Raw genomic sequence first — 227,906 nt, 5'->3', positions numbered from 1 at the left:
TCTGCTAAAGTGCTCAGATCAGCATCCCCACTTTGCAGGCTGCATTTGACCTTCCCCCCAGGAGTGCTGGATCTTCTCTAAAATGCTGCTGTATTGCTCAGTATGTGCACTGAAAAGGCAAATCTATTATTATTTGTAAAGTACTGAGAAACTATGTGTATGCTGTGTAAAAGAGACCCTATGAACGTCGATCATTGTTTTTGGAGTAGGGGCTGCATGTTCTGAATGAGCTGTGAGTCAATGCTTTGAAGAACTCTGGCAGCCCTGCTGGACGTGTCAAGCCACAGGTACCTTCCTCCTCAGGTACCTTTGCTCTTGAATTGCAGGTGGCAATGTGTTTGTTCTCGCTTCCCAGCTCTTACTTTCACTGGCCTTGGAGAAGTAGAACCTCAGCACAGTGTCAAAGTTTTGTCTGCTCCTTCCCTGATTGCTCACACTTCCCTAGCACATGCAAGTGTCTCTGTGGCAAACTGATCTTGGTCTTCAAAGGTGTTTGTCCTTCTCCAGAGAGTGGGTGAAATAGGATTCTGTTGATCAGGCAGAGCTGCCAAACATGACCTGGCAGTTCTCTGAGGCCTGCTAGGTCACTGGAGCTCAGCTTTCCCGTGAGTTTTACTAGGTGCTATGAATATCATATACTGTGACTCTGGAAGTCCACCCATCCAGCCATGACACTGTGAATAAACAGCACAACTCTAGCCCTTCTTTTCTTTTCCTACCTGAGGAATGACATGATGGGCAGTGGAGAGGCTGGCTGGGTGCCCAGGGAGGTGTAGCCCCCTTGGATACACCAGCCTACAAGATTCTGCTCAAAACACGTTGCTATGGGTTCCCCTACAGCGCTGCAATGAGGGCACTGGGGACGGCCCAAGGATCAAAGACCTTTGCATGTGAATAGGACAGCAGCCAAACATAGTCCATCTTCTGCTTGCCTGCCTTCAGCAGCAGCACTCCCTGCAGCATCTAGGGGTGCCCTGACCACATCTGAATCCTGTGAAAGGTAGACATGAGTTGTTCCAGGTGCAGAGCTGAGCTGAGGGGCTTGGGCTCCCTTCCATGCTCTTGCACACAAAGATCCCTTCCAAGCAAACCAGGCAGACAGGACAAGGTCAGGCCTCCTGGGGTCTCATCTGGGAATGTGGCTTTGAATGTGTGAGCTGTGTCTCACCGCTGGGTCTGGGGGGTTAGACAGCTTTCAAGGTGCTGTTGTCTGTAGTGTATCTTGGTTGGTGCCCAATACAGTGCTAACCTGAGGAGCTGTTCCTCTTTGGAGAGGTGCACAGAGGAAAAAAGTGCTGCAGCTACCCACCACTCTGATCACTGGGAGGAAAGGAGATGGCCCAGCAGAATTTGTGAGCATGGATTCTGCTTGTCCCTCAAATTCATTCCCTCCTCAACCCAACCCCGGCTGGTCTCTCTCTAGATGGGAGCCTGCTACTTGTGTCATATATAACAACTTCCTTTTTCAGACACTGGGGCAGAAGTTACCTGTGGCACTGCTGGAGCAATGACATCCCTGATGGAGTCAGGGTCCCTGCAGTACTGGCTGCTACATGCATAGCCAAAATCAGCAGCCCCTGGCCCAGGCTCCTTAATAAACATTACTCCATGAGAAAAGGTGTAACTAGGCAATGCTTGGAGAGAGGTGGGTGTTAATAGATCACATGGCTAGCCAGCACTAAAAGCTTGATTACAATTCAATTAAGGGAATGTTTCTAATTAAAGAGTTCTTATTTTAAGCTGTCAATGATTAAAATAAAGGTAGCTGAAGTGTCCGTACACACTCCAACTTCATCCCCAAGGACTGCATCTACGTAGGGGATTTCCTCAAATTCCCTCCCACTGCCTCAGCAATGGGGGAGAGTTGGTATGGCCGCTGTCCTCCCAGACCTTGCACCTGCTGGCCAAGCAGTGTCATCCCAAACTCTGCGCCCACGAGGCATGCTGAGAGCTGCCTCTCCTGGATGCTGATTCAGATCCATCCTTGCCTGCTCTGTGTCAGAGCCCACCTCTCTCAGTGCCTGTATCAGCCTGCCACTTGCAGCAAAGTCACGAGCGGTGCTGGGCTTTGGCAAATCCCTTCTCCGCTGATGTGCACCCACCCAGGGAGGGAGAGCAACCCTCGGCTGGATCCAGCAGTGGCTGCATACTATTACCTGCTTTCCCATCTGCTCACTGTTACATAAGCTGTGAAAAAACAGAGGCTCAATGGAGCATGTGTAAGGAAATGTCATTACTACGAAAAACTCAATTAAATTTTAAATTCTCCAAGTGCAGGCAAAGTTGTGCAATAAAGCAGGCCCAGCATTGTGAGAGGGAAGCAGTACCGGTTCCCAAAGGCTTGCATAAAAGGCGAACAATTCCCAGGTCTCAGTGGACTGTCAAGTCAGCACAGGCACCGGCTGGCAGTGGCACTCAGAAGGCTGCAGCCCCCCATCTCGGTACAACTTGGAGCAATGACTGCTCTCTGCAGCACACAGTGCCAGCACGGCGGCAGCCTGGGCCTCTTGGTGCTGACAGCCTAGGCTTACGTCGTGTATTTGGAAGGTGACATCAGGGGCCTGGCTTAGAAGCACTCAAGGGCTCTTCTGGTGTGGAGGCTCCTGAGCTCTTCCCCATCACACTTATCTCCAGCTGCAGGACCTGGGGTTCTTGACTTTGGCATGGCTGTGCCAGAGCAGCTACTGGTCAAGCATCCTGGTGCCTCCAAAGCTGGGCAGCACCTGGCTCTTGCTCCACAGGACCCTCTGTCCCTTCCAGCTCCCACTACACTGGCCTCCAGCCTTTCCTGCAGTCCTGCTCCAGAGCTCTCCACAGCACCTCCACTGGCTCCTTCGCACATCCAGCCCCCATCTCCCAGAAGCCCCCAAACAGTTCCCCAGCCAGGGCTCTGCTCCTATAGCCCCATATAGGTCTGATACATCCTGGCTGCTCCCCCTGACTCAGCTGGCTTTTGGAGGTGCTCTGGAACTTGTTGTGCCCACCTGGCCTGCAAACACCCCAGGGTCTGGGGGGTAGTCCCACCTTTGCACCTATCTGTTGGTGGGTGCCTCGTGGACCTCTGTCTGTCCACATTAGCTTTGATGCGCGTGCTTCGTTATTTGTGTGGATTTGCAGCTGCTTTACCCAAGGGGCATCCCCACTCCTGAGGGGCGCGGGCTGAGGAGCCCTGAACAGCGTGGGGCCTTCCCGATGGACCCCCGCTGGGCATCCGCGGCCAGCGCGATGGGACCCAGGACCCTCGTTCGATCATCCCCATGCGGGGCCGCCCTGCTGCGGGGGGCTGCCATGGGCGGGCTGTGCTCCACTCTGAGCAGAAACCTTTTGGGGGGGTCGCGGCCCCCAAAACCGAGGCCGTGTGTGCCTGCCCCGCTCGCCGCAGCTGAGGGACGGCGGCGGGGAAGGCGCCGGGAGCGGCGGCGGTTGCGCCTTTAACGGCGGGCGGAGGAGGAGGCGGAGGAGGAGGAGGGCCAGGGCTGCGTTGGGTGACATCAGTGGGTTTGGCTCCGGGGCTCAATGGAAACTGGGTGAGCGCCGGGCTGTGCCGAGCACACGCCGGCTGGAGGGGACGGCGAGCGGGCGGGAGGCGGCAGGCAGCGCCGCGCCGCGCCGAGCCGAGCGAAGGAGGGACGCGCCGGGCACGGCCGCCACCAGCCCTCCCCAATCCTCCGTCATCCTCCCCGCCGCGGCCGCCTGGCCCCCTGACAGCCGGCGGAGCAGCATCCCCACACGGCCCCCTTCCCGTCAGGGTGGGTATGGGGGGCTCTCGCCCGCATCTTGGGGCGCAAACCCCGGGGGAAAGGCGGCCCCTCCGGCTCTTTGTGTGCGCGGAGGGAGGGGGAGGGGGCGGGGGAGGGGAGGGCAGGGCGCGATGCGCCGGGCCGGGGGGGCGCGGGGGACAAAAGCCCCTTTGTGGGGGCGCGGCGAGGGGGTCGCCCCCTCCGCCACCGGCAGATTTTTTGGGGGGGGGGTTCCCCCTTCTCCCCTTTCTCCGCCTGCCGGGGCCCTGCCTGGCTGCCGGCGGGGCCGGGCGGGGAGGGGGGAGCCGTGTGCTCTCGGCGGGGGTCTGCGGGGCTCCGGCGGGGGGCCGCCCCCAGGGGGATCGAGCCCCCCACTCCTTCCGTTCGCTGATGCTCCTGGCCTCCCTCCCCGGCCCCCCTCATCGCCTCCTTCGGGGAAGAAGGGGTGTCTGCGATTGGGGGGACTGTGGAGTCGACGTTTCCTCTTGGGGGGCGGTAGGGGCGGGGGTCAATGGCCGAGGCCGGGTGCGAGTGGGGGGACGAGGAGAAGTTCAGCGCCGTTCCCGGGGGTGGCAGCTTTTTGTTACCTACCCGGAAAAATAACAGCCCGGGTACGGCTGTCTTCGCGTAGTGTTTGCCTGTAGGGGGTGGGGGTGTAAGGGACACATTTATTATTATATTTTATGGTGTGTGTCCCCCCTTTCCTGTTTTCCTGTTGTGGCTATTTCTTCCTCAAATGTAGTTCAAATGCTCTGTGCTTGGGGTCTCTTTTATCCCCCCATCTTATCTGCTGGTCTCCTTTCTGTAAGTGTCTAAGGGTCTGGAGGGGATTGGTGTTTTGCATTTCAATCAAAATGTATTTTTTTCTCTTTTTTCCTTCACATTTTTAAGCCAGTTCAAATTACTGTTTTCCTAGCCTATGCTTTTTCCCCTTCAAACAACACACCCCCAAAAAAAAAAAAAAAAAAGCCGTGTAAACCTTAATGGTCTATGGGTAAAGCAGCCCCCACTCCCTACACTTCCACTGAAAGCCGGAGCAGTGCTGGGATCGGCAGCCTCCATTATGGAGCCGAGCGTTTGGTTTTGTATGGCTTTTGCTAGACAGGGCATCTTCTCATTCGCGACCCCCTCGGGTGGGACAGAGGTGTCCCTCCTGTCCCCCAGCCCCTCTCGATGGTTCCTCCCCACCTCCCCCCACCGATGCATCGTTGGTCGCCATCGTTGCTGGCACAGCAATGTGATATCAACTCTTATCGTGTGTTTATATAATGGCCTTTGTGCCTGTACGTGGGTATTTTATATTATATAAAAGGGGCTGGTGCAAAATGGTGTGTGTGGGGAAGCAGCACTGGCGGCTGGATAGTATTATTATTTTTTTGAGGCTGTGTAGTATTGGATATTCACGTATGCAAACGCTCATGCAGAGCACACTCTCGCTCTGAGGTTGTATGTGTGTTAATCCCTTATGGAAAACTAAATGGTTTAACTAAATGATTGCCCTGCAGCCCCTGGGAATGCTGCCTTGGCTGTAGAGTGCAGGAAGGGTGGCAGGGCTGGGGGGGTTAAGGCTGTAGAGGGGAGGTGGGAAGGAGGGATGGCTTTTTAAATATTACATGTATAAATAATACATAGAGGGGTGATACACATTTCACATATAAGAATATATATTTTGTGGGTAGTTTTTTTCCTTGTAACAGTAGACCTGAGGATGAGAAGATAAAGGGCGGAAGCTGTAGATGGTGGTGGGGGTACATGTGTGGAATAGAAGCAAATGGGATAGATGTTTGAACTCCTGGAGCAGTTGTTGAGGGGGTGGGACATGTGTGTCCTGCCCTCTTACCAGGAATCCAGGCTCTTGCTCTCTGGCTATCCTCAGCCCAGGTTTTCTACTCACACTTGTGTATGTATGTGTGTTGGGGGGGACGTAAGGCAAAATGACAGCTGTGCGAGACCATGATTTTTTTTACTCCATTATCCTGCTTCCCGCTTCCACCCCCCGCCCCGGAGCATTTTTTAGATTCCCCTTTGGAGCCTGTTGCTTAATCAGCTACAAGGGCTGCTGCCTTGTTGTATGAGAATCCCTTCTTAACCTGGCTCCTGCCTGTCCCAGAAGGGTGGGTCCGAATTTAGGTTTGGGACTGTGGTGTTGCAGAGCAGTACCTGCTGCCTCCCAGAGCGGCGCAGACCCCCCCGGGACCTCTTGCCCAGTCTCTGCCTTCTGCTTGGCTGTGCTCGCCCCAGCTGGGAACTGGGCTCAAGTGGAGGTGTTTGGGGTTCCCAGCCTGGGTAAACACTCCATGAAGGAAGGAGGATCGAGAGCTGTCTTCTTGACAGTGGTGTGGCGGGTTCCCGGGGACACAGACCTTTGATCGTTTATTGGAGCAGGAGTGTCAGCAAGTCAGATGTATGTTAATGTGGTTATACAGAACAGCAGGCAGCGGATAAAAATCATGTCTGTTTGCTGCGCCCTCACCCAGGTACGCCTGCCTCCTGGTTCAGTTCCCAAGGCTCTGCCTACATTCCTGGTAGTAAGAAAGTCAGAAATAGCCACGGGGTTTTGTAGACTTCAGATGCCCAGAAACCCACATGCATAAGCAAATGCTAGGTGAGGGGACTCCACCTCTGAGTGTTTTGTGTGTGGTTTCTGGTGACAGGAGCTCTGCTTTCAGGGTTCACAATGTCCCCTGAATGCCTTGATAGGATTATTTCCCTGTACATCTCCGCAGCCCGTCCATTCTTCTTTTTGTAATCCCATCTCCTGGGGCAGGAGAAGCAGCTCTGGGTTTATAGTATGCTCAGAATCCTGTGGCTGGGATTATTTTTTTATACTTCTGCCTCACAAGGCTATTTCTCCTTTATTTCCTTCAATGGTGCTTCCTTCCCACCAAGCTCCAGCGAGGGAAAGTTCCTCGCTCCCACTTGTGAAAACATGAATCATTCCTCACCTTTCCTGTCCCCAACAGGCTCTGTGTCTGCATTTTGTACGCTAATAATGTGGCATTGCATAAATTAGGACTGTGGCAAATCCCTCTAAAAGGAGACACGTTGTCTGTCTCAGGAAGAGATGTGGTTCCTAGAATAACTTGGTGGCCATAGAAGAGGCAAGGGAAAGGAGGCTGTTAAGATGGGAACTGCTGGAGCTGTGTTTGGCCAAGGTGTTTGCAGCAGAAGTTGAGGTTGGCAAAGAGAATAAAACTGTGGCTGTGGTCCTTCCACCTAGTTGGTTTTCTGTGGAAGGTGAGTAGGCTGAGTCTGGGCATGTTGATGGGGTATGTCAGGTCAAAGGGTTAGCTAATCATCTCAAGTAAAGGGATGAGGAAAGGCCTGAGCTGCTAAAAACAAACAGCTGGCACACCTAGGTAGGCAGGAGAGTTGGAGAGGCTCAGGTAGACCAAAGGAGGTGGTGATCACATCAGCAGAAGCGTGTGGAGATGAGCAAGGGGCATTCCTAGCCGGTGTGTGCCTGGCAGGGTTCAGTTCAGCGAGATGTCTCCTCCCAGTTCCCTGTGCTGGCCCCTGCCTAGGAGAGGAGTCGCTTTCTCCTGGCACTCTGTGTGTCCCTCACAGCCCTTGGGTCCTGTGCTTTACCCACCATCCTCATCGAGGTGTTGGAGTAGGGCTGGGTCAAAGGGAAGCTCCTCACAGGGTTTATTATGCCTGACACTTCTGGTGTCTCACAAGGTACTTCTGTCCCAGTGCCAGGTACTATAAGGTACAAGAAGCAGTACCTCTTTACAGTAGTGTGGCATGATTATGCACTGAAACCTTCTTAGAAGGGCTTTCCTGAACCCCTTCCTAGTCTCTGAGCAAAAAGGTGGGGAAGAGGTTCAGTCATGCTTCATTCTAGTAATGGGAACGTGGGAAAAACATGCTTGAGAGTGTTCTGTTCCTGCAGTGTTTCTTGCTCGTGTTGTCCCTGAAAGTTCACGAGATCAGGGGAGGTGATAGAAGCCATGTAAAAAGTGAAGTATTTAAAGATTTAAAACTACTCAGCCTCTGAGTGAAGTGGGGAGGTCTCTTCTGCAGTCTTACATGATTCACTTCCTGTTTCTGCTCTGACACTGCTCTTTCTGTGCCTCTTTTTTAGCACGACTGAACCATGGAGCTTCGAGTGGGAAACAAATATCGGCTGGGCAGAAAGATTGGCAGTGGTTCGTTTGGAGACATTTACCTAGGTGAGTGTGAGAGTCTGTCTCAAGGTTGGTTTTCTCAATTGCATCATTGTTTTGGGGTTGTTTTTCTTGCCTGTTGGTATTTGTGGGCACCATGTAAGGTTGGAAGGGGTGGAGAAGAGAAAAAACTGACGGAATACTGCTAGTGGCCGCTGGCCTTCTCATGGCAAAGAAAAGGGGATGAGCTCAGCTTTGCCTTACCACATACTGAAGACACAGTGGGGTTGATCAGACTGATTTAGACTTGGACTGTTTGGGGCATATTTGTCATACACCCTATTCCAGCGTTCTCACTTCCCTTTCTTGAGCTTGGGTGTGTGTGGGTTTAAACTCTGTACACAGAGCATGTGGTGGAAAGGGAGGACATGGCTATTCCTTCAAGGATAGAAGGAATACAGTTTTGGGAAGACTGGTAGTGGGAAGAGGTGGTCCAGGACCTGTAAGAGAAAGGTCTGAGACAGGAGGTGTAAAACAGGTCAGAGAGCCTGGTCTGGTTGAAGTTCCAGGGCTCAGATCTGTTAGATCTGTAATGGGATTTAGAATTAATGTCTGGAATGACCTGAGCTGGGAAGCTCAGTGGACAGAGCCCATGAGGTGCTGGGTTTCCTGTTACCACAGCAGATCACTTGGGTACAAGTTCTTCCAAGCCGGTGTGCTGATGTGTAGATATATTCCCTGATGCTTGCCTGCTCATGTTTTTATTGGCTCAAACCATGTGGGGCCAGAGTGGCGAGCCTACCCAGCAGCCTGCCCAATCCCTCCATGAGGGCTGGTGTTACCTGTCTCTGGTTCTCACCACTGCCTGTTCTGCTGTGCTCCTGCAGGCCAGTGGAAGGGCTGCCCTCTGCTTTGGTGTCTGCACCCTTTGGGTGTTGACGGTTGTCACAAGGGTTTTTGGGGTGAAGGAAGAGACGAGATGGGCTCTATGATCAGAAGGCTTGATTTATTGCGTTATGATATATACATCTATTATAACTATACTAAAAAGAAAAAGAAAGGGAAAGTTTCCAGAGGCTGCTAGCTACTTAACAATAGAAAGTAAAGAATGAATAACAAACTAGCTCTCTCAGACTGTGTCTGAGAGATCTCAGTTCTGGATTGGTCACCAACTCTAAACATCTAAACTGGGCCAATCCAGGCAGACTTGTTACATTCCACAGCAGCAGATAGCCTATTGTTTATGTCTGGTTGCTGAACTTCTCAGCTTCAGCAGGAAAATCTTAAGAGAGGATTTTTCATAAAAGAAATGTCTGTGACACTTTGGGTACTTGCAGGTGGTCATCATGTGCTCCTTGACTGTTAATTTGTTCAGTTGAATTGTATTTTGCTTCCTAGTACATCCACCACTCCTCACTTTTGCTGGTCCTTCAATTTTTCCTAGTTTCTTCATCTGCTGGACAGCTTGGAGCCAACACTGCTTTTGAGGTGTGGCATTTCCAGTGCCTGGCAGTGGAGGACTACCCTCGAGTGATCTGTAATGTGATGCCTCTACATAGGCTGCTTTGGGTCTCCTTGGCTTTCCCCATCACCAGCACTATCAGGTTTCAGAATTGGCCTTAATGCACTGTCAGCTGTATCGTAGGAGAGCTCTTCTAGGATCTCCAACATCTTCCCATCCCTCCCCAAATCCCTTTCGTTGAATACCTCTAGTTCAGATTACATTTTCCTGTGATTGTAAATCACCGTCTATTTTCAACCTCTGGTTTTTATCTCCAGTTCCCTCTTGCTTTATTATTCTCTCTTGATTGGTGTTGGCAGCCCCTCTTGATTAAGTGTCCTGTGGGAATCATCAGTAACAGGCTTTGTTGCCACCTTTATCCAGAACATGAACAAAGATGATAAATAATGGATCTGGGATCCCAGTTGCACCGTGTGCTGCCTTTACTGCAGCCTGTTCCTGTATGCCGCTCCTCTGTGGCCCTCCAACCAGTTAGTGTCTTGGGTGATGGTGCTTTTAACTCCCAGGTGCTAGGATTCAGGGGTGATAGCTCAGACACAGCATTTTCCACCTATGCTAGGGCTTGTAGCATTCCAGACCCTCTCTAGGACAGTGTAAATTGTCAGGATCTTGCTAAACATTTGGGGTACATGTGGGGAGAGAAAGGAGGTACTGAACAGAAAGGCCTGATCCTGTCTTGCTCTGTACCATGTAACAGGTCATCCACCTGTGCAAAGCAGGTATGGAAAATAGCCCCTGGTGAGGGGCTTGTGCCTGCCCTTGCCTGTCACCAAACACAGGAAGCCCAGTGCCCCAGTGTGGTGAGCAGGGCAGGATTCAACCAAGTTACTTGAATGCAATATCAAAGCCCTTGTGATGTTCCTTGAGGTGCAAGCCAGCATGTTTTGAAGCAGTGATAGTGAGACTTCATGGAGCCTGGGTGACTCCCCAGCCTGGAGGGATTGGGCATGTAGTCTGTGGTGGTGCGTCTGGAGGACGCTGATGCTCGTGCTGTGCTCTCACGGCCTGCTCTGCAGACAGAAGGACTCATTCACCAGGACTTCTCTCCTGCACCAGGTCCACCTCACAGCTCTCTCCTTTGATAATGGTGCGGACACACAGCAGGGCTTGTCTGTCTCTGAGGATTAGCAGGGGCTGTATGGTTTATCCTCAGCTTCTCTCTTTCAGGGTGTTACTACCTTCGCCTGCTCTGTAACCAGTGGGTGCTGAGTGCTGTCCTCTTTGGGGTTTGTTTTAGGTTTTTTGTCTGTCAGAAGGAAACTTGGATTTTTACATGGGTAGACACAAAGGATGGACTGTGTTAATCCTTAGCTGGGTCTTGAAGCACATTCCTTCCATGCCCTACTTTGAGGGGTAGGTGTGCTAGGTGGAATATTCTCCCCGCATTGCTTTGAGAGGGTGGGAAATGAGATCAGGCTGCCCATGGGCCTTGGCTAGCCCATTTATCTCTAGAAATGCTCGTTCAGAAGGGCAAAACCCAGTTTGCAGAGGAATTACCGAGACCTTTGGGCCGCTGGAGGGGGAGGTGCTTTGTCAGAGGTGCTGGCCAAGAGGCAGGGCAGGGTTGCTGGACGAGTAGGAATCGTTTGGCCGGGATGCACACTGGTGGTGGAGAGGAGCTGGGCAGACAAAGCATGCTGGGACCTGAGCTGGCTGGGGACAGTTCCTGGTGGCAGGCTCCTCCCTTGCTGGGAGGGGAGTGCCTTCCCTTTGTTTCCTGGCTTGTTAACTCTCTCTCGCCCTATCTGCCTTCATCCATCTGTTCCCAGCCCTCCATTCTTCCCTCGGCAGGCTGCGGAGAGAGGCACAGGCGGTGGGGAGTGTGGGGCCTCTGCCTGTTGCCCCCGATGCTCCGGGAGGGCGGTGTTTATTGTATCAGACATGCAGTCAGGATTCCACTCTGAAAAGATCCTGTTCAGCCGGTGACATCCCCTGTCCCCGGGGCCCCGTTTCAAAGAGCTTGTGATGAATGAGTTGAATTTGTGCAGCCCCCACAGCGGAGCGAGACTGGGGGAGGATGTTAGGAATTATCCCCCATCCTACAGTCAGTCTCTGTGTGGCTGAAGCTAGCAGACTCTGCTGCATTTGTCTGAAACACGGTGCTTTCCAGTCTGTAAAGAGAGCACAGAACTGTTGCTTTTGTAATTGTAGCTTTAAAAAAGATGGTGGTCGAAGCATGGAACAAAGGATCAGAAAGACTCCTGCCCTTAAATTCCCTTCTTGCTAGTGGTGGTCTCGATCTCGCTGGATCTCTAGCCAAGAAATGGTACAGGGAGCAACTTGTAGATATGATGAGGTTTGGAGAGGGAACAAGCCTAAAGAGTTCAGACAGTGACCCCCTGAGCAAAGAATAGGTCAGATTGGTCCAGAGAAGGACCACAATAATGATTAGAGGGATGAAGCACCTCTATTGTGAGGAAAGTCTGAGAGAATTGAGATTGTTCAGCCTTGGAGAAGAGAAGGCTTTGGGGTGACCTAGTTCCAGCCTTCCCTCCCTGAAGGAAGCCTACAAGAAAGACTGGGAGAGACTTTTTGCAAGGGCACATAATGGTAGGACAAGGGGAATGAATTTAAACTGAAAAAGGTTTAGATAAGATATTAAGAAGAAATTCTTTGCTATGAGGGTGATGAGAGACTGGAAAAGGCACCCCAGAGAAGTTCTGGATGCCCCATCCCTAGAAGTGTTCAAGGCCAGGTTGGATGGGGCTCTGAGCAGTCTGGTCTAGTGAAAGGTGTCCCTCATGGCAGGGGCGTTGGAACTAGGTGATCTTTAAGGTCCCTTCCAACCCAAACCATCCTCTACTTGTGCTCTTCTAGGCCACAGGGTTGCTTCTCTCTCTAAGTAACAGCTGTGTTTGGGCTATGAGGAAGGTGGGGCTGAAGGCCATCTGAGCATCTGAATTGCATCATCACATTTTGAGGAATCTGAGTCTCTTGATGCCTACCCCTGCTTCCCCTTTTCCAGCTCTATGTACCCACAGATAACACTCCCTACCTGCAGACAGCCCAGTCATGGATGCATCTCCATGTTTCTGAACACCCAGGGTAATGTGGAGATGAAAACTCATTCATGTTTCCATCGTTAATGTTTTGGGAATCAGGTTCATTCAAAATGCTAATGCTGCAAAAAGTCAGAGAGACTCATCATTGCTTGTGTGTCAGAAAATGTCTTGGGAGAGGGAAAAATTCTCCCTGGGGAGCAGACAAGGGAGCTGCTTCAGAGGATTTGGAGGAAAGTCTTTACAAAGGCAGGGGAAGGAGACAAGGCAAGGAAGTGCTCTTATGTTTTTTGCATGTCCTGGGTGTTTCCATGCTGGATGAGGGCCGGTGGTTGAACACTAATTTGAAAGGTGGAAGGATACTAGTCCCTTTTCTTACTCTTTTCCTACTTGCACCTGCCTGGTGCTTTTAAGAAGGGCCGTCTGGTGGAGTGAAGGGAATGTATGGACTTGTTTTTCTGGCTGCCACTTTTTAAGTGGAAAATGCCAGCATCTTTTCAAAAGTAAGCATTGGACAAATGTTTCTACCTCTCAGGATGGCTTTTCCCCTTTCCCTTCTCCTGGATCCTGCTTTAAAATCTGTATTAAATTAATCCCATTGCTCCTCCTTCCCCTCCCTCAGAGCACCCTAAATAATTCCTCTCCCTCCTTAGTGTTTACAGCCTTCAAATATTTGTAGACTGTTGTCATGTCCCATTCTTCCTCCCCACCCTTCTTAGTTGTATCTCTGTCTATGTTACATATTTAGCTCTTTTAATCTTCCTTAGTAAATCAATCCCTCTAGGCCCCAATCGTTTTTGTTGCTCTCTTATAAATTCCTAGCAGCTTGTCTGTCTCAACCCAGCACTGCAGCATCTAGATCATGTGTTTTTGCTAGCAGGCAGCTCTTGGCTAACTTTGTGTACAAGCCAGAACTCTTCAATTGGAGATGGATCTCTTTTGGATCCGTGGGGAGAAGCAATCCAGTTGTGTGAACATTTCCTTCTTTTCTTTGGTCCCTGACTGTGTAGGCGGCATGTGAAAGAGGATAAATGAAGAGATTTATCTGCAGCTTGTCCTTGTGGACTCTCAAAGTCTTATCACAGAGTTCAGGAGGCACAAATTAGCCAGACCTACCAAAACTAGCTATGTGATATCTGGAAAACATCACCTTTGACTCCAGCTCATGTTTGGCATGCATGTTCTGGAGAAGTTTATTTTATGGCAGTGTTCATAAGCTGCTAGTGATGAGGGGTGCTCTCTGATTTGTGTTTAAGTGCAATTTCTGATAGCTCAGATATGAGGAAGGGCTTGTCAGAGTGTGTGAAGCGGGCATGGCGGGGGAGGAGAAAAGCAAGTCTTGAGTGTCATTCCCGTGACCCATGTACAGATATTCCCTCTTTCCATTTTAGGATGATGTGAAACATCTGGAATCTTTTCAGCTAGTACAAGAAAAGGAGCAGCCTGTTCCTTCTTTGACAGTGCACTTTGGGACCACAGTGCTGGCTTTTGCAGCTGGCAGCTCAGTTGTTTTCAGAGAGAAGTGTGTGGGGTGGTGGTTTAGTGTCGTTGCAAAGTATCTAGCAATGCCTTCAACAAAGGTGTCCAGCCACCTTAATTCAGGACCGGATTCGCTTATTTTTTCATGCTTCTAATTTGTGATATAGCAAATGTTTCTGTGTCGGCAAAAGATAAAGGTATTACTAAAACCCTCAGGAGAGGGAGAAGCGGGGGATTTAGAAATTGTCTGTATTGAGCAGGTCAGTGCTGTGGAGAAAACAGAGAGAGCTGGCATGTTAGTAATGTCTCCTCCTGAACTAATTGGCTGTGTTGAAATGATGTAACTGGGGTAACCAGTAATTTTTCTGGGGAAGAGATACTCCATATCACTGCCTGAGGGCTGCTTGGGTCCAGGGGCTAGGTTTATGATCAGAGGGAGCTACAATTTCCACTCGGTTTAGGTACTGTTGATATGTGCAGATTGACCTCCCAAAGTCAGTCACTTTTTGAGATAACAAGGCAGTTCACGTGTAGGATTGTTGTTCTAGACTGACTTCAGGATCAGACCAGGTTTCCTATTCATGTGCCTCTCTCTGGGTTGCATTTACAAATGGCAGTGCTGGAAACCGTATGAAGTTGAAGTGACTGAATCTCATTTCTGTCATAGAGAATAAATTTCAGGGCAAATCTTAAGGCCTTGGCATCTTTACGGGCCTTGTTAAAAGTGTTTAACTTCAGTAGACGCTTGTGCAATCTTCATTTCACTCTCATTCCTATGCAGGAGCCAATATTGCAACTGGTGAAGAGGTGGCCATCAAACTGGAATGTGTCAAAACCAAGCATCCCCAGCTCCACATTGAAAGCAAGTTCTACAAGATGATGCAGGGAGGAGGTGAGATGGGAAGGAAAGGATGGGGCTGGGGGAGTGGTTGGAGAAGGAAATTATTCTGGAGGGCTTTAGAAAAGAAATGATTTGGTGTTACACATGATCTTCTCAGCAGGGGGTTCAACATCTATTCTCTCTGTTCCCTGGGCTAAATCTTTTTCTTTCCCCAGTGGGTATCCCCTTCCATTAAGTGGTGTGGAGCAGAGGGGGACTACAATGTGATGGTGATGGAACTCTTGGGGCCCAGCCTGGAAGATCTCTTCAACTTCTGTTCCCGCAAATTTAGTCTCAAGACAGTTCTGCTGCTGGCAGACCAGATGGTAAGTTTCCTCTGAAGCATTTGTGCCTACTCTCCTTTTCCATGCCTTTTCCCCCCACACACTCCCTTCCCATCCCCTCTGCTTGAGAACTGCTGTATCTGAGGCTTTCTTCATTTAGCACAAGTGGCTGCCAGCTTTCTATTTCTTGATGAAGTTGGGGGCCTGGAACTTAGGCACTGGTGGCATTTCCTTATCTCCATCCCTCCTTCCTTTGCTTGCTGCTCGCCTCGTGTTAGTGTTGCACACATAGATACCTTTGCCTGCCTGATGAATTATTGGCACCCATGTTAATTCCACTGCTCATGCCCTGGGTTCAAGACCCTTAACTCTTCTGGACAGACCCGTTCTGTTCCTGGCCCAGCTAAGTTCAAAAGTTAGAGCTGTCAATGCTGAAGCTCAACATTTTAGTCCCTGTAGACTTGCTTCCCATCTTTCCTTGTGATGTTAATGATGACCTTCCCAGAGTGAGGACTGAGCTGGTGTGCAGGGTTAAATTCTATCTCCAGATCCTGCAGCATCCAGAGGGTGTCATTTCCTTGGCTGTCATCACTGATACTCAATGCAAAGTGTCCTTTTCTTGCTCTGACGGGCCAGTGTCTTGGACAGGGTACTATTTTTAACAGACGCAGTTAAAATAGGTTTGTTTCTTACTTGTCTCACTGTTTATTTATTTATCTATGCCTCCTCCAGATCAGCCGTATTGAGTACATTCATTCCAAGAACTTCATCCATCGGGATGTGAAGCCAGACAACTTCCTTATGGGCCTTGGCAAAAAGGGCAACCTAGTATACATCATTGATTTTGGTTTGGCCAAGAAGTACCGGGACGCCCGGACCCACCAGCACATCCCTTATCGGGAAAACAAGAACCTGACTGGCACAGCCCGTTATGCCTCTATCAACACCCACCTGGGAATTGGTGAGCCTGCTTGCTGCTGCCTCTCGCTGGGGCTTTCCAGGGGAGGTTGCATATCCCCAGAAGGAGGGGTTGGGTTCTTTGCCTGACTCCGCTGCTGACCTGCCTTGAGATGGTGGGCAAATAACTTAAAAGGTTCACCTGTGTTACTTTTGCTGCTGTGGTGGCACTCTGAGTTCCTGAAGACAGAAATCATCTCCTGATCTGTGTTTGTGCACTGCTCAGTGCAGAGGGCCCTGTTGAGCATCAAGGCTGTGACCTCCCTGACTCTGCTCCTACTAAATCTGCCTTTGCACAATTTTTGCAGGCTGATTAGATGTGTAAAGGAGACATTCACAAGCACTGAGCCTTTAGGAATATGTGCAGTTGAAACCTGTCTTTTTGACTCCTGAGTGCCTTCATTAGTGATTGTTCTGTAGCTGTCAGAGCTGGAAGATAGAGGCTCACTGCAATATGGTGTTACCCACCACTGAGGATGGGGATGTGCTGGAAATACACAAGAAGCTGAAATGAGGGGAGGCTTCCAGCTGCCTGAACACCTCTGTTCTGTGATTGAGGCTTGGCTGTCACAGGCCTTCAGAATATATGCGTGTCTGTGAACTGCACTAACCCAGTGAGGCAACTTCAGGGAAGTAGGGTTCTGCCCTTAATGTGTGTGGTTAGTACTGAAGGGATGAAACTAGGCTGGAAAAGAGTGCTGAGTGTTCAGCCAGGTCTTACACTGGTGATGACCATCATCCCAGGTTTTGTAAAGGCCTTGTGCAGGTTAGTACCCACCAACTTAAACCTCCTGAAGTTACCCAAACTCTTGTCCTGGGAGTCAGCCCCTGGTGGCTCTGAGGACCATATTTGAAAACCTCTTGCAGTTTTCTCTTCTATTCTCTGCCCAAAACCTTCATTCCAGCATTTGACCTCCTTTCTCTGCTAAATTTAAGCTAAACTTTGTTCACAGTGTGAGGCTTCCTTAGTTACTGTAGGGTCCATTTGGAACAGGCTGACTTGGTTCTGCTATTGGCTGGCAACTCTTAAGGAACAGAAACACCAAAGTTGTCTTGCCTCTTGGACGCAGGGAAGTATCTGCTGTGCTTGCAGATTGTTTATATCTCTGGGAGGCCCTTCTTCTCAAGTGTATAAGCTAACCTGGGAATTTGAAAATCAGAGCAAGGCACTCAAACCTTTTAAACTAACAGCTTTCACAGAATTTCATGTCCTCATTCTTCCTGAATTCTCCCCTCTTGCAGATATTTCTCAGATATCTGAAGTCAATACTTGGCCTGCAGAAAATAAAGCAGTTTTTCCCACCGTCTTCCTTGCTTAATACTATATAATTTTAGATGGAGAATGCTTTATTTATATCAAAATGGGGAGTGTTGTGTATTGAGAGTGGGCTGTAATCTCCTGACCTCTTCCATGTTATAAAAATAGTTCTCGTAGAGCTTTCTGAGTTGGCCTTCTGTATTTTGGCTTGACCTGCATATATATAACTGACTCTCTGTTGAATTCTCAGTCAAGATTTCCACAGCCATGGTAACTTCCACAAGGAGACATGCACAAAATAATTCTCACTACTATGTCTGTCGATTCTTTTGTGTGTGCCTGCTCTGCCTGAACTGATCACGAGAAGCTAAATGTCTGCTTGTGGCTTTTGAACGACTTCATTATTCATTCCACCCCAGCTTAGCCCTTTACTACTGGTGCTTGGCTTGTGTGTCAGGATGAGCAAACAATGTCTAAACAGTAATCCAAGGGCAAATTGCATATGCCACGGGTCTGAGTGCAGCCGCCGCTCTCTCCGTGCCCTTTGATTGGGGGGGAGTCTGGGTGTGAGTTACTCTGCGCAACAGGTCTCGGGTGTATTATCTCCACGTTGCCGATAGTTGCCCTGAACGGCATAAAGGTTACATGACTTGCCTGGAGGAAAGGGGGTGGGGGTGTTTGGGTTTCAGCTGGAGTTCCTGTTTCTCAAGACCTTGCCACAGGGTATATGACAGAGATACTTATGAGTTAGCAGCATTGCCATGAGAACCATCACTCAGAATTTTTTGACTTTTCAGAGAGTAAATTCTCTGTCTTAATGTTAACGTTAATGTGGTCTAGGGAGAGAGAAGGAACCAGGTGCCGGGGTATTTGTGTGACAGGAATAGCAAATGAATAAATGCCTTTATTTGAATTTGCAAGCTAAGGGTTGGGCATTCCGATGTCTGGAGGAAACACATTCTTTTCCTGGTGACTGGGGAAAAAAGTAGGAGGCAAAACTGGGGAGGGTTCCACAGCTGGAGACTTGCCATTGGGGGAGTCATTGGACTGTGCAGGCTTCAGTTCACGCATTCCAGTCAATTTTCACATGCTCTAGGGATGAGAGTCCCTTGCACCCACTGTAGCCTGTAATGTCTGAAATAGATGCCCGGGGTGCCCATGAGACAGTCTTGGGAGAAGTCTGATGGTCTCTGTCTGGGTGACAGAGGGGTGGGGGGCAGTGTCTTCCCAGATGAATGTCCTAGATGGTATTGGTGTAGGCTGTGCAGATCATAAGGCCTCCTGCTCATCCTGCCCTCTGTCACCCATTCCAGACTCTTGAGTGTTTTTAAAGGCTGTTGCCATGCAGTGGGGAGAGAAAGGGGAACTCTAGTCCAGCGTGTGCAAGATCAGATCTGAGTATGTAATCAGGAAAACATTGCTTGGTTAAGCCTGCCTGCTGCTGGGCTGGCTCCAGGGAAGACAGCTGATTTCTAGGGAGTTCTGCATGGGAGCAGCATCACTTCAGTAGGATCAGAGTGGAGGAAAACACTCCTTGGACAGGGGGACCAGGAGACAGTTTAGGCTGCAAAGAAATGTTTTGTCATGAGCTTTGTGTCCGAGGCAACCAGTCCTCAGTCTTCAGTCTTTGCCCAAGCATGTCTTGTCCTGTCCCGCCACTCACCCCGGACTTGGCTTCTGAGGACCCTGCTTTGGGAAGGGAGTGAAGGTGTGGGCTGGCTGGGAGCCTCGCTGGGGGTGGGAGGGAACTGTGGGTTGGGTTTGGGAGGTCATGCTGGGTTGTGTGGGAAGGCGACCCTGTGTTTTCTATTGGAAGGGCTTTTGGGAAGGAGGGAGGAAAGGATGAGTGTCTTAAGGAAAAGACATTTTTCATAAACTTGGTTTAAAAAAAAAACAAACCCCATTGTAGGAGAGCTGAGATAAAATGGAAAGAGGAAGTATGGTGTGGTATCACAGGTCATGACTATAATCCTGCTTCTGGACTGACTTGCTCAGCAGATGCATTCACGTCACTTGTATTTTTCTTTGTCTTTTCAAGCTCAAAAGTGAGATCTTACTTTTTTCCTGCTGACCAGAGATGCTGCGAGAATTAGTCGCTGATTGTCAGGTTTCTAAAAGTGGAAGTAGTAACACTAAATAATGTTTCCTTGGTGTGTAAAGTTTTATTTCTAACTCTTTGCTGTTTAATGTTATCTAGTATCCTGACCCTGCAAAAAAAGTGATTAAACTTTGGGAGGTGTGTAATACTAACTGAAGATGAAACAAAGAAACGGGAAGTAGGAACTGTTGTCCTTTACCCTCCTCCTAGGTTTAATTCAGGATCTGGCACATAGAGTTACAGGAAACAGACTGCTACAATGTTTTGAGATAGCTGCCCAGCTGTGACCCCTCCTGTTGGCACTTGAGGCTCATCAGGGGTGTGAGTCTCACTGAAATTGTTTGAGTGGGCTGCAGTGACCTCACGTACGTGAGGTGCTAAACATCGGGAGTGCAGGGCAGTCAAACGCTTATCATTCGGCATTTTAATAATTAGGTGTTGTGCTTGCAGTTGTTTTTCCTTGATCATATTGCTGTGTTAAGACGCAGTTAAGGTGTGTTTGCCTACACCTAATGGATACTAGTTAGCTTCCCAATTTGGTTTTTAACCCCTCTCAGTGCCTTCAGTGAGGGCTCATGCACTGACCCTATTCTCAAGTCTCTAATTCTGGCCTTCCCTAAAGTGCTAGGACTGTAACCAGGCATATGTTTCCAGAATGTATCCCGTTCTGGATGGCCTTGGTGGCTGTGCTCAAAAGTGCTGTGCTTCACACAAGTGGAGGTGTGTTATTCAGCCTGCCCTAAGCAGTTTGGAGCTCAAGCAAGATTTTGGAGGCGACATCCTGATTTATTCCTGAAAGGCTGATTTGCTTGTTCAGTAGGTTTCTCTGGTTCCTGCCCTGCCTTTCCCTACTCCTCTAAGGGGAACCACCACGCTCTAGTCAAGAAGCCACAGCTAGAGGTAATAAAGCTACAGCGCGGATAAGTCAAGGGCTGGCAAGACTGCAGGACTGAGGTTATCCGTGTCTCCGGTGCTTTCAAGCCCTGGGTGTGTGTTCTGACTCCATTTCCACAGGCCTCCTGTCTAAGGATGTAGGTCATTAGCCAATATTGTTTAGTTTTGTTTATTTGATATGCATGGTGAGTAATCGCAGCCCTCTGAGAGTACACGTATCCCAACCTTAGGCTAAATGCAAAACTGGGTTTCTTTTCTCTGTTCCTGTCATAGCATCTAAGTATCTCCCAGACAGTCATGTAATTATCTTTGGCAGTAGCCTGATAAGATTAAGAAGTATTAGCCCCTTTAAAGTGGGCAACTTGAGACAGTAAGTTAGTGAGGTCAAAAAATGCTGTAATTTCTGCATGCTTAAAGTAAGACACTTTGGGAATCTGCAGGGCTGATTTCTCCTCTACCATCTTGGAATGTGGCATTTTTGTGGTGTTTCATGTGCTTTGACCCAAATGATCTCTCCTATCATTTATGGAGTGATGAGACCTCCTGTCCTTCTGCAACCACAGTACTTATTTTCCCCCTGAACAGTTTTAACTTGCCAAGCCCTGAGTTCTCAAAACAACTTGGAGGTTGTGAGAGAGATTCACAAGGAAGAAGGAGCCTTGTGACCCACAGCTTGTGTTGTTACATGAGGATATGTGTATCTGTGACCTGCTACAGCTGCTCTTTTGTCATGATTCAGCTCAGCTAACAGAAAAAAGGGATAGCTGTAGTGATCCACTGGCCTTTGAATGGGGCAGGTGGTAGCATGTATCTGATACCGACAGCTCACAGACTAGTATATAATCTGCAATATCTTCCAGGATGTGGCACTGAATCCAGCAAAATGTGCTGTAGTAAATTAATCTAATAGATGGAGCTCTTTAGTCTTTCCTCTATCCCTGTGCTCTCCCTTAAGCCATATTTTGCCTGCTTGTTATCTGTGTCAGTTGTTTTTCTGGAGATGTAAAGTACTTTCTCCAAAGTGTTTATTTTATTTGGGAGGGAAACAAGAACAAGACAATCTTGGCAAGATTTATAGATGAATTTGCAAGCAATGTTGGAGGAGTTGGGAGAAGTTAACCGGGCAATATTTGCAGTTGTTCAGATTCTGCGTCAAATCCTTCTTGAACTAGCTTTAAACTTTAAAATGGCTTGGCTATTCCAGAGAACAAGGTCAGTGTGAAATGTTGGGGTTTTTTGGTGAGTTTCTTTTGTTTTTTAAGTAAGCATCTAAAGATGCATCCTTCCAATGGCATCTTAAGGGCAACCCTTGGTCTAAGTAGAGTTGGTAGTGATGCCAGTTACACAGTCATTCCTCATTTGGAGGGGAATTTTTTCTTCAAAGTGTGCCCCTTTCCTCTACAGCTTGAAAAATGTCACCAAGCTGGAAAGACATCTTTGCACATTACATGTTAGGCTTCTACTATCAACAAAGTTGTTTACTACAAGAAGGGGTCCCTAGTTCCTTGTTTCTGCCCTGCTTGAAGACTATCAGCAGTTTAATAAGAAGATGTGTTTGAAAGGGGTGTGTTGGACTTACCTCTGTTAGCTTTGTCTATCTGTGACTACCTCTGTCATGACTAATCCCTGGACTGAAGAATCATTCTGGGTGGGGAAGTGTAGGTGCCCTTCCTCTGGGACTGGGAAGAGCAGAGTAGGCAGGGTTGCTGCAGCAGTTCTTGAGATGTAAAATTCTTGTGTGAATTAGGGCTTGTCCAAGTGAGGAGCTAGTCAGAGTCATTAGTTATGAAGTGGGTTGGGCTGTATGGGGAGAGGAGCACTTAACTCTTGTAGTATGACCATCATCGCAGGAATTTGCTATGGAATGTCTTCTACAAGTTTGACTATCTATAGAAATCTACCAGAAAAGTGAGAGAGTTGGTTGTTCCATTAATTCAGTGTTCACCTCCAGAGCTATGTGATTGCCAAAGCAGTTTGGTTTGCTGCTCACTCCTTGCCCCTTTGTAACTTCTCACAGAACAAAGTCGCCGTGATGACCTGGAGAGCCTGGGTTATGTTCTCATGTATTTCAACCTGGGCTCGCTGCCCTGGCAGGGCCTCAAGGCTGCCACCAAGCGCCAAAAGTACGAGAGGATCAGCGAGAAAAAGATGTCAACGCCCATCGAGGTGCTCTGCAAAGGGTACCCTTGTAAGTACTCTCATCTTGATGGCTGTCTTGTCTGCTGCTTAGCTTGTTCACCTGCTGAAACGCCCTGGAATCCTGAATCCGAAAGGGCAGTGCCAATACCCCAGACCAGGATGTGCTGCTGACACGGGCGATGAGAAGGATAAGAGAGTGGTTGTGGTACAGTTCGGGTTCAGAAGTGGGGAAGTGTGTTTTTGTGGACAGTCAAACCTTACATTAGTAAGGGCATGGGAGTGCTGAGAGGGGGGATCTTCAGGACCCGGTGAGCATTTTAAAGGAGGAGGGTGGGCATTAAGCTGAGCACATATGCTGCTGATGATGAATTTTTACTGTTTAATGGGGAGTCCCAGGAATAACTAGGCTGTAAAGTGGCAAATGCAGTTATTTGTAGGTAAACATGGAGTAATGTATGTGAGAACAGAGAGAATTCTTGGTCCTTGGGTCACATGCACAATAGTAGGCTCTGGCTGACCAGTGCCACTCACCAATGAGCTGTTCTGTGAAAACATCAGTTTTGTGCTCGGTGGCTGCTGAGGAAAGGGAGCATTAGGAATTACTAGGAAAGGATCCCAAACAGTGTGCATAAACCCATGGTGCACTTGCTCCTTGCATGCACTGCATAGGTCTGGTCCATCCCACTGTTTCACAAAGGATATGGTATAACTGAGGAAAGGGCCAAAAGCGTGCCCAGAGGTGAGTTGATTTCTGCCCAAGTAATGAGTCTCCTGGAAAAAGAGGTGAATAGAGAGATGATAGAAGTCTACTCTCTGGCTATGCCTGCAGAAGTTTGGATGGGAGCTGATTATTTGGTAGCCCCAGTTTTTGTACTGGAAGAGAAACAGTGCTGGTTTCTGCCAGCTTTAAAACAAAAGGATGTGGTTCTTCACACAGCCAGTGTGGAGACCTGTGGAAATCCTTCCCAGAAGATGTTGTGGATACTTAAATCTTACAGGAGTTGGAGGAGAGACGGGACAAGTATGAGGAGGAGAGATCGTGTGAGAATTACTAAAGAGTTAGGAACTACATCCAGATCAGGAAGTTCCTGGAGCTGAAAGTAGGTGATGGGCTAATGTCAGTGGAAGTGTCAGATGTGTCTGCCCCACTCTTTCTCCTCTCATCTACTTCTGACCACTGTTTACAACAGGCTACTGAGCTAGGAGGACTTCTGTTCAGAGTTGAACTTCCCAAAACTCATCTCCAGCTCTTCTTTAAGCCTGCATTCCTGCTGTCCTTCAGCAGGCACTGTGACTTGCTAGGTCTTGCTTGGAGAAGCCGACAGACAGAGATGCATAACATTTTCTCTGGTAAAAAGAGAGATGGGGTCCTTTTGGTGGCCAAGACAGTGCCACCAGCAGGCTCAGTCTGTGTTACACAGCTCAGCTCTGTGTTTGTGCTGTCCTGGTCCAGCAAGCCGCTGCCAAAGGGGTGCAGTGGCTCCATGGTGGGAGCAGGGAGGTTGGATGGCAAACCCCAGCCATCAGCTGTTCTCTGCTCTCTCCAGCTGAGTTCTCGACATACCTCAACTTCTGCCGTTCGCTGAGGTTTGATGATAAACCTGACTACTCATACCTGCGGCAGCTCTTCCGCAACCTCTTCCACCGCCAAGGCTTCTCCTATGACTACGTCTTTGACTGGAACATGCTTAAATTTGTGAGTGTGTTTGGCAAAAGGGCTGGACCAGGATTAATTTGTATCATGGAGATGGGGGAGGAGGGTTGGAAGCTGCCTGCTGTCTGTGCTTAGCCCTGGTGAACAGCCTGAGCAAAGGGACGAGGCAGAGTTGTTTGGTGTATAACTAACTGGGGGCATAGTTACTGTTGTATTAGTGAGTGTGTCTGATGGAGCACTTGTGTCAGTAAATCTATAGCTGGAGGTAGGTAGGGATAATTTTTCGGGAGAGAGGTGTATTTGTAGCTGGGATACAGATGTGGATTGCAATAACAGCTGTAGTTCATATGCTTTCTTATCTGTTTTGTTTTGGAATAGAATGAGGTCCTCTCTTGGTACAATGAAGGTGGTGGGGGGAGTTTTGGGCATGGAGCTCCACTTCCTTGGCATGATGGAGCACCATGTGTTTTCTGTCCGGGGCTGCTGCTGTCTCTCCTGCCTGACAGCCATGTGTGGCGTGGGGGTTTCTCTTCTCAGGGAGCAGCCCGGAACCCTGAGGATATGGATCGGGAGCGGCGAGAGCACGAGCGGGAGGAGAGGATGGGGCAGCTCCGAGGGTCAGCCACACGAGCGCTGCCCCCTGGCCCACCTGCCGGAGCCACTGCCAACCGTCTCCGCAATGTCACCGAGCCCATGGCCTCCACCCCCACCTCCCGAATCCAGCAGTCCGGTGAGGGGGGTGGGAGAGCTGGGGGAGGGTGCCACCCCTGTTGTTGGCTGGGAACCAAAGCTATTGACTGATATTCTTGTCTCGACATTTCTCTGCCCCAACAGGCAACACGTCCCCCAGAGCAATCTCAAGAGTGGACAGGGAGCGGAAGGTCAGCATGAGGTTACACCGAGGAGCTCCTGCCAACGTCTCCTCATCTGACCTCACAGGGCGGCAAGAAGTGTCACGGATTTCAGCATCACAGGTGAGTTCCTGCTGCAGTGTTCCTGGCCTTGGCCTGGATGTCCCAGAAGGTCTACAGGCCCCAGAGCAGTTTTTGCCTGATTTGCTGGAGCTGACATGAGCTGGAAGCTTCTGGTGTGGTGAGGGGAGTGGTACCAAGTTATACCCTTGCTCTTCTGTTATGTATTTTCTGGAGGCCGTGCTGAGTACTGCCATTTTAGCTCTCTGCTTTGCTTGGAGTAGACCTTCATCTTGCTGTCTTCCAGACCACAGTGGTTTGGAGAAGCAAAGCAGTAAACTCTTGAGAGGGAGGGTGTTCTGAGAGAAACATGCAGCCTCTCTGTTTTGGTGCCTTTTTTGCTTTATTTTTCCTCTCCAGCCCTTAGCAACTCTTCCTTTTCTTTTGTAGACAAGTGTGCCATTTGATCACCTTGGGAAGTGAGGAGCAATTGCCACTGGACCAGTGTTTGCTTAGGTGAGCCTGTACTCATGCTTGGGAACCCCTGAGGAGGGAATTGCTGGGAAAAAAAAGCCTTAATACTTTATATTGTTGTGGGGGATTGGTATATTTCCTTTCCTTTTGCCTTACTTTGAGATGTCTTTTTGCTTCAGAGGGAAGAATAAGGTTGGCTGCCAAAACTTTGAGGGAACAGATTGTCTTAAGTGTAAAGGTAGCTTCCAGTTCTCTAAGAGGATAGGAAGGGTGGAAAAGGTGCTGGGCTGGGGAGCCATTTCGTTAGTTCTTCATGAATGCTTTTCTGGCAGTGTGACAGTGTTGGGGTGGAGGGTGCTGAGCAGGTAATCAAGTGTGCAAGACTTTGTACAGCAACTGAGTGCCTCTTGTAGAGGAAACGACAGTAGCTGGGCAAGGTAACTCTGAGGGGAGGCAGAGTGTAGAAGAAAGGGCTGATTTGATTTGTTACACCCCAGCTGGCAATGGAAGTGCTGGGAAGAGCTTTTACTCCTAACATCTCTTGCCTTTTTCTCTCTTTTGAATTCTCTTTTTAGTGTCTTCACTGTATTTTTCTTTTAAAAACAAAAACCAAAAAACAAACAAAAACCTTAAAAAAAAACAAAAAAAAAACCAAACGAAAAAACCCAACAGAATTTCTTTTTGCCAACGATGAGGAGTGGAGCTGTGCCCCCGCGCTGGTGTGAGCCGTTTCCAGAGGGCCGCCTGTCCCTGGCGTGAGCGCCTCCGAGGAGCTGCGACGACGTGGGAGCCGCGTGGGAACACCTGCGCTGCTCCCAGCCCCATCCCGCTGCCCCCACTGGCTACCCTCAGTTCCCTCTCCTGACTCTCTGCTCCTGGTTTTGATTTCTCTCTCTTTTTTTTTTTTTCCGTCTTCTTGGCTATCCTCTCCTGCTTTGATTTTTCTTTTTAATATTGTTTTCAAATCATATGGTTTCTAGCCATATAAATTTAAACTTTGCTCTCCTTTTTTTCTGAGGGCAGGGGTTGGTGGTGGGTGGGTGAGGTATTTTTTTGGTCTTTTTTGTTTTGTTCTTTTCAGGAGTCTTGTGGGCCAGGAGGGAATCAGATTCCAGCCACACTTGATGGTAGAAGTCTGATTTTTATTATTATAACAGAATTTATTTTCTCAAGCATTAAACACATTTTAAGCTGTGAGGGGGAATTGTGGCAACAGCCTAATCATTGACTCGGGCTTCCTTCCCTTGGGTGGCTTCTCTGCGGTTTCTTTTTTGGCTGTTGGGAGAAGTGCCAGCCTTCCCTGATCCAAGTGGTCCTGACACACCAAGGGATCTCTTTGGAGAGGCACCTGGTCCCATGGAGGATGGGATTGTTGGAGCTGACATACAGGGAGAAATATACTTCTCATCCCTGCAGTGGGGTCTTTTGTTTTTTTTCGTCTGGCTGTGCGTGTTTTTCTATTTTTATTTTTTAATTAAAACTTGTTTTAATTCCTGCGGAGAGAGTGTGGGACTTGAGGAGAAGAGAGGGGCGCACAGAAACTAGAGTTTGGAGTTCTTTCAGAGCGATGGTTCTTGCTCTCTCCTCATGCAACCCCAAGTAAGATCCACCAATACATGCACAATCCCCTCCTGCCCTCTCCCACCCGTCTCCCCCCCCTTTCCCCCCCCCACTTTAGTTGTTTTTTAATATAATTTAGGAATACTCAAGCTGCTTTGTGGCGCTTGGGGCTTTGAAACACAATGATCACCACTGCGACCTATGGCCTGTAGCAGACACACTGTCACTGTAGTGTGGAGCCGATGGGTTGTTGGCAGGGCGGGGAGGGTGGGGTTAGTCTTTGTTTTGTTTGTTTTTACCCTTTCTATTTAACACTTTATTTTTCCTCCCTGTTTTTTTCCTAATTTATTTACCCCTCTTACTGTCTCTCTCTTTTTTTTAATTAAAGAGCAAAACTTTTTATTACTTTGTAATTTAAAAAAACAAAAAAAAACCTGAAGAACTTTGGGGGGGATTTTGTACTTTTTTCCTGTGTAAATATTGGACTTTTTTGAGCTTTATCGTGGTTGTTAATTTGAAGTAATAAAGTAGAAAATGATAAAGTGACGCCAGCATCTGTCATTCCTTCCTTTAATGGCCCTGGCATCTTTGCTGGGAGTTGCATCTTATACACAGGAGGCATGGTCTTGCAGCTGAACCTGTTTCTGAATTCCAGGAACAAGTTTGATCAGAATTACTGGAAAAAAAGGCACAGGACTGGAGCGCCTAAAAATAAACCTGAGCTGATCTCTGCAGTTGCAGCCTTGGAACAGGCGAGAATTATGTGAAATCTGATTCAGGATCTCTTGGTTCCTGGATCCGAGCCTCTGGCATCCCATGTGTCTGGCCTTGAAGAGGAGAAAGGGATGGGCCTTTCCATGCCGTTGGCTTTGGGTGTGCGCTGGCTTCCAGCAGAGGTCGACCCTGGATTTTGTGGTTTTTGCTTTCTTCAAACTTAAGTCCTGAAGGAGAGTGGTGTGGAGCGCTTGATAGCAGCACAGTGCCTGATGCAAACAGACTGAGCTCTCTGTGGAGTGGCACCTGCTGCTTTGGTGTCTGTGGTGGTGTGGTTTGTTTGGGTTTCTCCTCCTTTGCTTGTCTGACCAGTCTGGCAGTAAAATACTAAATTTTAATGCTGATTTATTTCTAAATTGCTGCTCCTGTAGTTACACATCCCTGCATTATCCTGATGAGAGACCTGTTTCTTCCAGGCTCTGTCAAACCCTTGAAAATTATTTTCAGAAACACCTGCTGGGAATAAACGATGGATCTTGGTGACTTTGCAAATTCTTTCCAAGCCTGTTCTTTGCCAGCTGGCCAGGAAGAGCTGTCCCTTTGTTTCCCTGCTGCATGGGTCTTCCAGCTCCAGGGATGAGTGTAGGAGGGACGGGAAGAGGAAGGTAATTCCAGGGGTAGGGGCTATTCTGCTATTACCTCTATCCTGCATTTGCCGTGCCTCCATTTTGAGTGTGTTTTTGCTGGCTCAGAATGAAACTGGACTTTTTCCGTTGTAAATCCTGTTTTCTGTGAGAAAGGAGGACGTTTCCTGTGTATAGGACAGCACTGCCCTCCCTGCAGCGTGGTGGAGGCAGCAGATCTGGCAGGGTTCAGGGGCTGTGGGGTGTTTGGGGCAGGAGTTCTGTGCTGGGACAGAACGGGAATGCGCTGCCATTTCGGGGCATGTGTGGTAGGAGCTCCATATCTGTTTCAAGATGGGCAAGGGGACTTGTAATGCAGCAGGAGAAAAGGAGAAAATCATCAACCATTATCGCGGGTAGGATGTCGCCTCCTTTTGCTAACACGGTCGTATTAAACGTTCTAGGGTGTGGTGCGTTTGCTTTCTTTCGTCGTTCGACTTTTGTGGTTGTGGTATGTTTTTTTTTATTTTTTTTTAGCCTCGGAGTGCCTTGTTCACACTTGAGTAGAGGCAGGGCTTTGCTTTCCAACGCCTCTCCGTGTGTTTGTTTCACTTGGGGTTCGGGGGAAATCGGCGCTGCTGAGGTCGGGTGGAAATCTGCCTGGAGGAGGCTCACCGTGAGGCCAGTTCCGCCTTTAGCCGGCCGGGCAGAGCTGCTGGCCCGCCCGTGTGCCCGGCCCCGGGACGCGCCGGCTCCGCCCGCCGCTGCGCAAAGGCGCCGCGCCGCCCGCGCCCGGCGGCGCTGCCCCTTTAAGAGAGGAGCGGTGATGTCACCCCGTTCCCCCTCCCTCGCGGGCAGTGGGCGGCGCGCACGGTGCCGTGCGCAGGCGCGGACGGAGGGCCGGGCCGGGCCCGGCGTCGCCATGGGCTCCTGAGGCCTCCGCGCCCCCGCGCCGGTGCCGGCGCCGCCCGCGGGGCAGCGGGCAGGGCCCGACCCGACCCCTTCCTCGCCCCACCGGGCTGGGCCGCGCCCGCCCGCCCGCTGCACGGTAAGACGTGGCGGGGGTGGCTGTGGGCGCGCGGGCCGGGCGGGCCGCGCTGGCGCGGGGGTGGCTCGTTGAGGCGCCCAGGAACTCACCTTGCGCCCCGCGTCGGCCCGGTGTGGTCGCTGTTCCCGCTCCCCCGCATTGCTCGTCCCGCTCCCCGGCGTGACCCGCGCTACTCCCCCCGTCCCCACTCAACCCTCCGCCCCGTTCCCGCTCACGGTGTGCGCCCCCTTCTCCTCAGGGCTGCCCCCGCCATTCCCCTCCGCGCACATTCCTCCCGCATGGCCTCCGTACCAGCGCACACACCGCTCACCCCCGCGTCTACCCACAGCTCCCCGGGCAGTCCACCCCATTCCTTCCTCTCCCTCCTTTCCCACAACTTGTCCTTGCTGCAGTTGTTCCGCTCTCCCTGTGCACGCGCACGCCCCAGCACAGCCCCCTCGTTCCCCAGCGCTGTCACGCTCCTTGGTGCCTTTGGGTGGGTGTCACTGTCTGCACGAGTTTGTCTGTCCTGGGTGGGCTGGGAGCTCAGTAGGCTGCGGTAACGTGGTGGGCACCAGGTTTGTGTTTGCTGGGTTTCCTTTAGTCTGCGCTGGATGGACTGACAGACGCCTTGTGCATGTGCTGGTGTGGTAGGTGTGTGCCTGCGTTCTCTTGCACTGTAGGTGAGTTGTGGTGGGTCTTGTTCAGATGCTCGTGGTGTCTCGAAATCTCAATTGCTGTGTAAGGGCTAAAGTCAGCCTTGGCAGCTGCAGCGTGTAGTGGAAGGAGGGCTTTGGAAGAACGTGTGCGTGGCTGAGTTCTGATGAATTGTGGAAAGGGACTAGAGTGATTTCAGGGACAGCTCTGTGAAAGCTGCCTGGAACACTCTGAAGCTGTCAAGAATGGGTGGAGGAGGAGGAGTGGGAAATCTAGAGGAAATAGTGAAGATGGCTCCTGCTTACGGAAAGTTTGAAATTGTTCTTGACATGTAAGGAGCTTGAACAGGAGTAATTATTGAAGACATCAAGACAGGTTTCCCCAGAGAGAAAACTGTTTACCCTGTTAAAGATAAAAATAGAAGACATTGATCAATAATAGAGCAAAGGCTAATAAGGTGAATAGAAATGGCTTTCCTGTCCTGCAAAAAAAAGAAAACAATCAATGAAAACGTAATAGAGCATACATCCCACTAACAAAAACTTGGCTCTTCTAATACAGCAGTTAACTGTGCCTTTGAACGTGTGTTGCTGGAAGTTACCCTTTGGTCTAGGAGCTTAGCAGCCCCCTAAAAGGGAACAGAGATTTCTCTAGAAATGTTTGTGTTATTCAGGTTTCTCATACTAAAGGTTTGTATTTGTGTGATACTGTTGGCAAAAAAATAAACTCTCATGCATTTTAGGATGTTGGCTAAGTACTAAACAATAGAGGTTTTGGGAGAGCTTTTCTTATGGTGGAGGTATCCCAGAAAGACCTACTTCAGGCTTTCTTTTCAACATTGTTCCCAAGGAAATTGGTTTCAAAGCTGCTGTGGTCTAGGGGAGCAGGTTTTTAGGTCCTTAATACTGTCATTATTACAGTTGTACTGTAAACCTTAGGTGGCATGGAAGGAGCAGGTGGGTGCCTCTGCATCTGGAGCAGGAGTGATTTGGTCTTGCTGCAAAATGGCTGGGAAGCTTTACCAGTGAAGTCAGCGTTTCTGACCAGCTCGGTGGTGCGGGCAGGTGTTTTGCTTTGTGATCCACTCAGGTCTCTGCAGTCAGCTCAGAGTGCTGGAAGGGTGGAGCACGGGGATGAGCCAGCCACTCCCAGCCACTGGGCACCTTTTGGACTTCAGTTTGTCTGTCTCCTTAGGACACGTGGCAGTCAAAAGGGGAAAGTTCTTAGATAAACTGATCAGAAAGTGAAGTTCATTCAGTGTGACTGGCTGGTCTGGCATAACAAAAGCATTCTGAGCTGTCTGGTCTCTAACCATTTGACAGAATCCAGCTAGAAATCTGCCTTGTTCTCTGTCAGGTTCTTTGCCTGTTTGCTGGTAGCAGGCTGGGAGGTGAGCTTTTGCAATTGGGGATTAGAATTCTTTTTCTTCTCATGGATAAAAGAAGGATAGGTGTGTTTTTTTCCTAGCACAAAATAGCTTTTAAAACACCTCCTTCCCCCTCAGAAAAGGTATTCCCTTTTTCTACCCAGTTCTACTGCTGCATTAACTAAAGCGTCTAATAAGCATGTTTTGGTGTAAGATGACAACCTTTTAATTTCCACATGGGGAATTTACCCTTCATTCCTTCTCTCTTCCTGTTTTGGTTTCGTTTTTAATTGGCTTATGTTTACATTGAGGGAGATAAATTGTTACCTGCTCCTTCTAGCAGAAGTGCCTGTTTCATTTTCCGGCAGCTCTAAGGATATCTTTGAGCTCTTGCAGCAATGTCTGGTGGAAGCAGTGACTTCCTCAGGAGATGTTTGTTGTTTGGTCCTAGCTGCTTCAAGAGCCCAGTGTTGTATTGAATAAAGTTTGAAGTAAAACATGAAGTTTCAAATCAGACTTGCTGATTCTGAAGTGCTATGTCATTGCTGTGACTCATTTTCTCAGTGTTTCCAGCCTAAAACTGAGGAAACCAAGGAAAGCAGCAGTGAATGTACAGGTTGATCTGCCTGCAATATGAAGAGGACAGCACAACCTCAGAGAGAAATTGCATTTACCCTTTGTACAGTTGAGTTTTCCACTACACGCCTGCTGCTGGCTGCCCGTGTAACAAAGCAGCTGGGTGTTATTGAGCGGCCCTGGCTGGGGGCAGAAGCTCTTCTCTGCTTTAGAGTTTGTGATTGATTGTGCTTGTCAAGGCCCTGGAAATTTGAGGTGCTGTAGAGAATAGCACTGGGTTGTAGTTTTGTGTGCTGGCTTGCCCAGCTGTTTGCTTGGAGCGCTGTGTCTGTTGTGTGCTGTTCTCACTTCTTCCCAGACTCATTGGTGTTTGCTTTCTTGTGGTGGAAGAGCAGTTTCCTGTCAAGGCATCACACCCTGGCAGTGTGCTTGGGACTCTGAGAGCAGTTTGACACTTTGATAACATGGACTGAAACACTTAGCTAAAACAACTGTAAAATATTACAGTGCTTGAACTGAAAACACCCTTATAGTAAGGGATTTGCGGTATTTTTTTTTCTTCTTTCCTTCCCCCTCCAATTTTTTTCTGGGGTTTGGTGGGTTTTTTTGTGGTTTGTTTTTTATTTTTCCCCTGCATGGGGAGAGCAACTGGACTTGTTTTCAGAGCAGCAATTCCCCAGGAAAGTTTTGGAAGTGAAATTCTGCCAGACAAAGCCGTGAGTTGTAACCATCCTCCAGGAGTCTCACCTCAGAGTCTCTCTCTTCTAACAAGAGGTGGGGGCAGGAGTACCTGCTCATAACCAGGTTCTCTCTTTAAAAATCAGGTCAGCCTCCATGGGGTTTTTGTTTCTGATGGTGTAAGTAACATGTCTGGGAAGGCAACAGAGCAAGCTGTGTCCAGGGAAAATACAGTGTATAAGCAAGCTGCTCAGGAACTGTGCTGTATCTGGCTTTGACCAGGTCTTTATAGCCCCCGAGGGGAATAATTCACAAGAACCTGAAAAGGGAAATAATTGACATTCTACCTGCAGTATTAACCCATACACTACCTGGATATTTGTCTCCCCACCCTCAAGTCTGTCTCTGTATTGAAAGGATGGGAATGTTGCTATTATTATCTTACAGTCACAGTGTCTGGGAGTCTGATGATACTGAAAGGATCAGCTATTTGAGGATATTGTGTAATGAAGAGTGACCAAGAGCATAGAGAGTTGGTGTCACAGCCTCACATTTTTTGTGTCTAGCCCCAAAGCGTCCGTCTCTGTCTGGGTATTTTGTACATGTGGCCCCCGATCAACTCGCTAGTAAAAAAAATATCCCTCTGATTCAGCAAAGAAAATGACTGCAACATGTTACACAGTGCAGCAGTGAGGCTTCAAGAAGGAGATAAGATGAAATAATACCTTAAAAGCTGACCTTGCAGACCCAGTGTTCCCTCCTCAGGCTGCAGAACATGACATGGATGCTGTTGGAGGCTGCTGAGCTGATTGCTTGGGAGCCTGCAGCTGCCTGGTCATCTCCAACACAGTTACAGCCTCAGCAGCAGTAATGTAGCTGTGTCTATGTCCAGGTTACTCAAAATGAACGTGGACAAGTCAGTCACTTCAAGAGGCAGGAATTTCTCTTTCTGGCTCACCATATCTTGTCTCTTCCTTGCACTTTTTGCTATGAAAGACTGGTTAGTGGTGGGTGAAGCTATTTGTCCTGTCAGCTGGGAGTGACTTCTCCTCCAAACTCTCCTGACTTACAGACTTCCTTTCCCCCCTCTCAATGACTTTGTGATGGCACTGATTTTACAAGAGTCTTAAGCCAAAAGTCATTCATACAAATTCCCTTTCAAGTAACTTCATGCAACTGCATAATTTAATGTCAGAGTGTCTGGAAACATTGAGTTGAAGTTTTGTCCTTTTTTTAAGCATGCACCCTCTTGGGTTGATGCTTGGCATGATTTTTTTCTGCATAGAGAAGATGCATTGCTGCTGATGGCTTTTGGTATAAAGAGACTCCCAAGAGTCCAGGAATACAAAGGTCCTAATTCAGCTTTCAGACCTTTGTCTCTGTAGTATTTTTATTTTTCTTGATGAAGTAGCAGGGCAGGAGAGAAGTGTGGAGGGGCTAGTGTTAGATAGGAGCAATGAAATTAGAAGTTCATGATTTTGGGGAATTAGGAAGGATGTTTGTGTCCTATGTCCAAAGATTTAGAGCAAAAAAAATTAAAAAAATAAAAGAGCAACAAACTACAAACAAAAAGAAGCCAGTCAGTTGTTACTGCAGTAACAAAATGGCTTTATAGTGAGTGTGGCCTTGTATGCTTTGTTGAGAATCACTGCTTTTACTCCTGCAGTGTTCATCACTGCTACATGTCTGCACCAGAGAATGATTGCTTGGGAAGTCGGATGTGCCATTGCCCTCATATGCACCACTGCACAGTCGCCTGGACCTCTGATAAGATGTCTGGGTTCTTTCAGCTCATTTACTTGCTAGATTGAAGTGTGGATCTGATCTGATAGATTCTATATGTCATCTTCTGGGAGGAAAAGTATACTCTAATGTATTAGAAAAACAAGTTCAATACTTTTCCATGCTGCTGTAGAGTTTGAGTTCTGATTCTTCTTAAAAGAACTGTATACCCTGTGGTAACTTTAAAACTGTTGTCTACCCTTTCTTGGCACTCAGAGGCGGGAAACAATGAATCCAAGTGTTGGTGGAAGAAGTTCTGATTTGACTTTGTTCTTGAGAGTTTGGAAAATGAAATGCAAACATCCTCTGTCATGTGGGACACAATTGTTTACAACACATCCTTTTTTCTTCTTGCCTCTTTCCCCTCTGCCAGTTGCAGAATATCTTTACGCTCTTTCTGTGTTTCTCCCCTGGGAGCAGAGGGCTTGCCTGGTTTGTGTGGAGTTGGGCTGTTGGGAGTATGGGAAAGGGATGCAGTGCATAGCCCAAGTGTATTTGATCCTGTTCTCAAAGCAGAGAAGGTTGGGGAACATCCCTTCTCCTCCTTTCCCTCCCCCTTTCTCTCTTTTTCCTGTCTCCTTCCAAAAAAAGGGACTAGATGTTAGATATTGACCTATCACAATGTGGGTCAGTCCAAAAAAAAAAAAAAAAATAGGAGGAGGAGGATGGGGGGAGGAGGGCTGTGCAAATACAGTAAGACAACAGAAATTAATAGAGCAGAAAAAAACTCTGGAAAGAAGAGTGCATGGCTCAGGGTAAAAGGGTTTTGTTGTTGATTCTGAGTTTTTTAATGGGTGCATGGGGAGGGGAAGCTTCTCTTAGGATGACTATAGGCTAGCAAAATGGGTGGGGGCTGTGTGAGCTGCACGTGCAGAAGATTTTTGTGGTATTCTCAGATTTTAGTTTCCCTAAAATGAGGAACATAGGGGTGTGACCTTGTTGAAGGTTAAATTGTTTGTGTGTACAGTGCAGTGTTATGTGTATGTAGGCATGGGATCATCTCTTGAGTATGGCTTAGTGGGTGTGTACCTTGCCATGTGGTTTGGTCTGCCTTAGGTGCCTGACTCCTCTACCTTCTGCTTCTGAGCTAATGGCTCCCTGCCCCTCTCTTGCTGACCCTGCTGGTCCTCTGTCCCAGTGACACTTTCCCCTTGTTTCACTGACTGTACTGACGGCTGTGAAACTGTGACTGGGGCATCTCTTCAAACTGCTCACTCCTCTGAAGGAATAGCACTGAGGAGAACTGCATTTGGATCTGCACTTGTTGTGCAGACAGACAAGCACGTTAAGCTGCCATGGGGTGCAGCAGCTGCAGATGCAGGCACTGTGTGTGTTTGTGAGCCTGGTGAGTGCCTGTCCTGTGACTGAGCACAGCATTACCCATGTGTGCCTGTGTGTCAGGTGTGCATTGTGGGCTGACTTTGACTGACTTGAAGTTAAGAAAGCTTTGCCCAGCATGAGCAGTAAAATGTAGATGAGTTGTACTAGTTAAAATTGCATGCCAGGTCACATACTTAACTCTGATTGTTTTGGGAGTGCTACTGGAGAGCTTAAAAATGCTCTGTTGGGACCTTTTCATGTCTCATGGCTAAGTAAACTAGATGCCACCCCAGAGAGCAAAAGCAATTTAAGGAGTAATAAATGTGAAAGCATTTGATTTTTCTTGGTTTGCTCTCACTGATTTCAGCTGTGCCAGTGACTCTCTTACTGTGTAGTGTAGTGCTATTTTGTCCTATCTACCTGTTCCTTTTCCTCTCTTTTGCCATTTCAGCTGGTGATTTCAGCCATCCCTTTGGGTATTGAAAACACCTTAGATTAATTATTTATCATATATATCTAGCACAATAGAAAGAGCTGGTCCCACTTGGCAATTCTAGGCATTGTTATAATTAAAATGGTCTAAAATAAACATTGAACCATTTTGTCCTGTTTTTGTATTCCTTGTAAGTTTAGGGCACATTGTCAAAAACATTAAGCTGCTGCTTTCACTAATATAGAACTCTTGCTTGTGTCCTAATAAATGCAGAAAGTTCAGGCTCTGATTTATCTACTACATGGCATTTCTGTATTGGCCTTTTTGGATCCAGAATAAAGATAATTTAATGGAGAAACTCTTGAAGAAATAATAATTTGAGGGGAATGGAAAATGTTTTTGTGGTATTTTAACCAAGTTCAGTATGGTGGATATTTAAATCAATGTGGCTGTGGAGTAGCTTTTAAGGAAGAGCATTGTCTTGTCTCGTAGCTCTCCAGGAGAACCTTGCAGCCAGGTTGTGTGTGTGTTGTTTTGGTTTGTGTCTTGTACAGCAGAAGGAGGCTTAGCTGTTAAGGCTCTTTCATGGGATAGCTTTGTGTATCATTCTTTGCTCACTCAGCAGTTTAGAAATTAAATACTTTCAGCCTCGGATGAGATGATCTATTTTAAGACCACAGATTGTTTTTGCAGATGGGAGAGGACAGCTTCCGAGTCCTGCTGTTTGGGGTTCTTTTCCTTTTGGCACTGGGGTAGGTCTTGATCAGAGCAGGCAAACACCTCCTCCTTTACTAGATTGTGTTGGAATATTCAGATGTACCCCATGGAACTAAAGGACCATGCCTGAACCTTTCTTCCCTCCTCTTATACCTCTTTTGTTGCATCAGAAGTGAGGTTTTCATATTTATTTTTGTTTATGGAGAAATAGCTCCTCCTCAGTGGTAACATTTTCCATGCCTTTATGCAAGCCAAAAATGAAGTTTTTTGTTTTTACTTTTGCCACATCCTGTCTGTTTTCTGGTTTGAGTTTATTTTCAGCAGAAGAAGCTGCCATGTTAATGTTGGAGACAGGAGATCTCTGTTTCCAAAAGATACAGGACTTGCAATCTGCTCCTGATGGAGAATTAGTGTGCTGTTTTTCCTGTGCATGCAGGCCATGTGGACACATCCCTGCTACTTTACATCGATGTGGTGTCATTAAGAGAATTGGTCCCCATGCCATTTGGAGCTTCTTCTCTATCAAGAATATTTGTAACAGTGTTCTGCATCTCTGGGTTTTTGTCAAGATAGTTATCTTGATAGAAATAGCAGAGGCTTTGTTTTGTTTTCTTTTCCCTTCCTTGCATTGAGAGTCCCCCCAATACTCCTAAGGTGTTTTCAGAAGATGTGTTAGATAAGTGTGTGAGGTACTAGTTTGGTGTTCAAGCTGATGCCCTGGCAGCACAAGGCCTTGTCTTGCTCTAATGTACATACCTTGTGATGACATCTGGGCAGGAACAGGTGACAGCTGGTAGGGGATGGGAGTGTGATCCCTGCCTTCCATGTTGGGAGGTGGTTGTGTATAGACCTCAGCACTGCCAGAAACTCCTGTAACCCATGTAGAAGAATCATACTAGCTCTGATCCAAATTTCTTGTGGCCATCCTGGAATACACTTAACCTGTGTCCAAAAGTGCTGTGTGTTTACGTAGATGTACTTTTATGTGTGCTTGTTTCCAGTTTCCTACGTTTGGTGCTTTTCCCGGTCTCTGTTGTGGTCCTGTTATGTTGCAGGTTACCTCCAGGGGAAGCAGGGTAGTCAGTTAGAGATGGGGAAAGCTCCAAGAGTGAAATCTAGAAATGCTGAAATATTTTCCTTTGATATGTTTGGGAGAGCTCTCCAGAAAGGGAGAATAAGTGTGCAAGGAACTTTACTCTTCCTTGAACTGAAAGCAATGATGAAACAGGTGGAAAGAGAAAACAGGATATGGCAGAAGAGTAAGAAATGCTTCAAAATTTATTATGCATTAGATTGGTTTGTATTGCATTAGTAATTTGGGTTTCCAAATGCCCCTGATTTGACATATGGTAATGTCAAGCGCTCTCCTCGTGGTTTGGTACCTTGCAGTGCTGGGAACTGTATGGACAGAGAACAAAAAGATGGTTGTCCTAGGGAGCTTAAAATGCACAAGAAACAACAGAGAAATACAGCCAGCTGGGAGGAGCACCAGGAAATAGATCACAGCCAGGAGGGGATGGAGGTGAATAGGGAATAGCTTTATGACTGTTGGGAAGTACCTTTTTACCCAGGCATGAGAGTAAGCAGGAAAGTGTGTTTTGGTGCTGGCTTGGGCTGTGATGGAGGTAGATGTCTAAGAAATAAATGTCAAAACGCATTCACAGTGTAAGAGGGAAGCTGCTGATACCAAGGTACTGGATCTGTACCTTATAAAGGCAGTATTTGTGTTGTGACATGTTCCCAGGCACTACCTTTTCTGGACTTTTCTGGGCCTGTGTGTTGTTGCACAGTGGGAAGAGACATCTCAGAAGCAAGGCCTGTTGAGATGAGTTGCCACAGCCCACCCTCACAATGTTCTTTTTAAAAAGGCAGAATAGGAGCTAGCAGACTGAGCTGGTGGCAGTGAATGAGCTGAAATCCACTTTCCTGATTAAGACACCAGTCATCTGTGCTATTACCTGTTTCTTAAGTATAGACTGGAATTGCTCTTACAGCTTCAGCTTCTTGCATACTGTAGAATTTCATAACAGCAGCTTTGTGCACTACTTATACCTGTCACTGTAGCTGTGGTGTGTGGGACTTGAGGAGATTAGAAGGGATAATTTGGAAGGCTTATGTTAATTTTGTGGCATTTTGGAGTACAGCGTTCCTTCATGTTTCACTAGCAAGGAGAATGAGCTGCAAACTGATGCATAGAACCAATAAAAGGTGTCAAGGAAATAAAATGCTGTCCTCAGGGGCAGCCCTGAGTGCTCATGGGTGAGGTGGTTTGGGTAGGAGATGTAAGCCCTGTTTTGTAAGAGAGTTTGTATATTTTCTTTCAGAACACAGTGGTGGAAAAAGTTAATTGAAGGGGATTAGGTGAAGAATTATGCACAATCCTGTAATTAATGGCTGTTGATGTATAATCACAAGGGGGCAGTGTTAAGATTACATACACAACTTCAATTTATGACTGACCTTGCTTATGAATACATAACCCTTGTCATGACAAAATGCTTGTTGATCACTTTTTGCTGTTTTTACTTATTTTTAAATGAGTGCAGAGACACAGAAGAATTCCTTTTCAGATCCTCAGTTCTCTTGATGTTACTGCTGCTGCATTTGGGTCGTTGCTGCTGATGTGGTTTGATTAGCTAGAGTGTGGAGGTCCAGGTCCTGTTTCTCCTGGCACCTGTGGTCTGCTGTACAGATCCTCTCCCCCATGAACTTTTGGAAGGGCTTAGCAGCTTCCTGTCTTGCATAGCTCCCAAAGTGCACTGAGATGTGCGGGACTGCAGCTGGCTGGACTTTATTTAGAGTTGGGTTAACCACAGGTGCATCTGCTCTGATTTCATTTTATATGTGCCCTTCTTGAGCTTTGTGGAAGCACTCTCAGCACTCTGCATATTTGGTTGCTTCAGAAGTTACTTGGGTAGAAATCCCTTTCTTTTAAAAGCAATAAAAGCCTTGCTAACTTGTGACATCTCCACCCAGCCTCCATCTCTCGAAATATTTAGATATAGTACAGATGATGAAATGTGTGTGTGTGTATGCTTAGAAGCTCAAAACTTAAGTTACATTTTCTGTACTGATCAGGACTGGAGAGGAATTATCCTACTGTACATGCAGTTATGGAAAGCTGTAACTCAGAGCAGGGATCTATTGGAAAGAACAAAGAAAAGCCAAGTTTGATGATTAGTTTGTAAATTAAAGCACAGCACTTGTGCAGCTCCACCTATAGTAAGACATGCTTAAACAAATCTGAGTGTTTCCCAGGACTTTTCTTTTTCCCCCATGGAAGGAAGCAGAAAGGAGGTGGAGTGTGACATAAGGTAAGAGCAGACTGCTGCACACTGGTGATACGAGTGTGTGTTTTGGAAAAGCGTATGCTAAAGGGGCCATTTTTGTGCCTTAGTGTGCATGTGGAAAGGACTTGCTACTGGCACTCTGCTTTTACTGGGTACCTGTTCCCTAGTTTGTGCTGTGGCTTCAGGTGGAGCAGGGCTGGGGCAGTTCCACTGTGAATATATATTCTCTTTTATGTTCTGTAACAACCTGTCAGTAGATGACAGATGTGTCCTTCCTTGGTGCAGCTGTAAACTCTGGCAATGGATCATTGGCCTTTCTGAAGCCCTTTCTATCCACTGATCATAAAGGCCTGTAAAAGCAATGACTTGAGCTTTTATAGAAGTGCTCTTCTGAAAAATATTAGGAGGTTATCAGAAGGAGGAAATATTATGCTGTTCCCTTTGATAGGGGGATCAGAAGCAGCTCTTCTAATGGATAGAACCAATGGCTGCCTGCTTGTGATCTTGGTTTAAGTGGATTATCCTCCTACAATCCAGAGGTCACACTAGAGCCTGCTTATGTCCAAATTGAAAATAATAGCTACTTTAGATCTTAGACCTTCAAGAATTTGTTCCATTGAAAGAAGATAGCTTTTTAACCAGGAAATGGCCAAGGGTCATGCTGTTTTGAAATCTTGCATATTCTTGTGTTCCGTATGTGTTTTTATGTGTCAGCCAGCTTTTAAAAGCCAATCAGGTTAAATTCACATCATGTAGAAAACAATGCAAAGTTAGTAACATTAATAACAGGCTGGCTAAATGTACCATGCCATACAAATTTTGGTAAAAGCATGACTTTCATGCTGTTCACACTGTCAAAGTGAGAAGAGCTTTCAGTGCATATCCTTCAATGAGAGTGCTTTGGGCTGAGTGTGGTTTTCAGCATGGCTGTAGGAGAGGTGGGCATTGCTTGCTGGATGAATTAGGATATTCTTCCCCCTGCCCCCTTCTTGCACAGGGACACTGTGGCAAATGTTCTTTTGCTTGTTGCTGCTTGGCAGGCTGACCATGACACCAGGACACAGCAGAATAGCCTGTACTCTTATGGAAAATAGAGATGTTAAATTAAGAGTGCCTGTCATCTTCCAGTAGGGATGGTTTAGATACTTCCGTCTGATCTTTTTACAAGGGTGTGTAGTGATAGGACTAAGGGGAATGGCTTTAAACTGAGAGTAGGTTAACTTAGATATTAGGAAAAAATTCTTTGCTGTGAGAGAGGTGAGACAGTGGCACAGGTTTCCCAGAGGACTTAGGGATGCTCCATCCTTTGAAGTGTTCAGGGACAGGTTTGTTGGAGCTCTGAGCAACCTGGTCTAGTGGGAGGAGTCCCTGGCCCATAGCTCAGGGCTTTCAACTAGATGGTCTTTAAGTTCATTTCCAACCCAAACCATTCTATGATTCTGTGATCTCTGGTGAATGCTATATTCATCTTATATATTTTTATTGCAGAAGGGGGGTGATGATGGGAGTGGCCAGATTTCATGATCTCCGGGGGGCTGTCAGCGGTTCCTGAGTACCACATGATCTGTTATATCACAAGGGGTGGCAGTGACAGACTCACCCAGGTCCTGTTCACAAAGCGTGTGAGCAGCCTGGTGGAAGGCATGTGAGAGATGCAAATTTCTGTTACATTCCTGACTCCTTTCAGCTGGGTTCAATTGCTTTGTGGTTCTCTTCCCTGACAGGTCTTGGCCTGTGGGCAGCTCTTTAGCAATCCCAACTGGAACCTCACACCAAAAGGCACCATGATTATGATGACTGATGTCACTGCAGCCCCCAGACTGGGGTCAACTGCCACCACTCCAGCTGTGGCTCCTAACTTCTCCAGGATGCCAGAGGATGGCAGCCCCACGGCTGTGGAGCAGCCAATATTTCTCATGACCACTGCTGCTCAGGCTATCTCAGGTTTCTTTGTATGGACAGCTTTGCTCATCACCTGCCATCAGGTAAAACCCTGTCACTTGTACTTCTCATCCTTTCCTTTTCCCCATATGAAGAACAGACCATTTCCATAGTGTGAATGGAGAGGAAGCATACTCTTTAAAACTAGCAGGTATAAAACATTTGACCATCTCTTGAAGGTTTGCAGAAAGATATGTTATCTTAGGTCATCCTTTCACAGGTCTTTAGCTGAATAATGCCATTTTTTATTGTATCAGCTGCTAGCTAAAAGATCCTAGTCACCTGTTGTTTGACATTCCTCCTTTGATCTCCTGTGCCAGTGGATTCCACAGGCTGAACTCTGCTGCGGAAAGGAGTAGCAGGAAATGTTTAATTTTAATTTTTTCCTCCTCCCCTCTCTCTGGGGCAGGTGTCCTGGGAGCCTGAGTAAGTCAAACCCTGCATCCTGTTCTCTACCTCTCTTTCATGCAGTTGTCATGTGAACTGAAAAATACAGTGGGGAAACACAAGCCCTGTTATTTATCAACCCATGTTTTATACCTGTTGGATTGTAGATTCCAGAGTGATGACTAGAATGTAGAGAAGTACAGCCTGTTGATGGAGTACAGGGGCTAGTGAAGGTAAAAAATGGATTAGTCACAGATGAATAAGAGTAACACCTGCAGTTTCACCAGCTTGGGTAACAATTACAAGTGCCATGGATCCTCCTGTCAAATTGATCACCTGCTGAGGGTAGGAAGAAATTTTCCTGTGCAGTATAGCAATGCACAGTTAGGCATTAATGGCCTTCTCTGAAGAAACCCACAGAGGTCAGTGCCAGAGAGACACTGCTGATTGAAACGCGCTGTTGTCCTCTTACGCGGCAGCAGTTCCTGTGCTCTCCCAGGCACACGGATCACTGGGCTCTTCTGACATCCCAAGGGCAAAGCTTGGAGTCATCTGAACTCTGGTGTCAGCTGTCTCTGTGCTGGATGAGATGTATCACTGGGATTGTCGCAAGGCAAAAATATCTCTAAGGTTTGTTAGCTTACTTTCAACCTGTTCTTCTTAGGAAATGAGCTTTGCATGAGCTCCTCATGGGTTAAGAAGAGGAATCAGAAGTGGTTTTGAGCATTTCATAGGGAAAGGAAACAGATGTATTTTTGAGCCCTTCAGTCAGTTTTGACCAGGGAGGAACAAGAAACAGACAGCTGGGGAGGCACAAGCCCCTCTCCCTTACAGTGGAAAGATGAGAGTATATGTTTTTTTAGTCTCTGGAGAATCCTCACAGCACCCCAAAATGCAGGGCAGAGCTTCAAACAAATGCTTGTACTTCTTCAGGCAGCAGAACAGTCAGTGGTGAGCCACATATGTAATCAGCTGGCTGTTACTAATTCCAGCAGCTGGGACAGCAGCTCAGTGGGAATTGCTCTACAGAGGCCTTGCCTCTCCTGACTCTGTGGTCAAGAGAGTGCACCCACAAATCGTGCTGAAGCTCTGCCTGTGTTATTAGGGCATTGCAGGGGTTGTGCTCATCTTCAGGGTGTGCTTGTGGTCAGTACCTTTTCAGGAGGTGGGTATCTGTAAAAAAGCATCTTAAGTGTGGGATTTGATGATGGCTAAGAAACTGTGAGTGGTGGGAGAGGGAAGGGTGGGGATGCTGTGCTCCCCCCAGCCAATGACTTAGAGGGATCGGCATGTGTGCAGTCAGAACAAACTGTGGTTCCTTTGAGCACACTGCATGAGCTCAGAGCTCCCTTGATGGCTGACCCTTTGTGGCTGTGCTGTCACCCATGTGCAGAGTAACACCTTTTGAGCAGATGGCCTGTGGCTTATCAGCTTTGGGATGTGCTGTAAAGGGCTCTCTTAGGCTGTTTCAGGTGAAAGTCTCGAAAGCATCCAAAAGAGCCAAAAGAGAGAGTCTTCACAACAAGTGTGTTTTTCAGAGCAAAGCAGCCTGCAGTGTAATGAATCTTAGGTATTTAAAAGAGGATAGCAGGACTGTAGAACTGATGTCTGGGAAAAAAGGTATGAACAAAAAGAATGTGGGCAAGGTTATGTAAAAATAAATCAATTCCCTATAAGAAACTAGATTAGAAATGCCTCCATTTTCTCTTCCCTCTCCTTCCCCCTGTCTGCAAACTAAGGGTTGCTATATCAATGCCATACAATAACAGTGATTTATCTTTTCTTTTATGTTCATCACCTTGAGGCTGCTGGAGGCAGTCGAGAGGTGATTTTGTGAGTTTGTTTTTCCTGGCCCAATTGACTCTCCATTTCTGCTTTCTCCTCTGTGCTCCATGTACCGCTGATCCCTGTCTCCCGTGTCCGTCTCTCAGATCTACATGCATCTCCGCTGCTACAGCTGCCCAAACGAACAGCGCTACATCGTGCGGATCCTCTTCATCGTGCCCATTTATGCCTTTGACTCATGGCTCAGCCTCCTGTTCTTCACCAATGACCAGTACTATGTTTACTTTGGCACAGTGCGGGACTGCTATGAAGGTAAGGAGGGGTCAGGCTGAAAATGGGGGGTGGGAAGTCTCTGCCCTGAGAGAACTTTATTTCTGGTTGAAAACAGCATTTCTGGAGACAGCATCACTATCACCTACTGAATAGTGTGCCTAACTGGATGACCATGGCTTGCTTAGTGACTGAAAATCATAGAATGGTAGGATGGTTTGTCTCATGATGGACCTTTGAAGATCATCTAGTGCAGCACCCCTGACGTGGTCTGGGACACCTTTCATTTGATCAGGTTGCTCAAAGCCCAGTCCAACTTGATCCTCTCCCTCACTGGCCTCTGAGCACAAGCCTTCCCTCCGGGGTTCTGTAGAGACTAAGTTTATGATTTTCTGGGGTTCTTTGCTTCAAGAATGTAAAAGCTTTTGGTGAAGCCAAAAAATCTGATGGTATCTGGGTGTTAGAAAGTGACATTTTGCTTAGCTGCTGCCTCTTTTAACAGCACTTAGCAGCCAGACACTGCTTTGTCCTGTGTTCCTGGTGCAGCTTGTTAGCAGTGTATTCTTCTGGTCCCATCCTGGGGCCATTTGTGTGCTTGCACAGGGTAGCACAGTGGCCATGTGCTGGGGCTGGTGAAGTGTAAAGTGCTTTGGAGTCCTGTGGAAGAGAGGGTGCCATGTTCAGGATGAGCACCTGCTTGGTTTTGGTTGTCTGCTGCAGTGATGTAATACCACTAGCAGTGTATGTGAGGGAAATGGTTACTTTCCTGTAAATGCTATTGTAACTTCCCTCCTGGTCTCATCCTGTAAGAAGCCTCTACCCACTCAGCAGGAGATACTGCATTCTAGCAGTGTCTTTTTGAGGACAATTTATCACCATAACCTCTTAAATCCTAAATCATTGGTCCAGTTGTTTTGGTGAGATCTGCAATGCAGAGAGTTGCCCCTGGCCATGTGAACAAGTAAATCAGCTGAAGAGACCAGCAGGCCTTCCTTCACGTCCACAGCAATGCTCTGGATGCAGCAGCAGATGGCAAATGCGCACACATGATGCAAGAAAGCATCTTTGTTTGGGGCCTGGGTTTTTTCTTTCCCCGCCCTGTGCATGTGTTTGGGTCTAGCAGGAAGCCTGCTCCTCTCCTAGTAACAGCCACTGTCCCTCTGCCTCTCTTGCCCTGGGAGTTTGCAAGCATTTGAGCATCTGCTCAGGAAGCTGCCGGTGCTCCAGGGTTCACCTCGGCAGGTTGGCCTGTGTGAGAAAACTACAAGTGGAGGTGAAGACACCTTTGGAAAGCAGGTTCTCTCCCTCACTTTTTCTGGGGATTGCTCAAAATAGCCTTTTTGTCTCTTGCCATCCACCTTCTTTATATTTTAGAAAGGTTTTACATTGCAAAGTGGGCTATTACGGAATGGAGGAAGAAGACTCTACTAGTACATTTTGAAAGCTATCTTAAGCCATTTACGGACTGTATTTTGTAGTGTGTGTTAGGAGGAGCCTGTTCTGGTTTTACTCTTTCATGTCACTGCTTCTATACCAACCAGGGTGTCAGAAACACTGACACAAGTAGGGTTTGTTTGGGGTTTTTTTGGTTGATATCATGAATACCATCTGATGGATGTGGATGGGAATGGGAGAAGAGTTCCTTGCTGGTTTGATGAGCTTTGCTAGTTAGTGCTTCTTTTGAGGGTGAATGGGCAGATATCTCTCCCTCTTGTTTTGTTTTGTTTTCTTCCTCTGATGTCATCTTTTCCCTAGTGCTTGAGGAATGGGCAGCTGGTATTGTAATGACCACATCAGAGGGCAGGGGTCACTGAAGGACAATAGGAAAAGCTTAGCTTTTCTTCCTCTGGGTGCTGTCAGCTAAGTTGCAGGAAAATTGAAGGCAAAAGGGGTTACCACAGTTATTTAAATAATTTTTCTGTGGTTGGTGCTTTCTGTCCTAATTAAAGCTTTGGCAAAATTATTACTGTGTGAATTTTGTTCAATAACAAGGATTACAGATAGAGTAACAATATCCCAATTACATACGTAGAAGCATGTATACCCCTGGCTTTATGTGCCATAGCAGTCTTGCCAGCTAGACACATCTATAAGCCATAAGTAAGTGTTTTGAGATTGTAAGTGTTTTGGGGGCAGTGGAGTATCTCTTTGCCAGGGCATAGTTTAGATGCTTATAGAAGAATTTGTCTGACTTTGGAAGATCATTCATGTGGAAAAATTGACCTCAGGTCTAATAACTGGCTGCTTGGGAGATCAGCTTCTCAGTCTAGTACATTATTAAGTTTCTGTTCTTATTTTAAAGTTCCTTGAGACTGCTGTTTCTATCCCAGTTATTTGGGGCAAAACCCAGGATTTGGAGTGTTGTCATTCCAGAGAGTGTCCAGACACAGGTGACCATAGAATATAATGTTGCAAGAAAGGTCATCTGGTCTGTCATTTTGCCCTGGGCTGTCTGTGTCAAATGCAGAAGTACAGTCCTTGCCCTAAAAAATCTGACAACTTCGAGGGTCCAACAGCAATTGCAACAAGTCAAGAGAGTGGCAGACTGGGTGTATACAGGCTCACTTCATGCACATTTAAGTGAGTTTGGATCCCATGAAAAGGAGATACATCTGTAGTTATGGGGAACTGAAATGGGGCAGAGTGTTAGTGGTCAGTCTGTTTGTCATCTGTAACAGGTTTCTGGGGAAGACATAAAAGAGGTGGCCTAAGGAGAATTTTATTCAGCACACAAGAAATTTTATCTTTTTGAGAAAATGAAGAACAGAGCCTATTTTGCAAAAGTCTTCACAAGACATAGAAACAGAGTTTCACTGATTGTTATAAACTCTTTGTTTCTCCAACTCTTATGTCTATAGCCTGGTTACCTGGCAGAGACAAACTGTGTTCATCAGCTAAAAGGTTAAATACAGGAGATAATATGTGGCTGATGGATCAGAGATACCTTTTCCAGATTATTTAGTACCAGTGTAATGTCCTGGAATAATGCACAGGAACCCTGTAAAGAATGGCATCTTACAAATGCCAAATAAAACAGAGACCGACCACAGTTTTAAATGGTTCTGTGACCCTTTTGGCATGAGTCATGGAACTGGCCTGGGACCTTGGCCAAACTCCCATTCAGATAGTCTTGTGAGTGCTGAGGTAGGATGATAAATGCAGTGAAAATCTGGGGTGCTTTGAAGAGCAAGGTGCTGCATAAGCAGTCCCTGCTAATGTTTGGTCTGTTGCCTGTGCTTTTGGTCCTTGCACCTGTTTTGAAGTTGGTTGTCATTTTACTGTGATTGATGTCTTTGCAGCCTTTGTAATATACAACTTTCTCAGCCTCTGCTATGAGTACTTGGGAGGGGAGAGCTCCATCATGTCTGAGATCAGAGGGAAACCAATTGAGTGAGTATTTACTCTGCTTACAGCATGACGCTGTCCTCCTTCGGTGCCCATCTACTGTTTCTCTATCCCTGTCGTGAAAAACTGTGTCAGGTGGCAAATGTCTGCTGGAACTGGGCAACATGGATGATGATGATTTACCTTGCTCTGAGACAGATCAGGCTGATCACATCCTCTTAGGCAAGCTGGACTGATTCACAGTTTTTCTGGACACCTGCCCGTTCCTTTGTTTATTTTCCTACACCCTTCTCTTCCTTTAAATCTTTTCTGTCTTCAGTTGATTGTGTGTGTCTCCTCTAGGATCTATATTTCTCCCCATGCTATTCAGTGACAGGAAAAAAAAAATTGCAGTGTATAGTCAGGATGTTGTTTTAGACACATCTCTAGAAGAGGGTATGGCCGTAACTACAGTCATTGTTGGAGAAAGCACCAGTCCTGCAACTTGGCTACAGAGAGGTGGATAAAGAGGCTAGGAATCTTGCACTCTTGCCCAAATCTTGCTTGTGAACTCTGTCATCTTGTGTTGGTTCTTTCAGGTCCAGCTGTGTGTATGGGACTTGCTGCCTGTGGGGAAAGACATATTCAATTGGATTCCTGAGATTCTGCAAACAGGTATGGGCTGGGACATTCGGCAAAAATAAAGTGTGTGGGGGTGGCAGTGGTGCCTTTTGCTGCTGAATTTCTGAGATCTTTGATCTGAGCTCTAATAGCATTTTGAGAGGCCTGTGGACTGCTGAGAAGAGGAGGTGTTTCAGGGTTGGTTTGGTGTTAAGAATTATTTAAATATGTTAAGAATGATTTTAACATTTTCTACTCAACCCCACATCAGGAAGGCCTTAGTTTAAGACACAAGTTATCTCCTGGAACTGATGTTAATCCTAGGAAAAGAAGCTCTTAATTTCTGGATTACAGAGGTCCCAACTCCAAGAAATTGATGTCTGTGTTGTGTCGCAGGCACCCCACAGTTGTGTAACAGCCCCCTGAATTCCCAGTGCTGCTGTTGTGGTTTGGAGCTGAGGAGGGGTGGAGGTTAAGCATGACACATTGGTTTGTAGGAGGAACCAAGTATTGCTCACCATGTGTGTCTGTCTGTGCTGAACTGGGTATGTCAAGGGTGGGTGAATGGGGGAGGCCTAAACCTCTGTACAGCCCTTGTCTGCTCATTGCAGGTCAGTCACCTCTGGCTGTCATGAAACAGCAGGTGAATTTCAAGGCTTTGCTCACCTGCTGAAATGAACACAGGAGGTTTCTGTGGACGCAGTGTGAAGCAGGTCTGGTTCTTTGAAAGGGCTCAGGTCATTGTAATTTCAGTCAGCAGGTCTAGATATCTGCCCTGGCTTCTCCTGAACATCATGGCCCATCTTCTGTATTTAGCAATATGCAGGAACATCAAAAGTACAGTGCAGCCTCATGGTAATATCCAGTGTTAAGCTGTGCTGCACAAGAGGCCATTTTCAAAGGACTGCTTCTTTTGCTTATGTGCTCTATTTGTCCCTGCCCCATGTTTTGTCCTTACAGCTTTTCTGTTTTCATGCCTCATAATTTCTTTCCTAGTCTGAACCCAGCATGTTGCTTCAGCTGTTTCTCATGCGGTTCATCTGGACACCCTTTGGTTGATTCACTGCATTACCTATTCTTATTGCTCCTAATGCTAATTTTTACCTTTTAAATATATTGTAAGCAGAGGTAACACCCATGAAAGTGAATGAATGCTGGTGAAATAATTTCTCTTAGACTTCTTGCTACTCATGTCCCACAGCTTCTTGCAGTCACTACCTGGGTTGCACATGTCTGTGTTTGGAAAGTTTATTCACAACAGTGAAGACTAGAAGCACACCTTGGAGTATGGGGAAGGTGTGTTTTTTCTGATGGCCTCCACAAATCGCAGCTCTTTTGGTAACTCTGTCTTTGGTAGATATTTTGCTTTCCTTTTGCTGGTATCTAGCAGCAATTTTTCTACTCATGCCTGCCCGTTGCTAACTGCTAAGTCTGCTGTGGAGGCTGTGAGGGAGGTGTATTGCAAAGAGATGCTGAAATACTTCCATCTTTCTTGGCTTGAACTTAAATATTGTCTTGGTGAGAAATTGTTGATGCCAAGGTTCACTTTCTGGTACTTCTAGACTTTCAGAATTTTGGGGAAGACCTTTCAAAGTAGATTCCTGGGAAGGCTGATGTGAAAGGGCAACAGAACAAATGTCAGTGCTGACCTGTGCAGTATCCACCATGGTGATGATCAGGAAGAGGAATGTGCTGAAAGGAACACCTTGCCCTTTTTATCCCTGTTCTCAGTAACTCCAGCACTTCTTTTGCCTCCCATCACCACCTGCCCATTTTCTGCTCTTTCTGGTCCCTTTCATCCTGAAGGAATCTGTGTGTTACAAATTTTTTTTCTTACCACCTTCACACCATCTCCCCCCAATTTTTCTCAGGCAGGTGCTTGTTGTGGGTCAGTCAGTCTGCCTGTGTTGCCTGTGGACCTCCAGCAGTGAGGTTGTGTGCTGATGTCTGTGGTGTGAAATACAAACAGCTTGTTTCCTTAAAGATGTCTTGATCAAGATTCTTTGCTGAGCCTCTGCCTGGTGACCCTCACACATGGGTCACACACCATCCATGTGCTTCCCATATGCTGTAACATCTTCTAGGGAAGCAGCTAAAAATAGTACGTGGTGGTTTGGATTGCAGGGAAATGGTTAAAATGTCCCCAAATCAGAAGGAGGGGAAGCTCAGAGGATGGAGTTGTTTACCAATTAGCTTGACCTTTTCCAGTTCACATATTTAAAGTGACTCACTAACTGGCATGTGCTGGGGTTTTTAATCTCCTTGAAGTCTTATGACCACTAACAAATTGCATCGTATCCAAAGCAATTATTACTGTTTGGTTTTCTTTCCATACATAGCCCTCCCCACATGCACACAGGTCAGCACCTACCCAGGCTCTTCTAGCCTCCTTCAGGGGGACGTAGGTCTGTCACAGACATTTCTTTTATGAAAAATCCTCTCTTAGGATTTTCCTGCTGAAGCTGAGAAGTTCAGCAACCAGACATAAACAATAGGTTATCTGCTTCTGTGGAATGCAACAGGTCAGTTCTGGATTGGCCCAGATTGAGTGTTTGGAAATAATGGCCAATCCAGAACTGAGCTCTCTCGGACACAGTCCGAGAGAGCAAGGTTTGTTGATCATTCTTTACTTTCTATTCTTAGGTAGCTAGCAGCTTCTGGAAACTCTCCTTTTCTTTTTCTTTTTAGTATAGTTAAAATAGATGTTTATATCATAACTTAATAAATCAAGCCTTCTGATCATGGAGCCCATCTCGTCTCTTCCTTCACCCCGAAAACCTTGTGGCCAACCGGCGACATAGGTCACATCTCTTCAGGGAGACATTTTTAGGGCCATAAGTCTTTCCCTTGTTTTAGGACTTTGAAGTTCAACATCTGCAGAAAGTTGAGGAATGCAGTGGCTTTGAGAGAACACTCAGTCCCAATAGGAGTAGTAGTTTATACGGGCAGAACGGATAGAGCTGGTCCCAAGTGCCATGGAATCTCTGGGGAGACTCAGTAAAGGTCATGTGGATGACCACAGAATAGCTCTTAACTTGTGTGTGGCAACACACATTGCTATGTTTACAAAACGCCTGAATATTGTGGCAGTTGTCAAAAGTTCCTCCTCAAACAGTGGGGTTCCCCTCTGATCCAGGGGACTTTCTTGCCTAACTTTGTGACAGCTGTGGACTGGAGTTTGCTTTCCTTCTCCAGTATGTCTCTGTTAAACTTGCTGTGTCTGTGCCATAGCACAGTGTGAGATTTTTTACTTTTCGTACTGTTACAGTGCATAAATGTGCTGCAGCACAGCCTGTGAAAAGCAGCTCTGGAAGAGTGGGGCTCACAGCTTCTAGGAACAACCCTACAGAGAGGTTTTTCTTCCTGTTCTGGACAAGTAGGTAGCACATGTACATCTTCTGAAACTCCTTCATCTCCTCTTGGGTGCTGCAGTCCTCAAGCACAATCAATTAGCAAGTGGCAGGGTCAGACATCTTGTTGGGGCTGGGTTGCACTGCCTTGCTGAGTGGTCCCAGTGGACACTCCATTGTGATGCTGTTGGCAGCTTGTCCTCTTGCACCACCTGCCTTCTCATTGCTCCCCTCTCATTCCTGTAGGCTACCTTGCAGTTCTGTGTGGTGAAGCCCCTCATGGCGATCAGCACAGTCATCCTTCAGGCCTTTGGCAAGTACCAGGATGGTGACTTTGAGTAAGTTTATTTATTTAGCATGCAAGATTTGGCTGCCCTTTCTCTGCCTGGCTTTGCTGATTGTCTCTGTGCGTGCTGGGAAAAAATGGGAGTACATGGGTTGATGTGCATGAGAAAAGAAGGCAGAAGTAGCCCTCTTTTAGCTTCATGTTTCTTCTACCTTGGTTTGGAGGTGGAAATGGGACAGGGAGGCAGGAAGGAAATGGACTCTTGGAACTTTCCATTGACAGTGGCAAGGGGAAAACATGCTGAAGTTTCAGGCATTCATATATATCTTCTCTTTTCAGTGTAACCAGTGGCTACCTCTATGTGACGATCATCTACAACATCTCTGTCAGCCTGGCACTGTATGCCCTCTTCCTTTTCTACTTTGCCACACGTGAGCTGCTCAGTCCCTATAGCCCAGTCCTCAAGTTCTTCATGGTGAAATCTGTCATCTTCCTGTCCTTCTGGCAAGGTGAGTTGCTTTTCCCTCCCCTTGGTAGGCATAAAGAGCTCTCTGCAGGGGCTCAGACACAAGAGTTGATAGAGCAGATGTTGATTAATAGACAAGATGTCTTCCTGTATTCCATTTGGTTTATAGTCATTCATTGCTTTTCTCTGGGAAAGCTGTTTTGCACGGTTTAATTTTTGTTTATATGCTCCTGAATCCTTATTATCCCTGTGTGTGCACAAGAACTTGTATTTGGCAAAATCAGCTGATAGAGTGAAGAGTTTTCTGCATTCCTGAAACAATCATAAAGCACAAGCTGCCAACATTTTATCTGCATGCTGCCATTTTATTGATTAAAGTGACACATCTAAAAAGTTTTAGTACTTTTTTTAGTGCTCTAAAATTAAAATTTTAATGGTATGTCTGTGGTGTATGTGAAGGAGCAAGCTGGCTGGATGCCGTGTGTACTGCCACAGAACCGCTGCTGGGAGAAGGACACTCAGAATTCATACACATGAAGCAGAGGCACAGTCCAAAAGTTGAAATTCCACCTAAGCTTAGTGCTTCTGACTAATTGGCTCTAAGCATTTCCCTGTTCAATGCCCTACTTAGGTTTACTGAGTTGCACTTCAAAGACTAATTGAGTAGGAACTTAGGTGGAATTCAGGCTATTGGAGTATAGCCCATCCTCCCTGTTTACAGACAAACTAATAAGCTGGGTGGTTTATCATCTTGGGGCATCTGGTCACACACTTTGTCTTCTCTGAAATTCTTCAGCCACTAAGCTGTGGACAGGGAGAAACCTCTTTCTTACAGTGATGTGTCAAAAACACTAATATGCTTAAATGAAAAGTTCTATTACTTTAGTTTTTGTTCTAGCTAGTGCAAGTGCTGATGCTGAAAAATGTGGAATATGTCAAAATTTTCTTAAGAAAGGATGTTCTTTGGTGTTTGATCTTTGTATGCTTTCAAGTCTAATCAACAAGAAAAGAGGTTTAATCTGTGAAACAGGAGCTAACAAACAAGCTCCAAGTGATGTCCAGGTGTTAGAAAGACAAATTACTTGACAGTAGAACTGCCTTGTTAAGGTTTAGGGATCAACATTTTTCAGTGACCTCAGGGGAGGTTAACAAAGCTTGGGGATGTACCACAGATAGTGGACACGAAGAATGCAGAATTTATAAACCACAAAGACATTTGGCAGAACCCTCAAGGTAAGGAAGAAACTAATAAAGACAGCTCAGCAACTGTGCTGAATCAGCTCCAACAGAGTAAAAGGTAATTCTGGCAGGGGGAGATCATGGCCAGTGACCCAGGAAACCACCAGCTCGAAAGGAGAGAGACACTGAGCATGCAGACTAATTAGCATGAGCAGGGAGAGATCCATTAACCAATAGAAGACAGAATGCTAATTAAAAAGAGAATTAGCTAATTTTTAGCCAAGGAACATGAGTGGCTTTGTTTGGCAAAGTGTATAAATAGCAAAAAGCTTTGGTAGTCATCATGCTGGCTTTGTGGATTTGCCAGCCAGCACCCCTTTCTGTGCAAAACTGTAAATTAGCCAAATACCTTGACCTTTTGTGTGGATTGGCCTCTTGCACACTGCGTGAAAGAACTTATTTTGGGACAACACTGAGATCACAGGATTGCTTACAGAAATATCTGACTTCTCTTACCCTTTTGGACTTAATCAAGTCCTACAGCAGTTAGTTCCACAGTTTATGTGTCAGTTGAGGACAGAAGAGGATCAGTGTTTGAACATTCTTTGCCTAAATGTATTTGTCTCATTTTATTCTTCCTTTCTCTGTTGTACAAGTGACCATAGGTGCGTGTTTGTAGCTCCTATGGTGAGTGGGCTTGTGTCTAGGACATACAGCACAAACAGCTATTTCCATTCTGTACAGTTACCGTGAGACCATGTGTTCTGCACATTTACATGAACTTATTACTTTGTTTAGGGATGCTGTTGGCCATCTTGGAAAAGTGTGGTGCCATCCCCAAAATCCACTCCGCTAATGTGTCTGTGGGTGAAGGCACAGTAGCTGCTGGCTATCAAGACTTCATCATTTGTGTGGAGATGTTCTTTGCAGCCATTGCCCTGCGCCATGCCTTCACATACAAAGTGTATGTGGACAAGAGGATTGATGCCCAAGGTAGGAAGCATGCCAGTGCATATGGCTTGTCTCTTTGGTAGTGAGACTGGGTAGAGGCTGGTCCCTCAGGCAGCCAGCGCACTGATATGACTCCCAACCCGATAGCTTGGAAAACACCACATCCCCTCCTGTGTGGTGTCTGAACAGATGTATTGTGCAACAGCTCTCCAGGGCAGAAACCTTGACTGAATTGCACTGTTCCCTTTTCAGTTCCCCAGTATGCCACCCACGACAACTTGTTGCAGACCTGAGGGCTGTAAGATGTTGCATTGTTTCGGTAGAATGGGTTTGTCCTTCTTCCTGTCTCCCCAAAGGGGAACTCCATTGCTCCAGATTGTGTAACAGACTGAAGGCAGGAGGGACAGGGCCTAAAACAGGCTCTGTTTTGAATCTGGCTTGGGAAGATGAGGCTGTGCTTTGGCAATATGTTTGTCACAGAGGAGGATCTTCCTGTAATGACTTTGTGAGGGCTGGGCTGCTATAAGGAAGATTCTTATTTTGGGGAAGATGAATGTTATCTCTGGGAAAAAGGGGTTTCGTGCCTAGTCTGTGCAGTGCTTTCCAAATAAAGGGCTTCCTTCTGGAGGAGATCTGTACTGAGGTACTGGAACACAGCAGCCCTTGGGCAGTGTCAGTGTAGGTGACCCCTCCATTCCAGCCAGCCCCAGAGGTTTTGGAAGAACGGTGTTTGCAGTGGGGGGAGATGAAATCTTTGGGTGATGAAAGGGTAAACTACAGGTCAGTACAGTGGGGAATGTTTCTGCAGTGGGCCTTGTTCAGTTCTTGTTATTTCCTCTGTCTCTGTCTTTCTCTCCTCTTCCTTTTATCTCTCCCTTGCTTTGGCCACTGGTCCCTGATGCAGCTGTTCCATCATATGGGCCATACGGTAGGTACAGCATGCTTTGTGTCTTTGTCTGAGTTGGTTTTTAGCTGGGATGCTGTTCTCTCCTGATTCCCAGCCTGCCCACAACCTGCCCTGCCCCTTGTTCCCCTTTCCTTGCAAGTCTGTGACTCCAGTGCCTCACACAGCTGCTTTAGGCTTGTCTGGATTACAAGTAGTAAAACAGCAGCGTGGGCATTAATGCAGAGCTTTAGGGCATTTGTGTCAGAGCTCTGGGAATGTCTCTGAAGAGTTGTGCAGGCTCTCAAAGGAGCTGCTCTCACCCCAGCCTCCCTTCACTTTATAATTGCCACAGATGATCAACATATTTGGGTTCCCTAGGGAGCTCATCCCCAGAACTGAGCAGAGCCAGAAGCCCACACTGGAAATGGAACCTAGAAGCCATGAGACATGGCAGCTCCTAGGAGACACCGCTTCCCTCTGTGCTTAGCACTTGGGTGGTACATTCTCCATCTGCTGCGTTCTTTATGGTGTCATCATTACACTTGGGGTAGTTCTGCCTCTAGTACTGCCTGTTTCCCTCTTTTCCCTACTTTGTGCTGCTTTTTACTCGTATAATCTCTTTCCCATGGGCACTTTGATACCACCTAGCAGTCTTAATTTGCGGTGAGTGGAATGGCAAATGCCATTTCTCCTATATTTTTAGAATTTACTTAGTTTTTGTCTTCTGAAAGTGTTTAGAGGAGCACCTCCCTACCTAACTGTATTCATTGCACACCCAGGCCAGCACCAGTAGTGTGTAGTGGAGGTTGTCACTGTGGGTATGTCCCGTTCTCGTGTTATGTCCCCCATTTGGTGCTGTGGTGGATTCACTTGACTCACGGTGTCTGGGTTTAGGAGCACCACTGGTAAAACTCAGCACTACTTGTGTGGCATTTCCTCAGCAGCTGCTTACAGAAGTCTGTAACACACCTTTTGCGGGATCTAGGACTGCATGTTCCCTGTTCTCCTTACCGTCACATTAAGGGTGTGGGGAAGGCAGCAGTGTTCTTTACTTGTCCCTTCCTGTCTTATCCAAACAGGTCGCTGTGCTCCCATGAAGAGCATCTCCAGCAGCCTCAAGGAGACCATGAATCCCCATGACATTGTCCAAGATGCGATCCACAACTTCTCTCCAGCCTACCAGCAGTACACGCAGCAGTCGACACTGGAGCACGGTCCCCCCTGGCGCAATGGCAGCCACGTGATCTCGCGCTCCCACAGCTGCTCCGGCGCCCGAGACAACGAGAAGACCCTCTTGCTGAGCTCCGATGATGAATTCTAGGGGGGGAAATTGCCAGCATGGGCTGTCATTTTCCTTTTTTTGTTTTTTTTTTTAATAATTTATTAATGGAGAAACACACAAGTCATATCACTTCCTAGAGAGTAAAGATTGCAGAAGTGGGCACTTCCCATTAGCTTTTGTGGGTACGGACACAATGAGCAATGCGGAGGTGGCAGAATGACCAGGACTCCATGCTTGAGCCCATTGCTTATGGCAGCAATCGAATTGATTCAAGCAAAGCTCCAGGGTTTGGGGCTCTGGCTTCCCACACCTGCCCAGCTTGGTGTGGAGTGTGACTGACCAGAGCCTAGCGTTGTAGCCAAAAATGTTTTTGGTTTTTTTCTAACAGGACAACCTGACTGCTTTCTATTTCTTTTCCAGAATGGTTGATGTAGGCACAGTTTTCTCCCCAGCTCGCTGGTACTAACATCTCTCTGATCCTTGGGAAATAGGATGAGGATGCAGCCATAAGCGTTCTGAGGACCACACCAGAGACTGGTCTTTCTAAATAGCCATTGCCCTGAGTGCTAAGTAAGGAACATCTGTCCCCACCCTTCTGAGCACCTGGTTATGAGTCCTGGAGTCACTTGAGGGAGTGAAGGGGAAAAGGACAGGGCTTTCCGCATGTTCTTTGGCTCCCTGCATCTCAAGTTGCTATAAAAGCTTGTTAAAGCTCAGTGGGGACGGAATTATATTTTCACAAGGGTGGAGTTTTTTAATCACCAGGTGTCCAAGCTTCCCATCTCCCTGGCATTCCTGTGGCAGGAAGCCTCCCTGGAGCATCTTTCTCCTGCTAGTAAGACTGAGGACTGGCTATGGTAGATGGTGGAAGTTTGTAGAGCTCTGGCCCCTTCACCCCTCTTTGGGAAGGGAAGATATGTAAACACAAAACTAGTTTTTCTTCTTGTTTCCTGTCCCCCAGCATCACATCTGCCCCTGTTAGAGGTAGGTGCCAGAGCAGGTCCTGGTCTCTCACAGGTAGCTCTCCCCATGTTTATCATCACTGACTTCCCCTGAGCTACACAGGTTTCACCCTTAGGCTGGAATATTCAGGAAGGAATATTGCACACTCCTTTAGTTTTTATCTCTAGCTGTTCTGGGGCAGACTGGAGCAGACTTGAAACCTGACATGACCTGGCTGGTCAAATTTGTCTCTTTTATTTTCTCAGGCAGCAATTGCTGCTGCTGCTGCTGCACATTTCACAGGCTCTGCTGCACCTGCAGTGCTATCAAGGGTGGAGCCAGCATCCATGGAAGTGGGAGAAGCTTCCACTTGCTTCTGCTGGGTTTTGGATGAACCCATGAGTACTTAACAGAGCCAAAACAAAAGTGATCCCTCTGCAGATCTATCCAGGGACCAGGAAATGCCTCTTGCTTGCTTAAAATTATCTAGGAGAAAAGTAGGCAGCACACTCAAGTGCTACAGCTCAGATGCTCCTACCTGCAAGCAGGAAGCAGAATTGAGATTGGAGCAAACTGCTGTGTTCAGCTGTAGTTTCTCTGTTCCTCTCCTGCTTTACACCTCCCCTGCCGAGAGCAGACCTGTGTGATTCTGGATTGCTCCTTGCTGTCCTGCTAGGAGAACTGGAGTCTGGTTTGCTGCCTGGAGTTTACCTTTCCATTTGTTTCCTAATCCATCTGCTTGTTCATTGAGTGTCTCAGAAGCAACAGTGAGTGAAGAGCATCTCATTTATTCAGCACCTCTGCCCAAGCTGGGCAAAAGGGCTTGAAGAGAGGCAGGTCTGCTCCCTGCTGTGAGGATGAGATAGGAAAAAGCTTAAGGATAGTGCCTCTTCCTGTACTGATGTTTCTGGGGGATGGTGAAGCAGGTGAGATCAACAGAACTGTTGAGGGAGCTGGAGGCAGGGTCAGTGGATCCAGCAGCTTCTCTGCTGCTGCATTTCCCCATTCACACACATCCTGCAATGCCATGCTGTTGGTTACTAGTTTTCCTAAATTTGTGACTGCTTAATTAGACATGCAAACACACTCTGCCAGGCTTTGTGTGGGCTTGGTGTAAAATATCCTCATGCATAAGGAAAGCAGGGCTGAAGGTTGAACAGACTTTGCTTCTGTTTTCTATGGCTTTGATTAATATTCCTTTAATGTGAGATACTGATGTTTCTCTCTCTTAGGAAAGTGGAGCATGGGACATGTTCCCATCCTCCCCTTTCTTTGCATTTGCAGGCCTTGATGATGTCCTAGTATCACTTGGTGACTGCCCCCAGTCTTTGTTGCATTTGGCTGGCTGAAATCTGTGTGAGTGCCCCATTGAGCATGAAGGTGGTCCAGGCTGAGAGAAGCATGTCTTAGAACTTAATTTGAAATGTCTCCTGCATACATATATATATATATGTGTGTGTGTATATATATGCACTGTGCAGAGGATCTGGATATTCTCAAAGCATCCTGTGTGTAATGGTTTCAAGTATAACTTTTGCACCAGCTGCCTTTGGAGGAGCCTGGTGAGCTAGTATCCAACAAGCCAGCTGCCCTACTTTATAATTTTTTATATATATATATATATATATATATATATGTTTTTTAACACCACACAAAATCATCCAGCACTGAGCTTCCTGCTCTTCCTCATGACCAGCAAGTGCCAGAGCAAGCACTGGCTCTGAAGCCACTTCGTGTCAGAGGAACAAATACGAGATCCAGAGCTTGAGACCAAGAAGGCTGAGGCATCTATGGTCTCATTGGTCTGCTCATGGTAGCCCAGGACCCAGGAAATGTGCCAGTTCCAGGAGTAGAGCCTTGGAGCTGCTCTCCCTACTTCCCCCTCCCCTTCCTCCCTCCCTCCCTCCCCCCCCCCCCCCCCCTCCCTCCCTCCCTCCCTCCCTCCCTCCCCCCCTCCCTCCCTCCCTTCCTTCCTTCCTCCCTCCCTCCCTCCCCCCCTCCCTCCCTCCCTCCCTCCCTCCCTCCCTCCCTCCCTCCCTCCCCCCCCCCTTCCTCCCTCCCTTCCTTCCTTCCCTCCCCCCTCCCCCCCCCCCTCCTTCCTTCCTTCCTTCCCTCCCTCCCTCCCTCCCTCCCTCCTTCCTTCCTTCCTTCCCTTCCTTCCTCCCTCTCCTCCTCCCCTCCCTCCCTCCCTCCCTCCCTCCCCCTTCCCTCCCTCCCCCCTTCCCTTCCTTCCTCCCTCCCTCCCTTCCCTCCCTCCCCCCCCCCCCCCCCCCCCTTCTTCCTTCCCCCTCCCTCCCTCCCTCCCTCCCTCCCTTCCTCCCTCCCTCCCTCCTTCCTTCCTTCCTTCCTTCCTTCCTTCCTTCCTTCCTTCCTTCCTTCCTTCCTTCCTTCCTTCCTTCCTCCCTCCCTCCCTCCTTCCTTCCTTCCTTCCTTCCTTCCTTCCTTCCTTCCTTCCTTCCTTCCTTCCTTCCTTCCTTCCTTCCTTCCTTCCTTCCTTCCTTCCTTCCTTCCCTTCCTCCTTCCTTCCTTCCTTTTTCCTTCCTTCCTTTTCTTCCTTCCTTCCTTCCTTCCTTCCTTCCTTCCTTCCTTCCTTCCTTCCTTCCTTCCTTCCTTCCTTCCTTCCTTCCTTCCTTCCTTCCTTCCTTCCTTTTTTGTTTACTATGTAACATACCCATGGGATTTGTTTATTATTTTTCCATATAGAGTAGTTCTTTGTATATAAATGACTGAAAAAAAAGTATGATAAATAAGACAGAGTCACCTAGTTTTGTACCTATTGTGTTTAACTGATGTGAGCTCAGCGACAAGCCGCTCTCTATTTTGGTCTTTGTGACGTTATACTCCGCAGAAATGAGCAAATATGATGACAAATAAAAAATATAGAGATAATATAGATTGTACTTAAGCTGCCTCTGTGTGGTGCTGTCTGTGTGATTTCTCTGAGTTTTTCCTCCTTGCAGGGACTGGGGCTTGGTGGGTCAGGATCTCTTGTCCTCTTCTCAGAAAGAAAGCTCTAGGTGTCTGTGTAGGAGCTGATGGAGAAGTATCACTGCAGCACCCTGGGCTGGGACACCACTGCTGGCCCAAGGCAGGAGAGAAGCCCATGAGTCAAAAGCCTGGAGTAGAGATGAATCCTTCCTTAGGTGCTCACTGTGAAACATTGATGGGAGGGAGGGGGCCCCAGCAAACAATGGCTCTGGGATTTTCTTCCATGAGCAGTGTTTGGGGCTTGGACCATTTGCAGTGGCAGAGGGAATGGGAATGTCAGACCCCCCAAACCATCCCGAGTGCTGCAGCCTGCTGGGGACCTGGCCCACCTGGGAACTTGGAACATGCTCACCACTTCCAGCTCAGCTCTGAGGAAGGGTGGCTTTTCCACACAGGGGGGAGGTCTGGCTTCATCTCCCAATAAGGTGCCTTCCACACTTCTACCCCTTCTCCTGCCATCTGTGGGCAGCTCACTGTTTTTTTCCTTGCTGTTCACAGGTAAGGTGATAAGGTCACGCAACAGGGAAGTTTTTGGGCACAGATGCCCTGCACCTGCCTCTCCTGCACCTGGTCCAAGGACAGCCTGGTGGGAATTTTTGTAGTGAAAAGCATTATCTTTCCCAGGAAAAGCTGAATCAGCACAGCTGCACAGCTCCTGAAAGCCAGTGCTTTGGGGGGTGGTATTCAGCATTAGGCGTGCTTTTTTAGCCCTTTTCTCTCAGAGACTATAAATCTGGTTTTGTCCTAAAAAGCCATGAGCTATCCCCCATCCCATCTTTTTTGGGCACATTCTTGAGCATGTCCTGCAGCAAAGCCAGAGGGAGACAGAAAACCTGGTCTCAGACATAGCTCTGCCCCAAGTTCAAGAAGGACCAAACACACTCCCGTTGTGGAAAAAAAAAACAAACAACTTGCTTTATTTGTAAAGTCTACAAAATACAGAGGAGTCAGGTAGGACACATACTGTAAGTCAGAAAATAAATAAGTTTTTTTTGCTCTATATAAGATAAAATGTGATTTGCATATATAAAATATAAAGTACGGCTCTGTACCAACATCCTGGCTGTGCCGAGAGGCGGAATGGCAAAGAGGACGTGAAAATAACTTATGTTCGTGCAATAAATAAACCCAAGAGGAGTCGGGGTGGGGGATGCCAACCACAGTGCCCCATCCAGGAGTGGCAGGCACCTCTCTACAGGGAAGAACGGAAGCTGCAGCCGAGGGCGGCTGGCGTGGCAATACCAGGCAGGGGCAGAACGGAGGGGCAGGGGAATCATCTACAGCAGCAGATCCCGAGATGGACCTGCCTCCTGCTCCCTCCCCTGTGCTGCCTGCATTTAGAGAACCCAGCTCTTCTCCAGCCTTTCAGCCTGCTCAAGAGCCGGTTGTCCCACACCGGTGTCCAAGCTGGAGGAAAACCAAAGGGAGGAGCCTACCTGCCTGCCAGGCAGCTCCAAGGAGCAGGGATGCTCTCCGCCCCTACTTCCCACCTCCTGCACCTCCACCCCTCTCTCTGCCTCCACATCTGACTCTGAGGACTGGGAGCACCTTTCCATGGACCTTGTAGGCAGTGGGGCACTGGGGAGGCTTGGTGGAGCCATACAAGCTGGCCTGTGCTGAGCCAAACAGTGTTTATCTCTGCTCCAGCTGCCTCTGCTTCCTTCCTGCCGGTGCTGCTGCATTTCAGACACCCGGCCAGGCTGAGTGTCCCGTCAGCAGGAAGAGGCGTGAAGGATGTGCATGATAAAGATAAAACAGCACCACTGCTTCTCCCCTTTGTGGACAACAGCCTGGGCTGACCCCCTCACGTCTCCCAGCTCCCCCCCCGCCCAATCACTGTCATCTCTGGCGTCCCCCAGCACCACAAGCTGCCACAGTGCTTTACCATTCCATTCACCCTTCCCAGGCATTAACACGCAGCCACTTTATCTCGCCCTCTGACCTGCTAACCTTCCCTTGCCATCTGCATCCCCAGAGATTTCAGACATGCTGCCACCTCCCCCCCCACTCCAGCTGTGGTACAGGTTGTTTGCCCAATGCTGATACCCTTCTATCATGCCTTCTTCCCCTACACTGCAAAACCTCTCTCTCCTCTTTTCCCTCTCTGGCACATGCTCCTGGGACTGCCTGGCCCACGTTTAGCTCTCCCATGCCCTCTCATAAAAAAGAGGCACCTGGCATTTTCCTACCAGCTTGGAGCTGTGGGAGACTTCCCCACTGTGTGGGTTTGCTCTCTCCTGTCTGCACACCCAAGAGGGGACGGGGCTATGGGGGCCACCAGTGAGGTCCTGTCCTCCATCCGAGCACCCACATAGCAGCAGCCCTCCCTACCAGGGGGAGCTGGAGGTCAAGGGATGGGAGAAAGAGGATTTTGGGCACAGGTCCTGACAGGGAGGAGGTTGGGGAAGGGCTGGGAGGCAATTCATGGGTTAGGCACCCCGGGGAGGACTGTGTCCAGCCGGGGGACGGAGGCCAGCACTAGGAGTAGGCAGCCTGGTTGGTGCCAGACTTGACGATGGTGATGACGCTGGCCGTAGCCACCTTGGCGGGGGGCCCGTGAGTGGCCACGGTGCGGGCGAAGCCCTGCAGGGCCTCGTACTTGCCACGCAGGGTGTCGAGCTCCAGGCGCATGGCAGCGTTCTCCCGGGCCAGCTTGTCCACCTCCCACTCCAGCTCCATCTTCTGCTTCTGCAGCTCTTCCTTCTGGCAGACGCGCTTCACTCGGCAGCTGGCAGCATAACCCCGGTTCTTCAGCGTCCGACGACGCTGCTTCAGCCTCGCCACCTCCTCCTTGGAGAGGCCCCGCAGGTGGTGGTTGAGTTCCCGCACTGACAGCCCCATCAGCTCCTCATCTGACAGCAGTGGAGTGTTCTCCCCCAGCTCCCGCTTCACCTGCCGGAGAGAGGGGTGGTTGGGTTGTCTGAAACCCCCAAAACCAGCCCCATGACTCCCAAGCCCCTGTTCCCACTGGTGCTCACCTTCAAAGCCTTGCTGGACAGCCCGTCTGCAGCCATCCTTTCCTCACTCCGGCCCTGCTGAGCAGCCAGGAGAAAAGCCGGTTACTGCCAGCCCTGTGTTCCTCACCTCAGAAGAGAGGACACTGGCCCTGCTGGTCCCCTGCCCGCTGCCCACATCCCCCCCACCCCAGGCCGCATGACTCATCCCACTCCTTTTAAAAAGTACACAGTAATAATATTTATAGCAATGATGACTGCAAGCAATAATAATAATAATGGGGCAAGGATGGTCCTCCCACTCTCCTTCATCCCATCACGAGAGGGTTGGGATGCTGCTCTGCCCAGGGGACCCAAAATGCCCCAGCCGCCTGCTGGGAAGCCAAGCCTTCCCCGCGGGGAGGGAACACAGGCGAGATCCGCCCGAGGCTGAAGGGAAAGTAAAAGCAGCAGCCCCACCGAGTGACACCGTGGCGAAGTCACCCAGCCGGGACCCGCGGGGAGGTGCCGCCCCACTGCCCGGCGAGAGCCCCGCGGGTCCCGGCGCAAGGAAGGGTCGGGTGTCCCAGCTCCGGGGGCGGGCGAAGGGTCGCGGTCACGAAGCGCCGGCGGGTGAAGTGACCGCCCCGTGATTCAGCAGCCCAGGCGTGAAAGTCACGGAAGCGGTGCCTGCCCCTCACGGGTGGCCGGGCCCTCCCCGTCCCCGGGTTCGGAGAGTGAGGAGGGGTCCGGAACCCCGGACCCCAGCCCAGCAGCCTCTCCCTACCTCGGGGAACCCCGGTCTCGGTAGGAGAGCCTTCGGAGGGACGACGGGGGCGGGACGGGGCCGAGAGCGCCCCGAGAGGAATGAGGGGCTGGAGGGGGGCGGCGGGAAAGGTGGAGCCGGGCCGGCTGGAAGCTGATGCAATCCGGGCCGGGGATCCGCCGCCGGAGCCGAAGGAGCGGTGGCGGATCCCTCCAGGGCGGTGGCCGGGAATTGGAAAAGAAGAACCCACGGCCCCGAGCGCGGCTGGCCGGCCGGCCCCCCGTCCCGTTCCCCCCAGCCCTAGTCCCGGTCCCGATCCCCGCCTCCGGCGGCGGCAGAGAGGCCTCCAGCCGGTGACGGACCCCGCCGCCCCCTTCTCCCGGCCACCCGCGAGGGGCGAAGGCAAGGCGGGAGCGGAGGGGCCGCTCCGGCCGGCGCTCACCTGGCGGCTGCGCTGCTCCCGCGGGGCCGCTGCCGGGTCGGGGCGTCGGGCGGCGCCGCCAGCCTCGCTCTCCGCGATTACTCACCCGCGGATTCTTTTCATTCATAAAAACACAGTCATGCGGTGACGTCACCCTCGCCACGCCCCCTCGCCGCCGCTGCCGCGCGGGGCGGCCGCTGCCCTTAAAGCGCCCGCTGCCCTTAAAGCGCCCCGCGGTGCCAGCGCGCACTACAGGCCGCTAACACGCACCGCACGTCGCGCTGTGAACGCGGCCGCGCTCCAACAGCGCTGGCTTGAACTCGAGGTCAGGGATGGCGCACGACCGACGACCGGCCCTGCCGGGAGCAGAACGCCCCATGGAAATGGGCCGCTACCGCTTTAAGAAGGACGGCCCCACCTCTGTCGCCCCGCCCCTCACAAAGATGGCGCCTTTCTCCCTCCTCCCCTGGCAGTCGGCGGGCGCGGCTTTAATCCCGCCCCCATGGCCCCGCCCCGGAAGCGACGCCGCTGATTGGCCCGTCCTGGGGGGCGGTGCCGGCGATTGGCGGGCGGCGGGCGGTGCGCGAGGGGCGGCGCGCGGGGGGCGCTGGGGGCCCGTCGTGCTTTGCCCGGCGCCATCCCCGGATCCAGCCCGATCCCATTCCTGGCCCCGCTGTCACCCGGCCGCGCTCCGGGCCACGCCGTGCGTGCAAGGGCACGGCCGGCGGAGCCAGTGGCCGCCTTTCCCTCGGGAGAAGCCGCCTGAGGCTCTGGGAAGATGCAGTTTTTTGGGCGGCTGCTGGATACCTTCAGCAGCGTCTCGCAGATCTTCTCCAACCCGTACCGCGTGAGGGACGTGCCGGCCGCCGAGTACGCCGGTCACACCTGCCTGCGGGAGGAGGGCAGGGTGGCCCTCTACAAGAACAGCCTCTCTCGCTCCTGGGACTGCGTGCTGGTGAATCCGCAGAGCCCGCAGGTCGCGTTCCGGTGAGTGACAGACCTTTAGCCGTCCCTGCTGACGTGGGAAAACAAAGACCCCAAATTGCTGATGTCGGGGCTGCTTCGAGGCCGCGGGGTGTTGTGTTGAAGCAGCAGGTGGGCTGGGAGGGGTGGAAGGCCCGTGCGTGTGCTGGTGGAGGATTTGCTGCAAAACAGCTCGTGGAATCAGGACGAGGTCCAAACATTGCGACTACAGGTGGCTATGCTATGGTTCAGGGCATCCATGTGTCCCCAATGCATTTCTGCACGTTCCTCTTGATGTCCAGCAACCACAGGATACTTCTGAGCAGAACCTAACATTGTTCAGGAACAGGGATGCTCTCTTCCAGGGAAGTAGTCTCCCTGCTTCCCTTGGAGCAAGGGTGACAGTTGAAGAAGAAGAGGAAAGTTCCCAGCACTGCCATTTGGAAAAGAGCTGTTTCCCTCAGATACATGGGATTGGGGTTATTCCTTTGAGCAGGATGAACCCTGTGCTTGCCTTTTCTCCAGGCTCTTCCAGCTGGACAACGAAGCAGACGCCCTGCTGTGCTTTGAGCAATATGCCCGGCAGCTGCGCCCTTTCTACGAGAGCTCGTGCCAGCCCTTGTCCCTGGAGGAGCTGCAGCAGCTCAGCGACTGCGTCCGCAGCTACCCCGGCTGGTCCCCGGCACACCTCGCCGTGGAGTTCGGCCGCCGCGAGACCTTCCGGCACAACCACATCCTGAGGCAAGGAGCACGCTGTCTGCAGGGGGTCCCTGCTCACAAGGAGCTTGAGAGGGCAGGCTGGGCTGTGTTAGAGTGTCCCTTCTTTGCTGTGGAAGCTGGCTGGAGGGCTTCAGCCTGCTGCTGCAGAGCCTGCAGCTCTAGTGTTTGAAGTAAAGGATTGAGGTGTCCTGTTAGAGACATGGGTTAAGTTATTGCAGCCCTTGTGGAGCAGATTTTTGGAGGAGGTTTTGCTCACTTTGTAAAGCGCTGAGAGTGGAGGCATGGTAGGACTGTATGGAAGGAGGTTTTGGACACAAGGACTTGTTGTTTTTTCATGGGGAAGTTCTGCTGTGATTTAACCCCAGTCAGCAGCCAAGCCCCATGCAGCCACTCCTCATTCTCCCACAAGAGGAAGTGGGGAGAGAATGGAAAGGGCAAAAGGTAGAAAACTGGGGTTGAGATAAAGAAAGGGAAAGCAAAAGCTGTGTACACAAGCAAAGTAAAACAAGGAATTGAATCACCGCTTCCCATGGGCAAGCAGGTGTTCAGCCACCTCCAGGGCTCCATCACATATTGTGGTGACTTGGGAAGACAAACACCATCACTCAAAAATGTCCTTCCCCTTCCTCCTTCTCCCCATGCTTTATATACTAAGCATGGTATCATATGGGCTGGAAAATCCCTTTGGTCACCTGTCCCAGCTGTGTTTCCTCCAGCCTCCCCTGCACCTCCAGTTTCCTTACCAGTGGATCAGTATGAAAAGCAGAAAATGCCTTGGCTCTGTGTAAACCCTGCTTAGCCATAACAAAAACATCTCTGTATTGTCAACTTTGTGTTCAGCACATATCCAAAACAAAGTCCCACACCAGCCTCTGTGAAGAATGTTAACTCTACCTGAGCCAAAACCAGCACAAGTTTACTGAGGATGGGGCAGACTGGTGAGGAGTTAGGGGACTGGAGGGCAAATAGCAGCACCATCGCCAGGTTGCTGACTGTAACCTGTCTCTTGCCTTCCTTTGAGCAGAGGGAGCTGATCCCATATGGAGGGCAGGAAAAGAAGCAGCATTCAAGGAGAGAGTCCAGGGCAGGGCTGCTTGATGTCCCTTCCCTGTGCTTCTTCCCTGGCAAGAGGCTGGGCTTTCCTGAACCTCATGGTTCACACCAGGTGGGACAGATGGAGGGCACCTCTGTGTCAGCTCCTGGAGCAGCTGCCTGCCCTCCTCTTCCCCGTGGCCATTCCCGGGCCTGACGCCGAGCCCTCTCTTGCAGCTGTGTGAACAGCACGGACAGCGAGGACGGCTGCACCCCGCTGCACCTGGCGTGCCGCAAGGGGGACATGGAGTGCCTGCTGGAGCTGCTGGAGTGCCACGCGCGCGTGGACATCACCGACAAGAACGGGGAGACTGTTTTCCACTACGCTGTGCGAGGAAACAACCCCCAGATCATTGAGGTGGGAGCAACTTCTAGTTTGGGAGAATGTGGGACTAGAACAGGTCTTCTCTGTGCTGTGATAGAGATGGGAAAACAGCTACGCACAGGGGAAGAGAAAATCAGTTCCCTCTGTTGAGTTATTGCTTGAGCCTGATTTCAGCCTCTTACATCCCCTCTTGACTGGTGCCGTTTCCCATATTCAGAGTGCAGATTCCACCCAGCACTCAAACAAGGACGTTAAGCAAGTTTCCACAGAGAGTAATCCTTCGCTGCTGTTTGCATCAGGCCTTCATCCTGCTTTTTCTCTGGCCTGTGGCTGTCTGTTCCCTCTCTCCTGTGAGCAGGGTGTTTGGTTTTGGGCAGAGTGCTCCTGTAGGGAAGTGTGTGCTGAGGCTGCCATGGGGGATTGTGTGCTGCCCACAGAGTGAAGGACAGTTTGGAGCTGCCCTGGGCTCTCCTGAGCTGCAGGACCTGCTGTTTGAACTGAGTGGCCTTGCATGGGGGACAGTGATCAGAGCCTCGAGGCAGAGACAGTCTGAAGTTGTAGATGTTCTTGATTGCTGAGAAATGCTGGGCAGTGACGGGGTTTGTAGGTGTGGGTGGCCTTGCACACGGTTCCTGAGGTCTGTCAGCTCCCCAAGACTTGGTGTGAGCCTGAGACTGACTCTTCCCCAAGGCTGCAACCCCCACATTTGCCCAATACCTGTTGTGACAGCTCTCTGTCTGCCCACCCGTCCGTGTTGGAGTTTCCTAATGCACGATGAGGTAGAATGAGGATCAGGGCTTGCCATGCTGTGGAGTGGGCAGTTAGGAACCTTGTATTAAAAAGATAACATCTTCTTTATTTCTCTGGTGGCATTAACTTGGCTTGTTGTCTGATATGTCTCATGATTAGCTTGTTTTCTGTATTGATTCCTTGCTAAATCAAAGAAACTGAATTCCCCCTTCTCATGTGTGCTCCGGGCTTGCAGGGTTTCCCCAGTGTGGCAGTGAGATACTTTTCTGCAACAAAGCAGTCAGCACATAACAGATCTGCAATTTACAGGGAGCAGGGATGGAGAGGACAGGCTGGAGCATTGTGAGGGGTCCCGTGCTCCAGAGTCTGTCCTCAGAGCTCAGGAAGAGACGGTGCTCTTCCATGTTCTCTGTCTATTTATTTATTTACTGTCTCCTCCTTCCAGCTCCTGGGCAGACCCCTGACTACTGGCTTGGACCACCTGAACCACGAAGGGCTGACAGCTCTGCACCTTGCGTGCCAGCTGGGCAAGGAGGACATGGTTCGGTCCCTGCTGAAGTGCCGTGCCAGCTGCAGCGTCGTGGGCACGCTGGGCTACCCCATCCACACAGCTCTGAAGTTCTCCCACAAGGGGTATGTAGGGTCCCCTCCAGCCTGGCACTTGTGTGCTTGCTCAGCATTGGCTAGGGCTGTGCTCAGTAGGACAGGTCTTGCGTGTAGTCACTGGCAAAAAACCAGGGAAGTGCTGGTGTGGGAAAGAAAGAAATGCTTCCAGAATAAAACCTTTTTGTCGTGGAATTAATACCTCATTCAGTATCAGACATCAGGAGAAAGATTTAAAAATATATTTGTGAAATGCTTTTTTTTCAGAATGAGCTGTTGGAAGATGTTTGGCTAATGCTTAGATAGTATTAATTGCTGTACCTTTGAGTACTCTGATCCTAATAAGCTTTCATTACAAAGCTTAGTGTTTCCTATCTCCTGTAGACCAGAGGTACTCTTGACTCTTAATAGCACACTCTGGAAGGGAATCAAAAGAAGCACAATATTTACTCACTCTTTTCTTAGGAGAAATTCAATTCCATTTGCATATGCTTTATAACACTTAATGTTCAAAGAGTGTCCAAGCTCTACAAGCAGGGCTTTCAAGACAACACTAGCTGCTGGTAGCTGATTTTTAAGCATTTTGAAAAGTATTTCCCAACATTAGACACACATTCACAAGCCCAGAATGGGCATAGGTCACTGAGGTTGCACTGGGGCTCCATCTCTCGTACAAGGTTTTTTTGGTGGTAGTGGAGAAGATAACCAAATTTCATGAGTACACCTACTCTGTTTTCTAGGCACCAGATATTGGTCTCTTCACAACAGGTGTGGTTTTTCACTCATAGGGAAGTACACAGATTCTTAATTTCAGCAAGTATTTAACTATTTTAGTTCTATCTCCATGTTTCCATGGAAAGAGAGGAGAATTTTGCTTCTCAGGTTTGGAGAGGTTCCAGAAATGCCATGTTCCTGAATTAGAGAAGAACCCAGATATTGCTCCACAACTTGTAATTGGAGAGATTCTCCTGCTCCCAACACCACTTGGCTTGTATGCTTCCTGTTGTGCCCACACTTTCTGTGAAGAGCAAAACAAAAGTGCAGCTGAGGAACTTGCAGGTGTTGCAGAGATGCTGCTGCTGCTGCTGCGGGGTTTCCTGGTTTTCCTCTGGGCAGAAGGCAAGTGGTGATGTGAGTGGAGGTCTTGGGTCAAGACAGCAGCCACCCATCCTGTCATCTCACTGTGTTTCCCAGGTGTGCCCAGGCCATTCTCGAGGCAGATGCCAGCCAGGTTTGCTCCAAGGATCCGCGCTATGATGCCACTCCACTGCACTGGGCAAAGAAGGCAGAGGTAAATAGAGCCAATCCATGGGGAGGGCCTGTGCTGCTACCCAGCACCCAGTTAATTCCTCCTGTGGCTAACTTGTCTGAGTGCATGTGCAGAGCCCTGGGAGTATCAGAGCCCAGGCAGCAGCCCAGTGTTTGATTCTCTTTGCGCTGTGCCAGTTGGTGCTGTTTGCTCCAGGGAATAGAAGAGCAGAGCCTTGCAGTGAAATAAACTGGTGGACTCATTCCTAGTATTTCATCCATGGCTGTGAAGCTGCCAGCTTGTCCCTTTTCCCTTTTGTTGAAGAAGTTGCAGGACTATCTCTGAAGCATAGTTGCCCCTGGAGGGAGCTCTCTTCTCATTACCTGCCAGTTTCCTGGGAGCAAACAGATTGCTGCCTCAGAAACTGCAGGGGAAGTGTGAGGTAGGCACAGAGTGGTGCTGTGTGGAGGAAAGTCCATCTCCTGCCAGAGCTGGGCAGGATGGTGATAAGCCATGCTGGAGCACCTGAATGATGATTGCTGCAGGCAGAGGGCATTGCTATAGGAGGGCTCTTTTCCCTCCTGCAATAACCCATCCCTCTCAGAAATGTCCTGTGGAGTTTCTGAGCAGACTTGAATTTGCTTGGCTTATAAAGAGAAGCTCAGAAGGCAAAAATTTTCCTTTTAGTCTGCAAGGATCCTGGCCTGAGTAGGAACTGTTTTTTTTTTCCATTGATCTCAGCCATTCATTATAGTTGTGTATCAGTCCCAAAGGATCCAGAAGCTCCAGCCAGATTTTGCAGCCACCAGCTAGTTCTGTGGTAAAATACAGAGAACCCCAGTGCTTGGAACAATTCAGCTGGCATCTGCCAGCCAACTGTGTCCCGGCTAAGGCTCCCTGCTGTTCCCCTGCTTGGTTTGCCATGAGGCCTGGATGGTGGGAGTGCCCAGCCGGTTGTGCTCACGGCTGCTTTATCTGTTCCTGCTGTGGCCCGTGCGCGGGGGCAGCTGACGCGGCTGCTGCTGGAGTACGGCGCGGAGGTGAACGCCAGCAGCGGCACGGCCGACATGGCGCTGCACATCGCCGTGCAGAGGGGCCGCCTGGACTGCGCCATGGTGCTGCTGACCCACGGCGCCCACACCAACGCCCGCGGCCGCGACGGCAACACGCCGCTGCACCTGGCCATGAAGGTGAGCTCCTGCAGGGGCTGCTGGGGAGGAGAGACGGTTCTCTGGAAGGGTTGAGACAGCGACAGAGTCCTTTGAGATTCTGCCTGTTTCGTGTGGTGTTCTCTTGCGGGTGCTTTGGCTAATGAGAAGGGGAGGGAAGGAAGGAGAAATCATCCAGTGGCTCTGGACTGAGCTTTCTCTTGTCCCCTAGCATGACCACCTGGATATGATCAAAGCAATCATTGTCTTTGGAGGCGATGTTGAGATCCCCAATGATTTTGGAGAGACACCAGGACTGTTGGCAGCCAGGAGCAGCAAAGGTGAGGGAGCACGTCAGCAGCCTTACAGGGTGAGCCCAGCATCCTGTCTCCCCTTGATGGCCAAAACAGTGTCTTGGGGAGAGGTGAAAATGTGCCATGCATGGGTGATGCTTCTCCAACATGCTTTCCCAGCTTCTAGTTGCTCACATAGTAGGCACCTACTTTGCTAGGCTTTGTATTAATAGCCCTTGATGAATTTCTCTTCTGTGGCACAGAGATGCAAGAGGAAAAGCTGGCATGCACTCCCCCCTTTCGGGCCACCATGTCAGGCACTGCAGGCTCACAACAGGATGACGTAGCACTGCTGAACTGCCCAGGCACAGGCAGACACGGGCAGGTCTTCACGGCCAAAGAAGTGTGTGGCACACACCCTTGAAGCTGCACAGCAGTGGATACTCCTGCTGTACACAAGTTCTGCTGCCTGGCCTTTAGGGAGAGATACCTGGGATGTGTTTTGCCCTTCCCCAGGTCATCCCAGAGGCTTTGTGAGGGTCAGGCCTGCTGTGAATTCAGCAGAGCACATTCCCCTGTGGTGTGCACGTGCACTGATTCTGTTTCTGATCTGTAACTCCCCCTTGGTCACCTAAGGTGCGAACCGGAAAGTGCTCTTAGACCTGCTGCAAACTGTAGGGACCGAACGCTGCCACCCACCACCCAACCCTGACTCCCCAGGCCTGGCACCATCTGCTGCCTCCTTCCTGGAAAGCCAACCTTCCCCGCGGAGCAACCTCAACAGCTTAGGTAAAGCCTTCCCTGGCCCTCCCTCACTCTTCTCCCTTCTTGCTTCACAGTGCTGTCTCAGACCTCTTCTTCAGATGGGCCGTGCTCTGGGAGCTGTCAAAGCTCTCACTGCCTGCTGACTCTGTGGTGACTGTCCTCATTCACCTGTTGCAGGATCCCGTCTCTTTTCTCTGCTTTTCTTTTCTGTGTATTCTGAACTCTTGTACTCAAAACATTTGTTTTATAGACCTGACACAATGTAGCTCTGTAAAAAGAAAGACTGATTCCCTCACATGTGTGGAAGAGGGGGCACTTAGCCTGCAAGTACTTTGTCCACTGGGTCATATGTAGAAGGGAAGGTGCTTGCTGGTCTGCCTTGAGGACCTCCCAGTGTTGTGCTGGGCACAAGGAGATTTAGAAGTGTCACTTACTCAGGTCCTGAAGGCTAGCAGCTGGGAGAGGGAAAGGGTGAAACCTGAGGATAAGCAACCTTATCATGGGGTTTGTTATGGATAGGAAAAGCCTAGTGTGGGACATTTGATTGTATTGAACCTTGTGGTCTATGCTGCCCAAAATAAGCATGTAGGTCTATTCTAAGTGGTGGGCTTTCTGCCTTCAGGGAGCTCCAGAGCTCAGGAGGAGGCAACAAGAGGGGTTGTGGACTAGGCAGCAGGGGAGTTGACATGGAGGGTCATGAGAAGAGCATGAAAGTGGCTAACATCTGCTTGTGGACCACTTCTCATCTCAGGTTGGAGGTTTTCTTTGTGAAGGCTCTCCTGTGGGGCCAGAGGACAATCCTGGAATGTGTCTGTGTCACTACAAATCTCAAAGTGACTGTTGACACGAGGATGGACTTCTCACCACAGCCCAATGAAGGCAACCCATACCCAGTTCCAGCTCTGATGCAGTGACAGAGCAAAACCCTTTTTTATCCTGGACTCTGCCCTTGAAGAAACTCCTCACCACAATTCATTGTTGTCGTCCACAGCCTCCTCCTGGCCTTGGTGCTGGCAGGAGTATGTAACTTCTCTCCCCCTTCTTTCTTCTTTTGGTCTCACAGGCTGGCTTCTCACCTAGCTTGGATTGGTGCCCCACACCCAGGGTGGCCTGGGTGAACGTCAGCTGAGGGGTAATGACAAGTCACCCTGTCCCCACAGCTCTTCTGCCTAGGTTACTTTGAGGAGTAGATTTAGGTTTTATCTAAACAGCTTGCAGTAAACTGCGTAGTGGGCACGCTGCTGGGCTCTGCCTTCTCTCATCCACTGCACATCATCTGCTTCTCCAAATCCTGTCTTTTCCAGTGCATCTACAGCTGCCTGCTCCAAAGGGTGCTGTTGCTGTCCTTTGGTGTGGAGTTAAATTTGGGGGGTACCTGTTGGCTGTGGGTAAGATGGCTTGTGTCTCCTGCAGGGACCTTTATTCAGTGGGGAAGGGAGTTGGATATTCTGTCTTTGTTTATGGTGGAAATCAGTTACCACATTGGTGATCTCTAATTTATTTTTTACCCATTTCCATGCTCATGGCCCTCTAGGGTACAAGGACCTTCTGTATATTTCCACAACGCTTGGACAGTTGTTGAAGGCACCGGATGTTGTGGACATGCCCAGTGAGGCTAGAAGAAAGTAAGTGAGAAACAGCTTCTGTCCTGGCTCCTGTGCAACTTGAATGTGAAATCTGTGTGTGAATTTTCCCCTCCCACACCCATGGGGATGGCATCCTCAGAGCTGACATTATTTCATGTCCATCAACATTGCAGTTTTTCCAGCATTATTTGAGAAATCTCTTGTTTCCATAAATAACCCCTGCCTGTCCTGCCTGGAGCTGCAGTGGAGCCTGAGCTCAGGAGGTGAAACCCTGCTTTGTCCCTCCCCTGTGCTACTGGGCACCCAACACTGTTTTGACTTAGTGTTTTCCCCATTTCTACACACTGCCCTGATGTTCACCCAGCTCCTCTGCACTGTCTTGGCAGTGCCTGCACCTCACCTTGTGTGGAGCGGAGAAGGAGTTGGCACTGAAGTGCTGCTGGCAGGATTTAGGTCTGTCTGCTTTTTTTATTTATGACTCAGTACCCATTACTGTGTAGTAAGGGACTTGGGTGTGGTTTTGGCTGGTCACTCTCTTTCTGGTGTAAAGGTTAGAGGTGGCTATGCAAGAGCAAAGGATGTTGCACCAGCTCTGACAAGGCTTATTGGATGTGTCTTATTTGCACCTGAGAAGGCACTGCTGGATTAATTTACCAATTACACTGTCTGCAGCAATCTACTTGCTAGCATAGCTTCCTGTCTCCAGGGCCATGTTCCCACAGAGTGCTCTGTGATTCATAATGTGTCCCACAGCTCCCAGTCATCTGTGTCTGTCTCTCTGCAGTCAGGACCGGCTCCTGTGCTTGGATGGAGGGGGTATCCGTGGCCTTGTGCTCATCCAGCTTCTCCTGGCCATTGAAAAGGCTGCAGGCCGTCCCATTCGTGAGATCTTTGACTGGATTGCAGGGACCAGCACTGGAGGGATCTTGGCCTTGGCTATTGTACATGGTGAGGGCATAATGGATCCCTTCTCACTCTGGTCTGAGTGTTCCTTCTGGGGGAGCAAATGTGTGGGAAGGGATGTTCCTTAATGAAGGGGAGTCTAGACCTGGCTTTGTGCTTGCTTCTCATGTCAGCTGGCTTTGAGCAGCTTTCTGGATTTTGGGGAGTGCATGGTGGCAGAGTTCAATGTTCTGTATTTCCTGTACTCTTCACAGAGGCCTTAGAGCAAGGTGGTTGATACATTCTGGTAACAGGAAGCTGCTCCAAGCTTGCTCTTCCTCTGTAATCCTTCCCAGTCATGCTGCTGAGAACCAAGGAGATGACAGGCAGCTTGGGAAGGAGATTGGATTGGGAGTGATGCCTCCTAACTCCCACTTGTCCTGGGAAATCTTTGCTCTGATGTGCTGTTTGTTCTGCCTGCTTTTCCTCCCACTGCCTGCTCCTGCCAACACTGTTGCCCATCTCAGGGAAGTCCATGGACTACATGCGCTGCCTGTACTTCCGCATGAAGGACATGGTGTTCCGGGGCTCTCGGCCCTACGAGTCCGAGCCCCTGGATGAGTTCTTGAAGAAGGAATTTGGGGAAAACACCAAAATGACAGATGTTCGAAAACCCAAGTAAGTCCTGCCTCGGGCTGTGCTGGTTGATGCTGTCTCACACGTGCTCTAGACCTGTGTCAGCAGAGATGCTGAGCCTTAGAGCAGATCTGGAGGAATGTGATGTGCAGACTATTGAAACCATAAGTATTTTTTTTTTCCATTTTACTCTCATTCTCTCATGTCTGCTTCTCCAGGGTTATGGTGACAGGGACATTGTGTGACCGACAGCCAGCTGAGCTCCACCTTTTCCGGAATTACCCTGTACCAGAGACAAAGCGCTCCACTGAATACAAGACAAGTGCATCTTTCCAGCCGCTCACTCAGCCAGAAGGTAAATGATAGCACCCACAAGTCCAGCTGGTTGGCTGGGGAGGTTTCATCCCTCAGAGACAGATTTCATGCTCTTCCTCCTTGAAAATCAGCAATGGCTCATCCCTGGTCTTGGCTTGTAATTAGGTCCTAGTGATGGTTCCCATTTCTTCTTTCTCCTCCTCCCTTGGCTTCTCTTGAACTTCACTAGCCAGGCCCTTTCCCAGTACATGAGGAAAGGGGTCTGCTAGAGGAAACCTGCATGCAATCAGCATCTTTCCCTGGGCTCCCACAGCAAAACATGGAAAAACCATGTAACTGAAGCGTGCAACCTCCTCCAGCTTCCTGCCTGGTCTGGCACACATAACTGGTTCACTATCTAAATAGCAGCAAGAAAATGGATAGAGAGTGAATTTTACCCAGGATATGTAGGAAGTGGTGAGAACATCTTTTAAAGCCCCTCAGAGTCATCCTGTGCATCCAAGCACCCTGCTGTTGGTATAAAGAGGCACAACCATGTAGGGCAGGATTTCCTGGGATTGCAAGCCATCCTGATTTGTGTTGGTGGAGCTTTTTGTGCACTGCAGAGTTGCTGCAGGAGGCCTTTTGCTCTCTGTCCCTTGCAGAGCAGCTCGTGTGGCGCGCTGCCCGCTGCAGCGGTGCAGCTCCCACTTATTTCCGGCCCATTGGCCGTTTCCTGGACGGAGGGCTGCTGGCCAACAACCCCACCCTTGATGCCATGGCAGAGATCCACGAGTACAACAAGACACTGACCAAAAAGGTGAGGGAGATCCTAGCCTTGACTGGTAACTGGAGGGTTTTGGCCCCGCTGAGCCTCTCTTGAAGAAGAAGGGGGTGTGAGAGTGGATTCATCTTAGTGGATAAACAAGTTAGCAGTGCAGCACCCTAAAAGGGGAGTGTATGGAGGGGGATATGTGTTGGGAATAGTGGCTGGGAGGTGAGATACCTCTCCTAACAAGGGTGTGAGATGGGGAGATAGTCTCATCAGCCTCTCCTTGCTTCTTTGAACCAGAATGATTGAGTTGATGGTTGTATGTGGCCTTTGACATGGCTCTGCAGGGCCTTTTTCTGCCCAAAAATAAATGGAGAAGACAAAGGTATGGTACTCTCCAAGGCTGAAGAGTGAATGCCTTCTGTGGTGTGGCAAGTTCTTCAAAAAGTTGAATAACCAGTGGCAGCTATTGCTCCCTGTAGCTGAAAGGGGAGATGTGTTGCCAAAGTCACTGAAGAGTTGGACTGCTTCATGGTCGTCTGGTCCCAGGACTCATCTCCAGGGTGCTCCCATGGGTTTGGGTGTGGTCAGGGGAGAAGGGACAGAGCAGTACAACTGCTGAAGTCCTGTGGGTTACCGCTGTCTCACCAGGCCATACTTGGGGGGAGGATGGGGAAGAAAAGGCAGCTGAGCCTTTTGCCTTGGCTTTCAGAGCTTCCCCTGGAAGCTGCTGTGAAAGAGATGCTTCACCTTCATTGTTGGTCATTGCAAAGAGCTCTTTTGTTTGTCCTCAGGGTCGGAAGCAGGAAGTGAGGAAATTGGGGTTGGTGGTCTCCCTGGGAACAGGGAAGCCTCCGCAGGTCCCAGTGAGCTCTGTGGACGTTTTCCGCCCCTCAAACCCTTGGGAACTGGCGAAGACCGTCTTTGGGGCCAGGGAGCTCGGCAAGATGGTGGTGGATTGTGTGAGTACTGGGAGGAGGGGATAGCTACAGACCCCTGGGGTTGCTTGCAGGGAGGGAGAAAAGGTTTCCAGTTTCCCCCTTTTAGAGGTAAATTCTGCTCTGACCGTGGATGTATTGGGTAACTTAAGGATTGCAGGAGCACTGCAGGCCTCAAGAGCTGTCTGATTCTTTGGGGTTTTGAGTGCCCCAAAGGGACACTCACCCCCAAAGGATATTCTTGCAGCTGAAAGGAGCTAAGGACAGGATGGTGGTCAGTGACTCTTAAGAACATTTGCAGGTGTGAGTTTGCGAAACTCAGTATCTTTCCAGGAAGAATTGTTTATCATCTGAGAAGCCTGGGGAAAAAAAATTACCCATGCCTCAGAAAACAGCAATTCATTTTTCTTTAGAAAAGCTTTGTTTTTCCCTCTGAGGAAATTAGTAAATAGTAGAGAAGTGAGAGAGTTGTTAATTAAAAACAATAGTTGAGAGCTGTGGTTAGGAGTGTGCAGTTGGCATGTGCACTTGTGTGCTTCAGGAAGATAATCATTACATGTCGTTCATGAAAACACTCTAAATGGATGATAGCCAGAAAGATCAGAACTGAAGTTCTGACTATGATTTTAATGCTGCTGCTTTATCTCCTTTTTAGCTTCCTGAAGTGAGAAAATGCCCAGAGTCCTTTTGCTTCTCCTGTCATTTATCTCAGGGCTCCCAGGGAAGCTGTCCCAGGATAGCCGAGTAGGCCTGAAGTAATCACAGGCTCTGCTGTACAGGGCTTGGACAGATTGGATACAGATGAAATCCCAAGGAGGCTGTCATTCAGATCATCCTGGGAGTTTCCATGAGCCAATCCACTCTGTGCTGTGGTGTGTGAAGGGTCTGTAGGGTGCAATTTTTGTGTCCCAAGGATCAGGAGCACTGCCCTTATGATAAAAGTAAAGAAAAAAGAAAAGCCACCCGGCTCTTGGTGGCGAGCAGTGCCACCCAGGATGCCCTTGCTCTTGGTTTGTATTTTCCCTCTGGGGCTTGGTGCCGGGGAAGCCTGTGGTGGGCAGGGGAAGGCCAGGCAGGCAGTAAGTGCGGGCCTGTTTCTCCTGCAGTGCACTGACGCAGACGGCCCAGCTGTGGATCGTGCCAGGGCCTGGTGTGAGATGACGGATGTCCCCTATTTCCGGTAGGAGCTTCCTTTCCTCTCTCTTGCACAGCCCTATTTTTATCCTCTCCCTTCAGACCTGGCTGTGCCGTGCGTCATCCCAAATGGCATCCCCTCCAGAGGCATTCCTGCCCAGACCTGCCCCTGCACACGCCTCAGTGACAGGATGGAGCCTGCCTGGCCCTCCACAGGAGCTCAGGCACCCAGCACGCCTGGTCTGGCCTGGTTGAGGGAGCTTTGGGAGGTGTTGTCTTGCACAGCCCCCTGGGACGTGCATCCTGCCCCGTTCCACCCTGCACAGCCTTTTTTACACCTGTCCCTGGTGTGCTGCAGCTGCTTCACTGTGGCTCAGCCTTGAGTGTGCCTGGCCTTGAAGGAGGGGGAAGGTCTCTGCTCTGCAAGCCTGACAGACCAAGGGCCAGCGGGCACTGTAGCAGTGGGAGCTGCCTGGTGGGAGTGTCCTGCTTGGCAGGCTGGTGCCTGCTCACCTCCTGTGTCTGTGCCCAGCTGCTGATGCTGTCTGCTGCCCGCAGGCTCAGCCCTCAGCTGCACACGGAGGTGATGCTGGACGAGGTGAACGACGCCGTGCTGGTGAATGCCCTGTGGGACACCCAGCTCTACATCTACCAGCAGCGGGAGCAGTTTGAGCAGCTGGTGCAGCATCTCTGCCTATGACTGACCTGGAGCTCCCACTCTGGTTCTGAAGGCGAGGAGCAGCAAGGAGACACTGACATCGCTCAGATTTGCCCCTGAGCCAAGGTGTCGAGGTGGGGACAGACTTGTGATAATCGAGAGGAATTAATATTGAATAGACACCGGTGCACATACACATGTATTCCCAGACACAGAATGTATGACATGTATGATAGCTGTGAAATGCTGACAGTTATCTTTGTGCTGTAACCCCATCTCTGCTGCTGTGCTTGGTTCTGCTGCCCTGCTCTCTGACCCAGAATCCAGAGCCCTCACCTACTTGTCTTGAGCTGTAGCAGCTGGAATGTCTCCTGTCTGTGCAGTATCTCCACTGACAAAGCACCGTGCACCTTCCTACGTCGCAGAATGGGCCTAGGCCTGATAAAGCTTCAGGGATTGCTTGGCCCACTGGGCCCAAGGTATTTCAGAGTGTATAGTGTGGGGAAAAGGGATTGTTTTTCTCTCAACACACCCAGTTTGAAGGGGAGCAGAAATGCTGCAACTTTTTGCAGTAGATACAGTGCAGAAAGTTGCAACTAGCCTTGGAGAAGTCTTTACTGAGACAGTTGTCTTCTGCAACAGCTTCTCCTTTTCCCTCTGAGATGGGCTGGCAACACTGTGCCTGGAGAGGGAGCAGCCTCCCCCACCCAGGACTATATTGTGACACTGATTTGCTGTGTTACACTTGGCTCAGGGGCTGAGATGTGAAAGCCTGTCTTTACAGCAGGCTCAGTGGAAGGGACAAGAGCCTTGGCTTTGTGGAGAGATAATTTCTCTTTATTCTTAACATGAAACTGAAATGCTCTGAGATCGGTTCCCACCAAAGAAGCCAACCCTGGGACAATTTGGATTTACTTTTTTATTTTGACTGGAAATTCTACTGTGATTGCTACACCAGTCATTGTTTCTGCAGTAATTTTTGCATATTTATAAATAATTTATGTATCTATTTGGAAGTGTTTTGAGGAGTAACCTGAAAAACTGAATTTTTAATGATTTTGTTTTGAGTGAATGGACTGCTGCTGCCTGTTTCTGTGAGACACTAACATGTCCTAAAATAAAGAGGGATTTGCAATTGGTTCCAATGTCATGGTGGTCTTGTCTTTCTCTCCATCCTAGAAGTTCCCAGAGGGGTTCTAGGCTTGCAGACTCTGTATTTCTTACAGGTAGAAAATCAGAAAGGGCGCCTTGAGACACAGGATTTATACCCTTTGTATGGGCTGAAGAGGGGAATGAGCTGTCCCTGCAGCATGTGGGTGGTATGAGTGGCTGATTACCCCACAGCGGTTGCAACCAGAGAGGAGAGGCTTTGGACCAGCTGCAATGTGAGGATCCTCTTGGAGCTGTCCAGGCTTAAAACAATAGAACAGTAGGGTTTGCTTGATCCATCTCTTCTCAGGCACGTGCCCAGAAGAAATCACAATGGCAGCGCTGGTCCCAGCTCACCAGAGGTGAAACCTGGGCAAGGGTTCAGACAGAAGCCTGTTCCTGCTGTTAGGAGTTTCCCTGGGAGTGGGAGTGGGAGAGAGGCTAAGAGCCAGCGGGTGAAGCCTGGGGTGGGGGAATATGGGCAGGGGAGAGCTGAAATTTGTGTAGAGCTTTCCTTGGGTCCCCCCCTGCCTGCTGCTCTTTGCTGCCTGTGATCACCAGCTGACAGGGATCTCCTGACCTGCGAGGAGCCTGCGTGAGAGGGACCTGAGCAGCCTCACTCAGTTTCTCAGCACAGCGAGCCCCATCGGAGCCGTGGCAGGGCTGGGACAGCGAGCCATAAGGCAGTGACTCGGGCAGGTGGCTGGCACTGCAGGTGTCAGGACAGGCAGGGCTGGGCACCAGGCTGGCAATCAATAATGCAGAGAGGTGGTCACATGTCCTTGCTGGCTGTCGCAGGATTCCTCTCCCCCTCAGAGTCTGGTTACTTCCAGAGATCAAGTTCCAGCCTCTCGGCTGGTGAATTATTAAACTCCATCAGTGCTCCCTTTGTACCACATCTCTGTCTTCCTGCTGTCCTTCCTTACTGGTGACAGGCTCTTTCCATCCAGCTGGCTGTGCAGAAGCAGAGCCCTTCAGGCCAGAATAGCACCTTGTAGTCTCCTTTGCTCCTTGCTTCTCTGTGGGAGAGTGAATAGGCTCCAGAGATGGATCTGTCCTACAGATCCACCATCTCCATCTATAAGGTGAGTGTTGGCATCAAAGGCAGCTCCTGACTGTGTATGGGGGATGAGTGGGTGGGAGATGAGTGTTTTCTGCCAAAGGCTCCCTTGGGTGGACAGCTGAGGGCTGAATCCATTCACAGGCTGAACTGCAGCAGCTCCTGTGGGCTCTGGGCTGAGTTTGGGACGAGTTTGCCCCAACCAGTCCCTGTTGAGGCATCCCTGTTTGGGAGCCGGAGGAGAGGGTGGTGTGGTTCCTAAGGACAGATTCAGGAAGGAACTGGGCAGGCAGGGTGGTTTGGACATGGAGCATGGAGGGTGGCACACCTTGGTTGCTGGCAGGAAGAGTGTTGGGCCGTTTTGCCCCTCCCTTGAAAGAGTCTCTGATCTCACAAATTCTTCCCTACACACACCAGTGCTGAACCAGGAGAGGAGGGCTGACAGAACTGGGGAATTGCTTATTCCAGTCTCTGATCTTCTCTGTAGTCAATGGACACCTTAGATAAATGCAAATAAAAGCAGAGAAGCTGGTTGTCCATCCCTTCTCTTACTAAGCTGCTGAGTCTGGCAGTGCAGCACATCCTGGCCAGGAAAGGGTTGTGATCATGCCTGGATGATAAGCAGTGGCCTCTGGCTGGCTGTGGGGTGAGGGAAAAGGCTGCTCAGATCCCCTTGCAGTTACTCCCCTGCCTGCAGTGGGTGTGGGCCCTTGGGAGAAAGCCATCTTCATTTAGGAACCACTTGGCTGTGCAGTGGGCTGCCTTGCAGCCCCTCTCCTGGCTGGCTTGGGAAGGCTCAGGGCAGCTGAAGTTGCTGGCCAGCCCCAGTGCAGGGAACTGGCTGTGCTGGGCTGTGCCTGGTCTGGTTCCAGTGCTCCAGAGGGGGCTCTCAGCCAGCCAAACCACAGCCCAGGAGCCTTGTCCTGCTGAGCTCTCTGGGCATGAGGAAGAATGGCTTTAACATGCTTCTGCCTGGCCACAGAGTATCCTGGAGCAGTTCAACCCTGCGCTGGAGAACCTGGTGTACCTGGGCAACAACTACCTGCGTGCCTTCCATGGTGAGTGGGCTCCACACGGCCAGGGCTCCAGACCACAGTGCTGCATCCAGCCTGGGCACCCCCACCCCCTCACCCTGGACAAGGTAGCTGCTCTGCCACCTCTGACATGTCCTGAGCTGCTCTTAGCACTCTTCAGCTCCAGGACCCACTCCTGATGGGGAGAGATGGGGGCATACAGCTAAAGTATCAGGAGGTGGCAGTTCTGTGTGCTGCTTGCTGGAGCTGGTGGTGGTGGGAAGCCAGGCTGGACCCTTACCACCCCTCTCCTCTCCCCACAGCACTATCCAAAGCAGCTGAAGTGTATTTTAAGGCAATTGAGAAGATTGGGGAGCAAGCACTGCAGAGTTCCACCTCACACATGCTGGGTAAGGCTCTCCTGCACATCATCTTCTCTTCTGTGGTGAGCCACAGTCACCTTTTTTTGACCTTCTCCCTTAGTCGGCCCACTTCCAGGTACTGGGGCAAGAAAGACAGCTCCTCTAAATGGTGTCTCTCTGTACCAGGCCCTGTCCAGGTGGTGACAGTCAAATTTATTGCCTGTCCCTGAATATTTCTCACGGTCCCAGAGGTCTTCCCTGTATCTCTGAGATCAGTGAGTGAGCTCAGCTCCTGTGATGGACCTCCAGGGATGGACCTATCACAGAAACCAATCTCTGTTGAGGCATCCTGCCCACAGAGATGAAATTTTCATCACAGAGGAAGCATTTTTCTCCTCCTTGAGGGTGTGAGGGAATAGCCAGGGAGCATGCACTGACAACAGCTGATGGGGTTTTGTCCTCCTGAGCTTGCAGCTGGCTGGAATGGCAGCTTGGGGCTGAGGGACTCACATTCAGCAGTGCAAATAACTCTGCAGCCTGAAAACGTGGTCAGGGAACTGCTCCACTGCTAAATGTTTTAGCAAAAAGCTTCCAGCAGGTGTGCCCCTTCTGCAGACTCTTCTTGTCATCTGCACCTCCCAACTGGCTCCTCTGCTCCCTGTCATCAGTCTCTGCCTTTCCTGGTTTCATAAGGCCAGCACCAGTGAAGTGGGACCATGCTCAGCATTGGAGCAGGTGCTGGAGCTGCCTTCCACAGGACACCAGAAACGTGCAGTGCAGCTGGGGAGCCTTTGGGGTTGGAAATGGGGCCTGTAGGGGCTGTGGCAGAGCAGAAACCCAGCACCCAGAGCCCATGGCAGAGGCGAGGCTGCCTCTGGCACCTGGGGCTGCAGCAGAGCACTGGCCCAGGCATCACGTGGGCTGGGGTAACCCTGCATTGGCAGTGCCTGGGAGGGAAGGCTACCAGGGGGCAGAGAGCAGTGCTTGGTGATATCTCTTGGACTTTTACAGCCATGTGAAAGCTCATCAACCTGAGCTGCACGCTGCTGGTCTGCCTCCTTAGGCACATGAGAAAATGGCCACAGGACTTTTTCACCTTCTCCTGTCTTTTTCCCCCAAGGTGAAATTCTGATGCAGATGTCTGACACGCAGAGACTACTGAGCTCTGATTTGGAAGTTGTGGTGAGTGGTTTTCCCAAGGGCTGGTGGAGGTGGAGAATAAAGTGCTTTCCTTCAATACAGCTTATCAGCATGTACCACATTGACCCCATCAGCTGCCCTCACACATGCCTGCAGGCAGGTGCCTGCCTCCCTCCCTGCTGCACGTGGCAGAGGAGGGTCACAGGGCTGGCATGCCCAGAGCCTGCCCGCAAGTCACTTGCTCTGCAAGTTTTATGAGCCACCCCTTGAATATTTCAGTGCACCTTATCACAGTGCATGCAACATCCCATATGTGAAGGGATAAGCGTGATGGCTCCTTCCCCTCTTTCAGGCTCAGACCTTCCACGTGGACCTGCTGCAGCACATGGAGAAGAACAGCAAAATGGATGTGCAGTTTATCAGTGTAAGTGTGAACTCCCTTTCCTCCTCAGCTCTCCTTGTTTATCTCTCCCCTTCACCCAAGGGTTTTGTTTGAACACTTGAGGTGTTTCCGTGATTCTTCTCAGCAGGAGATAGGGGGTCTTACCTTCTCCCACCATGGAACAAACTCTCCTTGTTCAGCTGATGATGGAGAGGCAAAAGAGGGCAGGTGGCTGTTCTTTGTGCAGTGGGACTTGCCAAATGCTTCAGGGGGGCTGAGAGACTCAGCATTCCAGAAGCAGAGTTCCCAGCTTGCCCAAATCCCAGGCTCTGCTTGTCTGTGGCTCCTGTGCTGCCATGGCCCAGCTGGCTGTGCTGGTGGGTGCTGTCACAGAGGGAGACAGAGGCCTTGGGACTCAGGCCTGGGCAGCTGGGTGCCAGTCCTTGCTCCTGAGATCTGGAGGTTCATCAGCACTCTTGGGCCATTTAAAACTAAAAGGAAGGCATTTTGTAAGAGGTCCAGGTGAAGCCTGATTGCAGGTGGACTCAGAAGCCCAACCACCCATCAGAGCAGGACCCTTGCTGCCTCTCAGTGTGGCTGGGTCTCTGGCTCCTCACTGAGCCTGTTTTCTCCCTGGCAGGAGAGCCAGAAACAGTATGAGCTGGAGTACCAGCGAAGAGCCACCAACCTGGATAAGTGCATGGCAGAGCTGTGGAGAATGGAGAGGGCTCGTGACAAAAATGCCCGGGAGATGAAGGTGAGCAGTGATTGCAGAGGGGGAGTTGGTAATAAGAACTGGAGGATTTCTCGGGAACCAGGGCTGATTTCTTAGCAGCCTTAGCCAAGGGGTTGCCCCGATGTTCAAAAGGCAGCAGGCTTATCTGGAAAGCAGGAAACTCCTGTTCTACAGGGTGCCACTGTCCTGTGGTACTCAGTCCTGCCAAGCCCTTTCCTCGTTTAGGAAGCCTCAGGAAGCAAGGACTTAATCCCTGGCACCCTGCTCTAGCTCCTCTCTGCTGCTCTAGCACTGCAAGAGGGCTGGAAAGCTGATAGACATGATGACCCCTTCCAACCCTTCCCCTGAGTCCACTCTGCTGGATTTTCACTGATCCCTTCCTCCCTTCTTTCCCTGTGACACAGGAGAACGTGATGCGGCTGCGCTCGGAGATGCAGGCGTTCGTCTCCGAGAGCCAGAGGGAGGCGGAGCTGGAGGAGAAACGCCGCTACCGCTTCCTGGCTGAAAAGCACCAGCTGCTCTACAACACTCTCCTCCAGTTCTACAGCAGGGTACAGCCCTGCCAGGCTGGGAGCAGAGCTGGGGGAGCACACAGCAGGGCTGGAGGGGGAGCATGCAGGCAGGAGGGAGCCAGGGCTGAGCCATCCCTCAGGTGAAGGATGCACCTGTGCATGGACTGGGCAGGAAACGGTTTTGTTTCTTGCTGTGAGGTTCAGGCTGGCTGTACTAGGCTGGGAGAACATGTCTGGGGCTGAGGGTGGTGCTGGCATGGGGTTAGTTGGGTGTGTGAGTGATGGAGGAGGGAAGGGTGCTGTAGGTGTTATTAGCAGGGTCTTTGGGACCAGGAGATCTCTGCTGGAGGGTGCCATCCTGGAAATTCCTGCCTACAGGGAGCTGTTTGGCCGTTCCCACAAGCCTAATTTTGGGAGGACCTGGTCTCTAATGCATGTATAAACCCTAGGCTTCTTCTGTAGCTGGTCTGCCCTGCCCATCACTCCCTCTTATCTGTTTCTGCCCAGGCTCGGGGCATGATCCAGAGCAAGGCCCCACGGTGGAAGGAGCAGCTGGAAGCCAGCCGTAACCCCTCAAACAGCCACTCCCAGGGGCTGCTCTCAGCCTCCCACGGCCAGGGCTACCCACCAGGACGGCTCACACCCACCCACCTCGAGATGGTGAGGAGCCACAGACAGCTTAACCTTGTTTGGGGAGATATTGGAACAGGTTGCCCAGAGAGGTGGTGGATGCCCCATCTCTGGAAGCATTCAAGGTCAGGCTGAACTGAGCTGTGAGCAATCTGATCTGATTGAAGACATCCTTGCTCATTGCAGGTGGTTGGACTAGATGGCCTTTAAAGGTCCCTTCTAACCCAAAATATTAAATGGTTCTTTGGTGGTGAGGCTGCAGGGCAAGGTCCATCCTTGGCCAGCCATGGTGCCTTGTCCAGCTCCAGTGGCCTTTCCTGGCCAAGAGGAAGAGGAGCCTGTGTGTGGGCTGCAGTGGAGGAATGTGCTGAGTTTGGCTTTCCAAGAGGGACCGCATATCTCTCAGAGCATCTCCTGCCTAACGCAGCCTTCGTGGACGTGTGTTCAACCCCTTTTTTTCCAACAGCCCCAGAGACCCCTTGGGGACTTTGCTTCTTCTGTGACTGGGAGTAGATCCAGCATCTTCTCTCCAGACTCTCCAGAAATGAGAATGTCTCCTCAGCCAGAGTCTCCCAGGCGGCCCCTGCGGAGGACACCGTCAGCAGCCAGTATGACCCACTGCTGGGAGCAGTGCTGTGGGGACACACAGGGGTTGGACCTCTCTGGGGAGAGGGTTGGGTTTGGGAAGGGACCACCACTCTACCAGAGCACCAGACCTCAGCCATGTTCCTGGGCATGGTGAGAGGACAGCGCCTATGGGAGCTGTAGAGGGCAATGCTGAAGTAGAAAGTGAGCTCAGCCTTCAGGGCAGAGTCCATCCAGGGCAAGGCCAGACTGTGTGAGGTGGGGAACCTATGAATGTACAATTTTCAAGGCTCCTTGAACTGCAAGAACTGGTTCTTGCTAGAACTCCCATTTTAGTAAAGCACCTTCTCTCATACTACCAGATTAAATATTAGCTTGCCCTATGAAACCCAGCCACTTAACCCATGACACACCTGCTTTTCCTTCCTGAGAAATTTCAGCTTAAAGTTTTTAAAAGAAGTAAAAAAAGGACAGGGAGAGAGAGAAATTACCCAAGCAATCAGTAGCTCTAGCAGGTCAGGAAGAGGACTGTCAGGCAGGGAGGACATCAGCCAGAGCATGCAGTGCTTATGCTCTAGGCATTTGGCCAGAGAAGACACAGTGCAAAACAAATGGGTTTGGCTTGAGTGGATTGTCTCCTGCAGGATGCTTACCCTGCTTTTCCCATGCTGTGAAAGGCCATCTGCTCCTCCCCTAGAGTAATTACTTGACTGGGAAAGCAGTGGTCCCTTTGAGGAGCAGGGTCTTGCAGGAGGATGCCAGCCTCCAGCCAGACCCCTGGGTGCCTCCCCGCAGGTTTGCTGCCAGCGGGCCGCACGTCCCGTTCGGGCTCCTTTGGCGAGGCCAGCGGTGACAGCGAGGGCAGGAAGAGGAGTGGTGGCACCACGAGGGTCCAGGCCATCGTGCCCCACACGACAGGGGCCAACCGGACCCTGCTGCGGTTCGAGCCCGGGGATGTCATCACGGTGCTGAGGCCAGAGGCACAGAATGGCTGGCTCTACGGCAAGCTGGAGGGCTCATCCACGTACGTGACGCTGCTGCTGTGAAGTGGACAGATGCAGGCTTGTTGAGTCTGGAGCTGGAAGGGTTAACCCCAAAATTACCACCCCCTCGCCTCCTGGTGTGGCCTGGGCACCACGTCCCACCCACCATTGCAGTGGGACAGCGCTGTGTCTTCAGGGATGGGGGCTCTCCGTGCCAAGGAGATGCATTGTGGCAGGGCTGGCGTGGATGGGCTGCCCGGGGAACCTCCAGGGGCTTTGGGTGGAAGAGCCAAGGATGCAGTGACCCCCTCCTGGCTTGCATGGCTGAGTGACTCCTGTCATGGGATCCAGCTCAGGGCCATGAACTGCTGGAGTCACTTGAGAGGCCTGGCGTTTCTTAGCTCACACTGCAACTGCTGCCACAGCCTCCAGCACAGGCAGGGCATGGAAACTGCTGTATAATAAAGCTTCTATTCTGGCCTTATTATCGAGCAGTGCAAGATGGCCTGGGAGCCCAGTCCTTCAGGGAGACAGAGTGCCCGAAATCTCAGCTAGCTCGTGGCCCTCGCTGCAGGGTACCCCCTTAGCAAGCTTAGTGATTGCCAGCTCTACAGTAGTATCAGCTCTCTTAAGATATCAGCTCTTAGCTTGCTAAGCTGCTGCACCCTGCACTTACTGAATTACTCCCTGTGGCTCTGCCAGCCAACATCTGTGTGTAAAGCCTGCCCCGTTCCACAGAGGATGTGGTCTGCAGGAATGCTCACAGATGTGAGACGAACAAAAGAAGTGCCTTTCATTGGGCAGCTGTTTCTGGAGTGGAGCTGCTGTAAAATCCCTGGATGAGTTTTCCACAGCTTCCTTGTGATTGTGGTTGGTTGGAGTGTCTCTTGCTGGATTTCACCAGCACTACTCCCAGGAGCACAGGTTTTGCACAGCTCCTGAGATAAGCAAGTCCTGCTCCAAGCTCAAGGTCTGTCCCACGATAAGCCCTGTGCCCCATCTGTGGGTGACAGAAGTTCAGGAGTCCTGTCACACATGGTAGTGGCAATGTGGCTTGATTGATGTGTGAGATGGGTGCAGATCAAAAGTGTTTGGCAAATGGATCTGAAGAACCACGAACCATAATTGCCTGGACCTCATTTGGCTCTGTTCCTGTGCTGTAGGTGTGGCTGGTTCCCTGAAGCTTATGTCAAGCCTTTGGAGAATACCAGGGAGATGGAGGAGCCAGACACCAGGTAACAGGATGGCAACTGGCCAGGCAGAGCTCCTGGTACACCACAAATCCAGTGGGGTAATTGTTCAGAGCATGCCCCATGGACAGCTGCAGGGCTCCCATGCTGGAGGACCTGCCAAAGCCTCATTGTGCCCTGGGACCTCGCAGGCTTCCCTCGGCAGCTCCCATAACCTGTGCAGTGTCATCTCCAAGGTTCTTGCAACTGGGCCAGTCCAAGACACGTGCATTTCCTCCAGAGACATCCCATGTTGTGCTAGCACCTGTGTTGCTCCCTGATCCTTGCTCTTGGGCTCCCACCTCACTGTCCTCTGCTCTTGCCCAGGTCCTTCCCGCTGCGAAGCAGTCACAGCATGGATGACATCCTGGACCGTCCCAGCACTCCGTCCTCCAGCAGTTACTGGCCTGCTGCTGCCCAGCCCAGCGTGCCCACCCCACCTCCCCTCTCAGTGGGTGCCAGCAGCCACCAGAGCGGGGTGGCCACCCCAGTCACTTCTGGCTCCAAGGTGAGTGCAGCAGCAGCGACACTGTAGCGTGTGTGTGTGAAGGGAGCCCCATCTGACTTTCATCCTCCAAGGGACACTTGCTCTGCTTTGGCCAGTAGAGCCTGAAAATCACCTTTCTGATGTTGGTGAAGGGACCTGCTGCTTTCCTGAATCTTCTCACCCAGTCTGTTCGCATGCCACCCTGCCTGATGACCCCTGCCACTCTTCCTGTTGTGTGCAGGTCCTCAGTACCTGGCTTTGCTCCCCCAAGGGACTGCTTTTCTGCCCCTGCCCTTCTCATCTCTCTCTCTTTTTGCTCACCAGGGACCCTTCAGTTCAGTCCTTTTCTCCATGACCTCCCAGCCTGATTTCTGGTGGCTCCAGGGCAGCACTTCTTTCTGCTAATAGTAGGACCATGGAGTGACCAGGCTGGTCTGGGAGTGGGTGACCAGCTAACAGAGATGCCATCCTTCTTCTCCCTTCAGAGAATGGAGAGGAGTTTCATAGGGTTCCTCTTTTAAATTCAGATGAGGTTTGGCTTAAACTCACAGCTGGGGTAGGGAAAAGATGTGAGCAAAGGCTGAGGGCACAGCACAGCTGTATTTAGGAGCCTTAGAACAAGTTGTGTCCAACTCATGGTTTGTGGATGGCATACTGAGACGGAAGTCCTCCACTTACCATTGCTTCCAGCAGTAGGGAATTGACTGGGAAACCCAAGTTAAAGGTGAGGACCTGGGGGAGGAAAGAACAGTGCTGCCATGAGGCATTACTTACTCAGTCTCACAGAGGGCTGGAAAACCTTTTCCATGGTAACTGGTTCCAGGCTAGCACAAGGTTGCAAGTAATTGAATGTCTCAAAGAACTGAAAACTGCAACATTTAATTACTCTTTTTTCCCCTTTATGTCCTGCTCTGTGGTTTCACGTAGCCTCAGGCTGTGCAACACAGGGGAACATCCTCTGCAGCCTTTCTGTCCCTCTGGGTCACTGGGTTTTCATCCTGCCCCAGGGCTAGGGTGTAGGGATAGACCTGGGATTGAGTCATTAATTGTGTGCGGCATTTGGAACAGCATGGCAGAGCGTGGAACCTCACTGTAAAGGAGGGAAAGAATAATTTGGAAAGACTCAGCTGTGCTTTAAATGTATGTCCAAGACATCCCCTAGCTGAGCCACAAACAAATGGGTGTGACTTCCCAACTGGATGCCAGATAGCCACGTGTGGCTTTCTTGTCTGCCACCAGAATACTTTAGCAGGTCAGTTGTCACTGATCCTTCACTACCTACTGACCAAGAATAAGGGCCACAGGGCCTAGGTCCAACTTTGTCCACCAGGTTTGTCCACTTTTAAGTAATATATGGTGTAGGGTAGGCTAGGTAGGTACAGCTCTGGAGTTCCCCATGGAAGCAGGAAGCATGTGAGGACATGGACAACAGACTTTTTGCCAGGGTGTGTGGGCAACGTGAGGGGGCATCTCTGGCTGTGCTGGAGGGTGAAATGTAGCTCAGACTGTCACTGTTTGCTGTGCTCTTCAGATATGACATTTTGGGGTTCTGAGTCATCTCCCTTCTTCCCCAAAACAAAGGAAGATGTCCTAGGGGAGTAAGGAACCTGTGGTGTAGGGACAACCCCCCACAACAAAATTCAGGGTGTTATCTACAGTGGGGAATTTGTGGACTTTTGCAAAGCTTGACTGAATAAGGAGTCAGAGCCCTGCTAAGAGGACTTGGCTCCTAACTCACCTAAGTGTTTTGTGAAATCTTCCTCCATGTGTGCAGTGTCTCCTGCCCCACTCTTCTCTTCACATTCCCTACCCCAGATTTCTCACTGCTGCTTTTCTTTTCACTGCAGAAATCAGGAGTATTTGACCAGCCCCCTGAACTCTTCCCACGGTGAGTAAGATGTGGAACTCCACTCTGGAATAATCTGACAGAGGGGAGTATTATTACAATGCTATTATTATTTAATCTTTTGGATTATCAAATGTGGGAGGAACAAGGAAGTGTCATGGGGAAAAGCAATGCACAGCCTACCTTCCAGGACAGGAGGCAGAGGTGGTCCATTCTGGCCTCTGCTGACTGGGAAGGTCCTGTCCTGACTCAGATAAAACGAGGTAGGAGCTGAGCACCCTGAGCACGTGTCCAGACCCACATGCTCCTTCCCATCTACCCTGGAAGGGTCACAATAGCAGCTCACAGCCTGAGTGTGGAGCTACACGACTGTGCATCTCTGCCTGCTTGGAAAGGGCTGAGGCATGAAAGGTCGTGGCTTTGAGTTCTGATGAGTCAGGTCTGTGGGAATGAGACTTGCCATAAATCCCTGGTTTTCTTCCCCCTGCAGCTGGGTTGGTGTCTCCACGTTTCTGGTGTGGGGCTGAGGCCTTTTTCCGCTCCCTCACTCCTTGCTTGGAGGGTCGGTGTACACTCTATGAGTGTAGAGTGCTGTCATGAGGGACAGCCAGTGTCCAGTGCCAGTGTCCCTTCCTCATCCTTTGGAAGAAGGAGGGTGAGGAGCCCTCAGGAGATCCCAAGGGGAACCACATGGGAATGTGCAGCAGGGCGTGTTAAGGGTGGAGGAAACATACTCAGGAATTAGCTTTACCACGCTCTCCTCCTTGGCATGGAGGTGACTGCAACAGGACTAAGGGGCCTTTGTTTGGTCACAGACACCCCTGCATGGCATTTGCAGGCTTTCTGATGGTTGCCTGTTTCCTTTCCCATTCCAGAGGTACCAACCCCTTTGCCACAGTCAAGCTGCGCCCCACAGTCACCAACGACCGCTCGGCACCCATCATCCGGTGAAACAGGGCTGTGGGCAGCGCAGGATTCCAGCAGAGGAGGAGGAGGAGAAGTGACAATGCTGTGACCTCCAGCTGGGCAGCAACTTAGTGCTACCAGTCCAGGAGTGAACTCTCTTTTCCCCTCCCATACCTCTGGGACAATGGGACCCATCTCACCTGGGTGCCTGGTGTGCTTTAGCCAGGAGCAGATCTCTGCTGCCCTTTCTGGATGGATCCCTGCTTCCCTCCCCTTGGGCTGTTACTGTACTTGAGTGAGAGGGAGCAGTCTGCTGTTACTGGTGGCCTGGGAGAGGGCATGGTGCTGGAGCTGGAGGTAGGGCTGGCTAAGGCCATCTGCAGCCAGGGCAGTGCTGTTGGGATGTTGAAAGTGAAGCTTTGCTACTCCTGCTGTGGGCAGAGAAGGATTGTCACCAAACAATTCCTTTGCCACCAGAAGAACGAAGCCCAAAAGAGAAGGCTACGAGAAGGCTTCCAGTGATCCAGTGGTCCAGCTGACAGGGTCTGGTCTTGGCCTCTTTGACAACTGTGTCCATTGGTAGCAGCACCTGCCTCTTCCCACCCCAGGTGCAGCCCCTTACCTTGCTGGGCAGTGCTGGGGCAAGGCAGGGGCAGGTGACAGTGTCCAGCAACACTGCCCTGTTCCTTCATGTACTGTCCTGTGGAAAATAGATGGGTTTTTTAAAATAAAATGGAGAATGCATCTTCTATGTCCATTTCAGTGGCTGGGACATCACCTCAGTCACAGGATGCAGGGGGAGGAGGACAGACACTCCCCCACCAGCACTGGGGCCACGGTGGCTGCCCACGGCTGTGGTGTTGGACACTGCAGTGCCATGAGTCCAGATGCCACCAGCCCAGGGGTCTGGGGTGGATGTGGAGGGGACCAGGAGGACTGCACTGCCCATTGCTGGCTGCCCCCTGAGTGCCCCTGTCTGTCCTGTTGCCGGAGGGCAGCAAGGACCTGTGGCTCCCTTCTCCTCGCCCACTGCTGGAACTGTGCCCTGGGCACCCCAGGGCTGCTTACTGCAGGGAAAAATATTCCCCTGGGGCCTGTGGGGGCCTCACCAATCTGGGAATACCTGGTGTGTGCTGGGGGAGCCCTCACGGGAGCGGCAGCGTGAGCGATGGCAGGGCTTAGCTGATTAGCCTTATTAATAGACATTAAACCCCGGCTGGGAGTGGGGCCAGGCCACCGCCGCCCCCCTGCTGCTGAGGGGCTCCAGGGCTTTACAGCCCAGGCCTTTTCCTCCCCAAAAGCCCACCTGGGCTGAGCCCCAGCCCCCTCCCTGGAAGTACAAGTGTTCCCCCATGAGCAGCCAGAGACTGGCTGGTCCCAGTGCCTGCCAGCCCTCCTCCTGTGAGCCAGCCCCGGGCGAGGCTGGTTTTGAGGGGGGTTGTTGAGCTGCCCGGGGTGGGCAGGATCTGGCACTTTGAGCCATGGCTGGCAGCGACTCCTTGGCTGCTCCACCTTGTCTCACTTCTCTGCTGGGCACACGCCCTGCAAAACCCCACCACCACTTCTCCATCGTGGCTGGCCACTGAGGAAGCTTCAAAAGCAGCTGCTTTACCTATTTGGTCCCTTACTGAAGCACGGGCACATGGTCTCCTCCTCCACTGCCTCCCTCCCCAGCACCCAACACCCCACCCCTCACCCCACTTTTTCCTGTCTCGGTCCCTCCGACTGAATCCATCCCTGCCAGCCTGCCCTGCTCTGCTCTGCTGGGGAAAACACAGGGAGCCCCTGGGCAGCGGGATTACCAGGGGATTCGGGCTGTGGCAGGCAGCCACCTCGTCCCCATTGGCTGGGAAAGCCTCTTAAAAGTGGAGAAGTGCTTTCTGTCCGCTCAGCACCCTCTAGTCTCTGCCGACCTGAAGCCATAAGCAGCTCCTGACCCACATCCACACTGGGGGTGCCGTGGGACACTGCTCGCACCCACAGGAGGCAAGGGAGTGCCCCACACAGGGTGTGCCCCCAGATCTGCCACAGACAGCTCTGCTGGGCACCACTGGAACTGGAGGGAAGCAGGCTGAGAGGGGGATTAGCTGTCTTGTGAGGACATAGCTGCTCCAAAGGAAAGAGCGGAGCACAAGAGACTGCTCGACAGGTGCTAGATTCCTGCAGGCATTGTCCTGTGCCCACCATGGAGAAAAGATCCAGCAGGACCTTCTAACCAGGCACCCTCATCCAGAGCCGGGAAGTGCCAGCCAGTGGGAGAAGGAAGCGCTGCTGAGGGATCTGCTCAACCCTTGGAGGCTCAGCTTGTGCTCGGAGGCCATCGCTGCATCGCACAGGTCAGTGCTGTGGAGGGATGCTGGCACCCTCGCTCCAGCAGCCGAGAGGAACAACTCAGCCCGGGCCTGCATTCATTAAATTCTCTAAAAAATGCTTTCCCTGGGGGTTGTCTGTGGGTTGGAGAGGCTGGTGGCATGAATCGTGGGCCTTGCACTCAATAAATAGACTCCTCACCCTATCTGTACTGCATAGAGGCACTGAGAGCATTTATGTGGACCCTCCTGGGTGCAGCTTGTCTAGCACAGTGGGGATTTTCTGGGCATTATCCAGCACTGGCTGCACTGTGCTCTGTGTGTGTCCAGGGACTGGCAGCCACAGCTGAACCTGCTGTGGTCTTCACCCTTCCAGTCTGGGCTTGTGCCTCCTGGTCAGTGCAAGGCTTCTTGCAGCCACCTGCAGCAAGTTCTGCTCTGGCCCACCTTCCTGTGATGCACAGGGAAGGGCAGGTGCCCACGCTGATGAGCTTTTAGGTGCATGTGAACTCACAAACTGGGTTTTTACCCATGGATAAAGCTCCTTAACTGGGGACAGAATGCTAGTGAGCTGTAGAGTGTGCAAAGGCAGGAGCAGGATAAGGGGTGTGACTGCTGTGAGCAGACAAGCATGTGTGTCATGGTGTTAGGAACGAGGCAGCTCTGAGCTGCCTGGCTCACAGCTGGGATAAACCAGCTGAGGTGTTACAAGGTGTGCTATGGCATATTGGCCTTGGAGGCATCTCCACAGGAGGGCTCCTCTGGTGCACCCTGTCATTTTCAGCCGCACCTAGCTGCAGGCAGGTAAAAGAGCTTCCATGCTTTGCTGTACAGCTCTGTAGCACAGGGCAAGTGGCTCCTGCAGAGGTGCCCTCCAGCTCCAAATTCAAACCAGTACTCACAGATATTTGTCTAATGGGCTCCTCAAAATCAGATACCATGGGCTCATCATTGACAGGCAGCGCTACAAAATCTCTGAAGAGCAGGTCACAAATATTTTCTCGCTAGGATGCTGGCAGGGAGAAGCAGGGTTGAGGGAAAGATGGATTGCAATGGTTTGATTGATTCATTTAATTTGCAGTGCTGGATGAGCTCAAGAAAAGCAAGGCTGGAGAAGGGCTTGGATAAAAAGCCTCAGGCTACGCTTTGTGGCAGCTCTTACTTGAAGCAGCTGCGTGCAGCAGATAGTGCAGTGGTGGAGCACCAGCTCTGATTGAGAAATCAGTGTGCTTTGGCACATCTTTTGTACAGCTGGATCCAGCTAGTCAGTCAGCTGGATCTGGGACAGGAGCAGTGGGCAAAATGGCAGAAACGGAGTGAGGCTATTCAGTCCGGCTGTCAGGGTGCCAGTGATCCAGAAAACACCAGTGAGGACGAGATGGGGGAGGTATGGGTAGCGGGAGATAGTTATGGGTAGCTGGTATCATTATTCTTCTCTTCCTTGTAGGGATTCCTTGCCTTAAAAATATCTTTATAGGCCCCTGTTTTCAGTTCATTGCCTCTCTGTCCCTTGCCACAGTCCCTGAGATGTGGGCTGGGAGGGAGAGATTAGAGTAGCCTGTGCTGGCCCCAGTGGTTCAACCCAAGAGCTGCTAGGAAACAGCCATCCAGAAGAGTTGCCCCAGTCCATGCTCAGAGCCAGATTCAGCTCCCTTTTTTGTGGTTTACAGCATCCTGAAAGTTTGGGGAACTCTGCTGCAGGGGCCCATGGTGGTGGCAGGCACCTGCGTGCTGCACTCTGTTTTTCCCCTGGAGAGGGGAAAGAGGGCTACAGCTGGGGGTGGCTGTGGAGCAAGACCACCCTTGCCAAGTAAGGACCCTCTGCCTGGGGTCTGCCCCAGCTTGTGCCATCCACACTTTTGCTGAAAGGATTTGCACTTCTCTGACATTCAGAGCAACAGCAACTATGGGAATCAGCTCAACTCACCACCTTTGCATGCAGGACACCAAGAACAGGGCCTTTCTTGAGAAATGCACCCAGATCCACAGATCCCGGGTTCCAGCTATGTGTGTCACATCCATAGGACAGTCCCTGTCCCCTCAGCACTCTCTAGTCATTTGTGACTCCTGGCATTTCCCACAACTGCTGGTGCCAAGGGATGAGGACGCTGCTGCCATCTTGCAGCCCTTCAGCCAGGAGAGCTGGGCAGCAGAGAGGACCCTTGCCAGGAGTGTGCTGCCACCAGACAGTGATAGGAGACAAACCAGACCAAAAAAGCCCAGCTCAGGCGTGCAGAATGCCTGTCTAATCCACTTGGGAGCATCTGTAGTGTAAGTCCAGCGATGCCTTTGCATGCAGGTGTGGAAATAATCCTGGTTGAGAAAGAAACCGTGGCCAATGATGCTGGAAGGGGCAGAAACCTGGTACCTAAGGGAGAAATGAAAAACATACCCATAGCAGTCAGCTGGAGCAAAATTCCTGGGCAGCTTAAGAGCCCTGAGAGCAACTCACAAGACATCTCCTTTAATTCCCTCCTTCTCCCCACTTAGGCTTTGTTCCGGCCCCTCCGTGTATGTACAGAGCCCTAATCTCTCTGGCATGCAAATAACCACCGGGTTTTTGTGCTCTCCCCCTTCACCTGTTTCGGAAATCTGGCCCCTGAGGGCGGGGAGGGGAGGGAGAAGGAGAGTGCCATGCACTGGGGCCTCCCAGAGGGAAGAACAGAAGGCTTAATGGATCTCCTTGCCTCACTGCTGGAGGTTTCTGTGGCAGGGCAGGTCCTGGAGGACTCCCCACTAGCAGACCAGCATGGGAGAGGCACAAAGGCAGATTTTAGGAAGCAAAAAGGGTTCACATTGCTGGTCTTTACCTCGCCCCATCTGTAGGCAAGGGGGGTGCTGCAGATCCTGATGCTGCACCAGATGCAGCATTCCAGGCTCAGGTGGGAGCTGTGACAATGCTTGGCTGTGTTTGGCCAGGGGTTATGGAGCTCTGGGCTGCCCCTGTCTCAGGGGGAGCTTCCCACCTCTGCCCAGCTGAGGCATGACCTCACACCCCAAAGCAATCTCACCTCACCTGGCAGGATCAGGGTGCAAAGAGCAGATGTGGCCCCTGATGAGCCTCTCAGAGCCTGGAGACCGTGGGCATGGAGAGAAACCTTGCAGTAAATGTTTGCTCCTCTGCTCTGCTCTACTCTGCTCTTCTTGCAGCACCAGTGGACTTTCTCTGTTTCCCTACTTCCTCCCGGCCTGCCTTTCCATTCCCAGGTTAGAAGATGGGGAGACCTGACCCAGAAGAAGGGCAGCTCCCGGCTCCTGTGAAGCCCCCGGATGGTGGCTGGGGCTGGATCGTGCTCCTTGGCTGCTTTGTGATCACCGGCTTCTCCTATGCCTTCCCCAAAGCCGTCAGTGTCTACTTCAAGGAGCTCATGAAAGATTTCCATGTGGGCTACAGTGACACAGCCTGGATCTCTTCCATCATGCTGGCCATGCTCTATGGGACAGGTGATGCTTGGACACACTTCCCCCGCCTCAACTCACACCTCTCCCACTCTGCCATGGGCCCAGACCGTGTCCCCATGGACTCTCCTCATGCTCACTGGCCTGGTCACGAACCACGATGCAGAATACAATTGTCCTCCCACTTCTTTTCTGGAAGTGTTCTGCATCTCATATCCCTGTTTCTTCTGCCCCAGGAGACCTCAGGGGTCACCCCACCTACATCCCAGACAACTGATACAGGGTTTGCTCCCACTGCTGCAGTTCCTATCACACCAAGCGCCAGGGAATAGGGGTCCAAAGGCAGGGTGGAACAGAAGCCTGCACACCACCAGCTCCTCTCCCTTGGCCAGGCCCAACAGATGTGTACCCAAGCAGCCAAGTAGTGAGCTCCATCACTACACTTTCATCTTCCCTGAGAGCCCTGCTTGGGCTGCCTGCCCCTTCCCAGCTGTCCTGTCTCCTCCTGGTCACCTTCTCTGTCTCCTCTGCTTCCTCCTAGGACCAGTATGCAGCATCATGGTGAACCAGTTTGGCTGCCGGCCCGTGATGCTCATTGGCGGGCTGCTAGCTTCTGCTGGGATGATCCTGGCATCTTTTACCACCAACATCATTGAGCTTTATTTGACAGCTGGTGTGCTGACAGGTGAGAGCCCCGGGATCTGGGGGGCAACACAGACTTACCTGTGGAGAGCCAAAACCATGTCGTATTTCCCTTTAGCACTGCCATGTCTAGTACCAGGTCTCCCCAGCCTATTTGCACATGCTGTGGGAAGCACCTAGTCCTGAATGTTGCATCTGTGAGGGATGCATCTGCTGGATCTACACAGCCAGGGCCTGTGGTTGAGAGACAGAAGAAAGCTGTGGTGGTGTTCAGCGATCATGGCGACTGTGGTAGACAGCATCAGTACACAGTGGCAGGGGAAAGAGGCAGAATTCCTGTGTAAGGCTCAGGTCCTGCCTAAATGTGAGCACAATTACCTGATTCAAACCCACATCAGGTGGACAGGCTGGTTTAGCCCATCCTCTGCAGGGGCAATCCACCAATATGAAGGCACAGAGGCTTGTGAGGAATACATTGATCCCATCATGGGACTTCAGTACTAGGATAGTCTGAGGGGAGTTTTCAGCTTGTTGCAAAGCACATCTTATGTTCTTGCACTCCTGGCTCTCACTTCCATGTAGGTCTGGGTATGGCATTGAACTTCCAGCCCTCACTGATCATGCTGGGCACCTACTTTGACAAGCGCCGGCCTCTGGCCAATGGACTGGCTGCTGCTGGGAGCCCTGTCTTCCTCTCCTCCCTCTCTCCTCTGGGGCAAGTGCTGCTGGAGAAGTTTGGCTGGCGAGGAGGGTTCCTTATCATGGGGGGCCTTCTGCTTAACTGCTGCACTTGTGGGGCAGTCATGAGACCCCTGGATATGGGCATGAAGAGGAAGATGGGGAAAGCTCAGGACAAATATGAAGCCAAGGAGATGCTGCCCATAGGAGGGAAGTCAGAGGAGGGGATCAGCACCACTGATGGAACCAAGAAAGGCAAGAAAGCCAAGAAGAAGCCCAAGAAAGGAAAGAAGCTTCTGGATTTTAGTATCTTCTCCAACCGAGGGTTTATAATTTACACAATTTCAAAGTTCATCCTGGTCCTGGGTCTCTTCGTGCCCCCCATACTGCTGGTCAACTATGCCAAGGACACAGGCGTCCCGGACACCGAGGCCGCGTTCTTGCTCTCCATCATCGGCTTCATAGACATCTTTGCCCGCCCAGCCTGTGGCATGGTGGCAGGGCTGAAGTGGGTCCGCCCTCACGTGGCATATCTGTTCAGCTTCTCCATGCTCTTCAACGGCTTGACAGACATCTGCAGTGCCAGGGCCAGCAACTACACGGGGCTGGTCATCTTCTGCGTCTTCTTTGGCATCTCCTACGGCATGGTGGGGGCTCTGCAGTTTGAGGTGCTGATGGCCATCGTCGGCTCCCAGAAGTTCTCCAGCGCCATCGGGCTGGTCCTGCTCATCGAGGCTTTCGCTGTGCTCATCGGCCCACCCTCTGCAGGTAGGTGTCTTGCTGCAGGTGGCTCTTTTGGCTGCCACTGCTCCACTGAATTGCAGGTACCGGGCATGGACACTGCACTTAAAGAAAGACCCTATTTCTCAACTTCAAATTTGCTCTAGAAGCTGAGAGCTGATCTCTGCCTTCACTGCAAATGTTGCATAGAATCATGTTAAGGATAGGGTCAGGCACATGCTGCAGACAAACCTTTGAGAGTCTTCATTAAGACAAAGCAAATGTCTCTCAAATTCTCCTTGGTGTCCATGGCCTTTTGATTGGCACTGAATAATGATCTCAATTTGTTCTGATCCCAATTCCAAGGCACAGGTGTTTTGCTGTCAGTCAAGTCAAAACAGTTAGCACAGTCCCCTGAGGCATTTGCTGGTAATTTTTCTAAGAGGATTAAGACACTCACAGCTTTTCAGCCAGTCTAGTCTAGGTTACAGCCCCTGGTAAGGTCCCATAAAACAGCCCATAAAAACAGGCTGTTGTATGGAGGTTGGTGTAGATTAATGTTAAGTGTCTGACCACATGTGAGAAAGCCAAATCATGCCCAAGGCTCATTTCCAAACAAAGTGCAGTTTCCTGATTCGCAAGGAAGAGTCAGGGACAAGACTATGGAAAATCCCCAGGCAGGAACCACTCTGTTGTTTCTTGCACTCCCTTCCTTCAGCTGTACCACACAGGCTAAAGCCCATCATTGAAGCCCTTTGTGTGAATGGTCTTTTCCTCAGCACAAACCACCAGTTATGAGTAAAACCCGCCCTCAGCAATTCCAATCAGTTCTCAAGTAAAATTTGGCAGCCAAGAGAGGACCCTCTTAAATGCTAACAATAATTCATGTCTCACTTTATAAGTGTGGGGCAGTCGGCAGTCCCAGCCAAGGCAGGGTCAAGAAATATGTGTCTTGGAGGCAGCTGCAGAGACATCATTGGGGAAGAGGGGGATTTACCAGCACCTTGCCCCAAGCAGCAAGGCCCACCAGTGGGGTGCTAACAAGGGAATCTCTCAGCCCTCCTGCCTCAGCTCAGCTGTGCCTTGGTGCTGTGTGCATGTACAGTGGCACACAGACAGCGCGGGGTCACCGAAGAACCGCGCTGGGGGCAGCCAGGTTGTGTTGGGGGCTGTAGGACCCCCTGGCACAGGAAGCTCAAGTGCTCTGACAGCTTGGACTTGGGGAGAACAGTGCTCAGCTGGGAGAAGGGGGGTGAACAAAGTGGCTTTGTTTGGTGTAATCCTCCTGAGCTGCTTCCCACTCCGTGGGGCCGAGGGGGTTTGGCACAGGATAAGCTGCACACACACACACGCGCACACGCACGCGCGCTGGGGCTCCTCGCTCGCCATCCGGCTTGGCTGAACAGGGCCGCATTCACCTGCCCAGGAATGCACCACGTGCCTCCCATGACTGCTCCGGGAGGCACCTCGGCGTGTCCTGGGGCTGGCTGCTGTAGCACAGCAGGGACTGGGGTCACACGTGCATTCGGGAGAAGAGCGCGGTTCCGCGGCTGCATCCTGACCGCAGCAAGGCAGCTGGTCGTGCTCCCCAGCACCAAGGACTGGGAACTCTTCCTCCATTGCCAGCCTCAGTGGATTCAGAAAATATATTGAGAATATCTCTGGCACAGAAATCATCAGGTGTGGGCCAACCAGAGGGATTTCTCTGCCAAAGAGAAATTTGTTGTTCTCTTCAGAATGTTTTCCTGACATAATAGCTTAAGAAACAGCAATGCCTCTCAAACTTGCTTTTCTGAGACTGGCCAATCCAAATCATGAGAGGCTTTTCCCACCTTGGCAAGTAGAAGATGGCCCACCATGAAGGTGTTACAATTATTTAAGCTTGTCCAAACAAGGGAAAACACCAACCATGCAATGCTACCATACTTTCCCTGGAAGTACAGTGTGGCTCTTACCCAGGGTGATTTTAGGTATTCAGGCTTCTTTCTGCTCCCTTGAGGAACGAGTCCTCAGCCAAATGCAGGTGTTGCCCCCTGCACTGGGCTGTCCATGCAGGAGGGCGTGGGCTGAATTTAACCATCTCATGTCTTCTCTAACCATCTCATGTCTTCTCCAACCACCAGGCCGCCTGGTCGATGCTCTCAAGAACTATGAGGTGATCTTCTACCTGGCGGGCTCAGAGGTCGTGCTCTCCGCCCTCTTCCTGGGTGTGGCCAGCTACTGCTGCCTGAACCGAGGGAAGAAGGAGCCTCCCCCCGAGAACAACCCCACTGCGGGAGCGGGGAGCGACACCGAGGAAGCGGAGTCCGACGTGCAGGAAGCCGAGGAGCACAGCAGCGACAACCACCAGCCGGCCCACAGCACCGACAACGCCGTGGTGATGGCCAGCGAGGAGGCGAACCATGTGGCAGAGGAGCAGCGAGGGGAGGGAGGCGGCTGTCCCGCAGGGGATGGGGAGGTGCTGGCACGGGACGGCTGCAACGCTGACCAGATGGTGGAGAGGGACAGTTTCTAGCCAGGGCAGAGAACAGGGATGTATAAAACTGGCCTTGTGTGCAAGCACCTCAGCATGGCAGGGTAGGTGGGATGCGGGGAGCAGAAAGCTGGGACAAAGGCAGATGTAAGAAAGAAGAGGGAGAGGTATAAGAATAGCTGGTCCCGATGTACATATGTCCACAACCTACCCAGTGATACGTCTGCTTGCATCCTGCACCCATGCTGGTACAACACAGGCTCAGAACAGCCCAAACACCAAAAAGAAAAAAAAAATAATCTTCTTTCCTCACTTTCAAACCAGCCCTGGAGAAAGTCTTCTGAAGAGGCTGCCAAGGACTCTCCTTTTCCTTCTGCATTGTCACAATACAGAACACAAACAATTAGAGACTCTTTGTAATCAGATCTGGTACGCTCTGTTCTGGTGTCAGTGTTTCCTTCACCCCACTTCCATGGTCTGGATAGTGTCAGTCTCACTGGCAGCACGTTTAGGAGGTCCAGGGGCCACCAGCATGGGGGTAGACACCAGGCTCTCTGCAACACCTCCCTCGGGCACTGCCAAGCCAGGAGGCCACCAGCTCCAAGCACCTCTGCCTGACACATCTTTTGTGGACAGTAAAGCTGGGGCAGTGACACCTGACGCTGCTTCCCCAAGTAGGGAAGCGCTGTGTTAGAGGCTGCTGCTGAGGTACAGGAAGACACCTAAGAAAGGCTAATGCCATTAGGTGTGCAGCCACAGCACGGAGCCTCGCTGACAGGAATAGCACCAAGCCAGCTTTATCTAGGCTCAAGTGAGCCCCGTTGACGTGTGAAGGAAACAACTTGGCCCCTGTGGGGGCGGGGGTTTCAAGGCAGGTAAATAACCATGTCCCAAGCGATTATCCACTGAGCAGGAATGGCACCAGACGTGCCTGTGTTTTCCTCTTAAATAGAGAAAACCTCCTTACATAAAGGAATCAAAGGTAAGGCAGAAGGACAAGGCCCAGTCCCTGAGTGCCGCTAACGAGGGTGTTGGAGCACGTGGTAAAGCAGGCATGACCCCCTCACCCCCTGCTGCAGTGGTGGATTTCTAGATTCAGAGAGGACAACCTTCCCTGGCATGCTTAAAGCACTTCTAATCTGCTTTAGGACTGGATCTTTTATAAACACCCCTGGCCAAAGCTCTTTCTTCCGGTTTCCTGAACTGCTTCACCTCAGAGACCCTGGGGGAACCTGTGACTATAACAGGGGATCAAAAACTAAGCGGAGGGCTACAGGGAAGGCAGCTTGTTGGGCCACCAAAAGTTGTGTTTCATTCCAGACCAGACTGGCTACAAATTAATGGGTAGTTGGCATGATCCATAAAGCCATTTAAAGACAGTAGGGGAGTGGGGACATGAAGGAAAGGGTTTCATTCTAGGTGCTCCCAAACAAAAAACAGCAGTAAATGATGAGCAAAATGAAGCTGTTGAAAAATATCAGTTTAAGAAGAGACAGAAGAACTGGAAATTGGAGAGGAGAAGGTAAACCCCATGAGGCTGCACTTTGTCCCACCATAGCTAACACCACTGTTAGATCTGATATTGAGCTAGTCATAGTGGTGACTTTGGGCTTTTTCCTACTCAAACTCACTTAGAAATATCCCAAACAAGACTAAACCCCATACCAAACCCTAGATGCAAAGCTCTGGGAGAATGAGAGCAGCAGCAAGGGTGCTGGGGCCCTGCAGACATTCATCCAGTGCTCTCAAAGCTTGTTTTCCCTTTCCAACAAGGAAAGATCGCTGTTTCTGCTTGACCAAGTTGCTCTGCAGCTCTTTCCGCAGTAACCCCAGGCTGGGTTTCCCTTATTCACTAGTATGCCCTCCAAGGAGCTCACAACTTCCCAGAGGTCCAAGGTCCACAGCATGAAAACAACCACCCTTGTCAGCCAGGCCAGTCACTAGAACAAGGTCCCCTCTGTTTCCTTGTCACAAGCCAACATTTCCCACTAAGCCGCCCACTCTTAAGTTATTTTCACAAAAGCAAATAAAAGCCCTCAGGGTACGGGGTCTCACTACAGACAGTGCTGCAAGATTCCCAGACCTCTTCCTGAAAAACCCAGCTATGCTGCTTTACACTTTGTTTCAGTGGCTTTCAGGCAGACTCCGCTGAAGCATTTTCAGTTCCCCCTCAACTGCTTCGTGTTTTGGCCCAACAAACAACTCTGAAAGAGGATCAGGGACTTAAGCATCAGCTGAAGCTTGTGATGCAACAGCTGAGCTGTGTGGAGAAGCTGGCCCTGGAGAGGGACAGGGATGCCACCTTGGTGGGACTGAGGCACCTGGGGGCCTTTAAAAGGCTGGTGTTCCCCTGGGAAACTAAAATGCAGAGCAGCTGATGTTACAGGAGGACTGGCCTTGCTACAGCATTTATAATTCTCTTCCTCTGGAAATCTGCGCTGCACTGACCACCACAGGTTGCTATAGAGATTATGCACCTGTACAAGACAAAAATGGCCAGTACATGACACCCATCTTACCAAGATTATACCTTAAGATTAAAACCAATGGAAGATAAGCAAACAAACCGCTCATAGAAAGGCATGAAGGACATGAAATGAAATGTCACATATTTCTTTATTACAGACAATAGTCACTACACCAGTCTGTTTAAATTCTCCAGAGCAGCTTGACCATGGATGGCTTTTTTCCAGCCATCCACAGAGATGAAGAGCCTCCAAAAACAATCAAAGAGAAACACAAATCCAAAAAAAAATTCTTGATCATAAATTAATGCACTTAAATAACTTCTCCCATGACCACTAAAATGTAATGACAGAGAAGTCAAAACCCCTGGCCCAAGAGCACCACCACTCCTGGCAGTTGTGCTGCCCATTAACAGATGAAGTGCCATCTGCATCTGGGATTGGCCCACAGGGATGGAGGGAGGGGAAGAGAAAAGGAAGGAGGAAAGAAGCATTCTCACCTCAGCTTTCCTTTTCCCCCTTCCCTTGTGCTAGGGAATGGGAGGATAGATACTGCTGCTGGCTGGTCCGGAGGGAGCACAAAATGGTCGTGCAGAGAGGAGAGCACACCAGTGATTCTTTATACTAAAAAAGCCCAAAGCCTCTTTCTGTCTCCACAAGGGCTTGTGTCTCCTTTCTATTTTAAAGATAGGGTATTTCCATCACAGTCCTAAGGTGGATCCTCAGAAGGATCTTGAAGACAGCAAGCAGTGATGCCAACACTTCCCCATAGCACAAGGGGAGGATGGAAGGGGGCTGCCCTCACCATTTGTAATCACCTCCAAACCCTTAACCAGCTTCCATGTGCCAGAGAGGAGTGGTGCTGCCCCTGTGCTCAGCAGAGTCCTGCCTGCACAGGGGCACATGGTGGTGTAGGAGCGGCTTTTCCTCCCCACAGTGCAGTACCCAGGTTGGGTACCAGAAGTCTCCAGGGGCAAAAAGAATTATCCAGGCAAACAAGCAAAGGAAAAGAGAGGAAAGCAGAGGTTGGTCCCAATCCAACCAGTTACCTCACCCAAAGCAGAGGAGGAATCCCAGGCTGGACACACAGAGAAATGGTGGAGGATGAATGGCCACATGAAATACATGTTGTCGTAAGTCTGCAGAGTCCTCCCTCTGGCCATGCTGACACACTCAGGCATCATCAATGAGCTTCTCTCCATTTGCATCCTCCCTCCCACTACCCTCTCTCTCGCTTTCTCCTTCTTCTTCTGCCCCATCTGTGTAGGTGTCCTTCTGCCCGTAGCTGAGAGTGGTGCGGGCGAGGTCCACCTCGATGGGAAAGACATCAGCGTCCCGGAGCACGGCGTAGCAGTCATCGTAGTACTTGGACATCGTGGAGACAAAACGCTGGAGCTGGAACACAATGTCCTGCACTGCAGCGGAGACACGGTGGGGGGAAAAAGTGTAAAAATTTCCTTCCCAAACAATGTGAAGGCTGTGATCAAGTCTCCCTTACCAGTGTTAGATACCATCACCTACACATTTTGCCCCTCAGGGCTGATGTCTTGGGTACAGCCACAAAGGAGCTCTTCAGCAAAGAAGAACTGAGCTGTCTTCTGAGCTGAGACAAAGGAGGAACACGAAGGCCAAAGTCATGTCTGCTGAACTCAGCAGTGGCACTTACCATGTTTCTGGTCCAGGAGCTCTATTTTCTCTAGCACGTCCTTCCTCATCTTGGCAAAGCGTGTGCGAGCTTCCTGACGGCAGCGCAGGATGAGGCGGTACTCGTAGTTCCCAGTGCTGACCCGGTAGAGAGGCTCACCCAGAGCCTGCCAAAAACACAGCACCTTTTTAGAGACTCCCACAGCAGTGCTTGCACACAGTCTGCCTACCAGAGTGGACTCACAATGGCCTTGGGTTATTACAGACCTCTCAGGCACATGGGAACTGCTGTCAGGAAGGAGGAGGAACACTGAGCCGTGTCAAAAACTGGCAGTCAGTGGGGCCACTGAAGGCCAAACACACCAACCACGGCAAAGAAAAGCATCACTACTAAGCAAATACAAAAGGACAGGCACCTTTCAGCCCAGCATTGAGAGGTGGCATGACTTCTTACCTGGACTAGTAAGACAGGCATTAGGAACAAGTTTATATCAAGCACACAAAAATTCTGCCCTCCTCTGTAAGGTTTTCCCCGTATGGATTGCATAATGAATTACATATCTACACAGGGAACCCTCTGGTATCTACAACCATCCAGACACAATGCTGGAAACCAACAGGGAGGGACCTCTACATTGTCCTTCAAAAGTCTGGAAAGGGGTTAGTTCTGTCATCAATGAAGCATCCTTCCCTTGCACCTGTGAACACAACATACAGAAAAATCTGTGCTACAGACTACAGCTCCCTAACACACACTGCACGTGCCAAACCCAAAGGTGCCGCTCTGCTGGGCAAGACTGGGATTCTTTCCTTCCCATTTACAAGGAAACATATAATGAAAGATTGTGTTAGGAGTTTGATTCGTGCTTGGCACTTGGGAACTGGGCATTCCAAGAAATCAAATGCCTGCTCTGAGGTTGATACCGAGGATAAAAAAAGATGTTACTTTTATGCAGGGAAACTGGAATTTATGGGATACCTTTAGCTATTTTAAACAGAGCTGTTAAAGATTAAAGTCCTAAAACTCTAAACTATAAACCCCCTATTGTTAAGAGATATCCTTTAATCAATTTCCTTCACTTATAAATGCAGCTTCACATGCATTTTGCTACAGAGAAGCTAAATCTCCATTTCTAAGAAACAAGTCTTAACGATAAGCTGTACACTACACACAAATGGAATCTGTGAAGATAACACCTTAATCCTCCTTACATAACCTAATAGTACTTAAACACTGAGAAAGGCAACCACTGAGCAAACAAGCTGCAGTGCTCCCCAGGTAGCATTTAAGGATCCCCTACTTCTAATATATTAAGAATAAATGTATGTAATTCCTTAGGATGCATTCATTAGTTTGGGTGCTGACAGGAACAGGAATGCTTTTGCAATTGTACTGATACTCACAATGCAGCTGTACTCTTCATCATCCATCTCTTTGACTTTCAGGCAGTAAGACTTTGCAGAATTAAAGATTTTAAAAAAAGGAAAACAAGAAGGAACTATTAAAAATTAGAAACAACTTCATCATCACCCATACCCATGAGGTTGCACCATTCCAAGCCTTTCTTCAGTGGACAGACTCTGAAGAAAGCACAGTGGGAAAAAATCCTGTGTTCATCTACTCTTTGGGAAAAGCCAGTACAAGAAAACTTGAGATGGGAATAAATAAGAAGGGATACAAAAATATTAATTTCAGGGAGGATTGATGTAGGAAGAGATTCTACCATATTCCCTTGCCTTAGGGCTGCAGCTCCAAGTAATACTCTCAACAGGCAAAAGGAAATAGATTAGTCCAATTAGAGAACAGGTGAACTGAGCAATCTTACCCTTTTTGGGTAGAAAACGAGGGCTGAGTGGAATGAAGGAGAAAAAAAAAAAGGCAAGGTCTAAATTAAAGCAAATATGACTTGGCAGTTGTTTACTTTGGCTAAAGAAAGTGTCCAAAATTACCTGAAAAATAGGTAAGGGGGAGCTCTTTAGAGGAGTTCAAGAGTCTAAGTTGCAGAGAAACGCTTTAGAAATAAATCAGGAAATAATTCTGATCATGTAGAAAATAAGTCATATGGGTACTGTAAGATCTTTCTTACCAGTGAGAAGTGTCAAGTTAAAAGCAGGTATCTGAATCTGAGTAATCTGTCAGTAAACAAAGAACTAGAAAAAACAGGGCATTCTCTTATGGATTATGGAAGGATGGATGTGTGATCATATAGGCTAGATGTGACTTTCCGGATGATTCTATGAAACTTAATTTCAACCAACACTTAGGGAAAAAAAAGCAGCTCACCAAATATTCAAACTTGACATCCAGGTATTTTTTGATAGTCAGCCTTGTGTCAGGAATGGCTTTATTCAGATAGGTATTCAAGTCAGTGAGCATCTGCAAGGGAAACACCCTCTTGCTGAATTAAGACTAAAAAACATAACTACAATTCAAGTGCAACCTTTTACCCAGCACAGGTCATGAGGCTGACTCAAAACTCTTCTTTGAACTCCAGGACATTCGAAAGAAACTGTTTGGATCATGGCTCAGAATGGTTAGCACCTCCTCTACTGTCACTGGCAAGTGGTTCCAGTGCTAGAAATGCTTGCCTCACTTCCAGCCTGGATTCATCTGCTTTTGACTCATTTTATTTTCAGCTGATCCTGGAAACAGCTCTCCCCGATTCAAAGTTTCATAACCCAGTATTGTCTATCCAACACAGCACTGAAAGTGGTGCCCAAATCAACACTTCAATTCTCTCTTTGCTAAACTAAGTGCAGAGATGTCCTGGAGACTCTCACTCCAATATAATGACTGAAATTCTTACATTGTTCCTGGGTTGCTTGTCTGAACTCTTTTAGTGACACAATGCAGTTATGTGTACCAATATCAGGTACTAGACTGGTCAGTGAGACAAATCCCTCATCCCCAAAAGAAAATGAGGGGAATATACCCACAAGCAGAAGTCGCAGGGACAAGGTTAATATATTCATTATGTTACCTCTCAGGTTCTTTTCATTATGAAGAAAACTCCCTGAAGGAAAGCAGACAAGGATCCTTCTCCCCTCAATGAATGAACTTTTAAGACCACACCTTTAAAGACAGGCTTTTGCCTTTCTAGATTGCCCTCTCCTCCAATCCCTTTAGTCCTATGGTTAAATTCTTTACCGGCTTAATTGTTTTCAGAAGGTGAATCCCAAACTTCTCAATGTTGCGATGGGCATCAGCAAATTTCACAAAGGCTTCACTGGCAGCTGGTTGTGGTTCCCGTACACCAATGACAGAGAAAACATCTCCAAATGCTGCGTGAGCAGAATAAATACAGACAGATGAATAAAGAGGTGAACCCTGAGAAAAATCTTGTCTCCAGAATTAGAAGTCTCTCCCATAACCTTACAATTAGCTGGGGGATGATGCTACATGTGGGAAATAGTAAAGGTAAGCTACATATTCCCTAAAGACCAGAGTTTGGCAGGGCATTTCCGCAATGTCTCATGTGAAGGACAGGGCCTGTGTTAGCACTATGACTGGTAATACAGGAGAGCAGCCCTTCACAGCTCATTTCTGCAACCCTCAGTTTTTTTGAGTGAGGGAATCACACATCTAAGTACTGACAAAAACTCCTGAAACTGAAGGTCAAAGAATTGTGCTCCCTTTGCTAAGATTCTTTACCTCTGTGTGTCTGAGATAGCTCAAAGAAAGCCCTGAGAAGACTCTTGGTGTGCTCTGTCAAGCCTGTGACGGAAGCCAGAAAAAACATTTAAGTTAATTCACTGGAACACAATGAAGGTATCCTTCTCTCCCATCTACTGTCTGATGGAATACCAAGTTTACCTTTGTATAACTCTGCAGTCCTCTCCAGCTCCTCTAATCTCTTCACTAGTCCATCTAAATAGAAACAAGAATCAGAATAAAGAATTATAACAGTCACATTCAGGACACGTTTAAGACCTGATCGGGTGGAAAAATACCAGTTTCATATATTTGGTTCAAATTTCCCTCATCCCTTAATGCCTCTCCTGTGATACAACATGGGAAGCTTTTAAAATTATTGCAAACTTATTCTATAGTGTGGGGTCATCATCTATTGGCATTCACTAAGATGGTCCCTGCTTTAAATTAATCTGACTTGAGATAACATTTAAGTGGCCACAAGGACAGGCTGCATCACTCAGGAAGGGCAGAGACAATCACAACAGCAAGGCAGAGCAGAAGAAAAGAATGTGGACCATGCAAGCAACAATAAAAAGCAGACAAACACAGGAGAGTAAGCATTCCATTAGGAAAATGCCCTCCTGGACAATACCTACCATTGCAAAGTATGGCTCGGCTCAACCCCAGGGCATCTGCTGTGCCTGAGCTCATGTTCTCCACCAGCCGGTGCTTTACCTTCTTCAGTACTAAAGGCCAAAACACAGTGACAAACCAGCATCAGGGTCACTTCCATGGGCAAGAAAAGCTCACCAGCACATTCCACTGGTTTTCCAGGCACTGGATAAACTGCACTTAACTCAGTATTGAGGCAGCAAGAAGAAAGAATACCAGGCAGAAACAAGGCACTCTGGTCCAGCCATGCATAACACTTTTTCTAACTTGCCTATCTGCTCTGCTCTCACATCCTAAACACTTCAATCAATAGAGCTCCAGCAATTCTTTTGGAAGATTGTCCCAGTCAATCACTTTGCTATAAGCAAAGCACTTATCTTGATATTTGGAACTAAACTTTGCTTATGCTATCTGCTGTATTACTTCAGCTGAAGTAATGAGGCTGAAAGACAATCAGGACTTAATGCTCAGTGTTGTCTCTTTCCTTACTTTTACCTTTTGAATCCTAGTTAAATCCTTTTGCCACCTCTTGATGGAATTTCTGCCTTTGGTGGTCATACCCTACAAATTACTAGAGACATCTATGCCCTCCTTGGAACCAGATGACTCAGACACCTTTATTTACAGGCAGACTTGCCTGCAGACCCCAAGAACTCAGCTGAAGCCACAGTGTTCTGGAAAATAGCATATTCTCATCACACTTCTGTTTTCCCAGAAATCCATCTCACTATTCACAATTTTCCAGAACTCCTGTCAATTTATTAGCACCATAATCACCAGGAAAATAAATGAGAGCAAAGAGAATGGATACATTTTGCAGAAAGTGAGAAAGGCAGACCATATAAAGGAGATAGCTGTGTAGGCTTAGTTCAAAACCAGACACTTTGTTTTAGCAATAAAGGTTCTCCTGTCTCCCATAAAATTTATGTTTGTACAAAACTCAGTGTAGGTAGGTATTTCATCACTGTCCTCCACAGTTAGAAATCACCACCAATGCCTTTCAATTGACACATTCCTGTGTACATCTCAAAATAGGTCAGCCTAACTTACACGTATTAAAAATAGATTAATTAAATTATTATGCAGTTGAGATTCATCATCCATGCTAAAACACAGCACAGAAAAACAAGCCTCCCACAACAACAATTAAGTCTTGATTTAACTTTCAAGCCTATTTCAAAATGTCAGGGAAGGATTTTTTTTAAACCTGTAACTCTCTTTGACAGCATCCATTTGAAAACAACTGAGTTAAGAGCAAGAAAGGAAACAGATTTGGTTTTAGCTGGGGCCAAGCTTTCACCCTTCTGCACCATTTTAACACTCTAGGGAGAAAGAAACCAGTCTTACCAATATCCAAAGACTTGCCCTGCTTTGGGTCAGCCTGAAGCTTGTTGTAGTGTATTGTCACTTCTCCCTGCAGAGAGAGCAAACCACAAACTGCTGTGCTGGAAGCAGGCAGCAGCAGCTCCCTTCACCCAAGGACAATAAGCTGCCATCTACGACCCAGAAGCTCCAGTGTCCCCCTCCTACCTCTCACCTTTACCATCTGTATCATCTTGGCCACCTCCACTTTGGTCTTCCCTTTGACGGATTTCCCGTTGACCCCGGTGATTTCATCCCCGGCTGCTACGGTGCCGTCCAAGGCTGCTGGAGTGTTATCGAACACCTAGGGCAGAGACAGGCACCTGCAGTCAGGAGAGGGGCAGGGCAGAGCTAAAAGCACACATCAAACAGCTGCACTCCTCCTTAATCCACTTCTGCTCTGTCCATGGTGAAGCTGCAGTTTTCCCCCTTTCCAAACCAAGAGGTGGGCTGACCATCTTGTTCCCTCAGGAAGTTCTTGCCCCTAGGATATGCCTCCTTGAGCACAGGATTTTCTGTGTGGGGAGTGTCACACTGCTTCCCTGTGAATTCTAACATGCTCTCCAAGGAGAAGGATAATTCTAGAAGTCTTAATTTAATTCTTCCACACCTACTAGGTATTAGAGTAAGGAAATCTTTTCACTGGAAAGTGAGATGTCATCTCCCACTTTGAGAAAAACAAGCAGCATAGGGCTTTCTTTCCACACTTCCCATCTCTCAGGTCGACTTTGTTTTAAAAAGATGCCTTATTTTTCCACCCCAGGTGCCCACCTGGACAATGTAGAGACAGGGGCAGTACTGTGCTCCTCCTCCTATGCTGATCCCAATCAGGTTCTGAGAGTCCTTCTTCAAGGTGACTGTCCCAGGTACAGTGGGGATGCCCCTACAAAGGGAAAGGAATAACTGAATGTAGGCAGAGCTGCCTGCATATGAAACAACTCTGGTATCTGAGTCAGTACAAATGGAAAACATCATGGGCACTTCACATCTGAATTCATTCCCTCAGCTCTGCCACAGAGTCTATCAGCATGGGCCAGCAGGGAGACCTTCTGCGCCATCTTTTTCTTGGGATTACATGCAAGGATTAGAGGTGGGACACCCTCGTCCATGGCTAGGCACTGAAGAAACACTATCATTCTTTAGTGTTTCACCTGCACTTAGTGCTGGGGTGAGAGGACAACTTGCACAGCATAAACGTCATGCAAATCAAGCACTCTATGTTAAATGCAGGGCAGTCACTGCAGAGCAGCACAAATATTCTCCTTTGCTGACCAGCACAGTGATGCCTCATCCCCAATCTCCAGAGGGAGCAAGAAATCAGCACTGAACAGGAAGGCTGATGTTCAGCACACAGTGTCACACAGAGTGAAAGTTATCAACTCTCATTAGGTCTTGGTTGCGAAGCCTTCTTCTATTGTAAAAAACACCAGGAAAAGACAAGTGAAATACTCACAGCTTATCTTCCTCAATATCATAGTCCAAATCTGCAAACATTGTTATGGTTCAGTGGAGTCTGTTTGTCTGAGGCTGCTTATTCCAAACTCCCTGGGAAGAAAGAACAGAATAAACCAAATAAAAGAATGACTGCAATAGAAAAAAGCAGAGAATCAGCCTGTCACCCTTATCAATCTCCTTTTTTTGGGGGGGGATGCCACATTGTGGTCTCTGCTCTTCTATCAAAAGATGAAAAATTAGTCAAGTGTCCCTGGTTCTCTGCTCTGCATGCGAGAGGATGGAGCCCTCGAGTTTGAATGCTGCAAGTTCCAAACCCAACACTGACACACGTGCAGCGTTTCCAAAGCACAGAACAAAACGTGGTCCCTTTCCGCAGCTGCCTCTTCCCACGCTTGACCTTGCACCGCGGCTGCTAAAATACTCAGTTTTACCCCCGACATCCATCGCACGTCTCCGTGCTCTTGACTTCACAGCAAGTCACGTCACTTTCTGACATTCACCGCCTGTCTCGGCAGGCCGTGCTCAAGCTTTCCACCGAAAGCTTAATTTCCCCCTGCACAAACCTCGTTTCCATTTAATTTCGGACAGCAATTAGCTGGCACGTTTGGGTTCCGCCCACCCTTCGGCGGCACCCGAGGCACGGCGACGCCGTGAGGGTGGGCGCCTCCACCACACCCGACCATGAGGGACCAGAGCCTCACCGACAGCTCAGCGCGCCGCAGCCCCCGAGGCGGGGTCGGGCAGGGCCGGGCAGGGCAGGGGCAGCGGGCAGGGCAGGGGTAGCGGGACAGGGGGGGCGGACGGGGGCGAGCGCAGCCCGAGCCCCGGCCCCGGCCCCGGCCCGCCCGGCGGGACCGTCCGGGGGCAGCCGCGGGGGGCGTCCCTGAGGGGCCCCCAGGCTCACCGGAAGCGGCCGCGCGGCGCCGTCAGCCCCCGCCGGTCACGTCACCGCCGGCGCCGCCCGGAAGCGCCCGCCCGAGCACCGCCCCCCGCGCGCCCGCCGCGTTGCCATGGGGACGGGGGAGCGGGGCCTGGTTCGGCCGGGGAAATGGCGGTTCGGGGGTGCCCTGATCGCTCTCTGCAGCCCCTGAAAGGAGGCCGTAGCCACGTGGGGATCGGCCTCTTGTCCGAGGCAGCAAGAGCACATAGTCACGAGCTGCACCAGGGGAGGTTTAGGTGGGATATCAGGAGGAATTTCTTCACGGAAAGGGTGATAGACGTGGGAATGGGCTGCCCGGGGGCGGTGGTGCAGTCACCGTCCTGGAGGTGTTTAAGAAAAGGCTGGATGCGGCACTCAGTGCCACGGTGTGGTTGACATGGTGGTGCTCGGTCACAGGCTGTACTCCATGGTCTCAGAGGTCTTCCCCAACCTAACTGATTTGGTGATTCTGTGAAATTGCTTGGCACAATCATGATCAGCAGTGACCCGAGGAAGCATCGGATGCCAGTCAGCACAGCTGTGTGCAGAGCCACTGCACCGCCATGTGTGCTGCAGGATCGCCAGGCTTCCACGCGTTCTCCTCTGTCATGTGTGTGGGGGCAGTGGTTGGCTGTTCAAATGGTTTCCTGCCTCCATCATGACAGCACCACCACTGGGAGAACGCTTTGATTTCCCAGAGAAATGTGGTCGCCTTGTTGCCTTATGTGTCATCTTTTCCAGCTGCTCCTGGCTTCTGAGCAACTACCAGGCTTCCAAACCCGAATTACTGACATAGATCAAAAAAACCCCACAACCCCAACATTGTGCTCGTTGAACTGAAAATTCCTCTTAAACTAGGAACGAGGGCTGGCCATGGCAATGACCTCTCCTGCTGGCTGAGGGTGGTTAGTGTTTGTGGTATGCAGCCCCATAAGCCTCTTGTCTGCGTACATCAAAACACTGACTGAAGCCACCCACAATGCTGGACTACAAGGGTCAAGAGCGTGTTGTTAATAATATTTTAATAATCCTGGGTCTAAGATGTGATTTATTTATGAGGGGAAGCTGAATGAGAAATGCAGTCCTTCAGGTGGGAGCTGTCTGAAGAAAAGAGACTGACATCCCGACCCTGGCCACTGACAGGAGATTCACATCAGTGGAGCTCCAGAATTGATGGGCCAGACCCTGATCTCTGCACGAAGAGCTTGCTGGGGCTCGGCAGTGTGACAGCACCTGGCTGTGGCTGCAGGTGATACAGAGAAAATGGACCCAGACTCTTCTGAGGGTTTTTGCACAGCTAAAGACAAGAGGAAGGGGTTACAAGTTGCAGGATGGAATTACAGTGCAACAAAAGGAATAACCCACTGTGAGAGTGGGTAAGCACTGCTACATCAGCCCAGAGAAGTGGTGGAATATCCATCCCTAGAGACAGTGACAATTTATCCAGACAGATTCTGCGATGCTGCTGTCCTGAGAGAGACCCTGCAACGCAAGCAAAGAGACCACCCCGCAGAACCCTCCCCAAAGCTGACAGCTAATAAAGAGAGCTGGTTAATTAAATGTCACACGGGCAGAACTCGAGCCTGCTATCCGTCCCACGTCCTGGCAGGACTGCTCCGTGCGTCCCGCGCTGTCCCCGCGCTGTCCCCGGGCGGGTGCCCCGCCGGTCCCCGGGGCCTGGCAGGGTCGCCCCCGGCCGGCCTCCATTCCTAAGGGTGGAGCGCCACCGTGTGGTCAGTGCCCGGAACTGCTGCTGCAGGAGGGGCCTGGATTCCGGGTTTGCGTAGCTGGGATATTTCTCCTGTTTACTGCAAAGGGGGAAAAAGGTTTTCCGCACACACCGGCGAACACCTGCATAACGTGAATCATTTGCCTGCGCCCAACGGGATTGCTCAGAGCCTTGTGCATTGGCTGGGTATCAGACTGGCTAAAAGAAGTTGCAGGACCTCATTTCTCCTGCTGCCCACTTCTGCTACTAGAACTGCAAGGGAGATGAACAAGCAGTGAATGTTTCCTTTGCTGGCAGCTCCTGCCATTCAAAAGAAAGACAATAAGCAGAACTCACCCGAGGTGAAAAACTACACCTGCTGACACTGACAAGGCCAAAGCCTGTAGGTCTGATGAGCCTTGTTTTGTGCTGCTCCAGTGAAGTGTGCGCATCGTGCATGTCCTTCAGTACATCAGCCTGAAGCATCAGCCTTTGTACACGTGTGCTGGCTGACCCTGCCTTTTGTGCACAGCTGCCCCAAAGTGTCCAAGATCGATTGGATTCTCTCTGTGTGAGATGGAGAATGAATCTGTGTGTGCCCTAAAGCCATGTCTGTCTCAATAGTAGAAATCCATTGCCTGATCGCCTCCTCCCAAGGGGAGAAGTAATTAATTGCTGATGAAAATCCAAAAAGGTAAGGTTAGCCAGCATTTAAAAAATCCCAGGAAGCTGTTCCTTTTCAAGAACTGGTCTGATTAATTGTATCAAAAATGTGAAGTGCAGCTTTCTCTTGAAAATTTGGCTCACTGCTTACAGTCTACCAATATGGCTTTTATCAAGAGGATTTAGTTTGCACATACAGAGATTTTTCTATCCACAAGTACACAACCCATGAAAAGTTTGACTCTGAGAGTCAAAACTCCCTTCTGCTTGTCTTTCATCACGTGTAATAAGGAGTCTGCTAGCAGATCACACGTTGCATGACTGGTTAGCTTTTTGGCACTCAGATGTATTTCTGTGTACTAGGGCTGTGCAGAATCTCATGTTTCTGGCTGCTTTTCTGCTACTGTTTTCAGTGTCAACACGGCTAACTCTGCACTAACATCCTCCTTGATTGCTGTCCCTTGAGCCATGTTGTCTGTTTTGGGGGAACTTTCAGTGAGTAAGTGTGGGCATTGTATTCCCTGCCCATCACTGCACAGCCTGCCTGCCCTATCCCTACCCCACTTCTGCTGGGTGCTGCCAACACTTGCAGCAGCCTCTAGAGGGGCAGGTGGGACTGTTGGGGTACAATAGGGGACTGCTTTCCCTGGGTGTTTTCATTGTCCTTGCTCTGAAATTTCCTGCATTTAGGATTCTCCAAGGTTTATCCAGAGGGAAGTTGGGAGAAATGGACAATGCTCTGTGGCAGATACATTGTATTTCCACATGCACCAACATGTTTCAGTGCCCCTGGACTTTGTCCCTACAGATTTCTTCTCCCAGACAAGGAGACAGGTCTCAGGGGCATCTGGTGCAGCTGTTACTTCTATGAAAGCATTACTCACAAAATCAGTACTTGCAACCTGAAAAACCTTAAAGGCAACCTAAAGCCTAATGGGTTTTCTGAGACCCTGCAGGTAGAAAGTGTGAGCTCTGGCTTGGCTGATCAGTTTTTATTTGCAAGGCAACTTTTAGCCTTTCCAATCTGGGGGCATGACTACACTCTATTGCACATTCCAGAGGCACTACTGGTCTGGCAAGGTGCTATCATAGCTTGTGGTCCTTGGATGAGCCCTTGGGATGTTGAGCTCCACAGCAGAATAGCGACAGGACGTATGAGGGACCACATCTCATGAGCAGTGACAGAGTGAGGGGTGGGAAACAGGCAGAGACTTGCCCTCATTATGCATGGGTCTAACATGGGCAATTACCCCATCCTCTCCTCACCTCTGCAATGTAAAAGACTGTTGTTGAGAGTGGTCATAACTCATGGTGAACACCCTGCCTCCCCCTTACTCCTTTCACACCCACTGCTCTCCATTTTCCTTCCAGAAAAAAATGTGTCTTTGATGAAATGAAATAGCTCAGTCAAAAACCCCTCAAATGGTTGGGGACCCCTGCAGTTGGCCACCCTTGCCCACTTCCCAGCTCTATTTCTGGCCGAGTTTGGAGTTTAAGTGGGCTGACCTTGTGCCCTGACTGCCCTGGGGGTCAGTGATGAAAGCGGATGGAGGCTTCACAGTCAGGTCTCTTGTGTGTGACTCTTTTGTTCCCAGGACAAGGGTGTGCAGTGCCTGGGACAGTGCTTAATTGTTTGGGGGCACTGCTTTACCCGTCATGCCCTTCCCCGGGTGGCCCCAGCCCTTCTTGCTCATGCGTGGGAGGGAAGCAGCTTCCCCACTCAGGCTAAGGAGGAGGAAGCAGAGCCTGGATTGCTTGGGATCATTTCTGGCTGTTTATTAATCTGTGCCATAAATTTTGCAGAGTGCCAGAAAGCAGAAAGAGAAATAAAGTTAAAGAAAAAGGACTTCCTGGCATTTTGTGACTCCTGTCTGTCACTGGGTGTATCCTCCATTGTCCTTCTGTGTAGACAAGAGCAACATCACCTTGTCCCAGCCAGCTCCTGTGTCCATCCACTGTGTTCCATGGGATTTACCCCATCACTGAGACCTTCTTCTGCCCTTCTACAGGTACTTAATGAGGAAAGTCCTGTGTCAGGCCTGAGGCATTTGACTTAGTCCAAGCGGAGGCAATGGGTTCACACCAGAGAGGACAGGAACTTTGTGTTGATCTTGTGGGTGTGCAAGCCTAGGGCTGGATTTATTGAGACTTCTGGAAATTTTTTTTTTGCAAGATCTGAGCTGGACACCACACCTGGCACTGCCCTGAAGACATGCAGAGGAGTTTTCTGTAGGTGTGCTTGGGCAGGGGGAGGATGCTGGACAGCCTGTGGGTGTGATGATAAAGAATTGAAGGATTACAAAGCCTTGCCTGGTGGGTGGAGGTGGGTCAGCAGAGCTCAGCACAATCATGTAGGAAGCCTTGTACCACTCAATACCTCTTTGGCTGCCCCCTCAGCATCTTTGTTTCCACAACAAGTCCTTCCTCTGTGCTTCACATCTTCATTAGAGCTGGAGACTGGGGCAGGAGCCTCCACAGCAGGCCCTCCCCTCTGCCATTTCGGGGAGTGACTGTGCAGAGGAAATGGATAAAAGGAGCCCAGGGTCAGGGTTTAATTACCCCATTGCGTGCAGAGACGAGTGATGGACAGAGACTGTCAGTGGGTCACTGATTAGCTGCCACAGAGCAGACAGAGGAGGAGGGAATGTGATGAGCCCCTGGGACAGGCCAGTGCTGGGGAGAGCTGTGAGACATGGAGATGGCAGCTTGTTGTGAAAGACACTTTTTCTTTTAGCTCTTTCCCCGCTCTTTCATCCCACTATTTGTCCCGGCTCCATCAGGAGTCCTGTGGGCTAAAAAGTCTCCTGCTGTGCCGTGGCTGCTTTGCTGGTTAGGGACAAGTTGCTGCTGGGGTGGCAGGTCCCCTGGGGGGATGGAGAAGAAAGGATGTCTCCTGCCAGCTGTGGCAATCTCTTGTCTCCCTGTGGCAAGGTGGCAAGGAAGGATGGAGGGAGGGGAGAAGGGAAGGACTAATGAAAGCACATGAGGGAAGGAAAGGAAGAAGGCTGAATGAAATGGCTGCTGGCAGGTGAGGTGTAATACATAGATAGTGCTCCTCTGTGCAGGAGTGAGGTTTTCCTTCAGTGAGATCAGCCCAACGAAAGTGCAAACCAGGCTGCCTCCTTTGGACATGGCTGAATGCCTCAAGTAATAAATCTGTCTGGCATCTGTTTGGTCTGGGACTGAGAGAGACCAGTTTTATTCTCTTGGCAGATTTGGTGACCTGGTTCTGTGTAGCAATATGCAGAAGAAGCAAGTTTCAGCAAGTCTTAATTCTTCTACTCCTAATCCCATAGGTAATTCTGCCTCCTTTCCTTCTCATCCTCATATCAAGCCCTTGTTCCTTATCCCACCATACTGTCTCTGAGCCCAGCCTCCCTTTTCCCACATTTAGACAACTCAAGCCAACTCATATCCCTGACCCTGCCCTCCAGTCCTGCCATACAGTGTCACACCTCACACACAATCTTCTTCCACCAGTCCTGCTACCCTTGGTCTCAAGACTCTTCTTTCTTCTCCTTTTCTCTACAATCCCTATCACACATTCTCTTTTGGAGTCTGACCTTCAGTTTCTACTTCTACACACAGTTGTCCCCCAAGGTCCTGTTTCCCATGTTCACTCTCCCTATCACTCCTACCCTTTCCTCTCCCATTCTTGCTTTTCCTCACTCATCCTTTATCCCTCTTTCCTGTCCCCTTCACCCTGATCTCCCAGGGCTGTTTGCATGAATCGTTTCTGGAATCATGAGATCACTGTTTTTTTCTTTCCCTGTCAGTGGGAACATCACATTAAGGAGCGTGGATAAGTGACCAGGGGCCATTGGGGTGACTCTGGCACCCCCTCTCCCCACTGTCCCTTCCCCCCTCTTCTTCTGTATCAAAGGAAGCTTTGTTGTCCAAAAGCAGAAAGAGAAAAGCAGATAAAAAGGCGGAACATGTGATCTCATTGGCTTTATTTAGACATCCAGCTATCCCTCCTCTCTTTTCTTGATTCATCCAAAATTATCTAAGTAAGAATCCATAATCCATCCTTGGGCTTCTCATTTGTGAAAGAGATGGTGGTAGGTTCTTTTTTGCAAAGGGACTCCAACAGCTGACCTCCTGGTCTCCACAAGGTGCAAAGATGACCTGATGGGGCTCTCTAGACAGTGTAATACCTTTGATTAGAGACTTCGTATCAGGAGTGTGGCATCCCACCATGTAAAGGAGAATTGAAGCAGGGAGAAGCAAAGTCTTTTCCTTAAACTTTCACCATTGTTTAGTGGACAATTCCAAGGCTATCCAGTAATACATTGCTTCATCAGGGGCACTGCTTGGTGGGGAGGTTTAAATTTGCAGCATTAGATGCACAACACTGGAATGAATGAGTTTCTGGATCTTCCAGGGACTTGTTTTTTTGACAAGAGAAAAATTCTTCATCTCAGGATGGTTTGGTTGTCTTTAGTGATGGAGATGATCAGTGTCCTGGCAAGCACCCTCTATGATAGAGCTCCAGTGGGAGTGGTAGAGCACAGCTGAGGTTGCAGGAAGAATCTCTGTGTCTTTATTTGGATTAATTTAGATACTATCAAGCTGGAGGCAGGAAAAGCGATTATTATATATTCCTTTGTTGTTACATATTGGGTGAGTTTGAGGCTTTCCAGTGAAAGCTGCCCTGCATGCTGCTTTGAAACAGTATGGTTGACTAAGCAAAAATCCTTATTGTGGGCAGAGCTGTGTGAATATAAAGAGTTGGTCAGTGCATCGTTTTCATGATGTTTTAACCAGCTTGGTTAAAATCCACCAGACAAGAAGTCCTTCTAATATGGGAATATAATGGCCCTTTCATCTGTAGTCCATTCCCCTTCCCTACAGGAGTAAAAATTCTCTGCATAATGCCTTACATCCACAGCTTTTTATGTGTGTGTGCGGGATGTGGCTAAGGCTGAAATTTAATGATTGTTTCAAAGACCTTCCAAAATAGTGAAGGCACTAAATGGGAGAAGAGTGCAGAAAGCTTGGCAGAGGGACACAGGCAGCATATGCCATATTCATCTAACACATGACATGGACTGTGATTGACTAGGACAAAGGGTGGTCAGAGCAGTGAAGAGGGTCAGTAGAGAAGAAGGTGAGCAGAAAGGCAGAAAGATTTGCATCAGGTGAGAATGAAGAATTTTATTTTGTTGCAGAACACAGTATCAGTGAAGTGTATACCCAAATGCTATGAAAGGAAGGGAGGTGGGAATTTGGCTATAGAATTGTTTTTGTTGCAGAAAGGTCATTGTAGAAGTTGCAGTGACTTTGGCATCATGTGATCTTTTACATATCTGTGTGCATGTAAGGTGACTCAGTGAAGCAGTATGTGCAAGGAGACTATAACTGGAAGGATGCCTGTGGGAATGCCTGAAGTATAATTTCAATGGGGTGTGGGAAGACATGATGTTCATGGGAATTTGCCACAACTTTTCTGTGGTGGGAGATCATGCGCAAGAAGATTTACAGCAACAGTGCAGGGAAACTATGTGACACTACAGCCCATCCAACAGAGAGTGTCAGCTCCAGCTTACAACCAACTGAACTGGTAAATGTGGAAGCAAGAAAGAGACTTTTTTTGTGCCTCTCATGTGTTTTGTAATAAATGCCAAGTTCCCATAAAAATTTAGACCCACTGTAGCTGCCACTCAACTCCTGCCAGTTCTGGGTCCCTATCATTTGATTTTCCTGAAACAGGCACCCGTGAGTCAATTTGCAAGATGTTTCCATTAGCATGTTGGGCTGATTCAACTTATATCCTGCCCTGTTGTGTCTGACTCATTCTTCCCCCTCTCTAAGAGACACCCAGTGGAAGCAAGGGGCCTTCACATAGATGCTCAAGGTCTCTATCAGATAATAGGTGAAGAAATATTTGCCATGACCAAGCGATGGTCATTTTTTGCCATTCCTTAGTCACTTGGCAGCCAATGGAGGGAAGAGGCGAGAGCAGGGTGGGGGAGAGTAAATGAGACAGAGAGACAGAACAAAAGATTCTTTTGTGGTACAGAGAGAGAGAAAAGGGAAAGCATCACCAAATGCCCAGAAGCCATGTTTGTAACAAGAGACCTATTCTCTCAGCTACTTGGAAAACAACTTGGAGTAAAAGGCCCTGGTTGAATTAACCCTTCATGTAGGCGATTTACTGAATGTGAAGGAAAGAGGCATGGCCACAGGAGATATGATCTCTGTGGAGAGATAGCAGTCTTGGCTCTTGGGCAATTTAAAACAACAATCAGTTGTCTGGGAAGAGGAGCTAGGGATGTTGGGTGGTTTGACCATACTGAAGTTTTAAAATGTCAGATATCCTTTCCTCATTGGAACTTTGGTTTTGGAAGAGATCACCAGAGGAGTTTTTGCAGCATATGAGGTGATGACTTTTTGGTTGATGTTTTTCCTAGGGATACTATGGAGTAAGGAAAACACCCTAAAATATATGGCTTACTGCAGCATAATCTTGTCCCATCACAGCCTCTGTGAATTCAGGTTCTATTGCTGGCCTTCAAAAACTCTCTCCTCACACATTGTGTCTCTCTTGCTCATGTCTAGGTCCTCTTTGACTGAGAAGAACAATTTTACTGGAGTTAGGGGTTCTCTGTACAAACTAATTGAAAGTATGCCAAATCATCAATTTCCAAAGAAACAACCATCTTTAATTCATTGTCATCATTCTCTCCCTTAGCCTCCTCCACATTATTTATAAGGAATTTTCCTCTTTAAATGAGTGGATCTTTGGGTGAAAGAAGACTCTGGGCTGAAGGTACTGGAAAAAGCTTCACTCAAGGAAAAAGAATCTGCACCTATTTGAAGATAAACATGGAATATCTGCATATGCTGTGTCAGTTTGACTGCAAGCTTGCTTCTGGGTGCTCTAAAGGAGTGAGATAGATCTCAAAGCAAGATTTTTTCCCTCATGAAAGTGCAGGAGGGACAGCACCCTGCCTCTGGAACCTCCTAACAGTGCCAGGCAAAGGGGTGCAAAGAGCAGTGGAAAGACATTTCTCCTCTCTGCTTCATCATCTCACCAGCTCAGGAGCCTGATGGTGCAGATGGGGAGGATGCAGTGGGTGCCCCTGGAGCCCCTGGTCAGGTGGGCTGCCAAGAGGATATGAGATGCAAACAGCTGTACAATTGTGCTTTCATAAATAAGCCATCACATGGGACTCGTGCATGCCCGTTGGAGCAGCAGTTTGGAAACCAGGAAAATCATGTGGCAACAGAAGTCTGCAGGCTCCCAGCCCTCCCCCACTCCCTAACCTTCTTGCTCCCTTTCCTTCTCTCTCTCTCTGTCTTACTGAGATGGCAACCTCAAAAGCTGGAGTTAGATTTTGCTCCCACTGACCTCACCCAGGGCTTTGGGGTAGATGTGTTGGCCCTTGGTGTTGGCATTCAATCTACCTGTGCTACTCAGACCACCTGTGCTGTGGGATGTCCCCTGCAAGCCCACCAGGGGAATTAGCAAATTCAGTCTCCTAAAGAGATTGAAGGACATTTACCCAGAGGGGATTTTAAATATGATTAAAGCCATTGCTCAATGGGATTTTCACTATTGCAGGAGAGTCTGGCAGAAATTGTCTTTTTCTTGGCAGTACGGTTTTTATATATCTGGTGGGCACTTACTGGAGTTACTTGTAAGGTCAGAAGAGAGAGTTATGGAGTTTTTTAAACTAAAAAAACTTGAAGTTCTCCACTGCTGCCTCATACAACTAACTCATTCACAATGGCACAGCAAAGCAGGAGTTTCAGAGATTGAGACATCAGCTGAGCTAAGAGCAGGTGGTGTTCTGTGAACAAAAAATGCTACTACATTGTCAATTAATGCAGGTCCTTGAGCCTTGGCTCCACTCATGGCCTCCTATTGTAACAGGTCTTAGGTGCATATGCCAACCAGCCTTGCTGAGTGCAAAGAACTCAGAGCCAGGAAGGAACTGAGGGATTTATTGGGCTGTGCCAGGTGAGTCTCAACCTATCCCATTGTCCCAGCACTTGGGTGCTGTTGTTGATTACGCTTTCTTCTACCATACATTCCTCTAGCTATCATTTCCTCTAAGCTGCCTTTTCCTAGCTTAGAAGCTCAAGATCTGAATCCAGAGTTCACAGGACCTTTACCTTTTCTTGCGTTATGCATTCTTCCCTGTGCACATCTGCTGGCTGCACTCTCAGCCTTCTCTTCTCTTCTCTTCTCTCCTCTCCTCTCCTCTCCTCTCCTCTCCTCTCCTCTCCTCTCCTCTCCTCTCCTCTCCTCTCCTCTCCTCTCCTCTCCTCTCCCTCTCCTCTCCTCTCCTCTCCTCTCCTCTCCTCTCCTCTCCTCTCCTCTCCTCTCCTCTCCTCTCCTCTCCTCTCCTCTCCTCTCCTCTCCTCTCCTCTCCTCTCCTCTCCTCTCCTCTCCTCTCCTCTCCTCTCCTCTCCTCTCCTCTTCTCCCTGTTAGCTGCCTTAGGCTGTGTTGAACCTGGATCTGAAAATGGGACTGGTTTGGACTGAGTTAATATTTACAGCAGATGGGATCGGGCTTGATGGAAAGAGTTTGCCTTGATACACCAGCTGAACTGGTGTAATTTCACTATGCCTGGTGTAAAAGCCTGTTCCTCTTGTATCAGAGCCTTCTTACCACTTAGCAAGCTATTTGCTGGACCAGCTTTCCACGGACAGGAAAAAGATTATTCAGCAAGTGCTGAAATGGGATTCCCAAAAAGCTGACAAAAATCTTTAGTTCCTCAGTGTCCAGCTGCTCCAGGCTATCTCCTTCTCCACAACCTGTGAGGGATTCATAGCAGAACATCTGCATCTTCTTCCCAGTTTGATCCACCAGGCCAAATCTATTAATTACTAGCCCTAAAAAGGAAAATCATCCAGTCTGAGAAATTCCCGAGCCAGGAATCATAGAACGGTGCGGTCAAGAAAAGACATTAAAGATCATCTAGTTCCACTTCCCCTGCCATGGGCAGGGATGCCACCCACTAGACCATGTTGCTCAAAGACCACTTAAACTGACCATAAATAGTTCCAGGCATGGGCAGGGATGGCAAACAGTGTTTGAAGTGAGAAAACAGGACCTGAAAACATCTCAAAGGATTTATATTTTGACTAGGTTTCCTCAATAGACCAAAACTTCATCCAGTCTAATATAGTGTGTGTAAGACATTGCCACAGTGTTACCTATTAAGGGAGTAAAATATTTTAAAATAGAATTAAACCCCAAATAAAGGAAAATTAAGATGATTTCCAAATAAATGATGTCTCAACATAAAAGATTCTACCTGGAGGATCTGGCAAATTAGTCTAGGTCACAGTGCTGCCAAATCCTTTCCCTCTGCACTTGTTCTGTTTCTGCTTTAAAACAAACAAACAAACAAAACAAAACAACAACAACAACAACAAAGCAGAAAGAAATGTGTAGTGATGGGTAGGAGATGTTGTGGTCCCAGGGAGAAGCAGAGCCCCATCTCCTTACACAGCTAGCAGGGAGTGGAGCAGGAGAGAGAAGGGTAGCACAGTGCTGTACAGCTGCAGGGCTGCTCACAACAGGGCAGAGCTCCCAGAGAATGTGCTCTTTGTTCCCTGCCTTTAAAGGGTAAGAGAAACACTTATGCATGGCAAATTAGCCCAAAAATGTATTTCTCTAAAACACCCGATTGTCTGGCCAGCTCTGCAGCTGCAGGGAAGTTCCAGGGAGAGAAGGGGGAGGCGGCGGGGAAGGAGGAGGGAGGCAGGGAAGGAGGATATTGATGGCTGGGGGGGGGGGGGGGGGGCAAGGCAAGATGATTGTGCGAACGAGGGAGAAATTCTCATGCCACCATTCAAACAGAGCTGACCAGTGAGCCAGGGGACTCCTGAGAGAGGGGCCACGTTGGTGGTCAGGGGACCACGACGTCTCCTGGGGGGCAGGGAGAAGAGGGGAGCCCACAGCTGGGCTGGGAGCAGGCGCTGGTGCCGGGGAGCCCTGCCACCCCTGCCACCCGCAGGTTCAGCTGGGCCATCTGGGCCGGGCTGCCAGCAGTGCCATGCTCCTCTAGTCACCGTGTCATGCGTGCCGGGGCTGGGACTCCTCTCCTGCTCCCGAGCAAAGTGCACAGGGCTCGACTGTCTGTGAGGAGCAGAGCCTGTGCTCTTCCCAAGAGGTGGCACTTGGGTTTAAAACATCCCAAATGTAACTCTTAATTAGGAAATTGATCTGGGCTTGTTAAGAATGTCCGGCTTGATGCTGATACCCATTTAAAAACTCCCAGACCATTGCTGGCAGAAAAGTGATTCCTTGAATTTCCCTGGAGTTTGGGAAGGAAAACTGAGTCATAAGATTCTTGACAACAGCTCGGACTGTGAAGTTCCTGGTGAGTGCCACAGTCTTGTCCCTGCCCCAAGGGATGCCACTTGAAAGTAGTCAGGCCTACCCTGAGCACAGCTGAGACCTCAGAGTCCAGGGACTGTCTTCCACATGGTCTGGGATGAGACAGCCTCTTCACATGCATGCATTTATTTTATTTTCCATTACCTGGTGATGTGAACAGAGAGGTGGTCCCTGCTGCAAACTACAGCACTTTGCAGGTTCAGCCTTGAGGCAGCCTGACTTGTCCTCACCACTGCTGACTGAATGTTCCTGGGCACATCTGCAGAGTGATTGAGATGCTGCCTGCAGAGGAAGCAGCTCAGGTAGGCTTTGCCTTTGAGGACACTCAGGGGTGCACTCGCCTGCATCAATCCAGGTTCAGTGCTCTGTCCTTTCTGCCACGTGTCATGGCCACTAACTTCAAAGTCACCAGTGCCACCTGCTGTGAGGGCTGGTGAGACTGGGAGGAAGCCTTAGGTCAAGCCAAGCTTAGACTGCCCATGAGAAAAGAGAGACATGAGAATGTCAGATGGGATTTGGTTTCAATACATTCCCATGACTGTCCAGTTCAGGTGTAGGACTGATGTTGCCATCAGTTCAAGTTGGTCCAGGAAAACTATTTCCAGGTTGCTGTTAACACTCATCATGTGACCAAATGTTTTCAAGGAAAACCCTGTAATTCTTCAGGTTTGTAATCCAGAAGTCCTGCAAAGTCCCCTCTCACTGGACTGGAGGACGGGAAGGACAAGTGGAACTGGATGATTTATCTGAACAAGAAGTGATATCCACTGCTGCTGAGAATTATTCACAGAATGGGTCAGGATGGAAGGGACCGCAGTGAGTCACCTGCACCAAGCACCCTGCTCACGCAGGCTCATCCCAGAGCACATGGCACAGGATTGTGTCCAGACAATTCTGGAATGTGAAGAAACTCCACTTGGCAGCTAGTTCCAGTGCATGGGCACCTGCACAGTAAAGAAATTGTCCTTCATATTCAGGTGGAACTTCCTGTGCATCAGTTTCTGCCCCTTCCCTCTGGTCCAGTTGCTTGGACAATTGCCTATTCATGGTTTGAATCTTGCTTATTCATTTTTTCTTTTCAGAGGTTTCATGAAGATGCTTTAGTTAACACTGAATATGGAATTAACTGCTGGATACAGAGCAGGATCTGATGAGGGAAGCCAGAATCCAGTTTGAGAATTTCCTATAGTGGAGAAGCTCATCAAACTTTTCTTGAAGAGGTGTGATGAGCAGAGGAGGGGGTGGGGAGCTGAACCACTCTTTAAATGAAGTGTTGGGAAGCTGCTGGCAGCTAGTATAATCCTGTCATCACTATCTTGCTCATTTCTTTATGGCCATTCACTCTCTCATTTTATGTTTGCATGGGAGAAGGGAGGATGAAAAATGTTAATTTTAATCAAGTCAGCAATCCTTCTTGGCTTTGACACTCTTCATTTTCCACTCAGGTGAAAGAGGTTCCTCTGCATACACTGACATGTATCCCTGTGATGAGGGGGATCTGTCCTGTTCCATCCTCTCAGACCTTCACATCCCTGCCACTCCTCACATGTCCCTCTTGAAACACCCTGAGCTGCCTCCACACAAACTTCTGTGACCACGTCCCACGAAGTTAACCTCAATTTTTAAGGCCACAAAGGGCAGTGCCAGTGCTGGGCTTCATGGCTGACCTTCATGGAGTGGGTGACACAGACTGATGGCAGGCCTGCTGTGAGTTCTGACATCACTTTTGCCAAGGTGGGACTCAGGGAAACCAGGAATCCAAGCACGCTCCACCACTTTTTGTGGAGACCCTGTAACTCCCCAGTTACAGCAGGGATGTGGCATCACTGGGTGGAAATGACTGGTACTAAGGAAGCATTTATTGGTAAATAATTTGCTAAGAAATGGAAGTTCAAGGGAATGAAGTTGCAAATTCAGACATAATTCAGCAAGCGCTTTTGAGTGCAAAGTGAGTGTGGGAGACAGATTTTTAAAATATCAAAACATTTCATTTCAAGGCACTCTTCCTGAATTATTCTTTTCTAAATGCCAAAATGCTGTGAATGGACATTTTCAAAGTGGATTTCTGACATTTTGTTTCAAGCCAGCATTTTGCATTTAAAACTTGACCCAGGCTGAAAGATGAGAGGTCAGTCACAAGATCCTAAAACAATGAAATAAAACTTGCTATTTGAAGTTCATAATAATGTTTCAATCTCTGAGTTATGCCATTTGAAATAAAAATTAAAAATCACCACAGAGCTCCTCTGCATGTTCAGATCAACATGGCCCTACGTGATACCTCTGAAGTGGTGGAGTCACTGGAGCAGAAATAGACAGTTTGGTTGAGATAAAACTAGCCAGTAGTGGCCTGAAATGGACTAAAAAATGCCCTTATGCATCCCGGACAGAATTTCACTCTTCTATCAATAAATTTCACTTTGATCTCAATGAGGCTCTTTATAGAGGGATGTGCTCCTTTAGGGATGTTTGCATTCCTTCAGCTCCATTGGTAGCAACAGGCAGAGCAATGACGAGCAAAGCCCCTGTGCCTATGGCAGTTTTACTCTGCTGGCAATGACCTTTAAGCAAAGTGGCAACCAAAGTGTTACCATTTTCCTTCAGTCTCTGGGAGCACTGTCCCACTGATCATGCAAACCAGTGAAGTTCTTCGTGGGCTTGTGTCCATAGGCACCTCCAAGGAAAAACTGCAAGCATAAGCAAGGTCTGAGTGCAAGAAAATCCCTGCTAATTTGGGAAGTGGCCCTACTCCTTCTTATAATGGGTGGGTATGTTGGGGGACAACAGCCAAGCAGGATAAAGGGCACTGAGTGTTTTGAGAAGATGCTGTGCCCCACAACTGCCTCTTCTGTACAAAGCCAGGTTCAGTCTCGAGGGACGTGAGGCTTTGCCTTCCTCCCCCTTCCTCGCCAGCCCCAACCCCTCACTCCCGCTGCCCCGGCCTCCCTGCCATGCGCACGTGGGCCTGCTGGCCATGAATAGAGTTGGCACGGGTGGGGACAGCCTGAGCCGCTGGGGCTCATGGCTCCCAACCTGAATAAGCAGCATAAAGGCACAGAGCAGCCCCGTCGCGGCTCTGTCCCGACCCATCCTCCCCAGCTGCAACAGCATCCGCTGGGCCCAGACCGGCCATTCTTATCCAGTCCTTCTGTGCAGTTTGTCTTTCTCTCCCTCTCTCGTCTCCCCCCACCCCCCGCCTTTTTTTTTTTTAATCCCCTTTTTTCGAACATATCATTACAGGGGCAACAAAAAAGATGGGACAATACAGCCATTGATGAACTGCTCTCGTCCTCCAGTCCCGATCCCCCCCACTCCCTCCCTCCCCTTCTCTGGTGCGTGCCAACACTCTTTCCACCCGCCCAAGGCTGGAGCCAGCGCCAAACAACCTCTGCTAATAAACAAGAGGAACCAGATAAACCAGGAACACAATAGAGGGATTTGTTGCACTTTAGTGATGGTGGGAACAATGTCAACTCCGTGGCGCAGCTGCATGGACCCCCTCCCATCCTCTCCCCCAAACGCCTCGTGCCCCCCGTGTGCTTGCAGCCCAACACTGTGATTTATGAAAGGCCAAAGGTCACTGTGCATTAAAGGACTTCTTTCTTGCATCATTTATTAACCCCTCTATGACAAGGCGCTCTCATTGTGGCAGTGGTGGTGGCACAGGGAGCGGGGCACGGGCAAAGTCCATCCCAGTAGCACCATGCATCTCCCAGAGGATGTTGAGACACAGGCTGGTGCTTAAGCCTGGTTTTACACTGACCTGGTGCTGGGGGGAGGAGGGGAGGCTTTGATGAGATATGTTCTGGCCAGCAAAAGCACCTCATGACTCCAGCATGGCTCTGTTTGTACTGCACACAGGTCACCCTCTGCCCCACCTACACTTGCTGCCAGGCTGGTGAGCTCAGGTTGCTGTCCATGCTGTGGCCATGCACACACGGAGAGCTGACCTGGAGGTTCTGTATTTCACATGGTAGACTTGACCACATTACACCACCAGAGCCTTAAGTCACCCTGTGCTACCAGGTGTTGTCACATGGGCTGCCCATGATGCAGCTGGGCAGAGAGGAGGCAGAGGATCACTCCAAGGTCTCCTTCTCAGGAAAGCAGAGATGTGCCCAAAATCTCTCCTTGGCTCACCAGAACTGGTTGCCATTACAGGCAAAGCTGCAGTGTCATCATGGATTATTTTCAAGACTTCCTGTGTAGCCATGAAGCAGCACCATGAAACAGCAGCATAACAACTCCTTAGACTGATCTTTTTCTCCTGAAATTGCAGTGATCAGGTGAGTTTGAGTGAGCCACTGCAGTGGCAAAGGCTTCAGCAGTGAACTTCGAACCCTGAGGTACAGCCCCACATCCCTGGCTGTGCTTGAGGGTTCCCTGGAGACCCTCTCCATGGGCAAACTTGCTTGGGAGGACAACAACATTGCCATCACAGGCTGGGGGTGGTGAGACAGCCCTGGAAAGGGGATGCCTGCTGGAGTTCACGTCCACTGTAAGAGCAGTGGGGCTGTGCTGGCCCCTGGTTGCCTGGCCCATCCCTCCAGGCTCAGTAGAGGGGAGGCTGTGTTGGTGGGCTGGGATATCTCACCCCTCCCCAGGATGAAGGGATGGGTAACAAGTGACAAGCTTGGGAGCCGTTTGAATATGGGTGTCAGGGTGAGCCCCTGCACAGGGCAGAGGGGGCATGGAGGCTGGGGTAAAGGGTAAAGAGACGGCCCCACTGCCCAAATGCTGGCTGTAACTCTGGTTACCAGCCAAACTGCTCCTGCCCTAGCTCTGGTGCCTTGAGGCCGTGCTCCCTCACTCATTCTCCCTCACATTCCTCTGGGAGCTGATCAGGGCTTGAATGACACCCCAGATGACTCTTTGCTATTAATTCCTGTGAACAGAAAGGGCTCCTTGTTCTCCCAGTCCTACTCTCTGGAGGAATTACAGGGGCCAAGGCAGCAGGCTGAAGCCTTCCCGACTTAACCCTTCCCCCGGTTCCCCAGGAGCCTCCCTGCATCCAGAGGACTAGCAGAGGTGAAGATCACCCTGGAGCCACCTTGACCACCACAGAGAGAGCCCACTGGAGTCACTCAGCAGTGCTACAGACACAGGTCCCATTGGAAGGATCCCTTTTTGTGGTTGATCTGCCCAGTCTTGTACAATTCCCTTCTTTTCCCCTCTAAGCATCTCTCACATGGTGTGCAGACCGAGAGCATCCAGCTCCCTCCATTACAAAACACTGGATATGCCAGGCTCCATCCAAGAACAGGCAACCTGGTCTTTCTTCCTCAGCACTACCCCTTCAGTGCATGCTTTTTGGGGTTAGCCTTTTGGAAGTGCACCTGTCCTCTCCAGCAGGAGATGCAGGGGTTAACAGCCAGGCAGGCTCTGTGCCATCTATCAAAGCAGGTAGCAGACAGACACGCTTGCCCCACTCCTCTTTGATCTTCCCAGACCGAGTAATGCAGGAAAATTGTCCCGTTTAGCCATCACAGGTCCTTGCCATGCCAATGAAACATTAGATTGGCCAAGATGACAGGCCAGGAGCTGCCTGGGGTCTTTGCAATGTTCAGAAATTATTCTCCTCCCTACTTTCTACAAGGTTTTTCCTGCATCTTCTCTCTGGAGCAGCTGGCACTACAATCCACTGCCTTAGAACAAAAAATGCAGCTGAGCAAAGTCTGCTTGGCCACATCAAGGCCATACACCAGTGGCAGCAACATTGTGGTACCCTGCACCTGTGGCATCCTGCACCATCCCTTGGAGAGAGAACAGGTTTTACTCCTGCTCTGGAGCCAGGCAGGACTCTACAACCACATCCAAAACCCAGTCCCCAGAGAACTTCCTGAGGACTCCCACCTCCCCTGAGGTGATGGGAGTGCAGGGTTATGCAGCAAGCAGCACCAGCCAGGCTTGGTTGCCCATGCAGAATGATAATCCTGGAGGAGGGCAGCCACTGTCACATTTCTGCCTGCACAGGACACTGGATTGTCAAACAGCCCAGTCCACCAGTAAACAACTCCAGGCACTGCCTGCCTTGTGTTTCCCCTCATATCCCATGGCAAAACTTCCTGCACAGTCCCTGCAGCTGTCTGGTAACCACATGGGTGCTGTATGGTGCTGCCAAAACCCAAGTAGGGCTGCAGGCAACTCTTTGCATTTCCTGACTGACCCACATCACTTCCTTTCTCCTCAGGCTGCATTGCAAACAACCAGTTCATCAATGCCCATGACTGGAAGCTCAGAGGCACCTGGAAGGGACTAGGACAAACAGTGGGAGCTTCAGCCAAGAACAGTGAGGGGTGACGAAGATCAGAGCCCAGCAGTGGTTTCTGTGCCCAACTCTCAGTTGGAAGGCTGCCTATGGCACAAGGCAAATCAAAGGGCTCTTTGGAGACTGTGGCAGACACAGAATTGAGGAGGGTGACACAAACATGGCCTTCAGGGACCCTCTGCTTCCTCTTGTTCATGGACAAGCCTTGAAAATGACCCACACTCTGTGAGCCTGGGAGAGCAGTCATGACACTGGATGGGAGAGGAATTTGGAGAGAAGGGCGTGAGGAAGTGGTGGAGACAGGGCTGGGCTTGGGTGGTCCAGCAAAGGGTACGACCTGGTCCTGATCTCTCTCAGGCTGTCATCAGTCATGTCCCATGATGTCTCACGAGTCAGACCATCAGCAGACTCACAGGTTTTCCAGACATTATAGTGGTCGTTCCCTTTGCTCCTCCCTGCTTTTTCTCAGAGCATCACACTTATGCAATCATCAAATGAAAAGGGTAACACTTTGAACCTTTCTAGTTTTTCCAATTTTCTCATGACTTCCTCTGCGTCAAAATTGACCAGGGGTCAAATAGGCACCTGACCATTAGCTTCCACTGGCCCCCAGGACTGAGTAAGGAGCTTCCCAGCTATCCCATGGCCATGATGATGAGTTGTGATAAGGCCCAGTGGCATCTTCACACCGAAGGGGACATGCACTGTGGGTGTTTGGTATACTATTTCTGACTGGCATAGCGGGACTTCCAATGTGGGTCAGCTGTACGTGACATCTTCAACCTTCCCATGACCATTTGGGTTGCCTGGTCCTCTGCCTCCCTCTTTCTCCCTCATGGGCAGGGAGACAGACCCCCTTTCCAGTACAAGGGCTGTCCCCCTCTTCTTCCTCACCAAGCCATGCCCACCAGCCATGCCAGGCAGCAGCAGCAAGCTTCATACCATCAAAGATGCAAATCCCACTTTGGAGATAGGGCAGGACAAGGTGTGAGAAATCTAGTTTCCCTTTCTAACATGATGTTGGTATGGCCATTCCCTCCATTCCCTGTCCCTTCCACAGCATCACAGGGGGAATAGAGCCACAGCAAATCCACACCAACCTGCCTGGCACAGGCAAGAAGGCAGCAGGGGAAAGACCCCCTCCCACCCCCAAATCCCAGACCATGCCCCCACCCCGCCAACCACCTGCCCCTCATCGTCTCACGTGCCCACTTCCACATGAAGGGGATTTTGCACAGAGGAGGTGGTGCCTGCTCATCCATCCCAGTGGCTGTCCCCATCCTGGCCACTGCCGCCGTCTCAGCTCCTCCTAGCCCGGGCTTCCTCTCCCGTCTTTGGGTCTGGAGCAAGCTGGACGCTCTTAAAAAGCTTTTTATGTGCGTGCGTGTGTGTGTGCGAGCGTGTGTTAATCACATGATTGTCATTCACCTGTGTCCTGAACAAAGACTGTGCACTGTTTAAGGCCCAAACAAGAAAGCCAGAAAGGGAAGGAGGGGGGGTTGTTGGGAAAACTGAAGGGGCTGTTGAGAGAGCAGACGCGCGCAGGAGAAAATCCTTATCAAACTCCCAATTCATGGGTCTCCCTTTCCCTCAGCACACTGTGGGTATTGTTTGGCTGGGGGGTGTGTATATGTATTTTTTTGAATGTCTGTATCGTCCCCTCCTTGCTCCCCAGCTGTGACGCTGTTTTACTGTATGGAAAGATTTCACAGGGAACCCCTCCCATTTTCCCAGGCAGTCCTGGGACAATACCAGTGCTGTGCCCCTGAGTTGGGCAGGGGACAAAAGCTGGCTCTCGTGCTGGGGATCCTGCTGCTCCTCTGCTGTGGACATGCTCTCCCTGTGACTCCTCCCTCGCCACAGGTGCAGGGGATAGGTGTCACCTAGCAAAACCCCTCCCCCGAAACCTCCGTGGTCCCATCTTGGTGGAGGAGGTGTCCCACCAATATGGTCCCCTTGCTGAAACCACACCAAGCAGGTGCCATCCAATGATGCTCCTTGTGCACCGAGCAGCCAGCCTTGAGCAGGGTGTCTTCCCTATCATCCTTGGGAGTGGCATGGACACAGGACACGTGGACAGAAGAGGCTTGGACAAGGATATACAAACACTCAGTGCTCTGAGAGGGTGCTGAAAAAAGGGGTAAACAGACTGCAAAATAAAAGATAATTCAAAAAGTGGAAGTAGGACCAAAGGAGACAAAATACAAGAATTGGAGAAAAGCAGAATAGAGGGAAAAAGCCCCTTCCTCAACATTTAAATACAAGGAGACACTGAGATAGCAGAGACTGTGTGGCTGGTACACACTCCTTTGAGGACATCCCTCTCTGCAGCTGAGCCACCCATGGCTCTGCAATGAGGCACAAATTGGACTTGGCTCCTGGCTGGCTGGTGGCAGCAGGCTCTGACAGGGATGGTGAGCAGTGGGAAAAACACTGGTCCAGTGCCCTCGAGGTTACTGAAATCCCTTCTGGGTCTGATTCCTTTCTTGCCCAGCTGGGAGCTGTTCTCTCTGCAGTTTACCTGTTGCACTCGAGGTATGAGCTGAGCAGACTGTAAACTTCACTCAGTGCCTTGTGGGGCTCTTGTTTTTGTCTCCTGACTGGGGATCCTCTCCAGCAAAGCACTAGAAGACCTCTGGCCTCTCATTCCCTACCACCTGAAGCTCTGCATCCTGTATCCTCACTCCAGAGGAAAACAAGAAATCTCAGCCACACCCCCTTTTTCCCATGGAATCCACAGGAACTAGCAAATAAACACCATTTTCTGGCTATTTTCTGTGTCATTCTCCCTCCCTGCTCCAGGTTGGAGGCTGGCCGCAGCCAGGGAAACAAGCAGGGCAATGTTTCTCAGCAGAAGTTGCCTTCTTGAGGGGCAGGAGACCAAACTTCCAGTTCCAGTTCTCCCACACTCCTATGCAGGGCCCCTGTAGATTGAGGATGACCCTTACCGGCTGGGGAAGGTGCCATGAGCTCTGCAGATTCACTGACTCTGGATCCAGTGGGCCACACACAACTGTGTAGGAACTGACCTTGCTTCACTTGCTTTTGCTGGTCATCTGCATGCCAGACAGAGGGTGAGCTGCCAAATTGCCCATCTGTGCTGTGAGTCCTCTTCTTGTGCCAGCCACAACTGGGGAGTCTGTTGGTGAGAGAACTCATCCCAAATGGCAAGGCTCGAGGTTGACCAGCTGCTGCTTCGGCCAAGAAAGCAGGGCCTCGATGCTGCTTTGTGAGACTTTCCACTGGGTTTTCTTGTCGTCAAAAAGACACACATTCTTCTTTTCTAAAGGGAAAAAGGCATCATGTGAAGAAAAGTATTTGAATCCATCTTCTTTTCCAGAGTAGGTAATACTGAAGAGAAGAAAGGTAGGAGATGATCCCTTCAAAGTTATTTTTTTTCTGTGGGGCGCAAGCAGCCTGTTTAAGCAGAGCTGCCTGCTTGATCCTAATGGCATGTAGCCATTTTCCCCTCCCAGCTCTGATCAGTAAAGGCTTCTCACTGGGATTTAGTGAGGTTTTCCCTGCCGCCACCCTATGGTTTCATCTTTATTTACTCTAGACAACACCAGGCATGCAGGGAAACAGCCCTAAGCTGTCAGCCAGTTTGCAGGGGTTTCCTGTGGCACCTCATAATCCATGTGGTGCCAGCCAGTGGTTTTCTGGGTCTTTCTAACACAAAGCTTCTGGAGAGTGAATATCTGTTATAGGAGTTGAAAATGTTCTTGAAATCCCTCCAAGCTGTTTGCCTGGGTCATAGGCATTAATCTCTTTGTATTTTCTGACTTAGCACTGAAATGTCTTTAGGTTGAGTCTGCAGCAGGGAGCTGGGGCAGGAGCTCGGTTTATCTCATTGCTACCATAGGAGATCATCAGAATTTTTGTGGGTGACTTCTCATGGTTATGGAGTTGGTGTTGGTCTATGTGAGCCCTGGTAACAAAGGAAATTGAAGAAGCCAACTACCAGAGGCATGTGGGAAGGAAAGTGAGCTGGAAAAAAGATGTGAGGGAGAACATTCTAAACCATTGAGAGCTGAGATCTATTACGTGTCCCAGTGCACAAGCAGCAAGAAGAGGGTGAGTGTGAGAGTCCTTCTCATTAGGAAACCCCACTTTCCTTGTGAGACCACGTTTGCCTATAGGAGCAGCTCAGCGTGCTAGAGGAAGCAGAGCCTGCTTATCATGGCAAGATCCCACAGGGCCCATCCCTAGAGTGCAAAAATCTTAAGAAAGCTCAAACTGGTATCCACCGTCCAGCAGCATGGCATTTTCCCTGGACCTGATGTCCTCCACCCTCAGAACACCTCTGATGCCCTGCATCTCCTTCCCTACCTTGCAGATACAGGTCTGGATGATGCCCTTTTCACAGTGCCTTGACCCCAGGGTCCCAGGTCAACTTGTTTCAGCATAGAGGAATCCTCATGCAACTCTGTGATGAGGACTAGGGACTCATTAACACGTGGGGAGTGCTAGATCCTTTAGGAGTAACCATGATACTAGGAAGAAGGAGGGGGACCCCCATCCTGAGGAAGCACACCCTTCTCCCCAAACCACCCACACCCCTTCCAGCATCCCACCACCCCAACCTGCCAGGGTTGAATCCTCCAGCACCATCTCTGGGGTGGCCATGCCACTGAGAGCAGCAATGCCAGCAATTCCCATGAAGAAGCTGGCACCATGGAAAACAGGGAACGTACTGGTGGCTGAGGTGGGGTGGGGGGCTGCCTGTGTCCCCTCCCCGCCGTCCCTGGCCGACCGTACTGTGGCTCTGAGGAGTGCTTGGCTCCACCTTCCGCCCTTCCCTCCCCCGGTGCTAAGCAGCAAAGCCAGCTAGAGACATCCAGCCGGGGTATTAGTAAAAACCAAGCCTCCCTCCAGGAATGGCACTCGCTTGAGAGCCTCCCCGTGCTGCGCGCCCCGACACCGCTGGGGCTGGAGAGAGAGCAGGGGGGCTATTGGGATCACAGCCCTGCAGGATTTGCCCGGCACACCAGCCAGCAATGTAAGTTTTCCTACCTGAGCTCGCTTGCACACGCGCACGCTTTCATTTGTGCTTTTTTCCCCTCTACTTTCTCTTACTTTCTTCATTTTTCCAAACAAGAGTCTGTGTTGCCCTCTGAAACTAGAGGGACAGCAGCTCTTGCTATGCGCTGGCTTTTTTTTTTCCAGTTAAGCCAGAGGCATGCTTTTCCATCACCTTTTTTTTAAATTTCTTCCTTCTTCTACTTTTATTTGTTTGGTTTTTTTTAATTTCTAGATGGGGAGGAATAGAGAGGCCTTTATTTTTAGAGTGTTTTTTTTCTCTTAGGGGGGAACTGCTGCACAGCAGCAGGGACTTTCAGAGGTGACTGCAGACAGAAGGAGAAAGGCAGAGTGTGTGGGACAGGCAACTCAAAGCTATGACTTGTCTCAAAGTTAAACTTGGTTGTGTTTTTGTCTGGATAGATAGGCACAGATACAGATACAGATACAGATACAGATACAGATACAGATACAGATACAGATACAGATACAGATACAGATACAGATACAGATACATCACTGTGAGTGTGCATATGCATACACACATGTACTGGAGGGTGTGTGTGGACAAAGCGTATATGTATTTTAAGCCTTTGGTTTATCAGCTGTGAGAGGAGAGTGAGGGATGAGATGCCCCTGCAGAAGCACTTTCTCACAGCTGGGATCAGGGTCTCTGGATGTGGATCCCAGGCCTGGGCTGGTTCTCTGCATGGTGGTGCCACCCGCTCAGGTTCCCTTGCACCTAGGGTATCAGTCCCTTCTGGCTTATAGACAGATTGTTGGTGCTTCCCCTCCCATGCCTCCCTCCAGACATTTCACTGCATGTCTTTGAAATAAAGGGGCACTTCTCCCCCCAAGTTCGGTGGCTCTCCTCCACATTCCACTCCTCTGTGGGGTGCTGTGCCCAGGCAGAATGGTGCATGTCTCTCCCCTTTCAGGTCCCCAACTTTCATTATCCCTCTCGCTGCAGGCCCTTCCCCACATGTCAGCTCCGCACGATTGCAGAGATAGGGAGCAATATCCCAATTAATCAGGGGCCCCGACCCATCCCCACCCCCACTGATCACGGGTTCTGTGGTGTACACGGCAATTGCGTTGCTTGCTCTTTAATTAAGCAGCCCCTGTCTCATGGTCAGTTCTTCAGAAACCTTGGAGTTCCTTTCAGATTTGGTGGTTGCTTCTCATTTTCTCTCTTTTCCTCTTTTTTCCTTTCTTTCCTTTGTTTTTGTCTTCCTCTCTTCCCTCCCCAGTGAGAAGAAGGACAGCAAGAAGGAAGAGGGAAAGCTTTAGAGACACGATGGCTGACGACCAAGACCTTTCAGAGGTGGAGATGAGCCCAGTGGGCTCTGAAGACCACCACTGCCTCTCCCCAGGACCCTCCATGGCATCAGACAACTCCCCGCACCTCACTGGCTCTGGGAATGGGGAGATGGGGAAGGTGAAGAAGGAGCAGCAAGACTCAGAGGCGGACGATGACAAGTTCCCGGTGTGCATCCGCGAGGCAGTCAGCCAGGTGCTGAGCGGCTACGACTGGACCCTGGTTCCCATGCCCGTCCGGGTCAATGGAAGTAACAAGAGCAAACCCCACGTCAAGAGGCCCATGAATGCCTTCATGGTGTGGGCACAGGCTGCCCGGAGGAAACTGGCTGACCAGTACCCGCACCTGCACAACGCCGAGCTCAGTAAGACCTTGGGGAAGCTCTGGAGGTAAGGGAGAGCGGTGAATGTGGGGTGGGAGGACTGAGGTCTGCAGGTGTCCTCTAGAGGACTGTGTGGTCATGTGGAGGATGGAATTGGTGTCCCTTGAGGGGATTTCTGTATGGTGAGCCCCCTCACAGGAGGCGCAGTTGTTGGCTGGAGCAAGAGTGGTGGTTGGATGTAGTGAAGGTTTCCTCAGCAGAGCTCACCTCCGTCCTGAGCAGCAGCCCTTTCCATTTGTTTCCTACTAAGTTTCCCTATTGTTCCTGATGAGGACACTCATTCTGGTCCTCCCTGCCTGACTGCCTGGGGAGATCTTGTTTTCTTGGCTCACCCTCCCTGTAGGGCTCAGTTGTGCAGTAGCAGTAAACTGGCTGAGCTCAAGACTTAAGAGCTAAGTCACAGGTGGCTGCCTCAAGCCTGTCTGAACTCAGATCCCAGCACCAACAGGGTTTCTTTACCAGGCAGTGCCACAAAGCAGAGGGATTTACAGCTGAGGAGGAAGGTCAGGGGAAAGGAGACAGGCAGTCAGAGCCTGACACCCATCCACTTTTGGCAGGCCATGCACGTGCAGTGAAATGGACAAGGAGAGACAACAGGTAGAAATAGGGGCTGAGGCTTAGCAGAGAGGAAGAGACCTGCAAGAGTTCCAGCCTTAGCAGGCTCTCTTGGAATATGCTGGCTCAAACAAACTCCATCTTCTTTGCACACAAAGAGATGCCCTCCCTTCTCACTAGCACATGTACACTTGTCCTTTGGCACCGCCAGTTTGCGCAGCTATTTTCACTTTGCGCAGATCCTGGGTCCTTTGAGTAGCCTCCCCTCCTTCCTCCAGCAGATCCATAGGCTGCTGTCATGGAGTGCAGCCAGCCCAGGAGTGTGCAGAGAGCTGTTGTGCCAAAGCCAAATGTGTCAGGCTGGCTGTGCCGCATCCTTCCCGTCGGACGCTCTCTGCTGATAACCCCACCAACCTGTTACTTTCTGCCACAAGTCCCCAGCACAGTCCCCTGCCTCACGCCAATCAAGGCAAACCAAGGCTCATGCAAACAGCCCTCTCATTCTCACACCCTGACATCATTTCATAGAAAAGCCCTCCCTTTTGGGTGAGCCAAGACACATTTTTTGAAGCAGAAGCTTCAAAACACACTCTTTATAGCAGCTATTCATTCCTAGCTTCAAACAGCCTAGCTCTCAAGGAACCAACCCCATGGGCATTAGATTCTCTCCCTGCTATGTCAGCCTGTTTACCATGACTCCTGAGTGTCTAACGTAACTCCAGCAAAGGGATTTCCTTGTGAAGTCAAAGGCAGAGCATTGATTGTGAATGCCTCATCTGATCTTTCCTGCTTGGATCTCTGCCTTCCCTTTACCACAGCACTTGCTTTCACCTGGGACTCTGCTGCCAGCCTCTGGATTGTGAAGCTGTGTTGAAAAGGGGGTGTGTGGGGGGGACCTACCCTTTTTGTCCCCGAAATGTTGATTTCAAGACATCATTCCTTTACTGCAAAATTTTACCAGATTTTAGAGCAATGGTGTCTCCTTCCAGGCACTGTATTTTCCTTGAAAATATAGCAGAGCAGTGAAACCTCCACAGGAATTGCATTCAGAGCACAGGGAGATGGAGCCTCCAGCCCACGGCCACAGTCACGCACTCAAATGCCTCCCTGCTCCCAGGACATGGCTCCCACTGCTGGCCACATGGGACTCCGAGCAGCAGGACGCTGCTGCCAGACAATGGTCAAGGTCCCTGTGTGTTTCTTAGGGCACAATACAGCCAGGAAGCATTGCTCAGATGAGAAGCTTGCAGGGTCAGGCATGGGGTAGTTGTAAGCTGCTGAGTTTTCCACCTGGGTGCTTCTCTTGAATGTCTCCTCTCCTCATGAATGCTGAGGATCTCCGAGCTGTGCCAGCCCCTATGGAGATCACACAACGCAACAAGCTGGGTTATGGGTGCAGTCAGTATCTGGTCATATGTGTGTGTATTTCTGTGAGGCTGGGGGGAAATATCAACCACAAAACTCCAGGGGAGGTGGCCCAAAGATTACCAGGATAGTAACCCAGAGCCTTGCCTTCCAGCCACGGTATGGCTGGGCTCAGGTCCCGCTGCTCAGGTTCCCACTGCCTTATCTACACTGTCCCCCAGGTATAGCTCCTACCATACATGGGTACAGCTGCAAGCAGACAGGATTTTTTCTGGATGACTTAGCCTCAAACTTTCGATGAATGTCCTTGCAAAGGTGGTCACTGGAACCCTCGCTACTGCCATAGTTTGTCGCTTGGGAAAATGTTAGCTGTTCTGAGCTTATACAGATAAAGGGTGGGTTAGAGGCAAAGGCTGGTGACCACAGGGACTCCTTGCAGACCACCATTAAACCAAGCACATCCCCAGCAATTGGCATTGGGTAGGGATGGAAGAGGATGGAAATCTTGAGAGGCACCTGCAAAATAGGATGCAACAGCCCAGAATTTGCATTGCCATGTCTTCCACAGGCACCAGCCCTCACTGGAAGGGGCTGTAGGATATGCCCAGAGGGCCATGTTACCTGCCTGACCCCAAACACAATGCCAGGGGGCTTATGGCCCCATCGACCTCCCCCAGTCTGTAGCCATTGGGGTGTGTGATGGGTGCAGACAACAAATGGGACATACTAAAAAAGAAGGGAGAATTTTTGTGCTTGATGGTAACGAAATCTGTCCTTGAATGCTTTCCTTTCCCAGGGCAGGACAGGGAACAGCTCTCAAATGGAGGCTGGCTGCTGAAAATGTCAGCATGACTCCCAGCCAAAATGCCAGCACCACCTCCAGGGCTGAAAACAAGGGAGGCACGGGAAGAAGGGGTGGAAGGCTTGGTAGGGAGGAGCAAGGGGCCCCGATGGAGGGATCTTTGCATGAGGGTGGCAACACCCAGGGAATTGGTTCATGCCCACAAAATCTAGGGCCATGGACATGTAGGAGGGCTGCTTTCTGCTCCCAACCAGCTCTTGCCTTGCATCAGCCCCAGTGCCCAAGCCCATCACCGCACTGACCCATTGGCAGCTGAGCTCCAGCCAGGGTCAGGCCTCAGGCTGCTGAGCCAGGCGCCTGGCACACGGAGCAGTGCCATGCCAGGTGGCAGAAGGAGAGGCTCTGAGAGGCGAGCAGGAAGGTTTTAGCCCTCCTTTCTCCTCCCAGAGCATGGCGCTGGATGCTTGCCCCTCTCCCCTCGGCTCGGGGGTGAGCATTTGGTGTCGGGCTTCGATAAGCCCCATGAAGGGCTTTGCTCTGTGATCCGTAACTTCTCTGCCCGTGCGAGATTCCTTTGCATTATGGCCTGGAGAGCGTGGGGGGCAGGAGGGGAGGGCAGGAAGCAAGTGAAATCCAAATCCCCCCAAATCTCCTGGCCTTTGCCTGCTCGCACCAGTTTCACTTTGCTAAAGCTGATTTGAATTCTGATCCCAGTGGGAGGGAGGAGGGAGCAGGCAGCCTTGGAGAGAAGGCAAAGATGTGGGGAGTAGACTTGCCTCTGTCCTGTTGGTGGCACTACCCACAGGCTGCTGTCAAGAGGAGAGGAGATGAGGCACTTCAGCATAGATCAGAGGGCAGGGATCTGACACCTTGTAGGCTCCATGATCCACAAGACAGATCTCAGAGGCTGAGCTTTGCACATTTTCCCCTATTCTCCATATCCCACGTTCCATAAAGATGAAGAATTTGCCAAGGCAAAGTTGGTCCCAGTCCACAAGGCCTATGAGGGCTGACCCTTAGAGGGCTGTCTGGAGTAGCACAGGCTGAGGGATTAGAACCCTCTGGGACTTGTGAGCGTGGTATACAGTGGCAGGAGGGAGACAGGAAAGCTGGTGCTGGATTCATGGTGGCTCAGTTGCTTTAATCTCCAGGATTAAGGCAGTGGAGGAATGTGGTGCACGGCCACAACCTGCTCAGGCTGACTGGAGTGAACCCAGGTCAGCATCATGTCACACACCTTGTCTACCAGCCAAGGCGATGCACAGGGAGCAGGGGGGAAAGGGTGTTTAGGGACCAACCTGTTACTTGCTGGTAACCAATCTGATTGCCCACCAGATTTACCTGTATATTCCTTCAGCCATACCTCCACTTCATCTTCAGTTTTTCAGGTCAGTTCAGGCCTTTATATCTTCCCCAGAGCCTACAGCTAAACAGAATTGGTCATATTTTAGTGCTAAGGGCTTTGGGGGTGCCAAGGTGCTAGCACAGTCCCATCCCCATGTAGTTCTTTTGCTGGGGAGAAAAAGGTGAGGACATAACATAAATGGATTTTTTTTTTGGCTGTTTGTGAGCCCTGCCATTCATAATGGCTGTTTTGAGTTCCCAGTCATGAGAAGACTGGTCCCTTCCGACAGCACTGGGTTTTGGCTGAAGGCAGGATGACCTTGAGTCACAAGAATACAAGGAGGAAAATCATATGAAATTGAAGTGCTTCCAGCTGAAATGCTGCAAAAGGCTTGAGCAATGAGTTTGATCTTATCTTCAAGCGCTCTGAGGCATCCTGCCTGTGCATTTCACCATTTCCTCAGAGAGCCTTAACTGGAGCAGCCCATGATCTGGCAGGAATACAGACAAGGAGCTTACATTTCTGCAGTCCTTTCATCCAGAGACCAAGGCTCATCTACTTCTACAAAGCCAGCAAAATAGCAGCTAAATTTTTTACAATTGCTTGGCCAAGTTCAAGGAAGGCTGGTCCTTTGTGCTTCAGCCTTTTGCATTATCCATGTCTGAGGTGAGCAGGAGCTCCAGGAATAGTAGAATATAGTTCCTAGCCCTTCCAAATTTTCTTTCTGCTAGGGTATCTAGCCCTTTCCAAACTTCCAAATTCCCTTTTAGAATATTGCAAAATGACTAAAGGTTGCTTTACTTGGTTCCTGTGGAGCCAATATCAATTGCTCCTATTGGTGTTCCATACAGCCTCAAACTAGGATCAAAGCCTATAGAAGGGGGGAGGTTAACCTGGAACAAATACAGTCTGGGGAAGAGCAAGAGACATGGGGCAGGCAGCACTACAGGTAGTACACTACTTTTGTCCAAAGGACAATTGCAACTGCCCTTAATTTGCCCGAAGTTTTTAAAAGTAGCTTGTCCACCCTTATTTAACACAGCTACAAAAGGTTGCACTTCACCCTTTGGCAATGGAAGAGAAGGTAAATTGAACTTACTGAGGTGAGAAGCATCCCACAAGTGGGGGACCCAGCACTGGCACCAACCATTGGCAGGGCTTAATGACTAAGGAGAAGAAGGAAAGCATTGCTGTCTCTATGGAAACACTCCAAGTTCTTCCTATTGTTTTGGGACGTACCCTCCATGGGGCAACATCCTGGCATTTGGATTTACACACTCTGTCTCACAATACTGAGCATAGGTGTTTTTTTCTGATGGACCTGCCCCACTCCTTTCCCTCTTCTTTCCCACCTTGGTCTCTGCAGGTTATTGAACGAAAGCGACAAGCGTCCCTTTATCGAAGAGGCGGAGCGGCTGAGGATGCAGCACAAGAAGGACCATCCTGATTACAAGTACCAGCCCCGCCGGCGGAAAAACGGCAAGGCCACACAGGGCGAGGGTGAAGGCCAGGTAGAAGGGGAGGGTGCTGGGGCTGCTGCCATCCAGGCCCACTACAAGAATGCCCACCTGGATCACAGGCATCCCGGCGAAGGGTCGCCCATGTCTGATGGCCATCCAGAACACTCCTCAGGTGAGTCTTGGGTCTCAGTGAATCTCTTGACAGACTACAGCCAAGCCAGAGGCTCAGAAAAGACAAGTCATCGTGGTGAAAGCCTTAGTGATGGGGCTCACACCTTACTCATGACCCAGAAGACTGCTGGTATCAGCAGTACACGGACATGCCTGAGTTTCAGAGGCACTTGCATTCCTCTAGTCAGGCAATGTATCATTACATCCTCCCTTTTTTCCACAAGATGATATAAAGAGATTTGGTTTTGTCTATTTCTTTCTACCTCCACCAAAGCCTCCAGCTAGACAGCTGCTGGCATACTGGGAAGAACAGAGATGGGTTGTGTATAGATCAAGTCATAAAGCTGTAACTTACCTCCTCTCTCTTTTTCCTTTTCAAAATATCCTTCACATTGCAGGTCAGAGCCATGGGCCCCCCACACCTCCTACCACCCCTAAGACAGAGATGCAGGCAGGCAAAGCCGATTCCAAACGAGAAGGGCGTTCCCTGGGGGAAGGGGGAAAGCCACACATTGACTTTGGAAATGTGGACATTGGGGAGATCAGCCATGAGGTGATGTCCAACATGGAGACCTTTGATGTCAATGAATTCGATCAGTACCTGCCGCCCAACGGACACGCCGGCCACCCAGGCCATGTCGGGGGCTATGCGGCTGCGGCTGGCTACGGCCTCGGGAGCGCCCTGGCTGCGGCCAGCGGACACTCTGCCTGGATCTCGAAGCAGCACGGAGTCTCCTTGTCCACTGCCACCTCATCGGTGGTGGACTCAAAGGCCCAGGTGAAAACGGAGGGGTCCACCCCCGGAGGCCATTACACTGACCAGCCCTCCACTTCCCAGATTGCTTACACATCCCTGAGTCTGCCCCACTACGGCTCGGCCTTCCCCTCCATCTCCAGGCCACAGTTTGACTACCCGGACCACCAGCCCTCGGGACCCTATTACAGCCATTCCACCCAAGCCTCTGGCCTCTACTCTGCCTTCTCCTATATGGGACCTTCCCAACGTCCCCTTTACACTGCCATCTCTGACCCTGCACCCTCCGTGCCACAGTCCCATAGCCCCACACATTGGGAACAGCCCGTGTACACAACTCTCTCCAGACCATAGGGAATGGGGAACAGTGACCGAAGCAGCGACGGAAAGGCTCCGAAGAATCAGCACAGGCAGAAGAGCCTCCGAACTCCAAGGTCACTCAGTGCCATCCAGCCACCAGAACCCACCAAGCATACTGAAGTGCCTTTCTTGATCCCAGCTCTTGCTGGCACACCTATCTAGAGGAAGGTTTATCGTCCTTTCGCCCTTTACCAATTTCACACAGGCCACGTGAATGGCTTGCGATGCCTTATTGGCCTTCTAGATGAGGAGGATTCTAGACATGGAGTGACTGGTCTGTGGTGGGTTTTGTTGTGCGCACCCTGGACTGTACGATGAGAGAGACTGTCCTTTCCTTCTCCTCCCACACTGCTCCAGGAAGCTTGCAAGTGTTTCCAACAGGCCACAATGGCCAACATTTTGTCACCTGCTGCGGGTGTTGGGTGGCTGCTCAGCCTTGGCGGACACGTCCCAGGAGGAGCAGTACGGAGGATGGCATGGCCGGCTTCCTTGCAATCAGCATCGTGCAGCAGTCCTGCCTAAGATTCACACATGTATGAATCTTGAACCCCTTGGAAGACCAACCTACGCTTGCTTCCCTGCTGATTTCCACAGCTGCACCCTAGCTTTTCTCCCCACCTCTCCCCACCATCCTGTCTCTGTTTAATCCCACACTCTTCCCAGCATGGAGGTTTGAAGGCTTGCCTGAACAGTACCTGGGATTTGGGAACAGCATGGCCAGCCTTAGCATTACTCGTATCACAGCCTGTGTGCACACACATGTTCATGTATGAAGGTGGAGGAGAGGTGGGGAAGGACCAATGAATCATTACGGTGCTATGGGTGAATCCTCCTTTTTTTAAATTACTCTGTATCATTCATTTATGTCCGGCATTTCTGGCCTCACAGTCTCTTCTAATCTCTTCAGAACCCCAAACGACCTCTGAGCAAACCTGGCCCTTGCTCTCCCATGTCTGACAGTGCCTGCATGAAATGAAGAGGCACCAAGAAAGCTACTATGCACTTGCCAACACCCCGAGTTGATTCCAGTACTCTCTGAGCTCCCACTCCAAACCCAGGCTGAACTCATTCGTCCATCATGTCTCCCAGTCAGCCAACACCTCCCTCCCATCTATGCTGAGAATGGAAAGATACTCCTGTGCCTTTAAGCAAGGTAGATACAGACCCAATCTTGGATGACGAAAGAAGCCTATTTAGGTGCCTTTGGGTTTCAAACTGGAAGCAACCATGTCTCAGAGATCAACCTCTTTTTTCAGCCCAACATCTGAGGACAGTCTGCTTTCTTCTCCTTTTTGTCATCTCCAGTACTGGGGTGGTTTGTCATGCCAGGGAGCGAACTGGCACAAAAACTGCCGCAGGAAAAGATGATTCCTGACAGCTGATTGCAGAGACATGCTGTGGGACTTTTCAAGGCATATGCCAGTCTAGAAAGAGACTTTAACCAAATGTGGACTGTGATGGGTGCTGCTGTATCCCTCTGTTGATATGACTGTCAGATGCCCTTCCTGCCTCCCTTAGCTACAGATGACTTATCCTTGTGGTGTCTGAAAAGATCATGTAGAATGTTTGCTCCCTGTACGCATGTAACCTCTTCCAGCCCTGTCCCCTTATTTATGCAAGTAGCACCTTCCTCCCCTACCTCCCTTTCCTCAGTCTCTGTGCCATCCTAGCACCATTAACTCTGCATTAAACATATGGAATAATAAAGTTATTAAGTTTCATTTTCACATGTCTGGGTTTCTTTGACCTCTTCTCTGCAAGTCTCTGTTTTTTACCCCCAGTACATGTATGATGGGTCACACACACCACCACACAGATCCTGTGCACAGCCTTCCTCTGCCTCTCAGGAAGAGGACACAGCCTTCCTCTGCCTCTCAGGAAGACGACACAGGTACAATTCTGACTGGCTGTCCAGACTCCTTCATGGAGCTGAGGCTCATCTTCTGTTTACACCTTACCTCCAGCCACTTCTTCCATGAGAAAAGCACTAACACTGATTTCTGTTCTTCATCTGAGATAGAGCACATGCAATCAAGAGTATTATTTTGCACCTGCCTCACCCAAAAATTTCTTCGTGTGATTGCTAATGTTCTCTAGGATAGAAGTCTGGGGTTTCTCATCTTGGGTCCTCATGACCAGGTAGCAGATGACATACCTTCAAAAAAAAAACTTGCCCACATACACAAATTTGTGTATTTTGGAAGCAGCCATTAATTTCTCTGTAAAAACTCAAACTCCCACTCTCTTGCCTTCCACAAGCAAGAATCTAAACACAAACCCTCATACACACACAGTATATTCCAGAACACATGTATACACTTCCTCACTTGTTGAAGAAGATACTTTGTATATAGTCAGGTCCTGGGAGGGTATCTCAACTTGTATCACTCTGCATAAGAACATCTCTCAAGACAGAGTGGTAAGAGCCCATTTACCACAGACACTCCCAACAATTACAAGTTGATTCCAAAGGGCTTCAGTGCTGGTGCATGTGAGCAGATGCAGTGAGTTCCTGTTCGCTAAACACTTTATGGGTGAGTAGAGGAAGCAGAACATCTAGGAACTATTCAAAAACATCTAGGAATGTTCAAAGCTTTTTAAAAAGCACAGCACTATTTTTGAATGAAGTTCTGTATAGGGCCAAGAGCAACCACAGCAGGATGGCTTAATTAATCTAATAATAGTGATGCCAGCTAAAGAGTTCCATGCAAAATAGGACTGACCATTCATGGAGAGGAGGAGAAACCTATACCCCAAATCACAGGCTGTGGGAAGAGCCCAGAAGGGCACTGCTGAGCAAATCAGGAGCACAGGTAGGGAGGAAGGGAAGCCATGGTGGAATTAGAGGTATGAAAGCTGATCACATGGGTGGGAAAGAGAAGTGACACAGCATGGATGAACAGAAGAGCGGGAGAACAAAGTTCTGAATCTCACATAAATACTCCAGCTCTTCAAGAAACAAATTAGGAAAGTGAGTGGGCTCTGCCTCGACCATTTGCCGGTGGAAGACGATGCCACTCACAGAGGGGGGTTGTTGCAAGTAAGACAGTACTGAGAATACCACTGGTAACAGAGGGGTTAACCACTCCTCCCGCAGCCTAGCAGGAGCTGGCCCGGCATCCTTCCCTATCCCTTTAATCGTATCTGATACAGATGCAAGGCTGGGGAGGGGAGTCCGGCAGGGAACAAAGAAGCCATTTAAAAAAAATTAAAAAAAGGACAAGAAAACGACCCCGTGCTCCATGGCAGACGCCAAAACGATTGCACAAAGGCACCATTTCAGGGCTGAAATTTCACCGCACCAACGTGATTAAAGGATTCCATGGAGGGTGGGGGGAGAAGGCTGAAGGCCACACTGCTGCAAATTAACCTTTTCTTGGGAAGGATGGCCTGGACCAGGAAGCATTTGGGTTCTTTACAGTCAACCCCCTCCATGCACCTGCAAACATCTCCACATCCCCTTTGACCTGTCATTTCACCCAGAGACCCATTCAGCTCTTGTATTATTGCCTCCAAAACCAGCCCTTCCTGTGCACACCAGGAGAGGAAGGATAGACTGGTGCTTTTAAAGGGAGCAGTAAGAGAATGACATTCGTGGCTGTTACATGAGCCAAGTTCCCAGGCAGGTGGGTATAAACTCCGTTTGTGACATGGACGCTCATGTGCAGGCACCGACCACACATACAGCATGGAAAATGGTCACGTAATATATAAGCACAAGCTTTAACACAAACTAGTCAGAAATATTCTTTTTGGACCAGACCACAAAAAAATATAAGGCAGAAACCATAGGTGAGGTGTGCTTTCCTCCTTCTTCTCTTTAAAAATAGAAACCAAAACCTCTGAGAGCTCTTTTTAGTAAGATAATTGAGAAAGATTTGGTGTGTTCTGCCCAAGCTCAGACCTTCCACATGCAGAGAAAGAACCTTGCAGAGAAAGAACCTTGAAGTACACAGATCAAGAAACAAAAACTAGGTGAAGTGATGAAAATCTGCAGCTGGCTGGAAGCCTTTGCAGATTGTAAGGCATCCACCCAACTCCTGACTCGAGCACATTACCTCCCAGCACATCAGAGGTGAGAGTGCAGGTACCTGAAGGGGACAGATGACTGATCTTTCACCACAACACAGATTAAAGGAACTCTAGGATTTAGCTGCAGTTGTGCCACCATAAGAATCACCAGGGTATGTTTAACTGAGATGGCTTCTCCATCCCCAGGACCTCAGTTCCACTGTGTCAGAGAACAGCTGCACCAGGAGTAAGTGCAACAACAACCCACACCTGCCGAGCTGCTGGGACAGCGAGGGGCGGCCGCGCTTCCGGCTGGGGCAGTGCCACTGAAAGGGGATCCCCACTTCTGATAAGCAGCAAGGGAGCAGGGAAACAATAGGTGGCTTGATGAGAGCTGCTCTACGATACTCCTGAGAAGTCCCACAGTCAGCACTGGCCAAAGAGGAAATTGGGGGTTTCCACAGCAACCTGTTCAGGGCACAAAGGCCCAACTGTCTAGGGGGAAGCAATGGAGGTGTCTCAGCACTCCCACTTTAAGAAGGGACAGTGGTGGAAGGCTGGAGTCTTTCTGAAGCCAAAGTACCTGCCAGACCGTTTCTGTACAGCAGGAGTTTAATTGGGTATCAGTCCTGTAACCAGGGAGGAGCAGTACTAGAGGAAGGAGTTACTGCAGACTTTGGCCTAGCTAAAAGATGAGGCCTTCAACAGTGCAAGAAAGCTGAAAAAACAGCATTGCACTTGGCTCCCTAATCTTACTAATACACTACATGACACACAGAGAAAAAAATAATACCCAAACTGGTGGAGACAGCTAAGAAAGTAATCTCTCAGACACACAAGACTGAAAGAGAAAATCAGAGGGCAAAAACCCCCAAATACATTTAATTTAAAATAAGGAGATCTAGAATTTATTTACACAAACACTAACCAAAATTAGAAACATCCCTGGGAATGCAAAACCAAAACCAATGGCGGGAATCTGATCAGTCTGTGATAATTAACTCATCCACACCCCAGTCTTCGTAGCTCCCATCTGGAAGGTAACGACGGATGATTATGGGGATCTTGCGTGCTCTGAAGGGAAGAGAGAGATGAACAGAAATGTCAGAATCTCCACTGTATCACTTCAGTAGGCCATGGAAGTGTGGTGCTTGGTGGTTTCAATAAACTCAACAGATTTAACTGAGAGCTGCACAGCACCAGGGATTAGATATTATGTAGCAAAGTCCCAACAACCTTCCCTCATTTGTAGATGCAAAGCACTCAGCACCCTCAGACTACGAACACCAAAGGCCTCTCAGACCTCTGATGCTCCTGCAGGAATTGAGCCTGGCGGTCTGAACCCACTAAGAGACAACACCAAGCACCTAACCCTGATATAGGGGAAAAATACAAATCAAGGGACTTGAAGAACAAACCCACTCTTTGTTTGACAGAAGATTTTTCCCCACACAACACTAAAAAGGTGGCAAAATTCTGAGAACTTCCAGAACAAACTGGTATTTACAGAGAAATTTGCACCCCGAGAGCATCAGTTACATTTTAAGAAGGATACACGCAACAATGACTATTCAGGTACCAAAACCTGTTACAGCTGGAGTGTAGCCCAGCAACTGCGCACAGCACTGCCCATTAGAGAGCAAGAAAATGCTGAATACAATTTAACTTCATGAAAGTAGATTGAAGTCAGCAAAGCATAATCAGACAGTCTGGAATCTAGCCAGGGCATCAGGTTTTAACTGTATCAGACTTGAAAAGTAACACAACTTCTTTACATTCAGGGAGGTTGTTTTTCCAGTAGTAAAGTAACTCCCTGATGCCAAGAATTACAACTGAATTTTGGCACAGAACAGGACATACCACCCTGACTTACTTTCCAGAGCTCACACACAGGTAGTGACCAGAAGCAACTCAGTCTGAGCCTGGAGATCTGACAAGAAAATGACCTAAAGGGCTTTCAGCAATGGCAGAGGGAGCTGTCACAGATAAAAAATCTGCAAAAGCAGCTTCTGTGCACTGAGAAACCGGGGAAGCAGGGGACAATTTTGTTTAAGGACAGGGACCTAATCAGTAACAAAATCCAGCTGCTTGCATGTGACCTGGACTGTTAAGGAAAACTGTGGGACAGCACAGAGCTCGGCTGTGGAAAGGTGGGCCTGCAAGTGGTCATCCAAAAGCTGCCTCTGCTGCAGTCAGAAAGGATTTATTTACTTTTCTGTAAGCAGGGGAAAGCACAAGAAGCCAAGCATACAAGGGTGCAGGAAACAAACATTCTCACCAGCCTGACTCTTATTTTAATTTTTGCCAGCATTTCATTTGAACACAGATCTGTTCAGATGGCTACTTCAAAACAATTCCATTTGGGGAATTAAATCAATTTCTGAAAGATGAGGACCTTGGGATCCCATCATAGAAATAAAGAATACTGGGAATGTGAAGTAGAAGAGGTCCAGAGCAGTCCTAATTATCAGCATTTGCAGGAGCAATTCGTTTGGGAGAGAGCAGCTGTGGAGAAACTCCAAGGTGACAAAAGGAAAAGGCAACTGTAGTGCTCACTGTTATTGAGGGAAAACAAGGCTGTCTTAGAACAAACTGCTAAATGCTGGGATGAGGAGGGCACTGCTGGCTTTAGGGAAATCAGTACAAAATCTGTCACTTACTTGAGTTCTTTCATAGCAATGAGCAAGGGGTCTGTCTCTCCTTCCAGCTCCACCATCACAGGGGCACACATCCTAGGAAAAACATCAACAGCCACTTGAGCAAACACACAGAGAGGGAAGAGCCCAACACCTGCCTACCTGTGTCACCTCTACAACAGCCAATAAAGTAGGAGGGTGGGATAACATCCTGGCAAAACTGATTTGCTGTGTTGTGCACTTCAAGAAGAAAATTCCCCCAGATGGTTACAGACCAAACTTTTACTTCAATGTTCTTCTTGTCCCATCCCTAGGGCTCTGCTAACCAGCTGGGGCTCAAGGACTGGTCACATCCACACTCTCCTGGTCGCCCTCTGCTGCATTTAAACATGTAGAAAAGAATGGTTCTACATTAATCCAATAAAAAGGGTGCAACTGCTGTAAAATGAGCAGGCCTCCTACAACTCCAACACATCTCTTACATTCTGACTTGCTCACAGCCTCCAGGCCTTGATCAGGGGAAGAGAGGGGCTGGATTTAGAGGGCATTTTACCTCTCGGAAAAAAAATTCAGCATTTTGCCAAGGATTGTGACTACACCCATCCAGTGGACAGTGGTGGCACAGAAAGCTCACGCTCTGTGTGGGTGAGGCCAGGGGAGCTGCTGCTGGCCTGGGCTCAGCACTGGAAGTAGAAGATGCAGGTGAAGCAGAACCAGAGTGTTTTGGATTAAAGGCCTGGCACGGGCCCATCTCATCACCTGCATTTTTCTTGTCTCTCACCAACTGAAAGAACATGCACAAAACACCTCTACAGGCTGTGCAAAGAACAGCTTGCCTGCCTGTGAGCTTCTAAATGATGCACAAGAGAAGCCTCATTATGAAAATGGATCCAACCAAGATGAAACTCAAACCCCTGCCACTGTCTAACAATCTCTCTCAGAAGGCAGTTTTTCAAAAAGCACAACCCTTTTTAATATTTATTATTAAAACAAGTCTAAAGAGGCAAATGGATTAAGAAAAGCCAGCCTTGACAGCACTTAAAGTAAGTTCTAAATGCTATTGTCTATTATAAATAAGGCCTTATTATTGCAAATACTTTTAAAAACTGAATTTCAGGTTGGTTTTTTCACTCCCAATTCCTTCAGCCCTGTGGTATCAATTGAAGCTGATTTGAAGCATCTCTCCCTCCAACATTACCTTTCACAAACCAGCCATGAGCTTTCAAGTGCATGCTGGCTCTCTTAGGAAAGACAGAAATCAGAACTGTCTTGTCCCATTCCCCAATAATTATGTCTGTGATCTAGGAAAACTCATTGTGGCTACTAAAAGCTCCCTCTTTATGCACAAGTAGCACAGTTTCGGCAAGGAGAGACACACAGACTTCAGGTGCAACAAAGAGTCAGCTTCATGTTGCCCGGGGGTGACACACAAGCTCAGCAGTCATGCGAAGCATTCAGAAGACCCGGGAGTTTTTAAGGGAAGAGGAAAGCACCAATCAGTGCAAAGGGAGGCGCAGCTGCAGCAACGTTGGGGCACAGCGGGCAATACTCACGCTATCTGCAGGGCACGAGTGCCCAGGACTCTGGCTCGCTCGTACTTGGTCATGTAGGGGGTCGTGATGCGCTTCTGGTTTGCCTGCTGCCGCTCTCCCGAGGGCAGAATCTCCACGTTCTCCTGCCCCTCCTGGTGGAAACAGACCCGCGCCGCTGCCACAGCTCAGCCGCACCCGCCACCGAGGCCCTGAGGTGCGGGGGGAGGCACCGAGGCCTCCCCAGCCACAGCAGCCGCCCGGCCAGGCTGCGGCGCGGCCCTGCGGGCGGCGCACGGGGCACCCACCTCCTCCGCGTTCTCCAGGTCCTCCAGGCCCTCATCCTCCTCCACATCATCGAAGTCATCCCCGTCAAAGCTGCGGGAGAGACACACACGTCGCACGTGGGGCCGGGCCGCCCCCACCCGCCCCGAGGCGCCACACGCCGCCTTCCTTCCCTCCTTCCCTCCCGGCCTGCCCTCGGCCGCCCCGCTCTCTCTCTCTCACTTGTCCTCGTTGTCGGACATGTTGCCCGGCGGTGCCTCCTGACCCGCACTTCCGGGAGCAACTTCCGGCCGTTGCCGTGACGCCACCGGAAGTTCTCCTGCGCCGTTGCCGTGGCGACCGCCGCCGCTTCCCCCGGCCCGCGCCCCCGGCCCGCCCGGTCGCCGCCGTCGCGATGGAGGCGGCGGAGACCCCGGGCCTCGGCGGGGTCTCGGCGGCGGGCAGGCCGGCCCGGTACAGCACAGGCACGCGGGAGTTAGTGAGAGGTAACGGCGGGGCGGGCCGGGCCGGGCTCAGCTGCTCGGGGCGCCGGGGTCCCGCGCACCGTGCCTCGCCGCGAAGCAGAGCGTCTTACAGTGGTCCCGCCCCGGCTGGAATCTCCCAAACCCCCATCTTCCCCTTCGGGCTGGGGTTGTGAGGGGAGGTGACCCTAGGGCGGGCTCCCCAGCCCGGCTCGGGTGCCCCTTCATCGGCCGGTTGTGCTTTTCAGGGATGATGGAGGAGTTGCAGATGACGCATTCCCAGAAGCGATACCTGATGCAGTATGTGACACGTGAGTGAGGCCCCCTGGCTCTCCTACCCGCTGCTGGGCTGTGGGGAGGAGCTTTTGCATCTCGGCATTCGCCCACAGCCTGCTCGGATGGGCGAGTCCTTTAAAGCAGCAGCACAGCAGCTGCTGACACACGGGGACAAACGGGGTGAGCTGTCCCCACGGGTCAGCCAGGAAGCAAGGCACAACGGTGTGACTTGAACCGCAGTCTGCCGTGCCCAGTGACCAGGGTGAGACATCTGGGGCACTGGGGTCTTCGTTTGTGATGCTGCTATAGATCAACAGGTAGATCTGCTGGCAATGGCCCGCAGCCATCCATTCAGAGTCCCCGCTGCCTGATTTGCTGTTATTTTTGGTTCGTCCCCCAGGCGGAGATGCCCTGCCCGTTCAGAGATTCCCCCCATCCAGCCAACAGCCAGTGCCTGTTCCCCACGCAGCAGCCTGTCAGCCGGGCAGGCTTCCAGCTAGACCGCTTCTCCGACCTGCCAAGGTCTGCCAGGCAGGAGATGCCTACACCCGAGAGAAATTCAAGCCACAGCCCACAAGTAAGTCAGCAAACATTGCTAATAAATACACGGTGATGCCTGGAGCCTCTCTTCCCCTTCTGTCCCTCCCCTGCCTCAATCCCAGCAGTGGCAGTGTGTCTGAATTGCTCCACATCCTCACGGCCTCAGTCTGCAAAGACGCTTCAGAAATGGATCTCTGAGGGAACATCTGCTGCAAGTGCTCACTGACTTCTGCCTGCCAGCTGGGGGGTGGCAGGTGATAGGGACCTGCACTGTCCTTGAGTAAGAATGGAGCACTACATCATTTCCGAGCACATAAATGTGAACCACACCTCTGGTGTTGGTTTGGTGGGCTCTGTACACCTGTGTACAAGGTGCTTGCACACAGCCCAGGGATGGACTGACATTAATGGAACACTTCCTCTGGCACACTGAGCAGGGAGGAAGTGTGGTCAGGCTCCTCCATGAGGAGACATGCTCATAATAATGTTTTTCCCTTTGGCATTCACAGGAGATTTGGAAAAGGAGAAGAGAAGACTTCAGAAGATCTTAGCATTAGGGAAGGATGAGGCAGAGGACAAGGTGGAGCAGGTGTTTGTTCGGAAAAAGGAAGAGGAGATAGCTGAGCCTGACCGGTTTGAGGAATGTATGTCTGCATGTCCCCAGGAGGGTGGCAGGCAGGAAGCCTGGGAAGCCAGCTCCCTCCCGGGGCTGGGGTGGCAGGCAGGAAGCCTGGGAAGCCAGCTCCCTCCTGGGGCTGGGGTGGCAGGCAGGAAGCCTGGGAAGCCAGCTCCCTCCCGGGGCTGGGGTGGCGGCAGCCTGTGGTGCCAGTAACCTGAAGCCCATGACAGGAGCCACAAAGGCCAGTTTCCAAGAGAAAGGACTCACTGCTGTGACACTCTGATCCAGCCATCCTCACAGAGCTTATACTGCCCAGGTTTGCTGGCAGAGTCAGGGAGTGGTAAGAGGTTGGGCAGAGGGAACATTGCCCATTATGTAAGGGACTGCTGAGGTATTGTGATGACATGTTGTGCAAGGTGAGTGTCACAGCAGATATCACCCTGCCTTGAGGGGACTGCTGTTCAAGCAGAACTAGGAAATTGGGAGTTCTGATCTAGACAGAAACATGGTTTCTCGCCTTTTGGCTGCATGCTGTGTCCACAGTTCTTTCTCTTATCCACCAGTGATGAATGAAATTCAAGAGAGGAGGGAATTCCTGGCGGAGATGGAAGGTCTAGGACAGGGCAAGAAGTATCAAGGGATCGTCCTCACTGAAATCTCCCAGGTATACATGGGTCTCGGCTGAACAGTGCTTGGAGGGAATCCTGTGTGTCAGAGATCGTAAAGCAGAGTCTTTTCTGGTATCTGAGCAGGGAAGGGGGCAAAGAGCTGCTTCCCTTCATGGCACAGCTCAGGCATGAATTTGGGGAACGGTGGATAGCTGTTTTCCAGCTTTCTTTCCATCTCTGCATGTAACTTAATCAGGGAAACAGAGTTTTTATTGTTGAGATTGACAAGAGAAGAAAAAAAAAGCTGCTGGCTTTCTCCCTGCTCAGCTCTCGCCCTTTCTACTTTGCAGAAATTGCATGAGATGGAGATCATTGACAAGAAGAGAAGCGAGGAAATGAGAAATATCATGACAAAAGCCTTCCCTGTTGGGAACAAATCCAATCTCCAAGACTAGGCCAAGGGCAAAACACAGGTGCAATTTGTTCCCACCTATTCTTCCCAGACTCTGGGCATCGGAGGCTGGTCCTGTCTGTTTCCAAAGAGGGGGCAGCACCATCTGTTGCCTGAAACTAGAAGGCAGGACCAATTTGTACATACACAGTGACAGAAGTTGTAAAATCCTTCCCACACACTGGATCCCTTCTTGCTCAATAATATTAAAGACATGAAAACACAGAGCAATGGCTCCCAAAACATGACAAAGCAGAGCTTTCTTTTTCCTCTGCAGCGCCTCAGAGTAGAGCAATCCATCCACAGAAATGTCATTCCTTCCCATCTACCCAGAGATGGAAGTTTCTTGTGACAGCATCATGGTAACACACACTGCCACCACACCTGTAGCCTGCTGGCTCCTGGCCCTGTGACTCTGGGAATGCCTCTGGAGGAAATGCAGCTGCACAGCCTTGTGCAATCACAAGCCCTTGGCATTGCTGCAGGTCACTGTGACTGTGACCTGCAGCATCAGCAAACCTCTGGTGGCAGCCCACTGGGCAGGGGCTCAGGAACACAGCTGTACCAAGCAGGGACAGGGGATTTCACCCCAGTGCCTGCTGCTCTTTGCTGTGATTTTTTGGTTCCTGAAAGCATGGTATGCAGAATAGCCACTCTATTCCCACGGAGACTGGAAATGGTTGTTTGCTCACCTCACAAATATCTGCACCTCTGTCCTCCAGCAGGCTGAAGCATGAAGTCCAATTTTTCCAGTGGAAATCCCAGCATAGCGTCCAGTTTCCAATTTCCTTAAGATCTCATCCTCTGCTTCTTAGCAATACTCAGCCACTTTCCAAAGCCAGGCAGCATGCCCTGGCTCTGGGACAGCACGAGTGCACAAAGGAATCAGAAACCTAATCCACAATCGTTTTTTTAATCCAATGTTTCTTTTATTTCTGTTCAGGTGAATGGAAGTCATGGGGTTAGTACAGTATAATTTACAAATCAAACTTCTGGCCGGGCACAGGGCCAAGGGGTGTCAGGCTGCAGCAATCCCAGTGGCCTTTGGCAACAGTGATGTGACAGCAGGCTCTAAAGCAGATTTGTTTCTCCTTGGAGAAGAATTGTGCTTTGGGATCTCCCCTCCCCTACCACTGTTCCTCATCAGCCTGCTGGGTATGGCAAGGGTGAGATGGCATTACCAGCACAGGGCTGAGCTGGCCAGCTCCCAGCCATGGGGGCCATGCTGGGATTGAGGAGGGGCTCAGGTCCCTCTGGTTTTGGGAAATGAGGATCCCTGTCCAGAATGCTACACCAGCCACCTTGCAAGGCACTGCTGCAAGAGCATTTTGGCTAAAGCCTGTTGGGTTTTTAGAAGAGACTGCAGCAGATGGCTCAGGGCTGGTTATGTCTAATTTGCTAATGAGAAGGCATGATGAACGGCTGACCAACCAAACACCCATGAAACTCTAATTCAGACTGATCCAATAATTCAATAAATAACTTATCATCTTGGAAGTGAAGGCAGGAAACAAAAATGGAAGGAAGAAGGGATGGTTGGAAGAACACTGCCCCCCACATTCCCTCCTCTGATGTACACACATGCACACACATGACAAATAAAATAAGAGGTTTAAAGTTTTAGGATAGGTTTGAATTCATCTAGTAAAGGAGGTGTAAAAAACAACCAGCCACATGTGCACACTTTTAAAGTATACACAGCTGAAGCTGGGTAAAGGTCAGTTGTGACTGCGCCTCTCTCCCCTGCCGCTCAAGGGTGGCACTGGTGAGCAGGGACACAAGCTTGGTGCCCCTCACCAGCACTCAGTCTATCTTGAGCTTTTCTGCCCTTGCCTGGAAAAGGAACAGTCCTCCCTTCCCAGGAAGGCAGCAGAGTCAGCAGTGTTTAGCAGCAGTGGGGTTCCTGAGTAGGGCACGTGAGCTACATCCTAGCAGCTGTACGCCATCCCCTTGGGTCCTCTCAGCCTTGGGACAGAGCCACCCACCCTGGCGCTCGAGGGAGGGGACAGCTCAAAATAAATAGGGCACCAGTTATTTTTTTGGCTATGGCTCTAGAGCCTTGTGATGCAGGAGTATTTTCTTAACCTTTTAGTTTAGGCCAGTAAAACCCAAAGGATCCTGATTCTAATGTCAGTTTTCTCCTGAAGTTAAAAATGGAACAGAAAAGGGACAAGAGTGGGCAGGCAGGGAGGGACAGGGAGGCCCAGTCCCCTCCTGGCAGAAGTCAGAGGCACGTGGAACTGTCACAGTTAGAGCGGAAGAAGGGATGGGGTGCAGTTAGTGCAAGTTTTCCCTCAAATACAAAATTCCTTTGCTTGTTCTCAGTTATTGACAGGAGCACACAATTGGGTAACGTATCTGTAAAGCAAATCCGTCTTCTCCCCTCTTTGCTAACAAGGCTTCACAGAGGGTATGGCCATGTTCCCCCACAGCCTGGGAAGGGGAAGGCTTTGGTCATTCTCACCCGCTCTGGGCTGAGGGCTGGCATCTCCCTGGGGCAGCAGCTCGGGTGCCTGGGGAGGGAGCAGGGGGAGAGGCGAGCCAGGGCCAGGGAGAGGCGAGTTGGGGTTCCCTCCCACTGCTGGTGTTCCCCTGCTCTAGCTTTTCTCCTTGGGTGACTTGCTCTTGGAATCATGCTTGTTGCCCAGCAGCTTAAGCACCTTCATGGGCTTGAATTTGCCTTTCTTCTTGCTCTCCGTCTCCGTCTCCTTGTGAAATTCTGGGGTTGCAAAGGGAGGTTGTTACTGTGGGATGTCAACAGTTGTACAGACACACTCATGACAATAAGCAAGGGTGACAGCCATGAATCAAAGCCGTCCACTGCATGCACACTTTCTCTGATAACAGGGGTGTGCAGCACCCCTGTGCCTCTAACTTTATTGGCCCTACAGGAAAGTCTCCCCAGTCTACACAGAATAGATTCAATCTCTCCTGCACACAATTTCACAAATGGCTTGTGCTGCCCCTTATTGGGGTCAGCAGTGAAAACATCACTCCAAGAAGCTTCCCATTTGTTTCTTACCTTTCCTTTTAATCATGGCTTCCAACATTTTATCCTCCTCCTCTTCTCTGAAAGAAAGAATGGGAAAGAGGTCAGGAATTCAGGCCTGAAAACAGCTGCTGTATTGTTTAAGGCTAGAGAGCCTCCTACTTAGAAGCCATAGAGGGGCAGATCCATCACTGCCTTGTGAGCATTTGCAACCAGCAGGATAAATCCCACAGGCTGCATGTGCTGTCCTGTCTTTCCCACACAAAGCATTCAAAGAGACAAGGATTGGGAAGCCTGGGAAAGGCATCAGCAACATGGACATCTTGAGACACCCCCACAAGGCACTCGTGTGGCACTGAGTCAGACAGGCTGTGCTTTTCCCCTCTCCCCCAGCTCACCCCATTCCTCACTCACCTCTGCCGGTCCTCGTCCAGGCAGTTCACAATGGCATTCCTCTGCTCAATGATGGTCACCAGCTCCTGCATCAGCACCTTCTCCCTCCCTCGGTCCTCATCGGTCCAGTCCTTCTCTATCCAGCCAAACCCCAGGGAAGGACACGCAATTACATGGCTGAAGGAGCACTGAAATTCAGGGCTTTGGGGCAGAGATCCCCAGCACAATCCCCTCTACCTTGCCATGTTACAGGGCCAGTTGGGCTAGCAGCGCTATGAGGACACAGCCCTGCATGTGGCATTCCCTGGGGACAAAAAGAGCACACCCCTGCACAAGACTGGGACATATATTGAGATGGGACAGAGCCTCTAGAGCCAGCTGATTGCACTGGCATCCCTACAGATCTGCCTCTCTTCACCTGAGATCCACCTAGATAGAGGGGAGATGATGCCCAGGGGGAAAATGATCCTTGTGGGTCCCTTCCAACTCAATATAGACTATGATTCTATGAAAAAGGGGAAAGCACACCCAGAGTGGTGCTTTACCTGGCTTGTTGAGGAGGCACCGCAGCTCATACTCCACGTCTGACTGACGCTGCTCCAGGTTCTGCTGCTTGAAGCTGCAAAGGAAGGGGGAAATGTTGGGAAGCACTGCAAGGCTCCAGAGAGGTGGAATATCATCCCGAAGTACAGGGTGAGCTTGGAAAGAACCATCAAGATGCTGATCTTGTCCTGTATAGCCAGAGATCCAAGGACCAGTAAGGACCAGCCCTGACTGCTCAAGGCCTTCCTGGGGTAGATGCTGCAGAGGCGCTGGTGACACACTGTGGGTCAGTTCTCAGCACATCTGGACAGATTTGCTTGCCCTTACTCCCTCCCTTTTTAGGCAAGGCCAGGTCAGGCTCTCCCCTGGAAGCACCATTTCAGGAGGGCTGAGAAAGGGCTCCCCAAGAGAGCCTCAGTGCCTCTCCACACGCCTGCACACACTTACATGTAGATGAGCTCCGACTCATGCCGTACCAGCATGTGCTTCTCATGGATGAGTTTGAACCAGTCCACAAGCAGGTTGTCCTCAGGGTTGTCTGCCAAGCAAAGGGTCAGTTCAGAGCCATTCCCAGCCCTGGTGGATCCCATCACCCTGCACCAGGCTGGGCTCTGCCTAGCCAGGGGAGAGGCACTGGGCTAGAGCCAACCCAACCTCAGCCTATTTCTGAGGCCCAGAGAGACTCTATCTCTTCTCCCACCTGTTTCCATTCTAGGGACACCTCCATGTGCAGGGTAAGGTTGTGACCAATCTTGGAGGCCAGCACAGCCTCTTGTGCTCTTCCAACCCCAGCATCAGCAGGGAAGAAGTCAATGTTGCTATTTCCTCAACTGGAGAGAGGGTAGCCCTAGGGTCTGTCCTGCCCCACACCCACAGACAGCCCAACCCACACACCATTCTCAGCACTGCGCAGTTTTTCCTCCAAGGCCACCCCACGGTGCTCCAGCTCATCCAGCTGATGCTCAATGGCATCCATCTCCCCATAGATGTCTTCCTCAGGGATGTACTGATCTGTCTGCACCTGCCAAACCATGAATCAGACACTTTCATTACCACCAGACTCCAGTTTCCAGGGGTAATCCAGAGACTGGTCAACACTAGCAAGGGCAGGGGGACAACAGAATATTCCATCAAAGTGTGGATCTGAAATCCCCATCCCACTCTGGAGCAAAGGAAGGCGATGGTGCTTTCATGAACAAGGTGTAGCCTACACACCCTCCCCCCCAGCCCCAGCCACCTGCTGTAATCCCTGCCCACACATGCCTCAGCAGGGTGCCTGCAGACTGCTGCAGCCCTGGGGGACAGCACAGAGCCGGCTTTTCCCTCCTCGCTCCCCAGGGCCCTTTTACCTTGCGTTTGATCAGTGGGAAGCCGTGGCCTGGTGCAGGGGGACGCACAGGCTTGGAGCCCTTGGGAGGTTTCTTTGCCGACGGGGAGGCAGCAGGCGACGGCTTCCGATTGAAGGGGTTCTCTTTGCATGAAGACTGGAGAGGGCAGACAAAAGCAAATACATGAGCATCCAGGGGAGAGAAGGGATCCCAACAGGTGGGAATGAGCAGACAGGACAGTGCTAGCATTTGTCCTGCTCCACAGCCTCCTAAAGGAGGAACACACCACTCATCTCCACAAGCACCTAGTCTCCATCAGCCCACAAAAAAATAGCTGTGCTCCTGTTTGACATCAGCTTCCCAGCCTCTTTCTCACAAGCATGCTGAAATATTTTCCTTCCTATTTCCTCAGACTACATGACATGCTGCCTCTTCTCTAGCACATGGGGTAGGCAGAGTACAAGCAGAGCCACTATTTGACACAGGCCTGAAGCTTGCTTTCAGGGGGTCACACATCAAGCAAAGGGGCAAGTCTGGCCCAACAGATCCCCTGTGACCGAGTGATGGATGGGGAAGAACAGCCTTGTGATCTGGATGGAGAGAAGGTCATCATCTCACCTTCAGCTGTGGTTTGGGTGAGGAAGATGTCTTGGGGCTCCCAGCACCCCCATCTGAAGCCAAGAGGATGGGTGTAGGGCTAGCCCCAGCTGGAGGCTGGGGGGCAGCCGGCTGGGGCTGGTCTTTAGGCTGCCAGTGGAGATGCTCCTGCTGGTGTGCAGGGTGCTGGGCTGCATCTCCCCACTGAGGCTGGCCAGCTCGCTGGAGGAGGAGAAGGAGGAGTTGGTGGAGAGGCTGGCTGGGACAGCAGGGCTTTCCCCGGAGGAGACGCTGGCCAGCGGGGCCTCAGCGCTGCAAGTCTTGGCGGCTGCTGGCACATGCACAGTGGGCTCGGAGGAGCTTTTGGGCACTGAGGCCTCATCGGTGTCTCCCAGCACCTTGGCTGAACTCTCAGAGTTGATGCTCTCGAGGCTGAGGGCTGGAGAGGGGGTGGAGGATGATGGCTCAGAGTGTGACAGCCTGGAGATGGGGTGGTGGGCTGCAAAGCAAAGGGAGAGCTCAGGGGGGAAGGAAGGGACAGCCAGGACAGAAGGGGAGGGTGGCATACATTGGACACAAGGGTCAGCGTAAAATCTTGCCCGCAGATGCTGTGCTCCAGTGGGTAGAGAGGACATGGCTAATGCAAACTAATGCAACCATCACTGCATAAAGGCCTGGCCTGCCAGGGTGATGCAGAGGCACCTGGGAAGGGGGAACCCCCAAGAGGATGCACAGGGGCTGCAGAGGAGGGATAAAGGAGCGGGAGGAAGCTTACCTAGCGGGGAAGCATTGGGGGCTCGTGGAGCGGGCCGCTTCTTTGCCTTTGGACTGCTGGTAGGAGTGATGCCATACCAGGGGTGGAGAGGTTTGGCAGCAGTCTCGCCCTGCTCCTGCTCAGGTGTGCTCTTTTGGGTGTCAGCACTTTCCACTTCCTCCTCATCCTCTTCCTCAAAGGGGTTGTACGGTTTGGGCTCTGTGATATCAGACCTGCTCTCCTCACTCCTGGCTTTCCCCATCTCCTCCCCATCCTCCTCCTCTGAAGTCCTACTTGGAGTCTCATGGCTGTTGCCTGGGGGAGGAGGGGGAGCTGGCTTCTTCTTGGGCTCTGCTTGCACTAAGGCCATCCATGGTGGGTCCTTGGCTCTTGCAGTAGCTCCACCACTGGTAGAAGAGAAAGAGAAATCAAGATGGCAGAGACAAGGTGGAGTGGCAAGGCACTTTACCCTTGGTGAAAAGGAAAGATGGAGCAGGATGTCTCTCATGCAGAAGCAGCTTTCTCATCCAAGGATGGCCCTAGGCTTCCCCAGACAGTGTCTCACTCTCTGTGGGCAAACCCACAGGCCTTAGGGAAACACAGCCTGCCTGACTTGCCTGCTGGGCCCAGTGTTTTGGTGTCTGAATATTACAGCCTCCATCTGCTAAGCAGTAGTAAAGGCTGAGATTTATGGGCATAGCTGGTCTTCCCACCTTTCCCAGGACCAACCCTCTACAAGGCAGACAAATGTCCCCTTCTCAGCACCCACAAGTAGGACCACTTCAGAAGGCATTTGGCAATCTGCCTGTGCCACAGAAACACCTTTCTGAAGCTCTCAAACTCTTTACAAGAAGAGAAAAATGCCCAGGAGGTACGGATGAACACTGTTGGCCTGACCATGCTGGGCTAGCACCTATTGGAAAAGGAACCTGGTCAAAGCTAACATGCTCCTAAGAGCAGGAGCTGATGGAGGTGGCAGAGAAGAGCACAGCTGTGCTGTCCCCACAGCCCCACCTTGCTATGGAGTTCTCAGGTGATCTTCAAGCAGAGGGACGTACCGATCAGAGGAGCAGGGTCTCCCTCGAGGTTTTGGGACAGGGGGGTTGGTTTCAGGTACCCGACCTAGAAAGACATAGAGTCAGACTGTCACAACACCAAAAGGACATGAAGAAACAGGTTAAACCAACATGAGGCACCTTAGATATCTTCCCACAGGAAGGTGGCTATTCCCACTCACTGAAGACCCCATGGTATTTCTCCCACAGTTGATGCAGCCAGCTAACCCCAAACATCCCCTTTGCCTTCTTCTCCCCACTTCTCCCTGGGAGCTGCACCTTGACAACTGACATGCCCCTTTGTTCCCACACCTGCAAACTACTCCAGCTCTACCAACTTCCCTCCACATTGGCTTGCTGCCTTTGGAGAGCTCTGGAGAAGTACGAGGGAGCAGACAGGCAAGAAAAATAGTACTGCTCTCCTTGCTATGGGGATGGCTGGCAATTGCTGACAATCAAAGACCTGGTGTCTGAGCCCCAGATTTATTCAGAGGCAGAAGAATGTCAGGCTGCAGAGAAGGAAGGGAACTCAGGAACCTGCAGTCAAGCACCTCAGCCACTGAGGATGTGGAGGGTAACCCCTGCCACCACCCTGCCCTCTTACCGTTCACCATGCCAGGCCCACACTCGCTGCCCTCGCCCTGCAGAGTGGACCTGGGCCGGGGGACAGGGTGAGAGGCTGGAGGGGACAGGGCAGATGCATCGGTGGCCTTCCTTGGGGCTGGGGTGGGACGTGAGTCTCTGAGCCGTCCATCCAGCGAGCTGGCTTTGTCCTGGGTGAGCCCTGCAGGCTTGCTGGGGATTGGAGGCCTGGGGGGAGTTTGGGAGACAGGTGCCCCACTGCCAGCTTGAGCAGGGGGTGTTGGTGTCTCTGCTTTGCTGGCTGTGCTGTCCTTCTCTGCTGGGCCAGCAAGGCCCTCTGCAGGTGTAGAGGTCTGTGCCACACTCTCCTGGGAGTCAGCATCATCCTTCCCCACCTCTGCTCCGGGCTGGAGGGCATTCTCTCCCATGCTGTCAGCCCCAGTCTCAGTTCTTAGCTCTGGTGACTGTCGGTCTAGGCTGGGTCTCCTCTCTGCCTTCCCGCTCATGGCCAATTTACCACGATGCTGTGTGCAGACAAAAGTCCCTGCCTCTGACCCAGGCTTGTATGACCCTGGGAGCAGCGTGCTGGAGCATTCCTTACACCTGCCAAGGAGAAGAGAGAGCACCATGAGATGGGGGATGCCATCCTGCCCTTCACAGAAGGCAACACACCTGGAAGACCCTTGTAGGGACACAGAGTTAGTTCTTACCTCTGCTATTAAATCCTAGAGTGCCCTTGGGGAAGTAATTCGGAAAATAAGCAGAGAAATGTAACCAGGCCACTGGTTACATTTCTCTACTTATGGAAACCAGTCAAGTTTCAAACTTAGGAACCCATGGCAAGTTCACAACTCAAATAATGCACACATTTGGGTTCCTCCTTCATCTCAGAAAGGATTTAATAGATGTGGAAGGGTGACAGTTGGTATTGGGATATGGTGTGGTTTCCACACTTGGAATGGGGAGAGGGATCAACCATTCACAGACACGAAACAGTGAATATCAACTGGAATTAGGGAGCAACCGGTTCAGAAGTGGCACAGGAGGCTACGGGCTGCCTTGCAGGGTCCAACGATCCTGACACATTAAAGAGCTGCCAGACACATTTGTTTGTAAAACAACCACTCCCCAATGCTGATTATTAAATACAATTACATCAATTTCTACTTGGGAAATGCCTGCATTGGAGGCTTCCAGAGTACTCAGGAGAAGGAACACACAAGCCTGGCCTGGTCTCATGCTCAGCCTCAGTAATGCTGACCATGGCATCCAGCTGGGCCACAGCATTTGGCTGGAAGGACAAGGGCCTTAGGCAGCAGGGCCACTCTTACACTCTGCCTTGCCTGTTGAAACTGGGCTGATAGCTTCCCTGTCCTTTGTTGTCTGCCACATCTCCCTGGATCATCCACTCTTCCCTCACTGAGCCTCTGAATGCTTCCTAATGACCCCCTCCAGGCACAAGCGTGATACAAAGCACTGGCAACCAAGTCAGTCCTTCTCCATCTGGGAAGGGAGGTGGATAGCATACATGAAAGACAGCCAAAGGCAAGGGGCTGATCAAGCACTCCCATGAAAACCAAGCTTGTTCCTTCTTGCCTGAATACCTGATGCTTGCAGCAGCTGGCTGCCCTACGCTGCCAGCAGATAATTTCGGCAAGGAATTCTGCTCTGGGCATCCAGTTAACAGGGATTTCCTTTGAAATGGAGAGCAGAATTGTGAGGACATAGGGACTCTAGAGAGAAGGGGTAGGATGAAATGAGGAGGTGGAAAGCCCAGACAAGGGGAGAAAGTGGTTTGCTTTGGGTTTATCTCCATCAGCCCACAGGAACCACTGCCACAGGACATTTCTGACCAAATACTGTCCATGAATCAGTACAGGACAAAAAAAAAACAAACAACAACCCACAGAAAATAGACAAGAAAACAATCAGGAGGGAAAATATTTGGGATTAAATTATAGGGATCTCCCTACTCAGTCTGAAGGGCTATGATGGACCTCAGCTCAGCTGCCGCCCTCCTGTGACACTGTTTCTACAGCACATCACCACCTGGCTTGGGCAGGTGAATGAGGCCTCCCACATCTTCCCAGTGCCTCCATGTTTCTGAACAGATGCCAACCCTTGTCCTGTGCCCCATGGGAGAGATCTCATTTCTTCATCATCACAGCAGGGAAAGCAAAGTGAAATGATTTCACAGGTGCTGCAGGTAAGGACCTGTACTCAGGGAGTAACCAGAGAGCTGCTCATTGCTCAGTTTGTTAACAGTCTGCAGCTCTCCACATGCTCCCTGGGAGCTCAGCACCACCCGGGCAGCATGGAAGCCTGTATATCCAGTTAAGGATGTGGAGTGTAGGTGGAAGGAGGTCTGTAGGATGATGTCATGGCTCAGACCTCAATGGAAGGGGATGGGGGGTGGTCCTGAGTAGGCAGGTGGTAAAGAGGTAGAGTATCCTTTTCTATGGAGGTGGGAGAAGCTCAAGAGGCGGGGATTCCAAGTAAGTGAAGTGGGAAAGCACAAGTCAGCAAGGGAAGGCAGGGAGCAGGATAGGAATGGAGCACAGGGGGATGGACACAAGGGGCTAGTCAGACCTCTGGGACAGGGGGCTGGCAGGCAAATGAAACACCTTCTCTCTCATTTCAGGCACTGTTGTTCATGTTCCATGCTGCCAAAGGACACAGACACTTGAAGATGGGGTGCAGCAGGCCCCAGATCCCCCCCCCCAGTCTGTGTGCTGAGGAGAGGAGCTGCCCCTGCAGGGCTGGCCATGACCTACCTGAAGCACTGGCGGTGGTAGAGCTTTCCCTCGGCCAGGTAGCGCTGCACCAGGTGGACGTGCTGCTGGCAGGCTGCGCAGGTGCTGCTGAGCGTGCTGCGCTGGGGCCGCTGCTCCGAAGGGGCTTCCTCCTGGGACACAGCACAGGAGCTCAGCACGGGGCCACGGGCTGCTCCCCAGAGCAGCTGCTCCCTGGGCAAGGCCCGTGGCTCAGGGGCTGACCTCAGGGGCTGACAATGCACAGAACAGCTGCCCTCAAGCCCAGGCACAGGCAGGCTGCCTCTTCCCAAATTAGAAGGGGCCACTTCCAAAGGTGCCTTGGCCCTATCTACAGCTGAAGGGCTGTGGAAGGGACTAATCTATACCCCATGCACCAGGGTCCTACAAAACATTGAAAAAGGTCCCATCCCAGACAACTGCTAAAAACTGAAATAAAAGCCATCTTTTCTGGCCTTCTAGTCCCACATTCCTGCTCTTTCCTCATCTACAGGGTTATCCCCACACAGGAAGGACACCCAGCACCAATCTGCCCAACCTCTTGCCTGCTATGGACAAACTAGTGTCCACAGACTCATAGAGTAAAATCAGTTTCGGCTGGATCCCACAAGGAAACAAAATCCCAAACACCCCTCACTCCCAAAATACACAGGCAGGCCCCTACAGAGATCCATGGCTCTGTGACAGGCTTTTCCCCATCTCCTCACCCGCAGCACAGGGGGTACCACTGCCTCAGGCTGTCTTTGAAACTTTACCAAGAAATTAGGTACCTGTGGTGCTGAAGGACTCTCAGCTGCAGCCACAGGGGTCTTGTGGGACAGCAGAGGAGGAGAGGAGGCAGCAGTTGGTCGCTTCACAGGCGGAGGGACGCTGGCTGGAGGCAAGAGGGAAGGAGGATCAGGCGTGGAGAGCACTGGTGACTCACACCACCCATGTGCGGGAAGGGGAGGGGAAAAAAAATAAAATCATCCAGCCTTGTGACATAGGATGAGACCTGCCTCTCCCAAAACTTCAGTGCTTATTTTAGGTGGAAGAGACAAACACAATCTAATAATGGGTCAGCTGTGAGGCTGCCAGAGAGCCTGGCCTGCTGTGGATCCCCTTCTGTGGCCTAGGGATGCCAGCCTCTCACTGTGAGTTTATTTACTCATCACGTGCTACTTGGCTTCCTTGTAATTGACTCCCTAAGCAAAGCCCAAAGCAGCTGGGGTAGCTGCTGATGTATTGTGGTGACCCACTGGGGCCCAGGGCTTCCAGGCTGTCAGCAGGTCTGTGAAGCATCTCTTGCTGTCGGGGCTGGAGCTCACACACCAGTCCCCAGCAGGATTCCTTGTCTGGGAGACCAGCATCCCTGGAGAAGCATATACAAGTGGAAGAGATTTATCTGCTGTTGCGGCTACAGACTGAAACAGGGGAGACCTGGAGCTCTCATCTCCACCCAGCAAAAGGATGCCTGGGAAGAGCTGTCTCAAAGCACTCAGCTCAGGCTGCAGTTGTAGGGACAGATGAGCTGATTTGAAACATTCCAGCATGGCTCCACTCCCTCTGTCCTCCAGTCACTTTACATGTACTTATGTCATAAAGATTAGCTGTGGGAGATGGGCTCCTACTTAGCTTTCTCCTATTTTAGTGGGTTAGAGCAGATCACAAAGAGTTTTGGTGAGCACCAGGGGTGGTGGCCCAACCCAAGCTGGCAGGAATGCAGTGCAGAGGGAGGAGAAAGGCGTTTCTTTTTCCACAGCCTGAGCTATTACATCACCCCACACCTCCTGTGAAGCCTCACCCCAATGCACTCTCTCTTCCAGGCCCTCCTCAGGGGCACCAGCAAGACGCAGGAGAGGCAGGTACTACCTGCTCCTCTCCCCTTCCCCACAGACACAGCTCCCAGTTGTCACAGAAAGGAGGAAGCACAAGACTGTGCTTGGTTTCCTGTACTCAAACAGGGGCAAACTGGAAGCCTGAAGGGTGGGAGGACACTCACCTTGGCTGGGGTTGTTGAAATGGTTGTAGTACTGAGACACATAAGTCATGATGCTGAGGCAGTCGGGCACCTTCATGGAGACCATGTCATTGGGATCCAGCAGGGCTGGGATGCCCAGCTCCCGCTCTGCCAGCTCAAAGGCCTGCAGGAACAGCACACAGGCACTAAGGGAAGAAAACTGATGCTTCATGAAAAATAACAGAAATATCAAACTGGAAGGGCCCCAGGAAAGGTTAAATACTGAGCCTATGGCATCCCTTGTGGACAGAGGCTTCCAGACATGCTGCCTGACTAAAGAAAGTAGAAAACAGAAGCAAGGTTCCCTTCAAGTTTTCACTGAAAAAAAAAAAAACCTGCTGTTTTTTCAGCTCAACCAGCAGTGCCCTCATGCAAGAACCTGGCAGAGTCTTGGCTGGCACCATGAAGGGCCGAGGGCTGGCAGGTACTTCCAGTGAGACTGAACTCTACTGAGCACTGTCCCCAGCCTCCCCAAATGCTCACCCCACCGAAACACTGACTGCCCATCCTTTCATGCTCTGGGGTGCCCCACCTTCCCCTCCTACGATCAGCAGAGCCATCCCAGCTCAACATTCAGTACCCTGCCGTGCACAAGCCAGTACTTCCAGTACTTTTCTGTGTCTGAGCAAGCAGAAACAAGGACAACGTGATAAGAAGCACCCATCTCCTCCAACTGCATACACAGCTACAAAAGGAAGGAATGGAAGAGAAAAAAAGCTGTTGGAGAGTTTCCCACTTGTCAGTGTGTGTGGATTACTATCTCTACACTGGCCATCCCTCTGCTGAGCCAAGGGCAGCATACCCACAGTGATCTCCCAGTCACAGGGGTGCAAGACTATGGCAGGGACTGAAGAAAAGTAAGTCAGGAAGAGAGGAGAGTGGTTTGGGCACTGAATTGTGAGGTACCAGGCACACAGGTAAAGGTACTGGGTGTGGGTAAAGACTGAAGGTGCCTAGTCTCTGGGGCATGAGGTGCTGTGCAGGGTGTGAGATATAAAGGAAAGTAATGGAGAAACAAAAGAAAATGGATATTTGCAGTAACTAGGGGCATAAAAGTGCCCCCCATGGACATCCTGCTTTGCTCAGCCTGGCTTTAAGCCTGTTGTCCAGACTGAGTCCTACTGAACATAAGGCTGCAAGGAGCAAGGAGAGAAGAGAGACCCCACCTGAGAGGTTTCTAATAGGACAAGATACCCATTGTGTGGGTCTTGAATGGAAAAAGCTGCTAATGACTGAAAGGGGCCAACTGGTGTAGGAAAGGACATGCCAGGACACAGCTGGACAGCCCTAATCCTGTAAATCCCAAATGACAGAATTACAGAATGGCCGGGGTTGAAAGAGACCTCAGACATCATCTAGTCCAAACCCCTGCTAAAGAAAGTGACACAAAATCACATCCAGCTGGGTTTAAATATCCCCAGAGCAAGAGACTCCACTTCCTCTCTGGACAGCCTAGTCCAGTGCTCTGTCACCCTCACAGTAAAAAATGTTTTTCCTCATATTCAGCTGAGGAATTCCTGTAATTCAGTTTGTACTCATTGCCCCTTCTCCTTTTGCTGGGCACCACTCAAAAGTCTGGCCCCATCCTCGACATCCACCCTTAAGATATTTGTATGTAGCATAACTCATCTTGGGCAGGTAACGGGCCATGCCTTTGCACAGACTATCAGATGGAGCCTGCAGCAACTAGGTCTTTCTGCCATTTAAAAAAAGCAGAGCTATTGCTGCTCTGTCCTACCACTAGCCCCTGGGGCTGGGCACCTCTCCATTCCACACTGCCTGCTTCTGCATGGGCTCCAGCTGTTCCAAGCAGGAAGGGAACATTGCAGACCAGGGTCTAGCATGACCTTCCTCTCTGCTGATGCCTGAAGTAAAACTAGCTTCCTGCTTCCATTGCCTGCAAATCTGGAACAACTGAAGTCAAGATGTTGCACCAGTTAAATCTTCACCTGAGATGTTGTCTTGGCAACTATTAGGATAAACAGGCTGGAAGATGATGTTTCAAATTCCCTCATTTCCAGAGAAGCTCCTGCCTGTTACTTACAAACACAGATTTTTCTTATACCCTCAGCACTGTCACAAATTCCTCCCACACTACATGACCTCCATCAAGTCATTCTCACATAATTTCTTCCTTCTGTGCACTGCAGAACAGGAACTTACCAAGCGATTATTCTCATAGACATCATCCTTGGAGAGAGAATCAAAGTCTCTGAAATGAGAAAGCACAAAATAGCCACATGAAGTGCAGAGGAAAAGTGCCCCTATGCCATCACACGTAGATTCCGAGGACAGTCAACCTTACAACAACTCAACACATAAGATCCTAGATAAACAAAACCTTGGCAAAACAGATTTCAGGTTGTAACGGGACAAGGAAACCAAAGGGAAATTGCAATTAAAAAAAGAAAGCAAGTCCCAAATGGGTGGTGACCAGGAAATTAAAATGTCATTCTTGTCTCTCTTTACCCACTTCTGCCCTTGAGATTAAAGGCTGCAGAAACACCAGGGCCGTGTCTCAATTAGCACCACACACTGCTGCACCAAACAATGCACGACATGACCCCAAACTTGCTTTTCCAAGGCCACTGGCACAACAGTGGTGGATGGGGACACAGATCCCTCACCTCAAGAGAAAGAAGGGACAGATACAGGTAGCTCTATAAGGATCCTTAGACAAACCTCCCTGCACCACCTCAAGGAATCTGGGGTGACACAGAAGATCTTCAACTGCACTTCTGTCCTTGCTTTCCCCCAAACATTCACAGTGCACAACAGTCCTCAGCTGCAGCCCTTGGAGCTGAATGTAAGGTGCTCAGGGCACACAGAGGAATCCCAGCAGTCTCCAACCCAGGGGATCCATTTATTCCAACCCATTTCACTTTTTTCCCTGGAGCCCTTTGGGGATTCAACCTGGCCACAGGGACTGATTAGCTGCCTTCACCAGGGAAGCAGAGGGCAGAAAGTTAGAGCAGTCTGCAGGCTTTCAAAAGAGGGGGAGAAATGCAGGAAGGAGTTAGTTATGCCTTTTGCATGTGCGTGTGGGTAGAACGTGTGAAAACAGCATCACGCTGCACTGCTTACAGCTCCTTCCTCCCAAGGATCTCAGCTTTGTTGCAAAAAAACTCCTCATGCAGCAGCCTGGTGTGCCTGCTAGCTGGATTGACGGGAGGATGCAGTCCAGAGAGGTCTAGAGTCAAGCAAAGACACCCCGATGGACCACAGAGACGTGCCAAAGCTTGGGACATCAACACAGAAGGACAATTCAGACCAGAGGAGGGAATGCACTCCCCACGCCAAAGGCGCTGTGCAGGATCCAGGTGAGGTGGCACCATGCATCTGCAGAGAGGGGCTGCACAAACCTCCTTCCTCCATCCCCCTCTGGATTTTACTGCCTTTTCCTGGCTTTCCCAAGGCTGCAGAGGAAATCTGTGATGAGCTCAGGAAGGTTTTCCCGGCGGCCTACACCACCAGAAAATTACACTTCCTCCCTTCAAAAGCAAGAGGCTGCTGGTGCCGTTTCCTCACAGACAAATGAAGCTGCAGCCACTCACTGCTGCAGGAGCAAATGCAGCAGAGACAGAAAGGTGGGCTGGATGTCCAGCTCTGGTACCTTCCTGGAAGCTCATGTGAATGCATGTACACAGCTCAGACTGCTCAAAATACCACAACTTTTCCTTCTCTACATGCTGGTGAGCAAAGGCTTCAGCTGCAGCCTATGCTTTAACATCAAAACCACTGCCAATTTTGTAATTATAACTAGTCTCCACTGGGAGATGTTTTTTCCCTAAGTTTTTGTTTTGTTTTTTTCCAAGAGAAGTCTTTTAACCTTGCAGTATTTTTTTTTCCTTTTAAAGAAAATGCCAACTTGGAACAGAGGAGAAGCAATAACAGCAAAGTTATATATCAACTGCCCTCTAAACATTCATGACCTTCGTTTTGAATGTCTTCACTTTCAGGATATGGGAGTGGTGTAGCTGGAAGCTCGAAGACTCCTTGGTGGGCTAGGTTGGGAGAATATTTTCTGACAGACAAAACATTGTGTCCATTCCACGCTGCCCCAGCAAACCAAAGCTGTTTTAGTTTTAGTATACCAAGGCAACTCCATTAGGAAAAGCAGATGCCAGCAGAGAGGATGGCTCAAGAGGTATCAAGGGGTTACCAAGCAGCAAAGGAATAGAAGATTCTTTTCCATTAATGTAGGATTGCAGACTCAGCTTTATCCGAGATATTGAAGTCCATCAGTACATGGCCCCAGGGATCAGTTCATTCAGTTCCTCTCCACTGCATTTTCCAGCTCCCTCTCTGAGAAGCCAAGCAGGACCACACTGACCTGTGTTGCTCCTGACCTGAGCACTCCCATCTGCCATTTGGTCACGTGGCATCCCTGTGGCTCCAGGCAAGTTCCCAGTACCAATGTGCAAGGAGCATGGCCTCTCAGGAATGGCGAAAAGTCACTCCAGACACACCCCTTTCCCCTCTATAAACTGTCTGCTCTGCAGAGAGCCCAGAACTTGCCATCTTGCAGCTCTGTGACATGTGGATGCATGTCACATTATTTCCTTGCCCCGATCTCAGCAGTCTTTCACCCAGCCCTGCTCAGGCTCCTCTCCTGCCGACATACCCATCCAAGGGACTGGATGTAAGAGCAGGCAAGACTCTGGCTATCCCAGCTGAACAACTGTCTTGACTCAGCAAACCCCAGTGTTGTACCATATCCTGGAGTAATATTTCTATGCAAATAACATCCCAAGCCCTTACCTAATTAGATACATGCAGAGCCACTAAGCACTCCAGGGTTTAGGGCAGCTGCCAGGGAGAACAGCAGATCCAGGGAAGGGGGGAGGGTGTGCTGTACAGCTAAAACCAGAGCAAATTCCTGGATTCCTCAAATATAAATCATGAGCACTTTAAGGCAGTGCCACATAATAAGCCATTCAGCTTTCCAGGTCTTGTCAGGGAAATGCAGGCAGTACATGGGAAGGAACAAACAAGATTTGTGATCCTGCCTGTAACCAAACCCACGGCTCCAGGGACACAAAACAGCATTTCTAAAACAGCTCTCATCTCCTGTTATCCTCAAGCCTCCATCTCTCCAAACACTCCAAGGCATGTGCCATACCCCTTTATTCTTCTAACCCCTGAATGCCAAGATCCTTCCCTGCATGCCAGGGAGGCTGTACAGCTTGAGATGCTGAAAGATGCTCTTTGCTTCATTAATCTGTAGCAAATGCCCTGTAAACACTAATTTCATGCTTCAGATTTCTAGAGCACTGAGCAAACAAACTCATTAATCCCCACAGTCCACTGTCAAGTTGGTCTGGCTGTTGACAGCGTAACTGAAAAGGGAAGAGAAGAGATTAAATGTCTCATCTCCAGATCACACAGCCAGCAGCACAGTCAGAGGCTAAATCCAAGTTTCCCATTTCCCTGACTGGGACAGTGAGGTAACAAAGCCAAGTGAAGTGCCTACAACAATGGAGTCAGGGATTTGTATCTGCATGGTTCAACACACAGGTCCTGAAGGTGTGTACCTCATTTTTGGTGGTCACTTCAAGACACCTTTAGCCAAATTCAGTTCCTCAGACACTGAGGAATTCCAGTCTACTTCTTTCAAAAAGCCCAAACTTACAGTGTTTCCAAGAGCTCTGCAGGAGCTGCTCCAAAGCTCTCCAGGGCAGCACATCCCTCTGATGCCAATTTGCCTTATTCCACGGTGATTGTGTTCAAATCAGGAGTCATACAGAAAACTGTCCTCAGTCTCACTTACCCAAGTGGTCCTTCATGACAGCCTCTTCCTCAGTGTGCTCCCTCCCAGCACAGCAGCACAACAGGGGTGCATCCAGCAAGGTCAGAAAACCAGGACAGGCTGACAGCACCACAGCGGCATTGCCCAGGGGATCAGGATGGCAGAGGAGCGGTGTCACACCGGTAGAGAAGAGCTTCAGCTCAGCTCTCCCATGGATGTGCCCATTCCTCCTCTCTGCAATCCCAGGGGAAGCCAGCAGGAAGCAGGGAAGCAGAGGAACTGGTAGTTCTGTGGAGCTCAGAGGAACCCCAGCCTTGGGCAGCAGCGCAGCTGTCTGTGCGGGCCAGGAGAGCCCCGCACAAAGGAACACCACACAAGGTCAGAAAGGCACTGCAGATCCCTGCCAAGTCCCATTACTGCACTGACTGAAAGCACTTTAGAAGAAAAGAAGGGCAACCACTTTTCCTCTGCCATCAGGAGATTTACTGCCTCTGATCCAATCTTCCCACTTCCAAATTGGGACAGGCTGAAGAAGCTGGAATCAGATGAAATGATGCTGCTCTCCTGACGGTCTGAAAATCCTTCTACAACATGCCATGTCCTTGTAAGGCCCTGGGCCTTGTCTCTACAATGCAGCTCGTGCAGAGGACCTGTGAAGCACGTAGTTAGGACATCTGCCAGGAGCAGATTTAAGCCCACTGACAACTTAAGAGCAGCAGCCTCTACTTTAATGGGATGGCAAATATGATTAATGGGAAACCATCAGGTGGTTTTAGTGGTGTTTATCATAAGCTTTTACTGAACCTCTGCTTTTCAGTTCCCAGCTGCTGTGCCATTTACAAAAAAAAAAAAAATAATTGCACGTGTTCCTGTCCTTAATTTGCCTCTTCCCACCCAACAGCCTTGTAACTGGGACCATTTTCAGAGGCTCCATTCTAGCTAGTCAGAGTGAGCCATACCATCCAAGATCTGCAGCACAAAAGACCACACAGCTCCTTCAAGACCCAGAGATTGATGCAAAGACACCGTATGTCTTGGCTCTCAGTCATTCCAAAGCACCATGCTGAGGGTTTTGGGGCAACCACCTGAAACAGCACGCAGCAGGTCAGTTTCCAGCCTACCTGCTCAGCTTTAGCTTGCAAGGACACCGGCCTGTTCCACTCTCTCATGGATACCACAGCTCCACAGTGGAATCACAGCCAACCCTCTGCCTGACAGAGGTTGCTGTCATGGCAAAAGGCCTTCCTGAGGCCAGCTCAGGAAAGAGAACTTGGTCAGTATGGGCAGCCTCAGACGAAGAACCACCAGCCCCAGAGCAGAACGTGACAGGACACACCACCCCGGCTGGCTTTAGGGCAGGCCAAGGAGCGCGTGCACGCCGCAGGCACAGCGAGCTGGGGCGATGCCTACCTGCCCTGCAAGGGCTCCAGGGATTAGAGCAGATGGGCGCCGCATTCCCAGCACCGCCAGGGCACACAGGGTTACAGCACAGGTCGGGGCAGATTCCTGCCAGCGGCTCAGCCAGTTTCTCCAGCCTGACACGGCACCCCCAAGCAATGCCAAACTCACTGTCTGTCTCCTGAAACTCACACTCCCCCCCAGAGATACCCAAGCTGGGGGAGGCTAGAGAGGCTCAACACCCCTACTGGCTTTTGCTACCTCCTGCTTTCACTGTGGCATCCAGAGAAAACAAGCTAGAAGCAAATACAAGCAGCAGCCTGGTCCAGGCCTCTACAGATTTCAGAGTGGCTGCCTCTGAAAATGTCCCTGTGCAGGACAGGCCTCTGGCCCTCCTGAAGTGTCAAATCTCACCTCTTGCTGAGACAAAACATCCCTGCACCCAGATACCAACACCACATCTCTTCTCTGGTAGGCACCGCTCCCATTAGGGCAAATGGACCTAGTCCACTTCCATGCTCTCACCACCCTTATATCGCACGACTTCTGCTAACCCTGACCTTGACAGGTCTGCAGGACCAGGTCAGAAGGTCGTTTGCTGAAACACAGAGTGATAGAACAGTTTGGCTTGGAAGGGACCTGAATGATCATCTGATTCCAACCCTGCTGCCACGGGCAGGGAAACCCTCCACTGGACCAAGATGCTCAGAGCTCCATACAATCTGGCTTTGAGCACTGCCTGAGAATACGGAATTCTTCATTCCCAGTACCCAACTACTTCTCGACAGCATCTTCTTCAGCACATCCCCTACCAGCACATCAGCGCAACAGAGACAGATACGCTCTCTGAGCCCCTCATGTCCCCGCTCAGGGAGCTTCCCTGCCAGCCAGCCTGGAGCCGCTTCCCACGGCTCCTCCATGCCCCCAAACCCCTGTGAGCCCCTGTGACCGCTGCTGGGCACAGGCGGCCCAACCCCTCCAGAAAGGGGGGTCCCGGGGGTCCCGCGCCCCAAACCTCCGCGCCCCCCGCTCCTCCTGCCAGTAGCGCCCGCGGGCGGCAGCCGTGGCCCCGCGGCGCCCCGTCCGAGCGGCGCCGAGGCGCGGCCTGCACTCACAGGAGGTCGGGCCGGTGGCGGTGCAGGATGGCGCAGAAGGCCAGTCCGTCGCGGAACGAGGTGCTGAGGTCGCGGATCTCCACGCCGCGGTAGCCCTCGCACTGCCGGCGGCACCAGGCTTGCAGGGCGCCCCGCGGACCCGACATCGGGGCAGCCGCTCCCAGCGCCGCCGCCGCCGCCAGCCCGGGCCGGGCGGGGCCTCCCGGGGCGGGGCTCGGGGGGCGGGGCCCGGACACGCCGCGGAAGCTCCCGGGCCCGCGGGCTCGGCGCTGCCCGGGGAGCAGGGCGGCCTGCGGGGGAGAGCACCCTCTCCCACCTCGGGGAAAGAGCTGGGCCTGAACACAAATTCAGCTAGATTAAAAACCAGTCGGCAGCCTGACTTCTGAAACCCTCTCAGGCTTAGACAGAGGCTGCTCCGGGCAGAAGCAGTTCTCAGCAGTCCTAGGGGCATAAGCAGTGGAGTACGTCTGGGACGTAGGTGGCTCCCAGGGTAGGCTCAGGGCCAAGGAGAGCTTTGAAGATCAAGACACTTGGAGTCACAGGCAGCCCTTCACAGGAAGCCCTGGAAGACGCGGAGGAAGAGTGCGATACAATCTCAGGAACCCAGAGCATCGCAGCGATGGATTGTCACGAGAGCTGGCGTGCATGCTCGGGGCGATGGTTTGACAAGGGAGGGAAGCACACTATTAAAGACTACTTTATTTGGCTTAGCTTTCTTTTCACCTCCAACAGCTACCTCTGTGGAAGACCAAACCATCACACTGATGTTGAGCTTATTGCTGCCAGTTCCAAATCTTTAAGAGTCCATTCTCTGCAGTTATTTTGTATGGGCTCTACACTCCTTCCTTCACCCAGATTTCATCAGTATTACCCTCTTTCTTCTACTCTGCTGTTCGTTCTATCATTTTATGGTCCCAGAACTGTAACAAGTGAAAAATAAATTCTCTGACACGTTTGTACAATCTCCCCACTCTGTGCCCGAGATAAACTGTGGCGTAAATCACAAGAAAAACTACTCTGTAAGCAAAAAAGGAAATGAAACATTGTGTCAGTTGTGTAATTACTGTGCTGGCTATTCAGCATCCCCCAAGCCGCCTGACAGCGTCTTCCTGATGTATCCTAAGGGACAGCAGGATGAAGGAGCTTTTCTTGAATTTTCCAGGTTCCATAATTACACTCACCCCTTCACAACTGGAGGTCAGAGGCAGAAACACAGAGCACATGCCCCTGTACTGTGGTTCCCTCTGACAAAACCATTTTGTCCAGAACCACTTCCACTCACCAAACCCGGCTGCAGCAGGCGAGGCTGGAGCTCTAGCCACCCCCACCTCCCTCCGGAGCGCCTTCCCAGCACCAGTGGAGCTCTGTTGATGCTGCTGAACACCCTGCATTCCTCCAGCCTCCAGCAGTGCCAGGCACCGCAGCTCGCTGAGCCCATCTTCCCACCCAGCGAGAGCTGCAAGCTCCTCCTGGCTTCGTTCCACCAAGTGCCAGTCCTGCTCAGTTAACCTTCGGCAGTCCTGCAGAGGAGGCGCGGAGCCAGGGACATCAGTGCATGGGCTCTGTGCACCCTTCGGAAGCTGCTCTGGCAGATAGAAACAGAGCAGCAGCATATTCACAGACCTGAGAACAGCCTGTGTATCACATCCACCTGGGCACTTCCTGGGAAAGATTTGGGCTTTGGATAGAAAGAAAGTAGGGCAGTTGCTGTTGACAGGTATGCTTACTGTGCTGCTGTTAGCAAATACACAGAAGGAAAAGTGCCAGCCCTAAAATCAAAAAGGAGCAGATTCTGCTTGATATGAACACAGCTCCCCATGGGCTGCTGCAATGCAGTGGCATCTCAATCCTTTAATTAATGATACGGCTGCCTCAAACCCTCCAGAACTGGAGACAGTGAGCTCCTAGCATCCATAACACCAACACCAGCAGCCAGGCAGCCAACAGGAATTGCTCTTTTAATCTCACTGTGTTGCCTGTACTGCCTGAGTTACTTTGTGATGGGAAACAGAGTTTACTTTTGAGCAGTATCTAGGACACTGGAAACCTGACCCTCATTCAAACACAGAATATAATCCAACAAAGGCTAATTATTCCCTTTGTTTAAACAGAATCACAAACAGAGCCAAACTGGACAGCTAGGACACCTCTCTCAGTGGAAAGCAATGAGAGGGAGAGGTACAAAGAGGCAGATGGTGTATCTGAAACACACTTTGTGTAGCTTTCTATTACACATGCAGGTTTTCCTCTTGCACCTGTTTCTACCACTCAAACACCAAACTATTTAAAGATGGCAAAAGGGAGAGAGGCTGTGGAGGGATGTGATTCATTCTTTGCATTCTCTTCCCCAATACTTTCAGGTCCTTGATTCCCTTTTATGTGACTTGTTTTCAACTTTTTTTTCCCCTTTTCTCAAGGCACTACAAATTTGCAGCTGGAGAGCAGGGAAAATTTGCATTTAAGGGTTTTAATAAATTAAAGGCCCTTAGGGAGTTTTCCAGAGAAACTGAACTCAATTAAATTAAGGGCCAGGTCTCGGGCATCACTTCTGCTGAAATAAAACACATCCTCCAGCAAGGACATTTCATCAGATGACTAGTTAATATTGCTTCAATGTTTACAAAAATTCTCCCCTCTCCTTTAAAAACATAACAATTCATTTTGGAGCATTTCTACTCCATAGCAACTAAAATAGAGGGGAGGAAAGACAAAAATGTAACCTGAGAATATAACTACAACTCAGGTCTATTCACTGTATGGGGTAAAAGCTAAAAGAATAGCATTAGCTTACATCTCATTCCAAAATCCTGTGAAGACACTGTAGAACAGCTCATTTTGTTCCTGTCAATCAGTTTTGCAGTCTTCCCCATTTGCTGTGCATGGTGAATGTACAGAGCACCTAAACAGATCTGCTCCCTATTTTTACCTGCAACATGGACCAACAAGAGCACCAAGCCAACAGCAGCTGCCCGTGTCTCCAGATGCAGTTATATTCTTATGGAGAGGAAAAATAAATGAGTACAAATGCCCATCAGGAAAATTCCACTAATTTATTAGATGCCTTGTCCTTTGTAGGACAGTTTGAGCCAAACAAGTCTGCATATTAAAATACAAAATACCTTCTGAGTCACAGGAGATTCCAGAAATTCCAGAACTCTGAGCTCCCCTCCCTCAACACAGAGAATAATCTCTCCCACCCACTTCTCTGCCCAGGCCTGCAGTGCATCCACATTAGGGTCTCTGGCCCATCTTCTTCAATGTTCGGTTCAACTGGAATTAGAGAAAGCAAAGGTCAGAAAAATACACAGTGATTGATACAAACTGCTGCTCCCCTCAGCACACCTTATCCAACGCCTCTGAACTCCTTCCTCTCCAACTCTGTGACAAGAGAGCTCTCAAGCTCTCACAGTGTGTCAAGCAGCAGGGGAATAAGTAGAACTCTCTCCTTTCCAAGCTAGCAGATGAAGATGTGGGGAGAAGAGAGGATGCAAACTTGTAGCAGCAGTATCACAACCCTCTATTATAAAGTCACCAAATCTCAGAATTCTGCCCTCTGAGTTTCCAGTGCAGAACAACCTCCCCTGGGAGAGAGTGGAGACAGAATGTCACCTCTTGGTCAAGCTCAATGCTGAAGCCATCTATGCTCCAGAAATCTCTGAGGCCATTTTCTAGAGCTATAGTTATGAAGTTAGAGATGTGATTTTGGTTGTGTTACTGACAGGGACACCACACTTATCTATAGACAATGGAATCAGCACTCCTGAACAGTAAAACTCTCCTCCCTTTTCCACTGTGGCTCAACTGAGTACTTCTCACAAAAACATACCATTCCTCAAAGGCCAGCAGCTGCTGCTCAGAACACCTGCCTTTGCCCATTGCCTTGCAGAGCCAAGGCTAAGTACAGCATGGAATTACACAGCTGTCTCACACAAGTGTGGACCCTTGAGGGCCTGCACAGCCCAGTGACTGTCCCATGTTTCCTACAGAGCTACACAGCTCTTCTGCCCAGCCCTCACCTCCTCAAACTTGTGGATCTGGCGGATGAAGAAGTCCCCGTAGCGTCGAGCGACCTTTGTGTCTGCAATATGGATCATGTCCTGGGAAGAGAACAGGATGAGATCAGGAAAAGGACCATGCTACTAGCAGGAACACAGCAAGAACTGCCAAACATAAAGATCAACCTAAAGGGCTTTACCCCAGCCATGGTACAGCACCACACCTATCTGACCTGTGCTAGTCCCACAGCACCCATCCAGTTCTCCTTGGGCTGCCTTCCCTCATACCTTTGTCTGGGATGGGTCCCCCATTCACGTTGTATTTGCTTCCCACATTCTTACACACTCTGGTTTTGTCTTCCTTGCAGCAGTTTGACAGTTCCAGTCCCAGTTCATGCTTCCCTCTTTTCAGTCACGCTATATGCCATGACAGCTGGGCTGAGACATGGCATGAGACCTTGCAAGAAGAGGTCTGCTACAAGGACCAAGAACACAGGGTAACCTGGTCTCCTTCCTAGCAAGAAACCTAATGATTATGGCTGTCTTCTTCAACTACAGTCCTACAAGACTCCTTGCTATGCTTCCTGCTGCTGGAGCTCCAGGGCAGATGGTGATAGCTCCACACCTTGTGTTTAGATTCCTCCTAGAGCAGCCACAACTAAATGCTGTTCCAGTGCAAAGCAGACCTGTAACATGACCAAGCAATATCTCTGCTTTGTCAAACAAAGGAGAGATGTGGGGAACACCTACAAGGACAATCCCACCTGATACACAAACAGCAGCACTATCTGTCACTCAATTATCACCTCCCAGAACACTGACAAGCAGCTCCCTCTGCCCTGGGGAAGTGTTCATTTTCTAGGTATGTTGACTGACAAAGCTGCCTGTGATATTCCATCACTCTTCTTCCACTGACACTCTTTTCATACAGGGCTAGAACTTCATCGTGGGCAGGCAAGCCCTATAAATGGTAAAGGAAGAAGGAATGTCTCCCACAGAATGGAACAAAACCAGGTGCTGCCAATTCCAGAATTTCCTGGATAAAACAATTTCCCAGCCAGTAAGTGGCAGATACCAACCTTGTCAATATAGAAGTCAACCTCAGAGGCAGACTGGAACTCTCCATCCAGGGCAGATATGCCACTGGTCCATACCAGGTTCTTCATCTTGTGCTTGAAGACGAGCAGCTGGATGCGGAACTCCTGCTCTGTGAGGTCTAAGAAGCCGGCCAGCTTCGCCACAGGCATGGTGGTGTAGAGCTTGAGGAAGCTACGGATGGTTGAGAGCTGGGCCTGCTGCTGAACTTCATCAGCGAAGACCTTGAGCTGCTGCAGGAAGGGCTCCTTGTGGTAGTTGGGGTGCACGTTGTCATAATTGGGCACCACAGGGGAGAGGAACTTGGGGCAAGCGTAACTGAAGAGCTCCTCGTAGACCTGGGCATCGCCCTTCTGCATGCGCAGCATCTTGTCCCCGTACTTCTCGCGCAGCTGCAGGTGGATGCTCTCGTCAATGCGCATGGGGTACATGGTGAGCGCAATGGCCAGCAGTGCGTGCATCTGCTCGTTCTGCTTGTTGATCTGACACAGAGACAAGAGACACCCTGTCAGCACCACAGTGTGCTCAGGGAGCTGGCAGCTGCGCTTTGCAGAGGAAGATCCTTTAGGATGCCCAAGGGAGCTAGTAGCTGCACTTTGCAGAGGAAGATCCTTTACACAAAGCACTGATGGTCCTAATGCTTAAGGGGGACAGCACAAAGAAGCCGTGCCTCTGGGCAAAGTAAATGGATGAACCACACATCAAGGCTCTTAGGAAAAAAAGAGGTTGGGCAAGAGGAAGCTGCAGAGTAAATGTAACCAGAGCCACGCAGAACCCAGAGGGCCAGAAGTGCATTTGACTGTTTTGGTACAAGAACATGCAGAGAAGGGAAGGCACATGGTTTACCAATCATCTCCTGGCAAGGGACAGTTGTCACAGAGGTCAGTGAAGAAAAGACTGAGAAAAAAGATGAGTGTGGGATGAAATGGACAGCTGTGTGGCTGAAACAGACACAACCAACTTTTTGAAGTGTCATGGAATTAAGACTGGCAGGATTTGGCTAAACAAAGAGTTAGGAATTAATCATAAGGATAAAAAGGAGAGAGCAGGTAAAACAGGCACCAAAATTGGGAGGTAAAGCAGCTTAGGTAGAAAGAGAAAGGAGCTTTGCTACAGCCATGTCTGTGAATGATTATCAGATAATGGAAATACATCTGACAATGGCCGCAACCTGAAGTGCAGCACTGGACTAGAAACACAACTAAGTCTGAAGAAGGAAGCATTGACAAGAGTATCATCAGCAGCTCATACTCATTAACAACCCTGGTCAGAGCTAGAGTGCAGATGGACCTGGGACAACAGTACGGGGAACACCCATAGTAACTAGTAACATAGCTAAGTGAAAATATTGTCACACATGGCAAAGGAGTTCAGAGGATCCCCAGTCACCACCACCAGCAAAGTCCAGGATAATAGAGCTGGACTATTAGACACAAGCCACCAGGTGATAGAGGAGGGACGGGAAAGAAGACAGTGGCTTTTTCTTTGGGGAAGTCTACTCTATTCTATCTCTTACCATCTCATACTTGTAGGTCGTCCTCTGAAACATGCTCTTTGTCCTCTGGATGTAGAGGAGGATGTTGGCAAAGACACGGATGGCATCCTGGTAACGCCGCATCATAAGGTAAGCGAAGCCCACATAGTAATAGGTGGTCACCTGGCACTCAGGCACCCGGGAGTACATGCTCTGAGAAGGAAGGAGTAACATGATATGTTAGGGGAAGCAATCCACACCACTTGTTAGCAACAATTCAGCCACCTCTGCTTTCAGTCCCATCCCAAATACAGAGAGGAGAGGGTTAATTCAGTATACTTCACCTCCCACCCATCCCTACAGCAGCTTCCTCACTGTTTTATTAGATCATCCCATTTCCTATGTTTTCCAGTTTCAACTTCCTGCAAGGAGAGGACTCTTGCTCTGTGCCTAACATTGCTCTGCTCAGTTCCCTTTCCCCCTGTTTCACTCCACATCCTGTGCCAGACAGCACATATGTAGATCTGTGCCAAGCCTTGGCCCAAACCCATTGCAGCTGAACTTTTATTAGCCACAAGCAGCACTCAATTCTAAGGCAAAAACAGCCTAGGTGGGAGCGGGCACAGTGACAACAGAAGTCAAAAATACAAGAAAGAGCCAAAAGTAAGAATGGTGTGTTCAGGTAGTTACCACTGCACTACCACTTGTAGTTCCAGCAGTACTCTCTGTAGCAACACCACATTGCACAACACAGCAAACCTCCTAAAAAACTGGGCAATTGTGCTGCAACAGCATCAGGCATTATCATATGGCTTGATTTAATGCCAAAGCTCCAGCTGTGTCCAGCCACAAACTCCTGACAACTACAGCAGATACAAACAGTTCCTCAGCTGGAAGATTCAGTACAGCAATTTTTTACCAGCATGCTTCAACAGAGGCATGTGGAAGACTGCAAAAGAAGGGTTAAAACATGTTGTATTACCTTCTTGTTGAGCTCAATGTTCTCCAGCACCTTGATGGCTTGGTAGTAATCTCCCAGCAGAGAGTGCAGACGCAGCAGCCCAACAAGGCTGAAGTAGCCCAGCATCTTGTACAGGGAGTGGCGCCCATATTCACCAGCCACACTTTCAGGGTCACCTAGGGAAGAAAGGAACCACAATGCCATCCTCCAAGGAAGCAAGCTTTCCTTTCTATACTTTTCTGTTTGAAACAAAGGGAGCAAGGCCTGAAATGTAATCACTGGCACTTCTCACCTAAGGCCAACAGAACCAGTTCCCAGCCAATCCATCCACTGATTATGGGTTTGATCCAGCTCCCAAACAAAGTTAAGCAGCTTGGGTCAAATCAAAGCAAGGCAGCACAGGCACCAGTGCTGCTTGGCACCTCCCAAAGCTCACCTCCACTTGTATAGACCTCCAGCTGTCGGTTGATGTTGGATTTGTCAACCAGAGAGTGCAGCACATTAAGGACACTGTGGACATTCCAGATCTTGGGGTTGGAACGAAGGAAATCAATTTCCTCCTCAGACTTCTTGGCTGTTTTACAGCGGTACTGGCTGAAAGACTGGAACTACAGGAAAAAGCAGGGATTCAGTGATGAGCAGCTTGTCCAGAGATGCTCAGGTAAGTGCACTAAGCTTACAACTTGTTCAGCCAAATGCATTACAATAAACTACAAGCTGCATGGAAAAAAAAAGTTTCACGTGAGATCACATGGAAATCAAAATGGCACATCATATCACCTTTAAAGCGCCTAAAAGAATTATACAGTACAGAGGGAAAAGGCCAGGAGACAGATTGAAGCAGAAAATGATCTCTTAAACAATTAGGAAAGGCAACTAAACACAAATTTGCTGTCTGGTAGAAAGGAAAATGACCAAATTATAAGAGGTGTTTGCATACATGCATCTTTTTCCCTTATATGCACATGTCCTTTTTGTTCTCAAGATTGACCAGACAACACTTGAGGAAATCCAGGCAGCTCTATAATAAAAAGTTACAGAGAAGGGAATATATTCTCTAAAGAGAAAAACCAATAGCATTTCAGATCTGTACTGCTGCACTCAGAACAGTAAGTGGAAAAATATTTCTTAAAGTCAAGATCTCAGACCACAGCTTATTCCAAAGCAGGTGCACACATAAAGGCCCTACTGACTAAGAAAGACAGAAATTTTGTTCTGAAAGAGAAATAGGCCCAAAAATTGAGGACTCCCCAAAGAGCACCCTGTAACTTAAAAATCTGTACGTTTACAACTACTTCATCCACCCAGCAACACAGGAGTAACAGTGATCACCAAAGATTTTCAACCTGCAATGGATTTCCTTGCTATGGAAATCACAGCAAACTAATAAAGGCAAGGCCACCTCAAAATGGCCCAGTTTTATAATCACATACCTGGTATATGAATTCATCAATGATATCCCAGAGCCACTGGTTGGGCAGTTCCAGAGGAGCAGGGCCATCAGCATCTGCAGGAGAACAGATGAGAGGGTTAACACCTTCAGCAAGAATATTGTCAGACCTGGAGGAACAGACAAATTAAAGAACACAAGAATGTCCCTGAAATGGGAGATGGAGCAGCAGATGAATGAAGCTTACAGTAGGGCTGAGATGGAGCTTTAACTACCTCAACTGCCTTCACTTTCCAAGACTATGAACATGCACAGGGTTAATCTCTGGAGTGTGACTGCTCAGCAGCCTCAGCTCTCAGAAGCTGCACAGAGACTGCAGGGGTTTATCCCAACTGATCCATTCTCCCATGAGGCTTGGCAGGGGGTCACAAACAGTAACATTAGCTCCAAGGGGAGTGAACAACAGTAAACAGCCATGAAACACTGCAGGTTTTCTTTAGCTTACTGTTTCATTTTACTTTTTAATAAAGATAGGTGAGGCAGTTCTCAGCAAAACAGAAAGCTAAGTAAGTTTTATTATTCACAGTATTTCAGAAAGCATGGGAAACTATTTCTGCTTTTTGTGGTTTTAAATCCATGGATGTAAATTGCTCTTCATTCAACAAACATGCAGAGAGCTTATAGACTACCTTTCCCTCTATTGTTTATGAACATGTTGCAGTTCTTCTGACCCTTTCTTCAACTCTGCCCTCTCCAGCTGATCTTTCTCTCCAAAACCCACAAACCAGAAATTAATTGCAGCAACTCACTGAGGATGTAGTTGAAGAGATTGCAGTAATTGTAATAGGACTCAAATCTCTGCTCCAGCGTGGGCCCCCCCTGCAAAGAGAAGTCAGCAGAGTCTGCTTCAAATCAAACAGGGCAGGAGGGAGTTCATGGGCAACAGCATAAGAAGGACAGTCACAGTAGCGGAGGGTCTCGTTCAGGAGTGCTAGAGGCAGTATTCAACCAGGACACCCACCAGCATCACCCAGAAAACCTGAAACTGTAGTACTGTTGTCCCACAAAACAAGGATGACTTTTCCTGTACAGGCAGCTTCTCCCAGGATGACGAGCAGTCAAACTTCCTGTGAATATTCTGCATTTAACCTTCCCTGTTCCCCTCTGCTGTTCAGATTCAAGAACTTCCTATTACCTTCACCAGCTTTCCTTCCTTCTGTGCTCATGAGAATTCCTAATAGATCAACAATTCTGTTTCTGGACATCATTTCTAAACACTTGACCTACTGGTTCTTGTTTCAGCTGGAGACACTGAGTCTGAGAATCACTAACAGCACAGCCCGAGAAACCAGTTTCTCCTGTTGAAGCCTGGCTTGGGTTAACACAGCAGCCTTTTAAAAGTGCCCATTTCTCCACCCTCTGGTCCACAGTAAAACTGCAGTTATTACTTATTTACTCGTAAGTCATGCATCTGTTGAGATTTTTTTCTTTAAGAACCAAATACTATGACTTTCTCACTGATTAAAGAGGCTTAAAAATAAGCTTTAAAAAAGCAAAGTTTGTTTTGTTTCACAGAGCATTATGCCTTTCATTTCCTTCTTCTCCATCCTTTATGGTATCCACATTTCCCTTTTCACAAGGCACTCTGATCCCGTGTGAGGTTTTTCATGACAAATAATGCACCTTCCTCTTGTGACACCCCTTCTCACTGCCTGCTCATTTGAAGAGGAGCCACAAAGAAACACACATAAGCAATAAAAAGGAAAATTCAGTTACCTTCCAACACCCCCTTCTTCCCTAACTCACTAACCATTACGTTTGATGTTAGCAACAAAGAGCCTCCTGAACACTCAGATCCAGTCTCCTGATTCATCTGAGCTACCAGAGAAACCTGCACACTCATCACCACCAAGCTTGGACAGCTAATGAGCCTCAGACAGACAGTCAAGTCTTTCTTGCTTTTCAGCAATCAGTGAATCCTTACTAAACTAACAAAAGCAAGAATTCTAAGCTTCCCTTAAAACCAGTGTGACTTACAGCTCACGACCCCATCCAATTTTGCCTTGCAAAGATTAGGGGACCACTGATACTGTAGTGGCAGCAAGACTTGTCAAGTTTGCTGGCACAGAGAAGCCAGTGTGACACCCACAAGAAGACACAGGGCCAACACTCACGCTGACTTTGGCATAGATGTGCCTGTAGTACAGCTCCTTGTATAGGATCAGGAAAACTGCATCTGGAAAAGACCACAGAGGAGGACATTAGCAAGCCACAAGGCCTGTGAGCCTCCTGCCAGAACAATAAAAGGAGGCACAAAAAGACACTTTGCTCAAGTCTGACTTCTTGCCAGGCATCTGCTGAAGGAGCAGCCAGAGTGAACAAAGGCGACTGACTCAGGCAGCAACAACTCTGTGCACCTGCTAACTCGGCATCAGGAGGGATTCGGTTCCTTCTCTCCCTGACAACCCAAGGAAAAGTGGAAGACTCACCATTTCCAACCTGAGGAGCAATGGCCTCAGCCTCTGGCCATGGAGTGTTCTTAAAAAACCTTTCTGTCAGTTTTGTCCAGCTGAAAAACAGACACACATGTGGTATGAAAAGCCGCGTCTCACTCAGTATGACAGTGCTGGAGTCAAAGATAACAGAGAGAGGCCTTGGACTTGGTGAAAGCTGAGAGCACCACCAACCCCTGTCAATAAGTCCAATACTGAAACAAAGAATAAGAATCACAAACTAAGCAGTGAAACGTCAATTTATTCCCAGGCACAAAACAGACGTGTATGTCACTTCCACACTCCCCTTATGTCAAGCTGACACGGCTACAAGCAGGAGTGGAAGTAGCTGTTGGGAAGAGACATAAAAGCTACACCTGACAGCTCTCTGCAAACTGCTTGACTAGCACCACTGAGAGCCCTCTTTGCAGCCTCCCTTCCTATTAGGCCATGGCTGACACTTCCCTTCAGAAAGATCACAACTCGTGCATACTCACACTAGCCTCATGGGCTGGAAATACCTAGGAATTTTTTCCCACAGTAACCAAACCAAACCTGTTTCAGAGAAAGCCCAAGTCTGGAACAGCACAGATACTATTCAGACTTTCCTTTTAACAGCATCACAGTTAAAATAGCGATTTCCATCTACTGAAGAATAGTATTGTACCTGTTCTCATAAATGTCCTGGATCTCGTACACCTTCTGGTCAATAACATCACTGGAAACACGGCTGGCCTGGAGCTCGTACACCTTCTGGTCAATGAGATCTGACACCGTCTTGTGAAAATACTGGATGAAGTTTTTGATCACTTCGGGGATCACCTGGTAGGTCTGCTGCTCGTACTGGCGCTCGTAGGCCAGGTCCTGCTTGGGGTCTCCTGCGGAGAAGGAAGAGCAGTGAGGCAGCGGCCTCACGGCCCGGCCCGGGCCCACAGACCCGGCCGGGCGCAGGCGGGCCCGGGGGCGCGTGGGGCCCTCACACTCACCCGTGTGCATATCATAGTCGTTGGAGTACGCGTAGGGGTCGTAGGCAGCCTGTGGGGAGAGGGCGGCAGTGAGTCCCCGCGAATAGCCCAGACCCGGACCCGGACCCGGACCCGACCCCCGCGCCCCCGGGCCGCACCTCGTTGTCGTAGTCCTCCCCCGGGTAGGCCATGGCGGCGGCGCGGCACGGAAAGGGCTCCGGGCGGAAACGCGGGACTGGCGCGGCGCGGGCACAGGGGCGGGGCGGGCGGGGGGGGGACGGCTGGCCCTTCTATTGGCTAGAACAACTGCCTGTCTTCAGCCTGCTGAGCTGCCACGGGCCGGCCGTGGCCCCCTTCTCTTTCTGATTGGAGAAGACAAATGCCCGTCAGGCTCTCCTGCCCACACCCTCCACTTCCCGCCCCGCCTCTCTCCTATCCGCTTCCTCCCCATTGGCTGCATGACAGGGTTGTGTCGCCTTTCATTGGTCGAGAGGACGCGGCCCGCCCCGTTGCTATGGCGACGACCCGCCCCTTTCCGCGGCCCGGGCCGTGACGGGATGGAGGGCGGCGGTGGGGCTGACGGGGCGTCCGGAGCGGGGCCCGAACCGGGACCAGGACCAGAACTAGAGTCAGAGCCGGGGCAGGGGCCGGAGTCGGAGCCGCAGCCACAGCCGCGCATCGCCCTGCCGCCACTGGGACCGGGCGCACCCCTGGGTTACCTGCACGTCCTGTGGCAGCGGGAGGAGCCCGCGGGCAAGATCCCGGCCCGCCGCCTGCGCAGGGCCGCCCGCCTCCACCGCCGGCTGGGGCCCACGGGCAAGGAGGCGCACGGTGAGCGGCGGAACAGCCCCTCCTGCGGCCGGCTCCGCACGGGCTGCGGGGGGGAGGTGGGCTCTGTTCGCTGGGCGGCTGGGGAAGCCCCCGGCGCTGCCAGGGGAGGGTGCCCGTCAGGAGCGGGCGGCTTCCGGAGGAGACGGGAGAGCCATCCTTACCTGGTGCCTTGATCTGCTTCCCGTTCTCCTGAGCCGGTAGCAGCGTGACTTGGCCCCGCACTGCTGCTCCGCGATGGAATGTTTCAGTAGGGAAACGTGCCTTTTTTCCTCGGTGTTTTCCAGTAATTGCTTTCTTTCCTCCATAGCTCTGAAAAGGCTGCGTGAAGCTGCCAATAGCAATGATTTGGACACAGGTAAGGCTTCTGTCAGTCCCACTTGGGACCTCTTCTTGGAAGGGCAGTGTCTTACGGGCTCTCACTTTTGGAGAGGAGGAAGTGAGCGCAAATATATGGACAGGATGGTTTAGATGCTTCAGATCTAGAAAGTGCTTTTTTAAATGCCAGGTTTGTTCTCTGAGCAGAGTGGGGCTGGTTATTGTGTTCACTTTTTCACTGCACCTGGTTCATAGTGTTAGTTTCAGTCTGCCTGGAGCTAAACTAGCACTTCACTGTCCCAGCTGTTTTGGTATATTCTTTTGCCCAGTTGTTAGCAGCAAGAGAATAATGTTTTGATTTAGGTGGAAAAGTTACTATTATCTAAGCCATACCCTGTATGATGAGGCAGCATGACCCAGTAGATTAGACCGGGCCAGAGCTGGACTCTTCTGTTTTCTGCAAAATTCCCTTGTCCATAAATTCTGCTTTCCAGATGTCCAGCCTCAACACTACATCTTTCTCTCTCAGGCTTTGTTAATTGAAGCATATCAGAGTTAGTTTATCAAAATCTAAAAGTTTTAATGGCTTTTGCAATCTGTGCTCCTACAAAAATAACTTAATGACAACTTTGCTAGGTGCTGGCTAAGAGTAATAAAAGAGTAACACACTATTTATAATTAATAAATATTTATTGAATATGACTAAACAATCAACTTAAAAGGTAATTAAAACCATTAACTAAAATTACTAAATGTTCTGACATTTCTGACAATTCCCCCCTTTGGAAGTGATCTTAATTTTCCTTTAAGATTACTTCCACTTATATCATTGAGTATCTAGCAAAACTTAAGCCATTAAAATGCAAAAATTTTGTTTGTGTCTTGTAATAAGATATCATAGATCATTCATTCCAAGTGAAATTCCAAACTGGGGTATTATCTCTTTTAACAATACCTTGGTAACTTCTCTTGCTTTGTTGGTGCAAGCACCTATACAAAAAATGTGTCAGCTAAAGCCAGTAGGTATCAATATCCCTCTTGTCGAGGTAACTCACAAAAATCCGTTTGCCTGTATACTCCAGGACAGTTTCCTCTTTTTGTAGTCCCTCAAGGAAGTCTTTTGTACGGCTCTGGCTTGTGTTGCAAACATATTTTACACTTGCTGGCTACACTTTTGATTCCTGGTATTTTTACACTAATTACTTGATGTTTCAAGTTACTTCTAATAGCTTCTGCTCCCCGATGTGTTTCTCTGTGTTTATCTTTGGCTACTTGTCTCATCACTGCTTGAGGTACTATGTGTGGTATGTCATTCCATTTCTCTTTCTTTTGGCAATATAACATCAACTCTAAAATACCATTTTGGTGAAAAATACCATAAACTGGCCATTTTTATTTTTATTATCTAATAGATAATCTAGCCGCCAGAGAATACAATATTCTGTTACCTGTGTCCAACTTGAATTGCTTTAAAATTCTTTCCAGTGCTGCAAAATACAACCTAAAGGCGAACATTTGGGTATTTCCCCTCTTCCTGGGCTCGAGAAGAAGGGAAGCCCACAGTAAATAGGAATTCCAGCAATGACTAAAACGGACACGAGAGAGCGCTCTGTGCACACCAGTACAGTTCCAGTCACTGGAGCAGTAGCAGCCGCTGAGCTAACGACAGCAGAGCTCTGAGCAAACAATCCTTGCTTTGACAATTTACATTTCCCAAAACCAAACACTTACTACACACCAAATACCCTAAAATTCACATACAACGGTTTCAACACTCTTACAGCCAACGAATTTTCATACAAACTCAGTTTGTGCTTATGACACACTCACATTACCACACACTTACATTTTCCAGCACTAACAGATACCATAGGCTTTAATAAGCACAGCAGTATCTGGGCAAAGCCCTTCCACAGCGCGGCTCTTTATGCAAGCAGCACTGTCTGACTAATCTGTGGGCAAAGTAGAGGTTGAAGACTCAAACCATACCTTTTGATAGTCACTTATATAGTTTTACAATTACAGTTTTCCAGCCAGCCAGTGGGACTCAAACACAATTCCATTAATATTCACTTACAGAGTTTTACACTAACTTTTAATAGGAAATAGCCAATTATATCATCACTTTCTTAACTCTTAATATGTTAGAGAGTGCAAGGTTATGATTAGGTATACCTTTTTAAACCTTCAGTAATGTCTTAATAAACTCCCAGGGGTTTTTGCCTTGAACTCAGCTGGATCAGAGGATTGAAAAATTTCCCTGAAAAAAGTCTCAGTGTGCACCAAAGTCCTTGTTCCTGTAAGTCTGTGGAACATCAAATGTGTTGTCTCACCTGGGTCACCAGTAAATTGTTACCAAATCCTTCAGAATTGTTGGGGTAAATAAACGCCTCTAACACTTTCTTTTCCGTGTTAGCGCATAAGATGTTACTTTGTTGTTGACCAGGAGGGATTTGTGTGGCTCACAAAATTCTGGCTTCCACTCAGACACAGATATAAAACTTCTTCACTTCTTTATACTTTTTAGCAAACAAAGAAATTAATGTTCATTGGTTGTAAATGACATGATTCTCTTCTATTAATTAGAGTACTCTGTCCTCTATGTGGTATTATTTCTCATTTCTCATGCTAGTTAGTCCATATTTTTAGTCTTTTTCGTATCTCTTTCCTCTGGTAGGGATTTTCCAACACATACACTGAGTCTTTGTTAGTCCCTTCTTTATCTTCTGGTTTCTGCAAAGTCCTTGTGGTCCATAAATTCTACATTCACATGTCCATCCTCAACCATACATCTTTCTCTGGTTTTGTTCATTGAAGCATATCAGAGTTAGTTCATCAAAAGTTAAAGCTGGTAGTTTCCCCAGGCTATGTTACTACAAAAGTATGTTCTGAGAGCTTTGCTAAATACTGACTAAGAATAATTTAAGAATCACACACTCTTTATAATTGCATGTATAGATTATGATCAACTAAAGCAATTAATTTTAAAGTTAATTAAAATCACTAACTAAAATTATTAAAAAGTTATGTAATTTCCAACAGGAAGATGAAGGAATGCAGTTTTATGAAAGTCTTGGTTTCAATCCACATTGGATTTGATAGACAGGTTCCCATGTTTACAGTCCTCTTGTCTCTTGTTTACCCTGCAACTTGAGGAAGTGTGCTATGATTAATTTATTTTTCATCAACAAGTAAACATCTTTGCTGTTTCCTGTGGTGGCACTGGGTGGAGAGGTTATGTCATTCCTACTTGGTTCAGGGGAAGAGTAGTTAAATTGTTCCTATATGGTTCTTACTGGGGCACTGTCAGTCTCCCATTTTTTCTTTTGAAGTATCAAACATTCAATGTTAACACTGCTTCCATTTTTTAGGTGTTCTTTTCAGTTCTGTACCACACTTGAAGTAGGGTGTTTACAGGAAGAAATTCAAAGGTGGCTATAATTTACTTTCTGGAAGCTGAGATGAATGGTGACTTTCAGTGGCCTGAAACAGTCTCGACTGTTGTAGAATATGCTGTTTAAAGATCTCAAAATGTAGTGAACCTGTCAGCATTTTTAACAGCTGTAGAATGAGCTCTGTTTTACATACCAGGTAGTATATCAGGGTGATCTCAAAACAGCAGAAGTAACAGCCCTTACATATGCCCCTAACACATGTGGTGTAGGTGCTATTTTTATGCCCCTAATCTTTCCACCCTTTACTGATCCCTTTGCTCGGCTCTTGGCAGGTTGGTGCATTCCCCTGCTTGCTTCCCAAACTGTAGCCACCATTGGTTAGGAAGGGGCATAATCAGAACAGGTGTGAAGAAGTGGCTTTTCTCACTACCTGTGCTTACACTGTGAAACTTCTGACCACGGGTCCACATTGCTGTCAACGTTTACACAGGTGCAGAAAATGACCATGGAAATCCACAGAGAAAGCCTGTGGAGGGGTAGTAGTAAGCACAGGATGCTAATTCCAGCTTAGGAAGTGCCTGAGATGCAGCTGACTAAAGCCAAGAGTTAGCCCCATGTCCTTCCTATCCTTTTGTATTCTTCTTTAGGTGTTCACTGCTGATTGTCCTTGGAGCTTGAAAATGTGGCTAGGTGGATTTTTAGCCGTTAGAGCTGTTGGCTTATCTTTTATGGCAACGTGTGGAAGGTGGTGAAGGCTGAATCAGAGGGTGGAGGTTCTGCTGAGCTAGGATACTGGTGGGAACTGGTTCAAGTCCAGTTGACTTAGCAGCTGACACCACTACCCCCAAAAGAGCAGATAGCATTACCCCTCTGACCAGGTGCCCCTCCAGCTTACCTGCTTTTTTCTCCTTGGTTCTGTCAGTGCAGCAACTCTTGGAGGATGGGGCTGACCCCTGTGCTGCAGATGACAAAGGCCGGACAGCCCTGCACTTTGCCTCCTGCAATGGCAACGATCACATTGGTGAGTGGGGAGGGGAGTTCTGTCTTCCAGCCTCCCCCGCTGTGGCGGGGATTTTGAAGGGTGCTCTTTATTTTGCTTCAGCACCTGTCAGAGGTTGCTCTTTTCTGTTCCTTTTGTGTCAAAGTTGCCAACTCTGGCCCCAGGTTTGCCATGTCTGCATGCTGGAAGGGGAGCAGTCCCAGTTCTAGGACTGTACTGGTGCAGAGGGAAGGGTTTCCTTCCTCCCAGTTCTTCGCGTCAGGGAGCCCAGCAGTGGCACTGCATGGCTTTGTGCTGGGTCCTTCTGCATTGCTGTGCAAACCTCTGTCCCTATCTCAGTAAGGAAGCTGATGAGCAGAACAGAAGCACCTGTAAGGCAGCCTGCTGGCTGCTGGACCTGTGGGGCAAAGCGAAGGGACTGATATGTCTCTGTTTCCTTGTTTCTAGTCCAACTGCTTTTGGACCATGGGGCTGACCCAAACCAGAGAGATGGGCTGGGCAATACTCCCTTACACTTGGGTAAGTGCCACACAGGTGAGCTTTGCATGCAGAAAAATGAGGTGAGAACCTCCTTACTGTTCCTTTCCTCTCCACCTTCCTCTTGCCTGTGCCTCACAGAATGCATGCCCAAATTTAAGGACCTAGGAGGGACTCTTTGCATTTCATTCAAAGAAAAGGTCAAAGTCAAAGAAAAGGTTTGAAAAAATTGATTTCCTTCCCTCTGCCAGCCCCAAGGAGTGCAAGATCTGTTCCAGATAGAGTAGTCAGGCTTGAGTGGGTGGGTACCTTAGCATTTGGGCAGTTCCTCTTTCCTCTGGCAGAGAAGCCCTTTGAGAAGCAGCAAGCTCTGTATTTGAGCAGAAACTCATTTTTGTTTGTACCTCTGAGTTGTGTGTCCTGTGTTTTCCCTCCCCAGCTGCCTGCACGAACCATGTTCCTGTCATCACCACGCTGCTGCGCGGAGGTAACATCTCCTCTATAACAGTTACAGCCTGTTCCCTTCCTGCCCTGTTGAAACACTCCAGGGACACCAAATCCTGGTGACAGACCTCACTGTCCCTGCTCGTGCATCTTGCAGGGGCCAGAGTTGATGCCTTGGATCGAGCTGGCAGAACCCCACTGCACCTGGCTAAGTCAAAGCTGAATATCCTGCAGGAAGGATTCTCCCACAGCCTGGAGGCTGTACGCCTTGAAGTGAAACAGGTAAAAGGAACAGCCCCATGTTCTGGTAGTGGAGTGCAGCCCCTGGCAGCCTCCTGCCCCCTTTACTTAAATGCCTGTCTGTAGGCTCTTAACTGCTGTGGGAAGCGTTTGACTTCCATTTTCAGAGACCTTCCTTTTTCCCAGCCTCTACTTTTATTTTTTCCAGGGCCTCCCTTGGCTCTGGTAAGCTAAGGATGCATTGAGTGGATTCTTGGGCTATATGGAGCATACTCTTTTCTTCAACCCGATGTAAGAGATGCCTTGTGGCAGGAGAGGGACGAGGCACGAGGCTGTAGCTATGCTATACACATTCTCTGTATTCCTAATACAATCTACCCTGCTCCAGTATGTAGAGGCATGGAATAGGAAAGCACTCCTGGGCCTGCAGATGCATGGGGCATGGGCCTCTCTTCAGGAGCCACATAGACACAAGGATTTTTATCCTCTGTGCATGAGCAGATCCTGCTGGAATTAGAAGTCCCTGCTCCTCACAGTGAGGCAAGCTAACTAGCCATAAAGAAAAGTTTGGTGCTTTCAGGGCTAGACCTTGTGCTGCTTCAGCTGGGCTTATCTCTCTTCCCTGTTCTTAGCAGGCACAAGGATCACAGCTAGTCCATCTGTGACTGATGAACGCTTCTGGTGACTCATTGGACTCTGATGCTGCCATTAGTGCCGTGTAGTTGCTTTGCCTGGGTTTGTCTCTAGGGGTCGTGTACTCTGCCATGTTCTGCAGCTTCAAGGCTGTGTGCTTGGCAATTCAATTTTTCCTGTAGAAACACTCCAGCCCGATGCAGCTCTCTGATGTTTGCCTCTTATGCCCATTTGTTTCAGATTATCCAGATGTTGCGGGAATACCTGGACCGCCTGGGGAGGCATGAGCAAAAGGAACAGCTGGATGACCTCTGCTCCAGGCTACAGATGACTAGCACGAAGGAGCAGGTAGGCAGGACTGAGCTACTCTGACTCACCTCCTTGCATTGGGGCTCCTGCATTTGGGAGAATGCAACTGCATGAGCAATGGGGCATTGAAGACATGGTTATTGCTCACAGTTGGGCAAGTGGGCAAGTTACATGATGACTCAGGGTACTCCTTTAGGTGAAAATTCAAAATGCAGAAAGTATCACAGTACTAAGCAGCAGGGAAGCTGAGGATCAGATGGGCTGAGGACAGTCAGTTTGAGGCCAGGATCAGCACAACTGCACAGGCTTGCAGGGCCTGGAGGTTTTTTCCTACAAAAGACTGGCCCCTAGAAACAGGCTTAGAGGAAATAGCCCTGATACCATATTTGAGTTTTGGGTAATGTAGCAACATGCTTGTATTTTAAGGACAGGCTAAATCACACAGAATGGAGGTCAAGCATCACCTCTTGAAGAATGGGAGAAGCTCCTATTGCCTTAGATTAGGGCTTGTTTGATGATGAGGACAGTAGCTCTTCTACATGATTGTTGGCACCAAAAGGATCCTGTTCTAGTATAAGTTCAGCATGGGCATTACTGGCAATTCTAGTGCAAGGGTGGTCCCTGCTGCATGGAGGTTCCTTCTGTGGGGCTGGGTGGCTGCACAGCTGCATTCCCCTCCCTGATGGCCATCTGTATTCTTCTGTCAGGTGGATGAGGTTACAGACCTCCTGGCCAGCTTCACATCACTCAGCCTGCAGATGCAGAAGATGGACAACAGGTAATGGGCTGCCAAATCATCTTCCTGAAGCAGCAGGAGAAGCCTTAGAGAGAAAAGGAAGCTGAAGTTTGCTTCTCAGATCACTGACTAAACATTGCTGCCAGCAGCCATTCCTGCCCAGACTGACTCTCCAGTGGTGCTCAGACTGTTCCTGTTGGTGCTGCCACAGCTGCCCCACGGGAGGGCAGCAGGCTTTGCACAACAAAGGCAACAGACAAGAGTGCTGTAGCTGTGACTTTGAAGTAAAAGAGCTGCTCTACTTTTTACCTGATGGGCTGGCGATGAATAGGGTACCCTTTCCAGAGATATTTGCCTTCTCCTAAGTACATCAGCTCAATGTAGGTGGTGACCAATGCCATGTGCAGTTACCAGCTCTTACTAGTGCACTCTACAGCTGGCCAGCATCACGGAAAAGCTTGGAACATTCCTGCTTGGAAAAGGCATCTTTTGCCCCCTTTATACTGCTCAGTTGCATGAGGGAGAAAGTGAATGCCTTGAACAGCAGAAGGCTTTGTGCTGTGAGAAGAACACGCATTTAATTCTGCATGCTAGAAGCTGAGCAAACATTCTGCCTTAAGAAACATGTGCTGAGGCTTAATCCTCACCTTCCCCAGAGCCTGCTATCAGAGAGCAGGGAATGTGTCTGGTTACAAGTGGGATACAAAGTTTTTCATGGCTAGACTAACACCTTTCACTGGATCCATTTTTTAAGTCTGCTGCAAGTTAGTGCTAAAATATTACAGTGTAACACTTCCAAAAAGCACCCAGCTAGCAGGTCAGAGCTGCCCTGTTGCGAGAATAAGGACAGGAGGGTGACAATCTTAACGCAGTTCTAGTCAGACACCTACGTCTTGCAAAAAAGGCCCCCCATAACTAACATTTCCTGTTACTGGCAGTCTCAGGCAAGAGGTCCAGTTGTGACAGGAGGTATTGTGCACTCAGCTGTATTGGGCTAGGATGGAGGTGGATTTACCTCTGCCTCAGCAGCACCAAACCCATTGCTCAGCCATTCTGTATCTCTTGCTTGTCATGGAGACCTTAAGTGCAGTGTGAGAAACGAATTATGGTTTATGCTGGGAGCCTGAAGTGATGCAGCTATGAAGGATGCAGGGAAATGCTCCTGCTGCTCTCTCGCTTCTGCCCACTGTGGTTAGCAATGAAGATTTAGGTTGCTTTGTTGTGGAGCAGAGATCCAGGAAATCTCATTGATAGGGCACCAACAGGGTGACAGGAACATGTCAATAGTGATCTGAGTTCCCACCTGTGTACCACACCATGGTGTACTGGCAGCCACACCTATCCCACAGCTTGGGAGTCACTGGTTTGAAAGAGTTTTTATTAAGATTCTGCTTAAATATGCGGCAACCACAGTTTGGAGCATTCTTCAGAGATCTTTAGGTCAGCATGCTCTCTGATACCTGCCTCTTGTCCAGGAAGAGGGTAAGTGGACCTCTGTTCAAAGCTGAGATACCAGAAATAGGCATGGCTTTTGGATGGGTTCATCTGCGGGCTGCTGGAGGACACAGCTGGAAGCAGCAGTCCCATGGCTGGGCTGGAGCTGTCACTGTGCATATTCATTATGATGTGCTGGATGGGAAGGATGCCGAGAGGGTGGGAGACAATCCGACCTTTTTGTATTTACAACTTCAATAAAATCCTGTCGGCCTTTTATGACTCCTCAGCCAAGTTCTCTTTTTCAGAGTGGCCCATTCTTGTTTCTTTCTTTACGTCTGTTCCAGGCTTCATGCACAGCACTGGACTTGGTAAACGCTACTCTCATACCTAGTGTTCAAATCAGAAGTGACAACACAAAGTTGTTTGAGTTCAATCACCACTCTGTTTGCAGATCGAAGTACAGGGTTGCTGGCTGACCTTTTCTGATCCTGACTTCCAGAGCCCAGAAATCCAAATTGAAAATCTAGGTAGATGCTGTGAAACCGTACAAACAGAGCAGAAGAAATCCCAGCAGGGGTGCTTCAAGCTGCAAGATGAGATATTTTGCAGAGAGGAAAGGCAGCCTTGCCCAGTGGCAGAAGTTGTGTGTGCCTTGCTCCATGCTGAATAAAATGGCTGTACTGTGAAGAGGCAAGAGGATGAGGGGCTGGGGAGGGACATCTGGGCAGGGTAGAGAACTTCCAGCGTGGCCCCTATGTGAGGAGCAGGTGACCTTCATGCCCAGTCTTTACTGACCTTGTCTCTTCCCATCTTTACAGCCCAGCCTTGATGTCCACATACACCCAGCTGCCAGCGCTTCTGCCCTCAGCAGCCTTGTTGCTGAGGAGACCATTAAGGTGCCTGAAGACCACGTGGCTAAAACGCTCTTTATCCCTGCAGTTACTTCAGTTGCTGATGTTGTCTCTAACTAGACACCTCTTACAAGCTTTCCTCAAACCCAGGAACACATCTAGCTGAGACTCAGAGTGAAGCTTTTAGCCTCGGCACACGTGATGTTGTCGACAAGTCTTCAGGTTTTTTTCTTGCCTGGTGGTGGGTTTTTTCTTAACAGCTCCTGACAGAGGGGAAAGGTGGGGGTGCTGCAGCCAACCAGGAGCAATTGTCTTGTTTCTTTTGCCACACTGCTCCCACCGTGGCAGGAGAGGCAATAAAAAACCAAATGGCTATAGGAAGTTTTGCCACTGCTTTAGCAGTAACACCAGGTAAGAAAGAGAAAAGCACATCTGGTTTTCAGTGGAGGAAAAAAATGTATCATGTAGGAATTGTATTCTGTGAATCACCACAGTCAGTTCTGCTTTCCTGCCTCAGGGCTTGAAGCTGTGGGCTGCCCTGAGCTATATCATGTGTCTGGCACTGGATGGAGAAAAGTTTTCGGTTTCTTTGCATCAGCCAGTCATACCCAGAGCCTTAACTACCCTGTCATGCTCAGCAGCTGTATCCAGAATGAGAATTAGGTGCTAGGCAGGAAAGAAGCTGTTCCAGGGAAGGAGAAAACATGGCTTCCCACTGTGCTGAGAGCTGTTGACTGGCACTGCCTGGTTTTCTTTCTGCTTCTGGCCTAGAGGCTTCAGCTTCTCCCAGCAGCTTTTCTCTGTCCTTGCACCCTGTGCCACAGATTTCCCTGCACAACCTGTGAGGCTGGTAGCAGTTTTCTGCATCTCCCAGAGGTGTCTGCTGCAGTAATGGAGAATAGAAACAACAGCACAGGTTTCCCTCTGCTATTTATTTTGCCATTAGAATCAGTCCAAACTCCTCATTTTCTTTGTGCTACACCATCAAATGCATCCCCCAGATCCCTTTCTGGGCAATGATTAGTCCCTGTCCTCAGGACCATGATATCAACTGGGACTTTAGGCTTTGGTTCCCCCTCACCACTACCTGACCTCCAAATACACTCTATGTCCTCTCCTGATTCAGAGCATAGGATCTGCAGAATTCCCAGCCATTGAACCCAGCAGCAACCTCCCTGACTCTAAGGCTGCTGCTGTACTGTAAGATGCAGCTAAAGCCAGCCAGACTGAGGATCTGCCTAGAGCAAGCAAACAGCTGAGAACCTGCTTGTGTCTCACAGAGGAGCCGTAGCTGAAGCAACAGCTCTGACAAGGCCTCCCAGCAAAGCTGCATGGATGCAGCAATAAGCAAATGACCTTTCTCTGGAGCAGTCACTTCACCCACACAATCGAGTGCAAAGCACACACTGGCAATGTGTGTGAACATCAAGAATTTGTTCAGCTCTTCAGCAGCCAAAATAATTAATCTCCAGCAGCTAAACTCATTTACTTTCTCCCTCTTTGCCTTTCTAGCAGACTTCAAATCCAGCACAGCAATTATCTGTGCTGCTAAGGAAACCCCATGAAGCGTCTTTGGCAAACTTCTCATCCTTTCATGCACTTCCTTTGCTCACTCTGTGAGCAAAGGTCTCTTCCATTACAGAAAGATATTTACAAAAAAGATGCCTTCTTCATGCATTGTGCCTGGCCAGCCTGGGGAGCAACCCTTGGCAGGCCAGGGCCCATGGGGTGACTAGGTGGAGGAATCAGCAAGTTTTGATTAGGAAGATGATAGAGGAGGTATGGCAAACAGTGTTCCTCTGGGGTTTTTTTATGGAATCTCTCAGAGGGGAAGAGAGCACATGGAAGAATTAAAATAATCACGTGGCAACTTGCTAGTGCTGGTCATATATTAGCAACCAGCAGCTAAACCCAAAAGCAAATAATGAGAATTCCCTTCCCAAGGCTGCCAGATTTACACACAGAGTCATAAGCAGGATGAGCTTCTTGGCACCTGGGTCTGGCACTTCCCAGTATGTCAGGCTCATGTCACACATGCCAGGGAGATGCCAGACACCTGAATCAGCACACAGTTGGCAGGACTATGTTACTCCACAGAGAAGAGCTGATGCTTACACTAGATGCAAAACTCTGACCTCCTCACACCTCTCCCATTTCATCTACCCTGTTCCAGATCTTGGAACAGCTGCACTCTACTGATGTGGCAAACCAGTCCCTGCAGGGTTAAAGATGAGCTTGTCAGCCTGAGCAATGAAAAGTAGGATAGAAAATAAGAGAAAAGAGTAATTAATTAAGGCAAGAAGCTGGGAGCAGAGACTGCAGAATGCCAATCAGTCTGGAGGGAAGGCTGCGTGGAAAGCAGCAATCAAACTCCTTCAGTTTTAATTAAACCTGTCTTTCTATCAAGGATGTGACATCTTTGTTTAACCTCTGCTTTTGAGCTGAGAAGCCAGTTGAAGCATGTAAACTGGTACTGGATAGACAGGAATTCCCTTCTGGCTCCAGAGCCTTCCCAACCCAGGCTCAGCACCTGCCTTTCCTGCTCATGTGCTCTCCAAAATTGGGGCTTAGCACCAAGCAGAACATAGTGAAGGGGCCCACGGCTTGCAGCCACTTGTCATGCTAAATGCACCTTCTCCCCAAAATCTTCCCTATCCTCTCTGTCCTGTTTCATTTAGGCTTCATCCCAACATGCAGCAGTCAGTCCTGATCTAATCTGCCCCATTTGCAATCTGAGACCAGGAAGGACAGGATCAGGGGTGAGCAACAGCTCAGCTGCTTCTAGGCAAGAACAGGCAGTGTCCAGCTGTGCCACATCATTGTTCTTGACTGCTTTCCCTTCTCCCTTCAATACTTTGGGCTGTGGAGTGAGTCTTCACCTGAAGAAATGATGAGACCATATGGGCTGGCCACCAGCCATGGCACAATGTGCAGAGGGTGGCTGCAGAACTCACTGTTCCCAGGAAGGCACGCTGGACACGTTTCTGAAAGAGATCCACTGTAGAGGAGTGGCAGCCACCACAAAAGGAGAGAGGTGGAAAAATCAGAAACAGGGAGAGAGGCAAGGGAGGCTCAAAGTGCAGAAAGCAACATCAAGCACTTGAATGGAAAAAGAAAACTAATTCCCAGCACTCTTGGCCTTCCTCTTCAGTTAGCCTCCGCACAGAAAAAGGGATGTCCTTGGAGCCGAGCTCTAGCAAGGTGAACAACAGCTTCAATGAGCGTTAGAAATACCATGTCAGCTGGGAATTAAGAGTGGGCAGGACAAAGCAAAAAAGAAAGATTTACGCAAACAGAAGTAGGGAACAGTAAAAGAAGAGAAATTAGGGGGAGATAATGGCTCTGCTCATGCACATCACAGCTCTGCAAGCAGCCTGATGTCACCCAGCCCCACTGTACAATGCCTACAGCACTGGCTGGGGCTAAAACTCCTTTACTTTTGACACAACTTCCAGCACCATGCATGGGGACAAGTGAGGACACCAGAGGATTTTGTAGCCCACGCAGGGCTCAGGACACCTATAAGTGCCATGACCACCTGTAATTGTTTCCCAGCTTCAGTGTGGAAGTCTGGGTGTCCCACAATGTCACAGCTTTCCCCAAACACTTTTTCCTAAGCTTCCCAATTTTCACCTTCTCTTAAGAAATTACAGGTGTAGACCTGCTTCACATTAAGGGTTACATATTCAAGATCCACACAGCACTAATAAAACACCATACGTAATTAAAGAAAAGGACAGCTGTTGCAGTCACTTAAAGTTTACTGTGAATATTGAGCTGGGATGATGGCAGGTCTCAGACATGACTACAGGATCATGGAGGAGGTGTTTGAGGAGTTCTGGGGGACTTGAACTCAGACTTAATGGGTCTGAATGTGTAAGCTCATCTCTTACTGCCAACATAAAACCATCTCAGTGGGGATAAGGCGTGGGCATGATGATCCTAGAGGAAAGCAAAACCACTGTGATGTGGTCAGAAAATGTGATGCAAATAGAGACTTCTTTCTTGCCTCTCTAGCCCTTTTCTAGGGCTTCTTCTTGGTCTTGTCCAGCAGTTCCTCTTAGAGGGGTCACATCTAGGGAATGGCTAGCTGTTGCCAAAATTTCCTCCTCCAGTAGCTCCTTCTGAACAGAGACCATGGCATCTTGCACCTGCCAAGTCCATGCTCTGGCACGACCGGCACCCTCATGGTCCCTCTTCCTGGTGTTCTCTTCTGGGGCTTGGGTCACCTCAGTGTTGCCTCCATAGAAATCTCCTGTCCTGTTGGCAAAACCTCCTTCCACATTGACCATATGGACTTTCCTTCCAACTCTCCTCTTCTTCTTTTTCCTGATCTTGTTCTGGAAGAAGAGGCAGGTGAAGACCTGCTTGAAACGCTTGCGGAAATGCTTGGAGATGAGGGCGTAGACAACGGGATTGAGGCAGGAGTTGGTGTAGGAGAGGCAGTGGGAAGCCAGGCGGAAAGCATAAGTGGCCCGGTTGAAGGGAAAGTGGCCAAACCAGAAGCAGAGGATGACCAGGTGGTGGGGCAGCCAGCAGAGGCAGAACAGGATGGCCACTGTGACAATCATCTTGGTGACCTTACGCTTGGCTTTCCGAGACTCTGAGATTCTTTCTATGGGGTCTACAGAAGTCCACAAGAACTTGATGGTCCTAGAGTATGCCAGGCTCACCACGGTCACAGGCAGCAGGTACCCAAAGACAAATGTGAGGATGTCCAGAACCTTTCTGCGCTGGTCCTCCCAGATGGGGACACAGATGGGCACACCATGGTAATGGATTATCTGGTAGTAACTGAGGTAAGGCCCTGCGAAGAGCATCGACAGTGACCAGATCACCACAATGGCCACTCCTGCATTTCGGGATGTGCGGAGATCCCGGGACTTCAGGGGATAGCGAATGGCCAAGTACCTGGCAAGGAGGAGAAGGAGAAGGAGAGACAAAACACAACATGGGTGAGATGAGGTATTCCTCCTGCCCTGTGGAGCTGCTATCTGTGTACCCCTTCCCATGCAGCCAGCCATCTCTTCCCTCCCAAATCTTTTGGGAGGGAGGGTTACAGTGAATTCACAAAACTGTCAGGGTCATTCCAACAGTGTGCCTGGGATCTCTATCATTCTCTCTGCTGTGCTAGCTCAGGAAAGGCAAGCAGTGTATCTTTTGAACCAGGTAAGAGAAGGATAGGAGCAGGACGGGACTCTTCTGTTCCTTCTGACTTGTGTTGCTGCCCCGGGGTTTTGCTGTTCTTGCTTATGCATGGTGGACTACCCTCCTTCCCAAGTGAGCACTGGGTAATTAGGCTGAGAGCTTGGCTTGGTAGAGGGGGAGGGCATGGGGAACTGGGATACTGGCTCTGCTGGCCCTACCTCTGGGGAGACCCAACCTGCTTCTTACACAACACCGAACAGGGGAAGTAGTGGCCTTTCTCCCACCCTTAGCTCAAGAGTGGCAAACACAGTGTCCCTGAGCTGCAGAACTCAAAGGGAAGGGGACACTTACCTGTCAACAGAAACGGCAGCCAGGGTAAAGCTGCTGGCATACATGGTGAGGTAGATCAGGAAATGCACAGCCTTGCAGGCAAAGGCCCCAAAGAGCCACCCATCCAGGGTGTAAATGGTGGCCTGGAAAGGGACACAGCAGATGATGAAGCACAGGTCAGCCACAGCCAGGTTGAGGATGAAGAGGTTGGTGGTGGAGTACTTGACTTGGCCATTCCACAGCAGCACAGCCAGCACCAGCCCATTTCCCACAGTACCCACAAGGAAGATGAGGGAGAAGATGATGGGCACAATAATCCCTGCTGCTCGTAGCTCTGGGCTGTCAGAAGAGATGTTCAATCCCCCTGGCATCTTCCTGTCAGACTGCAGGGACCTGCATTGGGAGAAAGGGATAATAGGCCCCAAGGTGCCTGACCCCAGCCTTTGACACTCACGTTTCTCCCAGAGATGCCAATCCGAACCCTGGTTAAATGATGCCACCAAGACGCTCGTGACATCACTGGCAAGAATGCTGTTGTGGTCAGTCAGCCCACATCTGCCTGGCTTGAGCAGAGCTGAAGCCTCTTTCTCCTGCCCAGATTCACATTGCCATCAGGAGATCTCCTGTGCCCCCAGCACCCCGAAGGATCCCTCCTGCCCTCCCACCTGGACTTACCCACCTTCCCCCTACACTCTCAAATCTGCTAAACCCCTAGGGATTGCAGGCTTTGGCAAGTCTAAACCCTGGCTAGTGTTCAACAGGGTCTGGCCACAGGGCCAGGGGGTAGGAGGCTCCCATGGGCTGTAACTGGTCCCAGCACACTCAGCCCAGGGCTGTGCCACCTCCTGCAGCCGGGACTCGATGCCTGGATCACACCCCACAGCAGCAGCACCCCAACACATTCCCACCCCAAAGGAACTCCTTAACCTGGCTCCCCTCCACCCTGGAGCTGGCTGCTCCTTGCTCCTTGTGCAGTAGCTACACTCCATGGAGGAAAGGCAACTAAATGCACCTTTTCCTGATGCTGAGAGGTGATCAAGGGCTGGATGGTGGCAGGTAGGTGAGGATGGGGAGGAGACCCTGGAGCCACCTGAAATACAACATGATGAGCCTGTTATTATCACAGCTCAAGGTATTGTGATTTGCTGCAAAACTTCCTCCAGCCCTGAGTAACACTGTGCTCACGCAGGAAACACCAACAGCCTATCTCTGAATAAGCCTTCTCCTTGTTATGATATCATTAGAACAAATTGTCCTTCTCTGAGCAAAAACAGAGAAGGAAATACACTGTTATCTAGCTACTGTTGACAAGCAATTAACTCTGTTTTGGGTCATGCAAGCTCCTTCACTCCATGCTCCCCCATCCCTCAGCTCATGCCACTTCTGCTACCCAGCTTCTTTGTGTACCACACCAAGAGACTGTCACTGCCTCTCTGTGTCTTTGGTCCCCTCTGTCCCACTGATAGCTACCCTCCAGCTTATCCAATTGGCCCCATGGGATCTCCTCACTGAAGCAGAGGAGCCCGATCACCTTTCTGGGCATGCAAAATGCACCAGGATGTCTCTGCCCAGGGAGCCTGAGGCCACCTTGCAGCTTTGGAAGCCAGCACTCACCTTTTTGAGGAAGGGCCTGCAGCTTTGCCACTCGCTTAGGGAGAGATGTCCAGTCCAGCCCACGCAGCAGCAGCAGCAGGAGGATGCAGACCAGGAGGAGTTTATCTGGGCAGCTCGGCTATCCCAGTCACTTCTGCCTGGTGCTCCGCTGCCTCCCCCTGCTCGCCACCAGCTCTGCTCTCTCTTCTTCTGGAGCTCCTCTCCTCTCTCTCTGACTCCCCCTTTTCCCTCCCTCTGCTCTTGCTGCTGATCCATAGTTCTCTGTTGCTTTTTTTTTTCCCCTCTCCCTGAGGTTGGGTGTGGAGTTAACTCCTCTCTGCCCAGCTTTCCTGCAGGCTCAGCAGCTCCCTGCTCCTCCTGCTGAGAAGGGGGTGGCAGAGAGAAAGCTCAATACTCTCTGGTGGAAAAGGGAAGATGGAGGGGGAAAGGGCCCCTTGGATCTGAGCAGCCACCTCTCAATGCTGGGCGTTCAGGATGTGTTTTTCAACACCTCCATGTAATGTAAATATCCCACAACTGTGAGCCTCATCCCTGCCCTGTCCCTCAAATATAGGGTCATAAACCCTCTGGAGCATGAGCAATTAATTGCTGTCACTAGATGTTATTAATTAATTGTTAGTAGCACTGAGCAGATTGAGCCTCTCCCACAATGTCTGACCTAGGGAAAGAGGAGAAAGCCAGTTTTGGATTCCATCCGATCCAGGTCTCCACTCCTCCTCCACTATGGGAGGGAGGACAAAACCTCCAGGATGGCAACCTCCAGAGGTCCAGCTCCATCACAGCTGCCTGGAGACACCTGAGGGCTGGCTGAGGTGCCAGGAGAGGACAGTGACCCACACATCCCTACTGCCATGTCCATCCTGGTGACAGAACCTGCGCCCTGAGGACTTCCAGCTGCACTGAATGCAGCTTGGTGAGTCTTGCTGAGAAAGGATCAAAGGCCACCAGCTTCCATTCATTGGGAAGGTTGTGGGTACCTCTTCCAATGATGGTGCAGGATTTGGAGAAGGAGGCACTGGCCCCTTCCCCTCCACAGCAGCCCAAATTATCCCCACTGGCTCAGTAGCAGGAAGGACCATGCGGCTTCTCCCCCACACCTGCCCCTCTGGCGGGAAGGAGCGAGGTGTCCCCGCCAGCTCCCTATCAGCCGCTGTAACCAGGGAAAAGGGGAAGGCCATGCCTCGGGACGCGGTGATAACCCAGGGGATGCGGCAGAGTGCAAGCCTGCAGCCGGGCACAGCCTGTCACAGCGCAGCTCGCCATGGAGGGAGCACACCGCAGCTGCCTCCTCCTCCTCCTCCTCCTCTGCCTGCTCCCACCCCCGGGCGCCCCAGGCCCACCGCCGCCTCTGGAGGAGCCTCGGGAGCCGTCGCTGCCGCCGTCCAGCACCGCGGACCCCGCCGAGCACCCGCTGCGCGGCCGGCCCTCGGCGCCGGTGCGGCCCTACAGCCTGTCGCTGTCCCCCGAGGATTATCACTACGCCCCCAAGCCCCGGCACCTGCGCCCCGGGCGGCTGCGCCGGCTCCTGGGCTCGGCCTTCGACCCCTTCTGGATGGCGACCGAGCAGCCCCGCGGTCGCAACGGGAGCATCCTCGAGGAGAACCTGGAGTCCATGAGCAGGGACCTGGCCGAGGGCGCCGGGCGGTATCGCCGCAAGCTGTGGCGAGAGGTGGAGGGGCTGGAGCTGCCCGCGCTGCTGCCCCCCGCCCCAGCGCTGCCCCCCGAGCTGGCGGGGGCCCTGGCCCGCCGCCTGCGGCAGTGGCTGGTGGAACGGGCCGCCTGCCGCCTCACCTCCGCCTGGGTGGACCTGGGCCCCGTGTTCTGGCCCCGCTGGGTGCGGCACACCACCTGCGAGAGCGGCCCGGCCGGCTGCTCCTGGCCCCCCGGCATGGCCTGCCGGCCCGCACAGCTCACCCGCATCAAGCTGCTGGCCTGGCACTGCTGGAGCCCGCAGCCCGCCGCGGCCCCGAACTGCACCTGGCGGCACATCCCCTACCCCGTGGTGGCCGCCTGCAAGTGCTCCTGCCGCTGAGGGGGCCACGGAGGTACCTCCCGGTGCCTGCTCTCGCAGCCAAAAGGCCTGAAAAGGCAAACATCTGCCTGGACTCGTCCTCGGAGCTGGGGGAAAATCCCCCAAACAGAAATAAACCGCCAGGAAGAAAGCAGGGATGCTGTGGTCGTTGCTGTGTCTCGCCAAAACCCCTGGGTGCGGGTGCGGCTGCTTTGCCCCTCACCCACCAGCGCCGTGAGGCATTAGCACCAGCGGAGGCCCTTGCACAGCTTTTATCTCCAGCAAAGACGAGGGATGGAGAAATTATGGCACTGAACGGCAGGTTCAGACCCCGTTTGCACCACCCCGGCCAGTTCAGTCCAAGCTGAGGCACCCTGCCTGCCTGGATGGGGCTGCAGGCAGGGAGCCAGGGCCAGGGAATTCCAGCAAAAGGGAGAGGTGGGTCACTGCTCAGGGTGGAAACAGGAATGTGGAGAGGGCCTGGAGGGGCCCAGGGGGAATCAGGGGGCAGTGGGGTATTTTGGGACTGCAACAAGGCAGCCTAGTGAGCGTAGAAGTGGGAGGTGGGCCATGACCCAGGGCTGGAAGCATTTCTGGGGCTAGGTGTGTATAAAAATGGGATGGGATAGGATAGTCCCCTACTTTGAGGTAAAATGGGCGAAACACATGGAATCCCCCACTTATCCCACGGTGCAGAGGGTGACAGCTCCAGACTCAATACTGCTTGAGCAGTAGGGTAGGTCAGGGAGCCCAGGGTGGGACCTGCATCCTCAAAAAGTGGCATCTGCCTCCACATTCCACTCAGCAAAACAATCCTCTGCTTTCTGGGCTAAAAGCTGCCTATAGCTGTAGATCAGACCTAGGTTGGAAGGCCTTGAAGCAATAAAGAGCAGGAGGATGTGCCTCAATTCAACATTAACATGATGCCTCCAAGTCAATGAGTACGGCATTATTCATTACCAGTGTGCCATCATCTGACCCTCCTGCCTTCCTGGGATTCCAGCACTACACAGTCTGTTCCCCAGACAGCTCCACAGCCTGCTGCTGAGCCTGGCCTTGAGGCAGGCAGAGTGCAGGGAGGTGGCCGCCGCTGAGGCACCCGGGAGATACAGAGGGGAGAGGGAGGTCAGTGCGTCTGGCGAGAAGAGGAGCAGAAGGGCGAGCCCACACGTGCATGCAAAAACAACTGAGAGCATCACAGGAGGGAGGCTGCTCTTGCTGCTCTGGCCTGCAGATGAGCAGAGACACATCTGTAGGGCTGCTCTGCCAATGAGGAACGCTTGAAAGCTGGAGCAGGGTTAAACTGCTTGGGTAAAGCGGAGGCATCAGCAGGATGCCTGCAGAGGGCCAGGGGAGAGGGGGAGACCAGGGCTGGGGACCAGCAGGAGAGAAATGTGAGGGAGCGTGGTACAGGTGTGCAATGCAGGTGCACAGGTAGGGGGAGCAAGGGGTGCACATGCATTGGGCTCAAACCAGCAGTGATTCAGTTTAGGGTCTCAAACCTCCCTGCGCCCATCTGGCTGAACTTTCATCTCTTTCAGGTTGCACAAGGGGCCTGAGAGCAATCTCCCTGCCTTCCCCATGCCAAAATACTGCCTGTTGAAAAGAATTTGCAGTACTGCGAGGGCCTGGTGCCACAGAAAGGGAACTCCATACCATAGTTTATCAGCAGGCTGAGGTCAGGGCCTGTGGGGATGGAAAATTAAACAAAATCAGCACACAGTTACACTACCAGCTGTTTGAAAAGAGTTTGGTTGCAGTCTTATTGAACCTACAAGACACATTTCTCTCCCGTCCTTTGCATCCTTGTAAAGCCCTACAATCCTGGATTAACACCTGTATTCTTCTGCAGTTGCTCTGGCTCAGGTCAGACATTATTGCCCTGTAGTTTGCCCCCTGACAGCCTAGTGACACATAAAGACTACAGGTCTTTGCAGATACAACCCAGTGCTCCAGCACTCAGGCACAGCACACTCCATTTCAGATAGAATCTGTCCCTACTCATTCAGCACATGGGCAGCTGGCAGGACACAGAGTTTCTGATCTCGAACAAAGCTGATGCAAACAAAGCAATCCTAAGAGATGCCCAGGCCCCACTTGTGTCTTTTTGAATGCTGAAATACTACAGCACAGCTTGGAGGAACAAATCCAGAGATTACTGCCATATGGAAGAAAATTAAAGGTTTCTGTCTCCTGCTCTGCCCCTGGCCTTAGTCAAATGCAGATCCTCTCACCATGCTGTTGGCCTCTGCCACCTCAGCTTGCCCACTGCCTGATGGCCTCTCTGGGGCAAGAATGTCTTTTCCAGGACAGGTTTGGGGCCACTGAAGCAACTGGCAAAGCCTTGTAGCTGTGGACCAAGCAAGCCTCACATCTACACCTGAGAGTGAGAAGGAGAGAAAGGAGCACCGGAGCTTTGGTAGGCCCATGTCCTCTTTCCCTAACCAGCTGCTGGTGGCACAGGTTGCAAAGGGCTTGGGAAACACCCCTGCCTCAGTGGGAAATTGCAGCAGTCAGATCTGCTAGGGTGATGCTGCTGGACCCACAGGACAGCATAGAAGAAGCAGGCAACATCAGCAATGCTGTTATTTCCATCAGCAGGAGACAGCAGGAACTGCAGCACTTCAGCATCTGGGCTGAAGCTTCAGGGAAAGCATAGCAGAGAGTCTGGTCACAGAGTGAGACGATGGGGATGGGGTGTAGCTCCTGGATGAGGAAACAGGAGGCAGACAAATATCTGGTGCAATGCAGGACACCTTTAATGACACTTTTACGTGCTGGTTGCCAGTGCTACTGCCAGCACACTGCAACAGCCAGCTGGCTGACTCATGATGCAGGCTGTGATGCCTTGAGGAACGGTCCTGCTGTTGGCAGCGTGCTGCTTAGGCCTTTTTCCCCATCAGAGGCACTTGGTTGTGGACAGGGATGGTGCTGAAGAGGTGTTTTCTGGTTCTGGCCCCTCAGGGCAGCGCTCCGTGCTTCCGTCCCACCTGGGTGAAGGCTTCCACGCAGCGGTCGATGTCCTCATCGCTGTGCACAGCTGAGATCTGCACTCGAATGCGCGCCTTGCCCTTGGGCACCACGGGGTAGCTGAAGCCAATCACATAAATGCCTGGGGAGGAAGCACAGGCAGAGTCAGAGCTGGCTGGGATGGAGGCAGGCTGAGGTGCAGTGCGTGACAGAAAGGCTCCACTCCCAATAACCACTGAGAGCCTTCAGGGCTTTCAAGTGCCATCTGCACCCAAGCAAGGAAATGAGGTTAAGGGCCTCACCCAAGCAATGGAGATGGAGTCCAGCATAGCAGGACAAGAGCATTAATATAAACCCCCTTCCTAACAGAGAAGGAAGGTGCAGCCAGCAACATCTGGGGGAGACCATGAGGACATTTGCAGCTGGAGGAGTATTGGATTTCATGCAGGAACATCCTCTGAAGGAGGGCTTGTAGTGGCACCACCACCAACAGGCCCTTCCCTCAGGGAATGTGTCCACATACTGAGCTCCCTCCCCAGATCACCTCTGTTGAGCATGTCCTCTGCCATCACCGATGCCAGCCGAGCATCCCCCAGCATGACTGGACAGATGGGGTGGTCTCTCCCCGAGATGGTGAAGCCAGCCGCCGTCATTTTACTTCTGAACCTGGTGAAGGGAACAACAGGATGAGTAAAAACCTCAGCAACCCTGTCCTTGGAGATTCCTGCCTCTCCTTCCCCTGGGAGCCCTGCCCACTGAGAACTGGGTAAGGTTTGTTCCACTGTTCATCTTCTGTGCAGGGAAGAGATCTCTCCTCTTGGAGTGACCTCCTACCATGTCCTGCTCAGCATAATGGGACTGCAGATTCTTGAGTGGACAATGTGCCCCAGCTCACAGAGCATCCAGATGTGACACATCTACCTGACACGGACAGGCACATCCTGCAGCTTTCCCTGAGCCCTGATTTGCCAACTGTCTTCACAGTTATCACTGGGAAAGGAGGGGTGAATAAATCACAGACAACCCACTCCTGACAAAGCTGCCCCTGCTCCCACCCCCATATGGCCCCCTCACCGTTGGGTTTTGGCAGCCATAGACTGTGCAATGGCATTGCTCTCCATGAGCAGGTCCAGGGCCTTGGATGCACAGCCCACCACGGCAGGGGGCAGGCTGTTGGAGAAGAGGTACGGGCGGGAACGCTGGCGGAGCAGATCAATGAGGGGTTTGGGACCTGTTGTGTACCCACCTGCAGATGAAGGAGAGAGAATTGGACAAGGCACCCCAGGCTGACCTGTTTAGAGTGAGGCTTCTTGATAAAGCCAACCTGGCACCTATAGCAGGAATTTAGGTACAAACCAGGTTGAAAAATCACAGCTGATGCTTTTGATCAAGAGCTTCCACCTTGACCGCAAAGGCAAATGCATGCGAAAGATGACAGCGTAAGGGGCACATGGCAGGATCTTCCTTAATCCTGCAGCAACATTATAAACCAAGCCTTATGCCACCAGTGCAAAGGGATAACATGCATTTGTTACTCTATCATTAGGCAGAGGAAGGAAATATAAGACCGATGCTGTAGAGCTCTTTAGGGCATGCAGGATGCTGGACAGGAAAATGCCTTCACCTGCAGCTCCTCCAAGAGCTTTTCCCAGGGTAGAATTGATGATGGTGACTTTGTCCATCACTCCCAGGAGCTCATCAGTACCCCTGTAGAAAAAGGAACATCACATTATCAGCTCTGCCAGCACACACCAGGGAAGCTGCCGGATACCTCAAGGAAAACAAAGAACTGTCAGCCAGGTCTCTGGCATCCCTCCTTCTAGACAAGGAGGAATAGCCTCTTGAGATAGTTCAACCCAAGTGTTGACCTTCCTCTCCTGTAGAAAGCTTAAGCTGGGACATCATCAAGTAAGAGCACGGGTTCTTCATCCCTTAGAGATTGGAAAGTGCTCAAACTTCCCCCAGAGAAGTTTAATAGTCCAAACAAAGCACCTGCCAGGAGAGGTGGTGCCCAGATGAGATGGTCACACCATCTGTTACACACTGAGAAGCAGCTGTCACTTGGGGATGCATCACTGGTGAGGGATCTCCTTTCAATCCAAAGGTGAGGTGCAAAGCCTTCAAGGAGCCCCCACACAAAAACACGTTGGCCATCAGCACCTTGGTCCTTGCTTCAGAATTAGACAGGGTAGGAGGAAGAACCAGGGCTGAGGCAGTCACTCACCGCCCGTTGGGTCCCAGGAACCCTGTGGCGTGGCATTCATCGATGAAGACCAGGGCATCGTACTTCTGGGCCAGCTGGCAGATCTCCCTCAGGGGCGCGATGTCGCCGTCCATGGAGAAGGCTCCGTCAGTGGCCACCAGCCGCAGACGATGCTTCTGTTGGAGGGAAAAAGGCACCCCCAGGAGTGAAGATGTCACCCTGAGGAGAGGGGCTGGCAAAGGGACACACTCACACTCCTGTATGGAGAGGATGTACCAAACTGAGATAGAGGAGATTGGCATCACAACCAGCTGCTTTGCCACCTTGCCTATCCATGCCTGTCAGCAAGAACAATGCCTATGGCATGGGAAAGGGCAGAGCTCACCCCCAGGGCTGGTTACTGCACAGGCAGCACAGCTAAGCAAGTGCCCCGGCATTGGGGTGGGAGCAGAGCTCCGTACCTGAGCTTCCTTCAGCTTGGCCTCCAGGTCCTGCATGTCCATGTGCTTGTAGCGGTACTTATTGGCCTTGCACAGGCGGATCCCATCGATGATGGAAGCATGGTTCAGCTCATCTGACAGCACTGCATCCTCTGGGGTCAGCAGGGCCTGGCCGTGCCAAATAAAAAGGATCATCCTTTGCTCTGGATGCCCCCTCACCGAGATCTCCTAGCCTCCCTCAGTACAGAGAACAAGTCTGTGATTGATTCCAGCAGCCATGTCTCTCCTGACACTTTATGCCCCGATTTCTTTATGCCAGGCTCTTGTGGATTCTGAGCTCAAAATCTCCCTCCCCCTTTCCTAACATGTGAGATCACCCCTGCCCCTCACCCATACTTTAAGGGGAGTACAGACCTCTGCAGAAATGGGAGCCCTCCCCAAGAGCTGGAGCTGGCTGGAGACAGCAGAGGTGAGGGTGGTTAAATGCCTCTGCATGGCTTCCCTGGTGCGAGGGCCCCAAGTCAGGGCTCGTCATCACCAGCCACTGCCATCCTTTCTGGTGCATAGAGCTCACAGCAGAGCCTCTGGAAGGCATGGCATCCACATTGCTGTCACCTCCCTCCTCCATGCACAACACAAGGGAAGCCTCATGAACCTCAAAGATACCAGCGTTGGCATCAAAGCAGCTGGCATAGAGAATGGCATCTTCTCGCTGGTGGAAACGTGCGATCTTCTCCTCCAGGTCCTTGTGTATGCTCTAAAGAGAAGAGAGGAGCAGGAGTCAACAGTGGGGCAGCACAAGTCCTTGCTTGCCCACTGCTGTTAAATGCTGACTTGAAAGGGGAGGACACAGGCAGGTTTTATCCAGAAAAGGTGTGTGTGCGTGGGAGAAGTTACTTCTGTTCAGCAAATGCAGCCCTAAAGTATAATTATGGGTTTTGATGCCAAAGCTCAGCAGGGAGATTCCAAGCTCCTCATGCACAAGGGAGAAGCTCTGCTTGTTCTTTGCACTTAACTGGGCAGCACTCAAAAAAGGCTCCAGCAGGGATAAACTAGGCTGATGGAGCCACTTCAAGTCAGGTTCAATTTTGACCCAAAAGAAATTTTTGAATTCAGAGGGATGTTCAGTTTCTTTGCTCTCAGGTGTTGTAATAGTTTAAATTGGTCTATTTCCAGATGCTTGGCTAGTGGGGATTTGGCAGGCTCCTTTTCTCACGGGGCCACGAGTAAGTTAGCACTGTGCAGGCGTGCCGAGTGGCAGTGCCGAGAGGGGAGTCTACGTGGATACCCTGCGAAAGGCCCGCGGGGCAGGGGCAGGGGATGCTGCCCGGTACCTGGGTACCGCAGATAAAGCGGACGGAGCTGAGCCCAGCGCCGAACTTCTCCAGAGCCTCCACAGCGGCACGGATCACCTCGGGGTGGCTGGAGAGCCCCAGGTAGTTATTGGCGCAGAAGTTGATGATCCCTGCGGGAACAGAGAGAGAGAAGCAGGGGCATGGCACCGAGGGAAAGGACCGGGAGCCCTCCTCCTCTCCGCCGCCCCCCGCACGCACCGGCGCCGCCGCCCGCCAGGCGGAGGTGGGGACCCTGCCGGGAGGAGATGACGCGCTCGCTCTTCCAGGTGCCGGCGCCGCGGATCTCCTCCAGCTCGCTCTCCAGCCGCCGCCGCAGCTGCGCCGCCGCCGCTCCCGACGCGGCCCGGGGGGCGCCGGCGCCGGCCCCGCGCAGCGCCCGCACCGCCGCCGCCCGCCACATCCCGGCGCTCCGCCCCGCACGCCCGGGGGCGGGCCCGCGCCCCGCCGCCGCTAATTAACCGCGTGTTAATTACTGACCAATGCCCATTGGCCGCCGGGGCACCGCCCTCCGCGGGCGGGGCGAGCGCCGCCGCAGCTGCCGCGGCTCGGAGCGCTTGGGCCCCTTCTCTAGGAGGCGTTCGGCGTCTTCTTTGGAGGAGAGGATTTGTCCCAAGAGGTTTAGGCACCGCAGAGCCAGATATGTGATGCCCGGAGTCTGAGGGATTTTGGGGGAACGCCACCCATGAGATTTAGGAACTGTAATGGGGTCACGTACTAGGGTCTGAGGGATTTCGTAGCAATAGGGTATCACAAACCTCAAGGATCAACGAGCCCAGGAACATTAGGTGCCTCTGCCTAGGGATTTGGGGTCCTCAGCACAGCTGACTTGGATCCTTGCAGATCGGTGGTTTGTGGTTTATCCCCACCACTGGAGATAATGAGCCACGGGTCTGTGGTATGTGGGTGTATCCCACTCAGGTGACCAATAATCCGTTGGACAGAGAGGTTTAGGATTTACCAGGTGAAAATTAGAATACCCAGACCCAAGGGATTTGAGCATCTCTGGCCAAACGTGTTTGTAAACTATAGGCTCAGTGGCTTAGACACAAAGGGTCATAGAATGATAGAATGGTTTGGGTTCGAAGGCACCTTAAAAATCATCTAGTTCCAAGCTCGTGCTGTGGGCTGGGACACCTTCGCTAGACCAAGGTGGTCAGAGCCCCATCAAAACTCAGCCTGAGTATTTTTAGGGATAGGGCATCCACAATTTCTCTGTTCCATCTCCTTCCCCTGCTACAGCTGACTGGAGAATTCTGTGGCCAGAGTGGTTTAGACCACTCATTCCAGGGGACTAAGGTACCAGGCTCTTGAAAGGTGTTCAGGGTCCTCAGTCTAGGTGTTCTGGTAGCCTTTGATCCAAGGGTCTCAGGAGCAAGAGCCCACAGGGATTAGGTGCGTCCACGCCAACAATTTCAGTATCCTGAAGAACTGAATTTGGAATCCTTAATGGCTAAAGGACTAAGGCACCATTTGCCCAAGTGATTTAGGAAGAACAGGCTGAAGGATTTGGGAGCCATCAGGAGAAGGTGAAGACCCTGGGCTTATGAGAGTTAGGCACAGCAAGTCCAAGGGCCCTGGGCACCCAGAGCCCCTGGGATTTCGGAGCTCCTGGCCCAGGTGGTTTGGGATTCTGATGATCAAGAAGTTTATGTGTCTCTAGCCAAGAGGGATTAGGCAGCCCCTGCCTGACACTCACTGAGCAGTGAGGCCAGCCCACAGGCTCCCTGCCAGCCCTGGCTGTCAGGATCACCGGCCCAGCCCAGGGAGGGGCTCTGGCAGGGGACAGGCCCTGGAGTCGTGCCAGCCCCCACTGGGCACAAAGCCAGAGCCCTCGGGTCACAGCAGGGCTGAGCCCAGCAGCTCTGCCTCACCCTGTCCTGGCTGCCACCACATCCCACCTGCAGAGCTGTCCACTGCCTCAGGGTGCTCCTCCCTGGGGAGCAAAGATGCTTATGGCTGCGTTTATCCTTTCTCCCCACGGTGATCCCACTTCCCACTTCATGGATACCTTCAACTCCTTGAAAGCCAATGTGGACAGACTCTGGCCCCACTCCATCTCCTCCTCCATCCCTGCCCCAAAAGTCCCTGCCACCACCCAGCTGTGCTGAGGCAGCTCCACAGGCAGGCAGGCAGCCCTGGTTATCTCCAGCGCCAGCTTGACCTCACACCCAGCAGCCCAACATTCCTCACCTCATCCCCATGGTGGGGATCTGCAGCACTGGATGAGGGAACAGGGACTCCTTTTTCTCCTCCAGGGAAGGCCAGGGCTTTCTTCTGGCTTCCCCACCAATGTGTTTGCCCAGCCCCAACAAACATGTACCACCACCCCCCAGGAGCTGGGACAGGACCAGGAATTGAATCTTGCACGACCCCAACAGGCACACGGAGTCACCCATCACTCCCAACGCACAACAAGCAGTCCAGCATTAATAAAACCAGCAGACACACACAAGAAATTTCTGAGATAGCAGAATAAAAACTCAGACCAGTAACACTTTAAAATTGTTTTTTTCATTCATCAATTGCCTTGTTTCAGCTATTTCAATTCATGAATAGGGCAATTCTTCATAAAATGCAGTAGAAAGGAGCAAAAACAAAGGCAACAGCTATTTACAGAACCAATGGGGAGAGTACCGAAACGCCTCTAGACTTCTCACTTCTTCTTGGGCGACTTGCGGACACCGGACTTGGCTCTGGATTTCGACCGCCTTGCCTTCTTGAGTTTGGACGCCTTCAGGGACTTGGACTTAACAGTCTTTGGTTTCTTGGCTTTCTTTGGGCTCCTTGACTTCTTCCTGGCCTTCCTGGCGGCAGACTTGGGCTTCTTGGCCGGGGACCTGGCTTTCCTGGACCTAGCCGGCTTCCGGGGCGAAGTGGATCTCCTGGCTGTCTTCTTCCTCTTCCTGGAAGGAGACCTCTTCCTGGAAGGAGACCTCTTCCTGGACGGAGACCTCTTCCTGGACGGAGACCTCTTCCGCTTGGCTAGGCGGAAAGAGCCGGAGGCACCAACTCCTTTGGTCTGCTTGAGGACTCCGGTGGCCAGCAGGCGCCGGATGGCCAGCCTGATCTGGACGTCGGCGTTCTGGCCCACCTTGTAGTTGCTCTTCACGTACTTCTGGATGGACTGCCGGGACGCGCCACCGCGGCTCTTGTCAGCCCGGATGGCCGCCTTGATCATGTCCGAGTACGAAGGGTGGGCCGCCGGCCGCCGCGCTGAGCGGGCCCGCTTGGGCTTGGTGGCCGGAGCCGGTGGCAGTGGGATCGGGCTGTCGCTCATGGCGAGTGCTTCGTCCCGCGATGCCCGCTATGCCCTCGCGGCTGGAAGCGTGGCCCGCCCGGCCTGGGACCCCCGCCCCGGGGCGGGGAGAGGCTGGAAGGGAGCGGTGGGTGCGCGAAGCCGCAGCAGAGCCGGTGCCGCTCTGCCCCCGCCGGTGCCCCCGCCGGTGCCTCTGCGGCCGCGCCCGCCGCGGGCTCCCTTTAAAGCCGCGGTGCGGACCGCGGGGAGGACTGCCTCGCGTGCGCCGCCCGTGTCCCCGCGTGTCCCCTGCCACGCCCTGACCCGACCCACCGGCAGGGACAGTGCAGGGACACTGTGGAATAAATAACAGTATTTGGGGGAATACGTGGTGGGGACAAGGAGGGACACCAGTGGGATCAGCGGGGGACAGAGATGAGCGAGGACTTGTAAGGGACATTTAGTGGGGCACTTAGGTACAAGGTGCATTTGGAAGGATATCGTGTAGGGACAAAGAAGGACACTGTGGGGGACACTGGGGACACTGGTAAGCCAGGGATATTCAGAGCAACATCAAGAGATGCAGAGGGACACTTAGGGCAGACACAGGGACATTTAGGGGCAACACAAGGAGATGTGCTGGAAAAATATCAGGGGACAAGGAAAGACACTATGGAATATATTAAGGGAGCAAGAAGGGACACTAGAGAAGACATTGGGCGTGGCACCAAGGAGAAAACGGGGAGCACTGGGCACAAGTCAGCTCAGCAGCAATACACCATGGCCAAGTGCCACTACTCCATCTTCTGCCCCTTTGCTCTCCACTAGGTGCTTTAGGAACACCAGCTCAGCCCTTGCAGGTGGATGGTGAGGGATCACAAATAACAGGCTGTCCCCTTGTTTTGGGAGACACACACAGCCCTTAGTGCAGGGACAGAGCAGGGACATAGTGGCAATCAGCCAGCCATCCTTTCCCCGCTGGGTGAGCGGTCGGCTGTTCCTGGGAGATTAAATATAGCCACTATCTTCATCTTGCCAGTAGGATTTAGACGATGTTTTCTCCTTATTTTTTAAAAACATGCAGGCGCAGCCACCTGGTGCCCACGAACATGCCATGCTGGGCTCAGAGTTGAACCAAACCTCCCTGTGCTTCAGTTTAGCATTAAAATACACAGTGAGCACCTCTCAATAGCCTCTGAGTGCCCGGGGTGTCCAGGACCATGAAAACCACCAGCCAGGGACACACAGAAGTGTGCATCAATTAAACATCAATATAGATACATAAATACAAATATAAATACAGAAATTGAAATAATATAAATAGTAGAAATTGAGATAATAGAAATAGAATCATAGAATCATAGGATTATTTGGGTTGGAAGGGACCTTAAAGATCATCCAGCTCCAATTTCCCTGCCATGGGCAAGGACACCTTCCACTAGACCAACTTGCTCAGAGCCCCATCAAGCCTGGCCTTAAACACTTTCAGGCATCCACAACTTCTCTGGGCAACCTGTTCCAGTGCCTCATCACACTCACAGTAAAGAATTTCTTCCTAATACCTAATCTAAACTTGCCCTCTTTCAGTTTAGAGCCATTCCCCCTTGTCCCATCACTACATTTAAAGAGAAATAGGAATCTTTAATGTGAAGACCTGGCCTGGCAGAAGACACTCAGGCCCCTGATGCTTTCCCAGAGATGGAAGGACCAAGTGCATCTCCTTGAGCCTTCCTCCCTGACAGAGTTTCTTCACATGCACTATTCCATGTGGGAAAGGTTCTCAGCACTTGCAAACCTTTTGATTTAATTAGGAGCAAACCACTCGTAATTGTGGAGAGGAATAACCACCCTCCTGCCTCCCTTGGGGTTTGTTTTTGTTTAAGACATAATAAATAAATGGCTTTCCATCCCACATGGAGTGCATAGAGCTCTGGTGGCCTCTGTGCAACACTTTGGCCGTCTGAGGGACCTCTCATTTTTCCTATCTGGGAATGAACCGCGGGCGCTGGCTGCTGCACGTAGGCAAACCCAGGCACGCAGATAAGGCACATCTGGTTTGATTTGCATCCAAGTTTGCAACTGTTGCGCGTGGCTCACCCACGCCAGGCTCTGAGGGGACACCAGGAGGTTTGGGAGGGTTTAGGATCTGGCCCCTGGGTTTGGCACAGCACCCACGGGCTGCCTGCAGAGCCTCCAGCCCTAAAAGCCAGGCAGCAATTATCAATCCAGTGCAGGGATGGGGAGGCAAAGGCAGAGGGAGGGACAGGGCGGATGCTTTACCTAACTTAGGCCACCTTAGGTTCTAATCTCACTGTCTCACCTGGGCAGCTCCTGCTGCTGATCTGGGCTGTTCATCCTCCTCCGGCGGGTGCCGCTGCTGGCAAACAAACACGCTCTCCCCTGTGCATGGAGCTTCTGGCTCTTTCATACACACTAGATCCCTATTTTCAGTCAGTCAAACTAAGGGGAAGATCCCGTGCCCCCAGGCAACTCACTGGAGGGAAAGCACACAGGTGGTCACAGCTCATCAGGCTGCTGCTGGCGTGGCACATGGGGGGTAACCTGGTCAAGGCAAACCCCCAAGCACCCCAGCTGGTACTGGAATGCACCCCTTGAACCTCGCACTGTTTTGACAATGCATCTTTAACATGAACTGGTCAGGACTGAGAAGATGAGAGGGTTTTCCAGCCCCTGGCAGGATGTCAGGCCTGGAGGTGGAAGGCAGATGCCAAGCAATGCAAGCCCTGATGCCTCTGGGAAGTGGGTCCAGCGCTTTTGGCACCCCACTGCAGGCAGCACAGGGGACTCATCCAGAAGGAAGAGTTTATCCCATAGGCACATGTGCCACTATGGCCATCTTGGGTTCACGCCCGCATTTTTTGCCACAGGAACCTGCCACCATGCCCAGGATGCAGTGGGTTACCCCCTGCACCCACTTTTCTCCTCAGGAGTTGCTACCCAATCACTCCAAGCCTCCCAAGCCTTCCCTTTCTGGCATTATTCTGCAGAAATTGGGAAATCCCACATCTCCAACAAATCCCAGAGGACAGAGCCTGGCAGAAGAATCCTCTCTGTAATCCTGTTTACCTTCTCCTCCCTGCCCACACTGAGTTCAACCAGACCCCATAGGGATTTACACATTTCCAGCTGCAGATTTTGTCTTAAATGGTCAAACTGCGTTCACTGTAGATGTACTACAGATCCATGGGGTGAGAGCCCCTGCCTTGTAGGGGTAGAACAGCTGTTCATAGGCTTTTGGGAGCACCAGGGCACTTCTGGAAATTAATGTCAGAGATAATATTTCATTTTACCCAGTTTCCATTTCAGAGACTCAAAATCCCCAGCAGTGGAACTTGGTCTTGGTGGTACTCGGATCCAAGTGCTTCTGTGCTTTTTTAAGAGCAAAACAGGGAAACTAGCTGAAGTTCCAGCTGTGCTCATAAGAGTTTCAGCTCTGAGCCCCTGGTGTGCAATGCAGTGTGGCCAGCCCAGCATGAAGCCACTCAGCCTGGCCATTGCTAGGGGCAGAGCAGGCTTGAAGGATACAAATAAATGGCAAAGGGGCATCATCCCTGCCTGCTGGACTGATTATGAATGTTTTAAAAGATTTATGGGCTGCTTTTTAAGGGTAAGCTCCCTATGTGAGCTGGGGTGCTGGCTCCCATACCACCATGGTGCTGTACAGCCGTGGTTTTAACCCTGTGCTCGAGGCTGGGATGTTCCTCACAGCCACAGCCCGGCTGCAGGCAAGCGGATGGGGCCCAGCCATCGCTTTGGGATGTTTTTGGGCTCTGCCAGCCATCACGCCTACCACCCGCGGGCATGTTGGCCATCTCCTCTTGTGGCCACTCTTCCAGTGCCCAGGTCCCCTGCTGCCAGGAGATAAGGACGTGGAGACGCCGGGGTGAGCGTATCACCCCGGCGCAGGCGACACAGGCTCTGCCCGATTAGCGCCGCGCCAATTCCGGAGGCGCATCCCCCATCGCCCCGGGATGAGGGGATGGCTCTGCCCTGCTGGGGCTGATCTGCAGCCACAGAGCCTCAAGGAGGGGCAGCTCCACCACATGTCAGGGGCACGCACATTTCGCCTGTGCTTGCACCACGCGCTTATCAGGCTGAGCAGCCCTCGTCTGAAAGGCAGAAAAAAACAACACAACACCCCAACAAACAAACCAACCCAAACACAAGATACCAAACCCTTCAGGGAAGAGATGGGTGAGCAGGCTGCTGAGCAGAGTGCAATTGCTTACCCTCTGCTTGCCCCCAGCACCCACTTTTGGGAGTTTCCTCCCCCAGGAGCAGGTACAACTAGGCAGACTGTTGTTTGAGTGGTTATTTTCTCAAAAAAACACACTGTGTCCTGAACCCTTTTTTCTCCTCCTCTTTTGGTTCCTATAAATCCCCATGGAAAGACCAAGCTCTGCAGCCTGAAAACAGCTGCCCTGAGCTGTTCTTTCACCTCTTGCCATCCCATGGACAAATCCTCCAAACGCTCGCCCCTTTCCAAACTCGATGGCAATGGCCACGTCCTGCTTGGAAGCAGAGGGAAAAGCCTGGACCTTGGGCAGCACAGGGACAGAAGGGTTTCTAGGCCAGAGGCAGGAGGCCAAAAACCATCAACAGCAAGCCGTGGTGCTTGACAGGCGTAGTAGGGAGCTGAGCTCATGGTTTGGACTCTTGCACCATCCACTGGGTTGCCCAAGGGCCTTGTACACGTGACTAAAATCTGCAACCTAATTTTACCAGAATTTGTGACTAACAAAGTGATCTGCCTTTCCTAGGGAAAGTAGTCCCTGCAGCCCTTCCCAAGGGAAGGGCAGGCCTGCCCCCTCTTGTCCTAGGGGATGCCAATACCATGGCAAAAGAGCAAAAGAGTGCCACCCTAATACCCCTCATTTCAGCTGCCACTGCATTCTTACACCCTGCTTCCTTCCCCAGGTCTCACAGTACTCCAGTCTCTCAGCCCTCACATCTGTCACCTCCATCCAAGAATCTTCCTTGACCCCTTTTGTCTTTCCTTCTTCAGATGCTGCCCCAGCCCCAGCATGTGACCACAATTAGATCTCTTTGTAGAACAACAGCTCCTCTTTATATTGGGATAGGGCTGAATGAGTAGTAGTCACCACCAGGTCCTCCATCCTGACATAAAAGCAACATGCTTCACACAAAAAACAGGAGGAGGAAAGCATTTATGATCTCTGTCACCTCCCCAGGATCTCTCTAT

The 227,906-nt window shown here is 50.3% G+C and overlaps 17 protein-coding genes across 25 annotated transcripts; 9 read left to right on the top strand and 8 right to left on the bottom strand.

The window, feature by feature from the left end:
* Positions 1-3,510: 3,510 nt before the first annotated feature.
* Positions 3,511-26,319, top strand: CSNK1E (casein kinase 1 epsilon). The gene is given in 12 exon segments (XM_030959830.1): positions 3,511-3,749; positions 7,828-7,915; positions 14,631-14,741; positions 14,906-14,913; positions 14,915-15,055; positions 15,746-15,974; positions 22,238-22,408; positions 23,907-24,055; positions 24,551-24,743; positions 24,848-24,987; positions 25,375-25,440; positions 25,974-26,319. Coding segments are annotated over 10 exon segments (1,251 nt in total). The 5' UTR covers positions 3,511-3,749; positions 7,828-7,839; the 3' UTR covers positions 25,408-25,440; positions 25,974-26,319.
* Positions 26,320-29,208: 2,889 nt separating this feature from the next.
* TMEM184B (transmembrane protein 184B) lies at positions 29,209-59,679 on the top strand. 2 transcript variants are annotated; one of them, XM_030960297.1, is made up of 10 exons: positions 29,209-29,343; positions 41,866-42,126; positions 44,401-44,566; positions 47,824-47,914; positions 48,448-48,523; positions 52,066-52,157; positions 52,445-52,614; positions 54,549-54,743; positions 55,606-55,629; positions 56,667-59,679. In XM_030960297.1, exons 2-10 carry the CDS (start codon positions 41,926-41,928, stop codon positions 56,906-56,908), a joined length of 1,257 nt encoding a protein of 418 aa, XP_030816157.1. In that variant the 5' UTR covers positions 29,209-29,343; positions 41,866-41,925; the 3' UTR covers positions 56,909-59,679. The 2 variants fall into 2 exon arrangements, with proteins under 2 accessions (XP_030816157.1, XP_030816158.1); XM_030960298.1 differs by lacking the exon at positions 55,606-55,629.
* A 2,010-nt stretch (positions 59,680-61,689) lies between these two features.
* On the bottom strand, positions 61,690-65,064 carry MAFF (MAF bZIP transcription factor F). Of its 3 annotated transcripts, none has more exons than XM_030960070.1 (3): positions 64,941-65,064; positions 63,778-63,831; positions 61,690-63,691 (listed from the first exon to the last, which is right to left on the bottom strand). In XM_030960070.1, exons 2-3 carry the CDS (start codon positions 63,811-63,813, stop codon positions 63,278-63,280), a joined length of 450 nt encoding a protein of 149 aa, XP_030815930.1. In that variant the 5' UTR covers positions 63,814-63,831; positions 64,941-65,064; the 3' UTR covers positions 61,690-63,277. The 3 variants fall into 3 exon arrangements, with proteins under 3 accessions (XP_030815930.1, XP_030815931.1, XP_030815932.1); XM_030960071.1 differs by having other exon boundaries at positions 63,778-63,834; positions 64,941-65,044; XM_030960072.1 differs by lacking the exon at positions 64,941-65,064 and adding an exon at positions 64,520-64,922 and having other exon boundaries at positions 63,778-63,834.
* Positions 65,065-65,534: 470 nt separating this feature from the next.
* PLA2G6 (phospholipase A2 group VI) lies at positions 65,535-80,872 on the top strand. The gene is made up of 16 exons (XM_030960980.1): positions 65,535-65,906; positions 66,408-66,623; positions 67,872-68,052; positions 69,215-69,402; positions 70,567-70,663; positions 71,629-71,811; positions 72,002-72,110; positions 72,699-72,851; positions 74,362-74,452; positions 75,198-75,361; positions 75,823-75,973; positions 76,150-76,286; positions 76,891-77,045; positions 77,792-77,959; positions 79,042-79,115; positions 79,628-80,872. The coding sequence occupies exons 1-16, from the start codon at positions 65,698-65,700 to the stop codon at positions 79,767-79,769; spliced, it is 2,418 nt and encodes an 805-aa protein (XP_030816840.1). The 5' UTR covers positions 65,535-65,697; the 3' UTR covers positions 79,770-80,872.
* Positions 80,873-81,919: 1,047 nt separating this feature from the next.
* On the top strand, positions 81,920-92,792 carry BAIAP2L2 (BAR/IMD domain containing adaptor protein 2 like 2). Its single transcript, XM_030960511.1, has 14 exons — positions 81,920-81,961; positions 82,919-82,994; positions 83,273-83,359; positions 84,432-84,493; positions 84,804-84,875; positions 85,474-85,590; positions 85,974-86,120; positions 86,589-86,741; positions 87,178-87,319; positions 88,092-88,320; positions 89,443-89,514; positions 89,836-90,016; positions 91,843-91,883; positions 92,717-92,792. The coding sequence occupies exons 1-14, from the start codon at positions 81,923-81,925 to the stop codon at positions 92,790-92,792; spliced, it is 1,494 nt and encodes a 497-aa protein (XP_030816371.1). The 5' UTR covers positions 81,920-81,922.
* Positions 92,793-98,216: 5,424 nt separating this feature from the next.
* On the top strand, positions 98,217-103,387 carry SLC16A8 (solute carrier family 16 member 8). Its single transcript, XM_030960295.1, has 4 exons — positions 98,217-98,500; positions 98,997-99,140; positions 99,680-100,543; positions 102,619-103,387. Exons 1-4 carry the CDS (start codon positions 98,272-98,274, stop codon positions 103,008-103,010), a joined length of 1,629 nt encoding a protein of 542 aa, XP_030816155.1. The 5' UTR covers positions 98,217-98,271; the 3' UTR covers positions 103,011-103,387.
* A 2,178-nt stretch (positions 103,388-105,565) lies between these two features.
* PICK1 (protein interacting with PRKCA 1) lies at positions 105,566-115,147 on the bottom strand. 3 transcript variants are annotated; one of them, XM_030960773.1, is made up of 13 exons: positions 115,105-115,147; positions 114,199-114,290; positions 113,517-113,628; positions 112,921-113,049; positions 112,731-112,797; positions 111,368-111,457; positions 110,892-110,945; positions 110,730-110,792; positions 110,226-110,359; positions 109,362-109,454; positions 108,482-108,532; positions 107,100-107,244; positions 105,566-106,848 (listed from the first exon to the last, which is right to left on the bottom strand). In XM_030960773.1, exons 2-13 carry the CDS (start codon positions 114,237-114,239, stop codon positions 106,607-106,609), a joined length of 1,221 nt encoding a protein of 406 aa, XP_030816633.1. In that variant the 5' UTR covers positions 114,240-114,290; positions 115,105-115,147; the 3' UTR covers positions 105,566-106,606. The 3 variants fall into 3 exon arrangements, with proteins under 3 accessions (XP_030816633.1, XP_030816632.1, XP_030816634.1); XM_030960772.1 differs by lacking the exon at positions 115,105-115,147 and adding an exon at positions 114,902-114,995; XM_030960774.1 differs by lacking the exon at positions 115,105-115,147 and adding an exon at positions 114,764-114,891.
* A 23,814-nt stretch (positions 115,148-138,961) lies between these two features.
* SOX10 (SRY-box transcription factor 10) lies at positions 138,962-149,347 on the top strand. The gene is made up of 4 exons (XM_030959945.1): positions 138,962-139,115; positions 140,386-140,842; positions 146,269-146,534; positions 146,932-149,347. Exons 2-4 carry the CDS (start codon positions 140,433-140,435, stop codon positions 147,639-147,641), a joined length of 1,386 nt encoding a protein of 461 aa, XP_030815805.1. The 5' UTR covers positions 138,962-139,115; positions 140,386-140,432; the 3' UTR covers positions 147,642-149,347.
* A 3,205-nt stretch (positions 149,348-152,552) lies between these two features.
* POLR2F (RNA polymerase II subunit F) lies at positions 152,553-156,383 on the bottom strand. The gene is made up of 5 exons (XM_030960334.1): positions 156,331-156,383; positions 156,132-156,201; positions 155,848-155,978; positions 154,319-154,390; positions 152,553-152,732 (listed from the first exon to the last, which is right to left on the bottom strand). Exons 1-5 carry the CDS (start codon positions 156,348-156,350, stop codon positions 152,642-152,644), a joined length of 384 nt encoding a protein of 127 aa, XP_030816194.1. The 5' UTR covers positions 156,351-156,383; the 3' UTR covers positions 152,553-152,641.
* A 96-nt stretch (positions 156,384-156,479) lies between these two features.
* Positions 156,480-159,378, top strand: C1AH22orf23 (chromosome 1A C22orf23 homolog). The gene is made up of 6 exons (XM_030960333.1): positions 156,480-156,593; positions 156,818-156,880; positions 157,246-157,422; positions 157,895-158,029; positions 158,568-158,668; positions 158,963-159,378. Exons 1-6 carry the CDS (start codon positions 156,503-156,505, stop codon positions 159,065-159,067), a joined length of 672 nt encoding a protein of 223 aa, XP_030816193.1. The 5' UTR covers positions 156,480-156,502; the 3' UTR covers positions 159,068-159,378.
* A 563-nt stretch (positions 159,379-159,941) lies between these two features.
* On the bottom strand, positions 159,942-180,521 carry MICALL1 (MICAL like 1). Its single transcript, XM_030960332.1, is given in 17 exon segments — positions 159,942-161,782; positions 162,086-162,132; positions 162,467-162,581; positions 162,991-163,064; positions 163,436-163,526; positions 163,883-164,009; positions 164,338-164,472; positions 164,935-165,032; positions 165,035-165,412; positions 165,689-166,074; positions 166,726-166,789; positions 167,327-167,907; positions 170,079-170,209; positions 170,846-170,949; positions 172,057-172,198; positions 174,238-174,286; positions 180,337-180,521. Coding segments are annotated over 17 exon segments (2,790 nt in total). The 5' UTR covers positions 180,483-180,521; the 3' UTR covers positions 159,942-161,660.
* A 2,838-nt stretch (positions 180,522-183,359) lies between these two features.
* Positions 183,360-192,969, bottom strand: EIF3L (eukaryotic translation initiation factor 3 subunit L). The gene is made up of 13 exons (XM_030960143.1): positions 192,867-192,969; positions 192,730-192,778; positions 192,411-192,621; positions 191,741-191,820; positions 191,426-191,487; positions 190,061-190,130; positions 189,295-189,368; positions 188,298-188,469; positions 187,883-188,037; positions 186,943-187,113; positions 185,411-185,908; positions 184,353-184,433; positions 183,360-183,606 (listed from the first exon to the last, which is right to left on the bottom strand). The coding sequence occupies exons 1-13, from the start codon at positions 192,897-192,899 to the stop codon at positions 183,568-183,570; spliced, it is 1,695 nt and encodes a 564-aa protein (XP_030816003.1). The 5' UTR covers positions 192,900-192,969; the 3' UTR covers positions 183,360-183,567.
* A 276-nt stretch (positions 192,970-193,245) lies between these two features.
* ANKRD54 (ankyrin repeat domain 54) lies at positions 193,246-202,801 on the top strand. Of its 3 annotated transcripts, none has more exons than XM_030959901.1 (8): positions 193,246-193,539; positions 193,847-193,894; positions 198,172-198,270; positions 198,697-198,768; positions 199,166-199,213; positions 199,328-199,452; positions 200,284-200,391; positions 201,060-202,801. In XM_030959901.1, exons 1-8 carry the CDS (start codon positions 193,266-193,268, stop codon positions 201,132-201,134), a joined length of 849 nt encoding a protein of 282 aa, XP_030815761.1. In that variant the 5' UTR covers positions 193,246-193,265; the 3' UTR covers positions 201,135-202,801. The 3 variants fall into 3 exon arrangements, with proteins under 3 accessions (XP_030815761.1, XP_030815762.1, XP_030815763.1); XM_030959903.1 differs by having other exon boundaries at positions 193,400-193,539; positions 198,177-198,270; XM_030959902.1 differs by lacking the exon at positions 193,847-193,894.
* Positions 202,802-207,202: 4,401 nt separating this feature from the next.
* GALR3 (galanin receptor 3) lies at positions 207,203-210,639 on the bottom strand. 2 transcript variants are annotated; one of them, XM_030960496.1, is made up of 5 exons: positions 210,469-210,639; positions 209,867-209,944; positions 209,136-209,247; positions 208,876-208,997; positions 207,203-208,287 (listed from the first exon to the last, which is right to left on the bottom strand). In XM_030960496.1, the coding sequence occupies exons 3-5, from the start codon at positions 209,223-209,225 to the stop codon at positions 207,390-207,392; spliced, it is 1,110 nt and encodes a 369-aa protein (XP_030816356.1). In that variant the 5' UTR covers positions 209,226-209,247; positions 209,867-209,944; positions 210,469-210,639; the 3' UTR covers positions 207,203-207,389. The 2 variants fall into 2 exon arrangements, with proteins under 2 accessions (XP_030816356.1, XP_030816355.1); XM_030960495.1 differs by having other exon boundaries at positions 208,876-209,247.
* Positions 210,640-211,729: 1,090 nt separating this feature from the next.
* Positions 211,730-212,500, top strand: LOC115910657 (noggin-like). The gene has a single exon (XM_030960941.1). The coding sequence runs from the start codon at positions 211,730-211,732 to the stop codon at positions 212,498-212,500; it is 771 nt and encodes a 256-aa protein (XP_030816801.1).
* Positions 212,501-215,220: 2,720 nt separating this feature from the next.
* Positions 215,221-219,861, bottom strand: GCAT (glycine C-acetyltransferase). The gene is made up of 9 exons (XM_030960776.1): positions 219,646-219,861; positions 219,427-219,557; positions 218,748-218,849; positions 218,114-218,260; positions 217,674-217,828; positions 217,074-217,156; positions 216,524-216,695; positions 215,994-216,115; positions 215,221-215,591 (listed from the first exon to the last, which is right to left on the bottom strand). Exons 1-9 carry the CDS (start codon positions 219,845-219,847, stop codon positions 215,440-215,442), a joined length of 1,266 nt encoding a protein of 421 aa, XP_030816636.1. The 5' UTR covers positions 219,848-219,861; the 3' UTR covers positions 215,221-215,439.
* Positions 219,862-221,952: 2,091 nt separating this feature from the next.
* LOC115910542 (histone H5) lies at positions 221,953-222,888 on the bottom strand. The gene has a single exon (XM_030960777.1). The coding sequence runs from the start codon at positions 222,722-222,724 to the stop codon at positions 222,101-222,103; it is 624 nt and encodes a 207-aa protein (XP_030816637.1). The 5' UTR covers positions 222,725-222,888; the 3' UTR covers positions 221,953-222,100.
* Positions 222,889-227,906: the final 5,018 nt, after the last annotated feature.

The sequence above is a fragment of the Camarhynchus parvulus genome, chromosome 1A (genome assembly GCF_901933205.1).
Source record: "Camarhynchus parvulus chromosome 1A, STF_HiC, whole genome shotgun sequence".
In the NCBI taxonomy this organism is placed as follows: Eukaryota; Metazoa; Chordata; class Aves; order Passeriformes; family Thraupidae; genus Camarhynchus; species Camarhynchus parvulus.
The sequence above is the reverse complement of the archived record's forward strand: the minus strand, read 5'-3'. Positions and strand labels throughout refer to the sequence as shown.

Bases quoted from the DNA above. Each gene is read 5' to 3' on its own strand.
- MAFF (XM_030960070.1), bottom strand. From the start codon at position 63,813: ATGGCTGCAGACGGGCTGTCCAGCAAGGCTTTGAAG. The intron at 63,692-63,777 runs GTGAGCACCAGT...TCTCTCCGGCAG, and splicing joins TGTCCAGCAAGGCTTTGAAG to GTGAAGCGGGAGCTGGGGGA.
- POLR2F (XM_030960334.1), bottom strand. From the start codon at position 156,350: ATGTCCGACAACGAGGACAA. The intron at 156,202-156,330 runs GTGAGAGAGAGA...TCTCTCCCGCAG, and splicing joins ATGTCCGACAACGAGGACAA to CTTTGACGGGGATGACTTCG. The intron at 152,733-154,318 runs GTAAGTGACAGA...TCTTCCCTTCAG, and splicing joins ATTGCTATGAAAGAACTCAA to AGCACGCAAGATCCCCATAA.
- BAIAP2L2 (XM_030960511.1), top strand. From the start codon at position 81,923: ATGGATCTGTCCTACAGATCCACCATCTCCATCTATAAG. The intron at 82,995-83,272 runs GTGAGTGGGCTC...CTCTCCCCACAG, and splicing joins CTACCTGCGTGCCTTCCATG to CACTATCCAAAGCAGCTGAA. The intron at 88,321-89,442 runs GTACGTGACGCT...CCTGTGCTGTAG, and splicing joins AAGCTGGAGGGCTCATCCAC to GTGTGGCTGGTTCCCTGAAG.
- TMEM184B (XM_030960297.1), top strand. From the start codon at position 41,926: ATGATTATGATGACTGATGTCACTGCAGCCCCCAGACTGGGGTCAACT. The intron at 44,567-47,823 runs GTAAGGAGGGGT...ATGTCTTTGCAG, and splicing joins AGTGCGGGACTGCTATGAAG to CCTTTGTAATATACAACTTT. The intron at 55,630-56,666 runs GTAGGTACAGCA...TTATCCAAACAG, and splicing joins TCCATCATATGGGCCATACG to GTCGCTGTGCTCCCATGAAG.
- PICK1 (XM_030960773.1), bottom strand. From the start codon at position 114,239: ATGTTTGCAGATTTGGACTATGATATTGAGGAAGATAAGCT. The intron at 110,793-110,891 runs GTAAACTTGGTA...CTTCCGTCACAG, and splicing joins GACTGCAGAGTTATACAAAG to GCTTGACAGAGCACACCAAG. The intron at 107,245-108,481 runs GTGAGTATCAGT...TGTTTTTGGCAG, and splicing joins ATGAAGAGTACAGCTGCATT to GCTCTGGGTGAGCCTCTCTA.
- SOX10 (XM_030959945.1), top strand. From the start codon at position 140,433: ATGGCTGACGACCAAGACCTTTCAGAGGTGGAGATGAGCCCAGTGGGC. The intron at 140,843-146,268 runs GTAAGGGAGAGC...TGGTCTCTGCAG, and splicing joins ACCTTGGGGAAGCTCTGGAG to GTTATTGAACGAAAGCGACA. The intron at 146,535-146,931 runs GTGAGTCTTGGG...TTCACATTGCAG, and splicing joins CCATCCAGAACACTCCTCAG to GTCAGAGCCATGGGCCCCCC.
- ANKRD54 (XM_030959901.1), top strand. From the start codon at position 193,266: ATGGAGGGCGGCGGTGGGGCTGACGGGGCGTCCGGAGCGGGGCCCGAA. The intron at 193,540-193,846 runs GTGAGCGGCGGA...TTTCCTCCATAG, and splicing joins CACGGGCAAGGAGGCGCACG to CTCTGAAAAGGCTGCGTGAA. The intron at 199,214-199,327 runs GTAACATCTCCT...TGCATCTTGCAG, and splicing joins CACCACGCTGCTGCGCGGAG to GGGCCAGAGTTGATGCCTTG.
- EIF3L (XM_030960143.1), bottom strand. From the start codon at position 192,899: ATGGCCTACCCGGGGGAGGACTACGACAACGAG. The intron at 190,131-191,425 runs GTGAGTGTTGGC...TTCTCTTTGCAG, and splicing joins ACATCTATGCCAAAGTCAGC to GGGGGGCCCACGCTGGAGCA. The intron at 185,909-186,942 runs GTAAGAGATAGA...TCTCTGTGTCAG, and splicing joins CGACCTACAAGTATGAGATG to ATCAACAAGCAGAACGAGCA.
- PLA2G6 (XM_030960980.1), top strand. From the start codon at position 65,698: ATGCAGTTTTTTGGGCGGCTGCTGGATACCTTCAGCAGCGTCTCGCAG. The intron at 68,053-69,214 runs GTGGGAGCAACT...TCCTCCTTCCAG, and splicing joins ACAACCCCCAGATCATTGAG to CTCCTGGGCAGACCCCTGAC. The intron at 77,046-77,791 runs GTGAGGGAGATC...GTTTGTCCTCAG, and splicing joins ACAAGACACTGACCAAAAAG to GGTCGGAAGCAGGAAGTGAG.
- SLC16A8 (XM_030960295.1), top strand. From the start codon at position 98,272: ATGGGGAGACCTGACCCAGAAGAAGGGCAGCTCCCGGCTCCTGTGAAG. The intron at 98,501-98,996 runs GTGATGCTTGGA...GCTTCCTCCTAG, and splicing joins GGCCATGCTCTATGGGACAG to GACCAGTATGCAGCATCATG. The intron at 100,544-102,618 runs GTAGGTGTCTTG...TCCAACCACCAG, and splicing joins CATCGGCCCACCCTCTGCAG to GCCGCCTGGTCGATGCTCTC.
- GALR3 (XM_030960495.1), bottom strand. From the start codon at position 209,225: ATGCCAGGGGGATTGAACATCTCTTCTGACAGCCCAGAGCTACGAGCA. The intron at 208,288-208,875 runs GTAAGTGTCCCC...CCTCCTTGCCAG, and splicing joins GCTGCCGTTTCTGTTGACAG to GTACTTGGCCATTCGCTATC.
- LOC115910542 (XM_030960777.1), bottom strand. From the start codon at position 222,724: ATGAGCGACAGCCCGATCCCACTGCCACCGGCTCCGGCCACCAAGCCC.
- C1AH22orf23 (XM_030960333.1), top strand. From the start codon at position 156,503: ATGGAGGCGGCGGAGACCCCGGGCCTCGGCGGGGTCTCGGCGGCGGGC. The intron at 156,881-157,245 runs GTGAGTGAGGCC...TTCGTCCCCCAG, and splicing joins CCTGATGCAGTATGTGACAC to GCGGAGATGCCCTGCCCGTT. The intron at 158,030-158,567 runs GTATGTCTGCAT...CTTATCCACCAG, and splicing joins GCCTGACCGGTTTGAGGAAT to TGATGAATGAAATTCAAGAG.
- GCAT (XM_030960776.1), bottom strand. From the start codon at position 219,847: ATGTGGCGGGCGGCGGCGGTGCGGGCGCTGCGCGGGGCCGGCGCCGGC. The intron at 217,829-218,113 runs GTACGGAGCTCT...TCCCTCCAACAG, and splicing joins CCAAGCTGAAGGAAGCTCAG to AAGCATCGTCTGCGGCTGGT. The intron at 215,592-215,993 runs GTGATCTGGGGA...CTTCCTCCCCAG, and splicing joins AGAGGACATGCTCAACAGAG to GCATTTATGTGATTGGCTTC.
- LOC115910657 (XM_030960941.1), top strand. From the start codon at position 211,730: ATGGAGGGAGCACACCGCAGCTGCCTCCTCCTCCTCCTCCTCCTCTGC.